The sequence below is a fragment of the Rhinolophus sinicus genome, linkage group LG03 (assembly GCF_036562045.2).
Source record: "Rhinolophus sinicus isolate RSC01 linkage group LG03, ASM3656204v1, whole genome shotgun sequence".
NCBI classification, from domain to species: domain Eukaryota; kingdom Metazoa; phylum Chordata; class Mammalia; order Chiroptera; family Rhinolophidae; genus Rhinolophus; species Rhinolophus sinicus.
Window position 1 is genome coordinate 29,363,362 of NC_133753.1, and position 230,758 is coordinate 29,594,119.

Here is a 230,758-nt window from a genome sequence, read left to right on the forward strand (position 1 = left end):
TTATTCCAAACACTGTCCCACTGACAGATCAACGTTCTGATTTGTATTGGAAAAAAAAGAAAAAGTCATCACAGCCCAAAGGGTAATTTGCTTGCGTATGTATGTATGTATGTATGTATGTATGTATGTATGTATGCATGCATGCATGCATGCATGCATTACTTATTTGAAGGAACCGGCCAAGGAGTCAGGCAAACGGGATACACTGCCTGCGGCGTCTTCAGTGTACCCTTGTTCTTGAAGGGCTTATAGTCCCTCACCTCACCTCACCGGTATAATCTTACACCCAGTGGGGTTGGAACATTCAACTTTTGGTTAGGTGCGTATGGGGTAGAAGCGTTCTTCCCCGAAGGACTGAACAGAGGCAAACACCACCGCAGCCCAGTTCTTCAGGCGGTAGTGAAGGATCCCCTGGCTCCATCCCAGGTTTGAATCTGAATCTCTGGAGGTGAGGCTGGGAAATAGCCCAGCTAACAAGCTCCCCAGGTGATTCTCATGAACAATTTTGAGAGTCCAGAGACTATGGAAAACTGGTCCCAGTAGGGCAGAAGGCCAATGGTGCAAGTTCAGCTGGGCCAGTGGGACTCCAGAGACTGAATCTGAATGAAAATGGATTGATAGCTCCTGGGGTTGGGGTAGATCATCCCCAGACTGTGGGACCCTGGGCTCTGCTGTACCCTTCAACACTCTGGAAATTGCCTAAGGAAACCCAAAAGCAAATCCTCTGGCGTTTGTAAGGGACATTCATTCATCCATTCATTCATGCATTCACTTTGAATAGGTAATCATGCACAGAGTATAATTTAAAATAATACAGAAGAGCTAACAATGAAAAGTAAGTGTTCCTCCCGACCTGTCCCTTGTTCCCAGGATCACTCCTCCCCAAACACAACTGCTGTTGTTTGTGTGTCTGTCCTTTCAAGACATTTTATGCATATATAAGTATTTATGTATTCTTAAATACATATATATTCACATATATAGTCGTATATATGTATTCATATCCTTCTTTCAACACTAAGGAACCATCCCTTACTTTTTTCTCTTGACATTACCATTTGTCAACTCTAAGTGTGACATATCAGCACACGGAGAGATGCCTTACATTTTTTAATGCTTCCCTAGTATTCCTAATGATGGACATTTAGGATGCTTCCAATCTTTGGCTATTATGTACCTTGCTACAATGATTATATTTGTACGTACTTCTTGCTTGGTCCACAGGTATGGCTATCTTTATGGTTTATTACTTAGAGGTGGAATTACTGGCTCTAAACACAACATGAATGTTAAATTCCAATAGATGCTGCCAAATGGCCCTCAAAGGAGACTGCACCAACCTATACCTCTATCAATGGTTTAAGTGCCCCTTCCTTCCCTCCCACCCATGCCAATGAAGTGATTTATCACAAAGTACAAAGCTTTCAGAAGGACAGGCTTAAATGAGTTAATAGGCACAGATGATTTGAGAACACTGCTAGTACACAGAAAGCCTCATTAAACTGTTAGCCATTAGTCTCCCAACTTCACTCCTCTGTGTGACCTCCCCCTGTTTTGGGCTCTGTTTCAATCCCAGCTCTGTAAACTTGGGCAAGTTCCTTAGCCTCTCTGGGACTCAGTTTCCTTATCTTTAATATGAGAATCGTAATGTGTCTCTGGAGTTGGTTTAAGGATTAAATCAGATAATAGAATTACATAAAAATTGGGATCCAATTATTATTGTTCAATAAGTGATAGGTATTCCTCTTCCCTCAAACTTACCCCCAACTTTTCATTTTGAAAATTTCAAATCTACAGAAGTTACAAACATACCACATTAAATACCTCTATACTCTTCACCTAGATTTATCGATTGTTAATATATTGCTACATTTACTCTCTCTCTCTCAACCAGTTGTACACAACATTTTTACCCTCTTTTTTACCCTTTTTGATCTTTCACCCCTGACTACTGCAGCATGTACCTTCCTAAGAACAAGGGTGTTCTCCTAATATTATCACACTTAGGAAATTTAACATCAACACAATAATATCATCTACTACACAAGAAATATTCTAATTTCCCCAGTTGTCCTCATAATGTCCTTTATTGCCGAGTCTTATAGCTCTTCTATTTATTATTATTTATCTACTTATTATATGTTAGCTTTTATTTATAATATTATTACCTAGTATGCACCAGAATGGATGGGTGATTAGAGGACAATGGCCTCATCCCTTCCTCCCCTCCAGGGGAGAGAGTGACTCCCACAGCCCTAGACCCTGGCATTCTTTGGGGACTGTAGGTAATCAATAACCAGGCCACCAGGGATGCTCACAAGCAGAGCAGAGTGTCCCATCTAATGCTAGGGATTGTCTCCCCAGCCACTTTTGCCGATGTTACCTCCTCTGCCTGCTCCCAGCCACCCCATGCTTGCTGTCCAGGTAGGTCCTGTCCACCTCCTCTAGCAACTCTGGTTGGGATTCTGGTGTCCCCTCCACCTCCCCCACTGCTCCGCAATCAGCAGAGGCAGCTTTTCTGGCTCCAGTGAGACTTGGCTCCTACGTCACGCTGAACTAGCCCCCCATGCAACCTCATGTAAGGGATGAATCCCTATGGACCTCCAGGCTGGCATGCCCCAACTTAATCCTGAGATTAGGGGTTGGGATGACTGAGTCACTGTCTTTATCCCACAATCTTTCTGTCTTAAGGCACTTTCTATGTAGTTCTCTGTGCACCTGAAACTGAGAGTCAAACTATGGCCACTGGTCAAATGCAGACAATGAGAACTGATGCAGACATCCCTCTTTTCTTCCCTCCCACCCTTCCCTTCATTTATTCATTCATTTATGTAGCCGCCTTTTAAGTATTCCAGGTATGCTATTAGATGCCCAACTATAAATTTGGATAAACCATCGCTTTGCTTCCTGCCTCAGTTTGTCCTGTTGTAAAGTGGAGAAATTATTTCCTGAGCACAGCTACCCTTCAGGTCAGAATATTTGAGAGTTGGAGGAAAAGGCAGGATTATGAGGGAGTCACCACAGCAGAGGGGAACTTTGTAAAACTGAAGTAAAGAAAAAGCCATCATGGATACCACCTTTGGCTGGTGCTGCAGTAGGAGAGAGAAGAGAGCAGAAAGGGTTAGGGTGGGAACTGGGGACCTCAGAAGCCTGCTGGAAAGGCTCTGACCTCCAGACCCCTTTAAGGATCCATGGAGAAATGGTACCCAACACACCTACAGTTTATTTCTGATTGATGTTAGCTTATAATTACAAGTGGCCTGACAGCAGAGAAGGGAAGAAAGCCATAAATTTCCCAGAGTCAAAGAGTCTGTTGGGTCACTGAAACTGAGGGCCTCCCTTTCTCTTCTGAATGGAGGATGAGGCCTGGATGGGCAAATTGTGAACAGGTCTGGACCAATTTGTCTCTGCGGCGATTGTCATGTTCTTATATTCGCCGCCATGGGAGATGAGAGGTGAATGGAGGCCATTTGTCCCCTCGTCTATAACCTCCTACAGAGGCATAGTAAAATGGCCAAGGCCAAAGTCTGCCAAATATACAAAAACATTTATTAGCAAGCAGGCACAAAAAGTCTCACAACCTGCCTCAAGGGATTCGTGGAGTTGGCCTACCTGGTTCTTACGTAGCATCCATGTGAGGGCCCAGGCCATCGCCTGGCTAACTCTGTATTTTGGAAACCACTCATTTTGCCAGTGAAAGATTATTTCTAGCATCTCTCAAGCACTTTCAGCCCGCTGGTGTAGATTTGATGGCAGTTGGAGTGTTTATGTAACTACCTTCTAGAGCTCGGATTCCCGATTACAGGGCTTGAGACGCTAACTACTTCAGGGGTGAGAGGAGAGGCAGTGTATATATACACACACCAAATAGTTTAGACTGAAATAGTTAAAAAATAAATTCCTACAGTCAATATAGCAGCCTTCTAGTCTGTGCTTGGTTCCCTGGGTAGCACAATGGGAAAGAATGGGGACCTTGGAATTGGCCAGACATTAGTTCAAACCCCAGCTTTACCACTTACATGCTGCTGTAACCTTGGCGCAGTTGCTTAAGTTTTCTGAGTTAATTCCTCATTTGTAAAATGGTGATAAACAATAATTCTTGATTTTTAAGGTTGTCGAAAGGATTCAATGAGAGTATGATGTCTGGCACGTAATAAGTTCTGTATAAATGGTAGCTTTTTTAAAAAGTAGTTTCAGGTATACAAAATAATGTAGTAGTTAGAAATTTCCACCCCTCACAAACTGATAACCCCCCTCCCCAATCTACTACCCCTCTGACATTGTATATAGCTGTTACAATTCCACTGACTCTATTCCCTGTTACTCCACATCCTATCAAGTCAGGAGTCTTTATATATATCTATATATATAAAATTATAGTTGACATTCAGTATTACTCAGCTTTAGCTTCAGGTGTACACTGCAGTGGTCAGGCATCTACACCGTCCATGAAGTGGTCTCCCTAATAAGACAAGTGCCCATTTGACACCCAACAAAATCTTTATAATATTATTGATTATATTCCCCAAAATGTCTTTCATATCCCCATGGCAATCCTGTGGTTACCAATTTGTGCTTTCTAATCCCCTCACCTTCTCCCTCATCCCCACAATGGTAGCTTTTGTTATTGACTCTTTGAACAAATATTTGCTGGAGGTCTAATGTTTACCAGATACTCTGCTGGGTCCCCAGGTATCTGCTCTACTACGTCAGAGGTGGTACCTGTTCCCAAGGAGTTCTCTTTGTTGCAAGATTACAATAGATATGCAAGATAGTTTGAGAGACAGAATAGCTACCTTGTTTCCCCGAAAATAAGACCTAGCCAGACAATCAGCTCTAATGCGTCTTTTGGAGCAAAAATTAATATAAGACCCGGTATTACATTATCTTATATTATACCCGGTCTAAGACTGGGTCTTATATTAATTTTTGCTTCAAAAGGCGCTTTACTGCTGATTGTCCGGCTAGGTGTTATTTTAGGGGAAACACGGTAGGACAACTGGTGAAATGTTTGACGATTCATCTTCCCTTTGTCCTGGGCTTTCTAGGGACCTCACTTCCCAACCTCACTTGTTTTCTCTGAGCAGGGCCCTGGGCTCCAAAGAGACCCGTCCTGCTTCACTGGAATCCTCCCAAATCAAGCACCCCTTCTTCTGCCTTCAGGACCTGGTTCTCAGTTACTGTAGGAAGGAAAGTAAAGGGAAAGAGAGAAAGCAGAGAAAGGGAGGAGGGGGGCCTCATATTCCCAGGAGCCCTGGGGCCAGTCCTGGTTCAGCCTCTGCCTCAGGAGCCAGGGGCAGAGCTCAGTAGCTCTTGGGTTGCAGAGAAGTCAGGAGTCTATTTCTACTGCTGACTCTCTGGGAATAGCCAGGGCAAACACGAGCTGGGTCAGAGGGGCTCAGAGTCACCATCCAAGATCCGACGTGAAGAGAAGCGCAGGATACAAGGTAGGAAGGAAATGAGGTGGCCCAGAGGCAGAATTCTGCGTATATGTGTGTATTGGGGGGGTGTCCTAACTTGGAGCTTGAACTCTTTCATTTATTCATTCAGTTACTCAGTAACAAATATTTATGGAGTACTTACTGTTTTCCAGACACTGTGCAAGGAAACAAAGTGTGACAAGTGTGACCATAAACTCAAGGCACAGGCTTCAGAACCAGACGTGCCTGCCATTGAATCCTGGCTCTTCCCAGTGGGAATTACAGAGAAGAACTGATGCAATTACCACATATAGCACTGCAAACGATCTGTCCAGTGTAGCTGTGGACTCTGGAATCAGAGCACCAGGTGGAGGGTGGGGCGGTGGTTCTTCGTGTGTGAAACAGGAATCAGAATTCTTCCCTTAGAGGGTGATTGTAAAGGTGGAGCTAAAGGTTCTGCCCCAGTGCCTCACATATTATAGGCACTTAGAAAGAGTTATTAAATGAACGTATAAAGGGTTTAAAGGACTAGTAAGATGAGATGCCCAAAGACTAGGGGCTTGGAAACTAACAAAGAAGAGTGGGTGGAAGAAGGGCCTGGTGGAGAAAGACTCCATTGAGAAGGTAGGCCGTGATTCCGCATCTAACTTCATGTTACAAAATTCTGGGAGCACTGATTAAAATACGGATGCAGGCTCTGGGCATTGGCATCAGCAGGCCCAGGGCTCTGTATTTTCTTGCTCCTTGAAACTGGTAGGGTGCCTGGTAGTGACTGGTTTGTCATACGTCATAGTCCAACACTCCAATGATCTTCTCAGAGAGCAACAATAGCCCCAGAAAGGAACACAGGGTAGAGCTGATGTAATTATAACATATATCAGTACAAAATGATCTGTCCAGTGCAGCTGTGGGCTCCCCAAGCAAGAGAGAGGCAGAAGGAGGGGGGCTCGGTAGGATGAAGGTGGAGAGCGGGAGAGGAGATGGCTGGGAGAGGGAAATGGGAGTGAAGCTGGAAGCTGAAGGAACTCAGGGAATGAGAACGGGGTAAATCTAAACTTCTGACAGGGATTCTAGATCATTTTACAACTTACATCATCATGGTTTGTTTTAAACCAGCTGTCTTATCTCCTTCAGCTTTCATCACAGATGAAAACAATGGCTGCTCACATCAGGGGCTGGGCAGGAACCAGCTCCGAGGAGGTGGCTGGCTCTACAGCAGCCTGGAGAGCTCATGTGGGAAGAGACTCTGGGCTGCTAAGAAGCCAAGGAAACTCAAGCCAGTCAGGGAGCTGGTTGTGGCACCGTGGCCTTCTTTTCTGCAGCACATGTGGAGAAGCTCCAGACACTTGCGTTCTCAAGGTGACAGTGTGTGGCCTTTGGGGTCCTAGAGTTCAAAACCCACCTCTGGCACTTAGCTCAATACCGGCATTTAGTAAGTTCTCAGTAGATGCTGGCCATTATTATTAATATCTCTTCAGCTGATGACAGACCCAAGCTGAGACATAAAAGTCTTCCTCCCACCTCTACCTCATCCTCTAGTTTGATTCTGCCTGAGTCCCCCACTAGGTCATCTCAGAGTTGAACTAACAGAGTGAGAGGTCTGGTGAGCTAGGGTTCTGTTTTCACGCAATTACTACATGTTTGGGGAGTGTCAACTGTGGGCCAGGATATCGGGGAAGGAGAGTGTGGAGGAATAGGTGGCTCACTCCTGGGCAAACGAGACCTTGTAGGGCCTCTTTGTGACCCTTGGCCTCCCCTCCTTGAAGCAGCTGCTTCACCTGACAGAATGTGGCCTAGAGTCTGGGGTGGAGACCTGCACACAAGGCTGTGTGAGTTTTCTTTGCTTCTGGGATAACTGCATTCCCCTGCAAGGTGCTTTCCAGGCTGAGGGGTTGCTATGAGTGCACCAACAAGTGCTTCAGGATTCACAGAGAAGGGAAGACGCGAAACACCTGAACAGATCAGGAAGCCATCGCCATTGCAGCTCTTCCACCCTCCTTCCCTCTGGTCTGGCATGAAACCAGTAGGTCTGTTATCTCCTTTGACTAATCAGTCCTTCACCTCTTGCTTCTGATCATCATGCTCAGGCTTGTGAGTTTTACAAGAAGAGTCAGGACTCATATTCTATTGGAAGCTCCCTTTGCCAACTCCTTTTTGTGAAGGAGGGTTAGTTAGTTCAGATGACATAACCTGTCTTCCCTCTCATAGTCTCTTGGTCAAGACCATTGACCTTCCAGGACCTCCGACGCTATCTCTCAGCACCATCTAGTGGTCAAGACGGCTTGTTTTCTTTAAAAAAATTCAATTACAATTGACAAAATATTATATTAGTTTCAGGTATACAACATAGTGATTGGACATTTATATAACTTACAAATTGATCATCCTGATAAGTCTAGTAACTATCTGACTCCTGGGATGGCTTGTTTTCTTAAAGGACCCTGATCCCAGCATTTCTACTCCTATCCACACCTAAGGCCCGATCAGCTCCCTTCTGATTGGACCACTGCATGCTTTAGTCGCCTCTGAAGGTGTGGTTAATGGGCTTTAACCTCTGCTTAAGGTGGAGATTTTAAACTCTGCATACTTTGTTCCTGTTCAATTTTGCATAGTTTCAGGGAAGGGGATTGGAAAACTTAGTGGTATTAAAAGATTAAGGTGAAGTAGGGAAAGATAGAAAGAACATTCTCCCCCTTTCCAGCTCTGGATGCGTGGCTCCAGCAGGGCACAGACCATCAGCTTGGTACTATTCCAGGCATCTCTCACCAAGTCTCGCCATAAGAGCAATGGACAGGAAGACTCTCTCTGTACAAAGTCCAAGCTGCGGGTCAAGTATCATCTTTGTCCCTCCACAGATAAAGTGATAGGACATGGAGCCGGAACCAGACGGTGGATTCAGAGTACTGAGGGAGGCCACATACTGCGAGCTTTGCTCACGTAGAAGTGAACTTGGGAGTTTTCAGAGAGGTGGTACAGACAATCACCTTTCCAAAAAGAAATTTCCACATTTCCAAGTTCTGAATATCCTGATCCTTTTCCTTTTACAGAGTGGGGCCCACCCAAAGGAATAAGGTAGAGCCAATAGGCAGTTCTCATACATAAGAAGGGTGGTAGGCAATGAAGCAGAACACATAGATTCCTAGGATAGGAAACTGGAAGGCATTGCTGTGTGAGGCTGCTTCTCCTTCCCAACACTACACATTGGCCCATTGGCCATTAGAGAAACTCTCAAATGTCTTCTGAAAGGTCTGATCCTGAAAGCAGGAATTTCCCTGCAGGGTACTGGTGATTGTTCCTATGTGGACCCAGGATCTCTGGGGAAAAAAATACTCTTGGCAAGAGCATGTTCTTTTTGGGAAGCAAAATGTTAGTGTTGAAATAAATCCATTGGACTATTCAGAATAAAAAATTTCCCTAAATACACTTGCCACTCAAGCCAGTGAGATAGTCGTGGACATATATGTAGTAATGGTCATAAGATTAGAAGCCATTTATAAAAGGTAAGAATCACTAAAATTTTTCTAGGGCGTTTTCCTCCATTCTAAATCCTTGCTTTCACGGGCACGGTTTTATGATTTTTGCGTCCTTTCTTGAGCTATATCATTCAATATTTCTCTCAATTTGTGTTAGGAGAAGGATGCTTGAAAGGACTGTATTGTCCTCGGTATTCATAGCAGCAATACTAACAAAACAAAGAAAAAAACACAACCTAAATATCCATCAATTGTGACCTATTAATTATTATTATGATTCATTTAGAAAATAGAATACTATGCAGCCATTACAATTTATGTTGAAGAATTATATTGAGTGAAAGGGAAATATGTTCATTACTTAATTTCAAGTGAAACAATTTCTAGAAAAATATGTATAATATGACTTATTTGATTATTTGATGCAAAAGTATATATATGTATACTTTTGCATCAAATAATATATATATACATACATATATATGATTTTTTCCCCAAACATTAAAAGTGATTTATCTTTGGGTGTAGAAATTCAGTGTAATGTTTCTGGTTTTTGCTTTGTTCTTTTCTACGTTATATAAATATTTTACAAGGAATATGAATCATTTTTCTAATGATGCTATTAAAATGTTTTAAAAGTATTGATCTCATCAATAAGTAGAAAGCTGAGATTCAGAGAAGTTGAGAAATAACTCAATAAAGCCACAATCTGCCAGTCAAAGAGCCAGAATTTACCCTCATATCTTCCCATCCCTCAAGTTTAATGCTAACCCCTCTGAATAACTTCTAACTGGTTAAGATCCTGGGAAGTGATACGGCCTGGTTCAGGAATGGGGGACCTGGGGGGATGGGGGACCAATGTTCAGATCAGAGGGGACTCACATGCCTTTGATATTGCCTGGATCTCTGTTACCTCTTCAGAGCAATTAAGCTATGACCACAGCAGCGTTCCTGGATTCCTACTATACACTATGTTCTTGTGGTCTGGCAGTTGTCCAGGTTTTGAAGGAGCAGACACAAGTCTGGGAACAGAGTTAAGTTGGGCCTAGTTCTAATCCAAACCCATTTTACATCCTGCAAGGGAAATAATGTGTTTGTTCGGCCATGCTCTCCTCTTGAGGAAAGAAGGAACATGAAACTAGTTGGGTGGAGTCCAGTGGCTTGACTTCATGAGGTTCTGGGCGGGAGCAGCATGGTAAATGATTTCAAGGAGAAAGTCTGGAGTCCCTCTTCCTTCCCTCTTATGCCTTTCCGCCACACCCACCCATGTTCCTCCACACTGCTTCACTGCAGCGCCGGAGACCATCATGACACTTCCTTTGACATTCTTAGAGTTCTGGAACATCATCCAGCTCTATTCAGCCTGGTGGGCAAGTAGCAGTTAGGACAGGGAGTGGGACCCACTGGGCCCAGTGTCTTCCTAGAACACGAATTGGGATTTAAATAGTAAAAGCTCAAGGACATGCTATAGTATTTATCTCCATCATGCAGATGCCCACGAGAACACCTACTGGGTCAAGATGAGGCCCCTGCGCAATCAGTTTCATTCTTAGCTTATGCACTCTGAATATAGACATGTAGTTCCAGAACAAAGCACTCAGCACTTCTGGGTTCTTTCTTTGTGTCATTGGAAGCCCCAGTATTCTTCCCTTCCTGTCGCTAGACTCTTCTGCTGAATTCCCTGCGAGGTCACCACCTGACATGACTGCCCACAGCTATGGAAAAATCCACCAAAGATGGCATTGCCTCCTTCCCAGGTCTGTGTCTTGACCTAAGCTGTGCCCAAGAAAGAAGGGCAAAGAGTCTTTTGACAGAAAGAAATGTATAAATTGGCAAATACTGGTCAATTTTGAGCCAAAACTTGAGCGTTTACTTTACAAATAGAGTATGGTAGATATAAAGCCAGGTCATGGAAACAGCTCCATCCTAGACCACACATAATCATACACTCTCCACAACATGGGAGGGGCAGCATTTAAAGCAGCCATTCGGAGAGTGGGGTAATGCCTTGTTATAGACCACTGTGGCTTGTTCTCATGTCCACATGCTCAAGTCTCAATCTTTTTACCTGTATGACCCTAATCACAGTACATGGTACGTTAATGGTTGTTGAATTGAGTTACAAGTTCCCAGTCCTCACAATGGTGCAGTGCTAGGGAAGAGAAGACGCTAAGTACACACTTACTAATTAATTAGCATCTGAGACTAATAGGACACCTCAAGTGAGTTAATTCCCCAGATAAAATAGAGTCCTTGGGATCATCAATCCTTCGGGGTTATGCAGCCTTTCCTGAAGGTGGCAGTTTTCCTAGAAGGGCTAAGATGAGGAGGCTACAAAGATTTGAAACAGGTTTTATCCTACCCTCTGTGATGCAATCTGCCCCTGCCCCCCCACGCCTGTCCCCCCCACCCCAAGCTTGGCTGCCTCTCAGCCAGCTCCTGTGGGAGAAAACTTTTGACTCAGATCTACAAAAAGAAAGATGTTTTCACTCTAACGCATCCCAGGAACTCATGGGCCAGGAATTGGGACTTGGATGAGATGTTGTGATAGAAATTCTTAACCTATTAATGTCGCCAAATCCCCAGATATCCTTCTGCAATCACTGCGTCTGTCTGAAATTTTTCTTTGAACTGATACAGTGAAGTTGGGACAGTCACACAGTGTCCCCCCCCTCCACCACTCCACCCCCACCCCCAGGGCAGAATGGCTTAGATAGCAGCATAAAAGCTTTTAGTTGCAAAGCCTTCTCATAACCAGGCTCGCCTTAACAATAACCCTTTGTCCCTCCTCAGACCACTAAGCTCCTTGTATCCTGGCAAAGGGAGGCACAGAGGGGAGGTGGACCAGCCTGGAGTTTGGTTTCTAATCTCCAGGGCAGAAATTCTTTCAAATTTGCCCAGCACCTGGACTGACTGTAGAGTTGGAAATGAGAGCAGCTGGGGAGTGGGGGTGGCTCTCCCCATGATTCCCAAGTTTCATAATCAACTCTACCCCCATTCCCAAATTTACAACCTTCACAGTTAAACTCACATTTAGAAGTATGAGGTAGTGTAGTTTCAATGTATGTTCATGTTTTCACTTTGATTTCTTTTAGCATTGGCTCCCCCCACTCCCTTAATTTACCACTTGTCTCTTGAAACTGCACTAACTTTCAGGGCTGTCCTAGTGCACACACATCAATGTCTTAATGCTTTATGGATGAATTCACATCATCACAGAATGGTGAGTTCATCATTTTTAGGCCCAAGGTGTTCATGAATACTGCATAGTCCTTATCTACTGCATTCTCCTTTTGATGACAAAAAAAGAGAGCGGACATTACTTTTAAATATTCCCTGAATAGGAACACACACCTTCTTTTGTGAGGTCGGTGAAAGCACGTTCCCCTTTCCCCTATAGATAGATGGACAGCGAAGGTTCTCATAAACCTGCAGTCAACTTGACTACTTCCCCAGGGCCTAACACCTCTTTCCCCTCCGCTGGTACCTCTTTTCGCTCCTCAGAGGAAGAACATCCTTGGTGCCATTGTAAACATTCAAGAACTTCCTTAATAACCTTTTGCACTTGCTTTCCATATCACGGTTCACCCATTCCTGAGCACAGGTCAAAGCTGTGCAAAGTTCATAAACTGTCTACCTCTCTCCAGCTCTGTACAGGTCCCAGCACCAGCAGTGATTCTCTTCACCCATCTATGTCTTCCTCTCCGGTGTTTTTCAGCGCTTCCGGCTACTTTCTCAAGGCTTATGTGTTTCTCCCTTCACCTTCTCTCATAGCCAAGTACCTTACAGGGACACTGAGTCAGGGATACATACACTCTCTGTGCTGCCTGCTTCCCCCATGTCATGGACATTCGCTTTTGGGGGGCTGCGTAGCAGTCTTTCTCTTCCTTTGGTAACAGCATTTTGATTTCTTTTTCACTGTTTACCTTTCGATTGTGATATGGGGTGCTAGTAGAGCTTATGTTGGGGTATCCTGCCGGCCTTTCCCTGGCCAAGGTAGATGCATGACTCAACTTAGGCAAATTTGACTTTTACATTACATTACCTGGGCTCCCAAAGCTATTGTGGTCCTACCCTTTCCAAGTCTGTTTTGCCAGCATTCCCTTGAAATCCGTGAGTCACCTGATCATATCCTTCCAATAAATTCCTTTTAGACTTAAAATAGCTAAAGTTGGTTTCTGTTGTTCACAACCAAAGAATCCTAAATGAAACAGATTCACACTCCTTAGGCTCTTTATGTCTCTTTCCTTCCTATTCCCAAGGAAGGGGCTGTTACAGAGAGACTCCCCCATTTTCAAACTCCAGCAGACTACCTTGACCTACTCTCTTACTGCTAAGACTATGCCTATATTTTCTGAAAGACAAGAACTTTTCTGCCCCTCTACAAAGCAAACCACCCATAAAGAGGTCACTCTTGTCTACCATAAGTGATTTTCTTGATGACTTTCAAGGGAAACAAAGATTTCTGTATGCTTGTTAGAGAGGATTGGTTTCCTGGGGATTCCCCCAGTTCTCTCTCACCAGTTTGTTTCCCTATAAACCTGGTCCAAACGGTTCCAAACTCAAGATTGACTTGGACTTCAATACTTCGTCTTTTACCTCACTTCTTCTCTTCCTATCACAGCGTCTGGGCAGACTATACATAGTTCTGTCTTGGCCCCCAAATTCCGTGCTCCAGCTCCCTACCAGGTCCTTCCTGATCTGGCTGCAGGCCTAGTGCCTCCACTGAAATTGCCCTCATGACCTACATCTCCCCTGACTTGTGGTCAGAAGGCAACCTCCAAGGACTCAATTCTCACTAACGCGTATCTAGAAAGTCATCAAGAAAATTACTTACAGTGGACAAGAGCACCCCGTTATGGATGGTTTGCTTTGTAGAAGGGCAGGAAAGTTCTTGCCTTTCAGAAAATATGGCTAAGAACTTAACATATTCAAGGCATTTTGGAGACTACAGAGACACTTGAAAGACTCTCTTTTTCCCTGCTTGGTAGTAGAAAAGAAATGTGAAGAGAATTACCACTAACTGCCTCTTGTGGCAGGGACTTTTCACTATGTCTGTGTGCCTGGCACTATGCTAAAGACCTAACATGAATCATCTTATTTGTGCTTCAAACAGCCATGGGGTTGGGTATTATTGCCGTTTCCATTCTGAAGATGAGAAATAGGCTCAGACAGGTTAAAATAAACTACCTTAGCCATCTGGCTACGTTGTGCAGTCTGAACTCAAATCCAGATTGCTTTCATAAGACAAGAAGGTAAAGGAGGGGCTGGCTTCCTTAGGTGTGTATTAGTACAACAGGGCTTAGTTTGTCCCATGGCTCTCCACCTTGAACCTATTCTTGAATTACCAAAGCACTATTACTGTGGCTACCTTCACCCAGGGTCACCCTCCCCACCCATTCTCACAACACTGTATGTATATCTCAGCGTTCTTTGAGTGAAAAGCCAGGGGACCACTCATTGCTACAGGTGCTATTTTTAGTTCTGCTTCTGCTGCAGACTGCTCTGCCCTGCACACACTTGATCTTATTTGAAATCTTCTAGGTACAGTTGGAAAGGACGTTGGATGGAGTGCCAGAAGATGTGAGTTTGAACTGCATTCTGCCTTTAGTAGCAATATAATCTTGATCAAACCATACAATCTCTCTGATTTCCTCATTTATAAAATGGGGTTAAAAATAACTGTCTTATCCAAAGAGAGAAGACATGTCAGTTGTAAGGCATTATATAAATTTTTGTTATGAAAAAATGATTCCTAATTTAGGAATGAGGAAAACCCAGATCATGGAGTTAAGTCCATGGGAAAGCTGGATAAAGTAGAGACTGGCTGATGCCAAGTCCTGTGCCTTACTTCTTAACTCTTCCTTCTTTCTGATTCTGTAACTGGCACCTTGGTTTCTGTATATTATGGCTTCTGTGTTAAGGATGGAAATACTAATATTATATATAGGAAAATATTTTCCTAGACCTCAAAATTTATTCTTTGTCTCTGATTTTAAAAGAAATTCAAACATTTTTGTGGACCTTAAAAAGACTGTGGACACTAGGAACTGAACCTACTGTGCCTAGTGGGTAAGTCTCCCTGAATTCAGATCTTCTGCCTTTCCAGCCCATTATGCTTCCCTCTATACAATGCTGCCTCCCACAGTTGGGGAGGGAGCCAAGTTAGCTGCCAGCCACAGATTGAGAAACAGAGCTGGAAAACTGGGCCTCCAAGACAAGGGGGCACAGGGCTTCCTCTTCCACAGGTGGGCTTTGTTGCCAACTAACTGAAGCCACTTCTTGCCAAGGTGCTCCTGAGAGAGGGCTATCTCCCCTCCTCTTTGACAGTGTTCTAGGGACAGCCCAACTGCCTCACTGTAGCCCTGAGTTTTTCTCTCCACTCCTTGCCTTACCCCCAATAGGAAACACTTACCTGTTATGGAAGGCCGACTATGAACCGAGAACTTTATATGTATTATATCATTGGGTCTACAAAATATACTTACGAAATGGGCAATGTTATCTCCATCTTACAGAGGAGGAAACTGACTCAGGAAAGCTAAGAAATTTTGCTCCTGGCGCTACATGGCTGTGTACTTCCTATACTGGTTTGTACAGCATAACTCCTTCTGCCCCCATTGAACCCCAGTGCTTTCCTTCTGGAAAGAATGACTCAGCTACCCTCAGAACAGGGTGTGTATGGGATGGGCTTAGAACTCCTCGTCCACATTGTTCAACGCTAATTTGGGATGCACCTTTGAACATCCCGGCCAGGATAGGAGGTTGGAAGACCCATGGCCCCATCAGCAGGAAAGCAGCTCAGCCTCTCACCCAGAGTGGGGCAAGACCAGCTGGATGAACCTCAGATTCCTTTTCTTAGAAGATTCCGTGCTTCCTTGGACCACTGAGAACTCTGTTAGTGGGGCATGTGATAAAAAGGAGAGAAGCAGCCATCACACCTCTCAGATCAGGCCTAGGCACACAGGGTTTGTGTGAGAAGTAGAAAAGGGCGCCCCCCTCTGGACGGATTATTTACAAAAGGACACCTCCGGGGGCATTACAAATTTTTAAAATGTCCTTTCCTCTTGGCTGTGGCACCCAGTGCAGGACCCAGGCTTGGCGTGGGGGTAGGGGTTGGATTGCATTCCCACTCCCTGAGTAGCCTTTCTGCAGGACCTAGGACCCGTCTTAGGGCCTCGGTCAGGGATTTCCCACCTTCCATATTCCAGAATCTCCAGGCTTTCCAGATGACATCCAGTATTTTCCACCTCCCAATAGAAGAATCTAGATTGACCTCACAAAGAACATCTGTTTAATCTTTGCGGTATAAACCAAGTTGTGGGCGTTGAAGGTTCAGGCTTTGCCTTAGGCGAATTCCTTAACTTCCACAGGCCTCAGTTTCTCCACCTTGAAAATGAGCCTACTGAAAACAATCTTGCAGGGCAGTTTCAATGGATAGACGGCACAGAACACCATGCTGGCACATAGTCAGTCTGCAACACCATGTGGCCCACGGCCCTCAGTCAGCCGGAACCTGCAGGACACCCACAGTGGATGCTGTACACGTACTCCCCCACAGCTCCTACAAGCGCGGAGGTGAGGGGACCCGGCTAGCCCTCTCCTCCCGGCTCCTGCAGACACCTCAAATGCAGGTAGTTTGGCAGGGGCCGGGAGGGCCTGGGAGCTCTGCACTGCAGCCACCTGCGCAGCGGCTCTGGCAGAGGGCGCGCTTCCAGGCGCCCGGGGCAGGGCAGACTCCCGGCTGCGGAGGCTTGGGGGTCAGCGGGGTAGCGCACGCGGCGAGCGAGAGGGCAAGCAAGGAGTTAAGCAGGCCGGGAGGCAGGGCGCCTGTCAGACGCGAGCATGTGCAGTTTGCACCGCATCCGTACTATGGGTGAGTGCCGCCGCCGCCGCCGCCGCCGCCGGGGACTCTGTCCGGCCCGGGCAGCGGCGGCTGCAGTCCCCTGGCCCCCGCGCCACCGTGGCGGGCGCCGACTCACAATGCTGTACTAGAAGCGGCAGGGGAGGCCCGGCGATGTGGCGGAGGCACGGCTGGCAACTCCGGGAGGGGGGAGCCTGAGCGCCGGGCGTGGGGGCGGGGAGCAGGCGGCGCAGGAGAGCGCCCGGAGTCCCGGCGCGGGAGGAGCGGCGGGAGCGAGCCCGGTTGTCGGCGCTCCTGGCCGCACCTGCGCCCGGCAGGCGGCCGGCCCTGCCCTGCCGCTGCCGGCGGCCGCGACCCCGCACTGGTAGGTGCCCCCGATGCCCGCAGAGAGGCCTTTCCGCCGGCCGGAGAGGTGGCTCCGCGGGGCGGGCAGCGCCGAGTGCGGGGGTCGCGGGCGATGGCGGTGATGGGGAGCACCCGGCGACCGGGATGGGGCCCCTGCCCCATCCCGCTTCCTCTTTGCTTTCGGTTTCGAAGCGGCTGCCCCGGCTCCAGAGCTAGCCGCTGATTAGGTGGTGTGCCGGCGCTTGGATTCCCTGAGGGGGATGGGCGCACAGGGGGGCGTGTTGGGGAAGGGGTGCTCGTTGGCAACTTTCCCCGCCTGAAACAAAGGGGTATCGGGGAGACGCGAGGGGCAGGGACCAACCTGGGATCTCCGGCAGCAGGAGGTTGACAACTCCCTTCCTCCTGGCAGAGAGCAACCCTTAGGCGTCTCGGGAGGGTGAAGCGGGGCGCCAGTCTGGGTGGAAACTGGGGAGCCAGGGCTTGGGAGTGGGAACCACAGACCCTCCTGAGTTTGAGACTGAGGACTTTCCAGAAGGGGAGGGAACCGTGCAAAGATGACCCTGCTGCCTTTCTCTCCTGGGTGCATGGAAAAACTAGGTGATGGTGGACTAGGTGATGGCATACTCTGGGGCCCGGCCCAGCCCCCTGGCTCCTTCCTCTCCATCTGCCCTCTCTGATCTCCAGTCCTCAGTGGGAGAGGCAGGGCTGGGATGGGGACCATTACATCCCTGTTCACCAGCAAGGGCAAGGAGACACTGGCCTCTTTTCCAAGTGTCTTCCTTTCCCTCTTTCTATGCCCAGTCAGAAACTGACCCCTTCTCTTCCTTCTCAGGACTGTCTCCCTCTTTCTCTGCAGTTTCCTTGGGGTGATGTTTGGTTGCAGAGCCTAGGTGGCAAGTTGTTCAGATGCCGCCTCATGCCCTCCCAGGAGGAAAAGGGCAGGACCTAGAGGAGCTGGACAAGTGTAACCTTGGAGGCTCTGCTCCTCAATTCTCATGTGTTCTCAGCACATAGTAACAAACTAGCTGTTACTCTGGCCTTCAGACTCCGGTCATCAGGAGGCCTGGGTTTTCTCTTTGCTATAACCAGGAAGAAGGGTCAAGCGGAGGGCTGAATGGCCTGCCCTGAGGGTAGTACAGTGTCTTTCTCTTTAGAGAACAAATGGGCTAGGTCCCAGGTCCCAGCACCTTGTGTCTCCAGGAATGAGGTACCTCCAGATCTAAGCCGTTTGTATGTGACCACCAGCTTCCATCCTGTGGTAGGACTGCCCATGGCCTTTCTTTCTCTTAGAAAGGACAGCCCTTTTAAGAGTTGGGTTTTCCCCCAGTTGCAAGGCAGAGCTACATCTGCTTGCCTGTGGAGACAGAAGGTACTGGGGCGGAGGTGGGAGTGGGGTAGCTTGGACTGCTGGGTGACTCTCCTGCCTGTTCCTGTGAATGAGCTCATGATACAGTGGTTGGGCCAGGGGTGGGTCTGCAGGACACCTTGCTGTAGAAGCATGGAGGGGTGGGCTGAGATGAGGCTTGGCCCTCCTCCCTAAGGCTTTGTATTTGGGGATAGAATTGGGTAACTGGGGAGACAGTGGCTGGACCAACTTATATATCTGGTTTGTGGAGGGACATGGCAAGCTGACTTAGTGTTGACTTTAACCACCGAAAGGTACAGGGGTGAGGGAGGTTCTGGGACTACTAAGGGGTAGCAGGAGAAAAAGAAACACCTGAGTTGTAGAGCTGTGGTCCTGGAACTTGTGGTTGAAGTCAAATGCAGGTGCTTGACCAGAGAGCACCACCAGCCCTGCTTCTAAATGGGCAGAGATGAATGGTTATTGCTCAGCCCCTACTGGGTTTATCCCAAGCTATTCATTCAGAGCTGAGCATAATGATACAGATGGCTCACCTCTCCACCCCCAATGGTGTGACAAGGGGATTTTCCATGGATTGTTCCTCAAATGTGCTGACTGTAAGATGGGAAAACAATACTTTTGATTCCCTCTTTGAAAGTGATGAGGCATGACTTTTTATAATTGTAAGGTGATTTTAAGAGCCTCAGGTCCTTGAATAAAAGATGTTAAATGAGTTAGGAAGTCTTACACTGTGTTTGTTTCTCTTGTATCAGATTTACGTATTGTTTCTAAAGGGAAAGGTGTCATTTTTGGGGAAAGGGCTAAATTACAGCTTGTGTGACTGGGAAAACTCAGTGTTGGTTTTAAAAGTATGTATTTTAATCAGAAAGGCCCTTGCTGCAGCACTTGGGCAGCAAGTGTCTTTCTGCCTCTGCTCTCCTGATGTCTTAGAGCTCCTTACCAGTAAGATTTTCCTGGTAGACGGTGTCCAGTCTGGATGTTAGTGATGGTCACCCTGCAAGTTCTGAGAAGGGTCTCTGATGATGTTGGGGACACTGACGTTATAAGTTGAGACCTGGGTGAGGGTAGTAAAGTGAAGCTGCTTGGTCTTATCAGAAGCCATATCAGATCTGGCTGTCCTTGAGCGAAGGGAAATCTAACCCTCACATAGCCTGGCTGTTTTCAAATTTGTATCCCTTTCCTCTCCTCCTCCCTCCTCCCCTCACCCCCAATTTACAGACAAGGTAGTTTGGGTTTTATTTTTTCATTGCAGGAACATTCCTTTTACGGTGTGGATAATTTCTGACTTGGCAAACTCTCAGCTCCCTTTGTGGCAACACCTGGCTAAGGAGGGAATGTTGGAAGGGATTCTGATGTTCTGAGTAGGAAGACATGTAGCCTTTCTGGTCAAGTCTTCTGTTGACTCCACCACTACCTCTCAGAAACCAGAGGCTTTGTATTTGAAAACTAAAGTGTAAGCTGATTTCTGGGGAAAGACAGGGAGGTGGCACGTTTGGTTATGAGTTCCCTTGAGGGAAACTGAGTCACATGGAGAGTTAGCACACGGGCTGTGGTGTGTGTGTGAATGTCTGTGCTGGGGAAGTTTTCCTTTCCTGGGATTTAAGAGTGTTTAGACCCAGGAGACCCAGGGGTTATACTTTTTCGTTATGAGATAAAGATGAGCTGTTAGAATTTAGGCACCCATGTGCTTGGTTTCAGATGTACATTTGCCTCAGACTTTGAGCTGTGGAATGCTCCATGCTGATGTGATTCAAGGAAAAGGAAGTGGTTTTCACCCCTGCAACTCACATCCATAGATAGAACTGAGGTTGCGCATGTAATCTGTCACATTCCCAGATAAAAAGGATGGCCTGCTCCCTTCCTTTTCCTCACATCCATCCTGCAGGTGTGGACTCCCGCTCTCCTCTGCCCTAAGGCTGTCCTCAGTATTCATTTTAACCTCAGTTCCCCTCTGTATAAATTTAGTGGGGTAAACGTCACAGAATGATTTTGGTCCTTAGCGCCTCTGAAGGATGGTTCCACCCTCTACTAATGTTGTTGCGTCTACCTTTGAGGTCGGTTACCATCCAGTGTGGCCATTTGAGGAGGAACCAAAGTCATTGCCAATTCTTGTTTCTGAACATCCAGCTCTCCATTATCCTTCGCTGTGCTGGATCCCCAACAGGGAGCCTGATATGCTTTCAGGGCCGATGGCTCCCAATGTGGCCGGTATTGTAGAAGGGACAGCGTCCTTGAAATTAGGGCACACAGTCTACATGGGCAGGACTTGGGTCCTCAGATGGCTCCTTCCTGCTGCTTCATCCTCTAGAAGCCCAGCAGTTAAAAAAAATAAGACTTGCATTGTCAAACACTGACTTAATGTAGGGAAATCTAATAGATAAGAGGGCCTAATCAGAGTGCACTTTCTGCCATTCCCTTCACTCCAGAAGCCCTGCATTCAGAACGCACTGGATTAGCCATTTCTGACTGCTTCTGCAGTTAGACTTGAGTGACGAATGCCTTCTAGCTGGTTCATTCATACGTTGTTTCCTTTCAGTTTTTAAGAGGCACCCCATCACATGAGTTTCTGAAATGGTCTGTTTTCATCGGAAAGGTCACTCACCCTGAGTTTTCGTAAGGCCTTGACACCAGCCCCGAGGAGCTAGGGATGCCAGCCAAGAAGGAGATTGAAGGGCCACAAAGAGAGGATTCTTTGCTGGGCTTCTGAGCGATGATTCATGCTTCGAGATAAAATGTGCTTCCTGGGGCTCCATGGTTTCGTTGCTTGTACCGTCAGTGGAGAGACAGGCCCTGGTGCAACAGGAAGCCCACCTTGTAGACAATAACTGCCATTCTTTGGAGCAATGGTAAAGACCTAGTTTTTAGCTAACTCTGGTCTTCTTTTTCATAGCTATCCTTGGCCAGACCCCATTTTAGTCCCTAGCCTCTAGGACCCTCCCTCCCTCTCATTCCTAATAAAAAACGCCTTTCCAAAGCTAGGAATAAGGCATCCAGGGCATTCGTATTACTTTCATCTACCTTCTTAAATATGGACCAGAAATATTAATCACCGCTGGACGACACAAGCAGCGACTCCACATTTTTGTTTTGTAATTGGATTTTTGCCAGCCATAAAAAGGGAGATTACTGTCCTATGCTGATCTGGAGATGCCTTAAAGCTTACATATATCCTGCACAGTTTCTAGCACATGGTGACTGCTTATTAAATCATCAGCAGTGGTACTTGGATATGATCAGATACCCAGATTTCTAGGTCATTGGGCAATGATGTCATTTGCATAGGAACTGATGATTGGCAAAAGCTTCTGGAATCAGGAAATCTGGGATCACTTCCTGACTTGCTGTGTGACCTTGGACAACCCATTTCAGCTCTCTGAGCCTTAATTCCGCAAAGGGAGCTTCAGCAGTCTTCAGTGATCATAGCAATAAGAACAATGACAACCATCATTTATTGAATACTTACTGTATGCCAGGCATTGGTCTAGACACTTCACATATATTCTCCTTCTCTCACAGCAATGAGGTAGCTACTATTAATTATCCCCATTTTACAGCTGGAAAAACTGACGCTCTGAAAGATAAAGTGATTGCACATGTCACACAGCTAGCAGGTGTCCAAGTTGTGATTTGAACTGAGATCTGTCTGATTCTATTGTGTTCTGTGTATTACATGATGGAGCAAATGTTGGCGAGAACGTAAAAGTGAAAGTAGTATTAGTTAAACTACAAGAAGGAGAGCTGCTGTGGATTAAATACGGCTAGTGAAAAAGGAGGTGGAAGTCCAGATTCTTATTTGAAAAACATTCCAGTGAATGTTTGGGAAGAAGAAAAAGGTCAGTACACTGCATTGGGGAAGTAGACCAGATGGCCTGGGAGTTACTGTAAGGAGAACAGACTTTCTGCTTGGCATAGGATGTATCTCATAAACCCCATTTCCTTTTGATGCCAGTTTTTTCTCATGCTTAGCAGGCTGTCTGGGCAGCATTTTTTTCTTTCTGTTACCCTATTGCCACTAGTCATAGTAGCTTATGTTTTCAGATTCTTGACTCCAGCCCTCATCTTCCAACCTAGTTTCGGGGCCTTCCCCTGCCCATAATTACAGCCCATCTGTGGATACTTGATCATGACTCTGGGTCCTAGGTACACTCTGCAGTGTAGAGCAATTATACTCTCCCATTCTTCTGTGAAAGTATTTGTGGCCATTGAGTACTCCATTCAAAGGTGACCAGCTAGTTCGTTGAGACGATTCTCATCTCTTCCAACCTTGTTTGTTCCAGGCAAGTTAAACCTGATGAAGCTCTTCTGCCATTTTGAGGTGTCCGTGGAAGAAGAATGAAGGTTGAGGTGGTGGCTTGGAAAAAGGGAGCTGACACACTTTAAGAGTTAGCACAATAGCATATAATGGAGCATTGTGCTGGGGTCAGGTGACTTGGATTCTTGTCTCAGCTCAGTGACTCTGGGCATGTCACATGAGTCCTTGGGCCTTTAGTTTCCTTATCTGTAAAATAAGAATGTTGGAAGAGATTCTCTAATATCTCTTCCAGTGATAATGCTGGATAATCCAACAAAATCTGTTTAATTTGGTCCCTTCTCAGGGCATAACTCAGCTGGTCTGGAACTGTAGGAAATCAGAGCTGGGAGAGCAGAGACTGAAGGAGAAACCCCAGAAGAAAGAAGCCAAATTGGAAGCTAAGGGATAAAGCCAGAGCTGGAGTAAATCCCTTCTTGTGAGGCGGCCTGGGTCGGGTCATCCTACCTTTGGCTGTTCAAAGGGGGCAGCTGAAAGGTCTGTACTCTTCATATCCTAAACCATGGGGCGCACCCGTTATATCTTGTCTTAAAACTTAAGCTTCTTACTCCCCTCAGCTGTCCCCAGTTGTCCCCAAGTGAAGGCAGCAGAGAAGTTGTACATTGGTGTTTTATATTCTGCACTTGGATTTGGCAGATTCCGGGGCCTGGTTCAGCCCAGGGTCCCCCCAGGGCTCCAGGACTGATGCTTTCCACGTGACTCAGTGCTACTGAGAGCAAGCCTCCTCTTTGCTGCTCTTGCTCTGCCTGAAAAGCGAGATCATACCCTAAGCTCCGCTTAGGAACTCAGGGAGTCACAGCTTCTCAGTTCATGGAAGTGGGTCATCTGGATTTCCCTTTGAACAAAGCCATTTATCCAAGAACCCTCGGCTATCCATTGATACAATCTCCTGTTTTCATTTTATCATATTCAAAGTTGAGGAGCAAATGAGTTCCCACTGACCACCCCCACAACCAATCTTTTCTGTCCCTGCCTGCCTTGCTTTTTTTCCCTTAGTTCCTTGTTGCCCTATACTAGTTATTTCTGATGGTAGTTATCATACCAATGGGAATATGAGAGATGATTTTAGTTGGTATAGGGACAAATATTCCATTTTAATAGCCATGTTTCTAATGAGTGTAAAGAAACATGACTCATTGGGATGTGCTCGTAAAGCGACTTAATTTTGTCTCCCACTGTCCCTTAATGTTTATTAGGTGGGATTAGCTCTTTCCTTGCCCTAGGATGAAAACTCAGGCTCCGTACCTTCTCGGGTCATTCTTAGGTAGTAGCAGTTCCTGTGGTCACTTTAAGTCACAATTAAGTATTTAATATGTCTAGTCCTTTGTCACTGGGCTGGGAAGGACAGGAAAATGCTCACTTGGCCAGCACTGTTGTTTTCCAGCTTCCTGGGCCTGGCAGGTATTTAATGCTGATTCTTTCTCTTGTGGTCATGTTCATGGTTTCCCAGAGACTCCCCTGCTCTGCCCTCAGTAACTGGGAATGTTCACTTCTAGTTGTCTCGAAAAGAGCAAATTATCCTCTATTCTAGATTATAATTCTTTCCTCAGCCCCTAAAATCCAGTGATTCACCGTCAGCCAGTTTTGGCTAAGGTCCTTCAGTCTGACCGAGGGGCCCTCTTGGACAAGATGTGCTCTGACTTTATATTAATACCAACACTCTCTTGCATGTGGCCATATTGGTCCAAGGAAACAATCCCATATTTTTTGGTGCAGTGAACCTGGCAGTGCTTGCTGACGCCCTTCTGCCCCACAGCTCAGCCATCGCCTATGGCTCCTCGGATAGCAGATGGGCAGCCTGTGTCTCACACCGTGGACGTCTTGGGTGGGGGTCAGATGCCAGCCCACGCTGTCCTCCCATGTGCAGGGTCAGACATCAAGTTTCCAGAGAGGTCCTGTCGAAACCTCTCACACTGCTGGGGAACATCAGCTCTGTTATACTTGGTCCCTTAGTTAAGACTTTTGATTTAACCTCTGGTTATATGTGTATCATTAAAACCATGACTGTCACAAGAAGCCCATGATTTCCATGGATATTATTACTTAGGACAAGGCTATGGTATATACGGGGGCTGCCAAAAAAATGTATACAAATGGACACTTAGGTCTACGTTGCCCAAGCAGTAGTTTGCTGTAATCAGAAGGGTCTGGACACTGATGGTAACCACTTTGAGCACCCCTTGTCACTGTAGAAGATAAACGTGACTTGTATGCATCTTTTGTTGTTGGTATATATTGAATATTACAATTTTTTTCCCCCCTCAGGACCCATCAGCTCCAAGTCAAGTTGTTGTCCTTTCAGTCTTAGTTGTGGAGGGCGCAGCTCAGCTCCAAGTCCAGTTGCTGTTGTTCAATCTTAGTTGCACGCGCTCTAACCAACTGAGCCATCTGGCCTCCCAGGAGCTCAGCGGCAGTTCCTTGTTTTCATGCTAGTTGCGGAGGGCGCAGCTCGCTGGCCTATGTGGGAATTGAACCGGCAACCCTATTGCCCACAGCTCGCACTCTAACCAACTGAGCTACCTGTCCACTGGGTATTACAATTTTAATACAGTTTTCCTTTCATAAAATGTGTATACATTTTTTTGGCACCCTCTGTATCTAACTAAAAATTTAACTTCAATAAAAAGGTTAACAACATCTAACACATTGAGTACTTATAATATCAGGTACCGTTTTCAGTGCGGTAAGCATGCTCTTTCATTTAACCCTCATGAGGGAGGTACTTGTATTATCTCTATTTTGCAAATGAGTAAACTGAGTCTAAAAGAGAGGTTAAGCAGCTTGTTCAAGGTACACAGTTGGCATCTGAGCTGGATTCAAGTGGGAAGATCTGACCCTATGGTGTACACTTTTAAACCACTAGGCTCTGTCTCTTCCCACAAGGGTAATGGGCAGCCACGACAAGCCATGCAGTCAGAAGGCAAAAGATTGGGAAATGCTGCTTCAGGACATAATTGTTGAGTCTTCACTCTGGCATTCAAGCTCTCCACGCATCGCTTTTAGCTGCTTTTCCAACGACTCCTCCTGTATCCTAACCAGAGCCTAATCCACATGGCCGGCTAACCTGCCATCAACATGCCCACCCCACACCTCATTTATTTCCCTGCCTGGAGGTCCCTTATCTGCTTTGCTGGCTCCCCAAGCCAAAGTCCTTTTAAAAGTCAGCGTTCATCTTTGTTGCAAAGATGTATTTGACCCAAACCACTTCAGCTGGGATCTTTTCCTCCTTTTGTAATTTCATCACTAAATTGGCAACGATGATGTGCTTTTATGCAAGGAACATTGCAGAACAGTTAGCAAACCCACATTGTGATCTCTGCCTGCCGTTAACCGCCGGCCTGTTACTAACTTATACAAGGCCTTCCACTTCTCTGAACCTTGTTTCCATCATTTCTAAAGTATGGTATGGATTAGCTTCTGAAAACTGAAAACCCTTCAGTATTCAATATTCTGTGATTTATGTTTACCTTCTTGCCCCCATTAACTTTTAAGTTCTTGAGGGCTGGAATTGTGTCTTGTATGTCTTAGTACCTCCCTAGGACTCTGCACAAAGCTTTATACACAGACGGTGTTTAATATTAGGTTGGTACAAAAGTAATTGCAGTTTAAAAGGTTAAAAATAATGACAAAAACCACAATTACTTTTGTACCAACCTAATATTATTAGTTGGTTGGCTGGTGGAAAATGCTGCTGTGTCTGCTCTGGGCTTGATTGACTTTCAGAAATCGCCTTCTGCTGGGAGATCACCGGTGAAGACTTTGCGACTCTCTTTTCTGCATAAGTTTATAACAAACATTTGGGGTCCAATTTGCTGCGTTTTTTCAATAAGAAAGCTATGTAATACTATTAAGACTCACCATTTCAAAACCTGAAACATTCTGAAACTGAAAGCTTTTATTTAACTCGTGTGATAGAAAACCTGACTTGGCCACTGGTTGTCTATCTGCTCTGCAGAGTGTGGATATTTAGAGATGTAGCCGCAGAAATGTTCATGTATTTGATGTGGGGAGGGGTGCTGCCTCAGACCCTCAGACCCAGAGAGACTTGCAGTCAGGTTCCTGGATGTGCTTCCTACTTGTAGGTGTTTCTTTGGAACCCAACTGAGCCTCGTTCCTTCACTATTTTCTGGGAAGGGATACAGCTACTCGTTTGAGAGTCAGTCCGTTAACTCTTATAGCTGCTTTGACCTGATGTTTAAATATTTCAAAAAAAATTTACAAAGGCTCCTAGAAAAACATGAAAATTGTAGAAAAATGTACAATGATGGAATCTGACATGTCTCATTCATTTTTTTGGTGAGGAAACTGAGAGGAGAGGTGATAGAGTGTTCGTGGCAGAGCCAGGCTCAGAAATCCCTGTTCCTGGACTTCCCATTAACATTCCAAGCCAGCAGGCTGCTCCCTTCCTTTCTCCCCAGGCTTCAGGGTCCTCAGGTTGGGGAGGACACGTTCCTACCCCCTCTTGATTGAAGGCTACATCTTTTTTTTCTCTTTTCTCCTTGTCCTTGTTTGGCAGTCATGGGCACTCCCGTGGGAATTTAGGCCTCCTTTCCCTCACCATTAAATAACCAGCCCCTCTCAGAGTCTGAGCCCTGAGTATTTCTGGCCTGCCTATTTAACCTACTGGAGGTCCTCTGAGATCATTTCTCTCTACCTATTGCTGTCCACAATTCCTTGCACTATAGTGTCTTCCATAAATACATACACATCCTCAAGCATCCTCTTACAAACTGTTTACTCATCTTCTCATCCATTAAGATGATATTCTCCAGAGCAAGCCTGGCACCTGTGTCTTTGACGTCTACATATCTTTGCCTCTGGATGTTGAACCATTTATTATTTCCCTGGCCCTTACAGATGACTTGTGGTCTTCTACTTATTGTCATTATGCTGGAAAATGCTAAGATAAGGTATAATTTAAATTCATCATAGAAATGAAATTTCCCAAAAGTGCCCAATTGAATAGTTTTCTTAAGCCCCATAGATTTACCACATTGTCTGTATACCCCTCACTCACAAGCTTCATGTAGATATCTGTAAAAGACCATTGAATTTATTGTGTGGGATTGATCATTTGAAGCCACCCCGATTCTGCTCACCCCTTCATTCCCCTTAGCACTATAGTTTCTCTTGCTTCTAGGGGCACACGATATAGAATGGTGCCCTCTTTTTATTTAGCAAATATTTGTAATCCCTCCTAATTACCCTGAATAGAATTTATAGATAATATGACCTACCTATTTATATAAGTTTAAAAATATCAGTAAAATGCCTTAACTGTAATAGAAAAGAGAACCAAGGAACAAGTTAGTTATAATACAATATCACATTTTCTAAGCAGTAATTGCTTGGGCATGACTACACAGAAGACAGAAGGAAGGGGTCTAATGCTTGAACCTATACATAGAATTCCTGAGAATGTAACAGCCACATATACCCACAAAAGATACAACTGTGTGGTGTGAGTGACTCAAATACCAGGAGAGGTGCTGCTGAGGTTGATGGGATTTTCCAAAATGGTGAACCACTCTTGGTAAAGTTCCAAAGAACATAAAGTATAGTATCCCTTGATTTGTACTCCAGTGGCATTCCTGGACAATTCAGTATATGTTAAAACCATACAAAAATCTTCTGTGTTTATTTCTAGATGCAGATAATTACAAATGGACTTTTCACCTCCGAATGTTCTGTGGACCATTCTAAAGTCACGTGGGAGAGTTCTTTTGTGGGCTGTTGTGGAAATTGTAGGATGTCTGGCAGTACCTGTGGTACTCCCTACCTACTGTGGTGCTGATAGAGAGCCCCCTACCCCAGGGGTGGCCCCATTGAGAACTACTGGTCTGGAAGAGGGACCAGAACCAAGAACTGGGAGACCTGCGTCCTAGGTCTGGGCTAGAGAGCCTTGATATTTGTGTGACCTTAACTCCCGATGTCAGGGTCTCCTCTCTGTAAAGAGGATTTAATGACACACATGTTCTGCTGGCCTTCGGGACTGTGGCTTATTGTGCTCCCCTCCTCAGCCTCAGGACAGCCAGAGCATCCGTGTGTACCCCATAACATAGATCCCATTCACAAACTCTCCCTCACTGTGATTGTTCTTAGCATTTAAACATCCTTAGGTCTCTCTAATTAGGAAAGAAGGAAGGGAAGGAGGGGAAAGTACACCCTCCTCATCGCTACTTCTCCAGCAGCTTTCTCCCTCCTTCACAAGCAAATTTCTCAAGAGTTATCCATATACCCTATTTCAGTCACCTCCCTATGCAGTCACTCCTCCTCCTTAAATGGTCCCCAGTGACCTCTGTGCTGCTAAATCTCTTTAGTCCCTGTCTGACTTGCCTCTGCAATTGACGCCCCCTCCCCCAAACTCTCCTGCCTCACTTCCTTGCCAGGGTCCTTTCCTGGGTGTCCTCCTGCCTCCCTGGCCCTTCCTCAGGGCCCTTCACAGCCATGGATGTCACCCCTCCCACCTTCTGCCCAGCATGCTCCTCTTCTGTGCTGCTCTGTTCAGCTGGGGTCCCAGACCTGCCCCCCCTAGGGTCCCGCAGGCATCTCAGACTTCGAACATCTAAAACGCAGCAGCTCACTGTGCTTACCTCCAACTCGAGCCTCGTCTGGTATCCTCTTCTCTCAGGGAATGACATCACCGTTGCCCATGTCAGAAGTCTGGTGTCACCCTCCGCTCCTTCCTCTCTCTCACCCCTGCCCAATAAATCCCTCCCCCAGTCCTGATTGTCCTGCTTTCTCAATAGTTCTCCCATCTTCACTAATTTGAGTTGCCTACCTGACCCTTGTTGGCATTTAAGATTGTAACCTGTACTTACTGTTTGTGCCAGATTAAAACCTTTAGAGGCCCTCAGCACTGACCAGTTTAGGGTCCTACAAGTAATGAAAAATAAATTCATGTAGTTCTCAGTGATAATATAAAACCATGATTTTAAAAACAACAACATTTACTTGTGCAATGAAGCCACAATAGCTTCTTTTTGCTTCCCTCTCATTATTTTCTCTGCTTTAAAATTATTTAAAATCATGGGCCGTACCCTAAGCATGTGTCCAGCAGGCGGGCCAGTGGGGCAATCCAGGACCACTTAGAATGTCAGCCTCCTGTGGCCAGGGCTTGGGTCTTTGCCTCTGTGGTCTTTGCATATACCTGGAGGCATGATGTAGACACTGAGTAGTTGTTTAATGAACATATTAATGAACGCATAAAAAATGAGATGAACTTGAAAGGGTTCACTTAAGTCAAAAGCACCATCAGAATATAAGTTATTATTATTAGTTTTCTGGTATTTGGTATTACAGTAGAATTTCCAAGATTTTTTTGTTCATTTGGTTTTAGTTTTTAATTTTATTGGGGAATATTGGAGAACAGCGTGCTTCTCCAGAGCCCATCAGCTCCAAGTCATTGTCCTTCAATCTAGTTGTGGAGGGCGCAGCTCAGCTCCAAGTCCAGTCGCCGTTTTCAATCTTAGATGCAGGGGGCACAGCCTGCTATCCCATGTGGGAATTGAACCTGCAACCTTGTTGGTGAGAGCTTGCACTCTCACCAACTGAGCCATCCGGCTGCCCCTCCGGTAGGTCAGTGGCAGATTGGTGTCTGCAATCTAGTTGTGGAGGACGCAGCTCACTGGCCCATGTAGGCATCGAACCCGCAACCCTGTTGTTCAGAGCTTGCGCTGTAACCAACTGAGCCATCCGGCCGCCCTGAATTTCCAAGATTTTATATTACTAGTGTTTTAAAAACAACCAGCCCCACTGTTATGCTTCAGCTTTCATACTCCAACATAGTTAGCATTGCGGAGTCTGCACATGAAAAATGCATGTAAGGATTTCTGAATTAATAAGTAAATGAATTTGTACAATATGATGGTTTGCTTGATTCCCTTTAGCCCGCAGTGAGGCTGCTTAAAGAGACTCTGTCTGGCTGTGAGTTATTGAAAGTGACTACACCCAGCTGTGACAGACAGTGAACCTGGGGAAGGAACTGTGCCTGTGTGTGGGGTGGGGAAGGGGGGTTCCTTTGGAGTAACACTGGTGATGGTGATAGTGGTGTGGGAAATGGGGCATCTACCCTAGAAGCCTGTGTGAGATCTCAGAAGGGAGGAATGTGGCCTAAAGCCTAAGTTAGGCAGTATGAATAGGACTACCCACAACATTTTGGGGGGAAATGAAATACTTTATAAAACCCCTAGGAGGCTTAACAAATATAACTTGCCTCATTATTATGGGCTCGTAAACAAAATAGATGTCAAAACATTTCCAGAAAATATTAACTACTTATAAGAATAGACCCCAAAGGTGAATCAATCCTGTCCTCTGGCATTAGTAGGGAGGCTTCCTAGAAGAGTGCTGAGCTTGTGAGAGGAAGATGTAAGTTCATGAAAAAGTTACTAAAAGGGAAGGGCCAAACTGGGAGAGGAAATGAGGGCTATTTGGGCAAAGCTGGAATTTCTGTGCCCGTTGCAGACGTGATGATCAATGCCCTCCCTGGATTCACCCTCGCTGTTTTCTCCGTCCACCCTCTCCCTAATGGAAGGGTACCCCTTGTTATTTTCTTCTCAAAACTTATTTGAAAAGTAATTTCAGACTTACAAAAAAGTTGCCAGAATAGTACAAAATACCCGTATACTCTTTATCCAGATTCACTGTTTTTAACATTTTATCTCATTTGCTTTATCATTATGTTCTCTCTCTCTCTCTCTCTCTCTCTCTCTCTCTCTCTCTCTCTCTCTCTCTCTCATTTTCTTAACTGTTTAAGAGTAAATTGCCTACAGCATGGCCCTTTAACGCTAAATGTTTCAGTGTGGATTTCCTAGGACTAAGGATGTTGTTTTATAATTATCTGCTGGTTGTATTCCAGTTTTGTCAATTGGCCCAATAATGTCCTTTATGGCATTTTTTCCTGTCCCGTACGGGATCCAGTCTAGGCTCCCATACTGCATTTTGTTGTCGTGTCTCCTTTAATCCAGTTCCTCAGTCTTTCTTTGCCTTTCATGACATTGGCATTTTTGAAGAATATAGCCTCCTCCTTCCCCTTTAAAAAGATTAAGAATGTTCTCCCTTTGGATTTGTCTGATGTTGCCTCATGTTTAGACTCTCGGTTATACATTCCCAGCTGAGATATACCACATCCTTTTTAGTATATTACATTCAGAGGCACTGGATGTCCATCTGCCCCTTATGTGTGAGCTGAAATTTGATCACACTCGGTCAAGATTTTGTCCAGTTTCCTCACTGTGCCTTTATTATTTTTCCTTTCTACTAATAAGTGATCTGTGGGGAGATACCTTAAGACCATATAAACGTCCTGCTCTTCATCAGCATTTCACCCTGGATTTGCCAACCATCCTCTATGGGTTTGCAGGTATTTCTGGATCCCACCATGGTGTGGGAGTTCAAAGCTGTCTGGGACCAGGTGGCCCATTTCTGAGGGCCTTGCCCATGTTCTGTGCGGGGCCCAGCCCTTCTGAATAACCACATCTTCACAATAGTTTTCCTCTTCTTACTCCCACCAGGAACAGAAGCTCATTTGTCATTCACTCAACTGACATATGAGAATGTTCTTGCGAAAGCCTCTGAGCTTTATAGGACACAGTGGGGTATGAAGAGAAGGCTGTGCCCTCTGGCTCTCTTTAATGAGCCTAGTATAGAGTTGGGGAGACAAGACTTGGACTTACTGAAATGTAAAGGGCATAAAAGTTGTCAGTACTGTGACCCCCACAGGACAACTCAACCAGAGCTGTCCTATGACCGGAAGAATTAGGTGCCCTTCAGAGTTTGGGGGAGGAGGGATGGGGTGGGTTAAACAGGATGCAGGGACATTTCCTTAATGAGGCTAATCTTTGAGTGCACACTGAAGAACAGGCAAATACGGATAAACAGAGAGGAGAGATAAAGGGCATTCTAGGAGGGGAGCTGTGTGTGCAGAGACTCAGAGGTGAGAGCATGGATGGTGCAATTGAGGGACAATGAGTTATGGACCAGCCTGGATAGGGCCAAGGTCTGTTGTGCGCACGCTTGTGTGTGTGTGTGTGTGTGTGTGTGTGTGTGAATCTACTTCCTTTTGTTTTGCAAAGTAACTGCTTTGCAACCAAATCTTATTGAGCACCTATCTCGGGCCAGGCATTTAAAAAAATAAATTTTCTGATTCTTAAAGTAATATATGTTCAGTATAGGAAGTTTAGAAACATAGAAATCTATAAAGAAAAATTTTAATGAAGTCACTCTATTCTTTGATTCAGAGATAACTAGCCATGGTGTGTTTCTATCATTTCTAAGACCTTTAATGTTTTCCTGCTAACAGCCTTATTTTGTTTCATGGATTCAGTAGCCCCTCGTTACCCCTCAGAGGATATTAATCACACTTTTAAAAACATTTCATTCTGTTGACTTCATTGATTTTGTTTTCTAGCTAGAACTTCAGTTCTTAAATTTGGTGCTTGTTTCACGGTTTGGTTTTTGTGAAATGTTTGGTGAGTCTTGGTTACATGCTCCTCTCACTGTATTTTGAGGTTGTTCAGTGACCTCCATGTGAATGCCGATTCTGTGCTCCAGAGCCAGGTGCCACTGCTTGTGGCCAGGAGGGGCTGGGGACTGACAGGAGCTGGTGCAAGTGTCCTTTTGCCTCCCTCCCGGTGTCCAGGGCACAAGCATGGATGGAGAGGTGGGAGGGGTCTACATGCCCGGCTGCTCCAAATCCAATCCCCAACCACTCAGGGCCTCTCCTTGGCCCCCAATCTGCTGGCTCCAAACTTAGAGCCTCCAGAGCTGCTCCTCGGAGCGTAGAGTCCTCAGCTGCACTGCTTGGGTTCAAATCCTAGTCCTGGCACTTACTAGCACTGTGACCTTGGGAAAGCTATGTAACTCAGTGTCTTATTTATAAAGTAGGAATAATAATAGTCTCTATCTCAAAGGATTTTCGTGAGGGTTAAATGAGATAATATAGGCCCAAATTCTTAGAACAATGTCTGGCATATAAATGTGCTCTATTAGTGTAAGTTATTATTATTATTATTATTATTATTATTATTAATGTCATGGTTTTATTTTTGGGGGTTTTAGTTTTTCCACATGTTGATTCCCGTCTGCCTTCCGTCTTTAGGGAACCCATATAATTCCTTCTTGTTTTCCAGCACTGTAAGAGATTTATTCTTTCTAGAAAATGCCTTTTCTGTCATTTTCTAGGGCCTTGAGGGAGATAGGCACATGCCCCTGGCCTGCTATCTTGATATAGTCATGCATTTACTTCAAGTTCTTTTCCTCTGAGTGTGTACACGTGTGTCATTGTGATCTGTAACATATACAGCAGGGCTCCACTGTCACGTGCATCAGCATGCCCCAGAGCCCGCCCAGGGCTGGTCTCGCCTTGGTTTGAGCTACCGGATGCTGACTCTGTCCTCCACAGGACGGGGAGGTGATGAGTTCTCTTGTTGGCCTTGCTCAGGCTGGTTTGAGGCTGTCCTAATGAATGTAATGGGTCCTCTGTTTCTTTTGTCAAAAGGAATGTTAATTATTTTCAGCAGTCTAATTACGAGGCTAATGAGAGACTGACTGAGATAACATTCCCTTTAATTACTCTTGCCCAAGTGCTGTTTGAAGCCATATTTTGAGCACGTTGCAATGCTCAGTACTTTCGAGGTAGATGGAGATGTCTAGTGAGAGACCGAGGAGCCAGGGTTTCTGAATTTAAGGCTCACAGTGGAAGGGCCTGGCTGCATTCAGTGCTCAGCCTGGTGTATGCTGACCTTTTCTCTGCAGGACAGATTGGGTCAGGTGGAGAGCCCACAGCGTCCGTCACAGCTCCTCCAGAGCAAATGTCCTTCCTCGGTCTTTCACCCAGTGCCCCTGCCTTCACACCTCTTGGCCAGGCCCCCTAACTCTTGGAGGACTTGCATTCTGCCTTTTCCCTGTTGGGTATTCAGTCCCTACTGTATATCGAGTTTTACCCAGGCCGTGGATCGACAGATAAGGAACTCACGGCCCAGATCTCTTTCTAAAACAAAATGTTGATCATGCCCCTCGCCTCTTTTCACAGAAGAAATGCCGTAGGTCTGTGTTCTGACCCCTACCACCTTCCCAGGTTGACCTGTGCTATGGTCTTCCGGTCTTCCTGATGTGATGTCTTTCAATACCTGGGCCTTCATGGGCAGACCCTTGGAAGGTGGTTCTCCCAAACCCTTGGGTGGACTCGAGTAGGCTGAAAAGGGCAGCTCACATGAGACTGTCTGCCATGACAACCTCTTGACAACTGTAAGTGGCTCATTGCCATAGGTAAATTAAGTCTCCTAGTTCCTGTCCACACGGCCCCATCTCTTATGTGTGGAATAGGGGGGGAAGTGCTTGCCTTCTCATTAACCTCTGAATTTCTCGTGCCGCCTGAGTAAATCAGAGTTAGTGCCCACCTCTTAGACTTGGGGAGAGGTTTTGAGATGTCCAGTGTGAAAACTGCCTGGCACGTAGAAGGTGCCCAATAAATGGTTAGGAGTTTTTAAACATTCCAGGCAGCACCCCTAGACTGAATTAAAGCCAGAGACCGAGGGGCTGGCTTCATCCGCCAATAGCCAGGGCCCTCTCCTGGCCTCTTGGATGTAAGTCACCCTTCAGACAGTGGACAGTAACTTTCATGGAACAGGGGTTAACCCTCCCTTCATCTCATAGTGGCAGACTTGGTTAACGTGGGCTGAGCCCGAGGAAGAGGCAGGGCAGGGGGTGTCTGTTCAGAAGGAAAGGATTTCCAAGAGCAAGGAAATGGAGCTCAGTTTTAGGTCTGTGTGTTTAGCAGCCTTCCAATCACCCTTGGTAAGTGCTGAAGCATATAGTCCAATAGAACTTTCTATGATGGACATGTGCTCTGTCTGCACTGTCCAAGTGGTAGACACCAGCCACATGCAGCTACTGAGCCCTTGAAGGCGGCCTGTGTAACTGAGGAACAGAATGTTTTATTTTATTCATTCATTGCCAATTAAAATTTAAATAGCCACATGTAGATAGTGGCTATCAAACTGCATAGTGTAATTCTGGAGTTTGTAGAAAAATAATCTATTCGTGCGCTACCTGGCCTTGGCATGTGCCTTGTCTCCAAGTTACCAGTTTTCACATGTCCTGTTTGCAGAAGACAGTCAAGGTATGCTAAGTTGATGGCAAGAATCAGGTGAGTCATCCCCTCTATCAGTCAAGGCAACAGGACAAAGTTGGGGCAGTGACCAGAAGGGAGATTGGGAGCCCCCAAAGCTAGAGCTGCCCTACCGTGACCCACCGTGTTAGGCCTCTGACCCATCTTATTCTCATTCTGCCCTCTCCTATGTGCCAGGGGCAGAGCCTCTGGTTTTGACAGCAGCAGAGGTGGGTAGGTGGAACTCAAATATGTGATCCTCGTGCCAACTAGGTGTGCTCCAGATGAGGGGAAATCACTAGTGTTTGTCAAGATTTTCTGGATTGCAAGTGACAGAAAACCCAACAAACTAGCTGGAATGAAAAGGCATATTTACTTTCCTGTTAAAGTGAAGCACCCAGGCTAGAGAGGGCCTGGTAAAGTTACTTAGATTCTTTTGATCAGAAGCCATCAGTCATAGGATTTCCCTTCCCTTTATTTGTTAATAAATATGGTGCCACACAATAGCTGACTAGGACCTACAGTTTCTAGCCCCTGCCTGCAGTGGGAATCTTCCTGGTCATGTTCACTTGGCAACTAGGAGCTTTGCCTTGGCTCAGCTGGCATTGTAGGGACAACCAGAAGACTTTTGCAATAAGGGGTAGGGAATTAATTATCCGACCCTTTAATTACACCAACTCTAGCTACTCGGGTCTTGCTATTTCTCTACTTTGTTTAGCTTGCTGCTACCTCAGGGTCTTTTCACAGACTGCCGTTCCCTGTGCCTGGAATGCCTTTTCCAAAACTCTTTGCATAGTCTCTTTACATCGTTCTGATCTGTGCCTAAATGCTACCTCTTTAGAGGAGTTTAAGAACTTCCCTCTGACATCCAGTTTCTTTCTGTCTCCTACCAGGCCTTTCCCCTTTTTCGTGGCCATACTGTAATCCGAAATTACAGTATGCATTGGCTGGTTTCCTCATTCTCTGTCTCCCCACCAGTCTGTGAGCTCCAAGGGGCAGGAGCACTGCCTTGTTCACACCGAGTACAGTGCTTGGCCTTCAGCGGGGACTCAATAAATATTTGTTGATTACTGGAATCTAATACCTTGAATAAACAAACCAGCCTCCATAGGACTTCTTGGACTAGGTCTCCTGGTTGTTTAGAAATCTCTGGGGTGACTTGGCTGTGAAAAGTAGGGTACTGGTGTCACACCATTGAGGCAGTCCTGGCTTGTCCTCTGAAAGACCCACTGGACTTCTTTCTGCCTCCACTGGCGAGGCAACAGAAGGGGAGGGTCCCCATTTCTCCAAAGGCATGGTGTGGTGCGGTAACCTGTGGGACACCCGAAGAGTGTGGCAGTAATAGGGAAAACCCCTATAAATAAATGCTTGGTGACTTTGTTGGTGAGGTTGTGAGACCACTCTATCCCTTCCCAGCTGACAGGAGGAGCTTTGCTGGTCTCATGTGACAAAGATTCTAGGGCCCCTCAGCTGCTGCTGATGGGATCTGCATAGGGGATTATTGACGAAGGGGAGGTGAGGCAGCTCTTTACAGTAACACATGCCTCGCTCTGGGATAGCAGCCAGGCAGCTAATTAGAGAGCCCAGCAGCTGTCCAGCCTTTCAGGCAGCAAGCAGTAGCTACCCAGTGCCAGGAGGTGGGATGGGAGCGAAAGGAGAGGGGCCTGGGGCCAGAGACCACCCTCCGAGGTATTGGGGATGGGCAGGCAGTGTTTGTGCAGAGGGGACATTGGGAGGGACATGTCAAGTAGAGTGGACTGGATGGAGAGGAGGAAGGGAGAAGAAGAGGGTGACAGGACAGGGTGGCCTCCAGGTGAGACAGAAGACAGGGTGGTGACATGTCTGGGGGGCAGGGAAACCCAGATTCCAAACCCTGAGCGAGGGGTCACAGAGTAAAGGACAAGGCCAAGTGGAGTGGGAGGGGGTGTCTGTGAGTTCATCCCCTGTCTCTACCCATCTGCCCCATGCCAGCCAGGTCCCCAAGGCCTGGTTTCCTTGCTCCCCAGGGGAAGCTGACCATACACAGCCTTTCTTCTAGGGGATTTGGAATTCCAAATGCATTTGTAGATGAGCATGGTCACTCCTTGGTTTGGAAAGTTGCCAAATCCACTTGTGTTCAGGGCTGGTCTTACTGCTGGACAAGTAAAAATATTTCTTCTGAGTCACATGGGAAGAACTGGGGGGCTTTGAGTAACCAGAGGGATCCCCAATACATATTTGGGACATCTCTTTACTTTGTGGGTAACTGGGGTGAGGGGGATTTAGGGAGAGTTAAGGAAGAGGAGAGTGGGAGAGAAAAAGGGACAGTGCTACGCCTGCTGCTTTCTGGCTCCTGTCTTAGGTTCCGGGCCACAGAAATGAGGGTGGGAGCTGGGGGTTGATTTGGTTTTTAGGTTCTGGTCAGAGAAGCAGAGATTCAAACCTGCAAGCCCAGCTTACCCTAAGTAGTTATAAGTGAGGAGAGAATGATGCAGAGGGAATTTCCTGCCAGCAGCTGCTGGTTAAACCTCTTTGGGAAATGAATCCTACTTGCATGAAAACTGGATGTGCCTTTTGAGAGTGCCAGCACATTGTAGAAATAACAGAATGGGCATTGTATTCTCTGGCCTGAGCCCGAGGTTGGCTCTTTGCTCACATAGGAGCCTGCTGTGTCTCCCGGGATGGCTGGGATCCTCTGTTCCTGCCCCACACCTCTGCATGTGACATGTCTTCTGTCTTGTCCAGACCCAAGGCACCTACCCCATCTCTCAACCCAGGTGATGGCTCTTAGAGGTGGGAGAAAGGAGAGAGAGCAGCCTCCTTTCTTCCCTTGTCTGCAGAGATAGCCCTGACCATTGTAAACCAACGTTTACGGTGCTTTATGGGAGCGAGCCCCTCCAAGATGGGCATGAAAATTAGAGAAGATCCCCCATCATTGTTGGGTTAATAACACTGGATGGTGCAGTCACCTAAGAATTTAGCTGGATCCTTCTCTGCCTTGCTTGTCCATCCATCCAACAGAAATTCTATGGTCTCAAGGAATTCATAATGGGGAGGGGGAAACACACATAATAATTTTAAGATAGGACAAAATATTTCATTAGAAGGATGTTCAAAGTCCTGTGGGAACATCCATGACAGAATAACGGGGGAGGCGGTACTGTGGAGGATGGCTCCATCATCAAAGGAATGAGAACGAAGCAGGGTCTTGAAGGAAGAGTAGGTGTGATGGGCTGCAGAGGACGACAGGTAGAGAGGGCTTGAAACCGTGTGGTGGTCTCCCTACTCCGTCAAGCTTCCAGCAGCACTTGGCATGTTGATGGAGAAGTTGGTGGAGAGACTTGCCTGTATATTTATAAATAAGCAGCTCACAGAATGGACTAAATAGATTACACTTAATGAAGCGTGAGTGTGCAGACATGTGCCTTAAGAATGAGATTAGGATGGGAAGCAGTTTGAAGGCGTGCTGTATAAGGAGAGGGGTGACTCTGGAGCCCGAGGTCCAGGGTTTGCATCAATGTGTAGATTTGGCCTAATCTCTTAATGCCTTGAGACTCAGTGTTTGTCATCTCTAAAATGGGGGTAGTGGTGGTGATAATTCCAGCCCTCCCTGCAGGAGTCTTGGAAGAATCATAAGAGATGATAGAAAAAGTATAAGTTTTACCCACATGTTAGTTGCTATAAGGGCTTGTCACACATTCATATGCTCTAAAAACTTCTGGTTCAGGCCATGCGGTCCACAGAGGAGCCTCTTGCCCTCTGTAGCCTGGAACCTTCTCTAAGGGGGCAGGGAGTATCGGAGGGGGCTGGGGACAGCTTGTTGCTTGGAGGCAGAGGTAGGACCCCTGCAGTACCATCGTCTTCTCCTCTGCCCCCACCAGCTTCCAGGGGGAAGAGCCTGCAGACCAGGAAGCAGGATGTGTCCACTGAGAGGCTGGCCCTGGAGGAGGCTGTTCTGACTATTGCGGCTTCATCTGCCAGGGAGGCACCTCCGCCAGCCACGGGCTCCCGGGGCTGACTGCAGTGAGCCACCGACCGGCAGGCTGTGCTGCCAGGATGTGGGTTTTGGTTTCTGTTCCTGTTTTGGTTTTGATTTGTGCTATTGATATGGCCTGCTTAGGGCCCATGGGTGGGATTAAACTGCCCAGGCATAGGTGGTGCTGGGGTGGCGGGGGTGGCAGATATGCCCCATTAAAGCCCTTTTCTCAAGGTGACAGGTACGTGCCAGGGTGACCATCAGGCAGGCTGGGGGAAGGCAAGAGGATGGAGGATGGACGGGTGGGGCAGGGTTGGAGGCCCCTTGTAGCGGAGCGGGGGAAGGACAGAGGCAAGGCAGAGCACAGCCGCCCCACTGCCCGTCATACTCTGTGCCCTTTACTTCTGTCAGAGCAGAGGTCCCAGGGAGAGACCCAGGCATGCTCACACTCCTTCCCCACAAGCACATGTGCACACAGCGAATTTCAGCTTTCCAACCCCTGACCTTTTACTCCTCCTTGGCTCCCCTGCTGCCTTGCAAATTGTCAGTTTAGGGAACAAAGGTCCGAGTCGCCCCTGCTTAGAGAGCCTGGGGTGGGTGAGGGAGGAAGGTGGCCATGTCAGCACAGGGTGTCCCTTCTGTGGTCCACCCTGCTTGCCCATCCATGGGGGACTGGTGCCAACTCCCACCCCCAGTCACATACGACTTCCAGGTGGCTGGTGCATCTTTCCACAGGGTCGAGCTAGACCTGACCTCTGTCCCAGGCTTGTGTACATGGTGCTGTATCCAAGGGGATTTGGGGAAGCGTCAGCACCTTCATATTAAGACAAAAAATGTCAGAATCTCTATCAAATGGTCAAGTCTTCGGGATATGTTAAAAGTATGTATGTGGCAAGGGGCGTTATGAAGTCAGATTTCTATCAGCGTGCAGCCAGTTGTGATGTTAACAGGAAGGGCCTCAACAACAATACTGATAAAATAATAGCATGAAGTAAACATGAGTGTGGTGGGATTGCAGGGAGGGGGATTGAGCACATTGTTCTTATTGGCGGTGGTGGGCTGGTTTTTCTGTGTCGCTGTGCTTGACTCCCCAAATTCTCAAACAACTGTCCGACATTGCCTGCCTTCCGCCCTTGAGAACAGATGCACCGACTACAGGTGAAGGTGAGAGTGTAATTTGAAGCTAGATGAGAATGGAGCTGGGTTCTAAAATTATATCCCCTCTCAGGTTTACGTGTGCACACATTCATTCGTGGTGTGAGGAGACTTAAGTCCTAGCCCCACGTGTGAATTAGGGTGGGTCCTAGGCTCTCACTCTGGATTAACCAGACCTAAGCACACAGGATGGCTAAGAGGAGGTGGCAAGTTCCAGCAGAGGGGCCTGGGTGGCCTGGGCAGGATGTGTCTGGTGCTGAGTCCGGAGCCGGGGCCCTTGTGATGTTTGCCTTGAGGCTTCCTCTCCAGCTGGCCTAGTAGCTTGAAGCTGGGGACAGTTTAAACCGATGAACATTTCCTCTTTTATTCTCAGGGACACAGGGAAGCCCTTGCCTGCCCACTAACTGAGGACCAGCTGGGGCCTGGGACTGATGCTGGCCCACACTGCTGAGAATGACACTGAGGCCCAGCCAGGCACCAGGACAAAGGGTAACTCGGAACATGCCTGGACAGTGACCCTGATGTCTGTTCTGAGCCGCGCACTCAAGGGTGAGATAAGTGAGTATGCTTCCGGCTCACTGGGCATCACCAGTCCTCCCTGACTCAGCAGCATGGGCCCACGTCTGGAAGTCCCTGTTCCGAGCATGTTTTCTGTCTGAGGGCCTGCCAGAGGGCAGCAATGGGAGGGGAGCGACCAGTAGTTTCAGGCCATGTCCTGTGCTGCAGCCATGTTATAGCCACATGACCTCTAAACACTGGGCCAGACCCAGATTGGCTGACGCCAGTGATGTGAGCACATAGCAGGTGGCATCTTCCCAAATTCTCTTTCTTGTCTGTAGGCTCTTGGATGCTTTGGACCTTGGGCTCTGCCTCTGTGCCCTGTAGGAACTGCTCCTCACCTGGGACTTGGGCTCTGCTCAGATGCCATGAGCCGTTTCCATGACCCTGGCTAGAGCATCCAGGGCACCAGGAGTTGAGGGATTTGTGGCACCTGAACTGCCATAAGAGTGGGCACTAGGGGGTCAAGAGGAGCAAGTCCTGTGCTGCTTTTGTCTTGTTTCAGCTGCATCTCCTCCTCAGACCGGACCAGCTCCATATAGGGCGAGAGGGCCCCAACTGTAGAGTCTCACCTGTCCTCGCGTGGCCTGTTTTTCCAGCCTTGAACTCTGGATTTTCCTAGATCGTGCTTTAAAAAAGTGACAGTTGGCTGCTTTCCCAAGCCCCAGAGCCTGTCCGACCTACAGGCTGTTCTATCTATACAGGGCAGACAGTCCCCCTGGGAGATGGGGGACCAGCAGGCAGACGGCTCCCCTGGAAGGCAGGGCAGGTAGGGCTGCTGCTTCTGCACTCCTGACTGGACCAGCTTTTAGGAGTGGCTAGACTGGTCCACAGGAGCCCAGAGCCTTAGATTCCATGGAGGAGTTTGCAGGGAGGGAAACGACTAACGAGGTATTTCTCAGCTTTAGGTAGCACTCGACTCTACTGCCAGTTGAGAGTTTAAAACACAGGGCTGGAAGCCGTTTCACTGAGCTTGGGCTTGCAATATCCGTTTGTGATTGGAGGGTCTTTCAGGAAATGTGTTCTTGGATTGATCTGTAGATGGGGTGGTGTGAGCACGCCTGGCCCAGGGGAGTGGTGTGGGTCGAGGGATGGCTATGGAGGCCATGGTGGGCACATGGTGACTCAGACAGGAGACCTCTTCCCCACATAGCACAGGATTCCCCAGAGCAAGCTACATCATCAGCCTCAAAACTCTTCTACCATTGGTCCAGTGACCCTACTTCTGGAATTATTTAAGAAATCTTTCATTAGAAAATAGTCCCAGAGAAGGAAAGGGCTGAATTCTTTAATTACAGGCATAGCAAATGTAACACTGGAAATGAGAAACAATTGTTCTCCCTCTGTTGAACATCTATGTTAAGTAAATTATAGTTTTCTACTTGGTGGAATAGTACTCAGTCATTATAACGAGAACATAGGCGATATAACAATTTGGAAAAACGATTATGATACAATAAGTGAAAATGTCAGGTTACAGAATAAGTACATTATGGTAACTTGTAAAATAAACACAGGAGAAAAGATTGCAAAGGAGAAATGATAATGGCTGCTAGTTTAGTGGAATTATGAATCTTTTTCCTTCTATCATGCATGGATTTGCTTCTTTTAAAACTAAATTTAGTCTGGATAAATATACAACACACCATTAATAGTGGCTTTCTCTAAGATGTGGGATAATGGGGGACTTTGCTTTCTAAACTGTTCCTTTCTGTAACATTTAAATTTCAGCTGTGGGCACATGTTACTTTTGTAATCAGAAAATATAATGAAGATATTTTTTAAATGCTAGAATTAAAATTTTTTAAAAGACTGTATTTCCCAAGAAAGAGGAGAAGAGACAGGCTGAGCTGGCAAGCTGTTTATACCTGCCCTCATCAGGTGTTAAGCGCCTGTGCCTGTTTGGGCTCATTCATTCATTCCTTCCAAAAGTATTCGTGGGTCTTATTGCCGGGCACCATTCTAGGCACTGGTTACCCAGCAGTGAACAAGACGGAGTCCTTGCCCTTGTGGAGCTTTTATTCTAATTGGAGATAGGCAATGGGCAAGTAACACAATATGAGAAAGTGAAAGTGCCGTGAAGAAAATAAAATGGGGCAATGTGAGTGATGGGGAGGCTATTTTGGACTGGAGATCAGACGTCTCCGAAGAATGACAGTTGAGCTGCGACCTGAGTGACAACAGGGAGGCAGCCACTGAGGTCTGGGAAGAGCCTTGCAGGCAACGCACAAGATGCCCAGCCTACGGTCCCCGTCCACAGATTGCCCTTTGCTGCTTGAGCCCTGGGGAACCTCTGTGCCAGGCTGACTCTGTTCCCCAACCCACTTGCCCCCGCTGCACCTGCCAGCTGGGATTTGCTTAGCATCTGAGGCCCTCTAACATCCTCCCCTGCCTGCCGCCCTGTGTGGAACGGTTGCTCCTGACAGTGTCTGCTGCTGTTCTGAGCACAGGGCTTCTCTGGGCAGCCTGCATGCTGGCCACTGCTCTTGGCTGGCAGGTCTGGGTCATTTGAGATTCCCAGCAGCATTGGTGCAGGCTGGCAGTCAGAGAGGCTCTGGGTAATATGTGTCCTGGTGAGGTGTCTTTGAATGGCACATGCCTTGAAGCCCAGAGAGGTGGCTGCTGCCATGGTCATAAGGGGGTCAGCTTGTGACCCTGGAGGACCTCTGTGTGCATCCTGCCAGAGCTTGGCCCAGAATAGAACTTGGTCTCTCAGAATAGGCTGAAAGACTTTGGTAGCTCTGACACCCAGTTCTGAGCTTCATTGATAATTTATCTACCTAGAAGCTCGCATCCTTCTTACTTTCTGTTGTCTCTCCGTATACCATCCCAACCTTCCAGAAGCAGAAACTCAGAAAATGGTAGTGGCCCCAGAGAAGCCTGTAGTCAGCCTCAAGCAGTGCAGTGTGCTTGTTGGAAGTGAAAGCACTGGAGCTGGCTTTGAATTCCAGCTCTCCTTTTATAGCTGTAAGAACTTAGGCTAATTACTTAGCCTTCCTCTGCCTCAATCTCCCCATCTGTTAAGTGGGCTTGAGGATTATCTGAGTTAGTACATGGAAAGCGCTGGGAAGACTGCCTGATTATTATTACTGTGACTTGGGAGGTGGAGGGAGAGCCATCCCAGGGGCCTTTCCTGGGGGATGCCCCAGCAAGAGAGGGTGGAACTCTGGATCCCCAGTGACTAGGGGCCGGCCAGTGACCACAGGTCTTTTCCCTCACTTGCTTCCTTCTGGCCCTGAAGCAAGCCCATGTTTTCCTTTCCCCTCCTCAACTTGATAACCACAGGGGAACTCAGGATAGTTTCAGCCCTTGTGTCTTGCACCTGGATGCAAGAACAGCTGCCCACCCCTCCTTCATTCCACTCACCTCCAGCACAGGACTCAGGTTACTGAAGCTGTCGCCCCACTGCCTTGCCCTCAGGGTTCCCCTAGAAGGGCTGTGCATCTCCCCAGAGCATAGAACTGCAGCGATTTTGGTGTCTGGGGATGGGAAGTAAGATGTGGGAAGTAAATGGGGTGAAAGAGGAAGGCCTGCCCACCCTGGCTGCATGGAACGGGAAGCCCTATTTTCTAGCGAGATGCTCTTCTGGACAAAAATTCCCAGAGTCATTGTGTTGTGGAGCCTCAGCTTCCTGGAACAAAGTGGGAGTTTTTGCCAAAACCAAGGACAGTCATCTCATCTGGTTTTGCCTCCTGCCTGTCTTGGGCTCCTTTGGCGTTTTCTTTGTCCCTCTCAACTGCTCACTCTACTCTCTGCCACCCTGAGGGATAGCTCAGTAGGTGAGCTAGTCCTAGGGAGCAGGACTCTGAAAGCCAGCCCACTTCCTTCCAATCACCTGTCCCCTTGGTGGGGCAGTGCCCTGCCCTGACAAGTCTCCTTGAGCTCTGGTCCTTGATGGAACTGTGTGTTCCCAGGCCATTTCATCAACAAGCATGAGGAGTTTTATCAACACTTGTACTTGAGTGTTGTTCCCCAAAATCCCTCTTGTGAAACTGTCCACTGCTCTCCAAATTTTTTCTCCTGCCTTCAGTCTTGCCCATGCTCTCCTCCCCTTTCCTTCCCCCTGAATTTTCTCTCCTGGGCTGTCCCATTTTTGTGTCATGGTCCTCAGGATACTGCGTTTGTCACCAGGAGAAAGAAGCCAATATCCAGCGTGCTGCTGGTTCTTCCTGATGCCGGCTTTCCCCGGGCTCTGATCCCAGGGCTGAGCAAGGAGGTACTGGAAGGGTCCAGGGCCAAGGGCTCGGATGGGGGGAGGCCAGAGCAGGGATAGGTGTCTGTTGGGCCCAGCAGAGGGTGGGAGAGCCTGTCCTAGCTCAAAGTGTAAGCACAGCTCCTTTGGTTATTAGACATGGGTTTGGGGAGTGGAGTTCTGAAAATCCACCCAAGCTAATGCCTGCCTCTAATCTTAGCGTCTGTCCCAACATGTGTGAACTACCATCCCAGCTGACGACACGATCTCATATCTCTGTTCCCTGTCTTCACTCCCATCTCCTGGCCTCAGCCAGGACTTCTAGGTTCCCCCATTTTTCTAGTGTGGACCAGATGTGTTCTGCTGGCACGACCCCTCAAACGTGGTCTGACCTTGCCTAGGTATGCTTCCCCTCTACCTATCTATGTTCTTCCAGGTATGGAAGATTCCAGAAATGGAAGCCAGGCCTTAGGTTCACCCTGCTTTCTCCCCCATCCTCTCCTCTGCCCAGCACCTTGCCCTCTCTCTCCCTCTGACAGCTACGTCTTTAATCTTGCTTCTGCTCCTAGAGTTTGGGTCTCCAGCTCTTCCAAGTCACTTGCTCCAGGGGTGATTGGAGCTTTTAATTTATTATTGACTGGACAACCACTCTTGGGAATCCCAAAAGTTGAGACTAAGAGGCAAGGAGAGCAGGGTTTTAAAATCAGCATCAAGGTGGGGGTTTTACCTGAGTGATGAATCCACTAGTTATGTCAAGCTGCAGCATGGCTGAACGGGAAGGCCATTTCCTGGATCCCGTGGGAATGAGGTGCTAGGGGTGTAAGTGCAGGTCAAGCGGACAGACCCAAGTTCAGAGGGGCCTGAATGGGGTGGGAGACAGAGTGGTCTGTCAGGGGTTCAGGGTGAAATAAGGGTGTGAGAAGCTGTACCAGGAAGGCTGGCCCTTTCATCATTCCACCCTTCTTTTCTTTTCTTTTTTTTTAAAGATTTTTATTGGGGAAGGGGAACAGGACTTTACTGGGGAACAGTGTGTTAATCTTAGTTGTGGAGGGTGCTGCTCAGCTTCAAGTTGTTGTCCTTTACAGTCTTAGTTGTGGAAGGCGCAGCTCAGCTCCAGGTCCAGTTCCTGTTTCTAGTTGCAGGGGGCGCAGCCCACCATCCCTTGCGGGAGTCGAACTGGCAACTTTGTGGTTGAGAGGACACACTCCAACCAACTGAGCCATCCAGGAGCTCAGCGGCAGCTCAGCTCAAGGTGCCGTATTCAATCTTAGTTCTATGGGGTGGAGCCCACCATCCCTAGTGGGAGTCGAGGAGTTGAACCGGCAACCTTATGGTTGAGAGCCCACTGGCCCATGTGGGATTCGAACCGGCAGCCTTCAGAGTTAGGAGCATGGAGCTCTAACCGCCTGAGCCACTGGGCCGGCCCCCACCTTTTTTTTCAAGCCTCGCCATCAGAGGGCTGGTTCTGAGACCCTTCCTCGCTCAGCCACATGAAAGCTAGACTCTCATGCCAATTCTCCTCAGCTGAATTTTTGTTCTCCCTCAGGCTGTATGTGTAAATACTGTTTTCACGGGGTTATTTGGCTGCCAGGTTAGTGCTCTGGGTAAAAGTGAAGACCTGACCTGCTTGACAAGGAACCGCCCGGCCGCCAGTGAAGGCAGGAGCAAAATGACCCTGCCTCAAGTGGGAGGGCGCACGCTAAGCAAAGAAGCCAACCAGGAAGCCTGGCTCTGGGCCAGAAATGATAGCACCCTGTCATGCAGGGACTCTGCTTCCACTCCCCGCACCAGAACGCAGGACATGGTGAGGCCAAAAAGAAACACCCACAGAGCCATAGATAGGGGAGTCATACCACTATATTCTCGCTGGCCGCTGGTTGGGACACAAAAGCAAACATCTGCCAGTACCCCCACAAGGGGTCTTCCTGCACCCCAGTCTCACTGGTGGCCGGGCGAGACACAGGAAGTAGGATCCACATGATCCGCAGTCCACCATCTGCACTTGCTAACCCCACTTGCTAACTGCAACCTGCCGCCCGCTTCACTGCCAACCCACCAACCCCCTAGTGTAGCCATGGCAGTTATATTAGTGGCTAATGGCTAACTGGTAATAGCTGATGGCCACCCAGCCACAGCGGGTGGCCATCTGGTTACAGCTGATGGCCATCTGATAACCAAGCCAGCACCTTTCCATGTGAGGCCGAGAGCCTGGAAACTGCTTTCTGGGACTCTGTCCCCACACACCCTTTCTTGAGCATTGGCTGTATTCTTAGTAGTGTGTATCTATTATAATAGCTCATTTATCCTTGCAATAACTCTCAGAAGTAGGTACTTTTATTATCCTCACTTTACCTATAAGGAAACTGAGGCACAGAGAGGTCAGGTAAGATGCCCTAGATCCTGCAGGGGGTGGTAATCAGTCAGGATGCAAATCCCCGCAGTTAGGATCTAGATCTCCTGTGCTTAACCATTACACCCTGTGCAAACCTGTGAGTCATGCTTTGTTGTTGGTAATGGCTCAGGAGGAAGAACCTGTGTGAGGGGTGGACAGCTCTGGAGATGCAGATGCTTAGGACAGTCTTCAGAGGAGGAGCTGGCTCTTGAAGGCTTATGGGTTCATGGGCCATGGGTGGGGGTGGGGGTAGCAGTGTTAGCAGTTGGGAAGGGCAGCCCAGGTAGCAAAAACATCAGTGTAAAGATCTGGAAGTCAGAGGTGGGTCACCAGTGGGCTTTGCCGACCATCCCTAGGGGTTTAAGCCTTACGCTGTAGATGTTAAAGACCCACTAATGGCTTCAAGTGGGGAGAAACATTGGATTTGCATTTCAGAAAGATTGCTGTTTCTACACACTCTTTCATAGTGTGATGAATACATTGGAAAGGAGTGAGGCAAGATGGAGATGAGCGGGGAGATGACTGGAGTCATCCAGATGAGAGATGACAAGGGCTTGAACCAGAGTTGCAGCAACGAGGAAGAGAAATGAAGAGGAGATGAATTTCAAAGATATATAAGAGGTAGAAAGGACAGGAGCTAATGGGTGACTTGGTGCTTTGCCATGTGACTTGCTTCAGCCAAGATGTCAGTGGGCGTGACTTAACCAGAGTCTTGAAAGGTGCTGGTGCAGTCAGGCTTGCTCGCTCTTGTGCCTCTGCCCTTGCCATGAGAAGAACATGCTGGGGTTAGTCCCCTGGGCGCACGAGCAGGATGAGAGACAAGTGGAGCAGAGCCACACCAGCCAAGCATAGGACAGCACCTCCAGAGGACTCGTCGTCTCACGGTGGAAGTCTCGAGTTCCAAGATCTGCCAACCCACAGACACGTGAGCTGTGATAATATATATGAAGGTAGATTTAAGCTACTGAGTTTTGGGATGATTTGTTAGGTAGCAAATGAAACCTGATAAAGAAATGTCTTTGTTATTGAATTGAATGTGTGCCAGGCACTATTTTAGTCACTGGGATGCAGTGCTCAACCAGACAGACAAGGTCCTTACTCTCAGGGAGCTCATGTTAGAGTGAGGATAGGCACAGGAAGCTGGAACGACGCCAGGGCCTCTGGGCGCATGGTCGTACCAGTAATCGGGATGGGTCATAGGAAGAAAACAGGTTTGGGGGAAAAGATAATGAGTTTGATTTAGGAAAGGAATTTGAGGTGCCTATGGGACATTTAGGTGGAGGTGTCCAGCAAGGAGTGGGATACACAGGAAAGATGTCTAGTTGGAGACTAAAAGTTATCAACATAATAAAAGAGAAAATCATCTATACGAGAAAGAGACAGAGTAAGTGCTGCGGGTATTCAGAGGAAGAAGAGAAGACTTGTGGCTGGGAGGATGGAAAAGATTTTATTCTGAAGGTAACCTGTAAGCTGGGTTTGTACTTGTGGTGAGAGGAGAGGGGCACATTAAACACAATAGATAGCATCTGCAAAAGCGTGAAGACAGAGAGAGCTGGACTGTGAGAATAAGGCTGAAAAAGTAGATTGGAGTGAGATCAGGGAGAGTCTTTTGTGCCAGGCCAAGGATGCTGTAGGGTTTCATTAGGAAATGAGCAGCCATTGAATGTTTTTTGAGCAGTGGGTGACGTTTGGCATTCACATTTAAGAGATGAGCAGCGCTATATAGGAGGATGAGTTTTGAAGTAGAAATCAAGAGCTATGGATGCTAGTCTCAGCTCTTCTATTCACTGGCGCTGGGATATGGGACAAATGACTTCTTTCTGAGCCCCAACTCTCTCTCTTAAAAAATGGGAGTAAAACTACCCGCCCTTTCACATGAATCTTAATTGTGTAAGAACCAATGACAAAATGTGAAGGAGAGTGCTTGGAAGACCACAGAGGAATGCACAAGGGTGGGTATTATTGTGATGATGCCTGCTGTAGCTGAAAGATGAGACTGGGGTTCCTAGACAGACAGGCAGACTGCAGATGTCATCTTTTTAAAAAAATGTTTCAATTACAGTTGACATACCATATTATATTATTTTTAGGTATATGACACAGTGATTAGACATTTATATAACTTACGAATTGATTGCCCTGATAAATCCAGTACACATCTGACACCATACATAGTTATTATAATGCTACTGACTATATTCCCCATGCCAGACTCTACAGCCCCATGACTATTTTGTAACTACCAATTTGTACCTCTTAATCCCCAACCCCCGCATCCAGCAACAGTCAAAATGCTTTCTGTATCTATGAGTTTCTTTCTGTTGGAATTGTTCATTTATCCTGTTCTCTAGATTCCACATACAAGTGATCATATAACATTTGTCTTTCTTTGCCTGACTTACTCCACTCAGCACAATACCTACTAGATCCATCCAAGTTGTTGCAGATTTCATTCTTTTTAATGGCTGAGTTGCAATATCATATTACAATATCATATATATATGTATATATATGTGTATATATATATATAGACATATATATATATATGTCTATATATATCTCACTTCCTCTTTATCCATTCATCCATTGATACACACTAGGCTGAGTCCAGATCTTGGCCATTGTAAACAATGCTGCAATGAACATATGGATGTACATGTTCCTTCAAAGTAGTGTTTTGGGTTTTTTCAGATAAATACCCACAAGTGGGATTGCTGCGTTCTTCTTTGTCTCCTGTTATAGACTTTGGTTTAAAGTTTACGTATTCTACTTCAGCTTTTTGTTTTTGTTTCCATTTTCATGAAATATCTTTTTCCATCCCTTTAGTTTCAGTCTGTGTGTGTCTTTCGATCTGAAGTGAATCTCTGAAGTAGGCAGCATATGTAAGGGTTTTGTTTTCTTATCCATTCAGTGACTCTATCTTTTGATTGGAGCATTTAATCCATTTACACATAAAATAATTGTTGGTAGGAATGTAGTTACTGCAATTTTATTATTCATATTTTTTATCATTTTCTTCTTCTTAAAGAAGGCCCTTTAACATTTCTTGTAATGTTGGCTTGGTGGTGACGAACTCCTTTAGCTTTTTCTGATCTGGGAAGCTCTTTTATCTTTCATTCTAAATGGTAGCTTTGCAGGTAGAATAATCCTGTTGTAGGTCCTTGCTTTTCATCACTTTGAATATTTCGTGCCAATCCCTTCTGGCCTGCAAAGTTTCTGTTGAGAAATCAGCTGACAGTCTTAGGGGAGCTCCCTCATAGGTAACTAACTGCTTTTCTCTCGCTGCTTTTAAGATTCTTTGTCTTTAACCTTTGGCATTTTCATTATGATGTGTCTTGGTGTGGGCCTCTGGGTTCATCTTGTTTGGGATTCTCTGCACTTCCCAGGCTTGTATGTCTATTTCCTTCACTAGGTTAGGGAAGTTTTCTGTCATTATTTCTTCAAATAGGTTTTCAATTCCCTGCTCTCTCTCTTCTCCTTCTGGTCCCCCTATGATGCAAATGTTGGTATGCTTGATGTTGTCCCAGAGGCCCCTTAAACTATCCTCATTTTTTGGCATTCTTTTTTCTTTTTGTTGTTCTGATTGGGTGTTTTCTACTACCTTATCTTCTAAATCGCTGATTTGATTCTCTGCTTCATCTAATCTACTTTTGAGTCCCTCTAATATAGTCTTCATTTCAGTTATTGTATTCTTTATATCTGACTGGTTCTTTTTTATATTTTCTATCTCCATTTTTATATTTCTTACCTCTTTGTTGAAGTTCTCCTTGAGATCATTGAACATCTTTATAATTAGTGTCCTGAACTCTGCATCTAGTAGATTGCTTGTCTCCATTTTGTTTAGTTCTTTTTCTGGAGCTTTGTTTTTTTGTTCTTCCATTTAGGACATGTTTCTTTGTCTACCCATTTTGGCTGCCTCCCTGTGTTTGTTCCTATGTATTAGGCAGAGATGTTTCCCAATCTTGGTAGAGTGGCCTTATATAGTAGGTGTCCTGTGGGACCCAGTGGCACAGTCTCCCTTGTCACCTGAGCCAGGTGCTCCACGTGTATCCCTTGTGTGGGCTGTATGTGCCCTTCTATTGTAGTTGAGCCTTGGTTGCTACAAAGTGAGCTGCAGATGGTTGCCACTTGTGCTGGGCTTGGAGGTGCCTGGGAGAACTTAAGCTGTGAACTGAGGCTGGTTGCCACTAGTTCCAGACTTAGGGATGCTTAGCAAGAGGTACGGGGCATGCTAAGGCCAGATGCTGCTTGTTTGGGGTTTGTGGACCTTTGAGAAATTTTAGGAAAGTCTGCAGCATGAGCCAAGACAGGCTGTTGGTATGAACAGGACACTGGAAGTGGCTTGGGTAGGCCCACAAGTTGGGTGGGTGAGGTCTCGCAGAATCACCAGGGAGGTGTGAATGGTGTTAGCCAGGTTAATGGAGATTCAGATGTGTCGCTAGTTCTGTCTGCGTGGTAGGTGGGAGAGGGCTCAACAAAGGAACTATGGCTCCTGTCAGCATTTTTGTCTGGGAGAAAGCTGCCCCTCCTGCCCTTGCCACGAAGCCACACAATTCAGTTCCTCTTCATACATCCCTGGCACCTTTTGAGCTGCTACCCAAGTGCTGGAGCTCAGAACAAGTGATTCCATCAGCAATTAAGTCCATGCACAGGCCCTTTAAGAGGAACTCCTGGGACTCTAGCTGCCCACTATCTCTCTCAGCCACAGTCTCCACTGGTTTTCACAGCCAGAAGTTGTGGGGACTTCTTTTCCTGGGCTGGGGAGTCTGGTGTGGTGCTGGGATCCCTCACTCTTCAGGAGGGATCTCTACAGCTGAGATAACCCTCCAATTTTTAACCACCACATGTGGGTATAAGGACCAACACATTTCACGTTTCCACCCCTCCTACCTAGATGTCATATTGTTAACCTCTAACCCATCTCCCACCTTTGAGAGTGTATTGACAGTGATGTCAAATCTGGTGTCCACTGGCATCTGGCAGAGCTGGGATTCATGTTCTCCTGCTCTGCCTTCCTATTCTTGCTATAGCCCTGAACTCTCTTATCCAACCCTCTGCATAAACAACATGTGTCATTTAGAGAATGTCTGCTCAGGAGGGGCCTCTGCCACATCTGCAGAATAGTGACTGGAAACAGTTGCTGCCCTCAAGGAGTACACAGGCTAGTTGGATCAAAAGGGCATGTGCCTCAAAATAGTAAACAGGGTGACATTTGATAAAGGGCCAAATTAGTGGTCCAGACAGTTGCTGGTGAAGAGTGAGGAGAAATTGGAGAGGCCCATTGGCTGGGCCAGTCTTCAGGGAAGCAGGACAGGGCCTTGAAGACTGGCCAGGTTTAAAAGAGAGAAGGGGGAGGGGAACAAGAAGTGGAGGGAGGACTCTCTCCTGTGTCAGCCCACTGGTTTCCTCTCAACGTCGAAACTAAACACCAAACCCCCACTTAATGGAGCAGTTAAAGACAAATGTGACCACAAGGAACTACCACTTCACAACCATTAGGATGGCCATTATCAGAAAACCAGAAAATAACAAGTGCTGGCAAGGATATGGAGAAATTGGAACCCTTGTGCATTGCTGGTGGGAATGTAAAACGATACAGCCTCTATGGAAAACAGCAAGGCCATTCCTCAAAAAATAAAACTAGAATGATTATATGATCCAGCAATTCTACTTCTGGGTATATACCCAAAAAAGTTGAAAGCAGGGACTCAAGCAGATATTTGCACACCCATGTTTATAGCAGTATTATTCACAATAGCCGAAGATGGGCACAACCTATTAATGGATGAATGAATAAGCAAAATGTGATATATCGAGATAGACAAATCACAATGGAATACTATTCAGCCTTAAAAAGGCAAAGAAATTCTGACACGTGCTCCAATATAGATGAACCTTGAAGACGTCACGCTAAGTGAAATAAGCAAGCCACAAAAGGACAAATGTTGTATGATTCCACTTAAATTAGGTACCTAGACTAATTAACTTAATAGACAGAAAGTAGACTGGTGATTGCCAGGGGCTGGGGAGGGAATGGGAGTTAGTGTTTAATGAACATGGAGTTTCAGTTTGGGATGATGAAAAAGGTTTGGAGATGGATGGTGGTGGTGGTTGCACAACAGTGTGAATATACTTAATGCCACTTAACTGTACACTTAAAAATGGTTGAAATGGTAAACACACACACACAGAAAAGACAAATGTGATAGCTTGCTTAGAAAGATGTCAGAAATATGATGTGGAATTGCTAAAGAAGTGGGGGGAGAGATGGTGACCCCTACTGGATGGGCCTGGTGAGAAATCAGCTAGTAGCCTAGAAATGAGGGTGATTGGTGGGCCAGGACACCTGACTCATGGATCACAGAGGATCCAAAGAATTTATTATAGGAAATGTACTAGACATTTCCTTCCAAGTAACATTTGAGTAGAGTTACTCAGAGGAAGCCAGTGGGGTTGTTTGCTTTCTTCCTTTTATTTCTCATGCCCACATGGCTAAGGTAAGGAATATAGAATAAAGTAATGAACAGGGGATAAGGTCAAGACTATGGCTGGTAACGCAAGAGAAAGGTAGAGGCAGGTTTGGAATCCATTCCATCCTAGTCGCATCAGAGACTTGCACTAGATGGTGGGAAGGCAGCAGGAGGGGCGCTCTCCTCTCTACGTCCCTCTCTCCCTCACCTGTCTCCTTTGTATCCCCAGTAGCTGGCCCCGGTCTGAGCCATGGCTTCCGCGGAGCCCCTGACAGCGCTGTCTCGCTGGTACCTGTATGCCATCCATGGCTACTTCTGCGAGGTGATGTTCACGGCAGCCTGGGAGTTCGTGGTGAACTTTAACTGGAAGTTTCCAGGGGTCACAAGTGTATGGGCGCTCTTCATCTACGGCACCTCCATCCTGATCGTGGAGCGCATGTACCTGCGCCTGCGGGGCCGCTGCCCGCTGCTGGTACGCTGCCTCATCTACACGCTCTGGACCTACCTGTGGGAGTTCACCACCGGCTTCATCCTGCGCCAGTTCAACGCTTGCCCCTGGGACTACTCGCAGTTCGACTTTGACTTCATGGGCCTCATCACCCTGGAGTACGCCGTGCCCTGGTTCTGCGGGTCCCTCATCATGGAGCAGTTTATCATCCGCAATACCCTCCGCCTCCGCTTTGACAAGGACGCAGAGCCCGGGTTGCATGGAGGCCCCCTGGCCCTGGCCAATGGCCACATCAAGACTGACTGAGTGGGGGGCTGCTGGGCGGGCTGTGGGGGGTCTCTCATGGACTCTGTGGAGAAAGGTACCAAGCTGGTGGCATTGCTCCTTGTGTACAGCACAAGCCCTGCCCCATCCCGGCCTCACCCCAGTAGGGCACACACTGCCCCCATTACCTCCATTGAGGACGGGTGTTGGGGGCGCGGTGTTGAGGCAGCAGAAGGGCTTTGGAAATGGTCCATGGCTCTACCCAGCTCAGAGGTAGGCAGCAGAAGACTTATGGCTTAGCAGCGACTAGGCTACATGGGTGACTTTGGAAGCAGCAGGCCATGTCCTGGCTAAGGGACACAGAAGTGGGGCAAAAGGTGGGAGGCCAGGTCTGAGGAGGCTTTGGGCTGCTGCCTCGGCCACCTGGTGCCCTCTCACCTGGTTTCGTTGGGCTTTGGCTGGTTCCATTAGGCAATATTCAGGTGCTTGCTTGCAACCAATACCTCCCCGGGGGCCTGCTGAGCTGCAGCCTAAGGAGAGACTGGGCAACCAGGAGGCTGCTTGGCAGCCATGCTGGTCTGCATGGGCTGGGTGGCCTTCCCTTGGCTCCTCTCCCTTCCCCCAGGGCCCACGCTGCTTTCTTGGCCTTCTGGGGGCCCCCTGGTGCTGGATACCCACCAACCTTGGGCTTTTGGAGGTTTCAATCCCTGTGTGTTTGGTGGCGTTTCCCCTTTTTCTCTCTTATTTTCAAGGCCTTTATCCATGTCAATCACCCCACCAATCCCCAAACCCAACCACCTAACCAACACAGCAGCTGCCAGAGGTAGAACCCTGAGACAGACCCTGCCTGCCCTCTGCAGCCTTCCCTCCACTACGACCCCAGTCTGGTGGGCTGTGGCATTGCCCCTGGTGCTCTTCTCCATCCATGTCCCCTCCCCACAGTGGCCCAGCTGAAAAACAAATGATATCCACAACACATAGTCAGGCCAAGATGGGTCTCACAGATCCACAATAGGGACCTATAGACAAATCAGTGTGTATGTTTGGTGGGGGGTGGCAAAGGCGCACCTGACTGGTTTATTTCAAGCCAGTCAGGGGCAATCTAGCATTCTAGGGGTTGGAAGAACAGTATCCATTGTTGAAGACCCATGAAGAATGAGTGAGGGAGAAAAAGATGAAGGCGTCTCAGCTTTGGGAGGGTCTTTGGAGCATCCTTGGTGTGAAGGGGTCAGTTCTGGTTCTGCCATAGCCCCAGCCCTGCAGCAAAACCTCCTCAGGGCTACCACCTCCCCACCCCTCCCAGCAATGCTGACACCTTGGGCTTTCTCCTTAAACAGTATTACCCTGCCACGCTCACGAGCATTGTCATCTTGATTGCCCTGCCTTCCCGGTGACAGGTATATTGCTGGCAGTGTATAGGACAATCCTCATTCCAGCCCTCTTCCAGCTCAGCCCCTAATCCCCAAGGGGAGGGGTCCATCAGAATGCAGCCTGTCCCATGGTACACGGTCGCTTCTTGACCACACTAGGACTCGTAGTCGCCTTTCCCTTTTTATAGAACATTAAAAAGTGATAATACCACCTGTGAAGAGAATCTCCTCTTCCTTGTTACGTTGTTCCACCTAGATCATGCAGATAGCACTGGGCCAGGACAACTGGGATGGGTGTGGCCAGGAGTCGTGTCTCGGAATGGGAGAAAGGCTGGGAGACTCTGCCTTTGGCAGGGTTGCTTTCTGAAGCCGACCCTGCCCAGGACAGGATGAAGAGCATTTCCCAGACTCTGTGTCCTGGGCAGGCTCCTCAAATCGAGGCACTAACTACATTCTGCAGGGGCCAGCCCTACCTTTGATTTTACAGTGGCCCCAATTCCAAGGCTTTGGGGCTTCCAGGGATCCAGGCTTCCAGGGATCCATGAACAGATGGAGGGGATTCCAGAGCAAGAATATTGTCTAGCTTCCCTGTTCCCTCTCAGTAATTGTTTCCTTGGTACTCTCCCCCAACCAGGGGGATCTCAGGCTCCTGGATCCCAACACCCCTGCAGGCCCCCATGTGAGCCTCTAGACCACACTGCCCACCTTTGCTCTCCTCTTCCTTAACAGAATCTGGTGGTCAGCTTGGTGATGTCTCCCAGCATAAGGCCTCCAGAATTCTCAGCCTGACCAAGCCCTTAGATGGCCCACCAGGTCTGGCCACTCCAGATATTGCCCTATGGGCATTCCTTGGCACCATCTTCTCTCTGGGCCCTATAAACTTCCAAATATGGGAGGTTCCAGAGTAAACCTGCCTGCCTGGCAATGTGTTTCTGCTTCTTTCAGTTTCCCCATGGCTCCTATTGTCCCTCAGGGCACAGAGCCCCCCAGCAAAGGGAGGCAATGAGCCAGGGCTTGACCACAGGATTTGTAGGTTCAGAGTTCAGTGGTGATAGCCCAGAATTCAACTCTTCTTTTTTTGGTATCCTCAGGGCCCCAAATACCTTAGTGCCCAGGGACTAAAAATTTGGAGTAATCCCAGACCTGCTGAACAGTGGGGGTGCTGGGAGGGAGAGTCGGCTTGCTGTTTGTGAACGTCTGGTATCCTGGGCCTCTCTCCACTGGCCACGGCAGCATCGCAAGTTACAGATCGCCATGTGTGCTGCCCTGCATGGTTGAACCGCTTCTGATGTCTGCTAGGCATCCTGTCCCTTGTGCCCTGTTCCCTCTGATGCCACTGAGTCGTAATGGCATCACAATAGCCTATGCTTATTCTCAGCAATAATACCTAGGGAGTGCCCAGGAGTCCTATTGTCCTGGTCCCTTGCCTTCTGCATGGGTCTCCTGGGGAGGCAACCACTGAGTGGGTCAGTCCATGAGAACCTGTATTTATGAAGCTCTGGGCTGTACAGACATAATTGCAGGGGATGCAGAGAGAGGCCCAGCCCCAGAGGAGCTATGGCTAAGGCAGGGAGAGCACCTTTCACCCTGTGGCCTTCCTAGACTTATTCCTGGCTCTGCAAAGGGTTGTTGAGGTGGGTGGGACTGTCTCCCAATTGCGGCAGCTCTTCATAAGGACACACGACTGGTTTGTGCACCCATTGCCTGCTGTCTCCATTGATCTCTTTGTCTCTTTCTTTTCACATTCGTGCACATAAAATATACTGGTGTTTGTGTTCCAGGACTGGCTCTGACCCATCTCTGTTTCTTCTATTTTGGAGTCCCTTATACACCCCGGCATCACGCTGTCCTGAACCAAAGGACTGCTGGGTGGAGCCACCCTGTGAGGAGGGCAGGTGGTACTTCTTGCCAGTCCTTTTCATTGTGTCTGCTCTGACCCTCTCTGGTAACCTGAGTTCTCCACCCAACCCCCCACACCCCACCAGCAGCATAATCTGGTCCAGAACTTACTTTGGTCCCAGGATGCAAGGCAGATGGGGAGTCCTGGGCAATATCCAGGACTGCTCAAAGGCATTCTCGCATCTTCTCCCATCAGAGGTAGGCACGTTCCCTATTTCACAGCAGAGGTCTGGTGGCAACCAGCTTGCAAAACCAATGTTCTACATCATTTGTTTGTTTCAGTGTAAGCAGAAGACACTTTGGGAAGGATTCGTGTTGAGTCAGGTATCCTTTTGGGCTTTGGTGAGATTTGGATGTCCTTAGAGTCCAGCCCATCCAAATGATAGTCACAAGGAGAAATTAGTGAGTGGGAGAGTTGGGGGAGAGACGGGGTTACAAGGAAGGATGTATGAGATGCCATTTTTAGCCAAGACAAACAATTGGCACAGGATTTCTCTTTGTGGAGGGAGGGTTGTGAAATTTTGGCCTCTTGCAACCCTGGGTTTAAGGACGACACCTCTCCTTCCTAGTACATTTTGTTTATGCCCTGGGCCTTTTCCCTTTGATCCTATTTCCTTCTCTTGAGATTAAGCCTGGGCCCCTAACGGTAGGTGTTCTCAGAGGGTTTGAAACTACCAGATGATATCTCTCTCTTTCTGAAAACTCAGATGGACCTGAGAATTGACCTGGTTAGTTCTTCAGTTTCTTAATGGACAGCTACAGTGAGTGAGCCCTGGACCAGGCTAGATACTGGGGTGCTAGTCAAGGAGAAAGACGTTGCATGGATGCTCAAGCAGACTGTTATATCACTGTGATGTTGATAGTCCTCCAAAGAAGAAGCCCCCAACAGAGGAATATGACTCATCTACAGGGAAGGGAAGGGCTCCCCAGGGAAGGGACACTGCAGAACTGAAGGCTGAGTACTGGTGCTTTCAGAGGTGGGCTGGCTTCTCATTGTATGGAAACGCAGATGTTGACTGTACAGTAAAAAACAAAGCCAGCACACAGTGGGTGCTTTAAAGAACTCTTGATAACTGAAGTCTTCTCGATGGTCAGCTTCAGTAAGCCTACCCTAAAGGCAAGGCTAAATGTTCTAGCGCACCAAACCTCTTTTGGGAACCTGAAGCTAGGAATCCTGTTTGAATAACAACCATCCCTGCCATATCTTTGCCCACCACCATAGAGCAACTCACTGTCCTACTTCCCTTTTCCAACTTATTAGTCCCTGCAGAGCCCTGCCCGCATCCCAGCTTCACTCTCAGAGTCTTTGGACCTTGGCCAAAGACCCAGCTCCATTGACCTGTCTGTCTGGTGCTTCACGCTGGGGACACACTTTCTTGATGTGGGGAAAAAGTGTCCTTTCAGGGCCAAGCAGTGCAGAGAAGTGTCCACTGATAGCCTAGTCTGGCTCCTTGCCTGTCACAATAACACCTTCCAAACAGAAAGGAAGCTTTCTGGTTTATAAGGGTCCACTGATGACAAAACGTCCGGAGGCGGAAGCGTCTTAGTTTTAGAATGGGGTTGTATTAGTTTTCTAAGGCTACCATAACAAAGTACCCCAGACGGAGTGGCTTAAAACAACAGAAATGTATTCTCTCACAATTCTGGAGGCCAGAAGTCCAAAATCAAGGTGTCAACAGGAAGATCTGGAGGCTTTAGGGGAGAACTGTTCTTTGTCTCATCCAGCATCTGCGGCATTTCTCAGCTTTCTAGGCTTATGGCAGCATTACTCCAAGTTCTGCTCCGTGGCCACACGGACTCATCTTCTGACTCTGTCTTCTCTTCTGCCTCTTATAAGGACACTTACCATTGGATTTAAGGCTCATCTAGGTAATCCAGGATGATCTCATCTCAAAATCCTTAATTACACCTGCAAAGACCCTTTTTCCAAATAAAACCACATTCATGTGTCCCAGTGATTTGGATGTGTTATCTTTTGGGGGGCCCACCATTCAACCCAGCATGGCGGTTAAGGGAGATTTCTGTTGAAGCCCTTGCATCCTGTACCCATTTAGGAATTCATTAAGAGAGAGAGAGCTAGAATATAGTGTGGGGTAACCCAGGAGAGAACTCAAGGATTTAGGTTGAGGATTGAGGAGCTCCATCCCAAGACGCATCCTGCAGCCGCTGTGATTTTTGGATATAGATCTGAAGATTTCACCCCCTCCTGCAGATGCTTTAGTGATTTCCCAATACCTTTAGGATCAAGCTCACCGTCCCAGCAAGGTTTACACAACGCTTTGTGGTCTGACTTCATTTCTCACCTCCCGCTCAATCCCAAGCAATCCAGGGAGAATGACTTGTAGTTTCCCCAGCAGCTCCCTGATCACTGCCTCTGGGCCTCCAGCCCTGCGTTCCTCACCCTGGAACACTTACTCCTCCTCTTAGCCCAACGACAGACAGATGAACTCACTTACAGCCAGTGACATTGGGCTCTGTTTGCTTTGAGCTCTCCCTTGCCCTAGCTCTCAATTTAGTTCAGGCAAACTCAGGATGGGAGCTGTCTCCCTGGCAACTACCATGTGTGGCCCACCAGCAGCAGTAGCTAAGTTCTTCCAGTGCTGTCAGGAGGAGGCTTCCATTTGCCCATTCACCGTACCATGTGTCAGGTTTGAAGCGAAGCTTGTGGGACAATGGTGAGCAAGGCAGACTCGGTCTCTGCCATCCCTGCATGATGCCTTCACCTGAATTACAGATTGCTGAGAACTCTGATGGGCTGACTTAGGGGAAAAGGAATTAGCTTGATTTAGGGGGTCAGGAAATATTTGTATGTCTGATATAACCAGGGGAGGGGGTGAAGTGGGAGGTGAGGTGAAGAGAAGGCTTCCAGGTAGAAAAAACACGTGTGAAAGCTGGAAACCCAGAGAGAGCAGGGTGCCCATGGGTCTGCAGAAGCCACCAGGGATGAATGATGGAGTCCACAGGAAGCCAGGCCTGGATCACGAAATGTCTGTTAACAAGGCAGGGAGAGACATGATAGACGAGAAAGAACAGGTTGTAATACATTCAAACTGAGTGTTTTACAAGTGAATAGGGGAGCTCCTTTAGATTGGGTGGCCCCAAAAGTTCTTTGGGAGGAGACGATATTTGGGTTGAGACCTGGATAATAAGGAGCGTCAGCCATGTGAACATGAGGAAAGAGTGTTTCATGCAGAGGAAGCAGCTAGGACAAAAGCCCAAAGACGGGAAAGAGTTTAGGTAGTTTGAGGAGCTGATGAAAGGCCGGTGTGGCTGGAGCTTGGTGAGAAAGGGGGTGAGGAGGAGGATAGCATGCAAGTGAGAGAGGGGTGGGGGTCAGAGTGTGTAGGGCCCTGGAGCCCTGGGTTGGGGGAGGAGCTGGGGAGGAGAGGTGGATGCGAGATCTCTTAAGAATGAAGGATTGGGGGGCCTGGCCCAGCCCTTTCCAGGGAACCCCTCCTGAGGGGCAGGACCAGGCATGGAAAAACCATCGGCAGAGCCTGAGGTCTCATATGCCACTAGCACCTATCCTTTTAGAGGCTTGGTATCAACGTAACTAAAAGATGGGTCTGTTTGGTTTCTGCAAACCCTTCTCTCTACCTGTTATGTAATCTCTCTCTCTCTCTCTCTCTCTCTCTCTCTCTCTCTCTCTCACACACACACACACACACACACACACACACACTCCACCTTGAACACTCTAAGGTTTGCGAGCTGGGCCTGCAGAGACCCTCTGGGAGCTCCCTTGGAGTCTCTGTGGCCTTGGCAGTATTAGGACATCTCAGAGCAGGTCAAGGGTAGGGGAACAGCACAGGTATTAAATCACACAGACTAATTCTAACCTTGCCTCTGCCACTTGCTATCTGTATGACTTTTGACAAGACACTGAGGCACTCTGAGATTTAGCTCAGTGGATTTAGTTCAGATTTAGTCAATTTAGTTTAATTCACTAGGAGCACATTCTAGCCTCTTCTCCCCACCCCTCCCCCACCAAGGCTGAGTGTAGAAGTACCTGTTTTGAAGGTTTAGAGCAACCAGAGGGGGCATGACATTCCAGTTCAGCATAGCAAATATCTTTAAATGGAATGTTAGACATCCCTGTTATTAAAAGTCTTAGCATTAACCTCGGGGGAGTTTTCTCTGGCCGGCTCTGCCTACCACCCTGCCAGTTGTAGGGTGACCAGCTGCACCGGACTAAGGGGTTTTCCCCGGATGTGGGACTTTTCCATGCCAGGACCACAATCAATCTGATTTAGGAGCTATCCTTTTCTGCAGCAAGGCCCCCAGGGGTCCTTTAGAGGCAGACAGTCTGCCGAGCCTCTCTGGGAGGACAGTCACCCTGCCTCCCTGGCTGGTCCGGCCTCTCCTGCTGAACCAAAGCCAAGAGGCAAGGCAGGAGGCAGAACCTTGCCTGGACCTCTTCTACACCAAAGGGCAAACCTCCTCCTTGGATCACTTTAGAAATGAAAACACAATGATGTTAGGTGTTATTTTGCTGACTTTGACTCAATCTGTCCCCCGAGGATCTCAGGCCTGCTGACCAGCAGGACCAGATGGCACCTTTGCAGGCATATCTCATCATTTCTGCCTTTGCGTCGGCCCTGAATAGCCTAAGAAACAACTTTTGTCTCCTTCTAATTGACATACCTATGACTCCCTTCTAGTTATTTTTCTTTCCGATGACTCTGCTGAAAGCACTTGACACCCAATCCTGGCTTACATTTCATGTCCCTGAGATGATAGCTACTTTGTTGTCCAGGAGGAGGAAGGGTAAGGGTAAGAGAGGGGGAAGGGAAGGGGAAGGACCAGGAAATGGAAGGGGCCAGATTGCTCCACATTCATAACTCTGTTTGCAACCATCCCTTTTCTTAGTCTTTCCAGAATGTGGCTATCTACGCTCCGTGTTCCCCTGGGAACTTCCTGATTGCCCAACAAAAGATCCAACATGCCAGGCTTTGGAGTCATTAGATCTAAACTTGAATCCCAGCTCCCCGACTCATTTGAGGGTGTTACATAGCTGTCGAAGCCTCAGTTTCCTCATCTTAAAAATGGGGCTAATAGTAGTCCATACCTCCCAGAGTTGTGGAGATCAGATGAGACAATGCTTGTCAACCATTAAGCATGCAATCCGTGTCAGATATTAGAAATATTCTCCTTTGTAAGTCTCACCAGTCAAAAGCAGATACCACTCCAGCAAACATTTCTGGACTCGGGCCACTTATTACTAATATGAAGGCAAATTACTTAACCTCTATACACACAAGTTTCTTCACCTGTAAAGTGGGAATGACAAGACCTGCTCTATAGGATTATTATGAAAATTACGTAAAATAATATGTGTAATATGCTTGCCACAGGTCCATGATTTCTTATCCCCAACACATGGGACTTTGCAAGGCTTTTTGGATTGAAGGAAAATAATAAAATTTATATGCTGTATATTTTGTAATTCCTGAGCCAGGTGTGAGTCAGCACCCGATAGTCAAACATTATTATTTCTACAGGGAAACCTATGACTATCATACTAAATGGGGTTAAAAAAAAAAAAAAGACTCTAAATGGCCTTACATTCTTACCCTATGAGACAGGCAGAGTAAGTATTAAAATTCCCCCTTGACAGATAACAAACAGATCAGGATAGTGGGTTGTTCAAGATCACATGGTCCATAACTGGCAGCACGAGGATCCCTGGGTCATCTCGTCATCTGGCCCAGGGACTGTTCCCATGATATCACGCAGTGTGGTAGACATGACCCTGTTACAACAATTCCCTGTGCTTAATGAATTTAAAACAGAGGAAAAGAAAAAGGAGGAGGAGGAGGAGGAGGAGGAGGAGGAGGAGGAGGAGGAGGAGGAGGAAAAGAACCTATTAAATAGTCAAGTTTTCTTCTTGTCTTTCTAAATGTATTATGTATCTTTCTACACTCTTTTTGTATTCTGCTATTTCCGCTCTGGTAACTGGTACACATTTCTCTTTATTGTATTGCATTGTATTGTCATGTCTTAAAACTTAACCTCTAGAACCTTCTAGAATCTTCATATAATCCAGTTAGCTTAGCTAGCCCCTATCCCTGGATATTTGCATGTTTCCAATTTTGCACTATTCTAAAATAATGCTCAGTCACTCACTTTAAACTTTGCCTTGGAGATGAGCAAGCACATTGATTTGAAAACACCTGTCCCTTGAGCTTCTGGCTGGCTGGCAGCCTTTGGGAAATTGTATTTCCAGGCACTTTGACTACATATTTGTTGTTCCTAATCAACTAATCAATTAGGTTGTATTGAGTGCCTACGTGGGGAACAGGGTGCTTTGGTGTTTGGAGGAGGCACAGAAGCATAAGCTGTCTCACTGACCCTTAAGAAGCTTATGTCACTTGGGACGCCTTTCAACTTCAAATTAAGCTGAGTTAGCGTCCAGCCAGTGGTCAAGACGGGCACCAAGGTGTGACATGAGTGGTGAAAGCAAGAACTTTAAATAGGTGTGATATAGCCCCTTGCCTGTCAAGGTACTCGGTTATGCCCAGGAGGAAGGTGCTAAAAATGAAATAGGGAATAAGGGAAACAAGGTCAGGGGTTCCATGAAGCCTTCCCTAACTCATTAAATCATAGTTTTTTAATGGTCAGGGGGAACCATGAAAAATCAGTATAATGTACCACTTCCCTGACTCCCCTTGGCCTTGGTGGGACAGTCAGCAAAGGGCTAAATGAGACCTGGATGCTGGTCCTATCTAACTTCCCCTTAAGCAAATTACTTAACCCTTCTCTGCCTCCTCTTGCCCATCCATCAGATGGGAACAGCAGTGATGCTCTCATGGGACTCACAGGACTGTCACGAGCAGCACTTGAGATGCTGACAAGTGCTTTAGAAAGAACAAAGTGTTTCTCAAATGATCTGAGGAGGGCTGGGGACCACATCTCACTCACTGCTGCATCCTAAGCACCCAGCAGTGTGGGCCCAGCACATAGTAGGAGCTCAATAAGCATTTGAGTGAGTGAAAAGACGATGGCAGGTGTTATCATGAGTCTCTAAAAGGCAGAGAACTGCACAGCATGCCATCAACTCTGAGCCTGAGGAGGAGGCTTGCTCCACTCCAGCTCCACTCCCATCCTCCCTAGAGCAGTCCCCACCCTCATTCGGTCACCCTTGAATCCACTATAAGGAGTCCCTCATTCAGGGCAGCAAAGATCTGAAGCCTAAAATTCACCCCCAGTGGGGGAGCAGAGGCAAGTGCTGACCTCAGCTCCTTTCCTCAGGTTTCAAGGGCTGCAGGAACCCCAGTTACAAGGGACTGGCCAGTTCTGCCCTCACCTCCCACTCCTGGCTGCTGAGTCAGCGAAATGTCAAGCCATAGGGGTCAGCAGCCGATAGCAGCTCTCTGGCTGGCTGAGAAGGACACCTGGCACGAGGGAGCAGCTGTGCCCTCATGTGCCCCCAGCCAGGGCTTCAGGTGTTCTCTCATCTCCTGGCCCAGTCAGCCTGCTGCTCCTGGGCATTTGGTGCCAGCAACAGAGATTCCCTGGCCAGCCTGCACTAGGGAGACAGTTCAAAGTGGCTCAAGCCTGGCTCACTGGATGGACTTTCCCAAGGAGGTTTCCTATATTTCTTGAGTCCATGTCATCTTTCACACTGTCCTAGAGGACAAGACAAGCTGTGAAGGTCTGCAGCTGTGGGGTTGTGACAACCGGTCACTTTCCAAAGTCTGATTTCTTTCCTTATGCATTTATTTGTCTTTTTATTCCCTGTCTTCTCCACCCAAATGTAAGCTCCAGAGGGCAGGACACATGTCCAACTCATCCCAGTACTGAGAACTGTACCTGACCCAAAGCAGATGCTGAATGAATGAATGAATGAATGAATGAATGAATGAACAAATGAACTCTTTTGCATGTTTATTATATGTAAGTGACAATTATTATAAATAAGTGACATTAAAAGGAGGCAGCAATTTCCATAGTCTCTAAGAATTAACATACACATTGTCCTGCCTTATTCATTGATTATTCATTCATTCATTCATTCATTCATTCATTTATTCATTCAACCTGTGTTTGATCTGTAGGAGAAATGAGGATGAAATAGTCACATAATGTGTATGTCAGGGCTACAAAATAAGGGTACAAAGTTCTATAAGCATCTCTGATGAGCGATTTGACCTAGTCAGGGAGGTCTGGGGAAATTAGCTAGAGGAGGTTCCGTCTGAGCCAAGACTTAAAAGAGAAAAGTCATTTACTGGGAGCCAAAGTGGGGACGGAAGAATACTGCAGTAAGAGCGGATGGCATGTGAAAGGTGCGATGGTAGGAGGGAGTGTGCAAGGAGGAGAAACTGAGGGACAGCCAGGAAGTGAGGAGGGCCGGATGAGACTGGGTCAGCCCCCTTGGTGGGGCCAGAGCAGCAGCAGATGCCAGCAGCATCCACATGTGTTCAATAGGTGCCCTGGGCAGAGTAGGGTGCCCTTTAAAAGAGGTCACCTCCTCAGCTCCCTCTAGCCTAGGTTCGAGCCCCTCTTTTGTGTTCCCATGGGACGCAGGGCTTCCCCTTGTCCTTTAACTTATAAAAGTCTACTTTAATGATCTGTTTTCTTACTTTTTGATCTTCCTGTCGCTCACGTTGTGAGCTCCTTGGGGGCAGAGACCTTGGCTATTCATCCTATGTCACCAGTGCCTGGGACATTATAGGTGCCCCATTAGTGTGAAAGGAAGGAAAGAAGGAGGGAGGGAGGGTGGGAAAAGAGGGAAGAAGGAAGTGACCTCTGATCATGCAATGCATTGGACCGATGTTTGAATTTCTACATGCCCAGCTGAGTTCTGTGCTACAAACAGGAGAGTGGGGATGGGGCCACTGCTGACTTTTCGAGAAGAAGGGACCCAGAAGGCTGGAAAAAAGAAAGGTCATGAATTGCTGTGCATTTAGTGCCACATGATGGAAAAAAGGATTGACAGTGCCATTCTTAAAAGGAGGCAGGGAGGCCAGTTTCAAGGAGGATTTGTTTACCAGACATTTAAAGGGAATTTCAACAGGTAAAAATGCACGCATTTATAAGAATGAACAGGAATATCCTCTGAGTATTTAGCAGACTCTTGTGTATTATGTGCCAAGCACTGTTAAACCATTTAAATCCTCATAACGATTGGCATGAAGCATTTAACGATGACGGCATCTATTTTACAGGTGAGGAAACTGAGGATCCGAGCAGCCAACAAGTGACAGAGCCAGGCTCTGAACTCAAGCACTTCGGCCTGGAAGTCAGGCTCTTACTCCCACCCCGGGTTGCCCTCAAGCCACCCCTGGCTCTGCCGTGTAACTGAAGAATTGGTATCTTGTTTAAGATCCTCCTGAGAGGGAGGTATGATTCTTCCCCATTTTGTAAATGAAAAAAACTGAAGCTCAAAGAGGTTAACTCGCTAAAGATCAACAAGCGGGTAAATGGATCTGTGATCACAGCCACCCTCACTGTCGTCCATGTTCCCCGGATGCTCTCAAATGAGCTCTAAACCTGGCATCTTCTACATCACTCCCTCCATAGCTTGGGGACCTCAGCCAAGGCCTGCCAGATGGCCGTGCCCTGGGCACCTTTCTGATTCAGCAGCCCCTTCTCTACTCCCCAGTTTCCCATTCCAGTTCTGAGCCTCTAACCCACCATGCCTGAGAAAAAGACACCATCCTGACCTGGCATGGGATTAGGAAACGCTAAGTCTGTCAGCAACTTTGGGGGTGGGGGGAATATGTGCAGCTAACATCCATTTATACATCTCTGATCGGGAGGAAGGCGACAGCCTGACCTAAGGGAAGGTGCTTAAGGATTCAGCAACTCAGCATCCCACCCCAGAGACCTGCTGGCTGCTGGGAAGCCTCCCAGGCAGGGCTTGGAGCCCCAGGCAGACCCTCTGTCTAACCACAAGGATGCCAGGATGCTTTTCCTGGTGATGCCCACCTGTGTTCTCCTGCTTTGTCCCTCAGGGGCTGCCTTTGCACAATGGCTGACAGGCTCATGATACACCTGAAACCAGAGAAGGGGGCAGTTAGAGCCAACCCAGCCTTTTTGACAGAGAGCCCTAGGGCTAAGCAGACACCCGGCCTGTCAGGATTAGCTGAGCAGCTTGTGAGACTCTGGTTACTTTCATATCAAGAACCTGACTCAAAAGAGCATCTGCTGCAGGCTTTACTACTCAGGTCCCCTTCCTAGATGTGACATGTCAGTGTGACGATCAGTGCTTCAGTGTCCCCATGTGGGACAATAGAAGCTTCTTAATCTTCTGGCACACACAAGCTTGACCAAGGGAGCCCTCCCTGAGATAACAGAAAATATTTCAATCTGTGGGCTCAGGAAGGCAGCATGGTGAGGGTAGGAGGCAGGAGAAGCTTGGATTTCAGGTTCAGGCAGATCTAGGTTCAAATTCTGGATCTGCCTCTTCCTGTCTATGTAGCTCCCTGAGCCCTAGAAATGATAACCAATCCAATCCTCAAAACAGCCTTCTGAGATAGGTGCTATCTCTAGTTACATCTTATAATTGAGAAACTGGGGCACAGAGAGGTAAATTAACTTGCCCAAGATCACACAGCAGGGAAGTAGCAGAGTCAGGTGGCCTTGCTCTGGTTTGCACTCCTAACCACCGCTCTATACTGCCCTTCTTCCTATAAGACCTTGAAGAGCAGAATTCTGATGTTGGCACTGCCAGTGACTTAAGTCACACCATCACTTGGGCTTCATTTATAAAATGAGGGGAGAAGACCCCTGGTTCTATACCATGTGGCGCTGTCTTAGCCTCTAAGCTCTGTGAGTGTGTTGTCTCTGCCCATCGGCCCACAAAGTGTTGGGACAGTTGCTGGGAGATCTCGCCTCCTTGCCCCCCATATGGCCATGCCCTGCCTCCTAGCCTTGGCCTCAAGGATCCGCAACAGGTGGGAAGTGGAAGAATGTCTTTCCAGGATCTCCTGAGCATCCACAGCAGCCCTCTTCCAAAACTCCAGAGCGCTACGAGGGCAGTGGCTGGCTTCTGGACCATGTGGACCACGCCAATAGGTTGTATCCTCCCTCACACCAGAGTTTACTTGGCCTATTGGTCACACTGGGACCAATTTAAGGGAATTTTCAGAATCTCAGTATTGGAGGGGAATGTGCAGACAGGACAGGATTGCCAAAATCTCGTCTTTGGCAGTTCTAGCCGAGCTAGCTGGTATGCCCTCATGACAGACAGCTCAACCCGTGCTAAGAGAGTCTGAGGACTTCCTGGTTGGCCAAAACAGTTAGGACTTCTCCTGGAGGTGGGCAGCAATCTGACCTTTCTGTCAGGTCCACTTTCTGGGCCTTGTGTGGTCCTTTGGAGGAGGGCAGGGTCCCTCTCGTGGGGCAGTCCTTTACCAACTAGAAGAGAATCCCTATGTTCTTTCCAAGTCTTCTATCTGCTAGATTAAATATCCCCCACTTCCTTCAGTTCCACCTCTTAGGTCAGGGTTCTTTGAGGCCTCTTCCTCACTGTTCCACTCCCTTTCTTCCCAATTTGTTCAATGGTTTTGTCAGGAATCCTGACTCAGCATCCCTTTCAAAATACAGTAATCAGAGTACAATACTCCAGCGCTGAGTAAGCCAGCACTGTTGTCTAGTGTCTCCCTGTGCCACCCTCCCCTCCACCCCCTCCAATTCTCCAGGCTTTCTTCTGGAAACCGCACCCCCGAAACTCCATCCATGTGGTCCTTGTAGGGGCTGCCATGTTCACCTACGATTCTGCCCCCAAGGACAGTTGATTGACCAAGAGATTGGTACTGCATTTAAGCTGCTCCAATCAATTCATTGCCTGGGATTTGGGGGCTTGAGTGTCTCTTTGGTAACTGAAACTGTGAGCTATAAAACTCAGTGGTTCCCTGACCTGGGTAGAGTGGCATCTAGTTTGGTGGTGCTTGTCATATATATCAGCCAAGGACAAAGTAACTCCTTGCTTACCCCAGTTGGCTTTTGGTCTGTGCCCATGCCTGGTTCATACCCTGGAACCTGGAAAAGAAAGAACAAACAAACAAATGAACAAATAACTCAGTGGCTATTGGCACCTAGATTGACCAGGATAGAGCAGGCTATGCTATGGAAACAAATCAACCCTGAAATGTTAGTGGCTTAATCGAATAAAAATGTATTTCCTTTTCACGCAAAGTTTAATAGAGTTGGGTAATTTTCCTGGGAAGTGCTCCTCCAACTGGTGATTCAGGGATCCAAGATCCTTCTATACTGAGGCTCCATCCTCTTAAGAGTCTTTCACTTTGAGCTCCGAAGAACAGGGTGAGGGTAATGGAGGGGTGGGGGAAGGGTGTGGAGAACGGCTGCTCTGATGGCTTCTGCCTACAAGTGATGCACATCACTTCCATCCACATTTCCTGTCAGATTTCAGCCTGTAGCCTCCCTTCACTAACTGCAGGGGAGGCTGGGAGATGTAGATGTCATCTTCCTATGTGCTGAGAAAGAAGACAAAAAACAAAGATTGGGGAAAACTAGCCAACTATGGATAGGAAGCTTGCTGTAGCCATGTTTTTTTTGCCATGCACAGAAAGCTGGTTTGTACTGAGGGAAGCAATTATAGGCAGAAGAGGTGAGAGGTGGAGAGAAATTTCCTGATTAGACCGTTTTTGAGGCTCACTGCCTTCTCTGAGGCTTGGTCAGCTGTGAGATACCACAGCGTCCCTCTGATATATTCCCCCTGTGCTGAGATAATTTTGTGTTACTTTTGGTCACTTACATCTAAAGGAGATGTATCTATCTAATACATTCCTTGTCTTAACATTATAATGCTATTAATGCAGACTAAATAATCACACTTTAAAAACAAAAACAAAAAACTTTTTCACTTGAGCTACTATAAATTCAAACCTCCCCACCTGGACTTCCTTGTCAAGTTCAGGGGTCAGCCAGATAGTAAATATTTTAGACTTTGTGGACCATACGATCCCTGTGCAACTATTCAACTCTGCCATTGCAACATGAAAGCAGACATAGAAGACAAATAAAGAAAAGTAGCCGTGTTCCAATAAAACCTAATTTTATAAAAACTACTGCCGGCTTGATTTAGCACACAGGCCAGAGTTTGTCAATCCCTGACCTAGTTGGTCTTTTTGATCTGAGCTTGGGATTCTCCTTGCTCCCTATTAAATAAACAGTCTCATTAGGTTCAATTTGTCTTTTAAGTCAGCAGGCGTATATATATATATGTATATATATTTTTAAAGATTTTTATTGGGGAAGGGGAACAGGACTTTATTGGGGAACATGTATGTCCAGGACTTTCTTCCAAGTCAAGTTCTTGTCCTTTCAGTCTTAGTTGTGGAGGGCGCAGCTCAGCTCCAGGTCCAGTTGCCGTTGCTAGTTGCAGGGGGCGCTGTCCACCATCCCTTGCAGAAGTCGAATCGGCAACCTTGTGGTTGAGAGGACGCACTCCAACCAACTGAGCCATCCGGGAGCTCAGCGGCAGCTCAGCTCAAGGTGCTGTGTTCGTTTTAGTTGCAGGGGGCACTGCCCACCATCCCTTACGGGAGTCGAGGAATTGAACTGGCAACCTTGTGGTTGAGAGCCCACTGGCCCATGTGGGAATCGAACCGGCAGCCTTCGGAGTTAGGAGCATGGAGCGCTAACCACCTGAGCCACCGGGCCGGCCCTAGCAGGTGTATTTTTGAATCCAGATTCTACCATTCAGCAAAGCAGCTCTCCCTCCCTCTCTGTTATGTGCATAGCAAATGAGCTTTCAGTGTCTTCATGGTTTATCAGGTGAGCAGGCCCTGGAACGTGTGCTGGGTGGTGACTGTACTGCCCCTTCCTGGGAAAGAACATGCTGGGGAGAAGCCAGGACAGCGGAGGATGAGGGGTGCTCAACAGGACACCCTTCCAATCACTTGGAGCATGGCCTCTGCTGACCTGGGGCCAGCATCCTGTCTATTTCTCTGATTTCATGGAGAGCTTCTGGTTCAGGGGTAGGGCAGAAGTAATCTGGTTCAGGGGTAGTTTGCTTCTCTGAAGAATTCCTTTACTCATCAGTCATTGGCATTCAATGTGACAAACCCCCATGTCCATTCTTCTATTGTATCCTCCAGCCATCTGGGGCTCCTTCCCTGAGTTAGAGCCATGGAATCCCACTCTTCGGGCTGGATGGGCCTTAGCGTCATCAAATCCAGTACCGCTCTTTCTAGAGATGAGAAAACTGAAGCCCAAGATGGGAACAACTTGCCCAAAGGCAGGGGGGTTGGGGGGCATCTGTGGAAGAGCCAGGCTGGAACCCAGAGTCCTTCCACATCCTTCCAGAGGGAACTGCTTCTAGTGAACTTCCAGGCCCTGGAGCCCCAGGAAGCCTCCTCTTATACCAGTTCAGTGACAGAGGACAGGGACCGGGCAAACTTGTGTAACCTAGGGCCTCTTTCTCGGCCTCCTCGCTTGCCATCAAAATGAACAGAAGATCAAGTTTTTCCTGGGAAGCCCTGTTTTTGTGAACTGTCTCTCATAGGCTTGACTTTAAAGCCAAAAGGACTTTGCAAAAGCCAAAAGCAAACTGTGAAGGGCGTGAGCCTCTTTGTAAGTTGTCTCTCTTAAACCAGGTTGCTGATGTCTGCTTGTGAATTACCATTTCTATATGCATTTTTTTCTGACTCCAAATGTGTTGTGTTTTTTTTTGAAATCACCAAATATGTACTGGTTTTCCACATGAATTCTCTGATTCTCCATCACCAACCAGGTGTCCAACAATTCAGTTCAATTCTGACACTATCTACCTGGGGTTAGCGTCACAGCCAAGTTAAAGGACTCAGTCCCACAAGACTGACCTTACTTTAGATGCCAGCTGCAAGTGGGGTCCCCAGATGACCCTTACTTCTGCCTGACCAGTTGCAAATGGGGTTTCCATGACTCTTCCCCCTCAAGTTCAATAATTCACTTGAATGACTCACAGAACTCAGGAAAGTGCTCTATTTATGATTATTATAAAGGATACAACTCAATCAGGAACAGCCACATGGGAGAGATGCATAGGGCAAAGTATGGAGGTGAAGGGGGGGAGCTTCCATGACCTCCCAGAGCATGTCACCCACTTAGCCCCTTGATGTGTTCACCACCCAGGAAGTTCGCCAAATCTCCTTGTTCCAGAATATTTGTAACTCAATCTCCAGCCCCCTTCCCCTCCTCAGAGGTTGGGAGGTGGGGCTGAAAATTCCTACTCTCTAATCATGTGTTTGGTATTTCTGGTGATCAACCCCCATCGTGAAGCTATCTAAGGGGTCCCACCCTGAGTCACCTCATCAGTATAAAGCCCAGTGTGTTCAGAAGGGCTCGTTATGAATAGCAAAAGACACTCATCAAGAAATCCTAAGGTTTGGGCTGGCCCCGGTGGCTCAGGCGGTTGGAGCTCCATGCTCCTACCTCCGAGGGCTGCCGGTTCAATTCCCACATGGGCCAGTGGGTTCTCAACCACAGGGTTGCCAGTTCAATTCCTGGAGTCCTGCAAGGGATGATGGGCTGCGCCCCCTGCAACTAGCAATGGCAACTGGATCTGGAGCTGAGCTGCGCCCTCCACAACTAAGATTGAAGGGACGGCAACTTGACTTGGAAAAATGTCCTGAAAGTACACACTGTTCCCCAATAAAGTCCTGTACCCCTTCCGCAATAAAAAATTAAAAAAAAATCTTTTTTTAAAAAAAAAAAGAAAGAAATCCTAAGGGTTTTAGGAGCTCTATGCCAGGAACCAAGGACAAAGACCAATTTTTTTTTTTAAATTATACCACACTATGCCACATATTAGTTTCTGGCTCTAAATCGGGATGTTTAGAGCTAGAGTCCTAAAATTACAACTCTAGACACATATTTTATCATGCTCATCATTAAGAGGGCACCTTCCTCCCACAAAAGGCAAGGATACCCCTTTTCTTAGTACTGGTTTCCTCCTTTAGGGTAAGGGTCTTGACAGGGCCGTGCCATTCTTACACTCCCATTTCTGACTAGACAGGACTACTAGCCACTCCAGAACACTGGGCCTTCTTGCCTCGCCTGTGCAATGCTGGCTGCTTGAAAGGTCCTTTTCCCCTTCATTTTCTGTCAAAGTGCTGGTGAGTAAAAAGGTTTCGTGGCACAGAATACTTGGTGGTGATAGTGGTAGGTCTTCTAAGAAAAGGTGCTCTTAATTTACATTTGTTTCTATTTGGGGTGGGGGGGACTGAAATAAATCATTTTATACTGTCCCAGAACAAATAGAGCTGTCCTTTTTGGCTCACAACTTACAGAACCCACTTAATGTAACTCTTGTTGGGTCTATCACATTTCTGACCATCGCCAACAAATTCTTCCCCGTGGGAGGTTGGTAAGACACATGCCCGCTCTCCCCTTTTCCCTGGGGCTACATTTGTGGCCAAAATCATATCCATTTTTCCAAGCCCTGACCACATGCTCCCTCTGTGAAGCCTTTGTAGTTCATCCCACAGCACTGTGTACTCTGCTCTAACTGCTTATTTGCAGGCTGTTCGCCTGGGAAGGCTGCAAGTATCTAATTGTTTATCTCTGCCCTGAGCAGTATCCAACACATCATGTAGCATTACTAAACATTTATCCTGGTCTATAAGACAGAAAAGCCCACCTGATTAGACAAACTTCAGGACAGGACACAGGAAATCTGGTGACAAAAGCATGGAGGGATGCTTCTCCATAGTCATCCTCTTTCAGAGGAGAAGCTTTACTATCGCATGCCTGGTTTGACTCTACTCTGTTTTCTGCCCTGCTAGACCCATCCCCCATTAGACACACATAGTTCTATTAATAGATATGACTCCAGACGACAGCTCTCAAAATAAACTCTTCTTCAAGGTCCGTGCAAGGCCATGGAAACACCATCCCAGTCAACCCAATGGTGTGGACATTGGGTCCCCGGTAAAATGACTCCCAACCCTCAAAGATGGGACACTGGAGAGTGTTAGTAGGTCACATTAGGACTTTCAGGGGCCTTAGGCACTTGTGCCTTCACGGGCCCATTCCTCTATAAAAACATATTAAAAATTATATTTTAAGACTACATGTAATCCAGCCTTGACTCATTTTTATATATTCTTCTGATTTTAAAGGAAATTAAAATCAAAACACTTCCATGTGCCCTTAAAAGTATTGTGGGACTGTATTAGTTGGTTCTCCAGAAAAACAGAACCAATAGAAGACATATAGATATGGATATATATATACAGAGAGAGAGAGAGAGAGAGAGAGAGAGAGATTTATTATAAGGAACTGGCTCAAGTGGTATTGGAGGCTAAGAAGTTCCACAGTCTGCACTCGGAATGCTGAAGACCCAGGACAGCCGATGGTATAGTTCTAGTACAAATCTGAAAGGCTGAGTGAGACCCAGGGGGGCCAATGTGTAAGTTCCAGTCCAACACTGAAGGCAGGAGATCAATGTCCCTGCTTGAAGGCAGTCAAGGAGAGAGTTTGAATTCTCCCTTATTCTGCCTTTTGTGTTCTATTCAGGCCTCCAACAGATGGGAGAGGCCCACTCACATTGGCAGGGCAATCTGTTCTACCTGGTCTACCAATTCAAAAGTTAATTTTATCTAGAAACACCCTCACAGACACACCCAGAATCATATTTAACCAAGTGTCTGGGTACCTCCTGGCCAGGTCAAACTAACACATAAAATTAACCATGACAGGACCTTACGCAGCAAGTCGACCGAGCCTATTAGAGAAGTGTGCCTGAGTGTTAGGGAGTAGGTGACACAGGAGCCTTTTTGTGCTGTTACCACTTTAGAACCGGGACCCACAGGAGAGATGGTTCTTACACCGTGGGTACCTCGGCTCACTGCCAGAGGTCTTGCGCTTGGAGGTTGGTACCCATGCATTTCAATCTCTAGTGGGGAGGAATGGGACAGGAGTAGGGTCTAGACTTTTCATCTATCTGCCACAAACCATCTCTTTCCCTTGCTAAATATCTCTGGCCTATGCTGAGCCCCCAGGAGATGAAGTTTGTTGAGCAGGATCTGGTGGAGCAGAGCTTCCCCTAGGCCGGAGGAACACGACCTTGGACCTCAGGTTGGTTTCCTTGCCCTATAGCAGCAGCCACAACTGGGAAATTTCAACACAGTTTAATATTTTATTTAACAAAATTTCATCAAAATTTTGCATTCTACCCCATATTAGATTCATATTTGAGTAAAAGTTGATGCCCCATTTTTATCCTGTGGCTTTGTTATTCCTGGAATACTGGCCCCTCTACTTGTAGAAAAGGGGATTCGAAAGAAGGGCCAGCTGTGAGGCTTTTTGTCACGGACTAATGACACTAGAAAATCAATATTCTGCTGTCTTTCCCTGCCCTCTCTTCCATCTGCCCATTTGGCAGATGGAAAAAGGCCGAGGGACGGGTGCCCATTTGTTCAGTGTGTCAAGGCAGGGGGTGAAATAGAATCAGAGCAGCACCAGGGCAAACTGGGTGATCTGCCAAGTGTGTCTTCCATGCTCTAGGCATGATCTGGCCGCAGTGCAAGGCGAGAGAGACAGAGAGTTTACAGCTAAGATTTTCAGTGCCAAGCCTACCCACCTGTATATTCGGACCACAGACCACGTCCAGGCACAGGCCCATTTCACGTAACCTTACATCCATGTCAAGGAGGTTCGATCTTTCAGAAAATAAACACTGACCCAGCTTCAAACAAGTCAGCCCTCCTGCTGTTTATTTTTAGTTCTTTGGATGTGTGCAGATCATCACCAACACAATAAAGAAAATGCAGATGCTTCTCATAATTACCCAGCTAATAAATAATGGCTGAAAGTCTGCTCAGGACAGCATGTTCTGATGACCTTTGCCTGGGCGGTGGCTCTGTCCCTGAGGAACAAGTAAGATGGATTGGATGTGGGAGGTGGATTGGATACTCCTGGCCACTGTATCCTAAGACGTTATCTTGGTGTTATCTTGGCTCCTTGGTGTTATGTCTCAGCCCTGATTCTTAGCTCACCGTGCTCAAGCTCATTTTCTCAGCCCATAGAATGGGGTTAACAGGCCTAGCGGGAGAAGCTGTGAAGGAACAGGAGATAATGACTTCCTTGACTTTGGAGTCAGGACAAGCCTGAAGACCTTGTCCCGTTCCCGCTCTGTACTCTTTGTCCCCCTCCCTCCCACCAGCCTTTCCCACCATGGTAAATGGCACTGCCCATAGAAGACATATAGATAAGTCTGCTCAAGCTGGAAGGTGGAAATTCAATCTCAGTTCCTCCTTTCTCCTCACTCCAGGTCCTCAGCAACTCCTTTAGGTCCAACCTCCCAATTACGTCTCAAATCCCTCACCTCCCTCTCCACTCCACCTGTGAGTCCAAGCCAGTGTCCATTCTCACCTGGACACTGCAGGGGCTCCGAAATGCTCATCTTTCTCCCAGTCCTGCCCCTAAAGCCTATTCCCACAACTACAGCCAGTGATACTTGAACATTTAGCCAGGTCATGTCACTTGCTTAAAACCCTTCAATGATTTCCCATTCTACTCGGACAAAAATCAAAATCCCTAAACTCGGCCTGACTGGCCTGGCCCCTGCCCACCCCTCCAACCATCTCAGGTCTTGCCTCATTCACTGAACCCCAACCCTAATGAACTTACGGTTCCTAGAATGCGAGCGCATTTCCTGCATAGGGCTTTTGTAACTGCTGGTTCCTCAGCCTAATACTATTCTCTGTCAACAGCTTCCTGCCACCCAGGCTCAGCTCAAAGAGGCCTTCCCTGACCATCGATCTGAACTCAAGTTCCACTTATTTTCTGTCACAGCACCTGTTAATTTCCTTCTGAACACTGTTTATAATATAAATATGTCATTTCGTGACTTTGCTTCCTTGTTTAGTTTTTGCCTCCTCCATTGGACTGTAATTGCCATGAGGGCAGGGTCGTGTCTGTCTGTTCATGTTTGTAGCTTCCTAGCACAGCACTGGGCACATAGTAGGCATTCAAGAAATACTTTTGGATCAAAGGTCCATTCCGCAGTCACAACAGGATCCTAGGTGGCTGCCCAGGGTCTTTCCCTACCCCTCCTGCTTCTGCTCTTCTTCTCTCTTCCTCCAGAGGGAAGGTCACTGCACAGGAGGCTGGGAAAATGCCAAATCTGCTCTCTGGGCTGGTTTTGACCCCAAAGGAAGGACTTGAGAAAGGGCTGAAGGTAGCAGTTAGATTATTGGGTGGCAGATGGACGCCAGGAGCAGAGTGACAATTTCCAAGGTCCCATTGTGGTGTCCTGAGGGAACTCTTTGCCCTGCTTGGTCTCCCTTATAGGAAAGGGGCCCCAACTGCTGGACCCTGCAAGGCTGCCAAAGACTGGGTGTCACATGAAGGAAGCAGCTATGAGATAGCCAGGAAGGGGTGTGTGATCTGGTATTTCAGGGCCAGGGAACAGGGGTGCTAGTTTGTAAGGAGGTGTTTGTATCCTCCCTCAGGGCCGCAGAACATCAAGAATGAAATCTTGGGTATGTTGCTGGGCAAGGCCTGGTGACCCCTCTCTCCCTCGGCTACTTCATGGTAGAGAGTGGACTCTTCCCTCTTGCACAGGCACATCCTGGCCTGGCACCCTGGTCATTTACCCAGCCTTCTTGGGGGTGGTTGGCCAACCTTGACTAGATGGTAATATCTTGTGACATCCACAGATTCTGGCAAGGAGCCCCAAGGCTCCAGGCAAGAACGGATCTGTAGGTTACAGGAAAGAGGCTTCTTTGGGAAGCAGAGCTCTGGTGGCATTTCTGTGCCTCGGGGGTCAGCCCGCAGGGAAGTAAACCCTCTGGGAGCCAGGGAAGATCAGAGTTGCATTAGCAACACACCCCATCAGACCTGTCTCCCCTCCTCATCCTGAAAAGCAAATACTCAACAGTCTCCAGCATGATGCCTGCTAAGCTCCGCCCACCCACAATTCGGTGCAAACATGTACGGTCGGTAAATTGGCCTTACGAGTGGACTACATCCCACACAGCGGCTCCAACACCAGACATGGCCAAGAACGCAGTGGCATAATGCAGAACGGGGTGCCAGGCCTTGGATCAAATCCAAGGCAAAAAGGACCTGCTATCACCAGGGAAATGGGGGTCCAACGGAGGAACAGGGCAGGGGAACACATCCAAGCAGGTATGGCTTGAGTCAGGAATCCTGGAGTTTCTTTGTAAGTGTTCTGCTAACTTTTCAAGTGACCTTTCTGGGAGTGTGACAAATAAATGAAAACTTGTATGACCATGATGAACTTTTAAAACGATCTATAGAACAAAATACAACATGATGAACACCCAAGAACTTGATCCTGTTATGGCCACTGGCCATGCCATGCCATGGGCTTTGTTGTTCTCTCTGTGGTCATCGTAATTCTGTCTTCTAATTTCTGTGTATGCACCGGGTCTGTCATTCAAAACACAGTTTAGTGCTCCGAATGCTCCCACAGTCTGCAGCGTGCATAGAGGTTAGTGGTGCGCCAATTTTAGTGCAATTCCGAGTCATCTGGCCTGCTTGATAAAATGAATATTTCCAGGCCCCTTTCAGAGATTCTGATCTACTAGGTCTGAAGTGTGGCCCCAGAATCTGCGTTTCTACAAGCTTCCCAGGTGATTCTGACATAGAGGAACCTAAGACCCCACTCTGAGAAACACTGACGTAGAAATCATCGTGCAAGTGGTTCGTTTTTATTTAAAAAAATAATATTGCAATGAAGACTTTGTAGAAGTCATTTTTTCATTTACATTATTTTCTCTAGACATTTCCTTAAAAGTAGGATTATGGGATCAAACGGTAGGAATTGTTTTGTAGTTCTTGCCAAATTAGTCTCCAGGGAATTTGAATAATTGAATATTAACTTTTAACATTTACATTGATTTTTATAACAATATAAAAGTTGCTCAAATTGCAAGTTCAAGATATAGAATGGGGCTGCTCGTTTTTCTATGTAAAGCTTTGTGTGTAAACTGTCTGCTCATTTCCTCTGACTATTTATCAAAAAAGGAGCAGGATTCTAGTCTTTTATAGTTTTATCAGTTCCTTAGCTTTTTTTGGATAAAAAGCTTTATTTGCCACATGTATTTCTTCCCCTTCTGTGGCTTTCATTTTTGTGTTTGCTTTATTACATTCTGTGGCACGAAAGGCTTTTAAAAACACATTTGGTTTCATCCATCCTGTCCCTGATATCTATTTCATCAATAGTCAAAATGTTTTCTCCTCATCACAGTTGAAACACATTTGCTTTTCCATTTCCTTCTCTGGCTTTTTAAAATCCATTTGAAATGCAACGCACAGTATGAAATATGGATATAAGCTAATTCTGATCCATGCTGATGTCCCACCATTTAGATGATATTTGTTGTGTTGATGCTTATTCATCTTAAGTCAAGTCCTTAAATAAGTTGAATCTGTTTCTGTAGAGTCTATTCTATTCCCCTAGCCCATTTTTCTTGTCTTCAACCCGATAAAATATAGTGATGGCTATCTGGTTATTCTGTTTCCCCAAAACATTTTTTGGCATTTTGCCCACTCATACTCCAGATGAGTTTTACTATTTATTTGTTAAACCCTGAGATGCATCTCATTATATCTTTAATTTACATTCCGTTGTAATTTTAACTCTATTTAGATTTCACAATCAGGAGCAGAGTGAAGCTCTTCCTTCATTCATGTTTTCCTTTACTCTTCCTACTTTAAAATTTTCTTTGAAAAAATTTCATTTATTCCAAGTTAAATTAATTCCCAACTATTTACTTGTGGGGGGGGAGGCGGGGGAAGGGGAGAGCATGTTTAATTTTTAAGAAGAAACCATCTCTCCTCCTCCCTTCTTCCTTCCCTCAGTTCCACTCTTACGCTCATTAAAATACAAGCATTTTGACCCAAAAGCCATGCAGATAAAATGATACACTCCCCCCCACCCCCACCCCAGGCCCAGCACATGCTGTCTCTGGGCTTCAGCCAGCAGCAGTCTATGAGCTGCTCTGAAGATACCTCCATTTGTCTTACTCCCTTTTCCTTTCCTCCCCTGTCAGATGGGCAGAGTTGTCCCAGCACCACCTTCCTGGGTTAGGACACGGCTGGTTAAGGAAGGCGCAGAGTATTCTAGAAGTGCCAACCCTATTTACTGAACAAAACAGGAAGCTATCATGTACTAAGTTGAATAAGTATCCTCTCCAAACTCATGTCCACACAGAACCTCAGAAGGTGACCTTATTTGGAAATAGGGTCTTTGCAGCTGTAATTAGTTAAGATGAGGTCATCCTGGATTAGGGTGGGCCCTAAACCCGATGACTGGTGTCTTTACAAAAGAGAACACGCGCGTGCACGCGCGCACACACACACACACACACACACACACACACACACACACGAAGAACACTATGTGACAATGGAGGCGGAGATTGGGGTGATGCCTCTACAGACCTAGCAACGCCAAGGATGGCCAGCAGCCACCAGAAGCTGGGAGAGAGGCCTGGAACAGATTCCCCTTCACAGCCTCCAGAAGGAACCAACCCTGCCAATACCTTGATTTCAGACTTCTGGCCTCCAGAACTGTGAGAGAATCCATTTCTGTTGATTTTTAAGCCACCCGGTTTGTGGTACTGTGTTAGGCAGCCCTAGGAAACCAGCCCACGCAGGATCCTCTGTCTTGCCTAAAAGCTTCCCCAATGCTGACTTTTAATTGTAGGATTATCTAAAACACAGACGTAAACCTGCCTCAAAGCAGAGAATGAACAGTCCCCTCTGGAATGTAAATACTCAAGAAATGATGAGAGTTTTCCTGTTTCCTGACCAACAACAAGTCTCTCTTTGTAGAAGGCGAACTATTTATGGCAGATTCCAAGTTTTGAGAACCCAGAACTCTTTTACCAAGGGAGGCAGCGTGGTGTAATTCAAAGGGCTCAGAAGCTGGGCTCAGACCACCAGGGTCTAAATCTTGGCTCTGCCGTTTACTAGAAGCGTAACTCTGAGTAGGTCACTTAATCTCCTTCAGCTGGACTCCCAGTCTGTACAAGGAGGCAATAAAAGTTTATCCCTAACATATTTTAGGGCGTTATTGCTGGGATCCGATGAGCTAGTTTATGGGAAATCATTGTTTAAACTGTAAAACATTGGGCAGATGTTACTGTCAACAGTGATTGACTGTGGGATGGGAGGAACAGGGTGAGAGGGTAAGAAAGACACTGCTCCTCACCGTACCCCTTTTTGTTCCATGTATATTTTGAAAATAATGTGTTAAAAAACAAAACAAAACATTTTTTATGTGCAATGAAGGGGAAAAGGTAAATCAAACTGCGTGCCTGGTTCCGACATCACCCAAAGAGGACATCTAGAGTGTGCGTCCTGATGGTCCTCGAGTGGGAACCTCTGTCTGTCCCTGATCATCTGGTGTGAGAGCTCACACCTCCTGAACCTTTTTTTTTTCTCCTGTTAACCCAGAGTTTGGAACCTAGAATTCGGTGTCCAGCCTTGCCATGGATTTCACATTGTCTGATTTATCTTTCTGAAATCTAGAGAGATTAGGAACCCTCTTGCCAAGTGGTTGGGGCAACTTACAGGGTTGTATGTAAAGACAAAGGCATATTGGGGATGGCATATTCCCAGAGCACGTTGAGGTCTTAGGCATAGCTAGAAGGGACTGCTTTGATCGAAGTCCCCACGGAATCAGAATGGGAAGCTGAGCCATATGGTCCACTGAATGAAGCTCTTTGCACCACCCGTGGGTAGGTGCTAAGCAGGCCCTCCAAGGTCCTGAGGTCTTATCTCGTTCCTTCCCCTTGATTCTATGTCTTGGGGCCACAGCTGAGAGTTGCATCAGCCCACTCACTGCTAAGATTCCAGCTCTTCCAGTTGTCACCACTGGCCTCCTGAGCTCTATCCCCTTGACACCACTGACACTAGCTGGTCAATATGACATCCCACTTAGGTTGCCAGTCTGCGGATAGAGAAAGCCCCCCCTTCCTTCTTTTGGGTGGAGGGCTTACAGCAAAGTCACCTGCGTTCCCAATGGGAAGGCCCTTTCAGCTTTGCCTCACAGCCCTCTCCTTTGGAGCTCTCAGACATACCAGTCGGGCACCAGGCACGGGCCACGCATGCTTTCACCAGGCTTGGTTGTTGTCAGAGCCACCAGGCCAGGATCCTGCCTCACCCACAGCAGCTTCCCCCCGCGCTGTGCCCTGGTGTCATCATCCCCTGTAACCTACCTTTCCCCAGCCCCAGCTTATAGAGATAAATCTAAATTGCACACAGGATTCAGCGTCGGTCCCAGGCAGTTCTGGGTTCATGTCATCCAAGGTGTGTGGCTTTGCCAAGCGTAAGAGGGGCCTGGAATGTATGATTGTGGCCTGTCTCCATGTGCTGTTATATCAGAGCCTTGGCTCCCACCAAGCCACAACCAGGCTTGCTCTCCTCTTGCAAGAGTTTAATAAGGATGCTGATTCCCTTTACACCATAATAGTTCTGAGCAGCCACTTTGGAGTCCAAGACAAACCTGGGTTCAATCCCAGTTCCACTGTTTACAAGCCATGTGATTTTTGAGCAAGTTACTTAATCTCTTGAAGTCTCAATTTCTTCATTTGTAAAATGAAGCTAGAGCAGAGCTGGGTTACAGGGCTGCTAAAGGAATTAAAGAAGACAGTGCACATAAAGGGCTTAGTGTTGGCGTCTGGCATGCAGTAAGTGCTTAATAAATGTTACATATTGTTGTTGTTATTAACAGAATGATCTAGTTTCTAGTCATGGCTTCAGCCCAGTTGAGCTTTGTGAACTTGACCAAGTTATTTTACCTCTGTGGCCTCTTTTTTGATATAAAATGAGAGGATGGGTCTTAGCTTTGCTATTCCTTCTAGCTCTATGGTCCTATGATTCCTTTGACCCAAAAGGGGTCATTCCACTTGCCATGAAGACCATCACATGAGGTGGTTGCATACAGGGTAAGGCAAGAGAGGCTGCCAAATGTCCACTTGGCTTCTCCAAGCCTGTCTGTCTCCTGGTCTAGATCTCCAGAGCAGCAGTGGGGAGGGGTTGCAGGGAGCTTGTCGGTAGAAGCAGCCTGGTAGATAACTAATACTAAAGAAGGAATGCCAGGCCCTGAAGTCTACCTGAAAAACAGAGATTCTGAGGTCAGAAGGAAGGGGCAGTGCTGAGTAGCGCAAGAGTCTGTCTCAGACTCAGTCCTAGTGAGAAAGGAAGTTGTGAGTAGAGGCTGAAAATGCAGTTTCCCAAGCTCTCTGAGGAGGCAGTGTGTGCACTGGTTAAAAACCTGGCTGCAGAGACTGACTGCCTGGGTTTGAATCTTGGCTCTTCTGTTTACCAGCTGTGTGACCTTGGTCAAAGTACTTAACCTCTCTGGTTTTCTCAAATTTCTCATTTGTAGGGTAATAACAAGTTTCCCCTACTGGTTGTTATGAAGACTAAATGTATATAAATACGTACTTAGGAAAGTGCCAGGCATATGATAAGTGCTATATAAGTGTTAATTGTATTATTATAATGGGGAGCAAGACACTACTTTGGGTTTTGTGTGGGGGGACAAGTGGGTCACCTCAATGTTGTAATAGAAACTTGGAGTTCTGGCACATAAGTGGAACTCCTGTACGACACCCTCCGGGAAGTCTCAGAAATTGGTGGAAGAGACTTTTGGATGATTCCATAACAGTGGCAGAATATGCCAGAAACATATGTTGTCTTACAGTTACTATCCCTCAATGCAGTGGCCTGAGGAAACTAACGTTAAATCACCATTATTAGGGATCAAATCCCCTGGATGGGCTAAAATGCGAATTGTCATCTGCCATTAGCTCCTCAGTGCAAATGATTTTCTCAGATCAGCCAATATTTTAGCAGAACTCAAGGGACTAAAAACTAAAATTGGATGAGGCAGGTCAGTTCTAGCACAAGCTGTGTGGAACAGCAGGTGGGTGGGACCACAGGCAACAGACAAGAAGCTCAGTCTGAGTGTGTTTTGGGTGTAGCGTGGGGATTCCAGACAGGAAGGAAGGAAGGAAGCACCCAACAAAGGTGACCTGCTTCAGCTTTGCCTGGGGGCCACAGGGTCCACTGATGGCTGGATGTCCATGGCCACAGCCCACTAGGATTGCTCCCTCTTTCCCTCCTCCCCTTGGTAAACTAAGGTCGACCTTACCCAGCTAGGGACCGTGTCAACCATGTGGGACTTGGCTGCCCCCTAGTGGCCACTGGGCAGAAGTTCTTCTCTTAAAATTTCGCGCTGACATTGAGATTTTATAATAGTGTTTGGATAGGGCTTCACAATTCTAAATCACTGTCACAAATATTAGAGTACAGATTTTTTGCTTGAGTACGTTCTCCAGCCCTCCACAGTCTTCAGCCACCTTGAGCATATCTCCCCCTACTTTCCCCAGACACCTCTGACGCCCAGGTCCCTTTCAGATTTCTTTGGCTCATCTAATTTCTCTTAATGGGAGGAAGAAAGGGTCCTGGAGCCTGGAGATGCCTGGGGAGGACTGGGTGAGTTCTGACTCCTTTGGGGCCTTGGGGCCTTGCTCCAGCCAGAGGGCCGGGAAGTGCGCTGGAGAATGTGACAGCCCACTGCCCTCAGCTTGTCCACTCTCTCCCCTCTTCACACAGTGGTCTTGGCTCCCTGGCCTACAGCTGCTCTGAGTTGCCTTTGCTTCTAAGCTACACACCCTGGGAATCTCCACACTTTCAATTCCTCTTAAAACCAGACACTATCCCCAAACCAGCATACGTCTCCCCTTTCTCTGCCACTATGGAAGGTAATCACACTTGCCCATTTGAGAGGCTTATCATTTGTCCCTATAGTGAAGGTCGTGGCAGATAATGAAACCCCCAACAGAACAAGTTACAGAGGTTCCCATACTTTCAAAGGTCTCACAGCCATGGTCCCTAGTCTTTGGTTCCTAACTCCTTTTCTGAGATCACTGAAAACCCAGAGGGTGAGGCTCAAATCCTCTTCCCGCCTCGGTAGCTTGGCTGAGATGCTATCAGACCCAACAATACTCTCCCTTGTGTGGAAAATATCTGAGAGACTGTTGCTCTGATCATCTTTCTGCAGGAAAAGGTAATCTGAGAGTCATACTGAATATTTTAAATGTTTGCTATTGAGTGTGTTTTGGGTTCTGATGTGTTATTTTGAGAAACCACTTAGAGATGTTTTGTTTGGGGTGGCATAAGCCAGCCATTAAGATGATTCCATTCCCGGAATTAAACTTTGTTTCTTCAGGCAAGAAAAAGCAGTTGAGCAAGTTGGGATAATGTCCTTTCTTTCCAAGTAGAACGTGGGAAGGAATAAGGCAATGAGAGGGAGGATGCACTGGTGGGGAGCTGGGCTAGGACCACGGGGGAACCAACTTCCAGCAAAAGGTGAGATCACACCAGTGAGCCTGTCCTTCCCCGTCTGATGGTGCCTTGAGAGCCCGCCCCACATTGTCAGCTTTACCCTCTCATGGAAGCCTCAGCAGGGACCCTGTTCAGGCAGGTCATGACCCAGGGTTAAGGAGAATGCCAGATGGACAGGAGAGGGAAGACAAGGGCGAAAGAGGGGATCGGTTCCACTTCCTTCTCTCTTAACTACCCCGATATCATAGCTTCTCTCCCTCCACTTTTTAAAAAAGTGCCTGGTGTTGAGCATTCAATTCCATTGGACCATAAGAGGTAAGAAGAGGGAGGTGAATCTAAAACCCAACTATTGCAGGAAACATCAGAAATATCCACCCAAGGGCTCACTTGCACTATACACTTCTGAGTAGGGTGACAGTCACACTCTCGCCTTCTCTGGGAGGAAAACACAGCCATTGAGATGGAAGGAACACTTGGGATCCAAAGGAAGATGCGTTGGCACAAACCTCGGGGGTTACACCCTTCCCTTTTTTGCAGCTCCCTTCCCCTTGTGCCAGTGTTTGCCACAACTCTCTCCCATCTTTTCTCAGATTTACCATTTCCTCTTTGCTGTGCTACAAGCATCCTGATGCCTACTTTCCTTCTGAGTTCCCCACTAGCAACAACACAGCCTCTCCCCACTGTGTGCCCCTCCCCACCTCTTACTCTTGCCTCCCTGAAGGGCTCCCCCTTCTGAAAGCACCGTGGGTCCCTAGGCTGTGCAAGGGGCTGATAAAGGAGATACCCCAAATACAGTCTCTGCTATGAAGAAGCTGGTTGGAGGATACTGGGGAGGGGTGGTCATAGCTAAAGAAATAACTATAGGGCAATAGCTTAAGTACTATCCTAAAGGTTTATACAGATGGCCACTTTCTTTTTTTAATTCAATCTTGCATACAACTACCCTCCCAATCCCCTTTTTGTTTCTTTCCTTCCTGTTTGGGATACTGTTTTGAGAGAATGTAATGTTTGTTGCTGTGGCAACAAACACACTGATGATCATGGCAGAAAAATGGGAAAAGCCTGGTTTTTGATGGCAGCATTGAACTAATGAATCCACTCTGGAATCACTTACATCCAGACCTCTTGTGAGTTAAATAAAAACACCTTCCTAGGGTTTAAGCCTCTATTGGTTGTCGTTTTGGTTACTTGCAGCCCAAAACACTGTAACTGATTTTCTTCCATGTATGAGAGAAGGAAGGGGGACTTGAGGATGGACAAATCACAATTCTGGTACCCAGTCTGGACAAACTCAAGCTCTCTGTGGAAAGGGGCAGGAAGTCCGGGGTGGATGGACCCACTTCACCTTCATTTATTTAACTCCAATTTTTACAAAGTGGCACTGATGTGCCAGGCATTACAATGAGTTGCAATGGCTAAAATCAAGAGCAAAACCACATATGGTCCTAGTTCTCATGAAGCTTAACATCCAGTGAGGCAACAAGACATTAGTCCAATAGTAATCCTAACAGGTAAATCATTAGAAGCTGAGCTAAACACGTGGAGGAAAGGTGCAGATGCTGTGAGAACATACAACATTCAATATAAAGCCTGGGAGGCAGAAAGACCTCCCTGAGAAAGTGATCTTTAAGCTGGGAGCTGAAGGAGGGAGAGAGGGGTGAACAAAGCAGAAGCTAGAGAGGATTGGAGGTACAGGGAGCTATGCATGCAAAGGCCCTGGGGCAGGAGGGAACCAGGCTGGCTTGAGAGCCTGAAACAGTTTAATTGGATTGAAAAGTATGCCTTCCGTGCCTCCCCCAAATCTGGCCAACCAGTGTTCCTCTCTCTCTCCCCTGTTTCCTTGCTCATCCCACACTGCCCACCAGGAACCCTGTGTCAAGGCTCTTTGATTCAAGTTCACCCATTCTGGGGTTCCACACAGGCCTGCCCTTCCCTCTATCCACTCTTCAGAGGACTCTCTCTCCGATCAAAACCTCCTTTTCCTCTCCAGGAACCAAGCTATTTTCTCCCATATTTTCTTCTGAGAGGGGGAGAAAGAGGAGAGAAAGAGAGAACCTGCTTGTCATTGGTGGAATTCAAACAGCAAGCAAAGAATTCTGGGCAGGCGGAGGGGCCTGGACACCACCTCCCACACAGTAGTCTCCTGGCTTCTTCCTTAAGAAACCTGTGGGCTCTTCCTGGGAGATGTCTGGGGTGCAGGCTGGGCTCTGTGGGTGGGCCAGCCACTCCCTTCCTCCCAGTTTCTCACAGAGGTGCCCCGGGCTGTGTGGGAGGGCTGGGCCACCCTCCAGATGAACTGACTTCAAAAGGCAGAAGGAGAGGAAGTGTTGCCCAGTGGGAGGAGCCCAGCTTTGGAACCAGACAGCTCTGGGGGCTGGAGGCAAGGCTGAACCCTAGCTTGCTGCACAACCTGGAGCCAGCACTTAGTTTTCTGAGCCTCGGTTGCCTCATCTGCAAAAAGGGAGTAAGATGATCTTTACAGAGTTGCTGTGAGGATTAGAAATAAAAATGCATAAAAGAGGGACAAAGATGAAGTTATTAAACCTGAGCTAGGGCTCAAGCACAGATCTAGCGTCCAGGAATTAGCAGTCTAGTCCCAATTTTAAATAGTTTGTCCTACACATCCACTTCCACTTATCAGGCCCTGGGTCCGGCGTTTTTATATGGAATGTATGATAATCCCTACCAGTCTAGATCTGTGTTGTCCAATTTGCTAGCCACATGTGGCTATATAAATTCTGATTAAAATGAAATAAGTTTAAACTTCACTTTTTCATACTGGCCACATTTTAAGTGCTCAATAGTCGTTAGTGGTATTGGACAGAGCAGACACAGAATATTTCCATCAGCAAAGAAGATTCTATTGGCACAAACCTCGGGGGTTATGCCCTTCCCTTTTTGGACAATGCAGGCTTAGAGAAAAGGGCCACATGTAAACAGAAGGTCTGTTTATTTTACTTGTCACCTCATTCCTGGACCAAGACAATGAAACGAATTGCCAGTTAGAGACTCACTGGGAGGTTGGCATGTGAGTATGTGCCTGTGTGAGCATGTGCCCGTGTGTGTGCTTGTGTGTGTGTGCCTGTGTGTGAGCGTGTGCCTGTGTGCATACCTGTGTGTGTGTGCCTGTGAGCATGTGCTTGTGTGAGCATGTGCCTGTGTGTATACCTGTGTGTGTGCCTATGTGTGTGTGCCTGTGTGTGTGTACCTGTGAGCGTATGCTTGTGTGAGCGTGTGCCTGTGTGTGTGTGCCTGTGTGTGTATGTGAGCACATGCATACATATGAGTGGTAGACAGGCCAGGGGTCTAGCCTTTCAGGCTTTCTAAACGAGCTCATCAAAACTTACCACTTGCAGGGCTGGACCTGGGGGTAAAGACACAAACGTAGAGCCCACCAGAGAGATCCCAAAGCTGCCCCATCCGTGAGACAGCATGGCCAGGGGCAGTCTACAATCCTAGAATCCAGTCCTACTCAGGACCCCCAGGGGAAAGGCCCCCCTGGTGTTGCTTCTGAGGCAGAAGAGGAAGAAGGTTCATGTGAAGCTACAAGAAGAAAGGGTGCAGCCTTTGGGGCAGAGGGACATGCAACCCTGATTGCTCCCTTGATTCAGGAACTAAGACAAGGACTTGGTGGGCAAAACAAATGGGCTTCCCAGGGAATCTGCTCTACAAAGGCATGGGGGGGGGGGCTGTGCCGTTCCAGGCCCAGGTCTGCCCTCCCCAAGCATCTCTGGAATACTGCATTCCCTCAAGTTGTCCCTGGTCATGAGGGAAGAAATATGGACTGTTCTCCACCAGGCCTACTTCCCAGAGACCTTGGCATCTAGGTGACAGGCTTCCTACCCGAGTCTACTTCCAGGAGCCAGCAGCGTCCTGAGCAGGCCACAGCCACAGGAGAAGCAGAGCACTTCAGCCCTGCATCCCAGGCAGCTCCCTGGAATTGTGCTGCAGAGATGACTGCCCTCCAAAATGCCTTTATCTCCTTCCTTCCTTCCTTCCTTCCTTCCTTCCTTCCTTCCTTCCTTCCTTCCTTCCTTCTTTTCGGAAGTGACTGGAGCCTCAGGCCTCTGTGCTGGTCTATTCCTCAGGAGATCATCTCCATAGAATAAGATACACTACACCAGTATACCTCTGAGGTTAAGGCCCAGATTTTGGAATCAGCTCTGTACAACCCGGACAAGTTACTTCTGTTTCTTCAACTGCAAATGCAAACAATAATGGCACCTACCCTCGTAGGGCTGTTGAGATTAATGGACGGCTTAGCACAGTGCCCCAAATATGGCAGCTTACTATTATGATTACTATTAAGCTGTGGTGACAACAGGGCTGAGCTACAATTCTGGGGGTAGCTGGAGGGGCTTCAGAAGAGGGGCCACAGAGGTGGTTCTGACAGACAAGCACGGTCAGGCTAGAGAGGAAAGTGGGGAGGACCATTCTGGGAGGAGGACGGTTGCCTGGCTCAGTCCTTTGGGCTAATTGGCTGGGCTGATACCTTGAGCCTCACCCATTTCTCCCTTCCTAAGCCAATCACAAGACACCTTGAGGGGTAAGAGGGAGGGAGGGAAGAAGTGGCCATGATATGTGCCTTGGTTTAGGGTAGACGCAAATCTGAGGGTTGGATAGCTTCTCTACCCCATCTTCACATCTCTGGCCATATTACACCCCCATCCCTGTCAAAGTGCAATTGGGGTCAAGTGCAAAGCATGGTCTTCAATATAAACTGACTGATGGTGGCCTCTAGAGAGAGAAGGTACAATTGCCACTGTACCATGGATTTCCCTGATTTGTAATAGAAAGTGAAGAGCTGGTCCAGTTCTCAGAATGACCATGGAAAGTCACTATCAATCTTCTTATCATAATAATGACAACTAAAATACTAATAATGGCAATACTTTTTAAAACCTGTGAGTTTTCTGTTATCAGTTTCCTTATTCCTACAGTAATAACTCAATCATCCAGAATTCAATATATGGCAACGTCACTCATGTGCAAAACAAAGCACAGAATCAGAAATCAGCTGAAAAAAAATAAAAGCCTGGAGAAGCTGAAATAGTTGTCTCATGATGAAAGCACTAGTGCTTTCCAATGTCATGTATCCTTATTTTAACCACCATTCTAATAGCCTGGGTTATTTGTTGGATTCTAATCAGATTGTAAACAATTTAGAGAGTAGCTGCTGGAGACCGACACCCTGACAGCAAAGAGAAGTGGCAATAGGGAAGAGATAGAGAAACTTTGGAAAGTACACCAGGAACCCACAAAGCACACAGCAGCCTGGATCTGTTTCGGAGGCAATGTGCTTGAGGGCATCTCTGCAGTTCCTGCAGAATTTCATGCTCTTGGTGATGGGCTCAGAACACACATCTCTAGAAGTCCACCAGATGAGTGATCCAATGGTTAGGACTGTATTCATACAGGGCCAACCCTCAGTGAACTAGACAGTCTCACACTCACCTCAGCATTTCTGGGAGATGCTGTGTTACCTCCTGGCTATCATCACCTCCTCTCACCCCCCACTGAGAAGCCCAGAAGGAAAAGCCATGGCCTGGCAGACTGGAGGCCTACGTGTGACTCTCAACAAGCCTCCCCATTCACCCAACATTTATTCTTTGAGCTCCTGTTATGGGGCTCAGTTTCCTCTTCTGTAAAATGAAGGTTGGTCTACATAAGCTCACAGTCTGACAGTCCATGTGTTCAGGGAGAGGCTGTCCGGGGCTGGGCAATGATCACTAACTTATCAGGAATTACCATGCACAGGTGCCAGGTGTTTTCCACAGCTAACTAACCTTCTTTAATCTTCTCAACCTTATGAGTCTCAGACAGCGGCACAGGGCCCCAGCACTGAATACTCTGCTGAAATTCTAAATTTTTAAACCGGGAACCTACCTTTTCATTTTGTACTGGGCCATGCAAATGAGGCAGCCAGTCCAGGGTTCAAGGAGCTGGTTCCCTTTAGAGGAGCTGTGCTAACTCTCGTGGTGCCTAACCAATAGCATTCATGTCATCTGAGAGCCAGTTAGAAATGCAGAGTCACAGGCCCGACATAACCCTTCAGAGTCAGATCTGTACTCTAACAAGGTCACATCCAGAGCCTACAATCTCAATCATTATTTGCTATATTCTTCCATGTCTGCATTTACTGGAAACGTATTCATAATTGCACAGGAAAGACCTCAATGTCTGATCTTCAAGTCAGAGGAGACTCACCCTGCTTGTAGGAGGTGGGGTTCTAGGGGCCCCAATCCTAGAAAAGCGTGGACCGACGCACCATACGCTGTCAGAAACACTAATTCAGACGCTGCATCCACATGTGGTCCTCACTTTGCCGGGACTAGGGCGGGGCAAGCTAGGGCGCAAGATTTAAAGAGACACGCACTTTCAGGTGTCGACCCTGCACCTGTACCACTCGGAGAGTCGGTGGTGCTCGTGGGACGTCACAATTAGTTGGGCGCTAGGACGCTTTTATGCCAGCCTCAGAGAGCAGGTGGGCGGCTAGGTAGGAGATTGCCTGCTCACCTGAGTTCAGCTGGAGCCACTGGCTGAGGCAGAAGAGGAAGAACTCCTGGGTCAGGACCTAGTTGGGGCTCCCCTTAGCAAGGGAGCTGATTTTCAGCTGGCAACCAATGTTGTTGGAGTTCCGAGGACCTTTCCCAGAGGAGGACAGAGAAGCTCAGAGATTCTCCAGGGCTGGGGTTCCCAGAACCCACTCACCTTCTGAGATTCTTTCTCTACCTGGCAAGATTTCTAAAACGAGGATTCCTCAACCCTAGAAGCAGAATCTGCTGGGAATGCACATGGTCCCTCCTACGTTTTTAGAAAATAGAAAAAGGCGCATTGCCTCTGGGCAGATGTAGTCCTGCTGGGATGTGGCTAGGCAAGTAGAGAGAGCCTTTAGGTGAAGAAAAATCTTCCCTCTCTCGGGGGAATGCAGCCCCAGGTGGGGCTCATGCTGTGGACTGTGGAGCCTGGACCTCTCCATGCAGTGTTGTGCGCTGTGGCCCTGGGCAGGGCTAGGAAGAGAACGTGGGTTATTCTGATAAGCAGCCAGACGGGAGCCTCTGAGACCTGGAGAGAAGATGTGACCAGATGTGACATGGTGGCATGGCACCATGGTCACCCCCCTTCCTGCTGGGGTTCCTCACACATTCCCAGGCCAAGGTATGCCCCTTGCATTTTTACCCACACAAAATAAGCAAAAAGAAAGCCTACCCTCTAGGAATAACATTTAGGAAGGGGAGTGAAGGGGGGATGGGTAGGGAAGGGGGAAGAGATGGAGGGAAGGGCCCTTATCTATATTAAACAGGTCCAGCTCTGCCTGCTTGCACAGCTGAGTCATGCTATGAATCAACCCCTGCTCTACCCCCAACCCCTCCTAGCCATGAGACAGCTGCCAATGGGCATGTCTCTTTCAGGGCTGGGTTCTGGGGGAGTAAGCAAGGTGATGGCACTGGTGGTTTCCCACCAGTGAGTCTAGGCTCTCCCCCACCAAAGGCTGGCTAAGGACCCTGGAAAGATTGACAACCCTTTCAAGGTATTCCAGCTTTTCCAGTGGAAGAGGAAGGTGGGTTTCAGGATGTTAATGAAAGGGCACTTTACCCCTCCATGTCAGGGAAATGCTCCCAGCCATATAGTTCTTCTGGCATTGCCCTGTAATGTCCATTATGGTGTGATGGGACAGCTGAAATGGAGAAGAGTATGTATCAGCTAGCTTTCACTAAGTTGCACTGTGGTAACAAACAACACTTCAAATCTCAATGTTTGCAACAAAAAGGCTTACTTCTCACTTGGCACTTGAAGCTCTCTTTTCAAGTCATCTTCATTTCTGGACCCAAGCTGTAGGAGCAGCCCCTTATCTGGGCCATGCTGGGCTGTGGCACAGGAAAAGAACAATGGTGGAACCAAGTGATGGTGCTTAAAGCTTTGGCTGGGATACTCAGGTGATGTTCCATTGGTCAAAGCAAGTCACATGACCCATTCAAGTCACTTGCGAGTGACTTGGGGCAGGGATATATAATTCTTTTGCAAGGATAGGGCAATGAATAATCAGGAACAATAATGCGATCTACCACAGTGAGCCCCCTGACTTAGCCTGAGGGGATTCCTCCTAAGGAAGAGAGAACACCCGTTGGCCAAAGGAGACAAGTGTGAAGTAGTGGAAGACTTGGAATCAGACAGGTCTACATTTTCACCTGGCCTCAGCCACGTACTAGCTCTGTGATGTTGGCCAAGGAATTTAACTCCTCTGAATCTTCATTTCCATCTACAGAATGGGTATAATGTCTAGTTCACAGGGGAATTTTGAGGATTATATGACATAACATATGTTAAGTCTTTGGCACATAGTAGGAACATAGTAAATATAAACTCCCTTCTTTACCCCATGCTCAGCTTTAATATTTTATCCATAACTTAATAAGTACTTATCACCAATAGTTCTACTAGCCTCACAAGGTTGGGCTCAGAAGGAATTGAGAAAATTTATTGTGTATCTAGACTAGACACACAGACTAGACTCATTGGTGGGGAACCACCAGTGCCATTATAAAATGCAGTGACTTACTTTGTGTCAGGTACTGCATTATATAATTAACTTCCATGAGCTCATTTACTTTACCCAATAACCCTGTGAGATAGGTATTATTATTATTATTATTACTATTATTACTATTACCCCATTTTATAGATGAGGAAAATAAGGATCAGAGATAATAAGTCACTTGCCAAAGGTCATGCAGTGGCAGAGGCAGGATTTGAACCCATGCTTTAGATTCCAGAACCAATGCTTCTCAAGAGTGATTTGTTTAGTACAAGATAGAACAGAAATTGAGAGTAAGTTTGGAAACTTATGGCAACTGGGCATTGCCAAGTGCATGACTGAGGCCTCGTTTCATTGAACAGAATATGGACCAGTCTGGGTGATGTAGAAGTCTCTGGTGGGTTGTGTAAGGTGGCGGCTGTGTTCTAGTCATGCATAGTAGGACACGCAACTGTGCATGACTCAGGGGAAATGAAAAACACTGGTCTTCACCACAGATGGTGTGAGAAGCACTGCTGTGGAACCCACACTCGGTGTTGGTGGGCCTGCCCTGTCAGCTGTGGCAGACCAGGGTGATAAAATTGGCCCCTGTATCTGCGGGTTCAGCATCACGACGCAACTAACCTCTGATCAAAATATTAAAAAAACAACAACACATGTTATGCTGTTGCTGATGTGTACTGTGTAGTTAGGCCTGAGATGGTCGTGTCTGTACTGCACATGTGCAGACTTTTTTCTCGTCATTATCCCTAAACAATACAGCATAACAACTATTTACCTAGCATTTACATTGTAGCTATTAGCATTAATCTAGAGATGATTTTAAATATATGGGAGGCGGGCCGGCCCGGTGGCTCAGGCGGTTAGAGCTCCATGCTCCTAACTCTGAAGGCTGCTGGTTTGATTCCCACATGGGCCAGTGGGCTCTCAACCACAAGGTTGCTGGTTTGACTCCTCAACTCCCGTAAGGGATGGTGGGCTCTGCCCCCTGCAACTAGAAACAGCAACTGGACTTGGAGCTGAGCTGCACCCTCCACAACTAAGACTGAAAGGACAACAACTTGAAGCTGAACAGCACCCTCCACAACTAAAATTGAAAGGACAACAACTTGACTTGGAAAAAAGGCCTGGAAGTACACACTGTTCCCTTCCCCAATAAAATCTTAAAAAAAAAATGTATGGGAGGATGTAATTAGGTTATATGCAAATGCTACCCCATTTTATATATAGGACTCGAGCATCCCAGGGTTTGGTAACAACAGGGATCCTGGAGCCAATTCCCCATGGATACCAAAACACGACTGTATTCCTGGTCAATCAAAATGTGTGAGGCCTCGGAGCAGGGCCTGTGTATTGCCCATGGCACTTGGTTTGTGTTTTGTACATAGGACATACTCAATACAAGTCTCTTGCTCCAGTGAGTGAATGAATGAATGAATGAATGAATGAATGAATTGATGGATGAATGAATGGGTATGTTTCTGGCTATAACAGGGCAATTTGATGGCCTTGGGCAAAGCCATGAATTGAGCAAAATTTCTCTTCCAGCTTTTCCTGCTGCCTCCACTTCTAACTCCTCTCTCCTCCCCCTTTTGTCTCTTCCCAAGCTTTTAAGTGCCTTTAGAGCGCTCTCCTGTCCTGTTCAGGACCCCACACACCCTCCTTTTCTAGTAGTTGTGCCTTACTTTGGGCCTCTCACTGCCCTCTTGCCCAGCAAGTTCTCAGTTCTGAGTCACTTCCAGGGGAACCTCCTCCAGTTGGCTGACTCTTAAGGATTCCCTAGGGGTCTACCCTGACAGATACAACACAACGCATGTGCAACTGGGATGGTCTCTGTTGATTCTGATCAAATCAACAAAGGTTTCTAGAAATACGACACTTAATGCGGTGTAGACATCTGAGACTGGCCTTATCATACACTTCTGGTGAAGGCATCATGTGGCACATTTCTAGAAAACAATTTGGTGATACGTATCTAGAATTTTAAAAATTTATACCCTTCAACCTAAAATTATGCTCTAGACATTTATCGGAAATTATTAGGGATGTGGCAAAATGTTTATATACAGAGATATTTATTGTAGCATCCTTTACACAGAGAAACAGGAAATCCAACCTAAATGGAAATGAGTAAATATGTTACGATGCAGACATGATAAAATATTATACAGCTATTAAGTCATGTTTTGAATTATTTTTAATGATTTGATAAGATGCTTATTAGCTATTATAAGTGAAAAAAGGCAGGGCTCAAAACTTTTAAAATTTAATAAAAAATACATGTACATGTAAAAATACTCATCATCTGTTTAGGTGATGGCTTTGAGTGGTTTTCTCCTTTTTGGTATTTTCTATAATGAGCAGGAATTATTTTTGTTTTCAGAAGAAAAACACTGTTTAAAGTCTTTTCTGGTTCTGCAGACAGAGCTCCTTCTGGCCTGCACAGTCGCTCCCTCTCTGCAGTCTTGTCTGATGCAGAACAGTCCTGGGGGAAGCGCCTGCATTTGCTGAGAGCAAGGCTTGAAGTACTTACACTTTAAGCCTATATGCTTGTCCTCACTTTGCCTCACTAACTGGCTGTGGGACTGTGGACAAGTCATTTTATTTATCTAGGTTTTGGAGGTCCTCACTTATAAAAACAAAGTACCTAGATTAGATGATTTAAGGGTTAGGTTCTGATTCTGTGATTCTGATAAACTCACTGAGTCAAGGTAGTCACTGTGAAGAAGGCTCTATGATTTACCCTTCTCTACTGTAACTATTTTAAACAGGGGGTTTCTTATCTATAGCTAAAGAAGTGGCTCTCTAATGGTAGAGTTTCACATCAGACTGAATCATGTACACCCAAACACTGAACTTATAGCTCTCTACAACTTACACATCCTAGACATTATTTGGCCCTTCTGAGACAGGCAGGATCCCTTGCACATCAGTCTCTGGCCCTGAGAGGGAGAGAGGAGAAGCGTCTGCCTGGAAGAGCAAGACAAGTTCCTGGGTCCTGAGTTTCCTTCCTTTTGACGCTCCCTTCCCCCCAGACGCAGCTGTTCACCACTGTCTGTCTGCTTCCTCTGTCTCCATCCTCTTCCCTGTGGTGAGTCGGGCGTATGTCAGTGTGGTTCCCTGGTAGATCAGTGGCTTAGCCACCACAGCCAGGGGAAGACGGGTGTGATTCATGCCCTGGGTCCAGTGAGTCAGACATAAGGTGGGCTGGACCAGGGCTTCCCTAGGATGGGAAGCAGGTTCTAAGCATGCAAAGGCTTTAGCTCCCTCCTGGTAGGGTCACCACCAGGAGAGAGAACCAAATCCTTCTCCCTTTCCATTTCTGTGAACTCATTCAGGAACCCCTCTTGCCAAAACAAACAAAAAACCAAAAACCAAAACCAAAGCAAAGCCCCCACCACCACTTCTAAGCCTCAGAAGATTGTGTCTGGGTAAGGCCAAAATAGCCTCTGTGCCAATTATCTGCTTCCCTGGCATCTGGGAGGAAGAGGAATAACAGACCGTGGTTAGAGCCCAAGAGAATAAGCATTTTCCACTTCAGCTTCATGTCCTAGGTTTAAGCCCAGCAAGGTTTCAGACCTCAGATTGTTTTTCGCCCCTCTTCCTCACTCATGAACTGAGTAGCAAGTGCATTTACACTGCCCTACAGTTAAAATCTGAGCTTGGTGACCTTCAACTGCTTCAAGTTTCAGTTTCCTTGGCTGGAAAGAAAGGGATAATAAACTCACCTGCGGTGCATTAAATGCAGTGCATTAAATAAAACCTGGCACCCACTACTGGCCTGGCTTCAGAAGGTCCTGGCTTCAGAAGGTCCTGGCTTCAGAAGGTCCTGGCTTCAGAAGGTCCTGGCTTCAGAAGGTCCTGGCTTCAGAACATCCTGAACCAATGTTCATTCTGAAATGGAGTGGAAGCCACATTGCTTTTGGACTCGCTGGGATATCTGAAAGTCAGTCTGTGCAGAAGGCTGAAGTGGGCCATTTCCAGGGCAAGGGCGCCTGGAGTGGTTTAGGTGCTGCTCCAGGCTGGTTCTGAGAGGCACAGCTGGCTTTCCACAGCCTGGGACACCTTCTTCCCATCTAGGCATCAGGGACCTTTTCCGCTCCCTGGTGAACCATTCTAATAGTGTGCTTCACCCTGCAGTGCAAATAATGATTAAACTGACTGTGTCCTGAGGATGACTAAACAATCAGTATTACTGCTGTTTCCTTTTGTTTCAGGCTTGATATGGCCTGTCCTTGATCCAGTTGTCACTTAAAATTTTGATATATTTTGTTCATCATGGATTTTTTAAAATATAGAATTATATTTTAATGTTTAAAAACATTGCCTGAAAATGTTACTTACCTAGATTACTGAGTTCCTTGGTACTCCCTTAAATTTTGCCCCAATGATGGAATCTTTCGTTCCAGACTTTTTTGAGGAAGGGTCTATTTGGGGGGCAGGAAGCCCCTGCTGCTTCCTGAAACCTGTGATCTTACTAATGGAAACTTTGCTCTGCCCCCACCACAGGCTACGAAAAAGTTCCTAGATTAGTTGCACCCTATCCACTCTCCCAGCCCCATTTCCATTGAACTCAGGGATAACTCCAAATATTTGAAATCCTTTCAGTTCCTTTTAATTCCGTAAGTATTACTCAAGGGCAATATACTAAGTGCCAGGCAGGCACCGGGTTAAGACTGGGAGAGGAGGAAGATGGGTAAAGACCGGAATAGTAAGAGGTGCAGAGCACGCCGGGGGCACTGGATGGGGCGCCCTGCCCAGTTGGAGAGAGCGGGGGCCGGATAGGCTCCAGGAGGCAACACCAGGGCGGGACGCTTGAGTTGGCAGACTCTGTACCCTGAGGACTAACCAGGGCACCTTCGGGGGCGGGGTGGGGACCACGTCAGAAATGCCGACCTGGTCTGACTTCCTGCCGGGCGGCCCGGCGGCCTCTGTTCTGGACGCGGGCCAGGGAGGCCTCGCTGGCGCGGAGCCGGAGGCGCTTCCTGGGCGCAGCGGGCGCGGAGCAGCTCGCGGAGAAGCGGGCGCAGGGACGGCGCACTCGGAGGGCCGCGCGCGCGGGGACATGGAGGACGGCGTGCTCAAGGAGGGCTTCCTCGTCAAGAGGGTGAGCGCGCCGGCGCACCCCCGGACTTTGCCCGCTGCGGGCGGGTGCCGGCTCACCTGAGCAGGGCCCCCAGTCCCAGCGCCGGGGCGGATCGCGCGGCCTGGGGCTCTGCTGGGCAGAGGTCCTGTCGGTGAGGAGAGCAGGTGGACGGGGGTTGAAAGTGGGCTTTCGATAGAAACGAGGGGCCGGGGCACAGGCAAGGAGGAGAATCCCGCCTGCCTGGTGCGTAAGGGCTCTGGGTGGCGGCTCCCGACCGAAGTAGTATCTTAATTAAAACAACTTATTAAAATGTGAACAGTCTAGTATTTAAATATGATGTATTAACTAACGTAAGTGCGCTCTGTGGTTCACAGTGCCGGCTCTTGTAATGCAGCGTCTCCTGTACTCCTCACAATAACCTGTGAGCAAGGAGCAAGCCTGTGCGTCTTCCGCACGTACTGTGCACAAGTCCTAGACATCGTCTCCTTTAATCCTCCCAACGGTCTTATAGATGGCAGTACCACAACCCCCTTTCTCCGGGGGGGAAAATAGAGCTGAAAGAGGCGAAGCAGCTTGCTCTGGATCTGGGCCCTACTGGGTGATGCAGCAGATCAAACCCCCTCCAAAGCTTGACTCCAAACCTTTTCCTGTCCGCCACAGCGTGGGCATAGTTATCACTCCGTTACATGTGAAGAAACAGGGTCAGACAGATGAAATCGCCTGCCCAGAGCCCCAGGCGGATAACAGCTGGGACTGGAACCTCTGTCCCCAGTTCCCCATCACCCCACAGTGGCCTTTCCCACAGCAAGCAAGAGTCAGTACAGACAAAAACGCAATACGTGGGATCCAGGTAGGAAATGAACCAAAGAGCAGGGGCAAGAGGAAGTTCGATATTTAAAAGTTCTTTTAACATTGATGTTCACACCCGCATTTATGCTAACATAATAATAGCAGAACCTAAAACCTGGGCATGAGCCTTTTGGCTCTTCTGTTGAGTTTATAGCTTTGGAAAGGGGGGTGGATGACGAGGAATGAAGGGGCTCTTCCTTCCATGGCCTCCTCTGGTGGCCAGATCAGCCCTGAAGTCTCAAATCACTCTCAGGTCTGTAGGTAAGGTAGCCAAGTTTTGTTACACTTTGTTTGATATAGGAGGGCGGGTGTGTTTGCTCAAAACTGTAAGCAAGGGGAGTGCTGGGAAGCTGATGCTGGATCAAGGGTCAGACTGGATACAAGAAGGTACAAAATTCCACACATGCTTCATGCCGTTGTGATTAAAGTGATAGGTTAATCCCTCATGGTTTGTGGAGGCAAACCAATACACCGCCACCACACAGAGTCAGGGGAGGATGAGAGGGAAAGCAGGACGTGAGTTCTCTTCTGGACAGGCTGCCCAGTCCTGAGTGACAGGCTGAGGGAGTCCAGGGTGCAGAGAAGTGAAGACAGTCAATAGTTCTGACCCCAAAAAACCACAGAAGGGGCTTGGCTGAAATACCAAGCGCTCATTCCAGCCAAACCCAAAGACAAAAGAGTTTGGAGCCTGACCCTGAGGCAAATGGAAGCCACACCCTTTCCTGCCCCTGCTACCACTGATCAATCTCCACTTTTTCTCTCCCGCATATCGCCTGTCCTCCTGGGTGGCAAAAGCAGCCCCTGGATTCACTGGAGAAGTTGCAGGGCTGTAGGAGGGATCCCATAGATTTAGGAGGGTTTACAGCTCAGACGTGGTGCAGGGCCCCAGGTAGAAGCCTAGAACAGTCTTCACGGGTGAGAGTGAAGCAGGAGACGGGCAGGGGCATGAAGGATTTGGCTCCTAATTCTGCCCAGACAAGAAAAACGTGGAGCTCCAGGCGAAACGCAGGGCGCTCACTTGGCCTGGCTTTAAAGGAGGGTGAGAAGGAAGGAAGCAAGGATCAACCCGGGCAGGGCTGCTTCTCCTTTAAGAAGAGGCTGAGGCACTTCAGGTATCGCTGCTGGTTCATACCTGGAATAGCACTCTTAGAAACTGACTTGGCAATGTTAACACGCTTTGGCCTAGACATTTCATTTCTAGAACTCTGTCCCAAGGAAACACCCTCAAAGGTTTCTGAACAAAGTGTTATTTATGTAGTGAAAAATTAGAAACGACTTGTGTAGCCCCCAAATAAGCAAATGATTAAGTCAATTATGGTTATGCAGATGTTAAAAATGTTTATAATCTTATAACCTAAAGAGTAAAAATATAAAAAGTGTAAGTAAGGAAAAGTATGCATAGAAGAAAAAAGTCTAGAAGGAGTTCTGGAGGCTAGAAGTGTGAAATCAATGGTTTGGCAGGGCTGTGCTCCGCCTGAAACCCATACGGGGGAATCCTTCTTTGCCTTTTTTGCTTCTGGGGTTTGCAGGCTGTAAAGGAAAAACCCAGAGTTTCCCTTCCTATGTAAGGAAAAACCCAGTTCTTTCCGTGTGTGTGTGTGTGTGTGTGTGTGTGTGTGTGTGTGTGTTTACTCTGTGAGTCTCCTTTACTTTTACACAGAACACTTCAGTTCTGACAGTCTGGCCACCAAGTGTAGAGGTTCCCCCCCACACCAAGCGCTTCTCTGTGACACAGGCTGGTGTCCTACAATTGCACTCAATTCTGACACTATCTACCCAGGATCACATCAGATTCCACAGGTTAAGGGCTCAGTCTTACAAGACTGCTCCCCCTCCCACACACACTTCAGACACTAGTGGAAAGCCTGGGTTACCCACCTGGGTTTCTGACCAAACAGCTATAGATGGGAGGTTCCAATGACCCCCTCCTTTGGGTTCAATTAATTTGCTAGAGCAGCTCACAGAACTCAAGGAAACTTATATTTACCAGTTTGTTAAAGAATATGTTAACGGATACAGATAAACAGCTAGATGGAAGCGAGCGTAGGGCAGGGTACGTGGGAAATGTAGCTTCTATATTCTCTTCGGTGCACCACTCTCCCAGGACCTCCGTGTGTTCACCAACCCAGAAGTTTTCCGAACCCTGTACTTTTAGGATCTTGTGGAGGCTTCATCACATCGGCATGATTATTCATTAACTCCATTTTCAGCCCTTCTCTCTTCTCAAGAAAAGTTGGCAGCGGGTGTGTGTATGTGTGTGTGCAAATTCTAAGCTTCTAATCATGGCTTCATCTTTCTGGTGATCAGCCCCCATGCGGGACCCAGAGTCACCTCATTAGAACGAAAGACACTGATACCACCTGGGAACGTCCATGGGTTTCAGCAGCTCTGTGTCAGGAACAACATATGTATTTTCTTTTATCTCCCACAGGTGATCCTTTTGTCCCTTGGCTTGGAGACGCATCACTCCTTCTTCTTTCTGTGGAGCTCTCGATGGCCACATTTTCCTCTTCATATAAGGACATCTGTCCTATTAGTGTTATTAGCGCCACCCTAATCCAGTATGATTTCATCTTAACCTGATTACCTCTGCAAAGACGCTATTTCCACAGAAGATCACATTTATAGGTGCCACGGGTTAAGACTTCAATGTACCTTTTGGGGGGACATAATTCAACCCATAATAAGTAACATCTCTGCTTCTTTGGGGTTGTAGGTTCTTGGAAAGATCTTCCTCGGCCTCAGTTTCTTCATCATTGCAGTTAGGGGGTAGCATAGGCTTTTTCAAAGGTTCCCTCCAGCTGTGACATTCTGTGCCTCTTAAGCCCACCCCTAGGTTGCCCTCCCAGCTTATGCACTCTCCCCCGTCCCCCATAAGGGGCTAGGGACCTCAACTGCTCATGGTTCATCTGGCTTCTGGCCCTAGCCAGCCGCCTACAGACAAGGAGCCTGGAGCAGGAGGAAAATGCCCAGGTGGAAGGAGTTCTTGTTCAGCTTCTACCACTGTGTTTTTGGCCTATGACCCCCCCCCCCCTTTACCTGGTGACTTTGGACCAGTCTGTTACACCCTCTGAGCATGGCATGGTGTATCTGTAGAGCAGGGATAATGGTGGTCTCTTTCCATTTTGTGGATTATTTTAACAGCCTCCAGCTAAGCTGTCCACTCCAGCCTGGCCTACTTCATTTAGCTGTTCTGTCCCAGTGTGGTCAGGATGATCTTTTTAACATCAGAACTTAATCCTGTCCTCCTGCTTAAAAGCCTGAAAGGACTCCCCTCTGGTCAGAGAGATCAAACTCTGCAGCATGGAACCGGAAGCCAACTGGGCCCCATCACTTCCCTCATCCCTTCCCCACCGCTTCTGAGCCCCATCCATATAGAACTATTTGGTGTTTTCCAAAAGTGGCAGCAGTTTTACGTTCTCCCTTCTGTGCCTTCTGAACTTGGCCAACTCCCCACAATCTGCAAGCCTCAGCCCCAGTATCAGGCTCCTAAGAGCCTACCTAACTCCACTCTCATCTCTTCTGAGCTCCCTCCTCCATCTGAACTCCTTGGAGTTCACATCACACTCTGTATTAGTTATCTATTATTGTGTAACAATTACCCCAAAGCTTAACAACAAATATTTACTATCTCACACAGTTTCTGAGAGCCAGGTATCCAGGTACAGCTCAGCTATAAGATTCTGGCTCAGAGACTCTCATGAGGTTGTAACCAAATTGTTACCCAATGTGGCAATCTCTTGAAGGCTTGGACGGTGGCTGGAAGTCTCTGTTCCTCACCTCTCCAAAGGGGCTACTCATACTGTGGCAACTTGCTTTCCCCAGAGTGCATGATCAGGGGGAGAGAGAGAGAGAAAGAGAGAGAGAGAGAGAGAGAGAGAGAGAGAGAGAGAGAGAGAGAGAGAGACCCATCCAAGACTGAAGCTGCAGTCTTTTATAACATAATGTTAGAGCTGACAAACCATCACTCGGCCATATTCTCTCCATCACACAGACCAACCCTTGTACAATGTGGAAAGAGACTATATAGGGTGTGAATACCAAAAGGTGGGGGTCATGGGGGGGCCCCACCAATGATCTGTGCTGGAACTTAACACCTGGGAGGGGTCGTCATCTGTCTCTCCCACTGTCTTGGGCCAAAATCTTATGCACCTTTGTCTCCCTGCTGCTGGCCCAGTGCCTGGTGCAGTAGTGTTTAGCCATTGATTGTTGAATGAATAGATACATGAATGAGTGATTTCCCTAATCATCTCATCAGGATTTTTGTTTATTTGAATTTAAATACATTTTCCATTATATTATTTTTAAAAACTAGAAAAATACTCAAGGACGTAAAATGAAAACTAGGTTTCCATTCTTATCACATCATATCCAATCTTAGTCCCTTAGAGGTGACAACTGTTAACATTTCTGGGGTATCCTTTCAGAAATTTTCTGAAATAACCACTAGAGTTATTTTTAGGTATCATTTATTGTTTATAATAGTGAAAAGAATGAAACCACAGTGACAAACAACAGGAGATTGACAAGTAAATAATGAATCCACCTATTAGTCATGAAAAAACATGCTTTAAAGAAATTTAATGGTGTGAGAAGATGATCAGCAAAGCTCAACAAAACAAAAACTAGAACATAAAAGTATATGTAATATGGTCCTGATTTTAAAGACAACAAGAAAACAAACTAGAAAGTAAAAACTAAAAAGAGAAAAGACCAGAAAGAAATACATGTTAAAAATGGTTGCCTCTTTGTAATAAGATTTTATCGTCTGTATACTTTGCAGTGTCTTTCGAGGTTTATAACCAGAAAAAAGGCCAAATGGCAACGAGAAGGCCAATGCCAAAGGTCTTTGTTGCATACTCAAAGGAGATGGCAAAGAGATCCAGACAAAGATAATGCTTTGCTCATGACTGGATCCTTTGGCCACTAAGGATATTATTGAAGCAATTGGTGAAACTTGAAAGGGGTTTGTGGAATAGCTGAAAACAATATATTAATGTAAATGTCCTGATGTTGATGATTGTATTGTGGTTATGTCAGAAATATCACCTTTTTTTTTTTTGGTAGGAGATACATAATAAAATATTCAGAAGTGATGGAGCATTATGTTCAAAATTTACTCTTAAATGGTTCTGTAAAGAAATTCTTTATGCTATTCTTCAACTTTTCTCTGAATTGAAATTATTTCAAAATTAAAAAATGAAATTAAGCTGAAAAAAAAAAAAGAATACCATCCCCCTTGTTGGAGAGTTGATTTCATGGCACAGACTGTCTACCGGTGCCATGGGACACCTCTCCCTGCACACAGTGCCATCCCCTTGGCCACCTCACCTGACAGGGCTCTCCTATGTGTCCTCAGGGTCACATTGTCCACAACTGGAAGGTGCGATGGTTCATCCTTCAGCAGAATACGCTGCTGTACTACAAGCTCGAGGGGGGTCGGAAGGTGACCCCTCCCAAAGGCCAGATCCTTCTGGATGGCTGCACCATCACCTGCCCCTGCTTGGAGTATGAAAACCGACCCGTAAGTGAAGGCCCTCGCTTCCCAGCTCCTTCCTACCCCGGACCCTTCCACTTCTGGCCTCTTTGGTAAAGGTGTGTGGGTAACGGGAAGAGCTGAGTTATTGTTGAAAAACCTAGTTCAAATCCTGGCTGCACCATATACTGGGTATGTGTGTCCTTGGGCAAGTAATTAAACCTACTGAGCCTTAGTTCCTTATTTATAAAATGGGATAAAATAATGACACCTGATTATCTCCTATGACTGCCACGAGAGTCATGAAGGTAATGGTCTGTGAAAACACTGTAGGCTGGGAGGCACTACACAAATGTGAGTAATTACTACTATCTTGGGGTTCAATATGATGGCTTTCCTCCCTGGAGGATGCATGTTACAAAAGTCAGGGGCAGCTTTAACCCTACCATCAAAAAGATATCTGACTCAGTCATTTACTGTGGGCCCATTACGTGCCAAGAAATTTGCTAGATTGGAGGAGTCAAGGAAAAAAATGGTAAGATCGCTTCTTCTTGAGGTAATAACCTTATTATGAAAGCAAGTGGTTCACTGAAAAACATTCAGAGTTCCAAATGTTGTACAAACATTATTAGCCATAGAGAATACTGTATTCCTGAAGAAGAGGAAGAGGTCATTACAGGATGTATGAGTCAGGTCCAGCTTTGTGAGGAATTGAGATTCGGGCAAAGATCTAAAAAAGGAGAGAGGTAGATGTTCCAGGCAGGTGGAAGGTCTTGAGTAAAAGCAAAAGAAGAGATAAGGATAGATTTGGAGATGAAGATGGCCAATGTGGCCTAAGGGGAATGTTCCCTGAGGGAGCAGTGGGAGAATGGCTGTGGCCAGATGGAGGTAATGGGGAGCCATTGAAGGTTTTGCGTGAGAGAATGGACTGATGAAAACTCTCTTAGTAAGACTAAAATGAGTAATGAAGCTCAGTTCCTAATAAGATGATTAGATCCATAGAGAAGGTACCTTACCTCTGAGTGCTGGTCTGACTGGCTATGTCTTTCTGCAGTTCCTGATTAAGCTGAAGACGCAAACAGCCACAGAATACTTCCTGGAAGCCTGTTCTCGAGAGGAGAGGGACGCCTGGGCCTTTGAGATAACGGGGGCTATTCATGCTGGGCAGCCGGGGAAAGTCCAACAACTCCACTTATTAAAGAATTCCTTCAAGCTGCCCCCTCACCTCAGCCTGCAGTGAGTGCCTGATCCCCTGTGCCTCACTCTGTCTGGCTTTGCTGCAGCCTCTTCTGTCTGTGTGCAGTGGGGAGGGGGGCTCTGCTGTGACGCAGGCCTGACTCGTACCACCATTGTACTTCAGGGCCTTCCACTGTCTCTGTCCTGTTTGTATTGTTTTCTCTGCCTGAGAATGGCTCTGCCTACCTGCCCTGCTCCCACGTAAACTCCTGGGGTCTCTTGTTTCTGCTCATTGAGACCCTCCCTTCAGTTTCAGCCTGGGTGCTCAGGGCTCTGTCACAGCTCTTCAGGAGTCCCCACTCACCAAGTCATGGGTCTTGTTTGCAGCCTGGTGGCAAAAATAACGTGTTCTGGTAGCAGTTGCATTCTTGCCCTGTGTCCTTCCTTCCTTCCTTCTGTCCTACCAAGCAACAGTTATTGAGTGCCTCTTGCATGCCGTACACTGCGCTTAGATGCTCAGGAGATGCAAATGGGAATAAGCAATGTCACATCTCAGGGGCTTTCTGGATGAAGGACATAAATAGAAAATGAGAAAAGATCTTCCATTGGTGGCAGGAATGGCCTCACAGAACAGAAGGAAAGCAGGTCAGTGGTGGAGGTGATACTATAAAGTAGGGATGTATGCAAGGAGTTCCCGTTATGGAAACTGTTACAACAGTCCGCTTGCAGAAAACACCCCTAACTTCCTAGGTGGCAGAAGTGTTATACCCATCAAAGATACAGTCTGAGTCCCTTCCTGGGCTCACAAACAACTCCGTTCCAGGCCCTGACATCTTGAGGGCACTGCTAACCCATGGTGAGTACAGGGAGGAGCAGCAGCCGATGAGTGGATTCAAGTGACGGATGACTGAGAAGTAGCTGGAGAATCATGTCCGTACATTCTTTGTTTGGAAATTAAAAGTCACAATTCTTTAGTTTTACTACAAAAGCCATGCCTGTCTAGTATAGGAATGAGAACATTTAGATGAGCAAGGAAAGAAATGATCTAAAACCATACCTCTCAAATTCTGACACAAAACAGAATACCCCTTTCTTTGTGGTGTGTATAGCACCATTTGTTTAATACCCGTAGCAGTGACCCTTTCTCATACCTGTTAGTATGACGAGGGTCCCCTCTCCTTTGCTTACCTTCCGTGTAGTCGCATTGTGGACAAGATGCACGACAGTGGCAGTGGAATCCGGCCATGCCCCAATATGGAGCAGGGAAGCACCTACAAAAAGACCTTCATAGGTGAGCCTTTCCTCCCATGGGTGGGGCCAGGCAGTGGAAACCTGGGGCATGGTGATCTGGGACTCAGCTGTGCTTGGCCAACCTGTGTTGAGGACAGAGCTGCCTGCTGGCCTACAAGCTGGCCTGAGATGGCCACATGTGGGGGCAGCCACAGGTCCGTGTAGCAGGTGTGGCCTTCAGGCTTCTCTTCGGTAGAGCTCCAAGGCTGCCCAGGAGGTCAAGGTCAATGAGGTCACAGCCAGGCCCCCCTGAGGACGTTGGTCTATAGCCTGTCATCTGACTGGTGCTGCCCTTGCCCTGATGCAGGCTCCTCCCTGGTGGACTGGCTCATCTCTAACGGCTTTGCAGCCAACCGTCTGGAGGCTGTGACCCTGGCCTCTGTGCTCATGGAGGAGAACTTCCTCAGTCCAGTAGGCGTCCGGAGCACAGGAGCCATTCGGTCTGGGGATCTGGCCAAGCAGTTCCTGGATGACTCCACGGCCCTGTACACTTTTGTAAGTTACGGAGCATGTTCCTCTTGCCACCAGCCCAGAGGGAAGGAAGAGGCCAGAGGGTCCACAATCCTAGGGCTTGGGAGACAGCTTCACCTCAGGGGAGTGGGTTTCTGTACCGAGGATTTTCCTTTCCCCTGTGGTAGCCCCCATAGCCCGACACTGGGACTTTTGGTAACAGAGTCCTTGCTCTCCTTCCCACTAGGCTGAGAGCTACAAGAAGAAGACAAATCCCAAGGAAGAAATAAGTCTCAGCACCATGGAGTTAAGTGGCACGGTGGTAAAACAAGGCTACCTGGCCAAGCAGGTATGGCTGCCTGGGAGCAGGGAGGAGACGGGCTGTTCTGAAACCCGGGGTGGGGGTGGCGGGTAGGCAGGAACGCTCCCAAAAGGGTGGGAAGGGCTGAGACTGCTAGAGGGCACTAATTATCAGCAGAATCAGCTAAAGCAGGAGCCCAGTGGCAGCCATACACACACACACACACACACACACACACACACACACAGCCCCAGACCAGGGGTGTTCAAGGCACAAGTCATCATCCCAACATTAACACACAATGTCCAGGTCACTACCCAAGTCCCCTATTTTTCTAGAAGGGGGCATTGTCTACTGGGTTGGTGTTTTGCATCTGCTGGGCTTCTCTTCCCTGAGGCTTCCTGGGGTCACTGCCTCCTTTTGTGGGAATTTACATGCCCCCTTGATATACTTTCTGAACAAAAAAATAAGTATTTTCTTAGGTTGAAGATGGGATTCTGCAGGGTAATCTCAATGTTTACCAACTGACTGTGGCCACTACTCGTAACCATGTTTGGGAGAGCAGCCATGTTACAGGGACACCAGCGGCATTTCTGCTTGTACCTAACAAAAGGCTATTCTGTGAATAAAATCACCATGTCCCGCATGTGAGGTGTAAGCAGACCTTCTGTACTCTCCTCGTGTTTGTGGGCATCTTATATACCGTGTGAACATGCGTGTCTGTACAATGGACGTGTATGCTGCTCAGCGCCATTCCTGTTCTTACTCAGAGCACGTGTTGTTGTTACCTGTTTCTTGCATACCCTGTTTCCCCAAAAATAAGACCTAGCCAGACAATCAGCTCTCCTGCGTCTTTTGGAGCAAAAATTAATATAAGACCCGGTCTTATATTATGTTAGTTGGTAAAAATATTTTACTTATAGTAAAATCAGACCAGGTCATATATTAATTTTTGCTCCAAAAGATGCATTAGAGCTGATTGTCCAGCTAGGTCTTATTTTGGGGGGTACATGGTATCAGGATCCCCGTCTGCTCTTAAATTACTTACCGTCCATGATGGGAGTCTCGTGAGGGAAGGAAATGAGATCCTGGAAGACCACAGGAGTGTGTGGGAGGGACGTGGGTGTTCCAGACTGGAGGGCTAAGGAAGGTTTGGCACCTAGGGGGTGATGCCAAAGAGCGTCATACATTCATTAGTAGCTTACACATTAAGATTTTAACATATAATTGATCATTTCTTACCCTAATGCAGAATGTTAGTGGTTTTTACTTTAACATGCACACATGTGTGCATGTGCGTGCGTGCACACACACATATGTAGGTATATATACACATGCACATATATACAGGCAGCTTTAAGTTTGTTTTTGTAGTGAGCTGACACTTAAAAAGTTCGTGCCCTTGGGTTCAAGGTTGCCTGTGAGCTCTCAGTCCAGCTGACACCTGCTGCTTCCCTGTCCTCCTTGTGCCCAGAGTGGTGTTGGGTAATGCGCGTGCTTTCCTTCAGCGCTGACCCTCTTTGGCTGTTAACTCCACCGAATGTGACAATGTTTTTGCTCAAGTCTCACTGAGCAGGGCAGTCCATGACACATCACTGCAATCCTTGGTTCTCCAGCAGGCTCTTCTTACAAACTAGTCCCATTGGAGCAGGCTGGCTTGGAGGTTTGGCATTTGGTACTGAGAAGTGGGAGGAAGTAACAGCTGTCATTAATGAGCCTTGAATCCTTTCTTTGCCTCAGGGCCACAAGAGGAAAAACTGGAAGGTGCGGCGCTTTGTTCTGAGGAAGGACCCGGCTTTCCTGCATTACTACGACCCTTCCAAAGTGAGTGCTGCATGTTCCCTCGGTAACTGTGTGAGGCTTCCGGACACTGCTCTCCTGAGCACAGCAGGCAGCTGGCTCCACTTCCTTTCTCTCAGCATCCCTTCCATAACTTCCCCGCACTGTGCCTCTCCTTCCACAATCCAAGCTACTCTTAACAGTGTGATCACTCCTTTCTTTCATCACGTAGTTGCCTGCTCAGTGGATCTTCGTTATTTTGAGAGGAAAAGCAAAGCATCTTTCAGTTTCTCCAAAGCCTGCTGTGTGGCTAGGGAGGGTGAGGTGGGCTGATAAACAGACTCCTCGCTGGTGTTTCCCAGGCTCTTCAACCCTTTCTAGCCATAGATCCCATGAATTCTGCCCCCTCAACCTCTTGTCCTCACCGATGCTTTGAAAAGTTCCTTTCACTATATAACATTTAAGCCATAATTTACTTTTTTTCTAATTGATCAAAGAATTGCTCTTCTAAGTTTCAGGTAGGTGTCACTTCGAGCTGAGTTGATCTAATTCCAGTCAAAAGAAAAGAAAAATGGTCTTTTAGTTGCCCATTCAGCCTTTTTTTGGTAGATGTGTGACTTTTATTCATTTTTTGAAAGAGTGAAGACTGGGCAGTTCCTCCCTCACTGAGCTTCACTCAGGAACCCCCACCCGAAGCCAAGAACATGAAGGAGCCTGAAGGAGCCCCTGGGGCCCTGCCAGACAGCAGGGAGGGCTGGGGGCCGGGACAGGTGTGGCACTCTTGCTGCTGGCTGTGAAACGAAGAAGCCCCAACTTCTTCACTGGTGCACATAACTTGCGCATATGATGTCCAAGTTCAGCTTCATCTTCTATTACAAGTGACTCTCACTTGACCTCTTTGGCTGGCGTGACTGAGGTGGTTACAGGCAAGAGTGCAGCTCTTCCCTCTCGTGCCTTCACGATTCCTGATCAGGTCTCCTTTCGTCTGCAGGACGAGAACCGGCCAGTGGGTGGGTTTTCTCTTCGTGGTTCACTCGTGTCTGCTTTGGAGGATAATGGCGTTCCCACTGGTAAGGGGCAACTTCAGCCTGAAGGTCTCAGGGGCCTCCCTCCGGCCCTCTCAATGATACTCTGTTGTCAAAGGACTGAGCTATGGGAATCCAGTAGGGTTTTCTTAACGAGATGGTGAATGGTGTGAGTTTTAAAGCCAGTTTCAGAATTAGAGAAAAGGGCATGTGGGGTGCTTAGTGTTTTAACAATACAGCTAAATGATCTGTTTTTAATATTCTTTCCCCTCCGTTTCTATGCTTACTGGCCCATAAATTTCCACCTAAGAGTAATAGCTCACACAATGTTTAAGGGTTAGCAACACACTTTGATATCTATTATCCCACTAATTTCACAATAGCCAGACAGCTATGGTAGGAAGATGGTATTATTTCCATTTTATGGATGTGGAAATTGAAGTTCAAAGAAGTTCAAGTCAAATCCACAATCTGTGCCTGCTTTTTACATACTCATACAGGATTCTTTGATGTGAGTGAAATTGTAGGTCTATGGTTAGCACAGGGCAAAGGCCACGAGGGCTTCCAAGAATGTCCAGCCACACCTTTGCCAGATCTTAAGGCACAGGTGAGGAAGAGGGAATGAAAGGAAGAGGGAAGTATGCATCTGGTGGGATTCCCTAACTATATTTGTATTTAAGAAATCCTTTGTGTTTTTGTCTGTGTCTCAGTTGACTTTCAGCTAGTTTCAGTTGAAAGCAGACATGGATATTCACTCACTGATTTTTTTCCTGTCTAGGGGTGAAAGGGAATGTCCAGGGAAATCTCTTCAAAGTGATTACTAAGGATGACACACACTATTACATCCAGGCCAGCAGCAAGACTGAGCGAGCTGAGTGGATTGAAGCTATCAAAAAGGTAACATGACAAGGACCAGACGGAACAGGACCAGGATTCCTCTCTTCTACCAGGTGATACAGACAGGATTTTCTGGAAAATGGGAGTTTGTGAAGACTTGACTTCTTTGCATATTTTGTACTGCTTTGGAGACTGGTGGAGTTCATCAGCAGTGGTGGGATTTCCTTCCCCACCTTCATGTTAGAACATGAAGAACATTTCCCCACCTGGAAATGCTACAACAGCCATTAGGCATCAGCATCTTGACTTTCGCTCATTATGCAGCCAGCCATCCCTCAGGCACCTACTTGGTTTCCCTTGTAACACTAACTGGCCACTTTGTAAGATGCTAGTCTCTTGGCAGCTCTCTCCGAAATGCTGTCAACAACTTTTAACTCTTCTTTGGAATAAAAAATTATATTTGTTTCTGGCTAATAGAATTCCTGTACAAAGTTTTACAGTTTTCAAGGGTTTCTTACGCTCAAGTCTCTATGAATTACATAAGCTGATTATGAAGACATCTCAAGTGATCTGTCACTAAGGCGTCCATCATCTTAAAGTGGGGATGGTGGCAAAATGGTTGAACATTCAGAGAATACTGTTTTGCTTTGAAAAATAAGCTTGCTGTATTATATATCACAGAAAAGAAATCATGGACTCAGTTGGAGAGATTAGTCACACATACCAAAAAAAAAAAAAGGTAGAATTACAGCTTTACTATGGAAAATAGCAGTTAGAAAGAGGTGGAGCAGGAAAGCTGCTAAAAGGACGGGGGCAGGAGCTCACTAAAGGACACAAAAAGATGTTAATGGGAAATAGTTAAATCAAGGTATGAAATTTTGATTTTAAAGTGAACATTAACTGAGACAAATAGGTACAAAGAAGCTTCACCAGTTGGAAGGTTAATCTGAAGTAGTGAAAAGTCTGTATCATACAGTATCTTTAAAAACATTTTTATTACTTTCAAGTTTATACAGTAATCTGGCACAAGCTACTGCCAGCATTCTTGCTAAGTACAAGTGGTTAGACTTCCTTTAATGAACAGATGAAATACGTAACTTACATTTAAGGGAAGTAGATACTTCCAAAGTATTTAAGTAAAAATTTGTCCATAGTTTGAACTGTTTCTTTCTCTCATCTAGAACACCTGACCTGATCAGGAATTCCAAGCTATTGAGGTTTTACTTCATTCCTTGCATTTTAAGAGACTGCCTTTTAAAGCACCATTTTCCATTTGGCATTTTACCAAGGTCTGTCTCCGGAATGTTTCTTTATTGCTTTTTGAATATCAACAAGTGTTTATCTAAATTCAACTGCATATGGTTTGATGGCTTGACTCCAAATTGGCACAATTGCACCCTACTCTGTATAGGTATCAGAATCCTCATGAATTGAGATGATGGTCGCCTTGAGGCAAATCAGGAAACAGTTCTTGCCCAAGTACTAGCATTTGAATTTTCAAAAACTCCATACAATTTTAATTCAATTATTCTTGATGTAAAAGTAGCCAAATCAAGGTGTTTGAAAGTATGGCAGCTGAGTAATAACTGTACTGCTTATCATTATGTAGTGCTAAGCATCTCTCTGGAGGTTCCCACTAAATGCCTGAGTATTATCCGTATCAAGTATTGGTTTGTCTTGTTTTGCTGTAAAACATTACCAAAAAGGTTTGAATGTTCATACTTTTTGTCAGTCATTTTCAATGACTTCGATTAATTATGTATAAGACCCAAGCTATTGCTAATTTTGTTGAGTTGATAACCACTTGACCTCAAAGGCAGAATGGGGACACGAAATTATCAATTTTTAACGAAGAGGCTTTTGGGGGAAGAGATCCAAGATTTGGATAAATTGGTCAATTGTCTTTGCCAACCCATGCCTCAAGTTGTTTGGAGCTGGCTGTGTATCTTGTCCTCATATTTGAAAGAGATACTTTTTGGTCAGCAGGGTATGTGTACGCTTTAAGCTTAGTTAGTTCTCCCTTCAAGGTAGCACTGAGGTACTGCTCTTTTCTCTGGCAAGGGTCATGAATTTGCAAAACTGTTGTGGAACTGAGCAAAAGGCCTGCATGGGAAAAATCACTCACCATGAAGGCCACCAATATTTCTCAAGTTATGGCTTCTGAAGTATAAAAATACTCAGTAAACAAAATTCAGTTCCCCTGCCTACAGCAAGCATTTAAGGAGCACCCATTATATATTTTGATGATATCTTGATGCTGAGCTTTAGACTTGTTTTTTTGACTCCTCAGAAAGACCGAGGTGAAGATTATGTGCCAATTTTGAGTACATCAATTCTCTTCTAAATATTCCCAGTATGGCATGCTAGCTAGCAATCACGGCTCCCTTGCAGAAATGGCAGTCAGGCTTGTGGATTTAAAAAGCTAGTAAAGGCTGCTAACATAAAAAAGGGACACCCATCACATGTGGCACAAACTGTCTCACCAACACACTCTTCTGCTTTCCAGTCCCTTTAAGTCTAGTCCTGGACAAAAGGTGGGTAGGTTTGTAAGTATTTAAATAGCTACTCTTAGGAATTAAAATTAATATATCCAGTGTAAAATTAATATATCCCGTACTTCATGTATCCTAAGAGATTAAATCTACAAAGACCAAAGTAACTCAAGACTTTCTACACTCTGGCTGCTGTAGCTGTAATTTCAAACCATGAATTTTACTTACCTTCCTATTTGTTATTTACCTTTAAACTTATATACCTTTCAGATAATTAGTTCTTAAATATAAAAATGATGGGTATGTTGAAAGATCCTTGTAATTGTGTTCAAAAAGATCCCTACTCTGTTACAATAAGAACTGAAGCTCTAGGTGGCATCTAGTGAATATTTTAATGGAAAAAAAAAATCAAGTTGGACGATGATACTAAAATAACTAAAGCAGCAGCATATGAAAAAACAAAACAAAGCAAAAACACTTTACCAACCTGAATTACAAACTCAAGGCAAGCAGCTTAGTACATCAACTAGGACCAGTGTGATAAATTCTCCCTCATACATGCTGTCATCAGTCTCAAACACGTAAGAGGCAAACAACCAATGTAGTTCTTTAATTGCATTTTAAGGCTTTTCCCCCCCTAAGAGTCAGCTTTCACTGTGGTTAAAATTATTTCCTCTGAGCCCTCTCCTCCTGAAAGGATCTGCTGTATAGATCCTTTGGTCACCTAACTGCCCTTACAGTTCTACATCTAGACTAAAATGAATAGAATTAGCGTCTTAGTAATCATAATGCTTTTACTGGTGACAAGAAGGAAGAAGCCTATAGTTAAATATCCCAGAAATTTATTTAACGTTTGTTTGATACATTTTATATAGAAAGGTTGGGGTTGTTTGCTTTGGGCGCCCCTGGTAAATTTCATGGGAGGCAAAGGGGTATCAATCTGGAGACATCAGAAATGGCAATCACAAACCCAATTTTATGACTGTTCTTAACTTAAAGATTTGTCTCCAGTGAAATTAGGCCATTCACTTAAAAAATGCTCAATGTGCTGGAGCTGTGTCAGGACAGCTGACATTTAGGAGGGCATTGCACGTTTTGGTCTGTTGGAACCTTTAAATACTTGGAAATAAAAAATATTCAGCTTTGACGTTCTCAATACTGGAAAACTTTTAAGTCTAGGGTTTCCAGCCAGCAAGGGCTGCTCTGTGTTCCTTAAACTGGACTCTGTTTCCCATGAAATTAATCTTCGGCTTTGGCTTCCATTTCTTCTGCATCATCATCTCCATCCACTTCTGCATTTTCTCTCTCAAGCCTCTCCATCTGCCTTGCAAGTTCGGTCTCATCTGTATCTGTGACCACTTTGGGCTGTGGAAGCAGAGGCATAATTTCAAAGTAAAGTAGTTAAATAGTACACAAAACTCACTTTCAATACTATCATTGCCCAGCATATTAACTCTTAAAGAAACATTTTTCTTTCTAACAACTCTGCTATTATCTATTCACTTTTGAGTGATGACATATCACTGATAAATTCCATTAGATCAATAATGGAGGAAATTTATGAGAATAAGACAAAACAGAAAAAAGAAATAAGTGTGCATTAAAATCAAATACTAGTCATTTTTACAGGCTAATAATGAAGATATATAAAAATCTCAGTGGCTATTAGCTTTCAAACCCATAAAAAGACATCTTGTAAAAATGCAATCTTCTAGGTTCAAAGTAAATTATTTACTATTTCTTTCCACAGAAGGAATTATATGTATATGTGTATTTACATAAATATTTATTTTTATATATACATATGAAAATTCGGTTTTATTTTTGTTGAGATGAGGGACATATAGGCAACTACTCCTTTTTCTAATCCTGAGATCAAATTTTAAGTATTTCACATTCATTTCTGACAATAACTAATCACACATTTTTATTGTCTATTTTTTCCCCTCAGGGGTGGGGGTGGGGGGTGGAACCTAACACCACCAGTGACCATAGTTTTCAATACCTGTCCTATGATATAGTTCTTATTTACTTACAAAAACCCTGCCCTTTTAGAAACCCTCTAAGTCAATAATTATTTTATGGGTAGCAGAATAGTAATCCTAAATGTATCCTATGTTTTAAGATTTTAGAATGCAAATCATTCAGGTGATTTAATTTTCTTAAAAACTTCGGTAAGAATAAGGCAAAAACAGTATTGCTCTCACCTCCATTTGCACATTGAAGACGCCCCTCTTTTCCTCAATCTTTTCTTTTATAACAGCCATAGCCTGATTGAGGACAGAGAGACCTTCTGTTCTCTCCAGGGTTGTTGTGGTCATCACATACCGAGGAGGGGCTATTAGATTAATCTACAAAGACAGAAAGCCATTTTACAAGTATATCTAAAGAACTCATAACTATTAGGATGTTCAAGACTTATTTTGCTAATCTGCTGCCTTAGCAAATCACCCCAAAACTTAACTCCCAATTCTATAGGCAAGCCATTTGGGGTGGTTTGTTGTTATAGCAAAAGCTGATAGTGATCTAATCAAGCCCACTGCAACACTGCATATGAAGAATCACAACTTGTGGGTGTCTTTGGTGGCTAAACTAACTACAGCCATCATCAGCATAATGGATGATTTATCTTTAAAACAAACAAAAATTCCTATTTGGTTCTACACTAAACTGACAGAAATTCTTACAATGAGTAACAACCATTGAGTTAATTTGATTGCTAATGAACAACCAAACCTCCTAAAAGTTGTACGTGAATATGAGAATATGTTGCCTTTTCCAAGATTCTATGAGCATTATGGGTATGTAAAGGAATCCTCTGGCACTAAATATCAATTGGAATCTCCACCCTTGTGACAGTGATTAGTAGCTGCAACAAAAACCCTACACATGGTTTTAACATCCCCTAGAAATACCGTTATCACCAAGAACCACTTTTCATAATACTTGTTCCAAAACATGATCAAAAACAAAACCTGATTTGGTTTAGGTGGGTATTTAGCAGGGAGGGAGAAAACTGGCTACTCACCTTGATGGGCATGGTTTCTGTAGAACAATTCAAACCTGCTCTCAAGGCTTCTTTTACGGCATCAATGCCTTCATAACCATAACAAGCCACTTCAATATCTAAAATTATAAAAATTCAAAAGCTTATACCAAAAAATGCAAAAAAATAAAATAAAAATTTAAAGGCGTAAAAGAAATCAGAGATAGGGCAAATATGTAAGTATTTAAACACTTATGAAAGCTTTCATCATCTTTTCAATTACAGACCAATCCCAGCTATTAACTTTCATAATTAAAGACTATCTGAATATGGGGGTGGCCGGATAGCTCGCTTGGTTAGAGTGCGGTGCTCTTAATAACAAGGTTGCCGGTTTGATCCCCACATGGGCAATTGTGAACTGCGCCCTCCACAACTAGATTGAAACAACTACTGGACTTAGAGCTGATGGGTCCTGGAAAAACACACTTAAAATAATAAATAAAAAGTTAAGGACCGGCCCGGTGGCTCAGGTGGTTGGAGCACCATGCTCCTAACGCCGAGGTCGCAGGTTCGATTCCCACATGAGCCAGGGAGCTGCGCCCTCTACAGCTAAGATTGTGAACAACAACTCTCCCTGGAGCTGGGCTGCCGTGAGCCGCAAGTTGGCATGAGCTGCCGAGTGCTGCAGTGGGCTACCGTGTGCTGCCATGAATCATGATTCCAACCTCTCTGTACCTCAGTTTCTTGTTTATAAAATGGAGAGGAGTGTTTTAAAGACTGAATGAAACAATAATTGCAAATTGTTTAGAACAGTTTAGAAGTTGCATACACTTTGACCTAGCAATTCTTTTAGGAATTTGCCTTACAGAACACTTACATAAATGGGTTAGTATATATGTATAAGGGTATTAATTTATAGGGTTTTTGTAGTAATTAAAAACTTGGCACAACATACATGTTCTGCAAGAGAGGGCTGGTTTCTGTTAAGGTTTATCATTCTACGGAGTATTACCTAGCAATTAAAAAGAATGAAAAGGATTCCAATGTTCTACATGGAAGGGCAGCCATGATATACCAAGTGGAAAAAGCTAGTTGGAGAAAACTTTGCATAGTATGATCCCATCTTTGTAAAAACAAAAAAAAGTTATATCTGAGTGTAAACAGCATACATTCCTACACAGTATATAAGTTAGGAAAAATGTCTGAAATAAAATATTCCAAGCTATTAATCCAGGGACATGGGAGGATATTACTGCATTGTTAGAATATTTTAAAGTATGCAACCAGCCCCCTTAAAAAAAAAAGGGCTAACTTAAGGTTAGCTTAACTCATACATGGCAGTTTCAATTTGTGTCAATACATACATTTAAGGATGATTCAGTAGAAGCAAAAATAATTTCTTAAACTTTTTTTATGAAAAATACACATTTAGAAAAACTTACAAATGTTGATGTAACACACTGTTTGGTAAGGCTCATTATTTAACAGCCTTTTTTCAAACATGTAAAATCTTTTAACATAATTAAAAAAAATCATTTACCTGCTCGAATTTTGACAGCCTGTGGTGTCAAACGCCTATTAATATTCTTAATGAGTACTTCCCGTTCACGTTCATTCAAATCTAAACTATCCAAAATAGATGGGTCTCTGATTTAAAAAACAAACAAACAAAAAACCCAACAAAAGGTCAAGGTTATTTTACTGATAATTGCAGTAGCAAACATAATACCACAGAATGCACAGAATGTTTAAGAGTACAGGCTTTAGTGTCAGAATTAGAGTTCAAATCCTAGCTTTGCACTTTAATAACTGTGTTTCTGGGTCTTTCCAAACCTCAGTTTCCAAATGTGTAAAATGAGGATGAACTGTATCTCACTGGATTGTGGTATTAAATAAGATAATCTAGCTTGAAAAGAACGAAAACATGGAAAACATTTAAAAATATAACTGCATCCTTGGAAATTAGTGAGTCAGGAAAGGCTTCATGGATAAAGAAGCATTTTCACCTGACCCTCTTAAGTGCCACAAAACAGGGACCAGAGTCTCAGTCAATGGCACGGTTGAACAAATGAAAAAAAAATAAAACGACTAAAAGAATGATAGGACTTTAACAAGCAAAGATAGAACTGTTTTAAGAAAGGTATGATATAATGGCATGAGCAAGCACCAGGCTTAAAAAGCCTGGGTTAAGGAATGAAAGGCAAAAGAATTTGGGTAGAGGTAACTTTCATTTAACTAATACCTACAAAGCAAAAGAAGACAAACCAACAGAAAAAGGGCAAATGAGATGAACCGATGTTTGACAGAAGAAATATATAAACGGTCAATAAACATATGAAAGACTGTTCAATTCACCAATAACCAAGAGAATGCAAATCAAAACAAGATACTACTGTACATCCATCAATTTGGCAAAAGGAAAAATAATCTGAGACCTACACCAAATGTTGGAGAGGATGAAGAGAAATAGGAATGCTCACACAATTGCTAGAGGGATTATAAATTATAGAACCAATTTGGAGAGTATTTTGCTGAAACTGAGTAAATTTAAAGACGCATATAATTAATGCTATGACCCAACCATTCTATTCCTAGGTACCTTAGAAACTCCCAAACATGTACACACAGACATATATTCATCATATCACTGTTTGAAAAATGGGGAGGAGGAGCGAGGGGAAGCAGGATTACCCCTACATATCTCTTAATAGAGAAACAGATAAACATATTCTCACAATAAAATACTATATAGAAATTAATGTGAAGTAGGCATACACATATCAAGTTGGAGAAATTTTAAATACAAAAATGATTCTATATGTACTTTATGAATACACATATTAAAACCATAAAAACATAAATTATAATGATCCAAACTAATTTCAAAATAGTGGTTACCACTGATGAGTCAAGGGAATGGGTTGGGAAGGGTAAAACATTATTTCCAACTATCTCAGAAACTGTTTCTTATTTAAAAGAAAAACGTGAAGTCACATGCAGCAAAGAATCAGCATTACTTAAATCTGGATAGTCGCTACATGACTGATGAAGCAAGAGAAGCAAGTGAAGGGAAAGGGAATAATATATATTAAGGAGGAGCGGGAATGCAGGGAGTGCTGGAGGTGGAAGCTAGAGAGGTAAGCCAGGGCCAGATGACAACAAGCCACGTTAAGACATGTACTGATTAAAGAGTGCAGGACTGAAGTCAGGGAGGACAGGAATACACAGCAGTGCTTAATGGTTAATAGCATACACTCTGGACGCAGCCAGAATGTCAGGGTTTGAATCCTGGCTCTACCATTTGCTGTATGAATTTGGACAAATTATTTACTCTGCCTCAATTTCCTCATCTGTAAGGATTAACAGCACTTACACCATAGATTGCTGTAAGAATTATATAAATGTTAGCTATTATAATTACTATTCTCACCTCTCCCACAATATGATATTAAAGAAAAAAATCACATGTGGGGCTAAACTGGAAGGTATTTAGAGAACCAAATGAGCTGGGCTGCTGCAGGTTTTAACAGTCCCCAGCCAACTCGGCCATTCTGAGAGCTAAGGGGACCATCACCTCTGGGCAGCACAAGGATGGGAAAGTAACCTTAGTGCAATGAAGCTGCCTGTGGAGCAAGAACATTCAGGAGGAAGTGGGAGGTGCAGATGTGGAGGAAGTTAAGTATGGAGAACTGAAGGAGTCTGGCTGTTACCAGGAGGACACAGTGTTTGTTACAGGAGAGAGAGAAGGTTGAGAAGTTTGTTTTTTAGTGTAAATGGGAGAAATTAGAGTCTTTTTTATGCTGATGGAGCAAAACCAATAAAGGGAAAGAATAACAGGTAGAAAGAGGTCCCTGAGTCGTAGCTGGGCCTAGGTGGTAAGATCAGTCTGAGCAGGAAGGATAAGAATTCCAGTGTCAGGAACACAGGAGGTAATGACAGGTGGGATGGAGATGTTTGCTGAGGTAGTGGGAAGATCCTGTGTAATGGATTCTAATTTCTTTATAAAACAGGTAGTGAGTGCACCAGGTCAAAGTGCGGGAAGAGTGGGAGAGTAGATATCTGAGGAAGAGAATGGAAAAGCTCTGAAATACCTTTCTAAGAATAGGAGGAACTGACCAGGAGCAGAGAGAATGTGGGGCAGCAGTGAAGGCCCAGCAGAGGTTGGAGACCATGAATACGCAGGGGCACCAACCTGCAAGACTGTGGTTTTTCCCTAGCAGCACCCACCCAGCAGTCTACAAGTGCAGAAAAGGCCACACATCGATCCAAAGCTGGATTTAACAGAGGGAAAAACAGGGCAAAAGCTCATGGTATTGGCAAGACAGTTGTTGAAATGATGTATCCTGGTGCATCTATGCTGAGTAAGAAAGGAAAAGCAGGAAAGGGTGAAAACATAGGGAGAAAAGGTTTGGCATCAGAGCATGACATAAGAATTAAGACACAGAGTAGGACTGTCGGAGCTGCAAGGACGGGGGCTGTGGTAAAAAAAAAAAAAAAAAAAAAAAGAATGTGTGAATTAAAGGTTTTAGAGGCAGAGCAAATCCTGGTGATAACAAACCCTGGGTGAGGCTATATGCAAGACTGGCTGAAGTGGCATGGGCTAAGGTCTACAGAATTGTGAGGCAAAGGAAACAAGAGGTTAGAGTTTTAGATGAGACATCTACCTTGGCCCTGAAATCACCTAAGACAATAAAAAAAACTAGGAGAAGGAAAAGTGTAGGGAGTAGTTTATGAAACTATATAACTACCGTGGTTCCCCGAAAATAAGACCTAGCCGGATAATCAGCTCTAATGCGTCTTTTGGAGCAAAAATTAATATAAGACCCAGTCTTACATAAGACCGGGTATAATATAATACTTATATTAATTTTTGCTCTAAAAGATGCATTAGAGCTGATTGTCCAGCTAGGTCTTATTTTTGGGGAAACGGTAAAATATACGAAATTATATAGGGTTTATGTAGGATTGGCCCATATCATGGGCCTTTTATACTGAAATATTTTAATCTAAATTTAGCAAGGATTTAAGACATAGATGTGCTATTCAATATCAGGCTCTCGACCCAGCAGCTGGGATATGAAGATAGGAGCAGAGCCAAAAAAGTATTCTTACGAGACTGCATGTTTAAATGCATCATAGGCACCATAACCAGGTCTCTTGTACTTGTCATCAAAGACCCAAGCAGTTCTCTGGAACAGGCTTTCCAGCTGTTCATCCTTGGTGTATTCTAACATTTCAGCAACATGACGAAGAATGCTGTAAACCTAGAAACAAAATGAAGAGTTCAACAATTCAGAGGTAAGAGAGCTATTTAAAAAATAGATATTTTTACACTTTAGTAGACAACATTTAAAAACAAACCTTTAGTTAATGTGACTACAATAATTCCTTAATAAAAGAATGCCATCCAACAAATTCTTTCTCTATACAGAAATACTTGTTTTCCCATAATAAATTCAAGTGGGTATATCAAGTAGAAATAGTACAGAATTTAGTGTTCCAAGACCCAGATCGAGTCTTGGCTGAGATCAATTAACCTCTCTGAATTTGTTTCCTCATCTGGAAAAGGGAGATACTAGTATCTCTTCTTTTTACTGCACAAAGCTCTTAGAGAGATCAAATACATACAAATGCATACTATAAATTAAAAACTATACAAATGACTTATACAAATGCATAAAATTTTATATTATATAAATCCTGTTAAATAAATATAAACTATTATTACTACCACTCCCTGACATCATGGAACCAGTATTGAGATTTCAGTATCTTTTGCTCTGTTATCATTTAAGTTATCCTTCAGACTTACCCACTGCTGCCAACCTTTTTCTAATATACTAAGAATAAAAGGGCTTAATGAAGAAAGAGTATAAGGAAGGAGGTTTTCGTGTTAATTACAGAATTGTGAGGCAAAGGAAACAAGAGGTTAGTTTTAGATGAGACTGAGTGAGGAGAGGTACTAACATAGTACCTGTTCATTCTATCATCTTATCATCCTGATAAAATTTACTAATATATTTATTTTACAATATCCTCAGGTGATAAAACAAAATGGATGTTTTCCTAGAGCAGTGCTTCTCAAATTTGGATTCTCAAACTTGGTGGGACCCGAGCTCTTGCATTTCTCATGAGCAGTCCGATGATGCCAATCTGTTGGCCCGGAGACTATATTCTGAGAGGCACAGTCCTAGAGTTCACTACAAAGGGATTTCACCGAGAGTACTACTGAATGTGTAAACCACACTGCAGTAATAGTAAACACACCAGTTTTAAAACAAAGGGAAAGATTAGGTAATGATCTGATGGCTTTTAGATTTGTATTCTCTTTTACTAGATTAAGCAAGATTTAAAAAATCTTCTAAACATTGTTTTCTTGGCATTTTATCTTGAGGACAGAAACACACATGGCAGAAGAGAACAAAAGACACAAGAGAAAGGCAAAGAAAACAGAAACAATGGCAATAGTGCCATTAAGAACTGAGGAGCTAGGGAATGAAGGATAATAAATAGGACCAGACAATAGAAGAATACAGAGAGAAGACGAAGGATATAGAAATGAGAAGATGAAGAATATAGAAATGGCTGTTCTTGCTTTATTCATGCTGACTATGGAGAAGTAGAAAATTACAGCAAAAATAACAAAAAAGGAAGAAAAATAACCTGGATTCACAGACATTTTACAAACCTTTGTTCATTCTTACATACAACAGCTAGCTGTCTCTGTGACTCTTACCCAGAATAGGGATGAAAGTCAAGAACTAAATGTTATGACAAGCCAAATCAGCTGAAATCACCCATAGTTAATTTATTCCTAAAAAAAGCTTAAAAACATGAATGTCCAGTACTGTTTTGAGACTATCAGCTCATAAGCAACACCACGAAACAAAAACAGTATAGTCAAAATCCTTTGAAATTAAGTCTTTTAAATTATTTTTCTATGTAACATATAACTCAAAATGAAAATATACAGTTACAAAAAATGTAGGTTTTGTTTTTTATTCTTCTGCCAGGAACATGGCATGATTATTTATTAAGCACATTCAAATAGTGGACTGATCTGATTCAAAAATCAACGTACAGTTTTGGATTTGGTGAATTTATCTTCACATTTGATTGCTTCCTCTGGAGAAACTCTTCTTTTTGACAAATCAATATACCCTGTAAGAAAATTTTGAAAAAGTGATCTCTGTTCAGGTGTCAGCATATCACTGCGACATATTTTCACAACCCGCTTGTTTGGTTGTCATCTTTGCATTTACTCCCCACTAAAATCCCACCAACAAAATAATGCACAAGATGAGAAAGTTTTTGTTTTCAGAAATGCATCTTTATTATCATGTAATTGTATATTCTCTATTACCTCACTGGAGGGACCTAATAAAGATTCGCTATTTGTCTATCTGGCATCCATTTATCATAGTGTCAATTGCATTAACTGTGTTTTCAGTATTCTTGATGCTATGACATTTGCAGCCTGGATGACTAGGTGGGGAGACTCCCCCTCCTAGAGCTAGACAATTCTTAGAGACAGCAAAGGGCTCACCTGCAGCAGCCTTTCATATGCAAACTAACCAACCCAGAGCCCACACCCCCAACTATCTCATCAAAGTATCACACACCACACCAATATTCCCCCTGCCCTAAATCAGCCAAGGCCAGGTACCAGACAACCAGAATAGCCTGATGCCCCAATGCCTGAACAAACTATTCAAACTAGCCCACCCTAAACTATTTACCCTAACCTGCCTTGCCTTTTCTGTGGACATCTCAATAAACGCTCTGGCCTAGGCTTTCCCATGGCTTCTTTCGCCTTCTGACCGAATCTGGAGCTTCCTCATGAGGCCCTGCATGGCACATCATGTCCTATCTCTTAAGTGATAAAAATCTTCTTTCAATGGCATTGGCCTCTCCATGTCATCAGTCACCTCCATAAATTACGATCCCACGGGTACAAAATGAGACAAGCAGTTAAATGTATTTTAAAGAATTTAGGAGGAAAAAAGTGATCATTAAAATTTACCTACATATTTTCGATTTTAGGCATCACTTCTCTTTGACCTGAACAACTTCCTTTCCCATTTCCTATAATGCAGGTCTATTTGATAATAAATCCTCTTAGTTTCTATTTACCTGAAGATGTCTCATTTTGATCTTTATTGTTGAAACATTTTCTTTAGTTACAGAATTCTGGTTTGACAGTTTTTTTCTTTTAGTGCTTTTAAGGTGTCATTCAATGTGCTGACCTCCATTACTTCCAATAAGAATGCCACAGTAATTTGTATTACTGCTCCCCTGTAAATAATGTGCAATCTTCCTTTGGCTACTTTGATTTCTCTGTCTCTTTCTCAATAGTCTGATGAGCCTAGATGCGGTCTTATTAGTATTAATCCTGCTTGAGGTTAGCTGAGCTTTTCCAATTTGTAAATTTGTTTTTTCAGCAAATAGGAGAAACTTTTGGCCATGATTTCTTCTGCCCTTTCTCTCCTTTTCTTTTGGAACAAAGCTTTGATATTTGACAGGTTACTTTTTTCCTGTTCTTCAGATTGGTTCTTTTTAAATGAACTATCTTCAGGTTTCACTGAGCCTTCTGTCATCTTTAATCTGTTAGCCCCACCCAGTGGAATTTTTAGATATTACACTTCTGATTTGTAGAAGTTACATTTAGTGCTTTGAGTTTCTAATTTCTCTACTGAGATTTCATTTTATTCATTACAAGCAAAAATATGATTGTAATGATTAGGAAAATATCTAATATCCTTGAGCAGTTATATCTGCTTTAAAATCCTTATCTGCTAATTTCAACATAAGGGATACTCTAGGTCACTCTCCATTGTCTTTTCTCTTTTGTATGGGTCATAATTTCCTGTTTCTTCAAATGTTTAGTAGTTGGATTGTATCCTGATCATTGTGAATTCCTTTATGTTTCTGTTAAGGATACTGATTTTGTTTTAGCAGGCAGTTATTTGTCTGGTTTCAAAACTATAAGCTCTGTTTCTTCAAGTGGAAAGCAACGAAGATCTATTTAGAATTTTACCCTGTTGGATTGCTTGCAGTCTACCCTCTGTATTAGTAGTTCAGGGGTCAGCCAGAAATTTGAGTAGATTTTATATATAAATTTAGGGTTTCTCCCTCTGTCTTTCCTTTCTCTAATCTCTATCACTATTTTCTCTAATCCCTATCATTATTTCTCTAATCTGTATCACTGCTATGGCTGTCCAGAACTGTTCTCAAGTCATTAAGACTGTAGGTCTGCCATTAGAATTTTAGCTGCCCTGCTTGAAGCCACCTGCAACATTCATTCAGACAAAAAGCTGTAAAACTTAGCTAGTGAAATTCCTTTCTTCCTTCAGTTTCGGCCTGCTTTTGATTATGCCCATTGTCTTTAGGTAGTTTTAAAAATATTTGTTCAGGGTTTATAGCTGTTATTTTTAAAGGTTTTTCCAATAGGACCTAATCTTCTAGTATCAGAAATGAATCCCCTCTATAGGATCTTTTGCACTTTGGTTTTTTTCTTATCTCAACCCCAGTCATCTTTGCACAAGAGAATATTCAGATCTCATTCTATATAAAACTGCATTGCATGGATGTGACATGATTTATTTCACCACGATTTTGACTGCTGTTTCCTGTTTTTAATTAATACTGTACAAATAATGCAGCTACAGAAATTACTCTTATATGTATCTATTGTACTTAAGTATTTTTTCTGATTACAGTTAAAAATATATTTGATTCCTTTTTGTTATGTATTTTATATAACAGAAAAGGAATGCAAGATAAGACACCATTCTAGGTCCTTCTGGGGCAGTGATATGAAGACTTACTCAAATTTAAGGAACACAGTTGTGCCCCCTTATCCGCAGGGGACACATTCCAAGACTCCCAGTGGATGCCTGAAACTGTGGATCATACTGAACCCTATAGAGAATATTTTGTTCCCTATGCATACATTCCATTTCACTTAAAGGAAGCACTTTACGGCTTCTCTTTGGTACATCCGAATGCCAGCATCACTACTTTGTACATTGGGGACATTATTAAGTAAAATAAGGGTTATCTGAACACAGGCACTGTAATATCTTAACAGTCAATCTGATAACTGAGATGACAACCAAGTGACTAATGGGCAGGCAGCATATAGTGTGGACACGCTGGACAAAGGAATGATTCATGTCCTGGGCAGGACAATGAGAGATTTCACCATGCTACCCAGACCGCCATGCAATTTAAAACTTATACATTGTTTAATTACCGCGGTCTGAAAATATTAAATGGAAAATTCCTCTGGAAATAAAACTCAAGTTATCTGACCAATAATAAAAACTAGTCCTGGGATGTACTAATTAAACCATTACTAAGAGATCTTGCTTAGATGGCTAATTGGCATCCTTCTCTAACAACTCTGTACGTAAAAGAGTTTAGGTATGAAAGGAGGAGTTTGTTTTTTTATGGCTGTAGGCAATTTACAAACAATATATTTTTCTGTAAACCAATTTAAATCTGAAATTCGTATTTTAGATATTTTTCTCACTTACCTTTTTCTTTGTCCACTCTGATCACAACCACACATTCATTCCTGCCAATTCGGATGAGTTTGTTTATAGAACGAATACGCCTTCTGGACAACTCACTAAGAAGAATCATGCCTTCGATATTGTTGTATTCCAGAAGGCTGACATAGGCCCCCATTTCAGCAATGGACCTTACATTCACCATCACTACATCTTCCACCTCAGGAAATTTGTGTTGATAAAATCTACAACTTAGACCCGGCATTCTGCAATTTAAACAAAAGAATCAAGTAAGTGCTCAGTTAAAGTCAAAATAAAGAAATGTCCATTTTCTACATCTTGCCAGAAGGTGAGCAGTTGTTAGTCTTCTCACCTCTTTAAACTTCTTAAATGGTATCAGAAAACAGATAATGTTCAGGAACCAAGCTTTAATTTTTATTTTGCTCCACACTTTTGTAACGCTTGGATGATTCTCTACCATCAGTTTCAGAGGAATCATAAAAAGTAATGACCATCTATAAAGTACAACTAACCTCTGAGACATAAAGATTAAAGGTACACCTTAAGAGTAAAATACTATTTTAATACCACCACTTTAAGAAATAACAAATGACGGGAAGCATCACTACTATTATAAACCTATCAGCAAATTCTAAAGCTGTTTTTTCTCCAAATCAGCTAGGACTGTAATGCCTCCACCCATTACATAAAGGGAAGACTCTTCTGACTACTTAAACCCTAACCATATATTAAAGAATACACCCTGTAAGTCAGTATAGCCAAAATTACAGCATCATATGACAGGACAAAAACTAAAAGTTCATTAATCAGGAAAGGTATTAAATTTAACCAAAACGTATTCTCTCAGATTTTTTCCCCCTCTTAAAACAAGCTTGAATTGAATTCACAATTACCATGATTTCTAGTTCCTACTTTTCCCATTATTCCCAAATATTCTTTTCTTTTGTTGAATAAGTATACCAAATCTTGAGAATAGCTTTATAGATCTACATTACTATAAAGTTCAAGTTTCTCTTAACTGCCAAGTATATATATATTTAAAACTCTTCCCTTTGATCCACCCAACCTACTTTCAGCACCACTCCTTTTATGACCCACAATCCTGAAATCATACCATGAGTAGAAATACATTTTTAAAGGGAAGCTCTCAAACTAATCATAGTTGATGATTTTCATGTTTTTCTGCTAACCGTAACCAGTTTACTGTTGTCAAATCTCAGAAGACAGGCAATAGGATCTAAAGGCCTATGAAAAATTTGTGAAAAATCACTAACTTATTTTTTTCTTATTAATTGGGAAATAAAGATAGAACATCCACACCCAGTTCACGGAACCCTGGAATTCTGCTGCAGTGTGATTTGAGAACCGCTAACTGCATCCGCATATAACTTCCCAGTGGCTTCCTACTGATTTATACATCTTTTTACTACCTACAGGGTCTTATATGATCTGGCCACTGCCTGTCTCCCTGAGGTACCACTTTCTCCCTAGTTCTCCCCATTTTATAGATGAAGAAAATGAAGCACAGGTTAAGCAACTTGCTAAAAAGTGACAGTGTCAGAATTTGAACCTATGAAGTCTAGAACCATAGTGTACTATTCATCAGGCTATATTTTCTCTCAATATTATTGATAAATATATTACAATCAGAAACATCTTAAACAAAAAGCAACATTAACATACATATCCAATGCTGGCGCAATGAATACCACAGATTAGTGAAAACTTTCAGTACTAATCTATCCTGTTTAACCAAAAAAATAAAATAATAATAATAAAAATAAAATAAAGCAGCGTATTAGTAACAGTGGCAGAGATGTATTTCTCTTGTAGCTTGACAAAATAGAAATTTAGCAGATAAAGGGAAGTAGACAATAGCCAGAATGACCCACCAAGAAACAGTTGAGCTGGTTGTTTCATTTTTAAACAGGGCCTTTTTTTAAAAAAAAGCTTGTCGAATATCTGTATGTAAAGTACTAAAATTTGAGAGCTAAAAATGTTTTAAACTGAGTATCAAAATAAATGATGCCATGAAAATGTGTGAAATAATTTTAAGAGCTTTAACATGTGTTAACCACATTTACTTATCAAGTTTCTTCAAATAGTAAAGCTGATGATTTTGGGGAAGGCAGGCTTAATTTGATGGTTAAAGAAAACAGGCAATAGTGTAAAAGAACCCTGTAGGGAGATATAAATGTTACAGCTTTAGGAAGTATATAAGTCTCTTTGCAATATGTAGGGTAAATAAAGGAATACTGATGTTATTTATAGGAAAGACAGAAAGTAGCCGGTAAGTACAAAAAGAATACATTTCACAAACAACCTGCATATTGATTGATAGATTTTGAACATATCTCTTTATTTATGGTAATAATTACACTAACTTTTCAAAAATCAGTAAGGAAAATAGAAGCCACAAGCTAGGTATATATCGGCCATTTATATAACTTTCAAAGCACTTTGACTTATTTTATTTGGCTCTCAGTAAGTCCTCGTCAGGACTCAGTGAACTTTGGGAATAGCTATAGATGTGGGTCCCAGTCCTTGCTCTCTTACTGACTACGTAGCTGTGGTTGCTTGGGAAATGTATTCCCATGGAACTGTAGTTTCTAGTCTGTGACATGTATCGCACAGATTTGTGGAGAGTATCACATGAAACAAAAGTGCATGTAAAAACAGAAAGTATAATGTGCTATGCAAATATAAGAAATTAAAAGGCAAAGGAAGTATTATTTCCATTTGTTACTTGACTTGTTAAACAATCATTTTATAGTCTCTACTATGTACTAAGCACTACTGACACAATTAACACTGCTACCTAAAAAATTTAAGTCGAGTGGGAAACAAACTAATAAGCTAATAATAGCAATATAAGGTATTACGAAAGGAACACAGTGAAATGATCAATTAACTGGGAACCAAGGAACAGAATTCAGTGACTTCCTTAAGCACAAATCCTTAATAAGTACGAGAACAGGGACTAAAACCAAGTCTTCTGACATTAAATACAGAATATTTTTAACCCTCAGAGCCTCAATATGTCAGAGTACTACAATACAGTATATGTTCTTTGGTAAAGAACACCGATTTTTCAGAATACACTAACTGAACTCCAAGTTAATTTCAAATAACCTGCGTTGCCAGTAATTTTGCCTTGTTAGATGATAGGAAGGACTTCTTTCTTAAACCAGTGCATGGTCTGGGGTGACCGGATGACTCAGTTGGTCAGAACAGGAGCTCTGAACAACAGGGTTGCGGGTTCAATTCCCTCATGGGATGGTGGGCTGCTCCCGCTGCAACCAAAGATTGAAAACTGCGGCTGGACTTGGAGCTGAGCTGCGCCCTCCACAATTAGATTGAAGGACAATGACTTGGAGCTGATGGGCCCTGGAGAAACACACTGTTTCCCAATATTCCCCAATTTAAAAACAAAACAAAACAAAAAAAAAACAGCAAAAAAGCAACCAGTGCATGGTCAAGTCGCCACAATGGATACAGGAAATCCACATCCCTTTCCAAAGTAAAGCATATTAAGTGATAGAAACAATTTTTGCAATAACTGTAATTAAGCTCTAACACTTAAGCTCTCTGCATCCTAGTTTTTAGTATAGGAGTGCTACACAACAAAGCTTTTAAACTATTTCACTGCAAGTTGAAATAGGAAGCACCAATATCTACAAACATCACTATGCATCTTTTTGAGATCTTTTGAGAATTAGTAATTGTCATTTGGCATCAGATGAACTGAGAACTGGCAGTAAAGTTCTACTCATAGAAGTAATTTCCACACTGTTGAAAGACAGAGTTACAACTTTCTTCCCTTAAATAACAACTTCAATCAGGAGAAAAAAACAGCCTTTTCTGTTACACCTTTTCTCCAAGAAACAATGTTTCCTGTTTAATCAACATTACAGTAGCCTAAGTTTGGGGGGTAACAAAAGGGACCTCAGGCTGAATATTAGTATTTAACCCTAAAATTCCCCCATCTTTTCAGTTTTGCGTAACTGTAAGACCACACCGTGTAATTCTACAAGTCTGTTCTCACCGGTGCTGAAATACAGCAAACCGACGCGAAGCGTAATAAACTCTTTAAAAGTATGTTTTAATTTCAATTCAAGGAGTGACTCATTCCACAGAAATGCCCAACTCGAGAGCTAAGGTAAAATGAGCTTCAATTTTTAAAAATAAAGTATCGAATAAACTGCTCTTGGACCCTTTGAAAGACAGCTCTTGTCAACACTGTGATCCATCCTACTGGTCCCTTGAAGTGCACGGTCTGGTTTCCACGGAGAGGTAGTATTTACTGGAGCGCAAGAGGAAAAATCAAAAAACAAAACCAAAAAGACGATGGACGGAATTCTCAGGCCGGGAAGGAGCAGTGCTCAGCCCTGGTGCAGGAGTGTCACCGCGTTCTCCCGAGGCCGCCCCACCGCAAGGAGTCCTCAACTTGAAGCATATTGAAGAGGCTGTACGGTCACTTGGCCCATTTTCCTTCACGAGGTTCCTGCGCTCGTACCACGCCACCTGCAACTCGGGAAGACCGACACGGAAACCGCCAGGGGTGTCGGTGGTGTCCAGACACTTCTCGCCCAGGGAGAGGTGTTAGCTCGGGGCCTACCCTCTCTCGACCACCCATGTCACTACACACAACCAAAGTGAGTTCTTCGAGAAACCGATCTAGGGGACTAGTTACCCGAGGTATGTGTGTGGATCCCGCAGTGGGGTCCCGCGCCGCGCTCTTTAATCGGAGAGAACAGACTTGGTCCACCCGCAGCAGCCGCCGATCCTCCTCAGCGTGCGCTTCGCTCAACCCCACCGCGCATGCGGAACCACCTCGTCTCACGCAGGCGCCAACAGAATAGAGGCCCTCTTCGTCACTGACCATAGAGTCCGGGTCCTCCGGGAACAAGGAAGAAGGAAGATCCCAGGAGAACCTGAAAAGTACGTCTTTTCACTATCTTTAGTTGTCGGTAAGTAAACCTTCAAGGCGCAGGGAGAAGTAGAACTCTCATTCCTTGTTCCTGAAGAATAAATCCTCTCTCAAAGCTTCTGCCAACCATGAGGTGGCGCTGTGACCAACAATGACAAGCGCAGGAAGAGAAAGAGTATACTCTTCTCTCTCGTTCTCTCGCCCCGCGCTTGCAGAGCCTTGCGCAGCCGCCGGGGAGCTGGAGCGGGAGGGGCTAGGAAGCTGACCGGAATTGAGGTGCCGTTGGGTGGTGCGCGCGCCTGAACATCCGGGCATCGCCGGCTTTAGGCCCTTTTCCCTCCTCCCACGCCCACCCTCAACCCCACGTACCAACAGGAAACGGAAGTGGCGGATGCATATCCCAGCTGCCTCTTAGCAACGCGCAGGGTGTCAAGTGACACAGCCAGCTGACACCGGTAAAGGAAGACGCTGTGGCTGGGTCTGTTGCAACTACGATTGCCCGGCCGGGGACCCGAGCCACAGAGTCATCGTCAGAATGTCGGGCAAAGATCGAATTGAAATCTTTCCTTCGCGAATGTAAGTAAAAGAACGGGACGAGCATCCGTCATAGGCTCAGGAACGCCGGGTCCGAGCCGCGGTTCCTTCGTACCCTGGACCAGCAGCGAACGTTCCTGGTTTTCTGGGCGGATCCTGAGCTTCCCAGTCTCTTTTCGTGAGTTCAGGGCGAGGCTCTGTGACGGCCCCCTCACACATTCCTCTGAGTGAACCAGACTGGTCACAGCGAGCCCAGCCCGTAGGAACAGGCACCCGGCCTGCTGGCTGTTGTGGAGGTCTGCTGACTTTACTCTTTAATCGAGCCATTCATTCCACACTCCCTATTGAACCGGGCACTGGATGTATGTAACTGAATCGTCACCACTACTGCCCTGACCAGAACTCAATTTAGCGGAGAGATGGATAAGCCAACGAGGTTTGATAAATGGATTGAGAAGGGAAGTTTTCTGCAGTGGGAAGCGTATAGAAGGGACTTCTAAGCCATATGGGGGTTGAATCGAAATGCTGTAGCGTAGACGTTAGATTCAATCGTGGATCCCCTTATTTTCCAAGATCTCATGAAATGCCACCTGCGGTGGGAAGATACCCCTGAGTTTCTCAGGCGCTCCTTTTGCTCTCTTACCACCGTGCACCTTGTTCAGACCTCTGTTGATATCATCCATTAATCACTTTGTAAAAATGAATAGTATTTGTTCACATGCCTTTCCCCCTGGACTGTGCGGTCTCTGCAGGATCGGAGCGTCTTGATTATGATTCCATAGACTGGCCACAAAAAAATGTTCCTTGAATGAACCCCTGTCTTGGAATCTGCTCAGATGTGGGCTGCCTTTCGTTTTTGGGCTGAATTCTTTGGCAGGAGAAATAGCATATCGCCCTAGGTGTTTGGCCAGTCTCTAAAGAATATTTTGAGGTTTTCTCAAATGTACGTAACAATGTGTGGAAAGAAAAGATTGTTTTTATTTGCCCCCTCCTCCTTTTTCCTCTTTCTTATTTCCCCCAGTGAAGAGCAGAAAATCAGTTTTGGCTCTGACATTTAGATCTTTTGATTGTGGTCCTATCTCTTTGGGAGTATTGTTTTTCTTCATGCTGACCTTTTTCTCAGAGAATCTGAGGACTTTTAAAATAAAATAATTATATTCAAAGCCCAAACCTAAATTTCTGTCTCTGCCTAGGTGGCTACAGCTATTAATTAAATGAAGGGGTTTGGGATTTTGGTTTCTTTTTTAACTTTACCTACTGACTTTCTAATAGCAGTTTGTACTACGTGGGAATCAAGGCAGTTGTGGAGGAAGGCAATGCCTGTAAAATAGATAAGGGTCAGGACTACCCTGGGGTAGTGAGAACTGCAGCATTTCCAGCCCTTAATGATTGAGTCCTGCCAAACCTCTGCACCAGAGACAGCCAAACTCGAGCATTGCTTCTAGGAAGCTTAGGCTGTGTTCTTAGGATGACCCAGCCTCCATTAATATGTCTGCCTGAGAAAGCTCAGCTGCTGTCAGAAGTTACTGTTTGTTCTAGCCAACACCTGAGGATAGGCCCCTAACCTCCCTTTCTTAGGGCATTTACTGAAAAGGACTTAGAATTATGAATTCTTTATTTTCCCTTTGCGATGTATATACCTCTCCTACAATTTGGAAATGTCTTTCTCAAGGGCCTGAAAACAATTTCTTTGAAATGTAGTCATCAGGAAGGATAGGGCCTTCATCTCCCATTCTCTGTGGGAGGATAGAATCCCACCTTCCGTAGTGGCCAGCCAGTGGACACAGCTGGCCTAATCCCACTGCCACTGACCAACCCTTTGTAATTTTTCACTTCTGACTCCCCTTGAGTCCCTTCTAGCTCCCCTCCCTCATTCTTCCTTGAACATGCGCAGTCTCCTCTGCACAAATTGGAATGGAGCACAGTTCTTTTCCCCCTACTGTCAGTGGTTACTGAATACAACCTGTTTTCAACGCTTTAACTAATGTTTGGCTGTGTTTGTAGTCAGAATGTTAACAATTTTTTGTTCTCGCTTGGAGACTGAGAGGTGAAAATAAACTTATTTGGCCTTAGACAAGAAGAATGATAGGTTTGTGAAGGGGGAAATTGCTATTTGAGTGCACTCAGCTTGCTGTTGGAGAGGAAAATCAGGTGCAGGAAGTAACCCGCTTCTCTAAATATTTTCCCTGGAGGCTTAGCAGCAGGTACTTTGTCATGCAGTCAGATGTCTTTGATTCAGCTGGAAACAAAGTTATTATCCTAGCTGAAGGTCAAACACTTTTCTGTAGGGTGCAGCAGTTCTGAAACTTGTGAAAGAACAGATGTTTTAAGAGCTAGGCTAGAAAATACATTAGTGACTTCTGTTTCAGACAGTTCCAGTGTTATCCTGTGAAATGAGGCTGACACCTCCTTAGGCACCAGAGAGAGCAAAACAAGTTTAGGGGGGAATCAAATAGAGTCAACGGAAGTCAGTCAAATCCAGGTTATACTTACAAGGGCTGTAAGTATAGTTTGTCAAGTCTTTCTTCTTCAGGTCTCAAGAATGAAAATTGACCTATTTCACAGAGGTGCCATTACCTAGGAGAAAATGAAAATTTAGCATGTTAAATTCAATTTCATCTAGTTTGCCTTTTTACTATGAACTTGCTGGAATCTGCAGTGCTAGGATTTGACTTAAATTTGATTCAACTCCTTGAGCCCAAATTCTGGTGGTTAGTGTCAACAATACGGTGTGTTTAAATGTACACATCGGGGTGGCTAGCTCCTGCTTAGGCTGGAAACTGAACCAGCTTCACTTGGTCCAGTCAGTGCAGAGTCAGTCACTGACAGCTAGAGAGATAACTGTTCATCTGATGGTATTTAGAATCTGCAGGGGAGGCAGTGTGGCATGTTGGGGTACAATGGACTTAGGTTTGAGCCTTAGTTTGAGCCTTGGGCAATCACTGGAGTCAAAAATCTGGTTCCAGTCCTGCTCTGCCTTTTCTTCACTAAGTAACTGTGGCAAAGTTGTTTCACTTTTCTGAGCCTCATTTTCCTAATTTTCAGGATAATGTCTGAAGTCCTTTCCAGCTATAGAATTTTCTCAGTAACTTTGCCCTGTGGTAAAAGATTTCAATATAATCGAAGAATTTAGCCAAAAGGTCCATTAATATGTACTGTTTTGCAGTTGGTTATAACACTAGTCATATGAAATTAAATCCCCTTAAACAAATCACTTTAAGTATTTATGTTATACGATCTATTGTTGAATGTTATTACCCACTTCCCCTCCCCCCCATTATTAAATGTTATCTGGCATATGGTAGCAAGAACAGAAATGTCAGTTTCTGCTGTTGCTTTCTCGACTTTGGTATTGGGGTTTCTGATGGGAAAAGACTGAAATAAGGAGGTAAGGAGATATGAGTTGCTTGTCACGTCTCAGGAGTCATTACTTATATATGTCATTTACAAGTTACCTAAAGTCATTTGTTACCTAATTTGTTATATCAAGTCATTTACAAATTAATAAAATGATTGGTAGTAGGGTCTTGACTGATGATATCAAAAATACCATAATGCCCTGCTTTTTAAAATAACATTTACATAATCTATGAAGAGTATTAACAGTTATACATGTTCAGGAATCATAAATAGTTGGACTATATAGAAAGACCCAAAGAACAAGTATAACTATTATTATGGCTCTTATTTCATTAGCAGACAGGTAAATACACTCAAACAGAACTGATTCTGAGTTCAGCATCTATCCGTAGGTACACAGGCCTTGTCAGTGACTTGGGACAGCTGTCTACCTCTGGTGTCGGTGGTTTCTCGTCCTCAAGGAGTCTGATTTCTGTAGACAGGAGTAAATGTCTCTTCACAGTTAAGTGCCGGATAAGGTCCCTTCCAGAGAGGTTGGAGAGTGTCTTATTAGATGTTCCTTCCAATAAAAAAAAATCGCCAGGTGTTTAATGCCACACTTTTAGCAGAAAAAGTAGTAACTGGCTGTGGAATAAAATGCAAAAGGTACAAAACAATATAATGAAAAGCAAATCTATTTTTTCTCAGTCAGCCCCATTTCCCAAAGGAAACTGTTAGCAGTTTCTGTGAACCCTTTCGAGAACAGGTCCCTGTATCTGTGTAAGCATATTTACCCCTTACTTTGCATAGCTAAGACAATATAATAGAGAGAGCACATGGTATCTGCCTTCCTCTTTTTTTATGGCTGCATGTCCATTTTATAATGAACCATGATTTATGGAACATTTAACATGTTTCTGCTCTTTAGCTATTACAAATAAGGCTGGAATACACCTTGTATTATGTTTTTTGTACACATGCGGGAGTAAATCTGTAGGGTAAATTCCTCAAAGTGGAATTGTTGGTCCTGAAGGTAAGAACATTTCAAATTTTGATATATATTAGTGGACAGATTTAAAAAAAAAAATCTTTAATACGCCTCTAATGGAAATACAGATATTGTTTTAACTTACACATCAAATAAGTAGATTATGCTGACATCATAAAATAGGGCTCCGGATAAATTTTTTTATAATTTAATAAATACTTATTCCATATATTGATTAAAAATTGTTTCTGTTTTAAATAAACTTCTCATTTATGAGACACTGAGAGTAGAATTCCACGGTATTGAGAAATCAGTTAAACCTGTCAGGTACAAAGGCTATATATATTCTTATTCTCATGACATCAGAGAACAAAGCATAATTTTAACATTGTATTGGGCAGGTATTTTTATTTCTGTTAAACAAGGGGAGTAAATGCCTTTAACTGTTTATATAGGGCACAGACCATCATGAAGGCTCGATTAAAAGGAGCACAGACAGGTCGAAATCTCCTGAAGAAGAAATCTGATGCCTTAACTCTTCGATTTCGACAGATCCTAAAGAAGATCATAGAGGTAGAATGAACTTTGCTTAGAACAGTATTTATTTTAGAAATATCTCAGGAAAATCCAACATGGCTTGTTGACATTTTAATTTTCCTTTAAGTTATTTTAATGAAATTTTCTTTCAAAAGTAAAAATAACCATTATAAAGCACCAAGTTTCACATAGCTTAATAAAATAAAATCCAAACTCCTTCCTCTTAATCTTTTTTTGTTGCCAATGTTTTGGGCTAAAATTGGTATCTTGTTTTAATTTGCACTACTTTTGATTTTTTGTGAGGTTGAGAGCATCTTGTGCTTACGGGGAATTTGATTTTCTTGGTGAATTTACGTTTTTGTAGAAGTTCTATATATTTCTAGTTAGTATATAAAATGATAAAAATATTTTCTCCAAGTCTTTTGCTTATCTTTTAACTTTAAAAAAATGTTATCTTAATTTTTATTTGGTCAAATCTCTTAGTCTTTTATATAGCTTTAGAGTTACATACAATGCTTAGAAAGGCCTAAAAAGATTAGGATCATGTTCTACTATATTTTCTTTTGTTATTTTATAGCTTTTAAAAAAATTATCTTTAATACGTTCTGATTTTTTTTTTTTTTTTGGGTGTGATGTGAGGGGGTAGGGATTTAACTTTATCATTTTGTAAGTAATGGCCAGTTAAATGATTTCTTTACATTACCAAATTCCCATACAGATCTGGGGCTGTTTCTGACCTCTCCATTCCATTTTATTGACTTATCTGACCAGATTTATTTCCTTATTGTAGCTGTACATTTTTAATACTTGGTAAGATAACTCTCTGCCCAACCTGTCTCAGTCTTTCTTTTCTTTCAAAAAATTAATGGATATTCTCACACGTTAAATAGTCCAGATTTATTTTAGAATCACTATGCTATTAGGATTTTGACTGCATTGCAGTGAGTGAATTAAGGAGATTAATTTGAGCAAATCACCATGGACCGATTCAGGAATAACAGTACCTGCAGTAAAGGTTCAGTTTTCTATTTCTTAATGCCTTTATTTTGATGTTTTGATTATAAAACTCATGGTTTTGCAACATTGTTAGTAACCATAATCAAAACTGTTGAAATTTGGAAATTTTTATTGTGTTTTATCGTTATCACATTGATATTTACATGCACATCTGATATAAAATACTGATGGTTAGTAAAGGAATACAATTATGACATGATTTTTTTCTTGTAAAAAACTTAGTTGAATTAGCTGTTGGTTTATGCTTTTCCAGACTAAAATGTTAATGGGTGAAGTGATGAGAGAAGCTGCCTTTTCACTTGCTGAGGCCAAGTTCACAGCAGGGGACTTCAGGTAAGACTAATTGGGATGTTTTAAAAATCAAAGTGCTTTCATGTTCATACTTGCATTTAAAAGCCATTTTAAATTTAAACATGTATAAGCTTTAAAGACAACTGATATACTGTAATAATAAGGGAGAACATTTTTAACCCCATCTTCTTAACCCTACTGTCTTTCTTACTACCCACATGTATCTGTGCAGGATACTTAATATTTTATAGTCCATTTTCATTTAACATTGTATTATGAATGTTTTTCCTTGTTTTCACTTAGCTGCATAATCTTTCTCTAGATGTACGTACCATCATTTATTAAAATTTTCTCCTAATAGTGGACATTTGGGTTGATTTTCAGATTTTTGGAATATTAGAAAAGGTGCCATGAACATCTTCATGCGTATATATTTTTGTTTCTATTGAATTATTTCCTTAGGATAAATTTTGAGAATGGAATTGGTTGTTTAAAGGGCATGAATTATATGGCTTTTCTCACGTCAGTATATGCTTTACAAAGCATACGAAATGGTTCAGTTACTGCTTTACAAAGGAATTTCATCAGTTTACATGTTTTGTGATTCTCCAGATAAGCCTGTGAGGTAGCTAAGGGCAGCACCATTACTGTTGTTTTAAGTCCAGTGTCTTCCTGAGTCACAGCTATTTAGGGGCAGAGGTGGAAGTTGTTTTCAGGGGTTTCTTTACCCAGTGACATATGGCCTTCGTTCTCAGTTTGTGTTATCTAGGAGAATGACCTGGTGGGCAGGTCTTTCGGTAGGAGGGCACAAGGCCTTTTGAAGTAGTAGACTTTAGGTTTTGTCAGTGTTGGTAGGATAACAACTTGCACTGACTTTTCTAGCAGAGGGAGGGAATAGTGTGTAAGTGGTATGTGAATGTGTTTTATGATGGTTTGGGGGAAAACACTTTATGATAATAATAGATGGAGAATCAGACAAAGCCAGATGGAAGGTAGATAGTTCCAGGATAAAGGAATTGAATACCTGCTTAGCCAAACCTAGAAGTGAGGAAAATTTCCTCCAAATTACATTAGCAGAATAAGAATCCTTCAAGTCACATCTGTGTACTACATGTCTGACTGAAAACTCAAGCAATCCATGTATTTTAAAATCATTCTTTGTTTTTTTCTTATGGCTAATGTTTTGAATATTGTTCATTCTTTGCTCTCTGAGGCCCTCCTCTGGAAGCAGTGATTGTTTTCCTTTTCTGGAAAAAAACAATTATCAAAACATACTTGTGACATTTTACTCTTGTTGAAATTACCCGATGGGTCCCTGTTTTATTTCCTCACTCTAAAAACTCAACCTAAATCAAGGCCTTTTCCCCCCCTGCAGCACCACGGTTATCCAAAATGTAAATAAAGCCCAAGTGAAGATTCGAGCAAAGAAAGATAACGTAGCAGGTAACTTTTCTACCCTAAGGAACCATTGTGGGAGAAAAGGTGACATTTTAACATTAACCTGTTTTTACAGCAAGATCTTGCTATCCCAGTTAATCTTTTCTACTTAGGACAAGTTGATTGGCTTTACATGTTAAACTCATTGTAACTGGTGGTTGCCATGGGATTGAGGTGGGGGAATTGGGGAGTTCAGTGGATATAAAATTACAGTTATACAAGATGAATGCATTGTAAAGATATGCTGTACTGTATAGTGCCAACGGAATAATATGTGTGTGTGCACTTGAAAACTTGTTAAGGGGGTAGATCTTGTGTGAGTGAGTGTTCTTAAAACACACACACACACACGCATACACACACATGAAAAGGGACACAAAAAATCTTTTGGAGATGATGGATATGTTTATTACCTTGAATGTGGTGGTGGTGTCATGGGTGTGTGCATGTGTCCAAACTCATCAAAATGTATACATTAAATATGTGCAATTTTTTGTAGATTAAGTATACCTCAAAGCTGAAAGGAAAGAAAAACCGCTGTAACAACCAGATCCCTCATTACTACGCAGGATAATTTGATTTTTGAATAGGAATGAACACTTAAGGCTGGATCCTAAATTCATTCCTTGAAACCAGTTACAAGTCCAGACAATCTCTTGACTTTTTCTGTTGAACAGGTGTTACTTTGCCAGTATTTGAACATTACCATGAAGGAACTGACAGTAAGTGTGAAACTTTTTGTTAGTGTGTGTCTCTGGCTTCTCCTGCTTCCTCTTGTTTTTTTTTTTTTTAGATTTTATTGGGGAAGGAGAACAGGACTTTATTGGGGAACAGTGTGCATTTCCAGAACTTTTTCTCCAAGTCAAGTTGTTGTCCTTTCCATCTTAGTTGTGGAGGGTTCTGTTCAGCTTCAAGTTGTTGCTCTTTCAGTCTTAGTTGTGGAGGGCGCAGCTCAGCTCCAGGTCCAGTTGCCATTGCTAGTTGCAGGGGTCACAGCCCACCATCCCTTGCGGGATTCGAGGAATTGAACTGGCAACCTTGTGGTTGAGAGCCCGTGCTCCAACCAACAACTGAGCCATCCGGGAGGCAGCTCAGCTCAAGGTGCCGTGTTCAATTTTAGTTGCAGGGGGCGCTGCCCACCATCCCTTGCGGGACTCGAGGAGTTGAACCGGCAACCTTGTGGTTGAGAGCCCACTGGCCCATGTGGGAATCGAACTGGCAGCCTTCGGAGTTAGGAGCACGGAGCTCTAACCACCTGAGCCACCGGGCTGGCCCCTCCTCTTCTTTAAATGAACCTTGTTCTGGAAAATGGTGCAGATAGAGAGTTCCAGCATTAGAGCCTTCTTAATCTGTTCCAGTCAGGACATAGTTCACCAGATAATCAAAAAAGTGTGTCATTAAAGTTTGTCATTGTACGTGTCTTAAAATATATATAAAATATTATATATATATATATATAGTATTTATATGTATTATATATACGTGCAGTCATTTACCTTTTCAAAAAATATAAGGTCATGTCCTTTGAGTATGAATCCACTGAATAGACTACCATGTTGTCTTTCTGCAAAAACCACACCCCTAATGCATTGTTTATCATTTCCAGTTTGGATTTCTCTAAAGTAGAATAAGATCTTAGGCACTGTGATGCAGTCTGAGCTGAATCTTCCTAGATTTTTATAGCTTTCGATTTTTTGTAATTATCTGATATTTTCTTAATTTGAGAGCATTTTTTTGGGTAGTTAGTAACACATCTTTGTTCGGTCTTTCCAAAGTAATCAACTTTTAAAAAAATACAAACACTATTCTTCCTTAGGCACTCATCTTTCATTGGTTCCAATGAAATACTTAGTACAACTCAAATAAAGAAGAACATTCTAGAGAGTCATCTGTTAACAGAGCGTGTCACTGTCCTGGAGCATCAGACAGTGTGAGCTACAAAGGGAAGGGGATGCATTGGTTAAGCCACCAATCTGGTGAAGTGAAGGTTAGAAACGAAATGTCTCCTGTAGTTAGAATAGTATCCTTGTGGAAAACTATTGAGCAGCGTGACCTGCTGTGTTTGGGGAGTGACATGGGCACTTCGTGTTTAACAGGGATAGTGAATTTTTTTCCCCATTTTGTTCTGACTTATCTTTCGGGGAATTTTATGAAGATTATTACTTTGTAATTACAAATGTTGTCTGACTGGTTCTTTCAGGTTATGAACTGACCGGTTTAGCCAGAGGTGGGGAACAATTGGCTAAATTAAAGAGGAATTACGCCAAAGCAGTGGAACTACTGGTGGAACTAGCCTCGCTGCAGGTAAGGGGCAGAATGGCTGGAGAACTGCAGCTTGATTTCTGAGTGCGGGAGACTGAGATCTTGAATCAGAGCCTATGTACTTAGTACTTTAGACTGTTTCAGTGACCCCACGTGAAATAAGCCAAAGATGTTCTGATTCCTGAAATGGTAGCTTCTGCATTGTCCTTACTTTTATTACTAACAAAATGTTTGTGCAATGGTATAGTTTCACTCCGCTAGATGATAACAGCAATAGTCAGTTTTAGATTTAAATGCAACAGTAACATGATTCACAACATGATTTATAAAAGCCATGTTGTTTCCTTTGTGGCCAGTTAATATATATCTAGGTCATTAGTGCACGATTCTTTCCTTTTGCCATTTTATTACTTCAGATGAGTCTGAAATAAATTATAATAGTATGGAGATAGTATTATCTCTGTGGAAATATCACTCAAATTTCCTCTTTTTTAACATGTTGAAAAGTAGTAGTCTTGGTTTCCAAATGTTCTCTGCAAGTACAGTCTGCGTGGAGCCAAGTGAGCTGGGCCTGATTGGGAAGACTTTGTGCTTACGTAAATAATTTGTCCTCTTACTTTAGACTTCCTTTGTTACTTTGGATGAAGCTATTAAGATAACCAACAGGCGTGTAAATGCCATTGAACATGGTGAGTGCAAGCTGCTTGAAGCCCTTTGTTCATCCACTTGTCCATCCCTCCACATTTGTTACGCACCTGCGCAGTCAAGTGTTAAGTGCTTTGCTAGGAGAATGTGTATGATGTGGGGGGAGTTACAGAGGAGAATGGTGAGTTAAAAATTATGGGATATTTTATTCATTTCTGGTTATACATGAATAAAGTGTGGAAACTTATTTCTCAAGAGCTCTAGTGTTTTCTTTAGTTCTTTCCAATGATTGAGTGAATGATACATCTTTTTGAACACATTAAATATATCTTTAAATCCATTCTCCCTTAGGCCTTATATCTTGTTCTTGTGCGGCTGATTTCTAAAAACAAAGTTTCCCATTTGATACATTTATTTCCTATCACATTTCATTGTTTTAAAACTATGACTGCTTAGTGTTGATATAATAGTTTTTGCTCAAGAAGCTCAGTTTTCATTAAAGGAACACTTATTCAATTTTATGGTTAAGAAAGCAAAATTCAATAGCAAGGAAATTATTTTGCTTGGGCTCTATTAGTTTTAAAGAGGAAGTTATGTCATTTTTTAAAAACTTAAAACACATTTCCTAATTGCTTGCTAGTGCCAGGTGTTATACATGGAATTGCAAGCAAAACAAAATGAATAATAGTTCCAACTCTCAAGGAGCTCACATTGTAGAAACAGAATAGGCAAATTCTATGTAAAGTAGAACCTTATGACTGACACAATACTGCGTTCTGCTTCAGCGCTCCTCTACTTTTTAACAGTGGATTGCTATTATATTTAACATTTGTGGTTCAGTGTTATATACTCATATAAATTCAGTATATTCAGTGTTATATATATCGTGGTCCAATGTTATGTGCCCATAGAAAGGACACTAGAAGGGCAGATAACAAAATATTTACAATAGTTACTTTAGGGTGGTTGGATTATACATCATTTTTTTCCCGTTTTTGTTTTCTAAGTTTCCTGCATGAAATGTACATTAATTTTACAATTAGAAAAAATAAGTTTTATACAAATGAGCACTGGCAATTTGAAAAAAGGTTTGAAATTTTCAATTGAATGTATTTTTTTAAACCCTAGTCATCATTCCCCGGATTGAACGTACCCTTGCTTACATCATCACAGAGCTGGATGAGAGAGAGCGGGAAGAGTTCTATAGGTTTGTTGGAATTGGCAGTTATTGATCACTTTGTTTTCCATAGTCCAGAGTCTCAATTTGCTGAGAAACTTGTTGGTTTATGTTCTTTAGAATTAATTAGCACAACTTGTATTTCATTCTGATAAGAAATAGTATCGCCAAAGGCTGTGGAGACAGATCTTTGCCAAGTTTTGCACATACCGAAAACATGGCAGTTCCAAAAACTTTGGCCCTTCACAGAAACTATTAATAGACTTGATTATTCTTTAAAATGAAACAGTGATTTAGATTGGGTGTCTCCCACATAAAAAGAAACTGGAATTAATCGTTCAGTCCAATATGTATTGCATGTTGAATATTCCAGGAGAAAGTATAAATTACTTGGGGGCATTATGTAATAGTATAACTCATACCATTAGAGAATTAACACAGTATTTGGAGAGAAATGATACATGTATATAATTGGTTATGAACATTTAGAGCTAGTAGGGACAATAAATACTAAATAGGTGTGTCAGGTTCAGAGAAGTGGGGGACAGGCAAAGGCAGACGTATTCAGGGAAGACATGGCCGTCTTGGACCTTTGAGTGGTGTCAGAATACGATTTATCATCTTAATTATCAAAGGTTATTTAGTTTCTGTCCTCAGTGACGTTTTGGGTTGTAGTGAGCTAAATGAAGTGATCCGAAATTTTAATAAATGTCTAAATGCTCAAAGTCTGTTCCATCATCAGGAAATGGATTTCAGCATTTATTCACTCTAGGATAGGAGCTTTTGAAATCAGTTATTAGCTTAAAATGTGTGTATTCTACCTCAGATCTTTTTTAAAATGGGTTATAAATGATTGAAATGAACAAATTTTGTTCTAGTTTTATGTGTTTGTTATCCTTGTTAAAAAACTAGGAGCAAATCTACTTAGTATTCAAAACAGCATACAGCAAATTCCTTTATTTTATAGGTTAAAGAAAATACAGGAGAAGAAAAAGATTCTCAAGGAAAAGTCTGAGAAGGAGTTGGAGCAACGGAAGGCAGCTGGTGAGGTGCTGGAGCCTGCGAATCTTCTGGCTGAAGAGAAGGATGAGGACCTTCTGTTTGAATAATCTTTCCTGCTTTGGTTCTTTCCGAGGCCCTGACATGGCACCATTTTAGTTCAGTGTGTAGGTTTGGTATGTGCCGCTGTTTGTTTTTTGGCCTAAGAATTTCACTGGTTGTAAAATTTCCCTGGATACCCATTTATGGGATTACCTTTGCAGAATCTTAATTCAGCAGCCATTTATCACAGATGAGAGTTATAGAACCTGCCCAGGAACTTGTAGAACTTATTCTGCAGAAGTGTCACCCTATTCCATTTATATCTGTGTTACAAGTGATGGGCTTACCGAGCATATTAGGAACCTCCCCTTAGGAAACAGCAGTGATCTCAGGCCTGCTGCTGCTGGCGTCCCCTTTGCTCCTAGCCTCTTGCACTCCTGGGTGCAGCTGAGATGACTGCAGCCGTCCCTGTGCTGTTACTGTGGTACCTGCCATCCTTGTGTTGTTACTGTGGTGCTTCTCTCCTCAAGCTCTATGAAAACCTTCACTTTTTCTTTGCATGACAGGTCGCTGTCCTGTCTGCCATGGGAGCAGTTTTGCCAATTTAAATGTGACTATGGTATAAACAGTAAAATGATTTAAAAAATGAGTTGTTCTTTTTTTAAAAAAACAAAAAACAATTAAGGAACCAGAATCTGTATCAGTGCCAATAGGGGGCTTTTCCCCATGGTGAAGAATAAATTAAAAGGTATTTTGTGTTTCACCCAGAGGTTCCAAATGGACTTACTTCTGACAGAAATTTGAAGACAGGGTGGTTGATAGATGTGTTGAAACCTTGAATGGCAGAGGATATAAACACAGCAAAAGAAAGTACTCAGTGGCTTTTTTATTTGAAATATATTTTACTTTTCATTTTTACAATACAGTGTGCAGTATGACATCTCAAAAATAACAGAGTGCAGATATAGGATAAGAGAGTACAAAGGATTAACAACAGATGTCAGAAAGGTTACCTTTATTAAGGCTAAATCCCTGGTTCATATTTTCCACACACATTCACAGAATTACATTCAAATTATTCCTTATCAATACTTATTCCTTAGGCCACGAGAAAAGGAAAAACAAGAAAATCCAGACATTAGATTTTCATAGAAAGCAAATCTGGATTTGTCTACTATTCTCCTTCCCGTTTGTTCCGACTTAAGAAAATTGAGTAAAGGAAGATATTTCCTTATTTGAACTAGCATGTGCATTTCATTAGCTATTGGTATCATTCCTATAAGTGGTTAAGACCTCCCCCACACTGGGGTCTCCAATCAGAATCACAGAGGGACAGGAAATGGAACTGGCCAGCGTGGCTTGACAAATAGGTGTATAGCAAGGCTTTTCTTTCAAGGAAGTCAGCAGCAACTCAGTTTTCACTTTGTTTGGGGACTGTGTTGAATATCACTAGGATTGACAAAAGTTTGGGACATAGACATTTCTATCTACCAATGCTGATGAAAGGACTGTAAGACTTTACTGACCCCCAAAATACCTTGTGTCACCTTAGACTTCCTACAGTATACTATGGCATGGCATGTGCCTGGTAGGGGATTTGCTCATTTAAGCAAATCTGCGTCTCAACAGCACATGGCCCGTGTGGCCCAGCAGTCTGCAGGCTAACTCAGGGACTGGCACACAGCCACTTACTGACGCTACCTGAAATCTCAGTCTAACTTCAAACTGCCAACATTTTAAAACTTAGGGTTGAAAATAGTTGTCAGTTATGATAAGCAGCTCACAAAACTCCATTGTCTACCATAGACTACCTTTCATTCCTGAGGAGAAAGTAAATGGAAAACTGAAAAGATTAAGTGCTTATATTCCTTGGTTTTCAATGCTGAAAAATCAGTGTGAGCTTTGCATTTCCTGCCATAAGCTAGGAGTGTTTCAGACCTGAAGAGACTGTATGTGTGACATTCCTTCCCTTAACCCAGGAATGTTTCCTCCTAAGGAATATTATCTTGAAAGTATTTCCACATAAGACACACTCCACAGCCAACCTCGAGGCCACGCAAATTTGAACAGAAAAGGCAACTTATAAACTGTCTACATGTCTTCAAATAAAATTAATGTGGAAGAGAAAAAAATCAATTACATACATGACACCAAGACAAACTACTCATTAAAAACAACTGCTTATATTAAATTAAGTGACAATATTATTCCAGTGTTTAGCTTTGAGAACAGGAAATACTGTAGCTAAAGTCATAAAAATAAAACCAAGACATTCACATTTGAGGTTCTTTGTCACACATCACACCATCCCTAAAGCCTTGAAAAGACTACAAATAAACTTTCCATGCCAGTACAAAAATCCCATCAGCTTACACATGATTAGCAAGCTGTTGCATTCCGGTCATAAAGAGGCAGACTTTGTTAGGATAAAAACCTCTTTATACTGTGTTTCCCCGAAAATAAAACCTAGCCGGACCATCAGCTCTAATGCGTCTTTTGGAGCAAAAATTAACTGAGACCCGGTCTTACATTAATTTTTGCTCCAAAAGACGCATTAGAGCTGATGGTCTGGGTAGGTCTTATTTTCGGGGAAACATGGTATGTGCTTAACCCCCCCCCCCCCATTTTTTCCTAAAATGTTCAAATGACTTTCAGGTCATCCTTTTTGACCTCAAAAGTCAATTATAGTATTTCACTCGGATATATATATAATTTTATTCCAATGCTGAAGAAGTTATCAATGATCATTTGTCAATCTGTTAAATATTAGTATATAGTACAGCAGCTATATTCATTACAGAATTCCAGTTTATTACCTATATATAGCACAGTCATCAAATTTTGTGCTCCTATATAAAAATGCAAAAACTGTCAAATGTGCTATGTCCTCTCATGTATATAAAATATCTGCATCATGAGAAACTTTAACAATCAACAGTTTATATGAATATCTTCCATTCATAAAAATGTAACTTACATACTCTATTGTACTATGCAGCTCAGAGAAAGGAAGCAATGTTATCAAATCAGGTGAGACAATTTAAGAAAAAAATTAAGAAAATCTTACCTTTTCAAAGATCAGCATATGTTGTATGCAAGTTTAACTAGATCAGAGTCTGCTCAGTGTGCAGTAAAGTCTAATCCACAAAGTTTGAGCTACAAAATGGGTGCTTCTAACGGAATGTTTTTCAAGAATTAAAAGACATACACATGAATCCAAGGCTAACAGTAGCTCCAGACCCAAGTGGCACCTTTAAAAAAATTTTTTTTAGGAAAGTATTTCTGAGGACTAAAGCAGTCTTCTAACCAAATACTGTTTTTCCCAGTGCACAGAAGTACAGTGCCTCCCCCCCCACCCCCCCACAAATTCCCATGAAGTTATTTAACTGTTAAATAACTTAAACATTTATAACTACGTGAGACATGGACTGCTGTGTATATATACACACATTTTTGTCATGGAAGTATGACTGGGCAGAAAGGATAGGTGAAAACAAAAGGTCTTTACATAGATTAAATAGAACTGTTCTGTCGAAACTTCCATTTAGAATCCCCCAATGAGGCAAGACCATCCAAAGCCATAGGGAATAAAGACTGCTGTGCACAATTGCCTAAGGGGATTTTCTTCTCACCAGTTGGAGATCTAAGAACGTTTATGTTGCCTGCCACCTTATCCTCAGTCCTGCTGAAGTATCAGGGCTACCTTCGTACTGGCCGTTTGCCAGATCAAGTCCAATCAGGCCACAGGGTGGATATTTCCTTCACCTCAGCCAAGTGGACGGCACCCACTGAGGTTCAGTGTCAAGTTTGTTAATTAACCTAAGCAGTTCCTGATAGGCTTTATCAAGATCTGAATTCACAATTGCTGTGTCAAAGTAATGGCCGTTGTTCTGCTCCATCTCTCTCGTCTTCTCAATGATTTCCCTCAGCTCTTCAGGCTGCAAAGAATAGATGAAAACAGAGGTTAACTCCATTCCTTACCGAAACACATGAGTCCAAGATGGCCAAAGAAGAAGAAATAACCTTATATGTTTCCTTCTGTCCCTCAAAACACTCAGCCTCCGGAGCTCCGCCCCACTGTTATGGCCCCGGGATTTCCTTTGGTCTGGCATCTGCAGGACTCAGGGTGTGAATCACTGGGGACTCAATATAACCTGTTTATACTGCTATTTAGGTTTTCGTATCTTTGTCTTATCTCACCCACAAAACTAAAGGCTTCAAGGTCACAGACTATTACTTTGAATTCTCTACATTTCATTTTTAAACATTTTAAGACATCATAACCTCTTCCTAAAAATAATACTTTCTGTAACGCAGAGTGAACCTTTCTGGTTGAGGAAGGGTGGCAGGACCCAAAGTGCTGTCTACTCTTGGCTTTTAGGAAGAACCCCTGCCGTTATGTCTGTTGCAGAGTTAGGCAAAGTAAACAGTGGAAAAGCAAAGGAGCAATAGAATGGGTATCTATGAAAATATTTGCTGACACACCCAAGATTTAATAATCAAATACAGCTGATTGATGAACAATAGGGGTTTGAACAGCTCGGGTCCATTAATACAGATTTTTTTCAGTAAAAACCTGTAATGGTTTTCAACCCACAATTGGGAGTGTATGCATTGATTTACGCCATTTTATATAGGGAACTTGAGCATCGCAGATTGTGGTATCTGTGAGGGGTTCTGGAACAAATCCCCGAGGATACAAAGGGTAGTTAAGTTTTTGGGGAGTCAAAGTTATATGTGATTTTGTATTGCATGGGGATAAGTGCCCCAACCCCTGTATATGAGGTTTCTGGGAAATACTCAGCTTAATAAGTTAAATTGTTACTCTGTTTTCAATACATGAAGAAGGTCTTAAAGGTACAAAGAGTATCCTAAGAAGACTGTGAGAAAGATACAGAGCAGGCTACTTTGAAATACTGGGTAATGGAAAACAACTGCTTCATGTAGACAGCGGCTGGCAAGGCTCTGTGCAAAACTTATCCAGAACCCTCTGATTATCAGGTACACGTGTTCAAGAAAGTGAAATTGCCCCCAAATCACCCTTGTCAATGAAGAGATTCAACTCAAGTCCAAATGTCTCAGATATAAAAATCACGTGTCAGTACTATATTGGACCCACAACACAAAACAATTCATATCGTTCAACTGGTTGAACTTCTGTAACAGTAGGAAAACAGTAAACATATGACAGCTCTGGCTTGTCCTGAGGGAGTTCCTGTGTGGCTGGCTAATTTTCATTCTGGAATGTTGTGCATCTGGCTATCATACACAGGATCCTTTGTCCCCCAGGAGGAGCTCTACTACACCACTGTAACCAAACACACTGACATTCTTGCTAAAACTTATGTCTACTCAAAGCTCAAGATTATTGAAAGAACATTCCAGAACTCAAAATAGAATCTAAACTTTGTGGTGCTAGAGTTGAAATGTAAATGTTAAACCCTACATCTTACACAGATTCACATGAATATCCAATCCACCTAGTTTTTCTTTATCAAATTTAAGGTACTACTTCACGTTTTGCCAAAATGGTTTATAGCTTTTATTTTGTTTTAATTTCTTATTTTCCAAATTATAATTCACGACTAAGATGAAACAAAATATTTTTGCTAAAAAATTTTTGAACTGAAAAAAATTAGCCTGTAGGGAAAACTGACCATATCAGTTCATACTATCAAATTACCATTCTCAAGACCCCATTTTAACAGGAAAGATTCTGAGATTCAGATAACTGTTCCAATGAGGAACACCATCACCTTAGCTAGCACGTTCCACTGATTTAAAACTGAGGATTTGTTGTCACTCAACACTTCTATTGTGTGAGTGATAAAGCACTCTTGGAAGTACCAAAGGAGATACAACATAAGTGGAAGTAGAAGGTAATCACATACACCACCCTCTCCCGAACAACTGCAGAATATACATTCTTATTGATGTGCATGGAACATGCACCAAGATAGAACAGATGTTGGGCGATAAAATAGGGTTCAACAAATTGTGAAAGACTGACATCTTGCAGAGTATGTTCTCTGACCACGATGGAATTATAAATAAAAATTTTTTTTAAATCTCAAAATAGGTGGAAATTATTACTTCTAAATAACCCATGAGTTAGAGAAGAAAATGACATAGGGAATTAGAATATATTTCTTACAAAATAATGAAAAATATAACCTCAAAATTTGTAGGATGCAACTAAAAAATTGCTTAGAGAGAAATTTATAGCTTCCTATGAGAAAAGGTTTAAAAATCATCTAAGCTTTCTTCAGAGAGTAGAGCAAGTATAAATCAAAGCTGAAGTAATTATAAGGAAAGAATAAAAATAAGACAAGTCAAACAGAAAACAGACAAAAAATACAGAAAATTAATAAAGACAAAAGTCCTCTTAGTTCTTTTTCTAAAGTGTTTTGGTTATTCCTTTTAATTTCCATGTAAATTTTAAAACCATCTTTTCAATTTGTATAGTAAAGCCTGGTGGTAATTTTTTAAATCAGTAACAGTTTTTTGACATACAATTCATTTATAATTCACCTATTTAAAACATACAATTCAACAGTTTTTATTTAGTACAGTCATAGAGTTGTGCCATCAACACCACAATCAGTTTTAGAATATTTTCATCACTCCCTGTCCTCCCTCGAAAAAACAACCTCTACCCATTAGCAGCCACTCCCCATTTTCTACCAACCCCCAGCCCTAGGCAACCACTAATAGATTTGCCTAGCCTGGACATTCCATATAATGCCATCATACAATATACGGTCTTTTGTGACTGGCTTCTTTCACTCATAATGTTTTCAAGGTTCATCCATGTTGTACCACGTATCAGTACTTCATTCCTTTTTATGACTGTTTTCAAGACTTAAATACAATAAAGCTACAGTAATCAAGATGGTGTGATGTTAGCATAACTACAGAACAGAGTTCAGAAATAATTCACCCCATAATAACTGCTACTGCATATTTGGTCAGGTAATTTTTTATAAAAGTGCCAATAGGAGAAAGAACAGTCTTTTTCAAGAAATGTTTCTAGAGCAACTGGATATCTACATGTGATTAAAAAACAAAATAAAAAAAACCCTTTTACAAGAAAACGTAGGATAAAATCTTTATAATCTTGAAGCAGACAAATGTTTTTAGACTACACGAATATCTATAAGTATAAGAAAAAAATTTAAAAGTCTACTTCATTAAAATTGAACATTTCTGATCTTCAAAAAATACCATTAAAAAAAGATACAAAGACTTTGATAAAATATTTATATCCAAAATAAAGAATTTTTATAACTGAGAAAAGATCTAATTAAAAAATATTAAATTTGAGACGTTTTACCAAAAAACATGCCTAAATGACTACATGAAAAGATGCTATCATTAGTCATCAGAAAAATGCAAATGAAAACCATAACGGTAACATTTCACACCTATTAGAACTAAAAAAAGACTGATATAAACGAACAACAGCGAAAGTTGGTAAGGATGTGGAGCAAACAAAACCAAAGTGGGAAAATAAAATAGCAACCTGTTTTTTTAAAAGTTTGCTAGTTTTTATACAGTTACATGTACACTTAGCATTTGATCTAGCAATTCAAAAGAATGAAAACATATCTACCAAAAGACTATGAATGTTTACAGCAGCTTTAATCACACTAGCTGAAATGGATTAACTGGTGAATGGACAAACTGTGATATATTTAGATCATGGTATATAACTTAGCAATCAGAAGGTATGAACTATTGTTAGATGTAACAGATGAATCTCAAAACATTATGCTGATCAAAAGCCAGATGCAAACTTAAACATACTGTATGGTTCCATTTATATTAACTTCTAGAACAGACAAAACAAATCTATAGTGACAGAAAGCAGATTAGTGGCTGCCTGGGGAAGAATGGAGGGGTACTAACTTCAAAGGGGCATAAGAGAATTTTTTGGAGTGACGAAAATGTTCTAAATCTTGACTGGGATGGTTGTTACACAGGTATACAGTTTGCCAAAACTTACTGAATTACACAACTAAAATGCATGCATTTTATTTATGTAAAGTAACCTCAATGAAGTTAATTTTTAAAAATTAGAAAATTCTAATTAAAAAATCAAGCTTATTGTATACCATTAAAACATTCTGATACTGATTAAGTACCTGCTTAAAAAATACGTATAATTGGTATCCTTCTAGACCTCATTCAACTTGAGATGATAATTCAAAATAAAGTGCATAAAAAATTCTACGAGAGCACTGCCTGAGATCACTGACCAAAAAAAAGTTGCTTAACATGTTTTCAAAAGGTATAGGGCCCTTGACATGATACTGAATCCTTGTTGAAGAATAACCTAACTAAAAAAAGTGTGCATGTTAGAAAATAGAAATTAGGCTGAAGAAGCAGAATGAGGTCCACTCTGGGCCTTAAGGTGCATCCCTCTCCTTGAACAACCATGTTATTTCTTGTTTATCAAAGTAGTTGCTGGACGTTAATCTTGTTTTCCTTATTATGTGTGATCTTCCTCAAGAACCTTTCCTTTGTATCATCCCAAGTGCTCAGGACAATACATAATCTGACCTCACTTATTTATGAATTTACAATAGTGCTGAAAAAATGAAGAAAGGCTAAAACACTACTTTACCCAGCTGGCTGACTTAGCCTAAACATTACACTCAATATGAGGGTGGGAAAGCGCCTGATGTCGCCAGCCTAAGACATGGAAAAATACCACTTTCCCATATACGTAGACTGAATAAGAAATGTAGACCTACAGTGAAAAAGGGAATCTTGGGGTGGAAGGAGGGTTGGTAGCTGTGGTGAACAGTCAAGAATCAAATGAAAGGAGTGTTGTTATGCTTTTAAGGACTTTGAAAGGAGTTTTCAAGGAAGTGTGTTTTACTTGTTTTTCTGGCTTTTAAGGAGATTTAAAGGCACAGCAAATGAAATCAGATCTGAGGATTCCTCAAATAGAAATATTTTAAAAATTCAGCAAAAACCAAGGAAAAGTATTTGTTACTTTGATATAGCAAGTCATGTGATGGCTTTTATTTCACACATTTAATAAAAAGTCAATGCTTTCTAATTAATATGTGAATAAATGATCATTTATTAATAACGTTTAGTATAACATGAACTACCTCAACCATGTCCATCCAGCATTTAAGATAATTTGAAAAATGTTTCCATTTCAGACCAAAGGCAGAAGACAAACAAACAGAACATAAAATTTCAGTGAGAAAAAGGAAGAGAAAAAGAAAAGCATTTAATGTTGGCTCCCTGCATAGATGGAATATCTACAGAGAAAAGTGGGTAATCCCTAAGAATCTGCTGAGACCTTTTTTATGTGTGGAGTGTCACATAATCCCTGTTGGAAATAACATATATTCATGTGAAGGAGATTAAGGAAGCGTTAAGGAATGCCAAAGCTTACCATACATTTAGGATAACAACAGGGAATGTGCGGGGAACAAGAGAAGCCCCTGCTTTGGAAAGCTGCCACAGTACAACCAGAGGCAACCATGGCAGTTTTGGAAAAAGAGACATGGCAGAAAGAGTAATCAGTTTGAAAGCTCAAGCTGATGTAGCTTTTAAGCTTTGACATATTAGGCCATGACTGTTTCATGTTTATTTTCAATAGAACAGTACAACGGTATAATAACTTTACCTTTGGATTCTTGCCCTCTTTGGCCAGTAAAGCCCGAAGTCTTTCTTGTGAAGGAGGTGCAATGAAAATAATATATGGTTTCAAGTCTGAATTCCGGAGAGTCTTCAATGACTGAAAGAAATATTTTTTTATTAGTTTCAGGTGTACAAAACAATATAATAGACATTTACACCCTTCACAAAGTGATAACCTCCCTCCACCATGAAAAGAAATTTTGGATCTTTAAAATAATTTTCATCATTTAACTGTTTCCCAGTAATATACTTGGAATATAATAATGTCATTTTTTTAAAAAAAACATTACCTATGAGTATTTCCAAACATCTTCAAAACAAAAAATTCACAATATTTTAAGATCCTACCATTCACAGTAAAAATATATTGTGTACCTATAAAACCTCTCTCTCTCTCTCTCTCTCTCTCTCTCTCACACACACACACATACACACACACACACACACACAGGCTTGCTCTTTTTATGTAATGAAATAAAAATGAATGACATTGAAGGTTTACAATTATGCGATGCAGGTTTACAACCTGCTAATAAGATCACATACAGATTATAATAACCATGTTAAAAATCCATTTGGGGGAATTAGAAATGAACAGTTACCTCCATGTGCCAAGGTATAAATGCAAGCATAACCAGAGGGAAAAATTTCACATACACATACAAAAAGGAAAACATTCTGGAAAAGCAGATCCAAAAACACCAGCCTGTTTGAATTAGGAGATTGTGGTTTTCACCTCGCCTTTGCCACTGCATGACCGCGTATCACTAAATTGTCAAATAATATAAAGAATTCTGAAGGAATTCAGTAAAAACATACTTAGGTGTTTATAATTGAAATAGTACAGATTAAACTCTTTGACCACTAAGAAACCAAAGAAAACCTAATTATTACTATTTCAAGGGAGCCACTGTAAAATCAATTCTCTCTCACATCCATCTCCCTAATGACACTGCCTATGTTTCCTGAGCTGACATATGCAGTAGATTCCACCACAGTCAGGAAAGTTTCATACCAAAGCTGTCTAGCCTAGAAGAAGAAAAAAATTTCCACAACAAACAATTTAAAAACCCTAAATTTCTATAATTATTTCACTTTTTAATGGAAATCTAACAAGTGATTGTTAGTAATTTTTAAAGTTTTTGCTTAGTCTGCCAAATAACAGAAACCAATGGAGATTTCATTATTTAATACAACCAAACATTATGATGCCTGCTAATACTTGAATTATGGGAAAAATTACCTCTATTCTGATTTTTCTCAAATCAAAATCAGAAAAGGGAAATTTTCGTGTAAGTTCTAAAATACTTAAAGTAGTTCCAGTACTACAGTTACTGTATTTTAAGTTTTAGAAAATATGTACATGTATATACTCGTATGTATCTATGTATTTGACTGAGGAAATTAGAGATTTAGCAACCTGATTTCACATAGGGAATCAGTGGGGGAAAGCTGTAGGAGAACTTATTAATAATTAGGTCCCGTGGTTCTTGGACCACAATACAGTTTCCACTAAACTACTCTGCAAAAAATGTCCTGAAGTTCAACATCCTAAACCAAAATAGCTTTACCTGTGTACGAAGACTTAAGAGACATATTTTCCCAGAGTTGATCACTTGCCGTACAGAATCTATGCTGGTTCCATACAAATTTTTTTCAAATTCACCATGTTCAATGAACTTCCCAGCTGCTATGTCTGCCTCGAATGCTTGCCGTGAAACAAAGTGGTAATCTCTACCGGCTACTTCATGGTCTCGCCTATTCCGAGTTGTATCTACGCAAACAAAATCAAGTAAAAATAATGGGCATGGTCATGGTAAGGATGGGGGATCATTCTACAAGCCAGAAAAATTTTTTATTTATAATAAAATGAATTGAGGAAATGTTAAGAGCCCATGTGTTTAACATTGACTGGTTTTATTTATAGATTGAGAAATGAGCAAAAATGTTTCTAATATCTTACTAGTTACACTTAATTACCTTACTTAATACAATTTATGCTTACACTTTATATTACTTCATCTTGCATTTAAAACATGACCACTCGTCTTTTCCTAAAGTTTATTTTCGTAATAAACTTTAGGTGCCATATCATTTTTAAACAGAACTTCTGTGTTCAGAGATTGTCAAAATTTTTATCTTCTGCATCGGTTTAAAAAAACTAGAAGCTGATCCATATTGAACAGGAATTGTAAGGAGCTCCAAATGAAATTCATGTAGAAAGTAATTAGCACCATATTCTTAGGAAAAATTAAAATTTCTCAAGAATTACTATCTTTAGCAACAAATTCTCAACAGATTTGGTTAAAACAAAGTTCCTCTTTCTTGGACGATACTGTTTTTGACGAAATGGATGAAAGTTTTCCCTACATAAGAGTTAGGTTCTAAGGTGATCAATGGAAAAGCACAGAAAAATGGGAATGCGCTCAAACTTACGAGGAACTGCAGATGCAAAACGGTCTTTTTCTTTGTTCATGAGCCTCTGACGCAATTCATTCTGGCCACAGTTCTGTGGACCAATCAAAATGATAGGTCTTTTCCTATTTGCTGGCTGATGATAAAGTGACATTTCCTCATAAGTTAAGATTTCTTCATTGTCATAGTCTTTAGAAAAAGAAAAAGTTAAGCCCTTCAGACAGAATTATTTCTGTGTAATAAATATATACTCATAGATCTTCCAAAAAAATTGGACAGCACAATTTACTATTAAAAATGCTTAACCTTTTGGCTCAAGATAGTATTACATCATGAGTATTTTCCCATGTCATTAAATCCTTGCCAGGATACTATGAAAATAAATCAGATAATATATTAATCCTTCTAGAAATGTTTATTGCTTCACTTATTTCATACTGTGTTTAAATGTTTGACACAATGTATACTGATTCTTAAATAAAACAACTAGTTTGCAGCCAATACTTTGACAGAGAGAAGTGCACCAGGGGATAAACTAATGAGAATAATACCCTATCATTTTTGTAAAACGGGGATACTAACACTTTAGAGGGTTGGTTTAAGGATCAGACATAATGTATATGCTGAGCACAATCCCTGGCACAGACAGATATTCACAAATAATGGCTATAACTAGTGTTTCCGTGATTATGTAACTTGAAAACCTGTCATACCTGTGCCATTCACACTTCCTACATTTATGCTTACTTTATTCTAGGATACTAACCTGAGGTCATGATTCAAGAAGAGGTATAAATTATGGTAAGTAAGGTAACATTCTTAAAGCCTGTAATTCAGATGAAATAAGAGCTGTCAAGTGGTAAGAACAAAGGCAGACAAGCAGCAGCCTGCCATCTTCTCACTCATACTATGTCACCTGATTGGGAAAGGGCATCAAATATGTTAGTTAGACTCTCTCAGCTAGAAGTTCCATGGGGACAGGGGAATATCTCAATCTTGCCAGAGCTTGGCACACTGTAGGAACTTAAACTGTATTTATTTAAATTTTAGCTCAACTATACATTAGCTGTAAGAACTTAAGCAGGTCACTTTAACATCTGAACTTGAATTTATTGATCTGTAATCTCAAGGAATTTATTGTGAAAATTAAACGGCTGAAGGCATCTAAAGCATACAGTTACTACCCCTGAAGTAGAACAGTTATTATAAATGAGTTATTATTAATAAAAATATTAATTATGATGACACCATTATGAACAGAAATGTAATTCTTTCCCTTCTCAAAATGCTTTTCCCTCTGAAAAATCTGAGTTCCTTCTTCTAACATGTACAATCAGACTGCGGCAGCACTGTGATTTACAGACTTAGTTTATATATCTGTAGACTTCAGGTTTGTAAGTTTTCTATAGCTATTAGAGCTGAATCAGTTAATTTTAATGTGTTTCAAATGATGAAGAGAAGTATTAATCACTTACCCAAGTATAGAGGAAAGGATTAAAAATTCAATAAATCTTCTTAGTTACATAATGTATCAATTAGCATTAAGGATATTTATTTTAGAAAAAACTTATTAAAGTAGACGGAATCTAGGATTTAGTTTTATATGGAATTTTCCAATAATCTATAAAATTTTATTTTCATTAGTATAATTTATGCTGCCTAAAAAGTTTCAAGGTATTGAGAAAAAAGCTTTATAAATTATGTAAGTTAAGGATTGCCTTTACTTTATTATTTGGTTTGTTTCTAACATGAACCAGAGCAGAGGCAGCAAATTCTAATGCCCATAAGGACCAACCAAGAAGGTAATGAAAGCAGTAAATCAGGTTGTGTTCATAAAAAACTGGAGGTGGTGGAGACAGCTGCACTAAGACAGCAGGAGCCCAATATAAAGGCAACAGACATCACTCAGTTCCAGCACCGTGTTGTCACTTTGGAGTATGAGCCAAGTGTTATTAGAGCTTTTGGTTTTAAGAGAAGCTACAACTTAAAAAAAAATTGAATCTTAGCAGTAAATTAAAGCAAAAAAACTCGCCTGCGAGCCTGAATCAGCCAGCAGGTAGTAGGCACTATAGAAAGGGCTGCCTTGGTGACAGGAGTTACTATAGCCAAATAATTCATCATTTACTTAAAATACAGCTATATTGTTATAAGCAGGTATTAATTTCTCAAGTACAGATTAAAGAAAGAATTAGAGGAATTTCAATTCAATTTCCTCAAAATTAGATATGAATATCAATATAATACTACATATGTGTTAATTGTACTTTAATTTTTATACCAGTTTTTCTCAGAATTCAAAATACTGTATTACTCATAGGATTCCAAAAGAAAATAATTTCTGCTAAACGACCTTCTTAAGCACATCTGTCACATTAAGGGGCAAAACAGGACTAGAACCAAAACATCCTGAAAATATCAGTTTAATTTCTTTCAAATGTTAGATATTGGATCTCTTTCAGATATAAGTCCAGCTATCTCTGTGAGTGGAACTTACCGTCATTTTTATTGGCATTATATAAAACCTTTTTCCTCTTCTTTTTATTCTTCTTTGCACACCATAGTTTTCCTGTTGAATAAGCATAAACATAACTATAGATGTGGTACTAGTTTCTTTGAACAAAGCTATATATTTCAAATTGAAGAACTCAAATAGTTTTTAATTTAAATTTATAAACACTTATTATACTGTTAATAGGATAATTATTTTTCAGGGAAGTATTTACAATTTTCCATTGATCTTACATCTTTAATACTTAAATCTTGTCCTTTCTTTACAGTCCCAAGAATCAGTTTTGCCTCTCACATCACTCTTGCTATGAACACATCTTGACATTTCTAATATGTAAATTTAAACATAGTTCCAGATGGAGACACAAGAAACGCTTTACTGTCAAATAAAAGTGTCCAACCTGATTTTTCTGGCTCCTTATCTTCTTCTATAGTTTGCTTCATGGCTTCCCTTTGCTGCTGAAAGCTTTTCCCTTAATAGCAGAAAGGAAAAAGAGTAAAATATTTAAAACAAAAGAACAGAAGTATTTTTTTTTTAAATCATGGGAAAACACTGGAAGTAACTCTTCATTTACATTCTCTTCCAATTCCGTCTGTCACCTATGAGAGTGTGTTAGCTATGATTGATTATAAGCCTCCAAATGTTTAAAGTATTAAGTTTCAACCTCACTCTCATCCAATCCTAGGACAGATATTTGTAGAATGTATCACCTATCAGAAAAGATAAATAATAAACCAGTGATAGAAAATTTAATAGTTCAATTTTTACAAAGCTTTCATGAGCATTTACTATGTGGAAAGTACTATGCTGGATCTTACAACAGTCCTGCTCATTTAGAATTATCTAAAATCAAGCAAATTCATTCTAAGCATTAACTTTCCAAAATAATATGTGAATATTCATCACTTTTCAATTCTAAGACACCACTCAACATATTCCCTTGCACTTATTCTTCTCAATCCCTCTTTTTCTTTGTATGTATGTATATACATGCATGCAAATGTTTTAATGATTTATTTCTACCTTTAAGCTGCCAATGATACAAATAAATGAAAAATTTTGTTTTTCCTCTCAGGATTAAGCTTTTAATATAGGAGGCTTTCAAGGTTTCTGACCTTCATCTTCTTTTCAGACATCTATCTTAAAATCAAATGTATTTTTTTCTGAAGGATAAAAGTGGTTTTATTTAGAAAATTCTGGATTAGAGTTCTACTTTTATGTTTAATTTTTATACCTAATTCTTTCCATTTCAAGCCAGGGATTCTTAAAAATCAATGAGCAATTTTCATCTATGTTGGGCTAATCTGTAGAATGTAGTATATTTCATAAGAGCACAAGCAAAACCATTAATATTGAGTTCGACACACATAAGAAGCATGAAAGGAAACCAGGTTATCTCTAGAAGCTATACAGATTGCATTCTCAGTGAAACAAGTAACTGGAGGGAAAATTTTAAGAGCATTACAATTTCAAAGTAAGTACCTTTAACGGATTAAAAATAAGGAACAAAATAATTTTAATCACATATTGAAATGTTTTAAAACACTACAGTGTTATTTCTATGGCACATTTTTATAGTACACAAATAACTAGACTATTTTTTAAATAGAAGCAGACATTAATGGGAGATGGACATTATGGCTGCATAAAAATCCTTCTAATTCTATCAGAAAACCATCATCAAACTCAAAGTAAGGTGGGTGTATAAAAAGACTTGCAGATGGTATCATTGAAGTCTCCTTGACTCACCTATATACTTTCAGAAACTCAATGTAATCAGTAAGTCAATAAACACCAGTGCTAAGTATTTATGGGCTAAGGCTGGCATGGTAAGATATCAAATTGGTATTTGGCAGAAGCACTGGGCAGAGAACTGTGATGGCTGTCCAGGATTCCAGGATTCTAGAGGAATGTCCTGTAACTGTTACTGTGAAGAATCAAGAGTGTAGCATCACCCTCTACATGTAATATAAGAAGTTCATTCTTCCTTCCTTGAAATATGACCAAGTATAAACAAAATTTTTTTCAGCTTTTGGGTTTAAAAGTAATGTGTTGTGGCTTTCTGTGACCTTATTATACACATAAAGAACAAATGTAAGTATTATAATTTCATTCTAAAGCCTAACAAATTAGTCACAATTATATTTAAGACACTTATGCTACAAAAATAACATAAAACCCCAACTACATGAAAAGTAATTACATCATTTTTAAAAGTGAGTTTTTCTCTGCGAAGGCTTGCGTTTTATATGTTCTTTTAACTATGTACTTTCTACTATATTGTCCTTACCTGGAATAAGACCAGCTAGAGGTTGATTATCTTCATCCCCTTCCCTGTAGGCTTGCCACCAATTTGGATCTTCTTGACTGATTACATGAAGTATATCCCCCTTTTGGAAAGACAGACCTAATTCTCGACATGGAACATAAGGGTCATCTGAGGGGTCATAGTCAAAATGAGCTTTTACATGGATCTAAAAGATAAAAAGGGGGAAAAAATGATGATGACATGGCAACACAAAATATTTAGCATGAATGTAATTACAATGTTATAATTTTTCATTAGTGCAAAGAAATTATGAGTTGATGGGGCCGGCCCGGTGGCTCAGGCGGTTAGAGCTCCATGCTCCTAACTCCGAAGGCTGCCGGTTCGATTCCCACATGGGCCAGTGGGCTCTCAACCACATGGTTGCCAGTTCAACTCCTCGACTCCCGCAAGGGATGGTGGGCTCTGCCCCCTACAACTAAGATTGAACACAGCACCTTGAGCCGAGCTGCCTCCCAGATGGCTCAGTTGTTGGTTGGAGCACGGGCTCTCAACCACAAGGTTGCCAGTTCAATTCCTCGACTCCCGCAAGGGATGGTGGGCAGCGCCCCCTGCAACTAAGACTGAACACGGCACCTTGAGCTGAGCTGCCGCTGAGCTCCCGGATGGCTCAGTTGGTTGGAGCGTGTCCTCTTCAACCACAAGGTTGCCAGTTCGACTCCTCAACTCCCATAAGGGATGGTGGGCTGCGCCCCCTGCAACTAGCAACGGCAACTGAACCTGGAGCTGAGCTGCGCCCTCCACAACTAAGACTGAAAGGACAACAACTTGAAGCTGAACAGCACCCTCCACAACTAAGATTGAAAGAACAATTTGACTTGGGAAAAAAAAAATGTTCTGGAAGTACACACTGTTCTCCAATAAAGTCCTGTTCCCCTTCCCCAATAAAATCTTTAAAAAAAAAAAAAAAAAGAAATTATGAGTTGAAAGAAGGAAAGTTTAGTTAGGTAACAGTATTTGGGGGCAGTATTTTCTCAGGCTCATCTGTTTTCTTCAATTAAGTTCACGTCTCTGTTGACTGAAAACATGTACTAGAGTATGCGAAACACTGTACTGTTAAGCCACGAACAAGCAGAGGTACTAAGGGGCCTCAAAGGCTTATGAGAAGCAGAAGGAATGTAATAAAGACCCTTCTCCATTCCTGACCTGTGAAAACACTAACTCTGCAAGAAGGCAGGCATTTTATAAACCACTACCACCAGGAAAAGCAGGCTAACCTCAGCATACCTGTCTCTAAGCAGGTGAGCGTCAGTCCCCTGGTGCCACTATCCCTCTTGACGACACTATCAGTGTGAATGTGCCTTAATCTCTTTCAGTGTTTCTTCAAAAGGACATGTTTACGTTTACAAACAATCACACCACAAACTTCTAAAGTTATCTAAATCAAGTTTATAAACTATACATAAGCTTGGAAATATTACAGTGGTATAAGTTAAAACGTTTTACTGTGTTTGCTTATCAAAAAACTGTTATGCCTTTGAGCATTAAAAGGTAAGTCAGAATTCACAGAAACTTTTTTGAAAGCTAAGTTGATTGCCTGTGCCATTTCCTCCAATACACCTCTATAAGATATAACAAATTACTCTTCCTTCTAAGAAGGAATAAAGGAATATTAATGTTCTCTTTAACTTCTCTATCTGTAATTTTTACCCAACCTGGGCAAGTGGCATGGGGCATTTCCAAAATCTGTAAAAAGCTAACTTTGATCTAATGAAATTCAACCTCTATATCCAATGAATGTTTCTGCCCCACGCAGGTTACATTTCAGGTTTGCCTCAATGAGCCAAATTGACAGCATAAGAATTTTATAATTCTGAGTCCTTTTCTATCCAATTGTTATTTGGCTTTCCTTAAGTCTTTTACCTGACCATAATTGAGGCCACCTACTATAAAGATAGGGTTTGCCTCAAATATTGTTTTATTAATAGATAGTATCTTTTTTCAGCTTCTGAAACACTAAAAATACTGACTATCCTCAATCAACGATGATGGACTCTATGAAATTTGATAAAATACTTTCTAAGTGATAAATATATACGGTGTGATCAAACAATATGGTGAATGTTTAAATTAAAAAAAAATTATTATACTACAAGACACATTGCCATTAATCCCTCAAAATACTCCCCCTCGCTTCAAACACGCTTATCCTATTGTTCTTGCCACTTTCTGAAGCAGTTCTCGAAGTCCTCTTTCATGTCTTCAATTGCATTGTCATGGCTGTCTCTATGCCCTGAATCGATTCAAAACGTTTACTTTTCATGGTCATTTTGACGTTGGGGAAGAGCCAGAAGTCACACAGTGCCAAATCCAGTGAATAAGGTGGATGAGGACACCCTGTAATGTTTTGGACAGAAACTGCCATACCAGAAGCAATGTGAGACGAAGCCTTTCCATCGTGATCACAAAATATGGTGAATGCTGCTGCTGAGTGCCATTGAACAGAAAAGCAGGGATCTTCAATACAGGAAGCAGTGCATCGAATCTTAGTAACTGTGTGTGACAAGTTTTAATTTGTTCGGTGCAGTCAGTTGGGTGTGAGCTATGGCTGAGAGAAGGTGTGTTTTAAAATGTGCTGTAAATCATCCTCTATCATGACAATGCTCTGTGTCACACATCGCTTCTGGTATACAGCGATTTCTGTCAAATAAAAACATTATGGTGTGTCCTCATCCACCTTATTCACCGGATCTGGCACCATGTGACTTCTGGCTCTTCCCCAAAGTCAAAATGATTCAGAACATCGAGGCAGCTACAAAAGCACAACCAAAGATACTCATGAAAGAGGACTTCCAGAATTGCTTCAGAAAGTGGCAAGAGGTCCGGCCTGGTGGCTCAGGCAGTTAGAGCTCCATGCTCCTAACTCCAAAGGCTGCCAGTTCTATTCCCACACGGGCCAGTGGGCTCTCAACCACAAGGTTGCCAGTTCACTTCCTCAAGTCCCGCAAGGGATGGTGGGCAGCACCCCCTGCAACTAAAGAATGAACACAGCACCTTGAGCCGAGCTGCCTCCCGAATGGCTGTTGGTTGGAGCGCAAACTCTCAACCACAGGTTGCCAGCTGGATTCCTCGACTCCTGCAAGTGATGGTGGGCAGCGCCCCCTGCAACTAAGATTGAACATGGCACCTTGAGCTGAGCTGCCGCTGAGCTCCCGGATGGCTCAGTTGGTTGGAGCGCATCCTCTCAACCACAAGGTTGCCAGTTCAACTCCTCAACTCCCATAAGGGATGGTGGGCTGTGCCCCCTGCAACTAGCAACGGCAACTGGACCTGGAGCTGAGCTGCGCCCTCCACAACCAAGACTGAAAGGACAACTTGAAGCTGAATGGCACCCTCCACAAGTAAGATTGAAAGGACAACAACTTGACTTGGAAAAAAGTACTGGAAGTACACACTGTTCTCCAATAAAGTCCTGTTCCCCTTCCCCAATAAAATCTTAAAAAAAAGAAAGTGGCAAGAACAATGGGATAAGTGTGTCCAAAGGGGGGGTATTTTGAGGGGGATGAATGGCAATGTCTTTTACTGTAAAAAATTTTTTATTCAAAATTCACCATATTGTTTGATCACAGCATATATATATAGATAGATATAGACAGATAGATATATCTATATCTATCTATATTCCTCCATTATAAGGCATAATAATGAAGAACCCTCCTGAAAGCAACAGCCTCTTTCAGAAATTGTACATGAGGGTGTTATTAGATTAAAAAAATTTCTTTTAATTTCAGGAAAATATTTTACTAACTTCTGTAAACAGGAAATGAGGAAATCTCAGTCCCAATATAGAAATAGCAACACTGAGATAAAGCAAGTGATCTAGTTCAAAATATAGAACTTATGTGCTAGTCTGCTTTTTTTGAGGTAGCTTTTCATTGATGTATTGCGTAAGTTCAAACAGTACACAAAATCATTAATTGTATACATGAATGAATTTTCATAAATGAAAGACATCTGTGTAACCAGCATCAAAATCAAGAACCAGAATATCTCCAGTATCTCAGAAGCCCTGCCTCATGTTCCTTTCAATCACTAACCACCGTATGCCCTCCAAGGGTAAACATTATCCTGATTTTAGAAGCACAGATTAGTTCCCCCTGTATTTTACTTCATTTAAATGGAATCACACAGAACATACCCTTGGATTAAATACAATTAGACACGCCACGCAATTTGATAGCATTCTGCTGCATTCCAACTAGAGCGCTTGAAAGAGTCTTGTTCTTGATATGAAAACAGTGTTGATTAAAATCTTGAAAACTTTTTTAGTTAAAACCAAAAATGAATTTTACAAAGTTATGCAGAATAGCAGTAATCAAAACACAGCTGAGATGTTGGGTAAAAATATTATATGTACAATTTTATAATCCTGGCATGAGATGTTGCTAATATGTACGATGATCTAAAAAACCTCTCGAGTACCATCCCTCTCAAATGCTTCCAAAAATCTGTTTAAATTGTGCCTTTTAGCCAAAAAAAATCTTGAAAAATCTAAATATGGAATTATAAGCATTATTTTAGGTGGTGGAGAGATCACTTTTATCAGGCTTTTCCGAAATCTATGCAATCATACCACTTGTCAGCCTGATTAATGATTTTATGAAATCACTTTCTAAAAGTAATATCCAGCATGTTGTTTTGAAGTGTTTTGCTCAGATCACCTGCCTGGGATGTTTATTAAAATACTGAATTCTTATGCCACATCTCAGACTTTCAGACTCTGCATTTTTATTAGGTTCTTGGATAATTGTTACGTGCTGTTTAAAATGTACCCTAAAATCTTAGAGTACTACTACCCTGAGGGAAACTAAATAGTGTCTGTATCTAGGTATATGGCCTTTGCCAGAGGCCAACACAATCACCCCGAGATGCTTTTCTCTCTTCTCTTGCCTAAGTCTGACCCCTTCACTATTTGGATTTAGCTGGTTTGGAATGGAGTCCCTCTTTGTTGAAGCTGGGAAGAAGAGTACAGAGAATATTCTATGCTTATGTGACAAGTTTATCTAGTGCTATTTAAAATGTACCCTAAAACTAAGAGCAAAGTTTATTTCATATCAGAGAAATTAACCATTTGGTTAAAATCTGAGCATGCCTTGACATGTACTATGTGACTTTTATCCATGTAGTCCACGGATCAACTATTTTCAGTTCTAGAAATTATCTTCACCTATCTTTCCTCCCCAGCTGTTAGCAGCTAATTTGTTTCCTACACAAAAGAAAACAGAGCCCTTTTTAAATGAAGGAGAGACGCTGACCTCTACAGAAAAGCTCTAGGACTTAATAATGGTGTAATACCAATAACTGTATCTGATCAAAACAGTGTTTGGTTTCTAACCCGAACAAAATCTTCTTAAACTTTTAAATTTAAATTATAGGATTGTTTAATCACAATTATCTTCCAGCATTTTTCTCTTTGCCTTTTTTTTTGTTTTTAAAGATTTTATTGGGGAAGAGGAACAGGACTTTATTGGGGAACAGCGTGTACTTCCAGGCCTTTTTTCCAAGTCAAGTTGTCCTTTCAATCTTAGTTGTGGAGGGTGCCATTCAGCTTCAAGTTGTTGTCCTTTCAGTCTTAGTTATGGAAGGCAAGGTTCAGCTCCAGGTCCAGTTGCCGTTTTTCTAGTTGCAGGGGGCACAGCCCACCATCTCTTGCGGGAGTCGAACCGGCAACCTTGTGGTTGAGAGGATGCGCTCCAACCAACTGAGCCATCCGGGAGCTCAGCGGCAGCTCAGCTCAAGGTGCCATGTTCAATCTTAGTTGCAGGGGGCGCTGCCCACCATCCCTTGCGGGACTGGAGGAGTTGAACTGGAACCCTTGTGGTTGAGAGCCCGTGCTCCAACCAACTGAGCCATCCAGGAGGCAGCTCAGCTCAAGGTACCCTGTTCAATCTTAGTTGCAGGGGGCGGAGCCCACCATCCCTTGCGGGGCTCGAGGAGTTGAACCGGCAACCTTGTGGCTGAGAGCCCACTGGCCCATGTGGGAATAGAACCGGCAGCCTTCGGAGTTAGGAGCATGGAGCTCTAACCACCTGAGCCACCGGGCCGGCTCCGCCTTTTTTAAATAATTCTTGTAAGCTATTCACATTTCAATCCTAATGATGGGCATATGGTAAAGGGATAGTGATTTGTCAGTTTATTTACATCTTTCCTAAGGGATTCAATGCTCTAAAATAATTTTTCTTTGTAATTTTTATTTGTTTATTTCTTATTATAGCAGACTTATCTTTAACTTTTAAAATTGTGGAAGAGAAAATAATGAAAGAGAAAATAGTGAAAGTGTGTTTTCCTCTATCTTGGGCCTAAACTTTACCACTAAGGCAGATTGTAAAATTAAGAGCAGCATGAAGAAAAGCATTTGCAGTGTCCAGCAAGTTATCAAATTCCTCCCCTAGATTCCTCCTCCCTGACACCCACCCAAGAAGGAATATCTTTATTATTTGTTCTCTTCCACTTTTTATGTGAAGTTTCAAGTATCTGTGGGACATCTGACTGATTGATGTTTAGTAGTAGGCAGCCAGAAATGTGAACCTTAGGGTAACAGCAAACTTAACAGAGCAACTGCCCTAACTTGAAAAGGGATATCCATCTAATATACACTGAAATTTTCTGTATTTTTTGCATCTTCTGATAAAATAATGTATTTATGAAAATCTTACTATATGATAAAACTCTAGGTTTTCTTTCAAATGAGAAAGAACTAAGATGAAAATTATATAACAGTTTATACCTATTACAGAAAAGTAAATACATCTGACAGCAGTGGTTCTCAATTTTTCCATCCAACCGTTATCTTTATAGGCTGTGTACATCCTTAAACAATCATTTTTTAAAAAATCTGTCGAATTTCGGGAGGCCGGTGGCTCAGTTGGTTAGAGCGTAGTGCTCATAACACCAAGATTGCTGGTTCGATTCCCACATGCGCCAGTGAGCTGTGCCCTCCACAACAAGATTGAAAACAATGACTTGACTTGGAGCTGATGGGTCCTGGAAAAGCACACTGTTCCCTAATATTCCCCAATAAAAAAAATTAAAAAAAAAAATCTGTAAAATTTCTTTGCAAACACAAAGTATATAAAACAGTGCTCCCTGCTCTCCCCGTAATACATAAAACTACAGCCCAAATCTCTTCTTAGAATTCCAGATTAATATGTTCAATTCTACCTACTCAGTATCTCCACCTGAATGCCCCTCAGTATCTCAAACCTGTAGAATGGACCTTTTGATTTTTCTCCCCAAATCTGTTTTTCCTCCAGATTTTCCTTTACTAAGCAGCATCACTACACCACCCAGTTGTTCAAGCATCGTTGCTTCCTCCGTTACCTTTCTCTCCACATTCATTACAAGATCCTGTCATTTCTACTTTCAAAACACAGCCTGATTTTCTTCATTGCCACTGCCATCATCCAAGTGTAAGCCAGTATCATACTTCATAACGACTTCAGCAAGTTTCCTAAATCTCCTTGCTTCCATTATTGGCTCTACTAATTCAATTTCCACACAGCAGCCAGAAGTGTTTTTTAAATACAAATCATACCACATTACCGTATTTAAAATCCAAATTTCCTGCCACGGCCAAGGAGACCTACTTGACCTGGCCCTACCTACCTCTCTGGCCTCAGCTCTTAGAATTCTCTCCCCACCTTTGTACTCCCCTACTTTGCTCCACGCCCATAGCCTTTCCAAATACAAAGTTTTCTAGAAATTATACCTGAAAGCTCCTCTGGCTTGGCTGTATCTCATCCTACAGGTCTCAGCTTCATGTCGCTTTCTCTAAGAGCCCTTTCCTACCCATCTTATATAATTAATCCCACCTCTTTTTATTCTTCACATTCACATTTCGCTTAGTCCTATCTTTTCACTTGCCACTAGCTATAATTATTTTGTCATGTTCACTATTATAAACCCAGTGCTTAGCATAGTGCCTAGTAGACAAAAAGGAGCTAATAAATATTCATTGTAAGGAAAAAATTATTTGGGACCCGTAAGAATATTTTCCAGTTATTAATACCACTGAGCTAGTGGTTACTTCTATGGTTTGTATCCCTGAACTACAGTTTTATTTTTTTAATATCCTGGCTGATTATTTCATTTTTATTTTTCCATGATTACTTATTCCTTTTATAACAAAAGTAGTTTATATTTTATTAAGTATCTACTGGTGGTCCATTAGTTACAAATCTTATTTTTATTATTTTTAGTAATTTTATTTTTCAATTACAGTTGACATACAATATTATATTAGTTTCAGGTGTACCCTGAACTGCAACTTAAGCATCCTCCTATCCTAAGCCTTTAAGTTCCCCTTAAACCACTTCTCTCTCCTACCCCCCCAGCCTAGACCCTGTAAGTCAGGTTCAGTCATGCTCCCAGTCTTATTAGAGCTGTTAGTCTTCTATAGGCAAAAGAAGTTCCACAGCAATTTCAAATACTAAAGTCTCAGAATATGCTTTTGTTGTACTAAGAATCCAGACTATCATGTACATAGCTACTAAGAGGTTAAGTCATCTATAGTTACAATTTTCTATCATGGTATGTGAATTCTTTTCTTTGGACTGGTAATAAACAGTAATGCAGAAACCTAATATTTAGTGGGTTTGTGGGACATTACCTGTTATACTACACAGTAGTTAAGAGCATAGGTTCTGGAATAAGCATGGTTTCTAGTCCTGACTCAGTCACTTCCCAGTAGTGGGCTTGGACAATTAACTTGATCTTTCTAAGCTCTAGTTTCAATGCCGGTCAAATGGGAATAATAAAGATACTTGTATTTCATAGGAATGCTGTGAGGATTAAATGAGATAAAACACATAAAACAATTAGTACCATAGCACTGTGCCTGTCACGGAGTAAATAATTGTAATAGCTAACATTTATTGGACAATCAGTAATCTGAATTTCCTAGTGTACGTTGCATCACTAATAAGTATTATGATCCTGCTACATTTCAATTTACTCCTCTGTTAGATCAGGGCATTGGACTAGATTAAAAAAAGTAAAAAAGTGCCTTCAGCTCAAATATTTTTTTCCCTCCCTCCATATTATTTCAATTATATTATGTAGCAATTTGAAGTTTTATACACTTGTCTAAAAACTCCATCTTTTTTTTTTTTTTTAAGTCAATGTGGAGAGAAGAAAACTGCACGATTTAAACAATGTATACATTTGCTGGGATAAATATGTCATTCACCCTGGAAGTGAACTACAAAGATGCCAAGACTCTTGCCCTCTGAAACTGGAGCAGCCACTGGTTGCTGTGTGTGATGTAAAAGAAACTTAATGAATAAGGGAGTACTTCTCCTAACAGAGTTTACTCTTGCCATTTTTGATGTTATAATTCAGCAAGTGATTATAGTGTGGTTTCAGATAATATGTTTGGTTTATCTATCTCAAATATGTGTTTCTTTCTAACATCATAAAACATACATCAGAAAGATACCTTTTGTTGCTCTCACTAGCTCCTGACCTGTACCATAATGATGCTCAATAAATTGGTTTTAATTTCTAAAAATCACTAATCTCACAAATAATTATTCTGCATATGTCAACTAAAATTGTGATTTCCTATCACTGTTTTCTTTGTGGAAACCTTCAGTGCAAACTCTAATAATAGAAGTTAATTTTAAACCAGTGAGGTTTGATGAAAACTTTGCAAGAGATATTGCAATTGAGAGTTCTTCACAACAAAAGAAATGAAAGAAATGCAAAGTATTGCACAACATCGTTTTTATTTTTAAAAGAACTCTACTCATCAAATGCTCTATTTTAAAAGGGTTAAACCTAGCATCGTTTCTTTTCCTTTTTATCTCCCTTTCTCTCTCTGTAAAGCCATACAAGTAAGGGCATATCGCAACCCTCTGTTGTCTCCCCTCAGTGCAGAGCTACTTTTGAAGTCCAGAGCTTGTTCACAGGAGGGAAATGTGGAAAAGCACGGTGCACAGAGAATCAGGCTGCTGGAATTTGGAGACAAACTATTTCCCCATTTCTCCTCCTACAAAGAAGTTTAAACAGAAAGAAGGTTGCAGATGCAAAATCAACCTCAATATGTTCCATGAAGGAAGGGAAAACACAGAATGGTAGCCAACTATACAGTATAACTGTGACTGAGAAAAAAAAAAAAGAAACTGTCTTCCCTTTCAAACCGCTATGCTTTTATAAAAGTTAAGAATAACAGATGTAATACATCAGGCTTCCATGTTAATCCAGTACTTTGAAGTCTATAATTTTTTAAGTTTTATTGAGATGTAAAATTCACACACTATACAAGTAACCCATGTACACAACTGGATGGTTTTTAGTAAATTCAGAGCTGTGTAACCGCAAACAATTTTAGAACATTTTTATCACTCCCAAAAGAAACCCCATACTGATTAGGAATCCCCCTTCCATTCCCTGCTATTTCCCCACCCCTACACCTAAGGAATGACTAATCTATTTTCTGTCTCTATGGATTTACTTATTCTGCACATTTCGTATAAATGAACCAACATACACCCTTCTGTGACTGGCTTCTTTCACTTAGCATAATTTTATTAACGTTCATCACGTTGAAGCATATTATATCAGTACTCTATTTCCTTTTATTGCCAAGTAATATCCCATTCTACGGATATACCATATTTCATTGCCCATTCATTAGCTGGCAGACACTCGGGGTTGTTTCTACTTTCTGGCTATTATTAATAATGCTGCTGTGAACACTCACGTACAAGTTTTTGTGAGGATATATGTTTTCAATTCTCTTGGATATACACCTAGGAGTGGAACTGCTGGGTCATAGGGTAATAAACTCTATCTTTTAATATAGCTAGTTGAGGAAATGTTTTAATATAAAGAGCAATACACATTCTAAAATAAGAGTTGGGAATACTTTTTAAAAGCACTTAATCCCCCTACACTAAGTATATTTAAGTTAAATAAATACACCTATAACAGGAAAAGACAAAGTTCAGAGTTACAAGTCATAAAAATTCTGAAAGAAAAGTATTTTCTACTTTTCACGTTTCTGGGTTTTCTCAATATGAAATATTGATATTTCTTATTTAAATAAAATCTACTGAATTTCCTTGTTTTCACTTAAGTGCAAGAAATATTTGGAGTGACAATTCTGATACTCAAACAACAAACATCCATATGCAAATTTTTGTGTTGACATAAGTTATGTGTGTGTGTATATAATGTATTTTAATAATACATACTTGTAAAAAATAAAAAGTAAAAACCATCTGGATATTCTCATTTGTAAATAAGCATTGTCAATACTCAATGCTAATCTTCTTTCTATGCATATTCTGTCACCTTGACCATAAATCTCTGGATGTAAGTTTTTAATTCCTTAATATTTACACAAATGAACTGGAAAACTTATATCCACACAAAAACCTGCCCAGGGATGTTTACAGCAGTGTAACTTATAACTACCAAAACTTGGAAGCAACCAAAATGTTCTTCCGTAGGTGAGTGGATAAAATATTGTATATCCAAACAATGGAATATTATTCAGCACTAAAAAGAAATTAGCTATCAAGCTATGAAAAGATATGGAAGAAACTTAAATGCTTATCACTAGTGAAAAAAGCCAATCTGAAATGGCTATATACTGTAAGATTCTAACTATATGACATTCTGGAAAAGGAAAATCTATGGAGATCAGTGGTTGCCATGGGTTGGGATGGGGGAGCGATGAATAGACAGAACAAAGAGGATTTTTAGGGCAGTGGAACTATTCCGTAAAATACAATGGTGAATACGTGTAATTATACATTTGTCAAAACCCACAGGATGTACAACATCAAAAGTGAATTCTAATGTAAACTATGAACTTTGGGTAATAACAAAATCATCAATTCATTGATGTAACACATGTACCATTCTGGTGCAAGATGTTGATAGTGGGGAAGATTATGACTGTGTGCAGGCAAAGAGGTACGTGAAACTCTGGACTTTCTGCTCCATTTTGCTGTGAACCGAAAACTACTCTTAAAAAATAAAGTTTATTAATGAAAAATAAATAAATAAACAGTAGCCATCAGACAATAAATAATGAACAATAAAGAATCACTTACTACAGTTTCCTTGGCAGGAGGAGGCTTGATCTGTTGACTGGGAATCAGAACAAATGTCAAAGTACCATGCATATCGGACTGTAATAGAGAGATTACATAGTTTTTAAAATCCATATTTATGAAAATCATTCTATGATCTTATGATCAATTTTCCCTAAACTGGACTAGTCTGGAACCTTTAGGAGACAAAAAAAAAAAATCTATAAAGATGATCTCATTTCATCAGGAAACACAAATTATGCCTTTCATAGACTCCATTATATTAGAGCTACCCCATAGTATGGTATTCTGCAATTCTGGTCCACTGGGGAAAGCCACTTAGCCCGTAAGTCTTCGGTTTTTGTCTTGTATTTAGTGTAAGTTTAGGAAGACTCCACAGTGAAGGGTTGAGTTATACCACAGTGCTATAACAATTCTGAGTTATCTAGTCTGCCACACATCAATTTTAATACAGTAGAATTTGAAACAGTAATTGTGACTAGATTTAGAAAAGTGATGTAAATATACAAATATTCTCACTTCCCAGATGCCTTATCTCTGTCATCCATTCTATTTTTTACCTGTATAGTCTTACTGCTAGGTTCACTATTATTTCCAGGTACAACACTGACTGCATTGTTCAGATACCTCCAGCATAGACAGTAATCACAATTTGTGGCACTGAGATAGCAGGGAACACTGCTCTACCTAGAGATAGCAGCCGATAGAACAAGGGCTAAAAATAATGACCACTGGCACTTTGCTCTACCAAAGCAATGAAGGGAGTTGGGTGATAATAAGGACGTAAGGATGTTTTCTAGGTTCTTCAAGATACATCAGCAGATAGGAGAGATTCTATTGTAACAACTGGTGCTAAGTCACTAAGACCATAAATCTGGTTTGCGGTATATATATACAAAGTGATCATAAATTGCTCTCAAAAGTTGTCTACAAATGTTGTCTACAAATGTTGTCAAAAGTTGTCTACAAATGGCTTCCTGATTATACCTGCAATGTCTAACAGACTTTACATGATGATGGAAATGTTCTGTATCTATACCTTAATATGGGAGCCATTAGCTACACACTGCTCTTGAGCACCGGAAATGCAGATAGGTGGAATGATAAACTGAATTTTAAATTTTACTTCATTTAAATTGAAATAACTAACATATGTAGCTAGTGGCTATTATATTGGACAGTATAGATGTATACCACTGCTATTATCTAATGTTGTTAAGGAAACAACAATCAATTGTAGATAATAAAATAATAATATAAACATAAAAATCATGAGGGCATGGACTTTGTTACTATTTGCGTAGCAGATAGCACGTAGAAGGCACTCAATAAATGGATGTTGAAAGAATTAATGAGTTATATTAGTGATTTCAGAGGCAAATAAAATATACCTAGTAGTAATAAAGCTCAAAATAAAAAAAATATCAATGGTACCCACCCCCAACTAAAGCTCTACTAATAAATATTGTGGAACTAACAATGTCATGTGAAAATTAAGCTAAAAATTATCTAGTGCGCTAAACAATTATTTTTAAAATGCTTTAAAAAATTTTACTCTGAAGTCTAATAACAAAAAACACAGCTTTTGAAAACCTACAATTATCCTGTGCCAACTTACCAACAAGTCAAAAACCTCATTGACATCTTTCCCCCGAATTTCAATACCATTAATTTCAAGAACTTCATCTCCTTCATGCAACAGACCACTTTTCTCTGCAGCACCTCCTTTCACTATCCGACTAATGATGACAGAATCCATTTCATTACGAACTGTAGCACCCTTAAAAAAAAAAAAAATTCAACATCCAATTTTAAAATAAAAATACAATTTTTTGGTTAAATATTTCCTCATTTTTAAGTTCTCATTTTTTTCTATTCAATAATACTAGCCTTCAGTTATCTTGAGAAAAAAAATTACTTATACAGCTAGAGTAATCATGATAATTAGGTTTGAAAGCTGACCATTTCCCCCACATTTTCTGCTTCAGAAACATTCCATTCATCAGAACTCAAAAATCAAGCAGACTTTTGTAGCATTCAACAGAAAGATGCACTTACTTAAAAACAATGTGAAGACCTATAATCAAATTTGCTATCTATATGCTGGATGCTATTCAAAATGGTTATATTATATTTTGGTGTAATTAGTGAACATGATATAACTATAAAAGTTCTTTTTCAAAATTCAATATACAATTAAGGAATGAATACTAATCTGGTTGATTATTCAAATGTTAAATATTATAGCTTCATCTAATCCATATTAAAATATATTAAACATTAATATTTATTACACAAATTGGAAGCACACTGAAATATATACATTCAAGAAATGGAAAGAGAGACTACAAGAAAAGCTTCAAAACAGTTTGTAACTTTTTTAAATTAAAGTTTATTGGGGTGACAGTGGCTAGTAAAATTACATAGATTTCAAGTGTACCATTCTGTAATACATCATCTATATTTCACAGTGTGTGTTCACCACCCAGAGTCAGTTCTCCTTCAGTCACCATATATTTGATCCCATTTATCCTCATCTACCAACCCCTAACCCCTGGTAACCACTAAACTATTGTCTATGTCTATCAGTTTTTGTTTCTTTGTTTGTCTTGTTTCTTTGTTGCTTTCAGTTTTATATCCCATATATCAGTGAAATCATATGGTTCTCAACTATTCTGTGTGATTTATTTTGTTGAGCATGATAATCTCAAGATCCATCCATGCTGTCGCAAAAATGGCACTATTTCATAATATTTCTCTCCTAAACTTTTGTCGTAACTTTCCCATTTTCTTTTCTATGGTAGGGGGAAAAAAACCTAGTTACATAAACTGCCCATAAAATACAGTTCCCATTTTATGTATTACACTATTCAAGACACAATTTGAGACATCAGAATTCAAGAATCTTCTCTGAAATTAAAGGAAAGAAAATTAAAGCAATAATAGCAGATTAAGAGATTGAAAAAAGTTTTACATATAAAAACTATAAAACAAATATTAACAATAAGGAATACATACTTCTAAGTATATAAGTAATTGTGTTCCAATGGATTTAAATGATAAAAGATCAGATTTTCTACTTATTGTTAAAAAAAAAAAAAGCTGGGAGAATAATGAAGCAGATTATTTTTCTCTTTGTTCCTCAACAATTATTTTACAAGCTACTATTTTCATCAAATTATGAGTAAGAAAACATGAACAAATTTTTCTCAGCTGAATAAGGAGTATGAGGAAGAACATAAAAGAATTCCAACAAATTAATCTCAAAACAGATAAACTACCAGAAACATAAAGGGGTCTTCAACTAACTGCCATACAAAAGATCCCTGTGTAGAGAGGACCTCAGAGCAGAGATGAGGAGCACTTACCAGTGGAATATCTCGAGCCTTTTCTATACGAACTATTTTTACAGTTTCTCCTCCATACTGGCCAATGCTTTCATAAACTCTCTCATCTGTAATGGGTTCGAGCTGCATTTCCTGCTCAGCCACCTTGTCATGGGCCAGTAAAAGTGCCTGTTTCAAAGAAATCCATCGCATTTAAGGTAATAGCATGATTTATCTCTATAGACATTTTAACCTAATCATTACACAGTATTCTGATCATTAAACCTTTAAAAGAAATGCTATAAGTAATTATACAAGTATATTCAGATGTTTCCAAACTTTCCAATTGAAATACAGATGCAACCCTACATCTTTTATAGCAAATAATAACTAAAGATGTGTTAGGCATAACAGAGCATACTCTGCAATGTCTAAAATGCTTATAAAATCAAAATCAATTTAAAGGTTCAACACAATAGATAATTTAAATTTACAGAAAATATAACCATAAAACAGAGAGGAATTTTTGTAAAATATAAGCTGTTAATTTAAAAAATAATGCAGTTAATTTTAAATATGAAAATATATAATCCAACAATTATTTTGCAGTGGGAGTTGTAAATAATCAAAACAGTCTAGATACTGCTGGAGGTCTCTTATGGTCCTAAGAGACTTTGATTCAGAGACTCTGAATATTGGAAAAAACAAATATAGAGCGCCCTGTCCATTTCCTACCTGAATATGTGGAGCATTCAGCAAAGCAGTTAATTCTTGTCCTTCCTTCTGGTGGATTGGCTTCAAAACAGTTTGTACCTACGAAACAAAAAGAGGTCATTCTTCCGAGGTTGCAGGGAATACTACCAGCTCTATACAGTTATTTTTAAAAAGATACAATTTAAAATTGCAAAAACGACTTATAGGAAAGCGCTACAAAGAATTACAAGAAAAAAATGTATTTGTTCTCACAGTTTTCAATCTTGTTATCATGGTTAACAATAGCATTCTTTATTTTAAAAAAATGCTAGGTAAGATTTTGGTATTCTACAAATGAACTACTTCCTTCTTGAAAGTTTCTCCCACCATACCATAAAACAGACTAATAATAATTACATAAGGGAAGAAAAACTGTTCTAACAGTTATCTTGCTATTTTATAGTTTTTTAAATCCTATGTTTATGCCACTATATTTTAAATCAGAGATGACATTTTCAAGAGTTACAGACTAACAAGATAAATTTATATGAAGAGTAAGGGAAAAACCATCAGGTTATAGTGAATTACATTAAAAATACTCCCAATGTTGAGCAATTCTCACATGTCTAGAATAAAGTCCATTTGATTATGATTTTTTTAAGCCTTTGTTCCTTATCTGTAGAATGGCACCTACCATTTAAGGTTCTTAAAAGACTGAAGTGATCCATCTAAACTGCTTAGCACAGTATCTAGCACATAATAATTACTTGAAATATTTCTAGATGTGAGTTATTCATATTTTAAGATTTCTACATGAATGTTCACAAATTGTTTTGATCTCTCTTGGTGAGCGTGGTCACGTACACTGTTTTAGAAAAGTACTGTTTGGTTTTACTATCTAGGTCATACTATCTTAGTACAATGAGTTGGGAAATAGTCTAGATTTCTGTGTAAGAACAGTTTGTTTAACATAAAATTGTACGTTCCTGAATGTTTTGATAGAGCCTATACATAAAATCAGCAGGGTCTGGTAGATTTTTTTAGGGGTAGATTTCTGACTAACTTTAAATTTTATCAATAGTTACTGGTCTACTTTATTTGGCTACCTTTTCAGTCACTTTTGGCAATTTATATTTTCTTAGAAAACTACCCACTTGATAGCACTTTCACATTTAGTAACATTAAGCTGTAACTGTATTGTGTTATAAAAAAATTTTTTAATCTTCTGCATGCTTTTCTCTTTCCTAATGTTACTGATATTTTTTCTTCATCTAATTTGTTAAAGGTTTCTTATACCTTGCTACGCTTTTCAAAAAACCAGCTTCTAATGTTAAATCTATTGTTCTATTTAAATAATTTAATTTCTTTCTTCTGCTTTAGTTTATTTCCTTTTTCAATTTCTAATTACTTGAGCTATATGTTCAGTTCATTTACTTTCAATCTCTTTTCTTCTACCATAAATATTTGAAGGTACAAATTTTGCTCTGTGGACAACTTTCCCCAAAAGATTATACTATACGTATTCTCATTGTCAATATCTCTGATTTTCTTCCCTTTTCTATTTCCAAACTCAATTACTCACCAAAAAGAGTATTTCACAATGCAGATAACGAAATAAAGATGCTCTAATCTCTTATCTTTACAAAGAAAATACTCTCTTCCTGATCTTGTACTCTTCTCTAGCTACACTACTTTTTTTTATTTTCCTTCAGAGCCAGGTATTTTACAAAAGAAGATAGGAAAACAGCCTATGAAAAAATGTTCAACATCAAACTAAAACAAGACACCATTACACATCTGCTAGAATGATAAATAGGAAAGAATTCAAACATCCACCAATAGATAAGTGATTAAACAAATTGTGAGATATGCATACAATGGAATACTAACTCAGCAAGAAGTTACAAACTACTGATGCATGGATGAATTTGAAAAACATTATGCTGAGCAAAGGAAGTTAGACATGAAAGACTATATATTCCATTTATATGAGATGTCCAGAAAAGACAAATCTGTAAAAACAGAAAACAAATCAGTGATGCCTAGGGCCTGGGGAGTGGGAGGGAGGTGGTCATTGTCTGCAAAGGGTCATGAGGGAGCTTTGTGGAGGGTGGACGCTTCTGTAACTTGACTGTGGCAGCAGATTACACAGGTGTATACATGTGTCAAAATATACTGAAGTATACAATAAAAACACACCCATTTTGTGTAAATTATATCTCAACAAAGTTGGTTACCAAAAAAAGAAAAAAAAGAAAATGTCCATAACCTCAAAACTATGACTCTCTATACATATATATCCTTTACACTTACTTACTTTTACCCTAATGAAATCGTGCTACTTATACTGTTTTATAACAGTTTTATAACTATTTCAGTTTGATACTAATTAAAATATTTTATTTTTCTATGTCACTAAATATCCTTTTCAATTTTAAAACAGAAATATAACCATTCTAGTTCTCGCTGGTATATACCTCAATGTCTCAAAATCAAATACCATTTCCTAGTCTGTCGGCTTGCATTTTTGTTGGATAAGCAAAAGTTAATTAAATGAAACCCAGTTCTCAACCTTTTCTTGATAAAACCATTTTAATGACCAAAAAAACTGTTTTGCATTTATTAATAAATATCCTAGATTGTCAAAGATTTAATCTGGATCTCAAAATCTGAAGTTTTCATAGGCTTTATTATATACTTCATGTTTAACTGATATTTTAAATTATAAAAAACAAAGAACACTTCCTAGTGGCTTAAGAAATTTTTTCACTAAATTCATTGTTTTTTTACTTACTCAAATTAAATTTCCACTAAAAAATAATACAGCTGAGGCATAGATAATTTCTTCTAAACACTGAATATTAAAATAGCTGGAATTTTTAAAAAAAATAGCTGGAATTATGAATGCTAAAAAGCAAAACTTTAGGCAATGGGCACATTTAACACCCTAGTCTTTGCCAGTCAGAAAAACCTCTTTTGGCCTCAATATTCAGAAATATAAAACAGAAAGGTGATTAGGTGACTGCGGAGATTTTTCCAGCTGTAACATAAAAGCAAGGAGTGCATTTAACCTTCAGAGTTGTGTTATCAGATTTACACTCTTCTTTGATGAGCTCTGAGTATGTACTTTTCTTAACTGCTATGCACTGTAAGTCAGGGCTGTCACACAGCCGTGCGCCCTCCAGGGTAAGTCATTCACAGGCTGCACAACCACACGTGGTGGCTGACGAGGTTCCTCATCATACACTAATTTTAAGACCAGTCTCGCCCCAAGGTCACTATCACCCACATATCCCACCACTACCAAAGCAACACAATTCTCAAGTATTACTGAAGAGATTTTAAGAAAATGAAAGCAAACTTTCAGAATATCTCCTTGATACGGTACTTTGAAAATTGTGAACCATGTAAATATGTTAACTATCCTAAAACTAATATTCAAAATTGATTTTCTGAGTCCTTTTCAACCATGTCTTTCTTTCCTAAAGCTTTTCCTCTTCAAGTCAGTCTAGCTCTTTGCTCCTCTCAATCCTAAAACCCTTTAAGCTATGCTGCTGCTTTTATCCTTTCTGTTGTCTGTTATGTTCTTCAACTGGAGCAATTTTCTCTCTTGCTTATCTCACTTTTTTCCCCATCCATTGTTCTATTCAACAAAGCAAAGGCCCAGTAGCTAGCTGAACAAACCTTCCTCCTAAAAATAGGGAAGAGAATTATAATGATTGATTATGTATTCCTCCCAACCCTATACAATAGAAGTTACATTATATTTGTAAATAAGTAAGATGAAACTAATGTCTGTTATTCCAATCTCTGTAAGGAAAGTAATTTTCAGAAAAACCATTTAAACTATGATAAAACTACAGGGACAATTTTTTAATAAAAAGTTTTGCATATTTAATTTTAATAATAAAGATGAGTACTAAGAACAGGTTTTGACTAGTTCTTTTAAACTCTAGTATATGGAAAATTTCCTTCCTGCGCACAGGTCCTTAGGACACACTGTCTTATCATGGGCAACACTAGACTTTTCTCAGCCACTCTTACACAGAGGATCTTTGCCCACAGTTGGTATCTAAATGAAGAAAATACACTCTGTACTATCTGAAAAGTGCCTCCTAACCCATTATATAGGTCTCTAGCTCTGGAGGTCCTCCCCTTCCTCCTAGCCCATCTTCTGTCTTGTGTCTGGGTTCAATGAAATAAGATTTACTTGATGGGATTCCAGAATTTAATTAGTTTACATAACATCAAAATAACTTAAAATCCTATAATAATGACAGAATGTCCACCCCCCCCCCCCCAAAACAGGAGATGGCTATTTAGATCCTTTTAAAACTTTCAATTTAAAAGATGTCTGCAGAATACAATAAACACTGAACATCAACAAGCAGCAGAAACTGGAACTTAAAAAGTCAGCATGTTAACAAGAGAAACTCTCACTGCAGATTAAAATTTAATTATTTTGGACCATCTACAACTTTTATGGGGGAAAAAAACTTCAAAATACAGTCATGCTACCACATAATGACAATATCTTTTGAGAACTGCATCATTAGGTGATTTCATCATGCAAATATCACAGAGTGCACTTACACAAATATAGATGGTACAGCCTACTACACACCTAGGTTATATGGTGTAGCCTATTGCTCCTAGATTACAAACCTGTATAACATGTTACGGTACTGAATACAGCAGGTAATTGTAACACAATGGTATACTTTTATAGGACTAGCAGTGTAGGTTTGTTTACACCAGCATCACCACAAACAAGTAATGCATTGTGTTAGGACGGCTGCAACATCACTGGGCAACAGGAATTTTTCAACTCCATTATAATCTTATAAGACCACAGTTGTGTATGTGGTGTCATTGATTGAAACATCCTTAGCAGCGCACGACTGTATCTACAAGTAACAAATCTTAGAAGTGATATATTTATGATACCTGATTATCAGATATAATTTTACCTCATCTGTATTCATTTATCTCAGTTCATAATATATAGTGCTTAATATAAAACTATACCAAAAACATTTTTAAAAACTTTCCCCTTTAGTAATTTAGACATATTATTTCTCTTACCATGTAAATATAAAATTTTACATACAAAACTAACGCTCCTTTCATGAAACAGAGTCCTGACTCTGAAACAAGTATATCTTTTTTAGGATAAAATGTATATGGCAAGTTTTTCCTAACACAATAAATTATTACATGATCAGTAGTAATCAATTCCAACAAGCCTATATTCACACCAGTATTTTCTAATAATACTGCCTTAGTATTGCTAACAATTACCTTGTATATGTCAATGAGATCTTTACAATACATACCTCTTGTGCAAGATCTTGTGCATTGGAGATAAGAGGAAAGGGAGGACTGGCTCGGTTCATGTGTACTGTGACAGCATTGTGTATCTTAAATGCATTCTGGAAGTCTTTATTTTGTACAAGTTGTAAAAGCAGTGAAATATCCTCCTGGCTCTGAGAATCTACCAAAGTATGTTGAATATGTTTAAGTGAAGAAAACAAGTCTTCCACTTCTAGTAGGAGAAGGAAAAGGTACCCAAAATTAATTTTCTGTCTAAATTCAACATTTAAGATAAAATTTCTTGAATAACAATTTACGTTTTCAAAAAACCCCCAAAACCTGCATATTTTTGATTGTCAAATCACTGTCATTTTACTGATTTTTACGTAAAACTCTTTAAAAATGATACAATAGGATAACATTTTCAAGTGTTTCAATTATAAAACTAATACTATGAAAATACAGAAATGAATAAAGAAATTTAAAATCACCAATAGTCTCATCACCTAGAAGCAACTTTATTTTTAAACATCTTACAGCATCTCCTTTTTTCATTTAACAGTACATTTTAATTGTTTTCCCAAATCACCAGTCTTTAAAAAAATTATATATAATGGCTTCATGATATTTTATTACATGGCTAAACCACAACTTATAACCATTACACTAAAGTTGAGCATTCAAGCTGCTTTCATGTTTGCTACTATAAGTAATAATAAACATTTCAATACATAATGATCATTTCTGCATAAAAATTTGTCTGAAATTGTCTGAGATAAATGGAATTCTAAAATAAGACTCTGACATTTAAGAAGTTGAAAGGCTTTCCAGGGAGGTTTTACTAATTTACAACCTATCAGCAATATTTTTACCAATATTTAACATTACCATTTACTGGAAATGGTTTTCTAATTTTTCCATTTGTCTGTTAGTCATTTTTGTGGTAGCTTTCATTGCAGATGTTTTCAACTTATGGGTTAAGAATGATACACCTTTCACTGCGTGATTTCTTTCACTGTTTCCTTGCTTATAAACTCCTTCCCCTACGTCATTAAATATTGACCTACATTTCTTTGAGCTTCTCATGGCTTCTATTTCATAATAAACTTTAATCCATCAGGAATTAATTTTGTTAGAGATTTGAAGGAAAATTTTAACTTCATTTCTTTTCTTCTGAGTAATTAACCAATTATTCTAACAACGCTTGTTGAATAACCCTTCCTTTTCTCCTGATCTATAATACCACGTATATCCGGGTCTGTTTCTAGCTAGTTGGCCTATCAGAACCACAATGTCTTATTATTGTAGCATTATAGTCTTTGCTCATATTGATATAAGTACTTGCTCATTTATTTTTCAAAAATGTCTTGACTATTCAAAATAAGTTACAGAATAATTTTTTGAGGTATCTCCCACTCTTTCATATTCTTCCAAAAAAAAAAAAAAAAAAATCCTAATGAGATTTTGACTGAAATCAAACTTGTAAATGGGAAACTTAATAGTGGATACTGTCTTATATATAGTCTCATGGAAAAACCCTCTGGGTTTAAGATTTTTGGTGGTTTTCTTCACATAAGGTCTTTAAAAAGCTATTGATTCTTGTATATGTATCTTGTATCCCACTACCTAACAGTAGTTAAATTTTTTTATAGATTTGAATAGTTCTTCAGTTGTTGCTTGAGGATCCCTATCTTTTACCCCTCAAATCAAAACAGCTTTAGTCTTCCTTATTATATATATATATACACACACACACACACACATATATATATATATGTTCTTTAGTAAACTGTAGCAAAAAAAACTGAAAAAAATTAGAAAGTGCAATTGTCATTAGAATGACCTAAGAAGCTGTGACCCAGAGCTAAATAAAACTTGATAAATAGCCAGAATTTAACTTTAAGCTGGTATCTACAAGAGTAGATAGACTACAGATAAGGGAAATTGGGAGATACTGGTCAAAGTATACAAACTGTCAGTTTTATGGGAGTAAGTTTTGAAGATCTAATGTATTGCATGGTGACTACAGCCAATAATACTGCAAATATATATTTGATAATAAATACCCTCTGGTTAAGAACCACTGAATCAAAGGCTTTATTAACATCAGTTATTGTAATACTTTAAGAGATGATATACTTGGGATTAAGGTGCTCAAAACTATTTTCTTCTATATTAAATAGTGTTGATTGCTACATTTTTTGTGTCTGATTTAAGTTATTCTATTTGACAACTGTTTTCTTTTGTTGCCCTCTTCTTGCTTCTGTTATAAACACAGTATATAATTTTCATACTTAGAATATTTTAAATATAAATAAGATACTGTAGTCATAAGCCAGCAAGAAAAACTAGGGAAGGGGGCCGGCCCGGTGGCTCAGGTGGCCCGGTGGCTCAGGTGGTTAGAGCTCCGTGCTCCTAACTCCGAAGGCTGCCGGTTCGATTCCCACATGGGCGAGTGGGCTCCCAACCACAAGGCTGCCAGTTCAATTCCTTGAGTCCCGCAAGGGATGGTGGGCTCTGCCCCCTGCAACTAAGATTGAACATGGCACCTGGAGCTGAGCTGCCTCCCGGATGGCTCAGTTGTTGGTTGGAGCGTGGGCTCTCAACCACAAGGTTGCCAGTTCAATTCCTCGACTCCCGTAAGGGATGGTGGGCAGCGCCCCCTGCAACTAAAATTGAACGTGGAACCTTGAGCTGAGCTGCCACTGAGCTCCCGGATGGCTCAGTTGGTTGGAGTATGTCCTCTCAACCACAAGGTTGCCGGTTCGACTCCCGCAAGGGATGGTGGGCTGTACCCCCTGCAACTAGCAATGGCAACTGGACCTGGAGCTGAGCTGTGCCCTCCACAACTAAGACTGAAAGAACAACAACTTGAAGCTGAACAGAACCCTCCACAACTAAGATTGAAAGGACAACAACTTGACTTGGAGAAAAGTCCTGAAAGTGCACACTGTTCCCCAATAAAGTCCTGTTCCCCTTCCCCAATAAAATCTTTAAAAAAAAAAAAAAAAGAAAAACTAGGGAAAATAAGGTAGGGTAACTTAAACTAGGAATGGCTTAATGAGAGATACAACTTGAGATCAATGACCTTATTTCAGGGGATCAGTTAACAGGTGAGACATTGCTCAGGAAACGGGAAATTTTGTGGTTAGTCCAAAAGGAATAATAGCTTAAAGTCCTAAGAAATAAGTAGGCTTCTCATGTTGACAGAAACTGAGGTAAGGAATACAGGTTCCAGAGAAAAAATGAAATCTGGTCAATTTGTTTATATTGTGTTCATACTGAAGAATTCTTTTTTCTTCTTTTTTTTTTTTTTAAGATTTTTATTGGGGAAGGGGAATAGGACTTTATTGGGGAACAGTGTGTACTTCCAGGACTTTTTTCCAAGTCAAGTTGTTGTCCTTTCAATCCTAGTTGTGGAGGGTGCCATTTAGCTTCAAATTGCTGTCCTTTCAGTCTTAGTTGTGGAGGGCGCAGCTCAGCTCCAGGTCCAGTTGCTGTTGCTAGTTGCAGGGGGGCGCAGCCCACCATCCCTTGCGGGAGTGGAACCAGCAACCTTATGGTTAAGAGGATGCGCTCCAACCAACTGAGCCATCTGGGAGCTCAGCGGCAGCTCAGCTCAAGGTGCTGTGTTCAATTTTAGTGCAGGGGGCACTGCCCACCATCCCTTGCGGGAGTCGAGGAATCGAACCGGCAACCATGTGGTTGAGAGTCCACTGGCCCATGTGGGAATCAAACCGGCAGCCTTCAGAGTTAGGAGCATGGAGCTCTAACCGTCTGAGCCACCGGGCAGGCCCCCATACTGAAGAATTCTAAAGCCATACAGATCATCTAGGACAGTTCAAAATCCAGAAGAAAAAATCTCAGGGTCAAACCGGAAATGACTTTCTCTCAGGAGGTCAGAGACCAAGATAAGATCTGTAGGAACAGGAAGGCTGTAAAGCAGAACAAATGCTACAACCGAATCCCAAAGAGGCTGATGACCCAGTACATAATAATGGGTTCCTGGAGAACATAAGGACCATGCCAATGCTAGAAATATCAACAAATTTAACCTAGCTTAAGGTTCAAGTTTTTCAGGTTAGCATCAAGACCAATTTAAACTTGTTAACTATCATCTTTTAGAACTTCATTTACCTCTATTAATTCCTATTCACGTTTCTATGGTTTAATTAGTAAAAACTTTCCACTGAAATTATCTTTTTTTTTTTTAGGCACTGTCTCCAAACTTATGTCAATCAATGTTGCCAGACTAAATTGAAATCACTTGCACTTTTACAATTACAATTAAATATTACCATTATTGAAAAACTACAGGTGTGTATTTGCCCCAAATCACATTAGTCATTGCCATTACTGAATACTAAGATATAGAACCTGAGACATACACAACTCAGGCGAAACCTTTACACAGGGAGAAAATAAATCCATAGACAAAAATGGCACGCGGATGAAGAACCCATTTCTTCAACTTCTAAGCCAGTGCTTTCTCTGCCACACCAAGGAAATGATAAAAAAATAAACTTTTTTTTTTGGGGGGGGGCAGGTTCTAGTGTTTGATTGTGATATGTATGCTGTTTTTGTTTTGGGAAAGCTGTCCTGAGATTTCTTTTCACTCAATACAGCAGCATATGATGTACACTGACTAGTATTTTGAGGAGTTTACGCTTTCTAGTTATGTTATGTTACCATGTATCTGTAGGAAGAATTTCTTCTAGTTAACTATGTGCATGTTTACACACATAATGCATGCGTTTTAATTCGTTCACACATTTTTTATAATATTGTTGCATTTTACTTTGGCTATTTTAACCAAGTGTCTTATGCTTTAAGTATTTTCTCAGAGTATTTTATTTCATCTCTAACATTACAATAGTATGCTAGGTAGTACACTGGGAAAAGTTCAGCAAAAGAAACCAAAACTGCAATTTCTATGAATGGAGAAGCTATTTATCTTTTTGAGAAATGTTGTAAAGCATCTTTGATAGTGTTGCACTAGCCTGGTAGCCAAGTAGTATAGGAAAATTGATAACTATGATTTACATGGACAGTTTTCAGATAAATTCCCTATCTACTTTCATGACCAATTTAGCTGGGAAAGTTTCCAGACAGCATTCTTATGCTGGAAAGCTGCCCAAATTTCTCTCATCCCTCAAGTTCAAATGTTTCCATCAAAAATGTTTAATGAATAAGCAGAACAGATTAAGTTACCAGACTCAGAAGAGTCTTAACTTCATTAAATATACGTAGCTTGACAATATATGGACTAAACCGTATGCAGCTGAGTATTTAAGAGAAAATATGAAATACCAAATGATACAAACCCTCTTCTGAAATTAGTATGTACTTACAAGTAAGTTTATCAATTTAAAGGACATTAAAAATGATGTTCCCTCTGTCTAATAACAGTTTTAAGAGCACACAGAGAGCAACAAATACCTACAGCATTAGTCTTAAAATACTGAGTATGATGTATGAGTTCACGCTCTTTACTCAGCTCTTTATTAGAAAATTCGGAATAGAATTCTGACAAGGTGTCTTTTCTTTGATATTAAGAATGATGTCATAATAAAAAATAATTTTTGGCAACATCAACTCAGAGATTCTCATTTATATTGTAGTTTCATATAAAAACTCTTAATTTCAAAGGTTAGACTATTTAGTTGTAGGCTGAAAAAAAACTTTTGCTCCTATACAGTACATCTTTAAAAGCACTTGACAAATACCTACTATTCAAGAATTTTCTACACATTTAAATGTCTCACATTTTCTACGTAACATTTGATTGTCGGATGCAGCAATTATGCTGTATCTGTTACTTATAACAAAAAGCCACCTAAGTTCTTCAATATTCTGTGTAATTCCAGAGGGAATTAAAAAAATCTAATCAGATGTAACTAAATCAGTCCTGACAATTATGTACCCTCTCCTGTGATAACAAAGAAGAGAGACAACAAAGAGGACAGAATACAGAAAAAACAGACTTCCCATACACAGAAATCACAGGCTCCCTTCCCACTCCCATACACAGAGACACAACAGACACAAAGAGAAAGAACCACAGAGAAAAACAGAGGTAAATGAAGAATCACAGGGCTAGCGAGAAAGAATGACACAAGTGCCGAGTGGGAGTGGACAAAGAAGGGAGTACTGAGCTAGACTAGTACCTCAAGCAAGGTAGGATGGAGGGAGGGCAGAAATGGGGACACTCTGCAAGGGGAGGGCAAAAACAGGCATAGCAAATCTGGCTTTGGTGATAAATTCTAATCTGTAGTAACTTTCCTTCTAGGATGTTCTTTATATCTAGTTTATATTCCTTGTTGTACGTTTTGATCTATTTCCTCTAACCTGATGTCCAGTAGAAATTGTTTTAAGTTCCCATCATCTTCTCTAACATTTCACATAACACTTAAATGGTGATTATTTATGTTAAAAGGCAGGACATATTATCTATTAGGTTGGTGCAAAAATAATTGTGGTTTTTGCAATTATTAACCTTTTAAACCGCAATTACTTTTGCACCAACCTAATAAAAGAAAGAAAAATCACTTACATTTGATTTTGGGATACAATTAAACAGACAAATACAGACATACACGTAAGTCCATAAATCTACCCCTGAACTCTCTCCTCTCCCTGTGGCCTCTTCTGGCTGCCTAAAACGATGTGAAAGAATGAAGACTAAAATAGGCAACAGAAAGCAATTACCAAGACTGGCTCTATCTGAGAATTCCATCTTCAAATACCCAAGTCTCTGGGCAGCCATCTGGGAAAATGTTTTGGCTGTAAAGGTAAACACTAAAATTACCCCAGGAAGCTGAGGAATCTCTACCTCTGGAAATCTTTCAAAGCAATGGAGATAACCATCCACCCTGGATTAGCTTTGCTTAGGTTTACTTATTGCTATCATTTACCCCACATGAAAACAGAGACTGTCTAGAGAGCTATTCAGCATTAAGATTCTTCCATTTCATTGTTTCAATAATACCAGTTCTTTCACTTCTCCTCAGAAATTTCTAGATTTCAACCAACTTCATCACTTTGATCTGAAGATTTTTAAGATGTCTTCTTTTTTCCCTAAACTTTACAGTCAAAATGAATATTGAAAAGGGCATTTATCTCAATATTCAATTTATTATTGAGTATGAGGAAATTATACCAGGTTCCAGTATATCTATCTGCTGAATCACAATTAGAACTTTCATTCAGGAAATCTTTACTTAAATCGGAATAGTCTTTTCTTTTTAAATTTAAGAACATAAAATTTACATCTCTGAACTTTGGTTTTCAGTGGACTAGGTCAAAATGAATTTATTAAAAACAATCTGAAGCTCAGGAAAGATCCTGAACAATAATGACTCATTAACAAATTGGGTTACAAATTAAAAATAAATACTAGACAAGTATATAAGCAAAGGTAGTTGAGAGAGACAGCAGAGCAAGAACCTTACCCTTAAATATGAGAAGACAATGGAAAACTGTCACTGAAGTACAAAAGCTTTGTGATTTTTCTCTGGATGAAATTGAAAGAGGTTTGGAGAGAAAAAAAACAGAAGCTCCAAAATTTGGAGTCAGAATACCTGGGTCCTAGTTTATGGCTTGACCACTTATTAGTTGCATTACATGCCACTGGACAACCCACTTCAAGTCTCTGGGCCTTTTTATAAAATAAGTGGGTTTAACTATAATAGTATTTTTTAAACCTTTGTTGGTGGTCCATTAAAAAAAATATATATTTTATTTCTCAACCCAGTATTATACACATACCTATTTGAAATAAAATATTTATGAATACTTATGTGCAATACAATATACTTCAATATTTTCTAATTATTCTTGTTCTTAAAAAATTACTGGTTGATAGGATGGCTAAAATTAAAAGACCTATAATAACAAGTAGAAGCAAGGATGTAGAGAAACTTGAACTCTCCCATATTGCTGGTGAGAATGTAAAACAACGCAGATACTGTGGAAGATATAGCAGTTCATCAATAAATTAAACACAGAATTACTGTAGGACCCAGCAATTCCACTCCTGAGTGTATATCCAAAAGAATTAAAAACAGGTGTTCAAACAAAAACTTGTACATGAATTTTACAACAGTACTATTCACAATAGTCAGAGGATGGAAACAACCCAAATATTTCATCAACAGATAAATGGACAAATAAAATGTGGTATATATCCATACAATGGACAATTATCCAGCCATAAAAAATAATTAAGTACTGCTTCATGCTATAAGAATGAACCTTGAAAACATTATGCTATCCGAAAAAAAGCCAGTCACAAAAGGCCACGCACTGTATGATTCCGTTATTTGAATGACCTGAATAAACAACTCCACAGACAGAAGGTAGATTAGGGTTATGGGGAGGGGAGTATAGGAAATGCTAATGGGTATAGTTTTTCTTTTCGGAGTAATGAAAACACTCTAGAATTATATAGTGGTGATGGTTGCACAATTTTGTGAACATACTAAAAACTCATGAACTGTACACTTTAAAAGAGAGAATTTTATGATATGTGAATATATTAATAAAACTGTTATTTTAAAAAATAAAATTTTAAAAAATCACGGTTTAAGGTCCACAAATTAATTTCATGCATTAGAAAATTAGATGATCTCTCTGGTGGCTTCTGGTTCTTACAAAAGTCAGATTTTAGTCACACCTACATTGTACCAAATGCTTATAAAACATTTTTCCCCTCGGTCCTCCAGAAAATCCTGAAACTAAGACTCAGAAAAGTTAAGGAACTTGTCCAAGGTCAATAGCAATTAAGTTAAAAAGTATTTAAACTCTACATCTGATTCCAGATATTCTGCACTTTTCAATATGCAATGATGTTAACGCATTTCTGAACATATCATAATGATGCAAGTCTTGCAAGAAGGAAAAAGTTAAAATGTATTATTACTTAAAGGTGAAATGAAGTTCTGACGCATTGTGTCACAGGCTGAATGGTGTAGCAATTAATTACTTTTCAGTAGAATTATGCGTATTTAACAACCGAATATTACATGACTATATATATCCATACTCTAATGAATTTTTTAAATCTTTATTTTAGGTTAGTTCTAGTTTTAGCAACCTTGACAAATCAGAAAATTTCAAATGGTCCCAACATTTTAAACATTAAAACTAGTACCAATAGGTCTAATCGGTTCACTTCCAGGAAAAAAAAAGTCCCTCAAAGAATGGCTAATAAAGTTTGGAAATATCTAAAGCAATTGAGCATAAATTTAATAGCAAGAATAATGAATTTCTCAGAAGTAGGTTGACCTCAAGGTTTACTGGCACTGGAATTTTGTTTGTTGGCGTACATAAACTATATTTTAAAAACCAGTCTTAAAATAAGATCATCACAATCTAGCAATATTCCAGAATTTCCCATGATCAATCAAAAGTCAAAGATCATCAGAAATAAATGTGGAAGAGATATTTTACTTTACGTCAACTACAGAAGTACTCTTGACTTAATAGTTTGAATATTCAGAGATATCTGGCAAAAAAACATGTAGACACTAACCAAGATTAAAACATGCTATTATTATTATAAAAATATTTTATTTACCCTAGTTTTCTTCCCTTTGGTGTGTCTTTATTTATTTTCCTCACACTAAAAGCATCTGGTGTAAATTAGAAAGCCCCTAATCACAAATTTGAGGAGTCTCCTTATTAAACGCAAAACAGCTCACCATGGGTGTGGGTGAGTGAGTGTAACTTTCCTAAGGTCTTTTCAAAGATACAACAATCATACAGTCACATACTTGTATATAATAGATTGCAGTGTTTCCTAGTTTATTCCCTTTAAATATCCGGTCTACTATATTTACTTGTGTACAACCGTGGCCCAAAATTACTTATCTGTGAATACAAAAACCAAAACAGTGAAATCTATAATCTAGAAATATCTGAAAAGAACCCTGTATCATCCCATTCTAACTTGCATTCTGTTTTTTTCCTCAAGATTTCTCTCACAAGGTAGTTTGCTTTGCTTATGAAAGAGAACTAGACAATATTTTATTTGTAGCAAAGCAAGTTTTAATAACCATGTCAATTTTAAGGAAAACCTTCCTAATGTATCAAAATTCTGATAATTATAATACTAATATTAATTATTCATTTGGAGTTAAGTTCCCACATCACTATTTTCTAATTTTCAACAAGGTTCTGACTGCTTTTAAACAAGAAAATTTAGTTCATCCTTTCTGAATATTTTCTATCAATTCCATCACTGCACTGTTATTACTATAGTGCCAAATTTATAAATACACAGGGTGCCAAAAAAATGTATACACATTTTTAAAAAGGAAAAAGTTGTATTAAAATTGTAATACTCAATATATACCGACAACAAAAGATGAATACAAGTCATGTGTATACATTTTTTCCACACCCCTGATACTTTCATTAAAAACCACCACCTGGACAATTAAAGTATCTAACCTTTCCAATTACATTTTTAATTCCTAAAGAGTATTTTCTCTACTCACAGATAAATGATGCTGCATCATTTGGAAACTGAAGGCTCCCTCTGAAAGAAATAAATCAGCTGCTCCATCCTTTTCTCATTTAAAGCAAGGTTGCTGTTTCTGGCTATGAAAAAGCCTGAGAAGTTTTCTCCTGGTATGTGTGTATTAATCAAAATACTGGCAGGGAGACACTTACAACTTTAGGGGAGTGCTGGTGTTGCAGTACAATGTATTAGCAAATTATGAACAGGAAAAAAATGTTTTTGGTACAAGGCCAGTTCATTTTAAAATGAAAACTTAAAACTGACTATCTAAAAATTGAAGCTTTGACTGACAATAACAACTTTGTAACACTAACTTTTCATGTTTCCTTCAATTAACACATTTGTGTTGAGTGTAGTAACAATAAATCTATTACTTAGTTCTCAACATATTGCATATTCTATCCAAAAATTGAATTACAGATACTTGGTACTACATTTCAAATTACTTTATGTAAAACAGTCTTAAGGTCAAAGACTGCACAAAAGTATTTTTGTAAACCACAGTAGACTGCAGCAAGTTGGAAGAAAATAGAGCCGTACCTTAATCTATACTTGTAGATAAGTTAGCCCCACAACATAAAAACAGAAATAGGAAAATGCAAAAAAATTAAGAGAAACAGTCTTCAATTTTCTGTGCTTAGGACAAATTATTTAATTAATTAATTCCCTAAGTGAATCTGGCTTAAGCTGTATTTGTTTCTTTACTGAGATTACATGAATACTACCTATTAGATGGACATTTATGCCTGATCTAAGTAAAGCAAATGGACAAATACATTAATCTTAAAAAACTTAAACAGAAGAACCATTCAGGCTTCGGCTGGATATATACTATAATGTAAACTTTTTCCAAGTTATAGAGAATATTTATAGAATATTTTAATTTAAAAAATCGGGTGGTGGGAGATGAGGGCTAGTAAGAGGCAACTGGGAATGAAATATTTTTACTCTAACGAAACTCTCAGGAAAAAAAGCATAAAATTCCTTCAGATAAATGTATTAAAAAATATGTAATCTTTCCGCTTTCACTGTAACATCTGAAGGCATTTAGCAGATGTACTATCACTGAATACGTCTATGATTTCTTAAAATACTAGAGAAGCATGCATATTGCTTTCTGTCAAGAAATGTGGATCCTGGTCCAGCCCGGTGGCTCAGGCAGTTGGAGCTCTGTGCTCTTAACGCCGAAGGCTGCCGGTTCGATTCCCACATGGGCCAGTGGGCTCTCAACCACAAGGTTGCTGGTTCAACTCCTCGAGTCCCGCAAGGGATGGTGGGCTCCGCTCCCTGCAACTAACAACGGCAACTAGACCTGGAGCTGAGCTGCATCCTTCACCACTAAGACTGAAAGGACAACAACTTGACTTGGAAAAAAACTTGGAAGTACACACTGTTCCCCAATAAAGTCCTGTTTCCCTTCCCCAATATAAAAAAAAAAAAAAAAAAAAAAAAGAAATGTGGATCCTTAATAAATTTATAACAAAGAAGTAGATGATGTGATGTAGCAGAAACAGCTCATGGCTTAGAATACAGACTTAGCGAGGAGCAAATCTAGGATATAGGGTACCTTTGGGCAAACTAGAAAAAGGTGTTTCACTCTTGATAGCCAGAGCTCTGGTCCAGTGAATGAACAGGTTGGATGCCAGTCTCCACTCAAACCCTTTGCTCTGGGCAGTACACCAACTGTATATCCAGATCAGGCAAACTCAAACTTGGCTTTACCACTTATTAGCTTGGAGACTTAAAACAGGTGATTTAACTGAGGTTCAATTTCTTTATCTCCAAAATGGAGATTATAGACCCCTGTTAACAGGATTATTGCGGCTATCACATAGAATGGTGTTTGCTATAGCATCTAGCACAAAGCTCAGTATACAAATGAATGGTAAAACAACAAAAACTCTCTCCTTCCATAGAAAGTGGAAGTCTCTCTTTTCACATCTATAAATAATAAACTGCCAAGAAATAAAATACTTCATCTGAGTTAGCCCAGTTTTAAGGCAACACAAATTATCGTATTATATATTCCTAACAATAGTTCAGTGATCACTCTTGTGTGTGTGAAGGAAAAAAAGTCAGTAAGTTCAATGATCAAATATTCTAAGTTTGAAAATTTACACTTGACATCAATCTCTATTATAGATTTATAATGCCTATCAGCATTTTAAGACTCTAAGAAAACCTGTAATAAGAAGCTGTTTAACTTATTTAACCTACTGTTACCAAAATATATTTGATCACAGAACTTTTTTTGGGTTTATATCTATTAAAGTCTCATGGCACTAGTTTTTTGTTTATTTTTCTTTTCACAGAATGAAACTGGGAATAGATAGTATAGGGAATTTGGAGCCATTTTTATGTATATGATGCCATATAAACAGCACCAGTTCTTCTTAATGACATTCAAGAAAGTCAATCAGGTTTTAAGCTACAGATAATTAATTTTATTACTTGTTTACAAACCTAAACAAAATCAGAAATTCAAAATCTGAAAATTGCTTTTGAGTAATTTTAATATAAGTTTGAGTTTGAAATAAAAGGTGAATTTCAAGGCTTTAAATGTTAGGCCATACGTAGAAATTTTTAATTCGAAGATTTTATCTAAAAACCATGTTGTAGAAACTGGAACATTTAAGCCATACGCTTTGCTCTACATAGCTAATAGTAAGTAATGATGGCTATATGACCTTTCTAAGAAAACAACTGATCTTGGTCTGAATTCAAAATGCTATTATTTTCATTCTCTTATAACCCCCTTCTTTCCTATACACATTTATATTAAGGCAAGAAAAACAAAAGCAGAACATTTTCTATTATTTGGCTGTTTTTACTTACCTAATATTTTCACAGCATAATGAGGACTTTCTAAGACAATTCCTTCCTCTGTATCAAATATAGGGTTATCTATTCCAGTCTTTGGAGGAATTTGGGCTAGTTTCTTAAGTCTCATGGAAGAATTAAGGTCAAGTTCTTGTTTTTTCCCTTCTTCTTCTCGCCTACGCCTCATGTCTTCCTGTTGCTGCCGAATACGCTCCAACTGTGCACTCCGACGGACTGGCATCAGCCTGGTGCCCAAATCTCCCGGGCAGTCAACAGCCATCTCTCGGTGCTTCTGATGCTCCTCTGGTGATGCAAGACCAACATTTTTCACTTCGCTGTCTGATTCCTCAGTAACATGCCCATTCATATGGGATGTTGTCATGGTTATCTATAAAAACCTGTACCACTTTTTATAAGTCAATTTTTTTCTATAAAGCCAATCTCTTGATTCTGTAGTATAAAATCCATGTTACTTCAAAAAACACACAAAACTTCTCACATCACATAATAATGCTATGAAAATGTATCCATGAAGGAAATCTAAGAGAAAAGATGAGGGAAAAAAGTGTAAGAATTACAATATAAAAGATTTTGCACAGCCCACTTCTAATGTCTACACAATAAATATCCCATACGTATAAAACATTATTTTGCTACACAGATTAAGTACTTTCCTTTCATTTTAGAGACAATGGAGAAGAAATCAAGCTGTACCCCACCACCACCAGCAACCAAGAAAAAAAGAAAGTCCCCTCCCAAGAATTTCAAGCTTAGTGTTATGTTACAGCTGACAAAAAATGATATATTGGAAGGTTTAGCAAAGTGGGAAAGTGAAAAAGTTTTGGATACTAGTTTTGTAGAGAATTGGTTGTTTAAGGTATAAAGATATTTTAATCATCTTTGTATAGTTGTCTCAACACAGTAGTTTATACTCAATTAATACACGAGATTGAAGTAACTTCCTAGCTAACTGCTAAATAAACTAGCACATAGCATGCCATGTTGGTGGCTCACTTGAGGTAAAAGGTAGTATTCTGGGGATAATTCACTTTTAGGAGTTTTTAAGAAGAAGAAGATACCCAACAAAAAAGAAATTTTAATTAGCAGCTAAGGCATCTATAGGATAAAACTCCATTATGTGAGAAAAAGACTACGTGAGTTATCAGTCTCTATAACTAGTCATATTAACAAAAAAATTAGGGTTAATTCCCTGAGATTCATTCAGAGAAAATAGTACCTGTTACCACTCAAAATAAATTTAAAGTCATACTATACAGCAAAAAAGAACATACTGGACTTGGAGACCAGAAAACTGAATGTGAATTCTGGCTCTGACACTTCCCCTAGCTTTATGATTTAAGACTAGTCAGTTTCTCTCTCTGAATGTCAGATTCCTTTGGAAAAATTATTCATAGGATTGTTCTGAGCTTTAAATGAGATAATGTATGCAAGTCTTAAAACTAAAAAATATATACTTATATTAATTCTTAGTATTAATTTGATTCTATTTTAAAAATCCTTCAACAGATATAGATGGGGAAAAAAGGCAGATTGTTTATATATGTGAAAACCCACACATTAAATCTAATTAGTCTTCTTTTGCTCAAGACTTTAAAAATATTTATAATAATAAACCTACTACTTCCTTGAGTTGAGCACCATTTCAGTAAATAGGCTTGTTAGAGCACATGCCAACTAAGCAAAAACTGAGTTTTCTGACCACATTCCTAATGCCACCCAACCTTCTCTGAAAGAAACACCTATCACACACTACTTAACACAAACCCACCCAGACGACAAGGAAAACCACTAGACCAACAATCAGGAAAATAGATGCGAACTACATAAGCCACTAGAATTACATTTCATAAGAATTTTGGGAGATTATTCTCTTCTATCCAAATCTTACCTTCTCTCTGTACAACTAAGTGAGCTACACATAAATACCTTATTTATCATTAGACTGCCTTCTTCTTCATTAAAATAACAGCTATTAGAATTACATTAGGCAATTCCTAAGTTTTATGTTATTTATATGCAAATGCAAATTCAGCTTATTTGATGTTTTCATTACAAGTAAGCAGAAATTTGTGTAGGAGTTACTGTAGTGCTGAGCTTAATTTTAATTTTAAAAACCTAGGAGTGTACATATTTGCAGAACATTAAAACTCTCAACTTTCTCTATTTACAATATTCACTGAATATTAAAAATCAAATTTAATGATGAATAATGTATTTTTTACTTTATATGATAGTCTACAAAAAAATACGATCTGAAATTAAAACTGTCAGCTTAAAAACTGTAAGGCTATGTCCTATTCACTACACTAGATCACCAGAGCGGGGGGGAATCACACATCATGCAGGAGAGATTGGGCCAGGCAATCTGGGTCAGAGTCCTCTTGCTTGGACTACTATCATGCTTACCTATCTGGATATAGTCTTTTACTCTCAGAAAAATTTCTGCAACCCGATATGAATCCTCTTAAAATTCCACTTTGGTCATGTCCCTTGGAGTGTTCATAGTCTACTGGGAGAGACAGTAAAGAAAATGATTATTCTTTCCCAGTTGGTTTCTCCTCATTAGATTCTAAACTTGTTAAAGACAGGGGTCATGTCTTACTTTTATAGGCCCCAGTGCTTAACACAACACATGTAATATAGGAAATGCCCAATAAATATTTGTTCAACTAAACTTAGAAATGTCATAAATTCAGAGGATACACAGACGATGGACTCCAAAACTTAGCGTGTAGTCAAGAGTCATAGCAAAAACTCAAAACACAAGGATGCATTTCTTTGAGAGGCACTTCAAAGAAATAAGTATTAGCCAGAGAGAGAGGAGTCTGTTCCAGGCAGAGTGAATCACAAGACCAATAGGAAGGAAGAATATGAGAGTATGGCACTTCCAACAAACAGAACAGAATGCAATAAGGCTGGTTGGGACAATGAGAGCATGTCATACACGAATAATGATACAACTGGAAAGGAAAGCAGGGGGCCAGGCTGAGAACAGCTAAAGACTTTGACCTTTAGCCCGAGAATGTAAGAATCATTACAAGAATTAAAGCAACGGATGGCATGATCACATTCACTTTTAGAGAAACACCACTCTGGTAGAAGTGTAGAGAATTGACTGAAGGGTGGCAATGAGACCAGTTTGAAGACAACTGTAAGAAATATGGTCCTGAACTAAGATAGTGAAATGAAAGTTATATTAAAGAAATACATAGGTTACAGGACTAGAACTTGGTGTCCGTACTTCATATAGCAGGACAAAAAGAGAAGAGGAGGAAGAGGAGATGGAGGAAGTAGTAGTAGCAGTAGTAGTAACAACTACAACATTTACTGAGACTTATGTGCCACAGAATATTGCAAACACTTCACAATATTCACTCATTTAATCTTTATTACAACTCTAAAAGTTGTCGAGTAGTCCAATATGTCCAAATATGCCTGTCTTGTAGGTGAGGAATGAGGATTGAAGTAGGCCTGAAGACAGAATGGAGGAATGAGGAAAAGAGGCTACATGAACCAAAAGGCAGGAAGATAAGAGGTGTGAGAAAAGTACAAATAAAGCCAATTGAACTAAACCAGTCAACTTGTATAATAATGGAAGTCAGCTTATACAACAGGACGCTAGCTATAAAGTTTGACTGGTTCCAACTTACGAAAAATCTTCAATATAAGTCCTTAATTCCCAAGGCAGTAGGAAAGCCATTAAACATTAGAAAAGAGGGGTGATTTGCACATAAATTTCATTGAACATTTACCCCTGGCTAGGTACTAGGGTTTATAGAGGTAGGATCCTGGCCTATTAGTCTATGTACCAAAATGTCCTATAGGGATCTAGAAATTAATGTGTCCATAACTAAACTCATGTTTCCCTTTAATCACTTCATGTTTTCCTTGATCCTCTTCCTCCAGTGTCAATTCTAATTAATGCCACTATATCTACACAGTTATCCAAAGCAGCATAATGCTTAAGAGAACAGGTTCCAGAATCAGACTGCATAGGATCGAAGGATCTAATCCTTGCCTACTCTCCTTTTAAGTCCCTGCTCAAAAACATCCTCCTCTGGATTTCCCTGACTTCTCAAACTGGGTTATGTGGCTTCCCTGGAATCCCACAGGCCCTGTCATATCTCTGATCAAACTGGACTACAATGATCTGTACTCCTCCTGCCTGTCTGCCCCATCAGACTAGAAGCCCTTGGAGGTCAGGAACTACGCTGACTCATCTCTGGACCTTTGACACTGCCCAGCACAGGGCCAAGTAAACAAGGGGCTTCAGAATATGAACCAAGGCAGTGTGACTCCAGGGCCACTATTTTTGGGTCACTAAGTGGATGGCAATGTCATTAATTAAGATGGAGAATACAGGAGGAGAATTAGATGGGGTGAGAAATTATATGGGTTTAGTTTTGGACACATTAATTGCAAGGTGACTGTAGATCATATATGTAAATAGTCTAATCAGCAGGGCTCAGTCTTACTCATCTCTCTGGCCCTGTTATCGAGTAAGACAAATGCTTAACTAAGTATATGAATAAATCACTCCTGTTCAGAATCTTTGATGGCTTTCATATTGCCTAGATAATAGAGTCCAAACTCCTGCGGTAAACCCAGACTTTCTAATGTATCTTTTACCACTTCCCTGTACTAGCCTTCCAGGTTAGCTCCCTCATTGGTACTGATCCCAAACCATTCTTCTTCCTGCCCGAATGCCTTATGAACTAAGACGTATGAACTGCTCCTCCTTTCCTCTTCTACATTCAAAATCTACCATAAGTCCCTATTCCTTCAAGTTTTTCCAGACCATCTCGGTTAAATAACATCAGTAAACAATACTCTGAAAGATGTTATAATGCTCACAGGTTAATTCATGAGGGCCATGAAAGAGTCAAAAGTCCTTCCAGAATCAGAAACATTATGCTGTGTCCTACAGTTTTAGCATTAAGATCATTATAATTTTTAAACAGGCAAACCATGAATACTCTAGCTTATATATGTAGTCAATGCATATTAATAAAAAGTGAGAGTCCCAGTCCAAAATAATTATATTCTCCTTCTCCAAAAAAGAAAAAAGAAAAAGACATTTGTCTAACAATTCATAAACTGGTAAATAACTGAACTAGAGAATTACCTCCTTAACCATATATAAATAAAAGACCACCTTATGCTGATAATGTAGTTACAAGTTGCTGGCCCTAAGAATATTCTTTTCTCAATCCTCTTATCATAAATAATTTTTAAAATGCCTCAAAAGCGTCCAGCTCATACCTCTCACAAGTAGGAAAAAAGAAAAAAACCTAAATAAAAATAAAAAAATAAATCAATGAAAACTCTACTCATACATAGTCTACAAAGCAAGAAAATTAACTTTCAGGTTGGCAGGCCAAAGCTGTTTCAAAGCTAACTTCAAAGTAGTGGGGGAGAAAGCGCTTTGCTTATGTGCACTGGCTCTAGGAAAAGGGGTTAAAGGAAGCTAAATAAGCTTCAATAAGTACAAATGATTGAGATTGGGGGACCTGAAATAGCCTAAGGAACATAGGCCACTGAAAACTCCACATCAAGAAACAGAATCATTTGTGTGAGAGCTGGGGAATATGACAGGTTAGCAGGAAGACAATGTCCTATATAATAAGTATCCTAATTTTTAGACACAGGAAAATGTAAAACTTACACTTCATATGCACAAACATGGTTGATCTACACTAGTTTCGAGAACTCCAGATTTTTTTTTTTTTTTCAATTCATCCTTCCTTCCCTTCTCCCACAAGTAATGCCCTTTGAGCAGCAGCTGTGAAGTCTCATTTTAAGTGATCAGCATTCCTCTGACATTCTAAGAAGTTGGACTATTTGTTTCCATAGAAACAGCTTTGTCAGCTAACATAAGATTCAGGCCAAGAATAGTGAAAAGAACTTACATTATGCAAATTAGAAAGACTTTGTCTACTATCCTCTTAGTTTCTCTTCTCTGGTTTTGCACAGAACTCAGGCTAACTTTCTTACTCTGTAAAACAGAAAAGAGACAATTAATCCAGTGTAAAAGTCTGCAGTGTTTTTTAGAGGGAGGGAGTAGGAGAGAATGGTTAATTCAATATGATATACAATTCTCTTTGCAGATGGCTAGGATTTCTTAGTATGAAGTAGTAAAAATGCACACCCCCAATTTCTAATAGACATCAATTAAAATCAATACAAATTACCTAAAATCAGTGATGAGAAAGAGGTAAACATAACTGGTTTAAAAGCTTTTCAAAAAGGATTAAGATACCTTTGCAGATTATTTTTAATAATACTTTTTGAACTTTAGTTTAAGGTTCAAACAAAAATGCAGGTTTTTTTCTTTATTTTAATTACAATTTCTGGATCAATTTTAAACATTATGAATAGTTTATGATGCCAAGACAATGAAAGTTTAGGATTCAAAAAGATCCAAAAAGAATTTGGTAAGACAGGAACCACAGTCATTCAAAGGGGGAAATGCTGATGCTACATTGGAGACCAACACAGAAGAGCACCCTGCCCCGATGGAGCTCCATTCCACAGATAGGGTAACAGATAATAAGAAGCAAACACTCAATAAAATGACTTCACACAAAGGGCTACAGAGAAAGTACAACAGGAAACTATAAGAGGCAGTGATGTTTGGAAGGAGCAACATTAGACAAGATGGTTAGGGAAGCCCTATGTTAAGAGCTGATATTTGAGCTGACTTTTGAGTCCTGAAGGACAAAAAATGAGTGAGCTGTGGAAAGATCCAGAAAAAAGGTTTCAGGTTGAGGGAACAGGAAGTACATTTCTATAGGGATGTCACCAGGAATCTCAATTGCCATACACAGATGCTCCTTGACTTACAATGGGATTACATACTGACAAACCCATTAAAAGTTGAAAATGCAGTAAGTCAAAAATGCATTTAATACTATAGAATATCAGGTGTTTACCCTCGTGACTGTGTGGCTGACTGTAGCTGCGGCTTGCTGCCACTGCCCACCAACACAATAGAGGATAGTACTGCATGTATCTCTAGCCTGGGAAAAAAATCAAAATTCAAAATTTGAAGTACAGTTTCTACTAAACGCATATCGCTTTTGCACCACTGTAAAGTCGGAAAATCATATGTTGAACCATCATTAGTTGGGGACTGTCTGCATCCCAAAGTACCTCAACTTCTTCCCTACTACTGTTAATTATATATACCACTACCTCCAAGATCATGAAATGGATGAATTGTATGGTATGTGAATTATATCTCAATAAAGCTGTTAAAAAAACAAAATACTAAACAATAAAATGGCTAAAATGAAAAAGACTGACAATACTAAGCATTGGAGAGGATGTGGAGAAACTGAAACTCTCAAATAACACTGGTGAGAATGTAAAATGGTAGTCAGTGTGGCAGTTTCTTAAAAAGTTAAACATACACATAATATAACCCAGCAATTCTACATGACAGAAATAAAAACACATTTTTATTTGTAAAAGGAAAATTTGTATGGAATGTTCAAAGAATAATTATTAATAATAACTTAAAAGTGGATACAATCCAAATGTCCTTCAGCAGGTGATAAATATGGAATACTATACAATAATGAAAAAAGGAATGAACTACTGATATATGCAACAATGTGGATAGCCTGAAAAACATAATGCCAAACACAAGAGGACATATTGCATGATTCCATTTATATGAAATTTCTAGGAAAGGCAAAACTAGTGCTATGGATGGGAGTAGAAACTGACTACAAAAGCACATTAAGGGAATTTTCTTAGGTGATGGAAGTATAATAAAACTAGATTTCAGTGATATCTGCGTGATGATATAAACTTAGTAAAACTCAAATTGTACCCACAAAACGTGAATTTTTATGCACTTTAAATTATACCACAATAAAGTTGTTTTAAAACTCATCACATTGAACACTTAAAATTAGTAAATTTTAACGTAAGTTATACCTACTGAGCTGATTTAAATTATGCACTTAAAATTGCATCTTATTACATGTAAATTATATCTCAACAAAACCAATTTTTAAAAAAGACCTTTGTATGTTCCATAAACAAGTCATATACTGACATCACACAATAAATGTTTAACTCAATGCATAAATTTCAGTTTCCAACAATGAATGGTACAACACACCATCTGCAGAGAAGGGACTTAGCTATATCTAAAACTAAGTAAATACAAGTCAAAACCAAACATATTTGGGTTAGTCATGCAAGGTCTTAGCTCAGAAATTATTACTCACAACAATTTAAACAAAAATATATAGACTCACCAAAAATTTAATTAAAAAACTATTTTTTCAATTCCTTAAAATATAGAGAACTAAAAAAACTGTAAAAACATTTTTAAATTAAAAAATCATATATATTTGAAGTATCTGAACTTGTTTAACTCAACAGAGCAATGTAAAAAAAAAGTTACACTATTAAACAAATTTATGCAACAGACAAATCAAGTTCTTTAAATTAAGAAAAAGATCATGTGCAAATGTCCTGAGTTCACTTTAATGAAATATCCTGATAAGACCTATAATAAGGGCATTTCTAAAATTCTACCTGGTTCATGGTTTAGGTTTCAGACAGAAGTACCTTTATTTATCATCCAGATAACTGAATTCCAAAGAAGCCACTGCTATCTTCATAACTTTAAAACTAACTGCACTTAGAATGTACTATGCCAGATAAATCTGTAAAGAATGGAAGCATAATTCCCTTAATCGAAAAAAACTTCAAAGTAAAAATCAAATATGTAAATATTTCAAAGGGAAACAGGGATAACATACATTATAACTTAAAGCCACATAACTAATGTGCCCCACAGACATAGAATAATTCCTGATGCTCAATTCCATTGGCTATCAATAGGGCAATGCCACTAGCTTAGAAGACACACCTTTATCAGATGTACACTTTCATACACAGAGCCATTTTGAAAATTCCTGGCAAAAATGCATATATATAAAACTTATCTGCAACAGAAAGATTTAATTTACAAGTTCTTATTCTCAACCCCATGTTTCTACCATACAATTGTCTTGAGACCAAAAAAAGACAACATGGAAAAAACAGCTGGAAAAACACTGCTGGTTTATAATATTAAACATCTGCATCCTACAGTGTCCATTTACCAAAGCTAATCAAATATTTATTTACAAATATCTCCTTGAATCTTCTTAAACATTTTTGGATTCTAGTGGTTCTCAATCAAGGGTGAGTCTGCACTCCACTCATCCCCGCCAGGCGAATTTCCACAACGTGTGGACATATTTTTATAGTCAGGACTGGGCTGAGCGGAGCTACTGGCATCTCCTTAGCAGAGGCCAGGGAAGCTGCTAACCATGCATAGGACAGCCTTCCACAAGGAAGTCTAAAATGTCAATAACGCCCAAGTTGAGACACCCTGAGTTAAACAAAGCAAACCCTGGAATATTATTACCTAACCCCAAATTGAGGCATTCACTCATTAAATAGTATTCAGTAAGTTTCTCACACATTCAAGACAAAACTTTAAATAGCCAAGCTTCCTTGTTAACCACCTAATGGTATTTTTGCTTATTGTGTTTCAACTTTTTCAAGTACTCTTGTTGTCCTAAAGATACTGAGGCTGAAAGATCCTTAAATATCATCTAATCCAGTATTTTTCAAAATGTTCAGGAAGGAACTTCAAATCTTGGCAGTGGGTGGGAAGATAAGAGCAGAAGCTCACTTTTACCTTTCTTTTTAAGTTTTAAGGTTCAAGGAAAAAACAGTTTAAATGTTTAAACGACAAAACTTCGATCTGAAGAATTCCTCTTATTTTACAAATGACAAAACAATGTCCAGAAAATTTAAGTCACTTGCCATGGTTATACACATACTTAGTGTCAGAGATCAATAAATCCAGAAATTCAACAAGGTAAGATCACCAACAGAATAGCAACAGAGTAAACGGAATAAAAGCTATTGCCAAATAAATTGTCTCACACTGTATACTGGAAACTAAGTGGGAAAGCAAACCCAATTTTAGTAATATATTCCAGCATATGATACATTCCCCACCATCAAATGTTTACAATAAGGCCGGAAGACAAAACATGCATATAAAATGATAAATACATTAAGAGTGACGCAAACAAGGAAAGACATAAAATGTATAGACAAAGCGTATTTAATGGTCATATTATTTATTGACCCTGTATGCTGAACACTGTGCTACTGTACTTTCCGTAGTTAATCCTCAAACAATCCTGTATGTTTAAGTGGTACTGTTATCCCCAAGGACAAATGAGAAGACAGGTTTAAAGGAACAAAGTAAGAGCGCATCAAAATAAAAATTCAACAGTTATAATAGATACTCACATCCATTATATCACATAATCCTTACAACATCCTGACATGGTATTTTACAGAGGACACAAGAAGAACGACTATTTAAACAGTTTGAATAAGCAGTAATGGTGATAGTAGTTAGAAGTAAAAGCAATAGCACTACCTGCCAGGCAGAGAGCCAAGAATTTCATACACGTCATCTCATTCAATCCTTTCAACTCCTCAAAGTTATCCTCAGTTTACAGATGTGGAAAACAAGTATGGAGAGGTGAAGCTGCTTCCCAAGGTCACAAATCGAAATGGCAGAGCCAAGCAAGACTCGTACCAAGTCTGTAAAACTTCAGAATAGAAGCTCTTCACTTCACTCTTGCCATTATTTTTATTCACCATGGACTTATCCAATACTAAGAGAAGAGAAAGAAAAACCTCTATTGATTATGATTAATTCTCAGTTTAGTGTTTTGAAGGATACCTTCCTAAGATTTTTTCTTCACTTGTCCATAGATAGTTTTGTTTAAATAATGAAATTCTATGAAAAACACATTTGCAAATCCAAATACATAATAGCATTCTCTTGCTTTTTTATGCCTAAAATTTAGCTTTAGCTGTAAGTATTCCCAGGGACCAATGGGACTGCATAATGAATCATCATTCACCGTTTTCCTTTACAAATCTGGACATTTTTCTGTTATAGAAGTACCTTGCAATATAAAGAAGAATTGGGAGAACAAGAGATCATCATTTTTAAAAACCAGGCAACTAAGCTCTCCACGTATTGTATGTAATATTCTCTGAAGTGAAAAGTATTGTGTTTTGTTTGTTTTTTAGTTCAGTGGGAAAATTCTCCATTTGCTTATATCAAACACAAAGTTGAAGGTCTTTGGCGATATTCAAGACCGCACACTCATAGTACTAGGAATTGATTAAAAGCCAAACAGTATCAAAGATATCAAATGGTTGGTTACTTGAACTGCCCCATTATCACCTTCAACAACTTAGTAATAAAAGATTAAATGCATCCAAAGGGTTAGTTCTAAAAAAGGCACTAGGACAAAAGGTAATTTATAACATTTCAAACTGACTAGAACTGGATTTTTAAACATGTGGGATAAAATTACTTGCAATATGGCTTTTCAGTATATTGGTACCAATCAAGAATATATATGGCCTAGCTGGAGAACAAGAACAGTCCTGATAAGGAACAGAGCCAATGTAAGAGATAGAAGATAAAGCCACAGTTGACTCTGAATGCTAAACTAAATTGTTTGAATTTTCTCTTGCAAGCAATGGGAGACTATGTGTTTCAAGTGTTGTTTTTTTTTTTTTAAAGAACAACAAAAAAAATGGCTTTTTAGAAAGTTAAATCTACTCTATACTGTAACCAGAGTTGACTAGGGGAAATTTAAGTAGAGCAGCAAAGAGAGACAATGTTTTAATACTTTATGCATGGAAAGATAAAGGAAGTAGCAGAAGGAATGAAAAGGGATCATTTCAAACAATGGTTATTACAAAGGATGATTTCACAAGATTTAGAGATCAAGAGCCAAATATAATTCTAAAATATCGAGCATGACAATTCAATCTGGGAGAAATTACAGGACCTTAAAATAGGAAAATTCAGAGAATAAGGTTTTTCTCCCTGGGAGGTAGGCGAGGAGAATGGGGAGAACTGGAAAGACGATAAATTCCACTTTAGAAGTATTGTATTTAAAGTGAGAATGTTGGCAGGCTGTTAATTGCTAGACAGGGAAACCAAAGTGGGCAGGCTAGAAATGAAAATTTGTAGGTAATTTACATATTCATATCTTACATTTGTAAAGCTTTTCAGTTTCTACAGTAAATTCAAGCACATTATCTCATGTGAACTCCACAGTTGCCTTGGGTAAATAGGTCAGATATCCCCATTTTCCAGGAGATACGTAGGCATTGCAAGTTAAGTCACAGAGCTAGAAGTTAATAGGACAAGAACTAAAGTACAGCTTGATGAACCTTTATGAGGAGTCAGTGCTCCGTTCCTTACATCTCTGCAGTGATACCGTGCTGACTACATACTTTTTAAAAATCACGTGACTACAGTTGGCCCTTGAACAAGGGTTTGAACTGAGCAGTTCCACTTATATGCAGATTGTTTTCAAGAAATACCTGTACTGTTTTAGATTTGCAGTGTCCAAATCATACAGGGTGCAGAGGGCAAACTGTATGTATTATGGATCTATGCTTTTTCTACAAGGGACTCGTGCATCACAATATATGGGTATCCACAGGGGTCCTGGAACCAATTCCCTGCAGGTATTAGGGACAACTTAAGTTTCTGGGAAGTCAAAAGTTACACAAGCATTTCTGACTGCCCGGGGAGGGGGAGAGGGGAGGGGTCGGTGTTCAAGGGTCAACATCATTCTTTTACCATTAAAATATGATAAGAGAAAATTCATCTTTTCTCAACTTACTGCTTCATAAAATTAACTTTAATACAATAATTAATTCCACTGTTATATATGTTAACAGACTACAAGTTGACTATAGCACCACATTGTGGTGGCATGGTATCTATTGATCAAAATTTCTAAATACTCAGCCAAGCAGCAGTTACAGTAGAAATAGCAGAATGCTTGTGAATTTTCCTCCTAATATGAAAAGTAAATCTGAGTTGCCAACATTCCAGTTTTCTGGTAACATTTAAAAACTGTTACTCTCTACTCTGTATTGCTACAGTTTCGGTATGTGCTGCCAAAGTGAGCTGCCCTAGCTTGTCCTACCTTGACAAACATTTAAATAAAATATTAATTTATACCTTAAAAATGAATACAATATAATAGACTAGATCCTATAAGATAATCAGCTATCCCCTTGGGGTCAAATTCAAGTATTGAAAAATTGTAACTGTAATATCCTTAAATATGTTAATAACTAATTATGTCAATTCCCATCAATTTTCCGTCCACATCTCACATATACCCCCCGTTTCTCCCTTTTCACACTACTACCTTAAATCACATACACATTATCTTTTTCATGGGTTTTTCTATGCACTTCCTGATAGTCACCCACCCTCGGTCTTTCTAGTTGTCAATTATTTCACACAATACGACCAGATTAACTTTCCTGAAGCACACCTAATAAATATCACGACGGTGTCTCTTTTCAAGTTTTTGTTGTCATTTTCTTCTCTTAAGTTACCGTTTACTAAGGGATTACTATGCACCATTTATTCATGGTACTAGTAAGCACCCAGCATGGATTCTCATTAACCCTCACAACCATCTCCTTTTTCAATTTTGTAACTTAGCTTAGCAAAGACAAGAGACTTGTCCAATGTCAAAAGCCAAATGGCACAGATGGGCCTCAAACTGAAGTCTGGTTTTTAAGACCTGGACTTGTACTAGAGCAGACCATATCCAATTTGAGTTATTCTTTGGCATCCTTGGCCCCAACCTTAACTCCTCCCAGCTTCTCATGACTCCTGGCTCTGCCTTTTTGTTGTTCTCCCCAAGAAAATATAGTGAGAGTACCCCTTTTCTTCTTCCAATTAGAGTAAGGGGGAAAAAGGTAGCATAAAGACGTAAAAATATTTACTTTGGTATAAGGCGTTTGTGTGTCTGTGTGAGTGACCAGTCACGTCCAGTGCTGGAAGTGGCACCGGGAAACAGACATTATGTACTTTTTGGTTTTTTTAGTTTCAGGTGTAAGACATTATGTACTGTTGACTCTAAAAATCAGTACAATGGCATATACTGATTTATATCTACCAAAAATTTAAACTAAAGCTTTGATCTATCAATTCCTTTTCTAGAAATTTATCCCATAAAGTATGTTTGGAACAATTTAAGTATGTTAATCTACTTTTTCAACTGTAAATTTAATAAAATTTAAATACCGATCAAGTATTTCCAATGAAAATTTATCATTCTAATTCAGATGTGCCATGAGTGTAAAATACACGTGGAATTTCAAAGACTCGGCATGGAAAAAAATCAATGCAAAACATCTGATTATTTTTTGTATCTAATACATGTGGATGTGGTAATATATTTTACATATTGTGTTAAATAAAATATACTATTAAAATGAATTTCACCTGTTTATTTAAAAACAATTTATATGGCTACTGGAGCATGGAGCTCCATGTGAACTGACATAAAACAAAAGGCAAGTAAATAAAGCAAGCTTTGGAATGGTATTTATATATCATTCCATTTTTACAAATGCACATAAAAGTTATGTTTATAAAGTTATTAACAAAAAATCTGGAAGAATATACACAATACTGTTTTCATTTAATATGAAAAGTAAGAATAACAGAGCTCTTAGGTCTTATTTTCTACTTATACTTCCATATTATTTGGGTATCTCACAAAATACTGACCAAAAAAGATGTTACTTTTATAATCTGGGGGAAACACAAAGATATTATTACTGTTTTGAAAGAAAAAAAATAGAAATTTTAAATTACAACTACCTTCTAAAGGTCTGTAAAAATTATTAGCAGCAGCAACAAAGCCCTTTCAAGAGTGCTAGAACCTAAGTTTTCAAAAATATTATCCCTAAGGCCCTAAACAATTTCATAAACAGTGCAACAATAAGAATTTCTAAATAAAGTACTTAAGCAATCATTAGAATGATGACTCTTCAGTAGTCAGGACTTTCTCTACCACACAAACATGAATATATTACATCTTTAATTTAAAAATGAGAGGAAATCAGTTTACTAAAGGAATAAGGGCATTAAGTATAAGAAAAATTCCAAAAGGGATCACCAACACTTTAAAATCTAGCAATGAAACTGCTGCCTTTGAGCCCTTCCTGTAGAAGTTCCAGAGGAGCCTTGTCATAATTTTGATTGCATCTGTTCTTTCATCATGTTAATAACTCACAATTACAACTCTCAAAGAATACTAATTACAAATTCATGTAGCTTTGCTTTCTAGACGCCTATTTCTATGCCTAGTCCATATAGATTTTCTCCATCCCCTTTAATCTTGGGTGTCAATCCTTTACTCAATTACTTGTCACAAGTTTCAGGTCTCTAAAACCGTATTATAAGAGATTCCAGCTTTTGACCTCAAGTGATTTACAGCTTACTAGAGAAAAAAGTATGCTCCAAAGGTCAGTAAATTAGTAGATGGTTACCTCTATCTACATGGCTTATTGGTATGCAATTCAACAACTGGCCGTTAAAAAAAAAAAAGAGTGAATAGTTTGCCTTGTCACTGAAGAAACACCAAAAAACCATTTCAGAGTTATTAAGCAAAATTAATAGTAAAGATTCATATCTATTGTTATCTATAAACCAGACTAAAGAAGTGACAGGAGAGCATGTTCAGGACCAGAAGTAGGGCTGTGTCATCAGAACAGGAAAGGAGCAGAAGCTGAGAAGACTGAGGAAGATACAAGCATCACCAAGTTGAGAAGCCACTGAACTTTTAGTGCTGCAGGATTGCTCACTTGAGGGTATGAGCCACGTTCTGATTTTGACCAGACAGTCTTAGAAGGAAGAAAAACATACTGGGGCATATTATGCAACAAGAAATGGGAACAAAAGGTCAATTTTAAAGATTACTGTATAGTAGATCTCCCTGATCCGTGGGGTATATGTTCCAATATCCCCATGGATGCCTGAAACTACACATAGCACCCAACCTTATAGATCCACTATTTTTTCCTATACATATATACCTGTGACAAAGTTTATTAATTAGGCACAGTAAGACATTAACAACAATAACTAATAACGAAATAGGACAATTATAACTGCAATAAAAATTATGTGAATGTGGTCTCTCAAAATAGCTTATACTATACTCAGCTTTTCACTTAAAGGAAGGACTTTATAGCTTCTCTTTGGGATATCCAACTTGCCAGCATCACTACTCTTGCACTTTGGGACCATTATTAAGTAAAATCAGGGTTACCTGAACACAAACACTGTGATACTCTAATACTTGATCTGCAAACGGAAATGGCTACTAAGTGACCGTAGGCAGGTAGCATATACAGCATGGATAAGCTGGACAAAGGGATAATTCATGTCCTGGGTGGGCACTTGAATCATGCTACTCAGAACGATGGACAATTTAAAACTTATGAATTGTTTATTTCTGGAATTTTCCATTTAATTTTTTCGAACCACAGTTGACCACAGGTAATTGAAACTGCGTAAAGTGAAACCGTGGATAAGAGGGACTACTGTACGGCAAATTCCACAGTTAAAAAGGCTACTAAATTATACTTTCACTCAACAGTGTAAGTACCCACTTGGTACAAAAACTTGGATAGTCCTTGGCAAGAAAAAGAAATTTAAAATCTAGTATAGAAATTAAGTAAACAAGCAAACGAACAAAATCCCTGCACAATTGCAAAGCTATTTGATAAGTGCTGTACTACAACTACAGAAAATGTTATAGGAGTTACCTGAAGAGGAAGAAAATCCTAAGAAAACTTGTTAATAGGAAAGAGTATTTGAAATGCAGCCATTACACAAAAGGAGAAAAAAAGAAAGCACAATATTAATACAAGCACATTAATATCAGTAAAACTAAACAAACGCTTTATCTGAACGTAACATTTTAAATCACCATAATACAACTCAAGTCTGCAAACTATTGTCACTTTTTAAGTCTGTTAGATTGGTGCAAAAGTAACTGCAGTTTTTGCAATTGTTTTTAACCTTTTAAACTGTGATTACTTTTGCACCAACCTAATATTTGAAAATGTGTAGTAAAAACAACCTAGTGAAAAACACCCTAAAGCAATGCTTGAGAGTCACTAAGAGAAACTGACAAAGCTGAGAACTGGATCTCACTACACATGTAAGCTGTTTTTTAAGTCGGGCAACAAAAATTGTGGTACCCACTGACTTGCACTATTTCAGAGATAAAACTACCTCAACACACAATTATAATCATTCATCACTGACTCAGTCTAATGACAACCAATTCACACAATTCCTGCAAAATTGCTTAACAAAATTATTGATAACCACATTATCTATTCAAAACACATTTATTAAAACACAATGCAGTTTATTGCCATTCCAGGTGAATGTCACCAAATAGGTTTGTATTCTATCCACTTCTTATCTAACATCTCTGGAGTACTTAATATACACCAGGCATTACTCTGACCATTCTTCATATGTCATCTCAATCCTCAAAATAAGGCTCTGAAGGGGACCAGAATTTGTTACCCCAAAATGTGACACTTGGGCATAAGGATTATTTTGAGATAAAGGCAATTAAGAAACTGCAGAAGCACACACACAAAAACTCTGTCCTCCCCCTACCTGGCTAACAGGCAAAGCACAAGTTTCCCTTTGTAAAGGTAACATACATTTCCATTTACTCCTGTACAAAGAAGAGGGCTCTTAATCCTGAGTTGACTCTTACCAATGGAGAAGGCACAGACTTACATCTGGATAACAAACCTTACTAAAATAACTATTATCTTCCATTAGTTTCCTCCACATATTTACCTTCCCACAATTTAGTAACCCCTAAAAGCCTAAACCTCTTTTCCTTCGTCTTGTCACTTTGTCTTGTCCCACAATTTATTGCCCAATCTCACTGCTTCTTTGGGTCTTTCTTTTCTATGAAGGCCTCCATACACATATTTCTCTTGTTAATCTGTCTTTTGTCAGTTTAATTTGTAGGGCCCCAGAGAATAAACTTAAGAGGCTGGAGAAAAAGGTTTTTCCTCCCCTATAGCCCTTTCAATCAGACACTAACACGATCTCCATTCTACAGATAAGGAGTCAGTCTGATAAATTAACTTGCTCAGACTCACACAAAAGCCAAGAAGGTATTTGGGCACGAGTCTGACTCTATAGCCCGAGTACTTAACAGGTGCAAAGACTGTAGGTGCACGCACTATAATGCCGTCAGGGAGGGCCTGGAGAAAAGCAAGAAAAAGCCATTAGCAAATTCCTGTTTGTATTTGTATCATCATAGGAAGAATTAATCAAGAACATGTTAAAGTTATACACCCCCCCCTCAATCCACCATTAAATACATTTATGGCCGACGTAAGATAAATGGAATTGTTTTAAATCTCAAATTCTAACAAGTTATAGGAGGATACTAGGTTAGAAAAGCCTCTGATATTAAGCTCACAAGCAAAACTAAAGTGTAAACAAGTAAATGATAAAAGCACAAATTGATAATATGCACCTAGTACGTACGTGCCATATGAAGCAGTGAGACACTAAGATAAAAAGATATGGCCCCTACCGTTGAGGAGCTTACAGATTGAAAGTTCTTCATCTGAATTCAAGTACATCTTAAACATTAAATCAAAGACAGCTTTCTCAAAAATATTTTAATCTTACCAAAAAGATAGTGTTAAACAACGTAAGTCTTAAGGCAGGCTAAAATACAGAGTAGGAAAGTCCAAGGACTTTGGAGTCAAATAAATAGAATTCAAATCCTTGCTACTTACAGCCCCTAAAAGTCTAAACCTCTTTTCCTTCGTCTTGTCACTTTGGATAAAATACTTAATCTCTCTGAACCTCTATTTTCTCATTTGTAAAAGGGAGAATACTGATAAAAAACAATAGCATCCTTGCAATGTAGTTGTTAATATTTAGAAATACATACAAAGGATATAGCAGACTGCATAACACAGTAAGAGATGGAGCAAGGGATGGAGTTCTGGGCAGGAATTAGGGGAAAGTACAAAGAACTGTGATTTAGCCAAATGAGCTGCTGTAAAATTTTAGTACAAAAGAACAAGGTGTAAAGTATAAAAGGGTAAAATATGAAAGGAACACTATTCCTTTAAGATGCCTGCAAATAATTATAAAATTTCCTTTCATAAACTCTTAAGTATCTACTGATTACTCTTAAGTGAATCATTATTTTGAAAAACATCTGCAGGTTACTTGTACTCAGATAAATTACATGGGTTACAGATGCAGATCGGGGGTTCATGACCTACTTTCCACGAATCCCAATACTATATGCACAACAGTGTTTCAGGGGAAGGACTCGAAGGACCATCAGACTCACAGAAGATTATTAATATACAGTTAAATTTGCATGTCCAGTATTGATAAACTGAAATGTACAGTTGTTGATGTGAGGCAATTTGAAGAAATAACAGTTTGCTGCTGGAAGTATAAAATGAATCACACTGAAAAGGACTTTGGCTGTCTAGTACATTGTTTTGTACACCTGAAACTAATAATAAAAAGAAAAGAAAAGAGACTTTGGCATTATCTAGTAAGTTGACCAGGCCCAACACCCTGTCAGCCAGTAATTTCATTCCTCATTATATACTTTAGAGCAGTGATGTCCAACAGAAACTTTTGCAATGGAAATATTCTGTACCTAATTGTGCAGTAACATAGCCACCGTCAATACATGGCTATCAAGCACTTGAAATACGGCCACAGCAAATAGGGACTGAATTTCCAATTTTAGTTAATTTTACTTAATTTAAATAGTCCTATGTGGCTAGTGGCTCCCATACTGGAAAGTGCAGCCCTAGAGAAACACAAGTACACACACACCATGATAAGTGTATAGGAACATTCATGGTAACATTATTTAAAATAAAGCAAAACCAGAAACCACTCAAAGATCCACCAACAGTATTAAATAAATTGTGGCATATTATTTTTTAAATAAATGGTTACAATTCTATAACATTATAAATAAAGTCCTAAAATTTATTTGCATATTATTTGAGCAATTCTGTGATTCTGCTCAAACAACTAATAAACTGTCTTAATACAGACTAATCTCTATGGGACTGTCATCCACTCTTACTTCTCAGGCAGACCTTTGAGGGCAGTGACTTCATCCAATACTTCTCTATATCGCCCCCCAATTCAATATATAGTTTTCTCTGTGAACTAGTCAGGAAAACTGGGGCAGACAAAACTATGCTAAAGTGAATGATAATTACTTGTAGGACAAAGAAAAAACAATTCCTTACACATAAATATCATACAAATAATATAACCAATGTAAAGTAGAATTTTTAAGATGTTTAAAAATAGCAAGTTTTTTCACATTGAGTATAATACACTTATATTCTAAGTTCTAACTGTATTTGAAAATAATACAAAATTTTATCAGTAAAATTTGATAAAGACTTTGCAACAGCTTCTGTTTAAACTTTAGGGGAAAAAAACGGAGAGCGTGGGACAAGAAAATTAGATCTCTGAGAAGCCAGAGGCAGGTTATATCGCGCTAACAAACCAGGCAATGGTGCACTGGAAAGAGTACCAAAAAAATTATGAATCTGGTACTTGAGATCCAACCCTAGCCCTGACACTAAACTACCAGGGCAAGATTATTCCAATAGCCACATATCCCTGCCTCTGACCTGTGAAGGAGTGTAGATTTTTTTTTTTTTTGGAGGGGAGTTAAAAATCTTGAATCCACCTCTATGACAAAAATTCAGAAAGGCAGAAAAATAACTTTCTGAAGCTTCACTTATACTCCAAACATTACACAAAAACCAGTACCTAAATATAGGCACTCTTTATGTGCAACTAAATCCTAGTAGCACACAGCCTAGTTCAGTGCACTCACAAACGCCAGTCAATTATTTTAAATGAATGCGGTCTTAATGCCTGAAGCAACAAGCAAAATATAGAAAGCCTAGTTGTTAGGTCAAATCAAAGTATTCTAATACATTTTAAGTGACATCAAACATTTTCTGGTACAATGTAAAACCCTCAAAATATGAAACTATATTTCAACACGAAGTCTCAGTTTTTTTGATGTCAAGTTTCTGATACTATTGTGAAGCCAAAGAGTTATAACTTTTATCAAAAGAAGCATAGTTCAAAGGACAATTTAGCTTTAAATATAGTTATAATTTCTAAAATTCGGAATAACTAATTAGGTATACTAAAAACTGTCAAAAACTTGAATGAATCTCCTTAATTATTTCACATCTGTCGATTTGTCACAAAGTATTGTGCAGCCATAAAACAAGAGGGCGGGGGAGGAAGCAAATACTTATTAAGTATTTACTATGTGTCAGAGTATTTTGCTCAGTGTCTTCCAAACCTTATTTTAACCTTTTCAATCATCTTCCGAGGTGGCTACATATTATAGATAAGGAAAGTAAAGGTGTGGCAGGGAATTACTTCATGAACTTTCCAACTCAGCTGACTACATTACAACAATTATTTTCATTTCTCCTGCTGACTTTTTACCTAAAACAAAAGTAGGCAAACTAAACCCACAGGCCAAATCAAGCACACCCTGTTTTTATAAATAAAGTTTTATTAGAACATAGTCACATTCATTTGCACTTTGCACTGTAAGAGCAAAGTTGAAAACGTGCAACAAAAATGATATGGCCTACAAAGCTTAAAATATTTAGTATGTCTCCCTTTACTGAAAGTTGTCAACCCCTGCCTTAAAGGATCAAAAACATCAAGAACCTTAGTGGTCTCAAAACTTCAACGTTTAGGGTCTTTCAAAAGACAACTGTTAGCCCAAGAAGGAACTTTAAAATTATATGAGACAAAAGGCCAAATTCCTTGAATTTTTATAATGGTTAAATCATATGATAAGCCCAAATTTATAAAAATGATATAATTAAAGAGCTTGATGATAAGGTTACCGAACCCTTATTCCTCTTACACTGTCTTCTGTAGTCTGAATTGATGGAAGAAGAACCTCACAATTCACAATATTAAATATATTTAATGAAGATGCACCTTTTTACAATGCACCCACACTTTTCATTATAGCAAAACAGAGTGTTGCTTTTTCTTACAAGTACTTTATTTCATATTTTCACTTAACACATTTTGATGTAATATATTCACTGAATTGATTCTATTCTGATCAAGCCAAACATTTATCTAATTACTCAAAGATCTACATATTTTCTGGTGTGAGGAAGCCCGTTTTTGTTGTTGTTTTTAAAACTCTACTATTGTTATTCCAAGCAAAAAAATCCAATTATATTATTTTATCTTCAATCAAAATATACTTTACGATCCAAATACTTTTAAACAACTTGCTTAAATTAACCCAGAATGAAGAATGTGTGATTACAGTGACAAAAATAACATTTTCTTTCTTCATTTAGTAATTAATTTTAAACAAGAGTTTTCTAGTGGTAAAGTACAGTCTACAAACTCTAGTATAACTCTATAAACTCTAGTAAAACTCAAGAAAACTTAAGTCTACCAATATGTAAAATTTACATAATTGTTAGTGAATATCTTGACTCCTCTGACTTTATAGTTTAGTTCACAAAATCTTACATTCAATATCCTCCATTTTTAAGAACACATGTTAACGTATATTAGTCAAAAAAAAAATTCAATTTGATTTTTGTTTGAAACAACTCTCTGGAGTTATTCTCAGAAACATACAAGGCTGGTTCAACATTTGAAAATTAGTCAGTACACTAACTAATCACACAGTTAATACCATATTAACAGAATAAAGAAAAAAATCCACATGATCACCTCAATAGATACATTTGACAAATAGATACAATTCACAAAATTCAGTGTTCATTTATGATTAAACAACAACAATAACAACAAAAAACTTCTCAGCAACCTCAGAACAGAAGGAAACTTCCTTAACCTGATTCAGAGAATCTACAAAATGACCTACAGCTGACATATCTTAAAGATGAAAGATTGAAATCTTTCCCTTTAAAATTATGAACAAGGCAAGGATGTTCCCTTTCACCACTCCTATTCAACATCTCACTAGAAGTCCTAGCCAGTGCAATAAGTCAAGAAAATAAAAGCCATACAGACGAGAAAGATATAAAGATTTCTCTATTCACAGGTACATGACTGCTTAGAAAATCCAAGGAATACACACACACACACACACACACACACACACACACACACAAATTCATTATAAACTCAGGATATAAAGTCAATATACAAAAATCAATTGTATTTCTGTATCTTGGCAATAACTAATTAGAAACACAAGGTTTTTTTAATGACCACTTACAATAGAACCAAAAAATTGAAATACTTAGGCACAGATCTAATAAAATATTTACAGGAACTATATGTTGAAAATTCAAAAACACTCATGAAAGAAATCAAAGACTTAAATAAATGGAGAGAATACCATGTTCACAGATTGGAAAACTCAATTTTGTTAAGATATAAATTATCCCCAAATTGAACTATATATTAAACACAATTCCAATCAAAATCCTAGCAGAACTTTTTGTGGATATCAGCAAGCTAATTTGAAAATTTATTTGGAAAGGCAAAAGAACTAAAATACGTAAAATAATTTTGAAAAAGAATAAAGTTGGAGAACTCACACAATCTAATTTCAAGACTTATTTTAAAGCTCTAGTAATCAAAACACTGTGATATTGGCCAAGGATAGACACATAGTTCAATGGAACACAAGAGCCAAGAAATAGACCCACACAAATGTAGTCAAATGGTTTTAGAAAGAGACAAAGGCAATTCAATGGAGAATGGGTAGTCTTTTCAAGAAATGGTAATGGAACAACAAAACAAATGAAACTCAGCCTCAACCCAAACGTCTCTCTTCATACAAAAATTTATTGACAATGGGACATAAATCTAAATGTAAAATATAAAATCATAAAAGTTGTAGAAGAAAACATAGGAGAAAATCTTTGTGACTTTGACTTAGAAGAGTTCCTAGATACAATACCAAAAGTAAGATCTATAAAAGAAAATACGGATACTTTGGACTTCATCAAAATTTCAAACTTCTGTACTTCAAAAGACACTGTTAAGAGAATAGAAAAGGCAAGCCACAACTGGGAGAAAAATCTCTGCAAATCACATGTCTGACAAAGAACTATACAGAAATCTCTGAACTCGACAATAAGAAAATCCAATTTTAAAATGGGCAAAAGATTTGGACATTTCAACAAAGAAGATATATACAGTAGATGGCAAATAAGCACATGAAAAGATGCTAAACATCATTAGTCATGAGAAAAATGCAAATAAAACCACAATGAGATACTGTCACATACCTATTAGTATGACCAACATTAAAAAAGATTTACCATACCAAGTGCTGATGATGATGTAAAGTGACCGGAATACTCACACACTGCTGATGGAACTACAAAGTGGTTCAGCCTCTTTGGAAAACAGCTTTACAGCATATACAGAGGGTGCCAAAAAAAATGTATACACATTTTAAGAAAGGAAAACTGTATTGAAATTGTAATACTCACTATATACCAATAACAAAAGATGAATACAAGTCACGTTTGACTTCTACAGTGACAAGAGGTGCTCAAAGCGGTTACCATCAGTGTCCAGACCCTTCTGATTATGGCGAACTACTGCTTGAACAACGTTGACCAGTGTCCACTTGTATACATTTTTTTTGGCACCCCCAGTAGTTTCCTATGCTGCTGTAACAAATTACCACAAACTCAGTGGCTTAAAACAACACAAATTTATTACTTTACATTTCTGTTAGTTAAAATTCTGACTCAGGACTCCTGGGCTAAAATCAAGGTGTTGGCAGAGCTCCATTCTTTTCTGGGGGCTCTAAAGGTTAATCCATTTCCTAGCTTTTCCAGCTTCTACAAACCACCACATTCCTTAGCTTATGTATCCCCCTAGCCTCATCCCCCATCCTCAAAACCAAAAATTGCACGTCTCTGGCCCTGCTTCTGTTGTTACATCTTTTTATCTCACTCTACTGCTTCTCTCCTTCCCTTTTAAGGCCCTTTGTGATATACTGCATCCACCTGGATAATCCAGGATAATCTCCGTGTTTTAAAGTCGGTTGATTAGCAACCTTAACATGGAATATAATAGCTAAAACAATTTTGAAAAAGAATAAAGTTGGAGAACTCACATTATCTGATTTCAAGAGCTTATTTTGCAGATGGCTGCAACTTTAATTCACCTTTGCCGTGTAATCTAATTTATTCACAGGTTCCAGGGATTAGGACATCTCTTGTGGGCCATTATTCTGCCTACCACAGAGTTTTAATAAAGTTAAACATACACTTACCATATGACCAGCAATTCCACTTCAAAGTGCTTACCCAAGAGAAAGAAGACTTAAGTTCACACAAAAAAAGTTCACAAAGATTTATAGCAGCTTTTTTCATAATTTAAAAAAAACTGAAAATAACTCAAATGTCCTTCAATTGGTGGATGAATAAACAAACTGTGGTACATCCATACAATGGAATACTATATTCAGCAACAAAACAGAAGGAACTGCTGATACACTCAACAATATGGATGAACACTCAAATGTATTATGCTAAATGAAAGAAATCAGACTCAAAATGCTAAATACTGTATGATTTCATTATATGATATTCCAGAAAAACAACCTGCAGAGAAAGACAACAGATTAGTTGCCAGGGGTTAAGGGTGGAGGGAAGACTGACTACAAAGAGCAGCTCAAGGGAATTGTGGTGCTGGAACTGTTCTGTATCTTGATTTTGGTAGCTGCGCAGCTTTATGCATTTGTCAAAACAACTGTATAACAAAAAGAGTTCATTTCATTTCACATAAATGAAAAATAAAGTCTTTTTGAAAAAAAGAACACAAATACATCATCTCTCACTCATCAGATTGGCAGAGATTTTAAAATCTGATAATGCCAATCTGACAATTCCAAGTGTGGCAAGGATGACTCAGCTACTGTTGGCAGGAATGTAAATTGTTACAACTTTAGAGGATAATTTGGCTGCAGCTAGTAAAATTGAAAATGCACATCAACCCATAGGCCAGCAATTCCACTTACAGGTAAATTTACATTCTAGGGAAACCTTCACACATGTGCTCAAGGAGACAGGCATAGGATAGTCATTGACTATTATTGTTTGAAATATTGAAAAAACTGAAAAAAAACCCCTCCAGCAGGGGAATGAATTAATTGTGGCTAGTGGTTATTCAAACAAGAAAGGAAAAAAATGAGTAAAGGAAAGAATCAACCCCGCTGGCTACATATAGATGATTTTGAGAGGGGTAACTTACTGGTTTATTTAACAACAATGTAGAGTGGAAAAGAGCACCATACTTGGAATCTGGAGACAAGTGTTTTAGTTCCAACCCTGCCAACTAACTAGCAGTCATACTACGGACTACTTAACTCTTTTCCTGGAAAATGAAGAGGTTAGGCTATACAACCACTAAGATTATTTCTAACTCAACAATTCTATGATTCAGAAAGTATATAATTAAAAATTATATTCTAAAGCATCTATGTCAAGAAATTTTCCCCCAGAAACCCTGAAATCAGAAACTATCAGAGAAATAGAACATCTTAGTATATTGATAAATAAAATGAACCAAATTTTTTGGTATATCTTTGATGAGCTTTTTAATCAAGATCGTAATTCAGAAAACAGAAACAGTTAAATCCACTCTATTGACTTGGGTCACCCCAGGTAGAACATTTCCTGTCCCATTTTAACTCTAAAACAAGTTACTATTATTGAGGCCCTCGTCAAGTCCAGCTCTGTCTAGCCAAAAGTTATTCAAGTACATAACATTCACTTGCTTTTTTTAAAATAAAGATAAAACGATGAATTGCTTTTCGTATTTTTGCCTGTTTCAGCTATAAAGACCTTACATTACAATTTAATAGCTTCAGCCTGCTACAATAAAGATCCTTTAAAAACGTGTAATAAGCCATGTCCACGGGGATCTAGTAAAAACTATTAGTTCATAACCCAAAAACAGCTTATTTAACAATTTCATTACCACCAATACTTATATTTCAAAAAGACCAATAACCAACATATCATTTGTTCCTACTGTAGAATTTAATAGGTTATTAACTTCTGGTATAATCCAAAAGCACAATACGATCATTAAAACATGATTATTACTTTAAAAGTTAGAAATATTAACGCTTTCACATTGTCAGGAAATACAAAATTTCAAAATTCTTGTTCTAGAAGTTTTCCAAATCTAAATTCTTACAATTCTAAACAAGTACGGAGACAAAACACACACTATATACCACTTCTATAAAGCTCCCAGCTATCAGATTTTAAGTTTAGCGCCAACTGCCAACAAAAACCTTTCGACCGAAACCTAAATTCCTTACACATTACTGTATGTCAATCAACTAAACATAAGGTGAGTTATTATTATTAGGAAGTTACATAATTTGCACCAAAGATTGTTCAAAGCGCCTTTCATTAAATGCAGCTTACAACAATTTACTGGCTTCAAAGTACATCTTGAAAATTTAGAGTAAATTATCAGAAACTATTTACGAGATGAGGCTTCTCTTATTAAAAGTGGTGACAAGGAAGTAAGAACTGTTTGTTTGTTTCAAGAACGCAACCAGCCAGCTGAATACCAGGAGCTGAGTCAGGCAGAGGAACGCTGACTACATTCCGTCTTCTAAAGGAAAGTGTTCGCCCCGCCGATTTTCCCGACCTGCCCTGGAGGGACTCCTGGGAGTCCCGAACTCGGGGACCAGGCTACGGAGGACAGGCGAGACCCTGCCGCGCCCCCTGCAACTCGGCCCGGACGGACAGGAGCCCCGCCAAGGAGGGTCCCTCGCCAAGACACAGGGAGTGGGCACCGCCAGGCAGCGTTCCTTCAGGGGACAAAGGTTAAGCTCACACCCCCCGCGGCCGGCTGCCGCTCCCGCTGCCTGGGGCAGCCCGCAGAGCCGCCTCGGGTCTTGCCCGGGCCCTGCGCGCAGCGTGTGGGGGAGGGGGCAAGCCCGCCGCCCCTCCCCCGCCGCGCTCCGGGAGACCTGTTGATTAAGACCTCCACACCAAGCCGCCGCTGGTCCGCCTCTTACCTCTGCACCACAGCGGCCACCGATCCTCCCGCCGCGGCCGTTCCTAAACACTGCAGAAACGACAGCTCCCCGGCGGCACTTAAAATACCGGATAAAGAATCCAGAAACTCCCGATTCCCCACCTCACAATCCTTAGTCCCCGCCCCTGCCCCACCGCCAGTCTCCGCCGTCGCCGCCGCCAGCGACTCCACCTCGAGACCGCGCGAGACCGGCCCCCGCGGCCGCCGCGAGACCGCGCACGCGCCCCCGGGACTCTGGCGCAGCGGGCGCGCCTATCCCAGTCTCTCCTGGGCGCGCCCCGCCCGCTGCTAGGCAGAGAGGCTGGCGCGGTTCTCCCAATCCCGAGCCGGCTGGGAGAGCGGGCTCACTCATTGGTCGGCTCTACAGCTCCGAGCGGCCGGTCGCGCGCTCTTGCGCGCCTCGAAGTATAAAAGGCGACCTGCTTCGGGCTCTGAGGCACGAGAGAATTGCTTTGTGTTTGAGCCTGCTGGCTAGGATGTGTGGAGTCCGAAGTTTCCCTGAGAGGTAGTCGGGAGCCGGCTGACGTTCTCCAGTCCTTGACTCTTCTTACCTCGCTGGATGACTGTCCACTCCTGAAGAAACTCCAATTCCCCATGAGGCGATTCCTCTAGTCCTGTGAAGCACGGCACACAATCTAACACTTGTTTTAGAAAGAACCATGACATATTTAAACACCTGAACATGTGTCGCGTCCCACAGAAGAATTCTCTGCTATCGCAGAAGACTCCAAAAAGCTAGCCAGCTAGGACCGAGTTCTGAAAACACAAAGTGGACACCAAGGGCCACAGCTGTTTCACAAAACTCGAGTGAATGGACTTAGGGTTACCTGGGCCAACCCCCATCCAGTGCAAGGAAATCCACATAAACAATCTCCAGAATTCCCTAGAAACTGTTGGCTATATCCAAGATGGGGGCAAAAGGTTACTGTGTGACCTTTTCTAAGTTCTAAAATGCATAAAATAATAATTCAAGCAGCGTCCTCCAGCTGCTCAATGAATTTTTCTTTCTCTAGCTCAGGATTTCTCGACCTCAGGGTTATTGACGTTTGAACCACATTGTTGTGGGTGCTGTCCTGTGCACTGCAGGATGTTTAACAGCATCCCTGGTCTCTCTGTGGTACCCTCTAGATGCCAATAACACCACTACCCCCATTTGTGACCATCAAAAATGTCACTAGACATTGCCAAGAGTCCCGTAGGGGGCAAAGTCACCTCCAGTTAAGAACCACTGATCTAGCTGTTCAAAGAAATGGCTTCTTTAAAAAGAGTCTCTCATTACCCATACATTCCAATTGGCTGATCCCAAGCAATTTTGCGTTAACACCCCTACCTAAATGAACCCTCTAGCTACCGAGCCTTGCTTCTCCAGCTGCTTGGACTCTGTGACAGGACCGCACCCTAATAAAAAAGATCACTATCTGTGATCATCTGAGATCTGAGATAGCAGCTACTGATTTCAAAACATGTGGAAATTATTTTGTAAAGTGCTATACAAATGCTAGTTATTATTTTTATTCCCTAAAGGTATTTTCACTTTAAAAGAGGGCAGACCCTATAGCAAATAAAAAGTTTCTTCTCTGATGAAGCTTATTCTCATTCTCAGAATCCCCAAATCACTCAAATTACTGGCCTTGTATGCAAAAAACGAAGGTAGCTGGAAGAGTGGAAGATATAGAAACTGGATGTAAAGTGATTAGATTTGAGTTTTAGCTTTGGTGCTAACTGGTTCTGTGATTTAGATGTGTGACTCAGGTCTCCCGGGGCCTAAATTTTCTCATCTGTAACAGGTTAACTACGTTTTTAATTTTTTTTCTAGTTTTAAGATTCTGGTAGCCTCTTCATGTGAAATCTAACATGATAGCATGGGGAGTTTAAAAATATGATATGCATCCCAAAATAGAATGAAATAGGATAGGTCATCTGTAGCTTAACACCCCCCCCCCCCCCCCTCAGAAGAGTTGTTCATTCTTGTCACAAAGTAGTTCACCAACTGAGTCACCCTGGTAAATTTGTAACTAAGTATTTTGGGCGAGTAGTGAAAGCCACACTGTAAAATCAAGTGTAGGGTAGAGAGTAACCATAGTAAATATGCTTCCTCCTTCCTCATCTTGGCATATACTTAACCCATCATCTGCCAGTAGCCTCTATTACATGTTTACCGGTATGTAATACAATGTTGTGTTATTTCATTAAAGGCTTGAGGGAAACATATTAATATTGTGTTTCAGCCATTTGCAACAGGTCTGAAATCTCAGTTTTCAAGAGTATGCCATTTACTATTATATGTGAAATCCTTAAGGCTATTCTATCCCTTTGGTTTTATCATCTCTATGTACTAGTGAAAGCCAAAGATTTCATAACTGAATTGATAGCCTAATCATTGATAATTATATGAACCAGATGATCAGAAATAATGTAAATTAAAAGAAGAATACTGACTGATTCAGGTATAAGTTATGAAACAAGTTAGTAAGTACATTAATTATTAAGTATTTAAATTTTTTTAAATACCAAAAAGACAAAAAGCAAATCAACAAACCATGAACTTTTCTAATTTAATTGGGCTTAGTTATTATTATTATTTTGATGTTTTGTAGCACTTCTTAACCTTTCATAACTCTAGCTGAAATGATTTTGTCCCTAAGCTAAGAACATTATGCAGTTTTGCCATGTGGAATGGGAGGTCCCACTGTCTGCGGTTAGCATCAGTAACCATCCATACAGGCCAGTATCATTCAACTCAATTAACATTAGTATATAGTCACGCATTAATTCAAAAAAATAATATACTGAGTATATTATGTGCTTAGTACTATGTGCTTAGTACTATGCTGCAGGGAACTGAAACATGTGGCAATCCCTATCCTGGAGGAATTAAGTAAGGTGGGGAAAGGACAAGATGAGACAAGTCCATACAACTAAAATATAATACAGTAAATGAAAATGAGGTGCTCTGTGGACTCAAAGAAAGGTAAAGTCTTATACTAGGAGAAGCTTTACTATCTAATGAGGAAGGAGAGGGAGAGGGACAGAGAATAAACTATTACGAAAATACCCACAATAAAAGGAAAACCAAGATATTATGCACGGCTGTAAAAGATAGACATAAAACTTTTTGTCAGTTTGAATGACTGAGGGGT

At 41.6% G+C, this 230,758-nt stretch overlaps 5 protein-coding genes, 2 long non-coding RNA genes and 1 other non-coding gene across 31 annotated transcripts; 5 read left to right on the forward strand and 3 right to left on the reverse strand.

Annotated features, from left to right (window-relative positions):
* The first annotated feature begins 16,782 nt into the window (after window positions 1-16,782).
* Window positions 16,783-60,546, forward strand: TMEM229B (transmembrane protein 229B). 18 transcript variants are annotated; one of them, XM_019733582.2, is made up of 4 exons: window positions 16,783-17,121; window positions 39,746-39,922; window positions 41,369-41,553; window positions 54,837-60,546. In XM_019733582.2, the coding sequence occupies exon 4, from the start codon at window positions 54,858-54,860 to the stop codon at window positions 55,359-55,361; it is 504 nt and encodes a 167-aa protein (XP_019589141.1). In that variant the 5' UTR covers window positions 16,783-17,121; window positions 39,746-39,922; window positions 41,369-41,553; window positions 54,837-54,857; the 3' UTR covers window positions 55,362-60,546. The 18 variants fall into 18 exon arrangements, with proteins under 18 accessions (XP_019589141.1, XP_019589145.1, XP_019589144.1 ...); XM_074327319.1 differs by lacking the exons at window positions 16,783-17,121; window positions 39,746-39,922; window positions 41,369-41,553 and adding exons at window positions 42,329-45,769; window positions 46,058-46,146; window positions 46,831-49,087; XM_074327321.1 differs by lacking the exons at window positions 16,783-17,121; window positions 39,746-39,922; window positions 41,369-41,553 and adding exons at window positions 42,329-45,769; window positions 46,058-46,146; window positions 46,882-49,087.
* An 840-nt stretch (window positions 60,547-61,386) lies between these two features.
* LOC141570541 (uncharacterized) lies at window positions 61,387-82,332 on the reverse strand. The gene is made up of 4 exons (XR_012494632.1): window positions 82,054-82,332; window positions 70,526-70,573; window positions 68,519-68,584; window positions 61,387-61,577 (listed from the first exon to the last, which is right to left on the reverse strand). It is a non-coding gene; the product is annotated as an uncharacterized LOC141570541 (long non-coding RNA).
* On the forward strand, window positions 70,442-70,577 carry LOC141570925 (small nucleolar RNA SNORA48). Its single transcript, XR_012495367.1, has one exon. It is a non-coding gene; the product is annotated as a small nucleolar RNA SNORA48 (small nucleolar RNA).
* Window positions 76,275-78,348, forward strand: LOC109448293 (uncharacterized). Of its 2 annotated transcripts, XR_012495278.1 has the most exons (4): window positions 76,276-76,409; window positions 76,540-76,615; window positions 77,263-77,416; window positions 78,253-78,348. It is a non-coding gene; the product is annotated as an uncharacterized LOC109448293 (long non-coding RNA). The 2 variants fall into 2 exon arrangements; XR_002137492.2 differs by having other exon boundaries at window positions 76,275-76,615.
* Window positions 82,333-100,287: 17,955 nt separating the features above from the next.
* Window positions 100,288-114,153, forward strand: PLEK2 (pleckstrin 2). Its single transcript, XM_019733438.2, has 9 exons — window positions 100,288-100,512; window positions 106,700-106,864; window positions 107,871-108,052; window positions 109,192-109,283; window positions 109,590-109,777; window positions 109,980-110,081; window positions 111,774-111,857; window positions 112,804-112,882; window positions 113,616-114,153. Exons 1-9 carry the CDS (start codon window positions 100,294-100,296, stop codon window positions 113,741-113,743), a joined length of 1,239 nt encoding a protein of 412 aa, XP_019588997.2. The 5' UTR covers window positions 100,288-100,293; the 3' UTR covers window positions 113,744-114,153.
* A 2,838-nt stretch (window positions 114,154-116,991) lies between these two features.
* Window positions 116,992-134,857, reverse strand: EIF2S1 (eukaryotic translation initiation factor 2 subunit alpha). The gene is made up of 8 exons (XM_019733439.2): window positions 134,381-134,857; window positions 129,691-129,932; window positions 126,234-126,313; window positions 124,265-124,416; window positions 120,693-120,799; window positions 119,195-119,292; window positions 118,374-118,517; window positions 116,992-117,531 (listed from the first exon to the last, which is right to left on the reverse strand). Exons 2-8 carry the CDS (start codon window positions 129,929-129,931, stop codon window positions 117,406-117,408), a joined length of 948 nt encoding a protein of 315 aa, XP_019588998.1. The 5' UTR covers window position 129,932; window positions 134,381-134,857; the 3' UTR covers window positions 116,992-117,405.
* A 167-nt stretch (window positions 134,858-135,024) lies between these two features.
* Window positions 135,025-148,534, forward strand: ATP6V1D (ATPase H+ transporting V1 subunit D). The gene is made up of 9 exons (XM_019733440.2): window positions 135,025-135,193; window positions 139,934-140,051; window positions 141,286-141,365; window positions 142,699-142,766; window positions 143,438-143,482; window positions 144,961-145,064; window positions 145,645-145,711; window positions 146,796-146,874; window positions 147,812-148,534. The coding sequence occupies exons 1-9, from the start codon at window positions 135,153-135,155 to the stop codon at window positions 147,951-147,953; spliced, it is 744 nt and encodes a 247-aa protein (XP_019588999.1). The 5' UTR covers window positions 135,025-135,152; the 3' UTR covers window positions 147,954-148,534.
* Window positions 148,535-151,501: 2,967 nt separating this feature from the next.
* Window positions 151,502-227,802, reverse strand: PALS1 (protein associated with LIN7 1, MAGUK p55 family member). 6 transcript variants are annotated; one of them, XM_074327325.1, is made up of 17 exons: window positions 227,599-227,784; window positions 210,024-210,264; window positions 205,465-205,550; window positions 201,962-202,064; window positions 199,550-200,074; window positions 186,216-186,424; window positions 180,922-180,999; window positions 180,229-180,375; window positions 178,479-178,640; window positions 176,861-176,938; window positions 164,763-164,946; window positions 162,873-162,944; window positions 162,458-162,529; window positions 159,985-160,152; window positions 159,120-159,322; window positions 157,535-157,645; window positions 151,502-151,823 (listed from the first exon to the last, which is right to left on the reverse strand). In XM_074327325.1, exons 5-17 carry the CDS (start codon window positions 199,914-199,916, stop codon window positions 151,647-151,649), a joined length of 2,028 nt encoding a protein of 675 aa, XP_074183426.1. In that variant the 5' UTR covers window positions 199,917-200,074; window positions 201,962-202,064; window positions 205,465-205,550; window positions 210,024-210,264; window positions 227,599-227,784; the 3' UTR covers window positions 151,502-151,646. The 6 variants fall into 6 exon arrangements, with proteins under 6 accessions (XP_074183426.1, XP_019589227.1, XP_019589230.1 ...); XM_019733668.2 differs by lacking the exon at window positions 210,024-210,264 and having other exon boundaries at window positions 227,599-227,781; XM_019733671.2 differs by lacking the exon at window positions 210,024-210,264 and having other exon boundaries at window positions 201,962-202,061; window positions 227,599-227,723.
* Between the last annotated feature and the right edge of the window lie 2,956 nt (window positions 227,803-230,758).

Coding starts and splice junctions, on each gene's coding strand:
- TMEM229B (XM_019733582.2), top strand. CDS start 54,858: ATGGCTTCCGCGGAGCCCCTGACAGCGCTGTCTCGCTGGTACCTGTAT.
- PLEK2 (XM_019733438.2), top strand. CDS start 100,294: ATGCCGACCTGGTCTGACTTCCTGCCGGGCGGCCCGGCGGCCTCTGTT. Junction 100,513..106,699: donor AGGGCTTCCTCGTCAAGAGG/GTGAGCGCGCCG, acceptor ATGTGTCCTCAG/GGTCACATTGTCCACAACTG. Junction 106,865..107,870: donor TGGAGTATGAAAACCGACCC/GTAAGTGAAGGC, acceptor GTCTTTCTGCAG/TTCCTGATTAAGCTGAAGAC.
- EIF2S1 (XM_019733439.2), bottom strand. CDS start 129,931: ATGCCGGGTCTAAGTTGTAGATTTTATCAACACAAATTTCCTGAGGTG. Junction 124,417..126,233: donor AATTCACCAAATCCAAAACT/GTACGTTGATTT, acceptor TTTTGTTTCTAG/GTTTACAGCATTCTTCGTCA. Junction 120,800..124,264: donor GCATTTAAACATGCAGTCTC/GTAAGAATACTT, acceptor TTTTTAAATCAG/AGACCCATCTATTTTGGATA.
- ATP6V1D (XM_019733440.2), top strand. CDS start 135,153: ATGTCGGGCAAAGATCGAATTGAAATCTTTCCTTCGCGAAT. Junction 143,483..144,960: donor TTACCATGAAGGAACTGACA/GTAAGTGTGAAA, acceptor TGGTTCTTTCAG/GTTATGAACTGACCGGTTTA. Junction 145,712..146,795: donor TGTAAATGCCATTGAACATG/GTGAGTGCAAGC, acceptor TTTAAACCCTAG/TCATCATTCCCCGGATTGAA.
- PALS1 (XM_019733672.2), bottom strand. CDS start 199,916: ATGACAACATCCCATATGAATGGGCATGTTACTGAGGAATCAGACAGC. Junction 176,939..178,478: donor ATGAGGTTTTTGACTTGTTG/GTAAGTTGGCAC, acceptor TCTCTATTACAG/TCCGATATGCATGGTACTTT. Junction 164,947..176,860: donor CTCCTGCCAAGGAAACTGTA/GTAAGTGATTCT, acceptor TTTATCTTTTAG/ATCCATGTAAAAGCTCATTT.